The sequence below is a fragment of the Mastigoproctus giganteus genome, chromosome 6, assembly GCF_048544385.1.
Source record: "Mastigoproctus giganteus isolate SK-2022 chromosome 6, ASM4854438v1, whole genome shotgun sequence".
Taxonomy (NCBI): Eukaryota; Metazoa; Arthropoda; class Arachnida; order Uropygi; family Thelyphonidae; genus Mastigoproctus; species Mastigoproctus giganteus.
The window spans coordinates 16405193-16693550 of record NC_143580.1 but is presented as its reverse complement, the minus strand read 5'-3'; the positions used below and the strand labels follow the sequence as shown (position 1 = coordinate 16693550).

General features: G+C 37.3%; 1 protein-coding gene and 1 non-coding gene across 3 annotated transcripts; both read right to left on the bottom strand.

The window, feature by feature from the left end:
- Positions 1-37683: 37683 nt before the first annotated feature.
- On the bottom strand, positions 37684-37756 carry TRNAR-UCU (transfer RNA arginine (anticodon UCU)). Its single transcript has one exon. It is a non-coding gene; the product is annotated as a tRNA-Arg (tRNA).
- A 36649-nt stretch (positions 37757-74405) lies between these two features.
- LOC150084009 (uncharacterized) lies at positions 74406-246243 on the bottom strand. 2 transcript variants are annotated; one of them, XM_090375843.1, is made up of 8 exons: positions 245249-246243; positions 230881-230916; positions 134942-135149; positions 116674-116812; positions 106840-106909; positions 92558-92604; positions 82769-82827; positions 74406-75073 (listed from the first exon to the last, which is right to left on the bottom strand). In XM_090375843.1, exons 1-8 carry the CDS (start codon positions 246069-246071, stop codon positions 75031-75033), a joined length of 1425 nt encoding a protein of 474 aa, XP_090231969.1. In that variant the 5' UTR covers positions 246072-246243; the 3' UTR covers positions 74406-75030. The 2 variants fall into 2 exon arrangements, with proteins under 2 accessions (XP_090231969.1, XP_090231970.1); XM_090375844.1 differs by lacking the exon at positions 230881-230916 and having other exon boundaries at positions 245249-246238.
- Between the last annotated feature and the right edge of the window lie 42115 nt (positions 246244-288358).

Below are 288358 nucleotides of genomic sequence, written 5' to 3'. Positions count from 1 at the left end.
AACAAAAATATGTGTCAGACTGAAAATTTTATATAAAATTTTATAAGGAAATAATAGCCGTTAACAGCTGTCAGTTTTTAACCTAGAGACTCCAAGTTAAGGGCCCTTCCACTGGGGTTTATTCACATTTCTCCAGGTCAGCGTATTATAAAACAAAACAAAAATAATAATAATAAAAAGCAAAACGTCTAGTGAAAGGGTGTAAAAAGTCAGAAGAAATATCATTTTTAAAATCTCAGTTAATAATATTTATTTATTTATTATTATTCTTTATAACCACAGGTTCTCAAACTGTACGTCGCGACCCCCAGGGGCGGGTCACGAGCAACTTGAGGGATAGAATCGGTCTCATTTTTTAAAAAAAATTTGCCTCAGATTATAAATGTGATTTTTTTTTTTTGTTTTTTTCCTATGAAACAATTTTATTTTATAAAGTTGTAAGTTCTGTGATTGTTTTATTTTATATATATTTTAAATCATTAAAATTTAATTATCGAAATTAAATTTAAAATTCCAATTAAAATAAAAGTAAGTGGCATATTTATTTTTTGTCCAACTCTGACCCAAATGAAATAATTAGTTTTATTCATAGGGAGATGGCACAAATTCTTTTATCATTTTAAGGGGTCGTGGTGTCGAAAAATTTGAGAACCCCCTGCTTCAGAGATTCTATAGAGATGTGGTTCGTTGATGCTTGAAATATTTTGATAATTAAAAAAGTCAACTCTGACAAAATATGCACACATACGCTATACAGATTACGCCATACACACCGGCCCAAAAAAAAAAAAAAAAAACCCGAACCTTTGTGTTAAGACAGTCACAGACAGAAGAAATGCAAATACAGTAGATGCAAATAAAACTATGATGATGTGTTGCTCGATTAGTATAAAGACTGCAGTAATATGAAGCCAGAATGGGGAAACCGAGTGATCTATCAACCTTTGAAAACGGTCTTATCGTAGGTTCACGTTTAGCAGGAGCCACGATTCAAGAAACGAAAGACATAATTAGTTTCTCAAAAGCATCCATCTCAAAGGTTTTTAATTGCTGGAAACCATACGGTTATTCTACATCTCAAAGGCATAAAATGTGGCAGAAAAACAATACTTCAAGAGCTAAGCCGTCATACTCTAAGAAGGTCTGTACGGTAAAATAGGATATCCAGTGTGCAACAGATGACATCTGAATTCAACCAAGCCCAGAACTGTCGTATTTCAACCAGTACCACGCAGGGAACTGAAGAAATTGGGTATTGACAGTCGCATGCCTATTCGGAAGCTACTTGTTTCAGAGAAAAACAGAAAAATCGGCTTGCAGTGGTTCCGAGAACTTCGTGATTGAACAGTGAAACAATGGAAGAAAGTCATATGGTCAGACGACGAATCACGATACACTTTGTTTTGCACTGATGGTAGGCAGAGAGTGTGGTGAGAACCCCCACGAAAGCGATAGATCGTGCTTGTCTTGTTAAGACAACCCAAGAATCTAGGTTGTATCATGGTATGGGAAATGTTCTGTTTGTACGGAATAGATCTTGATACCAGTGGTAGGTCGAATATCATCCAAGGAGTACCTGAATTTTGTATCAGATCTGCATCCTGCAATGTTACACTTTTATCCCGAAGGTGATGGCCACTTTATGGATGACAGTGCAACAGCACATCGTGCTACAATCGTGCAAGGATGATTCGTAGAACATGACACGGATTTCCACCATCTTCTCTGGCCTCCACATTAATCTGATCTCAATCCTATTGAGAATGTGTGGGATGTGCTGGAGAGAACTATTCGGCAACTATTCTTCCTTCAACTTTGTCGCTGCAACGCGATATTTGCTGGAAGAATGGTTAAAATTAGAGCAAAACTCACTAAAACGCCTTATAGAATCTGTGCCACCCCGCACACTTGCTGTTATTCTAAATAAAAGCAACCCGATTCGATACTAAATAAAGGTTCGTATTTTTTTGGCCAGTGTGTGTGTACCTAGTTAGTGATTGAAGCGGACCATGAACTCTCAGTCAATTAATGGCGATCAGGGAACATATGTGTGTTCGTTCAAGGTGCTGAAGTTGTACGGAATCAAATAGCACCAGCTTCGAATACGAGTATGCGAGCTCAGGCAGTTTATGTAGGAAAAAATGTACAAGCGTGTGGGATCCTCGTGGAAGTGTATCCCTCTATAATGAGATGCTTAAATCACCATAAAATTTTCGTTATAGAAAAATTATTAAAATTTCTGAACGCCATGGGACACGCAGCACTGTGCTAAGAAAATCAGTGGTATGCATGGAATGTATTTTGTATAGTCTTTATTACATTCATACATATCAGAATGTACAATGTATTAACTTTTGCTGGGTACTACAACAAATAACCGTTTTCGTTTAGAAAAATGTTTCATACTAGGTAGCCCTCATACACACCGCCCACACCACACCGAGTGAAAAAAGACCTGAGCACGAATGCCACCAATGACGCGAGGAGTTTTTATGGGCCTTTCTTACACTGGCTGGGTTAGTCTCAGATAAGGATAGCATGTTTTTTTTTTTTTTTTTTTTCTCCCGGAATCCCTAGTTTTTTCTTCCAGCAAAACAGACAAACCGACTAGAGAATACACTCATTTACATACATAATAAACATGAATGGATGAGTCTGTACACTCTGGTAACCCTACTGTGAATTGTTAATTAATTAAATAAATCACCAAAAGACCAAACTAACAAATTCAATTTGTATATTAATTTTCTTTTCTTTTTCTTTTTTGTTTTTGGCGGGGGGGGGGGCCTGGTGTAACATCGAGATTACAATCACTGAAGAAGGAGCAGAAGTGGAAGAGAAAACATAAACGTATGATTTGTAGACTCTGTGAATGTTAAATAGATTCTGAAAAATACATAGGTGAAGTGTTCTCAGTTCAGATATTAAGATCGAAGATAACCTGTGCACCATGGCGTTCAAACATAGATTAGTGAAATAACTTTCATATATGTCAAAATGTTCACTAGAAAATTTCACTATAGAGAATTTCGTTATAGAGGGGTTTGAATAGATTACGGTGTTTTTTTCCTCCTTCCGAGAGAATATCTGAAATTTAAAATGTAATATTTTGCTTCAAAAAAAATTAAACAAAAGAGATTAAAGTTGCTCCTTTCTCAAAAAATACGGGGGCTTTAGCTTTATGGAAATAAGATTAAAATTTATATAGGATGTGTCATGGATGTATTATTTTGGAATCAGCTTGGTCGATTTTACGTAAAACATTTCTTTGACGAGTATACAAAATAATATTTTTTTTGTTTGTTTTTGTTCAATCTAATCACTGGAAAGAAATAAATGAAGATAAGTACATGGACATTAAAATTTCTGGAATGTGGTGGAGTCGAAAATCAGTAACGTCCGCCACAGGCTATCTGCGTCGTCGTGGAACATAAATTCGCTGAAATTCCTAGAAAACTTTCAGAATTAAACTCTCTTCCTGTGAGTAACTGAGCTTAGAAGCAGTACAAATGCCCAAAAGCCCGCTTAATCCATTGTGAAACATTTTGCTGCATGTGGTGTGTCTAAAACGGTGATGAGGCTAGTGAAGCAGCATCTTCCACTCTGTAAATACGGGTAATGAGTAGCCTTGATAGAGTAATGACATTGGAGAGGACATAGAGCATATTACTTCCTGCTGACCAGAAATCAATACTGTAAATTTGTCGGCCAAAGTAAATAATGCTGTTATATTACTCCTTAGCGAATAAGAAAACAAACTGATCTCGATAAAACTGATGTGAAGCTGAAATATACCCAGAATGGGCACTTTATAAGAAACCCCTACCAAATAGTAAGCAGCCCCCACTCTTAGACCCCAGCACAGAGAAGTAAGATACTACTCTGTGGACCCCAGAACAGTCTGAATTTGTCAGAACATGGACTTGTAAGATGTCAGTCTTACAAATATGGATATTTAGAGTTGGGCAAAATTTGTAATTTGAGAATAATTTAATCTTTGATATGGAAAGGAAATTTTGACATTTAAGAGAAGCATATATGGAAAGAATACTAGATTTAGAAAATAAGCGATTACAGATGTGCAAACTGAATAGCAGTCAAATGGAAGAAAAAGTAACATGTAAATGTAGATCCGTGGGAAAAGGAGATGAACGGTTAGTAAACAAAAAACAGCCACCCCATACTAGGGAAGGAGTGGTCATTAGTGAACAAAGGGTTACTGAAAACAGAACAATGGGTCGGTGAAATTCAGGTGATTAAGACACGTTTGATCTATGGGGCATCTGGACATAAGTCCAGATTGGTTAGCGATTGGGTCGAAAAAGACCAGGTCACTGTGGCGACTTTTTGGTTAGCTGTCAACATTTTCGCAAATGGGAAAAGACGAAAATGGCTATCCTGGGAGACGACGGCAGACATGAAAGGATTGCGCTGCCCTGAGAACTAAACAAGAAAATGGCTTGGTTTGCACACGGGGAAAATAGTTATGGTAAGTTTTTTTTAACGAATAGAAAACAGGGAACGATTAGGTGAATTCCTGGGATTGGTAGAGAGCCCTGGGGAAGGAGGGTCAAACGACGGAGAAAAAGTTGGGGTCGTCAGTGTGAGAGAGACAGAAGTGGCAAGAGTAAGAGGGAGTGTGGCTAAAGGGGTGATCGTGGAGACAGGGTGAGAGAAGTAAGTCGGGCAGTGCAGAAATGTAGGAAGTGCAAAAAGAGCCCTGGACAGTAAGAGGGAAAATAGTTAAGAGTAGAAAGGTAACGGGAAAGCTAAGGATGATAAGAAAAACATGAAAGACAGTTAAGTGAACCAGGAAAGGTAACGACCTCTTGGAGAAAGATACATCTGAATTATCCGTAGTAAAGGAGGAGTTGTATATTCAAAGCAGGAGAAAGGACGCCAGACCCATACAGCCAAGAGTTCCGGAAAATTATCTGAAGCAGATGAAGGAAAGCCTTAGAAGATAGCCTGGAGAGCCTAAGATGGAAGCTTGAAACCTCCCTGGAGAAGAAGAGAAAAAGATAGAAGTAGGTGAACGATATAATAAGTACACTAAGTTAACAAGGACTGTTAGTGAAATAGTAGGGTAATTAATGAAAAGGGGGTAGCCCTAGAAAGTAAAGTGTAAGATAAATTATCTCCGAGGTAGATATACTAACAGAGTTTATTATATTAAAAAGGGTTAATGTATAATGCAAGGAAAACAAAGGAATGAGTAATAGATGAAATTGATATAAATAGATATAATGTGTTAGAAGGGTAATAAAGCTTATAAAGAAGGATTCTGAATATGTTTTAAAATTATAGATAATTAAGTTATATGAGCAACTCTGAATATAGTGTTTTAATTGATGAAGATTTGTTGGTTTATCTGAATGACTAATAACAAGTATGGATTTTAGGATACTGAAGATTGGTTAACAAGTATATTGTAACAGTGTGGTGAGAACACAGAGCTGAATGATGAATGTAGCATATTTTATTGTTAATATATGAAACAGAATTGTATCCAGGAGTAAATGAAATAGGTATAGTGAATGTACAAGTGTTAGGAGTTAGTTAGGGCAAGAAGAATGAATCAAATGTTTTCTTATAGTGGTTAACTCAGATTAGCTAGTGAAGGGAAACAGGAATAAGAATAATATATGCAAGGTATCTCTGATTTAACTTTGAATGTCATATTATAGGCTATCTAGTTCAGTTGTATCTTATGTTGTATATATATGTATGTAATAAATTTTATGTTTTATTTTCATTTTGAGTCCTGTTATTCTAAATAATACACGCCTTGCTTGCCTAGTTAAGAATTTGCTCTCCCACAATTTGGCGAGAGAATCCTGGAAACTGATTAAGGGGAAACAAAAGAAATTATCCTCAACATCTTGAGAATCTTCTGTGATATATACAGAGTATAGCAGTCAGGTGGCAAAAGGTGGGGCCTTGTAGGTGTGAGGGCACCTAAGAAAAATCTAAATAAATATAAATAAGGATCTTGTGTGAGATATAAGATAAATAAAAAAGATAATAAATAACATTAAAATAACCTTCCCCCACAGACTCAATACGGTGTCAAAAGCGTGCCAAAGAGGTGCTGGTTCATATCGACTCAACTGCTTTCCACAGTTGTTGCAGATTGCATAGTTGCATATTTCTACTCCGAAACTTTTTCTTTCTCAGCCTTCAGGTTTTCAATTAGATTGAGATCTGGTGAATGTAGAGATCATCACAGTAGACTGAAATCACTCTGATGTTCCTGAAGAAGTTCTGCAGTTCCTGTTGGGCTGGCCCGGCAACAGTCAGTTTTGAATCCTGTTGAAATTTGCTGATACATAATGTCGTCTAAAATTGCTCAGAAGAAGCCAACAAGTAAGATTCAGCTGCAGGAGAGCATTGTAAGGGTGTGGTACCACGAAATTGGGCAACCGTATATCCAGAAGTTGGTTAACTCTATGCCAGTTCGTTGCAAGGCTGTAATTGCAGCTCGAGGAGGAACACAAAATATTGAGGACTTATTTTGCTGATTTACAGTACATAATACTATTACGTTGACTTGTCATTTCAGTTTGCACACGTAAATGCAATAAAATGTATGTTTGATTGCAATTTGCATGATTTCTCATATTTCCATTAATTACGCATTTTACCCTTTGGGAAGATATTCATGGCAATTAGGTATATCAGGTGGAGTCTTTTTATTGGATTTCATTCACAGAGATATATATCTAGGGTTGCCAGACGTCATTTATTTCAAAGGACAATCCTTTGTTTTAGTCAAACTGTCCTTGTCCTTTATTGAAACGAGAAAGGACTCAATTTGTCCTTTATTTTCATTTGTCAATGCCTGTGCCTCGTAATGGCAGTGGTGGATTTCCGCACAGGCGTAAGAGTACGCTTTGGACCCCCACATGCGCAGGGCCCTCCAAACCTACAAAAAATTACAATTTCATTTCAAAACTTTAGCTCAAAGCTTTAACAGGGGATATGTTAAAAAAACCCTCAAATTCAAAATCCGCCACTGAGAAATGAATCATAAAGAGATAATCTTAACCTATTCTAGCCTCTCCGGCTCATATATGTAGTTTCACGAACACCATGCACTTAACTTCATACTTCTCGATGAAATTATATTTTTTTAACAAAGCATAAAAACTTGCACCTGTGTGACCATGATCTAATTTTCACAAAAATCGTGCGACTAGTAGATAATTAATAAAATCATAGGTATCGGAAGAATCATTTCTTATAATATGGAGTTCAATAACTTCGTTTAAACTGTTTTTCCTATAACTTTACATAGGAAACATTTATCTATTTCATTTATACGTTTATAGGCACCTACATATTTTAATGTTATATACAAAAATATTTTGAAAAGGTGTTTCATTCTTTAGCCATCAAAAATGGATTTTCCCCAAAAAAGAAGAGGCTTTGTTCTTATAACAAAAATTGGGAACAAGGATGCGAATGGCTAGCTTCAACAAATGATCCTCATGAGGTGAGATGTCTCCTATGCAGAAATGTATTTAAAGTTGATTATACTGTATAGGCATCTTAGCAGTTACTCAGCATTAAGACTCACAAGCTCATAAATCGGCAAATTCTTCAAATCTTCTTGATAGGTTTCTTGTGAAAAAGAATACGAAGAAGAGGATTTTATTACTGTAGCTGAAATAACTCATATTTATCATTCGTCACCATTCTTATAACTCATTAGATTGTAGCAAGAAATTGAACTCTAAACTTTACAATGATTCAAAAATTGCACCAATAAATATCATGTGGAAAAACTAAATCTGTTGCAATTGTAATGTTTTAGGTAAAAAAACATTGCAAATTGTTTTGGATGATTTAAAACAGCATGATCCACCATTATTATTTTGTTTACAGATTGATGTTTCTAATAGAAAGAATATGAAAATGTTTCTTTTGTCAATTCAGTACTTCAACAAAGAATATGGTCCTACAAACTATTTAGTTGATTTTTTTTGAAAATGCTGAGGAAAGTGCAGATGGAATGTTTGAGTGCTTAAAAAATTCAATGATTAATTTAGGATTGGATTGGCAAAGGGTATCTAGTTTCAGTGCAGACAATGCAAATTGTAATTTTGGGAGTAATAAATCCTTATTCCAAAATATTAAGAAATGAAATGAATTAAACCTAACTGCCATACTCATTATTCATAATTTAGCTAAATATGCTTTCGGTAATTTAGATATTGATATTGAAAATATTGTCTTGAAAATATATGGTCATTTTTCTGTTTCAGCTAAAAGAAGGGATTACCTTAAAGAATTTCATGAGTTTGCCGAAACAGAGTTTAGGAAATTTTAAGGCACGTACCAACTAGATGGCTTTCCTTACAACCATGTATAGAACGAATTTTGCTTTCATGGAAGGCTTTGGGCCTTTATTTCGTAAGCAAACCAAAATTGAAAATAATGAAAATTCAACAGAGGTCCCTATAATCATAGAATTATATTTTCTTTTCTCAATGTATGCATCGAAATAATTTACAAAACAATAAAAGAGCTTGAAAAGAATGAAATGTGAGCCAGCCATATTTTTTATATAATAAATGATCTAAAAAATTCATTGAAGAATCGTCCTGATCAAGAATTTTTTGGGTATCGGCATTTTCAGAAATTAGACCCTGTAGTTAAAAGCACAGTAATAAATTATTTCAAACCATTTTGTAATGCATGCATTGAAATATTTAAGAAAGAAATTTTATTTTAAATGAAAATACGCACTCCTTTTTTGAAACTCAGCAAATTAAGCTTTAAAAATGATTGTCCTAACTATGACCCATTTGTTGAAGTTGCAGAATATTTTAAATTAATAGAAAAACTAAAGTTGGATATGAATGATTTATTTGTTTAAGGTCTTAAAGTACTGAAAACAAATGAAACTGTGTCAGCAACTCTGAAAACGAAAACTTGTTCGAGTCAATGGCATTTAATTTTGAAAAGTGTTTGTTGATTTTAAGCTGTCAAATATTTTCAAGGTCATTTAATGTGTTTTTTTTTTTTTTTTTTTTCAGTGCCGGGGACTTCAGCAAATTCGGAAAGGATATTTAGTGTAATGAACTTGAAGTGGAGGGATGAGCGAAATAGATGTTCAGTTTCACTTATAAGAAGCGAACTAATGATCTGCTTCAATTTTAAAGATTGCTTAGATTTTTCTGAGAAAATTAAAAATAATGCCGAAGTTCTTAAGGCTGCTCGAAGTAGTACAAAATACGTTCAATGTGAATGATTTGTAACTGTTAAACCAGTACGTGATTTTTTAATTTATTTTTTGCATTTTTTCACCTACCTAAAATTACTTTAGCTTGATATCAATTAATGCGCTAAACTTGCATTAAAATATTTGGATCAATTCGTGCTTTTTATATCATCCATATCATTCATTATCCTTATATATCAATCCATATCCTTCCCCATAGAAAGCCATGGTTTACCAGTAAATATTTTAAATTCTAAACTAAACTATAATTTTTAAAACAAAATCTAAAAAATGTAAACAAAAGGTTTAATTATTAACTAAAAAAGCATTCAATTTTCCTTTTTTGGGGTGGGAGGTGGTGGAGTGAGAGTTGGAGAGTGGTAGCATTAATTATTTTTGAGTGTCCTTTAATCCAGTCATTCAAATGGCAACCATATATATATTCCATCTAACAAATGCATTTCGAACATTTCTGCAACCCACAATGCAGCGCAAAACCATTAGAGTATTTGCAAAATTCGCAAGTAACTAGTATGCAGTTTTTTTGTCATCCACTGTACATTCAAAGTCCCTTAAATCTTTTATTGCCCATTATAGCACTGAAATGCACACAAACACCATCCCTATGTATATACCTTATACCAGTGGTCCAAACTCAAATTGCATGCGGGCCGAATGCACGATCTGAAAGCAGCTGACGGGCCGTACGTTAATTTGTCTCCATCTATATAGCAATATGAACTGCGCAGCTGTGCATGCAGCTAACCAACTAGTGACTGACTCAAGGAAAATATATATCAGAAGTACCAACTCAATAGAAAAAATCGGAAACACCAGAATACTGAAGCAACACCAACTGTCGGCTGGCAAACTAAATTTACTGATTGTACAGACGTGGGAAGTTCTCCCACCTTACCCCAGTCACGTGGCCCGGCATACAAGCATACAGTGACAAAGCCCCAACCTATTCATTCTATCTCTTTTTCCTTCGTCTAAAATGTATTCGCGGCCTGTGGAAAATTGCTTCGGGGGCCGGTTGCGGCCCGCGGGCCGCCAGTTTGAGACCACTGCCTTATACCATATAGTACGAATGAGTGATACTGTTACTGAAATAGCACTCCATCTCATCAACAGGATCAGTGTTTATAATAAAGCGGCCAGCAGTGCATGGGCTGATGATTACAGAGTAGGGATGAAATATTTCGATATCGGAGGCAGGTCTTCAGAAGTGCACATCCCCCTACTTTTCTCTTTTAATTATATCATACGAGATTACACCATTAATTTCGTTAACGCTTCTGTCCGAGACAGGTGCCTCAATTGCTACACCCTCATTTGCATATATCAACCAGATGCATATGTAACAACATGCAAAACTTCAAATAGTCTCATTAACTTTTTTTTATGGCGGATCAATTTTTCTTTAATTGAGTGTAGTTTACACGTGTCACCTATTTCTTATTATTACTCCAGACCATGCTTAATCTGTATTTTTAAAAATTTCTATTTTTTACTTTTTTTTATTTGAAGTTCATTTTCTGCTAATAAATTTTTCAGTGAATCCTCACCTATCTAATAATATATTAGTGTTAAATTTAATTTAATATACAAGCGTTTCGCAAACATTTTCTGCTCTCTGTAGCCCTAAAAGGGTTGCGATGAAGAACGAGTGCAGAATTTATTAAAAAAGGAGGCGCTGGAATGTGAGTCAGAGGAAGTGGGTGTCTCGCGAAGAGCCACGATAGCAAAATAGCCAATAAGCCCTCTGACATTTAAATGATTTTTTTTTTCTTTTCTTTTTTTTTTTTTGGTACCTTCGCAAAGTAATAAGCACCCCTTTGTCACTACACCTGGAGGTTAATAAGTTCGCACTACTTGGAATACCAGTTCGATGGTGCCCAACGACGTTGTCTGCTAGGGATTTTAAGATACTAAAAGAACTATAGGCAGAAGACAGATGTGGTCAAGGTCGCACGACCTCCGGTGTCTATACCCTTAACCACGCCTCTTCGAAACAGGTTTCAGTTAGAAATAGCAGTGCGTGGGGTTGTCTGCCTAGAGTGTTTTGGCGTACTAGTCATTCTTTCTTCCAGAGGTTTAGTATCGCATTTTCATTTCCTTACTGAAGCCACATTGATTATGAGAAGAAATAGTCTTAGATATCTTTTCTTAATTTTTTATCATTTCTCTATACAGATATACTCAATTTTGGCATTGCAATAAATTATTACTCAACTATTTGGATTACGATAATACAGCACTGTACTGATTTTCACTTTTACATTTTTTTTAAACGTTTTAACGCGTGCTTTGAAAGAACTGAATCAGTTCAGAACTGAATCATTAACTGGACTATGATCAACAAACGAAATGATTAATAAATGTTTTATGTTAAAACATTTATGTACATTAATATTCAATTATTAATATTATTAATTCATTATTAATATACTATAAAGATGGAATTAACAAAAGTAGTAGGTGGCGCTTTGATTAACTTAGAAATGCGTATCATAAGTAAGTTTCTGTTTATATCAGCGAGTATAATAAAATGTTTATGTTAAAACATTTGTATACATTAATATTACCATAAGCTTTCCCTTCTATCCTCATCTGATTCACATGAGTGAATCAGATTTGGATAGAAGGGAAAGCTTAATAATTCTTCATTATTTGCTATTTCTTCTTAAAATTCTTCGCAAGAATTAGCAAAATTGCACTTAACTTGTAGTATTGAATTGCTTTCAGCGTTTCTATCAGTTGTGTTTTTTTCTGGCTTTCACAACTTATTTACTACTGATAAAACTCTTTCCATTGCACCATTAGTTCCTGTAAAACATAATACAAATGATTTGCATTATGTTTGCCATTAAGTATGGAGGCTACATATCCAATCCAGGACAGTTTGCAATTCAGGGCAAACGACTAAAATCCGGGACGTCTGGTCACTTTACCTATGCGGCAGAAGCTTGGTTTCACTGGGCCACCAACTCCAAAATGAAGTTAAAACTGGATTCCATCCAGCGGCGCATTCTCCTCTCTATTCTCAGTCTGTGGAACAGTTTCCACCGCTGCAGTGCAAGTTATTGCGAGGTCCCTTCCTTTAGATCTATGTGTCATCTATCGTTGCCTCTGCTATTGACATAAAAAACAAATACCTTCAGACTTACTTGGTATCCAGCTCGATTTATTTAACGAGCTAATTAGTACCTGGCAGACCAGATGGGACACCACCCCACATGGAGCAGCCACAAGAAAATTCCTGCCTAATGTGACCTTTTTGCGCTCTAAATCGGTTAAAACTTGGTGCTCCTGAACTATGGAAACTTCCTTTCTGGTAACCGGACATGGCTTTCTCAATCACAAACTTTATCAGTTTGGCTTGCATAACACAGATATCTCTGCGGCTGCTGGAATACGGAAGATTGGAGTCATCTGCTCTTTAACTGTGCAATCTACGAGGATCTTAGGGTGAAGCTCCGAACTGACGTTCCAGATCTCTCTCTCTCTCTGCAGGGCGGGAGGAGGTGCTTCTGCAGAATAAGAACCATCTTTCAGCTCTTCAGAACTTTGCCTCCGAGTGGTTTTCTCGCAGAAAGAGAATCGACGCCGGAGTAGCAAACGAAAATAGTCCACCAAATACACCTGTGCGAGTGGGAAAACAGTTTGTTTCTCTGCTACACTGGATAACAAAACATGTACTTTCAGAGGACACTTAGAGATTTCTGTGTAGTGTTGAGCACCAAAATTAGCTATATTTTCTTTTATGGGTCACAAGAATTGTCATTGCACTGATCCTAAAGGTCATCAGTTCGACTTCTGAATTATCCTGATACAAGGGTACTTATTGAAGAATACTTTTTTTTTAATTATTATTATTCTTAACCAGCACTACTGTTTTTTTTTTTTGTTAACCTGAACCACTGTCTTTTAATTATTCTTATATTGATTAATTAATTGATCTATATATTTTTTTTCTTTATATATATTTTTTTATTATTTTTTATCCCAACTAGCACCAATGTATTATTTATTTTTTTATTCATTTACTTTTTTTTCCTTCTAACCAATACTACTGGCTTTTATTTTTTCATCTTATTTTACTTTATTTTATTTTATTCTCTTTTCTTTCATAAGCAGCACCACGGTTTTTTTTTTTTTTTTTTTTTTCTCTCCTTTCTTTTCCTCTGGAATGGGCCCCAGAGAATCTAGGTGGGTCAGAGTCTCTTTTGAGATAGTACGTGCTTTACCGGAACTGGCCCACTTTCCCATGGTGTGGACGAGTAACCAGAATCATCTGTCCAGGTGACTGATGCTTCTGGGTAGCCAAGAGGCCAGAACAGAACAACAGAACACACGCAGAATACACACAAACCTACACCATATTTCTGGCCCTTTTTCAGTTGACTGTTCTTCACAGAGACACGAGGCGGAGTTAAACAGACGTTCCAGGTGCCGCCCTATACATATACACATGTCCACTATATTAATATTATTAATTCTTTATTATCCATTATAATTATTTAAAGATGGAATTAACAAAAGTAGTAGGTGGCGCTTTGATTAACTTAGAAAGGCGTATCATAAATATTTTCCTGTTTATATCAATGGGAAGAGGCTTATGATATCTCGGATACTGCATCGAAACAAGTAAACTTTTAATCTTTGTAATTCATTAATTAATTATAGAAACATAATTAATTAAAATTTTACTTATATACAGCGTGGTATCTGTTGTGTGAAGTCTACGTTTAGTAAAAATAATTTTATCAGAACTAGCAAAAGTGTAATGAAGAAATTTTTTTATTTAGAAATGCCAAACGATATTATATATTCACTGTTTTATAGACCTCTGGTGGCTTTATTCAAGCTGAGAAAAATATGCCATTTAACCACTTCAGCGATTATTCTTGGGTTTCAAATAAATATTTATCCCGAGTTAACGCGAGGCTATATTTTTAGACTAAAATTATTATGCCGAATTAATCCGGTATAGCCATGATACAGTTTTTATTTTACTTGTAATATGTGGAATCAGGGCTTTCTTTTTGTGTTCGTAGGCCTTAGTGCTCTTCATTCTGAATCCCCACAACATTACATCAAACATATTAAAATGCCCTTGCGTTAATCTAATTTTTTGTTTTTAAAGAAATTCAAAAGCGTTTCTAGAAATTTGGTTCTGAAGTTATTTCAACAACAGTTATTCCAGGCCCTAGCCACAGTGCCTAATGGAAAAGACGACCCTGAGTGGAAGCATGTGTGGCAGGACGACTAACCATTTTTTTTTTTCGTAGTGGTGAATTCCCAAGAAGAAATTATGTGGGGAAATAGTTAATGAGTGTGAATAAATCAAGGCAAATCCCAATATGGGATTTGACATGACCTGACATGATTTGGGGTAGTTGCAATAGTTTTAAATTTATTTATTTTTTAATATATTAAAATACATACCGTGCCATACAATTAATTAAACAAAAAACGCACAATTTTGTAGTTTTTGTTTTGTTGTTATGTTGACTGTAATCAGGAAAATCCTCCAGCTTTGAAGAAATTTGATCACATCAATGTTTTCGTTGGTGGCTTCAATTTTCACTAATTCTTAAATGCAGCATGTACTCCCCAACACAAATTAATTGCGGGTATTAAGGTAACACGAGGATGATTATCGTAATCAACCGTACCCAAGCCTTCCTTGGAGATCGATTCAACAGTATAAGGTTACCGATATTTATTTGAGAGATATCCAATATCACATCTGGTGTGTTGGAAAGAACGGTGATCACGTGATTTCAAGGCTATCACTTCCGTAAATCACCATTACGACAATGTCATATGCAAATATATGCCATCATCATGTAGAAAAGTTTCTCAATCTACTTCTGGTGATTGCTTTTTTGACTGAACTGAATTTTAATGTCTTCCACTTTTTGTAACCCGACTGGTTATAACAACCTTAGTTCTCTTTGTTTTTTGTTTTATTAATTTACTATTAATTTTGTTTATAATATGACTTGGATCAATTTTTAAGCGTGTTTGCAATTTTATATTTGGGTCTTTTAGAAAGACTTGTCGAACCATCCAAAATTTCATTAAAATTGGACCACTTTGGCAATTATTTATTTATTTTTTCATACATGTCACATAGGCCATTCATTTGTTGCACTGTGCTCACTGGAGAAATGAATAGATATGGCGGATGAGCAGAAAAATAAACTTGAGTAGCTCCTTTTTTTGTTATCAGTTTACTAAATATATAAATCACGAAGTAATACTGTTTCGTTATTTGCTCACAGCAGCAACCTGAAATATGTGTTATATTTCAATTTCAATTAAAATCTAGGAGACAATAAGTAAAGTAAGTTACGAAAGTGTTGGACGCATACCAAAATCTGAGGTATGCGTTGCTATTTGTTTAATTTATTAAAGCAGTGAAGTGAAAATAATTACTTTTATATATTTATCAATTAATTAGAATTTAATTGGTAACAAGCTAATTAGTTGTTTACTTTTCACTTCTGTTAGTCATAGCAAATGTAATTTAACTGATCACAGCAGCAACTGATTAATGGATATTCTTCAGATTGGTGTAACGTCGGGAGTGGGATTCCTCAAGGATCGTCTTCTTGGACCACTCTTGTTTCTCATTTTTATAAATGACATCGACGAAAGGATAGAAGGCGTGATGTCAATATTTGAAGATGACATAAAGATTGGCAGAGTCGTTAATGATCAGTACCAATCATTCCTTCAGAATGACGAACAGACTTCAAAGATGGTCAGAGAAGAGAAGTGACAGCTATGTTTTAATGCTGCTAAATGCAAAGTCTTATACTTAGGAATAGCAACCCACAGATAATTGCCCATAGTGTCCTTTTGATTATTTATCGAACGCTAGGGAGGTCATAATCCCACTGTATAAGGCAATTGTAAGACCACATTTGGAATACTGTGTTAAAGTATGGAGACCCCATCTGTAAAAAGACATTGAGGTTCTTGAAAGGGTCCAAACACGGGCAACTCGAATGGTGAGATCAGCAGAAGGACAACCGTATGAGAAAAGACTTCTATTATGGGCTACAGAGCTTGTCAATCAGGCATCTCAGAGGTGACCTGATTGAGGTTTATAAGGCTCTGAGGGGTCATATATTCAAATTACAGGGCATGAGATTTAGATTAGAATATAGGAAGTTTTCTTTTACAACAGCAATTCGTTGATTACTGGAATAAGTTGCCCTCGCAGGTAGTTGAGACTGACAGTTTGAATAAATTCAAAGGTCAACTGGATACTTACCTGTGTGAGGAGGGAAACATAATTTATGTTTTTTTTTTTTTGCCGTGCATCAAGAGCCTGGGCTTCCTTGCACTATATGGCGAATACAGTTACGATTACTATAATTCATTTAAGCAAATTATTAATAACAAATAAATAAAGCGATCGCGTCTAAAATGCAACGCAACACTTACGTTACTTAACTTGTTTATATCAGGGTCGTCTTTTTCGTATGCTCTTAGATATTCTTCGTTTGGTGTTCGTGGGATCTACAGTGGCGGACAAAAAAACTTGTGAATTTTGCAAATAATGTGTTTTGCTCTCCATTGTGGGTTGCAGAAATTTTCGAAATGCTTTTGTTAGATGGGATATACAAAGGGTACTAGGAAAGTTTTGCAATATGACTAAACAATGAATCACAGGAAGCTGCTTGTTGCTGCATGTTGAGACATGTTCATACGTGCATAGTAGCCGCCGCGCCAAGTCGATGGGCTCAGTTATTCATTAGTAGTGAGAGTGTAAAGTGCTTGCGATGGCATCGTGGTCACGAAATGAGATAAGGACAGTTTTGCGGTATAATTTCGTTCGTGGTTTAACCATAGACCAGTGCTTAGAAGAAATGACTCTTGCACTAGATGATGATTGTCCACATCGTACAACGATATTCAGGTGGTATAGAGAATTCCAAAGGGGAAATTTCACTCTGGAGGATTCTGAGAGGCCGGGAAGGCCACGAACGTCAGTTGCGGAGGAAAACGTTACTGCTGTGAGGAAAATGCTTGACGAAAACAGGCGAGTGACCTACCAACAGATAGAGGATACTTTGGGCCTAAATGCACCAGCAATTCGTTCGATTCTGCAAGATCATTTGCACGTGAAGAAACTTTGTTCTCTCTGGGTGCCGCATCAACTGACTGAAGAGCAGATGACACGACGTGTGACTTGGTGCCGGGAGATGTTAAAAAAGTTTGATAAGGGACAATCTCGGTATGTGAACAACATCGTGACAGGTGACGAGACTTGGCTGTACTATTACGATCTGCCGACCAAGGCTCAAAACAAAGTTTGGGTCTTTGATGATGACGACACACCCGTAATTGTCAGAAAATCCCGATCTGTAAAGAAGAAAATGATAGCTGTATTTTTCAAATCGAGTGGAATTGTGGAACGTGTCGTTTTGGACACGCAGAAGACAGTCACAGCTAAGTGGTATACTGAACAATGCCTGCCTAAAGTCATTGGATCTATGAAGAACCTGTGGCCAAAGTCAAGAATGGACACCTGGTACCTCCATCACGATAATGCTAAAGCTCACCGCACCAAAGCCTGCACCGAATATTTGACCACGACAGGACTGAAACTTCTCGAGCACCCTCCCTACAGTTCAGACCTTGCTCCCTGCGACTTTGCACTGTTCTCGCATGTGAAAATGAAGCTAAAAGGGAGGCGGTTTTCCAGTGATGAGGACCATCTACGGGCTTGGGACAACGAGTGTGCTTTACTCCCTAGTGAAACTTGGCAGAACTGGTTTAAAGATTGGTTTCGGAGGATGGAGAGGTGTATTGAATGTAGAGGAAATTACTTTGAAAAAAATTAACTAAACAGAGCTGTATTGCAAAACTTTCCTAGTACCCTTTGTATATCTATGTGAATGAAATCCAATAAAAAGACTCCACCTGGTATATCTAATTGCCATAAATATCTTCCCAAAGGGTAAAATGCGTAATTAATAGAAATATTTAATCCCAGGGGCTCACATCTGGTGAGTATGAGCTTGGCAAACCCAGGGTCCTCAGCTGGATATCATCATTCTTCTCTCTCTCTCTCTCATATGAAAATTCATGCAAATGGCAATCATGACAACCAAACATACATTTTATTACATTAACGTGTACAAACCGAAATGACAAGTTGACGTAATAGTATTATGTACTGTAAATCAACAAAATAAATCATCATTATTTTGTTGTTCCTCCTCGAGCTGCAGTTACAGCCTTGCAACGATCTGGCATAGAGTTAATCAACTTCTGGATATACGGATAGCATTAGTAAAGGTACATGATGCAAGAAAGCAGGCTTATACAGCATCAGCCAAAAAAAAAAAAAAAAACCTGATTTCACCCATCTACTCGCTCCAAATGTTGGTTTAGTTCTGCCTAGGATATTAAGTTCTCAACTTCTACAACAACAAATAGAAGTTTGTTCCAGCAATCAACCGCTGGCTAAAGGCAAACTTCTGCACATCTATCCTACAACTGTCTTTCCTCAATTTGAATTTATGCCCTCTCAGGCGATTATTCTGAAGAAGAGGAAGAATCCCACAAGCATTGCGTATGCTCAAACCATTCAAGGCTTTATACACCTCAATCAGATCAACTCGCAGGTGCCTAGTCTCCAAACACTGTAATTTTAAAAATTTAATCCTTTCTTCGTAAGAGCAACCCATTGTTCCATTCACTAATCTTGTTGCCATTCTTTGCAGCTCTACCAGCAGCTCTACAACCTTCTTAAAATGACATCCAGACCTGTATACAGTACTCAAGGTGTGGCCTGACCATTGCCTTATACAAGGGGATAATCACCTCCTTATCCCTGTTAGAAAAATTCCTGTATATCATTGACAAGACACCATGAGCTACTCTTGCTACCTGCCTGCACAATTACCGGCAGGTCCTTTTCATTCTTTACCACTGTCAGGATAGTACCACACAGTTGATACGTTACTCTGTGGTTACTGCTTCCCATATGCAGTACTTTGCATTTGTCAATGTTAAATTTCAATTGCCACCTCTCAGCCCATCTGCTCAACTTTTCTAGATCCTGTTGCAGCAGCGTACTGTCATTAGTGTCATTAACAACCCTGCCGACCTTCGTATCGTCTGAAAACTTGGACCATAAGCCTGATATATCATCATCAATATCATTAATAAATACAGAAAACAACAATGGACCCAACACTGAACCCTGGAGTACTCTACTAATAATATTAATCCACGAAGAGCAGTGTCCATTGATTACCACTCTCTGTCTTCTCACACTCAACCATCCCTTTATCCATAACAGCAATTTGCCTCCAATGCCACACTGCTCCAATTTGTGCAGCAGTCTTCCATGTGCAACATTATCAAAAGCCTTTCTAAAAACCAAATACATGTATGATATCAAAATTATTCTTTGCATTCCGTTCCTTTGTGGTCACATCATAGTATCCAATCAAATTGGTCAGACAAGATTTCCCTCTTAACAAACCCATGCTGTGTTCGAGCTATAACTGAAGTCTTGTCTAGATGATCTTGCAGTGCTTCTTTAACGAGTGCCTCCATTAATTTCCCTGGAACAGAAGTTAAACTAACAGGTCTATAATTACTTGTGTCGCCCTTTGATCCTCCTTTGTGATGAATTTGTGTTACATTTGCACATCTCCAGTCTATGGGTACCTCCCCTTAGTCCAAGGAAGCTCTCATAATTCTGGCTAAAGGTTTGCTTACTTCCTTTGCTGCCTCCTTTAATATAACTGGATAGATCCCATCCACCCCAGGTGCCTTTCTTATGTTTATCTTCAACAATTTCTCCTCCACTTTGCTCCCAGTTATTTCAAAATCACCTAGCCCACTGCCAGAATTTAATTCGCCTTTGGCATTCCCCTCCCTGAATAACTCCTCATGTGCGATGTAGATGCAAAATACTCATTTAGTTTGTTAGCTCTGTGAGAATAATCTACAGTCTAACTATTGATATCAAGAAACCAATCTGATTCATTCCTTTCCTTTTAGAGTTTGTATAAGAAAATAACTCTTTGCTGTTTTTCTTTGCCTCCTTTGGCAAAGATTTCTCGTAATTTGCCTTTGCCTGCCTAACCTCCATTGTGACTTGGTTACAGACCAGCTTATATCTATCATAGGCATTCGTATCACCTGTTAATTTATACACTGTGCTGCCACTTTATTAGGTACACCTACCTAGTAGCGTGTTGAGCCTCCTCTAGGCATGGATTGAACAAGATGCGGAAAACGTTGTGTAGGAATGGAGTATCATGCAGACATGAGTGTGTCACGCAGTTATTTGAGATTCGACGGAGGTGTAGGCCTACAGCGAACAGCCTTTTCCAGCTCATCCCAAAGATGTTCAATAGGATTGAGATCCGCGGACTGAGTGGGCCACTGCAGCAAAGAAAAGTCATTGTCATGTTCCTGGAACCATTCCATAGTGATTCGGGCTTTGTGCACCGGCGCATTATCCTGCTGGAAGTAACCATCTAACTGAGGATAAACTGTCAACATGAACGGATGCACTTGGTCAGCAATATGTCACTGCTGACATCACTGGCAGCAATGTGTCCCGCCATGATGGATAATTTGTTTGTAGTCTGAGAAATTAATGTTTTCGGGTGCAGATATGTTGCTGTTGGCTTCTTTAGCAGCTTTCTCTGCTTGTTCGTTGCCATATATTTCGACATGATGGGATCCAGCAAAGTCTAATGTTATGATATTGTTCAATGAGCTTTTATATTCGGCATTGGATTTGTTGCTAGAGTTCATGTTTATTAAAATTGACATTTTGTAAAGCTATCATGGAACTAAGGGAGTCTGTGGAAATTATGCAGTTCTGAGAGCTTGAAAGTTCAATTTGATTTAAGGCTAACATAATGGCTTGCAGTTCTGCAGTATAAATGCTGCAATCTTTTGAGAGTCTTTGGGCTAATGTGATAGCTGAAGAATAAACTGCTGCTCCCACTTGAGATTCAGTTTTTAGGATGCAATGATCTAAAAATTGTGACTTGTAAGCAGTGTGCAGGTGTTGATAGTTGATATATAAAAGTGCTTGTCCGAAAAGTGGAAAGAGAAGTCGTATGTAGACTGTTTGATTATCCATGGTGGCATATACTGCTTCGTCAGTGGAGTAATCAAATATAGATTAAGATCTCTACTGTGGAGAAGGGTTTTTAGTCTTATGCTTGCAGGTTTATTGATTATTTGTTGTTGTTGATAATGTTGTTCCCATTCTGATGTAAAAAGAGTTTTCTGTAGGGGTGACCTGGTAGAGATTTTATTTTAGCTCCATAAGAAAGTAATTGGTTATGTCTTCTAATTTGTTCTTGGGCCTCAGAGTACGGGCTCTGCACAGGCGAGGTACGGAAAGCCCCAAGAGTTGTTCGAAGCCCACAGTGATGTAGTGGGTCGAGCCATCTCAGGACACTAGGTCTTGCCGAGTCATAGACTGGGGCACCATAGTCTAACTTAGACCAAATTAATAGGCGATATAAACGGTGTAGTATTGTTCTATCTGGTCCCCAGGGTATGGCGGATAGCACTTTTAAAATATTCATTTTCTTCAGACAGTGGACTCTTATGTGACTGATATTTTCTAAAAATGTGAGTTTTTTTGTCAAAAACAAGTCCTAAGAAACGGACACTTTTTTAACTGGGATTATCTGTTATTTCAACCTGAGTTCTGTATCTGGGTGGAGACGGGTTGCAGGCACTCCTCCAAGATAGCAGTGTAGGTTTTTGCATTCACCAGTCCGTTAATAAACTTAATTCGCCGCACCCCTTTGCTTGTTATGCATCCCCAGGCTATCTGACTGGCGGGAAACTTTACAATCGGTGTTATTCAGTCAGGATGGTATGCCTCCGATTTTCATCTTCTGACATATCGCTTCCCATCCGAGCCATGCAAGCAGATCATGGCATATGCGGATGATTTGACAGTCCTTGTTGGTGGCAATTCAAGATCTTCAATTTAAATATCCTCTGAGAAAGTTTTATCTGATCTTCAAAAATGGACAGTTGAAAATAAGTTAAAAATTAGTTCTACCAGAACGAAAATTATGATCCTTGGCTTTAAATTGGACGTTCGTCGACCACCAAGAGTTAAAATAAACAATACACAAATACCTCTAATAAGGAAATTAAACTTTTGGGAATAACTATTGACAGCAAGTTGAATTAAGATCAGAAATTTCACCGGCGCTCTTGTCAGAGTTTCTAGAACTGAGTGGGATCTTTCTAGAAGTTCTTTAAGAATCTACTATAACTCTGTGTTTCTCCCTATGGTTGCCTATGCTGCTGGTGCTTGGTTCCATAGGGTGCGGACTGTACAATTTCAATCAAACTTGAGTCAATCCAGCGTACAATGTTACTTTGTATTTTGAAGATTTGTCGAACAGTTTCAACACCTGATTTGCAGGTTTTAGCTGGGACGTTACCACTCGACCTTTACGTAATTTTCAGAGGCTTACATTTGTATGTTATCGCTCGAAACGTCAGATGTCAGATTCCCACTGAGATCCTTGGAATTTCTATTAACACTCAAGTCGATGTTAAATCTGAACGACAAAGAATTTGGCAAGAATTTGTGGCAGAGTGGGTGGGATGGCACAACACTGGGCAGTGTAACACGTAACTTTTTTTCCTGAAGTTGACTGTCTTGTGGATAAAAAATCTAGTCTGGTTTAGCCTTGACTTGTTTCCCTCCTATTTGTTATCAGGACATGGATCATTAAATAAGAAACTGTTTAAATTTTTCTTGTCTCTTACGGAACTCTGTCATTGTGGCAGTACGTGTTGTATTCTTGTCCCTCATACAGTGAATTTCGAGTAACTCTGCAGAATGCAATTCCCAACTTTTCATCAGGATTGGAACCCAATTTTGTATCAAAATTGGGTTCCAAAATTGGGTTCCACCAGTTACCGCGCCCTTCAGGATTTTGCTAAGGCAGCCTTCAACAAAAGGCTTGCAATCCTTTGTGCAATGACGTCCACTTTTTCAACAAGATCTACCATTTTGGACGTGCTGTGTGTGTATGTGTTTTTTCTACAAGTGTCCTACAACTACAACTCAATTTAACAATGAAAATTTCTGTGCTCCTGTAATTGCCCGGATAGCTGTTAAATGGCTGTGACTTTGTTATTGGTGATTGACTGTGATTTTGCTACTGAAGGACTTACTGGATGTTACATTTAACCTAATCTTATAAACCTAAGCTGTTTATAAGATTTGTGCCTGCTTCTGGGCTAAAATGCTTGTGTAAAGTTTTGTCGGTTGAATGGTACTGGTCTGTTTTTTTTTTTTTGGGGGGGGGGGGAATTTTATCCTTAATTATTTTCTTTGACCTTGTATATAAACTTTTTTTTTTCTTTTTATATTTATGTTATTTTGCAAAACTTAACAAAATTACTTGCATTGTTTACTTAGATACCTCAAAGTATCATCTGCGTTTACCTCAATCTGTTGAGGTTAATCTTGTGTACAGTATTTAATTTTTGTATAGTTGTATAAGAGCCTTTTTTTTTTCTTTTTTTTTTTTTCCTCTCACTATTTTTGGCTAGAGTCTTTGGCTCGTACTTTGTTGGGCTCTTGACGTCCCTCTCTTCTGCTGCCGCTGGTTGGTAGCCCCTGGTCTACCTTCCCGTGGTGGTGGCGCGTTTCCGACATGCTGATTCCGGGTAGCCAAACAGCCAGTTCATTTCTGGCCATTTCTGCAGAATCCTCTAATTTAAAAGTGAAACGAGGCGGAGATGAACTAACGTTCCAGGTGCCGCCCTAGACAAATACATACATACATAAATACATGCAGGTTCAATTTCGATTCGTCAGAAAAGATGACGGTGTCTCATTGCTCTTTTGTCTATGAAACATGCGTTTTAGCCCAAGCAAGTCGCTTCTTCCTCATTGGGTCAACAAAGGTTTCTTCTTGGGCCGATATGCATGCAGACCACATTCCGAAAGCCGTCTTTGGATAATTCGTGACCACAGGCCATCTCAAAGTCCAGTTTTAGATCAGGAGCACTAGCATGGCGATTACGAAGGCATGGCCGTTTACAATGTCGATCTTGGGAAGCCGTAGTCACTCTCTTACGTCCTGATCCAGGTCTTCTCTTCGCATCACCGGTTTCACGCTTTAATTTCAGCACCCGGATACTGTTGACTGGTGGTAACCCATTTCATCAGCGATAGCACGCGTAGAAAGCCCTTCCTGGGACAGAACAACAGCTGCACTTTTTTTTTCTTGGTGTGAACTGAACATATGGAGCCATGCTTACACCTCCGCAAAACAGGATACTAATGAGCGTGTATACGCTTCCAACGCCGTATTTATAGAAACGGCTGATGCAATACCTTGCAATTACTGTCTGATGCAATAGAAGCGTTATCTGACGCAATACCTTTGCTTTGCGACAAACAAAATGACTGTAATCAAACAATATCTTATACGTTGCACTACAAATGTTACTTTTTTTAAGGTGATACAGTTTTTTGTCCGCTACTGTAGGTATTCTTCGTTTGGTGTTCGTGGGATCTAGGTATTCTTTGTTTAGTGTTCGAAGGCTCTGGCTACTTTTTATTCCGAAGCTTCCCTGCATTATATCAAACATATTAAAATTCTGTTGCATTAAATCTATATATATATATATATATATATTTGTTTTTAAGAAATTCGTAAGCGTTTCTATAAATTTGGCTTTGAACTTATATAAAAAAAAAAAAAAAAACAACGTAAGCTGCAGCCATTATCAACCCACTGCAGGATGGAAGCTTCCTCAACAATTTATGTTGAGGGAAATGGACCATAATCTGCCACGCTGGTCCAGTGCGGGTTGACAGATCGATCGTATTTAGCAATCAGGAGCTTGAACCCCGGTCTATTCAAAAGACGTGTGCTACTGCACTCCCGCTCCTGACCACTCGGCCACGGACGTCTTTTGAACTTATATAGAACACTAATTTACTCGAAATATCAACGTTGAATTCTATTCTTCGGATCCCGTTTTTTTTTGTTTTTTTTCCCCATAAGTCCTAGACACAGTGCCTAATGGAAAAGATGATTCTGGTTTATATAAATAAATGTTTGTACTCCCTTACTTTGAATTGTTTATAATTTATGGTCGTGATAAAAAAAAAAAAAAAAAAACGAATAAAATAATTTTTTAAAAATTACACAAAACGTTTATAGTAAAATAAATTTCTAACTTACACATATTACACTGGCGAACAAAAGTTAAATGTACAGTCGAGTTTGCATATTTATCCTTTGTAAATCGAACTGACATGTCAGTTGACCAGAAATTTTCAATGTTCATATTTTTATCAAAATTATGTGGAAGTAATGTAGATGGCGATTATCCATCGATGCTTTTCGAGAGGGCAAATGATATTTCATTGAGTTGACGCCTAGCAAGCATGAAGTGGGGTTCTGTAAAAATGTGGAAAAAATATCTGATCCAATTGCATTCACTGGTCAAAAAATTAGAAATCTTTATTTAGTATCCACCTTTTGCTCAAATTACAGCCCGGGTATGGGACCTCTCAAACACCTAGTGGCACAGATTGCACTAGGTGTCCGAGGAAGTTTAGTTTCAGATTTCGCCATTTTTCCATCAAGATATTTGTCAGTTGCAGATATTTGGTCGGTGGAGAATTGCGAAGCTGAACTGTCCTTTCCAAGATATCTCAGACATTCTCAATTGGATTCAGATCTGGAAAATTAGGTAGCCAGAGCACATGTATGAAATCTTGGGATGTTCCTCCAACCATTAAAACTCACTTTTTTTCGTTTTCGTCTTGAAAGAATCCATCGCAATCTGGATAAAAATTAGGCATTGCAGGTGAAGCTGGTCCGATATGACAAAGATATTCAAAGATAACCGAGCGGACCCACTCCGTACCAACAGAGTTTACCACGATACTACCTCCAGCCGCTTCAGTGGTGGACAAGGTCAAGGTGTGTTTGTTTTAATTGCGGTCTCCAGGGTTTCCCCTATATGCCGCTGTAGCATCTGAAAAGGTGAAGTCCGGCAAGTGTATGTATGTATGTTGAGTGTTGAGTGCCGGCACTGGCGACTTTGCAGCCAGGGGGCAGGGAACACCTGGTCCCCTGCCCCCTGACTACCAACCTTGACTACGAGGAGGCCCGCCAGGGTACACTTTCTAGCTGAGACTCTTACTGGGCTATCAGGCAAGCCTGGGAGCCCCAAGGTGTTTAGGGAAAGGAAGTGGGGATAAGAATTGATGTATGGGGATTGGAAGGGATGGGGAGGTTGGATAGAAGATAAGGGGAACAGATAAACCTCCCATGAAATAGAAGAGAAAAGTTTGCAATAGTGTATAGAGTAAAAAAAAAGTACAAAAATACAAATATAAAATAAAATATGATAAAAAAAAATAAATAAAACAAAATATAAAAAATTTTTTTAAATAAATAAAATATAATAAAAAATAAAAAAAATTTAAAAAAATAATAATAAAATAAAATAATAATAAATAAATAAATGAAAATAAAAATTCAATTTAAAAAATTCGGTAAAAAATAATTAAAAAAAGTACCTATATACAATGTTTACTATTAGCTAAGTGAGTACGATCACCACTCCTGGGGGACTTAATCAGAAAACCAAAACTACAAATAACACTTCATTACATTAATTAACACCATTTCAAAAGTATTAGGCCACAGCAACCAGACACACTTGTCCAGTCATTGTACAGGACTCAACCACTTTGCCTCTTAATAATTTTTTTTTTTTTTTTTTTTTCGCTGATGGTATGATTATCTGATCCGACACTATCAGATTTCAGCATTAAACTCAGAAGGCAAATAGCAGGGCGCTATCCATGTACAAACAGTTGTACATGGATAGCACCTTGTCAGCGTTTTAAAATTCAATATCATATTTACAACATGCATAGCCAACTTTTCCTCTGTACACAAAATCGCTATTGATATCCTGGATAGTCTTTACTAGTCACATCTTGACAGAAACCACACTCGGCTCAAGAACCACTAACACAACCAACAGATAACCTCTCTGCTAATTCTACTAAATCCAATTTTATATTTATGGCAAATAATCTACGAAACAACATCATTACCATCGTAGAACCAACATATTTACTTAAGAAAAGAAAACTAAGAACTTATTTACAGAAAACATATTTAATGGCCAAAAAAGCATAATAGTTCTTGTCTTTGAACACAAACTCTGGATTACTTTACAGATTAACTCCAATTAGTCTCATCCTACGTGCAAACAATTTATCTGCAAAATTACAAAAAGCTAGGAAATTTTCTTTATCATTGACAAAACATGGTAGGTCATCTTCATTGTACACTTCTGTAAGAAGCTGTAGATTATTTCTTAAGTCTATATAGAGATAGCAGTTAAATATTAAATGCTCCATGGTCTCAGGAGCATCACACTTACATAATGGAGAGGCGGCCAACCCCAGAGTGAACAATTTGGAGTTCAAGCTGCCATGCCCTGTTAGAAGAAAAGATACATTCAGACCTGGGCAGTGGTGGACACGAGACAGTCTGGATGCATGGCTTCGTGAAATTCAAGCCACACTTTTACCCTGCCTTTAGTCCAAAAAAGTATAAACCGAGACTCGCCAGACCACACGATCTTTCTCCACTATTCCACAATTCAGTCTTGGCGTTGTTGGCATCACTCCAGTCGAATATTTCGATTTTTTAAAGAAGTGGTTTTCGTATAGGTAAACGACTACCAAAATCCCAGATTCTTCAACTCCCGCCACACATTTCGGTCGGAAATGAGTCTTTCTTTACCTACATTGATTTTTTTTCAGTCATTTTCTGTATAGTGAACCTTCTATTCTGACGCACAGTTCGCTTTATATTCCAGCTGTCTCGTTCTTGGAGTAGAGACTTTCTGCTGCTTAGAGCTGCATTTCGTCTTCCATTCACTATACTTTTGAGATGGCTGCTTTTGACACACCTGTGATTTCCTCAATTGGGTTTCCTGCTAAACATGCTCCAACAATAACATTTTTCTGAAAATCGGAGAGATCACTGACTTCCCCATGACTGGATCGCCTAAGAAGTTCCAGGAAAGCTTACGGTATTTCTGACACCAAGGAACTTGTAACATACCATGTAATAATTTACATTTGGCGTACCGTATGTTTAATTATCTGTTGACGCCGATTGCAAGAGGTGTTTAATTTTTGTCTAGTGAGTTAGTTATTCGAGCGTTTATATTATATTTAATCTCAAAAATCTGAAAAGTTAATCTCAAAAATTTAATCTGTTATGAGTCATTTGATGACGCACCACGTGGAGTATAAGTAGCCCCCATTGAGTCGGATTCAAGCCAAATACACCAGATGCTTGCAAAAAGATTCAATGAAGGCGATCAAAAAATTCGTTTGCATTTGCATCGACTGGGAAAGATACGCAAACTGAGAAAATGGGTTCAACAAACTCCAAAGAGTATCATAAAGAGCCATTTTTTGACCGGTTGTTCACTTGCGACGGAAAATAGCTTGTGTAAGCAATACCAGACGATCGCATCATTGGTTACCATCCTGCGATTTTAATTATGATGCCGCATACAATAAAGTCCCTGCCCTTCACCAACAGATTTTTTTTCTGTCTGAAGGAATACTGCTTTTATCGTCCATTACGAATTTCCTCTGGCCAAACGATCACAAGGGCCAATATAGTTTTAATTTGACCTAAAAATCTGTACAAACTTTTTTAATGAAAATGCAAACGAGTACATTTTCTGTTATGCAAATATGTACTGGTTTAAATAGAACTGCTTGACCGTTCAGCACTCAGTTCTGTTGTGCGCTGTCACTATGCATGTATGTGTAATATTTCATGGTCCAGTGGCACAGAAACTTAGTATGAGTGACGAGAGCTCGGTAGGTAGTATGGTAACGAGTTACTCACAGGTGGAAGTCCACGAATGAGTCCAGATTCAGTCAACAATCTGATTCTCAAATGAATTCTAATCTGCAGTATATTGGTATTAATTCATGTCTTTCTAACTAGGAGCACGTGCCTTTAATTCAAGTTTTAAGATTTTATATTGGGCATATAAGTCGATCTTAAAACATTGGACGATTTTGTAGACCTTCTAAAGTTGACTTATGCGTCGGAATATATGGTAATAGTATTATTTAAACACACAAAACCATCAAACTTTCCAAGTAAATCTCTCTAACTCGATTGCATTATAAGAAAGAGAAGTAGTGAAATTATGAGTGTTCTGGTTTGCAGTTCAGAAAATCTGGTTTCGAACTTTTATATATTTGTATGTACGAGGAGTGTTTGAAAGGTTTGTGCCCCGAGTATGAAGGGTTTGTTTGAGGAGTCTCATAATGTGTTACTTTTCAACATAGTCCCTCCCCCTTGGAGTCAATACATTTTACTACCGATGTTGCAATGCATCGATTCCAGTTGCGAAGAAAGTTTCTCTTGAGCCTTCAGAAATGCATCCATTGCAGTAATGACGTTACTGTCAGTGGGAAGATGTATGGTAGCCAGGTATTTCTTCAAATTAGGAAAAAGAAGAAAGTCCGATGGTGTTACATGTGATAGATATAGGGAGATGGGCCAAAATTTCAAAGCCGCACACATGCAGTGTAGGCATGGAAATGACAGACTTGTGAGCAGGCGTGTTGTCCTGATGAAACAAAACTTCTTTGCTGAGTTTTCCTCACCGTTTGTCTTTGATGTTTTCAGGCAAACGCCTCACAAGGTGTGCGTAATACGCCCCTGTGACTATTTAGCCTTTCTGTAGGTAATCCACCAACAACACTCCATCAGCATCCCGAAAAACGATGTCATCATCTTGCTAGCAAAAGGAATCGACTTGGCTTCCTTTTGAGGGAGAGAAGAGCTCTGTTTCTACCATTTGGACTGTTTCTTTGTCTCTGACTGAAAGGTATAGACTCACAACTCATCCATGGTCATAAACCTTGCATATACTTGAAAAAGATTCGGGACTTGACAGCTCTAATGCGTTTTTGATCTGTTGTCAATAACTTTGAGACTCATCATGCTGACATCTTTTTCATAGAGATGCCCAAGACGCTGGGAATGTATCGAACTGTCACTTATTGCCGTTGCGCCGTAAAACCTCCAACAACAACAACAACTGTCACTTATCACCAAATCATGCACACTGTCTCCAATTTCTGGAATGATGGATGTTGCAGATCTCCGACAGCGTGGGTCATCTCCCAGGCTCTCCCTGCCTCGTTTAAATTCTACTGCCAACTTCTTAACTATGAATAGGAAAGGGCATCCCCCTCCCCCCAATGTTGTAACTATATCCTCACGAATTGTCTTTGGCGTTATCCCTTGTTTACCGAATATTGGATGACTGCACAGTGACTGATTTTGTCCATCTTTCCTCATTCACATAACTTCGTTGACTTCAGGACCTGTAATTAAAAATAAAAAGGCGTTATTGAAATGCACGAAACTTGGTTGGTTACTATTTGAAGTCCAGTATGAAGAAAGTAAAACATTAGACATAATAATTATACATAATATGAGAAATCGTACTTCCAGGCCGGATGCAATATGGAAAAACTCCCAAATACAGGATGTTCCAGAAATAAAGAAAGTTTGGCACCCTAGAGAGCGACCGGAATTTGTCCTGTGACAAATTCGATACAATAAATTTCACTGATTTTAATTTATAATTCATCTTGTTTGGTTCTGTTCTATAAGCCAGATGAAGTTTGCATTTAAATATATATGATAGGCCGCCGTAGCCTAGTGGTCAGGCGCGCGGGTGCATAAGTACACGTGCCTTGAGTGACCGGGGTTCAAGCCCGTGACTGCTGAATACGGTGCTGTTTCTTGTATTCTGTCTATCTTGTTAACTCCTCTGACCGTTTGGTCGTCCCGGAGTATAAACAGAAAATTTATTTATTTATTTATTTATTTATATTCAGTTACGTCTGATACGTAGCGAATATCATAAAAGAATTATCTGACTCTGATTTTCAAAATAGCCTCAAGGGAAAGAATGCTCAGTCTTACAGGAAAATGTCACGTACAGTACAATAGAGTATTTGAGTTATATTTAAGACGAAGAGAACTTACAAGTCACATCTTGTCTGAGCTGTAGGCTCGAGTCTTGTATGACTAGAAAGGTCAGGGAACAGGTAAGAAAATATTTTAAGCCTAAATGATTCATCCAAAATTGACTTCACGCTAAAGAGGAAAGGTGGGGTGTCTAATTTAGACAGGCGACCAACTGTGAACAATAGAACAGGTGGAGGGAACGCTGTGGCAAGATTAGATGGCACACATACAAAAACAGGGACGCTAAGATGACTTCACATCCAAAGTACGCGTTTATTCGATTTGCTTAAAAGGTCGTCTTTCAGAAAAAAAAAAGAAAAGAAAAACAAGTCGAATGTTTTTCTTGTTGAGGAAGTAACTACGAACAGATTTCAGGAACTTATTAGGTTTTCACGCTTTGTCATCTCTAAACTGCGAGGAGAAAGATGAGAGGGGGACATTTTCCCCTGAATTTTAGACAAAATAACTTTATTATATAATGTCATACCTTTTAATCAGGGCCGGCACTAGAATTTGTGAAAAAAAAAGTAAAAATAATTTACAGACTTACTCCATTCTCTATCACACAGATGTCCAAGTTTCTGCTTCCCTTTGTACAAGTATTTCCAACCGGAAAAGCTTCGGTTCGAACCCCGTCTCAATGAGAGGAAGTTTTATCTGCTTTTTTTTCACAATGTGCCGAGTTGGTTGCTGTCGGTGACGATATTGTATTTCATAGGTTTAGCTCCTGAAGACTCAGCTTTTTTGTCCAGCAAACGTAAAACTACCGAAGACACCATATTGACTCCTTATAGCTTAGTTGCTTTGGCGCATAGCACAAACTACCCCATTTACAGACACCATATTGACTCCTTACCCTGTTACAGACACCATATTGACTCCTTATAGCCTTAGTTGCTTTGGCGCATAGCACAAACTACCCCATTTATACAAACACTACACGAACTCTGTGCTTCTGCATTGGTATCTGTCTGCAGTTCCACTGCTTTCTTTGAAACCAGTTCGGTCACATGGATCAGCTAAGGAATATCCAGCTTTAAACTCAGTTTTAGTACATACACTTGTAAATATGAGATGTATTTAATTCCTATACATCCTATACACACAACAAATAGTGCGCAAAAATCAGATGTTTACTCTGCATTATAAGTCTGCACCCTTATAGTAATACGAGTACACACACTATTTCAATGTCCATACCCTTTTAAAGTACAAATATTTATTTAAGATTAGCTGATTAAATAATCGTGAAGGATCTGTTCTCAAGTTATAATTTATAACTTCTTTATCTAAGACCAAAAGGATACGCTATGTTTATGTATTGGTAGCAAACTATATTACCTTCAGGATTAGTTACTGGAAAAAAAAGGGGAAAAAACTGATACCTCCTTCTGTGACCCGACGAACTTAGCCCGTTTTCAGGATAACGTACCCCTTTTATTACAAAATTATGCTGCCTTTTCCCTTCATGAATATGAGTCAAAAATAGATTTAATGGAGTTTGGAAGAAAATATTTGTCAGTAAAATTATAAATATTGAATTAAATTACTGATAAAAATATATAAATTAAGGAGCCATGCATAAATTATGCAATGCAAGTGGTCAAGAAGTTCTCACAATGGAGTATAAAGGACATATACAAAATTCTGCGTTTTTTTTTTTAATGTATTCACCCCGAATTTCAAAATATTTATTATATTTAATATTGCAAAGAGTTTAATCCTTCAAGGGGGAAAAAAAAAAGATCAGGTTGGGCATTAAGCCAAGCTTCCAAGGCTGCTTTTAGCCCTTTATCATCTTTAAAATCAACAAGATTTATTAAACTAACCTTGTTCAAGTCCATACTCATGAATTTGGCACGGGTGCATTGCCATGGAGAAGCAAAACCCAGTGATCCAACTTTCCTCTTATTTTTTTCCGAATTGCAGCTTTTAACTTTGGCATAAGGCTGATATGATATTCCGGTGTTATTGTGGTATTAGGTGCAAGGTAATCAATTAACAGCAAATCTTTTTTATCACAGAAAATCGAGTACAACGCTTATCGATCTGACGGTTGGGTTCGAAATCGAAACCTTTTCAGGACTGGAGATCCCTTGTGCTTCCACTGCATAATTCTAATTTAGATTCAGGATTCATAAAAATGTATCCAAGTTTCATCATAAGTCATCAAATCGATTAAAATCTATTTGAATTAGCAAGATTTAGTTTTAAGTTTTCTTTTGATGATTTCCGAGAACCCATCTTGCACAAACTTGGACATTCCCAACTGCTCATGTATTGTTATTAAAATGCTTCCATGGGAATACTGTACGTGTCTTTTTCAAGTTCAGACACTTTAATTCTTCTGTTTTCTAAATTTTTTTCTTCAACGATGGCAATGACCAGACCTCGGATCATGTTCAACTGATTCTCCATCCCTTTTAAACTCTGCCGACCATCTTGCAACAGTACCATAACTGGGTGATACATCTCCCCAAAAACTGTAGTCATTCTTTAATGGATTTCATTAGCATTTCTGCCTTGCTTGGTCAAAATTTTGATCTGAATGCTTTGCTGGATATTCATTTTCCTTTTCAATTTTAGGTTTGTTCTTTATTATAGTTAGTTACATAATGTCCGTATGGTTCCTGAAGTATATTCTGTAGTTCATTTCTTTCAAAAATGTTTTTTGTTGTTTAGAAACAACAAACATTTAATTCTATCGAAACTCTTCATTATTATACAATTATATAATATAAAACGAAATGTATCTTTTGGGAGTTTAGCCCCCTAGCTTACGTGGCAAGCTCCTCCGAGTCCTCCCCACCAAATTCATAGTTCAATTGCATACTTGGAAATTCCCTATCTGGAAGGACCCCATGGGTGGGCCCATGAATTTAACTTTGAATTCTTTACTCTACATATCACAACGTGGAAGAAAGTCCTATCGTTATACGCTATATTGTAAAAAGTAATAAATAAATAATAATAATATTAATAATAAAATGCATAAAAAATAATTCTTTTCCCATTAAGCACACTGCTTGTTGGGTCTATCCTTTAATCTTTTATCCTTCGATTTTCATTTTACATCTAAAAGATGGGTTGGTGGACAACACTTCTTCTGACCTGTCTTGTCTGGCTAAGGTGATCCTACCAGGAGCTTAAACTCCCTCGAACGTAGCTCTCAGGGTCATTGGCGAACTCAAACATCATCACTACGATAAGGTGGTAAATAATAAATCAAAAAAATAATAATTTAAAAATATCCTACTTTCTGCAAATTTAACTATCTTGATAACATCGCCGAATCATGTGTTGGAATGAAATTGTGAGGTGATTAAAATTCAATCAATATTTCTAAGCAATTTCTGCTGTATAATGTGTGCTAAAAGTAGGTTCACTGACGTCACTGCAAATAATTAAAACAAGGAACGTGCTCTGGCGTCCAGAACCCCAAACCAGCGTGCATTTGAAAGCACGTGCCATAGAATTGAAAACCTGAACTTTAGATTTCGACGCATTAAGAACCATCGTGTGCGCAAAGTACGAAACTTCTGTAAAGATAAACCTTCGCCCATTTAAATGATTTATTGCATAATCTCCATTCCACTTCATTATAAATTGCGTTAATGAAATGTAATCATAAATGGAATTTTTTTTTTTTTTTTTTGAAGATTAATGCGTATAAAACATTTTTTAAAATTTTCAGATTGTCCATTGCTTAGCTGATCCCATATTGCAAAGGAAATGAGAGAAAGAGGAAAGGTTCTGTAAGTATTTAAATTATTTATTTATTTTTGCATATATCTCAAATATTTCAAAGTGCAAAAATATGTCATTAATATAAAGAATATATATTTTTATTTTTACGTTGATGATCAGTGCACATAAAATAATTATTTTAAAATCAACAAAATTTAACCATTTGCCACACCTCATTATTTAATCTCCTTCCCCTGCTTCATATATTTTTGCAGGGGAAGGGGATTAAATTGCTGCAGTTTTCTAATGAAATAATTAATGCATGTGGGCATCCAATTATGAACAACTTCCATTCAACAATAGTTGATCGTGCTGCCATCTACCGGCACTACTCATCAGCGTACTGTCATTTCAGAATATATATTATTTGTATTAAATTGGTCAAGTTAACTTCAAAGCTTTTTATATAAAGCTTTTTTTTCTTTCCATATTATGGTATTTAAATTCTGTATAATTATGAATATTCCGAACGTCTTTAAGCAGAAGCGCATAATATTTCAAACTATAATTATGAATACGAAAATAGTGACATTTAGATGTTACCATTTAGATGTTTTAAAAGTTAAAAAAAAAAATAATGTTTGGCTCTGTAATTTGCAAAACAAAGTAAAATTTAAAGTTGATTAACAAACAGTTGGATATTTTAACGTTTTATTTATTTTTAACAATCATTTAATAGTAGGTGGAAAGCAAGATGGGTTGCGACCATCATATGGGATCTGGAAGCGGAAATGGTGTTAACATTGAAATACAGCACAGGAAGAGACAGTTAAATAAATAAAAAAATAGAGGTAATACAAACAATCAAGAAAAGGCAGACGAAAGAATATGTTAGAGCGCATGCGTGTTGTAAGCACACGTGTTTGGCTAGTCTGATGTAACAGATCAAATTAGCTAGACAAACTGTGAAGCAAAAGAGAGAAATTTTATACGCATGCGCATTAAGTAATACAGTGTTCCTTATGTTTTTAATGCCTGTCTGTAATTATGATTAAACCTAAGTGATTTATTCGCGTTTTTTTTTTTTTTTTTTTTTGTGAAGGAATAAATCTAAAGCGGAGGTCTTCAACCTATTACCTGAAATCTATTCCCCCAGGCCTGCTAACTTGTTACGGCCCTCAGCATTTTATAGTGTCCCTCAACCTAAACTTTGTATTAAAATTAATAACAGGTTTAAATGAATAAAGTACGTAATGAAATAATGACAAGTTGAATGAAATTTTAGAAAATTAATATTAAAGTATTCAGAAAAGAGAGAGGGGGGGAAAGTTCTATGAAGCGCCTGCTACCCCTGAAAATTTCCAGATTGTGCTGTACCCCCTTCCTCCCCTTGGAGTGGTGGGCACCTATTATTGGCTAGTTGGCTGACATTTTCACTGACACGCAAACTCGTCATTAAAATTCCGTTTTTATTTATTTTTAAAACATAATGTTTCAACAAAGTAGGTTAACGAAATATTTATTAATGAATGAGGTGGAAGGATGGTGAAATGCTATCAGACGATTTGTAAACCTTTACTTCCCCTAGTGACTAACTACGAAAACAAAAATTACGACAAAAGATCAAAACTACACTTGATTCGTAGATAATTTTATTATAACAACATAATAATAATTTAAATAAAAAAATAAAATAAACCGTGGAATATATAAGAATGCAGTGGAACCCCAAACTGATTTTGAACCTCCAAACAATTGTTCATCTCGACTACTTGATGAGTTATGTGGCATAAAAAGGCACTGAAATAATGATTTCCTCATCGGACCCAACACCCTCATCTCAACCCAATGGATTTCTTCTAGTTTCAATGGCAAAAAAAATTCGATAAATGACTCACTTGGCGCTGTGCCAAAATTGTAAACTCGTCTGCTGTCGACAAAAATGTCGCGCTGTTGCATGAAATTTCAGCAGACGATTTTTATCAAAATACTTTCCTAATCTTCTGTAAAGCGTTTGTGTCGTTTCTCATTTGCTGCGCCTTTCACATTACTTGAATTAAAACCAACCGGACACTGAAAGGCTTTTGATGTTGCTGGGTTCTGCATTCGGAAAATTAATATGATAGAACTGATAAGTCGCCCACTGATAGAAATCCTCAGTTTATGACGTCAAAATGACATCATTTGCTATCCGTTAAAATGGTAATAAAAGTAGAACGAATCTATTACGTCATATTATGGCATAAGGAACCAACTTCCTGGTGAAATACGTGCTGGGTAATGAATACGGAGAGTTCCGTGGCAATCTATCGCTTTATCCAATTTTCCTAGCTGCCGTGGAAGCAAATTGAATAGACTTACCTGCGCTCTTGTGATAGTTTCAGCTTTTCCGTTGACGTCAAACCGCGCAAGTGATCGTTTCACAAGCATTTCATACAGGCTGAACGCACTAAATTTCGACGGCACGATATAAAAAATAAATAGAAACACTTCTAGTCATAAAACTGGTCGCGAATCCATTATGACAGGCATTTTAATCTACTCGGCTTCCCCCTGTCAGAATCCGACAGGTTGGAGCTAACTAAATTAAAATGGCAAAATATTCTTCACTTAATTGAAGATTACTTTGGTAACTTTTTAAATAATAAAAGTTATCATCCCTACCGGGATTCGAACCCGGGACCTTTGGATTAGAAGTCCAACGCGCTATCCACTGCGCTACAGGGACGTGGTACTAGCAGATCGTTATGATGTTTAGCTCTAGTCAGAGCCGAACCTAGAGTTTATGGGTCCCAGGACTAGAATTAATGTTGGGAGTCCCCTTTTGATTGAGCCCCCTTTGTTGGAAGTTTGGGCCTCAATTTCTGTACCGGGGTACTTTGCACCAACTACTCCCCCCCCACTTTCCATTGCCTACAACCACTGTTCTTTCATAACGTGTGGTGGTGTCCTGGGTTCGATGTCTCAGGAGCGATCAGGGCAGATCTGTAGAGGGAGGCTATGATAACTTCAGCCCCCCAGGTCTTCAGCTGCTATAGCGACTCTCATAATTTATTTACGTTACAATTTACATATATATTCAGGAGTTCTCGTTGGTAGCACAGTTGGTAAAGCACTATCATCCCCACACCAGATTGAAGAATGAGAGGTCGAATCTCGCCAATTAAGCAACGAATATTTATGGGCCTTTTTCACAACGTGGCTGAGTTATTTACTCACAAATTTATAAATGTGCCCAGGCGAGGGTAGCATGGTTTTTTCTCCCGGAAAACTCGGATTTTTCCATCAGCAAACAGAAAAATCGACCACACAACACAATATTATGTACGTCCTAATATGGCCTAAGTTGTTGATGCGCCTAAAACCCTACAAAGAGCAACAATATATGATTATATCCAGGATGTGGAAGATTCAAATCGGCTCCGGCCCTGAAAAACAGTTCTTTCCAGAGACATTTAGTGGACCCTGGAGAGAAGTTTTGTTGAGCTATAAAGAATAATTTTAGTATAGTTTTTGACGCCTATATTTTCATAATTCGGATATATGAATCCTCCATACTTTTCGTTGAATACAACGAAAAGTATGAAGACACTTACGTTGTATTCTCGTCTTTTCATATTTTAATATAAATGCTTTGTTACATCTCAAAGTGAAGAATGTTTGAAACGTGCAATATTGCCAAGCTTCGTTGTTCCTGAACTTTTTTGAGGAAAGAAGTTACGCCTTTTTAAGTTCTGATGAAGTGACGGGAAAGGGTTGAGATTCCTAATAAATGGTTCTCATCGAATCATTTACTACGTTATTACGAATCCCATTTAAAGCTTTATTTATGCCTAGATAAATTAGACAGTTGTCCAACCGAAGTGAATGTGGTGCAAATGGGACCATCATATTGGGTCCCGATATATTATGATAAATTTTCAACCAGTATTTTTTAAATAATTCAATGAGAAGAAGAACACATATACAAGAAATTATTCGTTTGATTTCATCTTGTACTGTTGTCACAGAATTTCTCATTGACGTCCAGATCCTGCAAAAGTAGGATATCAATGAAACAACCCTGGTGAGTATGGGCTTGGCACACCCAGGGTCTTGAGCTGGATATCATCATTCTTCTCTTTCTTGGTGATTCCTTTCTACTTCTCTCTCTCTCTCTCTCTCTCTCTCTCTCAGGGTAATAGGGAAATTTTTTTTTGGCCGGTGCAGCATAAGCCTCAGGCTTCCTTGCACCATATGGCTATTAATAATAATAATAATAATAATAATAATAATAATAATAATAAAATTTTTAAAATATGTAAATGAACTAAAAAATTAACATAAAAATAAATTTGGGTATAATCCATATTTAACGGTCCCCGGAAATAATTTACGAGACAGATATTTGATTTCTGTAATGTTTGGAGTTTGATTGCACTAATTTAAACTACTTAGTTGATGCAATTATCTTAACTCTCCCAGAAAAACACCTTTGCCATCGTACGATACGTGGACAACACAAGGTGTCAAAGTATCGTACTAGCATAAAACAAATGACATTGCCAAAAGTTTAATCCACCATTTATTCAGAATAGGAGACAATGGTAAAATTAACGAAAAGGTTATGTCATTTTGCCATTGTCTGTCAAAAGGTTATTACGGACTGTGTATTACCTATCATTGGTCAGCATGTGTCACGTGTGGTGACAGCCCGCTCATCCTTTGCTAAAACTGGGCATACGAGGTTGTAATCCCGACTGATTAGCATGCATTAGTATTAGCATTAGCATTAGTAGAGGCATATGATGCAAAAAAGCATGCTTATGCAGCATCAGCCAAAAGAAAAAAAAAAAAAAAACCACTCCCATTTCACTCCTCCGTTAGTTCGAAATACCTGTCCAGGTGAGCCTTAAATTTATTAAGGCTATCAATTTCCACAACAAGGGATGGAAGTCTGTTCCACCAACCAACTACCCGTTGGCTAAAAGCAAATTTCCACACATCTATCCTACATCTGTCTTTCCTCAATTTGAATTTATGCCCTCTCAGACGATTATTCTGAGCAAGAGGAAGAATCCCATCGGCATCGGGCATGACAAACCATTCAAGGCTTTATGCACCTCTATCAGATCACCTCGCCAGTACCTAGTCTCCAGACACTGTAATCTGCAAAACTTAAGCCTTTCTTCGTAAGAGCGACCCTTTGTTCCATTCACTAATCTTGATGCACTTCTCTGTACTCGTTCCAGAAGCTCTACATCCTTCTTGAAATGAACCACACCTTGAGTACTGTATACAGTACTCAAGGTGTGGCCTGACCATTGCCTTATACCAGGAAATAATCACCTCCTTATCCCTGCTAGGAAAAATTCCTGTATATCATTGACAAGACACCATGAGCTACTCCTGCAGCCCACCTGCACTGCTCAGAAAACTTCATATCTGCCTGCACAATTACCCCCAGGTCTTTTTCATTCTCTACCACTGTCAGTATAGTACCACAGAGTTGATACGTTGCTCTGGGATTACTGTTTCCCATATGTAGTACTTTACATTTGTCAATGTTAAACTTCATTTGCCACCTCTCAGCCCATCTGCTCAACCTTTCCAGATCCTGTTGCAGCAACATACTGTCAGTAGTGTCCTTAACAACCCTGCCAACCTTCGTACAGTCTGCAAACTTGGACATTAAGCTTGATATACCATCATCAGTATCATTTATAAATACAGAAAACAATAATGGACCCAACACTGAACCCTGAGGGACTCCACTAATAACATTAGTCCACGATGAGCAGTTTCCATTGATTACCACTCTCTGTCTTCTTCCCCTCAACCATCCCTTTATCCATAGCAGCAATTTGCCTCCAATGCCACACTGCTCCAATTTGTGCAGCAGTCTTCCATGTGCAACAATATCAAAAGCCTTTCTAAGATCCAAGTATATAATATCAAAGTTATTCCCTGCATCCAGTTCTTTTGTGACTGCATCATAGTATCCAATCAAATTGATCAGGCAAGACTTTCCCTTAACAAAACCATGCTGTGTCCGAGCTATAACTGAAGTCTTGTCTAGACGATCCTGCAGTGCTTCTTTAACCAGTGCCTCCATTAATTTTCCTGGAACAGAAGTTAAACTCACAGGTCTATAATTACTTGTGTCAGCCTTTGATTCTCCTTTGTAATTGGGGTAACATTTCCACATCTCCAGTCTGTGGGTACCTCCCATGAGTCCAAGGAAGCTCTCATGATTATGGCTAAGGGTTTGCTTATTTCCTTTGCTGCCTCCTTTAATATAACTGGATAGATCCCATCCACCCCGGGTGCCTTTTTTATGTTTATCCTCAACAATTTCTCCTCCAATTTCCTCTCAGTTATTACGAAATCATCTAGCTCACTGCTAGAGTTTACTTCACCTTTGGCATTCCCCTTCCTGAATAACTCCCCATGTGTGAATGTAGATGCAAAATACTCATTTAGTTTGTTAGCTGTCTGAGAATGATCATCTACAGTCTAACTATTGATATCAAGGGACCAATCTGATTCATCCCTTTCCTTCTAGAGTTTACATAAGTAAAGAACTCTTTTCTGTTTTTCTTTGCATCCTTTGCCAAGGATTTCTCATAATCTGCCTTTGCCTGCCTAATCTCCTTTGTGACTTGGTTACAGACTAGCTTATATCTATTATAGGCTTCCATGTCACCCATTAATTTATATGTATCCCATGCATTTTTCTTCTCTGACATATGTTTCATTAGTTTATCTGACATCCATTTAGGCCTAAGCCGTGAACAATATTTCTTAGTTGGCATGTAAGGCCTAGTAGCTTCCAAGATAAGTTCTTTGAATGCTTTCCATTTTGAATTTGTTGTTGGTAACATCATTAGTTGGTCCCACTGTATAGAATTTAAATACTGTCTCAGACTGTTTATTGTTTTTGCTTTACGAAAGCAAAAACCCTTCCCTTTACCCCTAATGGTAGTTACCTCTTTGAGTAAATCCCACTTCAGCACACTGTGATCACTGCCACCTAGTAGTTCCTTTATCTGCAGATTCTTAATGCATGAAGAATCACTACTGATAATCAGATCAAGAGTATTACTCCCTCTAGTTGCCTCCTAAACATGCTGATGTAGGAAACAGTCATCAAGTAAATCCACAAAAGCCTTGCTAGTGTGTGAGTGACCAACCCAGAAATTCCAGTCAATATCTGGGAAATTAAAATCTCCCATTATAAGACTCTCTGATTTACTGGCCCATTCTATTTCCCTGTACAGTTTCTTATTATACTCATCATAGTCATTAGGCCTATAGCACACTCCTACTCTCAATTTTGATCTCCCAATGCTTATGTCACACCAAACTGACTCAACACTGCACTATCCAGCGATGTCGACTTGGTTCACTTCCTTGGATTTTATGTATTTCTTAACTAATAGCATAACCCCTCCTTCCTTCCTATCCTGTCTATCCTTTCTGTAGACGTTGTACTCCCCAAATTCCAGTTCTGGATTCCTTATATCTGTGTGACACCACGTCTCTGATATCCCAACAATATCTGCCTTTGATGTTTTGAGCAATACCTCAAATTCATCAAATTTATTTGCGAAACTCTTAGCATTGGTGTACACGCAAGTATACATGCACCTGTTCTTGTTCTTAGCTACCCTAACACAACCCATGTGTTTACTTGTATCGCAATGACTCGCAGCAGTCTCTGAAATATCCTGCATCTTGTTTTCCAGGCTGCTGCTCATTCCAATAGAAGCAGTGCAAGAATCACTTTCACCTCTGCCAGTGGCTACTGTTAATCTATTAGTCCTTGTATCCCCCCAAGCTAGCAGTTTTCCGACCCACCTAACACTGCCTCGATAGCATCAGCAAACATTCTTGTACCCTTTCTCTTTAAGTGTATCCCACCCCTGTAGAAGCAGTCTCTCCTGTTAACAAGTACAGACCAGGCTGAAAAAAATTCTACCCCTTGAGCCTTGCACAATCTTTCCAGGGCCGAATTGATCAACAAGGCTCTCATCATATACTCCCTCCTATCGTGTCTGGGCAGAATTGCAGACACTTTCAAATTCAACCCTAATTCACGGCTTTTTTTCAACAGTGACCTGTACTTGTTAAGTAATTCCGGCGGTCTCCTGATAATCCGCTTCACCACACTAGCGCTTCAACGTTGGTGGCACAAACTCTTGGAATGCTTCACCTTAACCTCGGAACGCTGACCTAATCGAACTAATTGCAACTCACCGAACTAGTTGCAATTAGTTCGGTGAAATGAAAACTTTTTTCCCAGAAATTATTCCGAAAGATGATCAATACTTGAAATCGTTGCTTAATACTATTAGTTTGTTGGTCTCAGGTTGTTGTTGTTGTTGTTGTTTTCATCCATTCAGTTGCAGCCGACTTTGGGGGTCTTTATGGGCGAGCTGCCTCCATGGTGTCCGGTAGCTTTATTCAAAGTCCCTCATGCTCCTGTCAGTGTCGCTCTTGATGGTGTCTAGCCAGCGTGTTCTTTGCCTTGTTCCACTGACCTTTCCTAGCATTATCCATTTATTCTTGAACTCGTTCATAAAGTTTTCCGGTGAAAAATGGAGTAGGTCACCATGTCTTTCTCCAGCGGTGGTGCTATTATATGGCTGTATAGGCCTTACTAATTAAAACTCAGTCTTTAAAAATCTATATCTTTTCCGATAAGGTGATATTTTGGTCTAAGGATAAGAGGTTGTAATCCCGACTGATAATATTATATTTTATTATTTTATTTTTATTTTGTAATAAAATAAAATAAAAAAAAAAACTGAAAAAATCCCTTATCCATTGTTGGAGTGTACGACCAGTGGATACCAGCTATCTTGTACCCAGGGAGCCCGAAATCAGGCAGAACCTTACAAAGGAAAAAAAAAAAAAAAAAAAACTATAAAATAAAATAAAGACGCCATAAAAAAAAAAAAAAAAAAAAAAAGAAAGAAAGAAAGAAAAATCCATTGGTGAAGTGCACAGAATTGATAGCAATTCTGTGCCCAGGAGCCCAAACCCGGGCAACAAAGCCAGGAAGGAGAAACAAAAAGGAGCGGGGGGGGGGGGCTTTAACTATTTTAGTTAGAGAATTCGGCCGAACATGACCAGCTCTTAGGAGGTCCCGCTCAGGACGAGCTGTAAAAAATTACTTTCTGTATTTCAGGCTGTTCAGTCAGTGGATCATTAGTATAGTTCCCGATTGTACTGATGGCAGTCCTATATAGAGAAATTATCATTGCACAGAATCAGTATAATCTTCTTACCCTCCCAAGCGCTTCAAATATTTTGTAGAGCAGACGTGTGGCGCATTTGGTATGCCAGTTAATTTTTTTTAATAGTATTATTTTTTATTTGTAGTTATAAGTATCGGAATACTTGCAATAAAAAATATAATTTTATGCATATTATTATAAGCGCATTTAGTACTGTACCATATTTTCCATATAAAAGAGATTATTTTTTTTTTTTTTGAAAACAATAAGAGGAAATATAAAATAAATTTTTATTGTCTTTATCTACCGAACTATTCTCTGTTTCTCTTTCCCTCAACCCCCTCCCCCTTTTTGTTCTCCTTCCTGGCTTTGTGCTTTAAGCGGGATTTTCCTGGTGCCCAGTTAGGGCTTCTGGACACGGAATTGCCATCACGCACTCCATCAATGGATTTATTTGTTTCTTTGCTGGCCTTTTTATTTTATTTTTTTCCTTGTGAGGTTGTGCCTGGGTACGAGATGGCTGTTATCCACTGGTCTTGCACTCCACCAATGGATACGAGATTTTTTTTTAGTTATTTATTTATTTCATTTTATTTTTGGTTTATTGTTATTTTTTAATTAATTAACTTATTATTGTTTTTTAATGCTTCCAAAGTCGCGCTGGACATTTAGTCAGGATAGTTATGGTCGACAACGATTCACGCTTAGTTGTGGCCCACCTCCTCGTGGTGTAGACGGGCACTGGGTAGGTTTTCTAGGTGATTGCCTTCCTGGTGGAAAAGTGACCAGAAACAACTAAACAACACACACAAACATTGCACCAGCATAACGTTACATTTCTGGCTTTTTACAGCGATCTGTATTCATCACAGTGTGCCGAGGTGGAATTGAACTAGTGTTCCGGAGCTGCCCTACATAAGATACTATACATGACTACATATTTACAAGTCTTAAAATTAATAAAAATGAGCACTTCATTGTGTGTTAGCATTTTATTTCCTAAGAAATGTATATACAAAGCATACGTTTCGTGGTAAGATTCTCTACCACTTCTTCAACGTAAACTTTATTGTTCTTTTATTTGTAAAATAAACATTTCTAATACGATCCGTGAGTGGAATTTGTTCGACTCACGGATCGTATTAGAAATGTTTATTTTACAAATAAAAGAACAATAGGGACACTAGAAACTAATTTCAAATTCACTAATTGAATCATAAATTAAAAAAGACTGGCAACATGTCTTGCCAATACTGAGCTGGATTTGAAGTATAATTGAATCAATACCTGATACCTCTTTTTCAGTTTCCATTTCTTTCTGTCCTTATTCAGTAGCTGTCAATAATTAGTGAATGGTTCATCACTTAGACTCGTGAAATACAGTTGTTACAAATGAAACTGGAGCAGATGACCAACTTCCAGCTATCCACTGACAGATTTCACCATATGAAACTAGTTTCATTTGTTCAGTTCTTGTTTATTCATAACAGCCGTTCAGTCATCCACTATAGCTTTTTTCTCTCTTGAAAGTGATTTAAATGATTTGTTAATAGCAATACCGAAAGGCTACAACTTGTTAGCGAGACCACCAAGTATGAATTCAAAGATGGCAGTCATACCTGGAAGAACAAGTGTTGAGATGCGAATACCTACATTTAGTGATTAATTTTGTAGTCCTAGTGCAAGTCAAACGATAGGTGCGATTTGAATACATTGAATACATTGCTCGAAATTAAAATTAATCGTCATTACCACAGACTATTTACCAGAAAAATCTGAAAAAAAGTTCTACAACGTATTTTCACAGTCATTAAGACTGAAATATTCAGTGATATAATGTATGGTATATTCACCGTAGCCGAATGGTGAGGAACGGGAGTGCAGTAGCACACGCTGTTTGTGTAGACTGGAGTTGAAGCACGGCTGACCAGTGTGGTAGATTATGGTCCATTTCCCTCAGCATGAATTGTTCAGCAGTGGGTGGATAATGGCTGTAGTTTGCCTTTTTTTTTTTTTTTATGTTATGTTCTGACGTGTATGTGCCAAGTTTCTTTTGGTAGGGTAGTGTCTGTCAAGTGCCAGAGTAACTACGAGCTATCAATATACTGTACTGTGTCTGTAATTGCATGTATTTTTTGGTCAATTTGCTGTTTGCAGGATGAAAAACCCGAGTTTCCGGGAGAAAAAAACGAGACTACCCTCGCCTAACTCAGCCACGTTGTGAAAAATGCTCATAAAAATTCCACACGTCATCGACGGGACTCGAACTCATACCTTTTCCACCATGTGTGAAGAGGACGGCGATTCTACTAACTGCGCTACCCACGAGAGCTTGAACTTTCACTTTCTGTATTTTCAATATGAGTGTTCGAGAGAGGTGCTGTATACAGCATATGGGTGAGTGTAAACCAATTCGATGTAAAATATTGGATCATGTCTAATGTGTCTGATCTGGGTTAGCTCTAAAATGGCCTAAATGTCTTCCAGAATCAAGACTACGAGGTCTGTTCAAAAAACGCACTGTGACGAAGGAGACTTAGTGTGTAGACATCTCTCATCTTTATCTCCAGAGTCACTCATTTACTGCAGTCTGTTACTGTCAGCCATTAACAAAGGCTTGTTTTCTCATCTCGTCGTATTTCAAAAAGTCGGAGTGCACTAAAAACGTATGTCTGTTAACTTTTTAAAATTGAAAAACTGTAAGTGAAACGTTTATTCTTAATTGCACGTGGGAACTCTTCAATGGACTGTCCATACACAAGTTTTCGACTGGCATCATTGTTTCCAAGAAGGTAGGGGGAGTGTCGAAATTGAGCCGCGATCTAGACGACCCTCAACTTCAATAAATGATGAAATCCTGTCTCACGTGCAAAAATTGGTACGAAATGATCGTTAATAACCGTTCGTGAAATCGCTGAAGAATCTTGTATTTCTGTCAGATCATGGCATTCTATTTTAACGAATCTCTCTGACCATGAGGCCCGTTTTCTCAATTTTGCCGCTGCTGTTCTCAGAGAAGTAACATGCTTCCGATTAGTTTAAAAGACGAGATATTTTTGAAACTGGAGATGAAACGTGGGTCCTCTTGGGTATAATCACTGCCCTCCCCACATAGGGTGGAAAAGATCTGAATTCGAATCTCGTCAATGTCATGAGGAATTTTTACGAGCCTTTTCACAACATGGCTGATTTTTGTCGGTCTCAGGCGAGGGTCGCATGGTATTTTTTCCCGGAAACTGTTTCAGCAAACAGGAAATCGACCACAGAACACACGCAATTTACAGACATTATATACAGCACAATATAGCCTAAGTTGCTGATGCGCCTAAAACCTTAAAACAAGAACAATGAAACGTGAATTTATGGGTGTAATCCCGAAACCAAACAGCAGTCATTCCAGTGGAAGACTCCTTCATCCTAACCAAAGTGCAGAAAAACGAAGTCCATTTTGCTAGTACTTGAGTTGAAGGTTTCGTCCACCGTGAATACGAAACAGCCTATTAGTAAAGAGCTCCACGTTAAAGTTCTGAGATGCCTCAGAACTTTAAACCGCATCACACGTTTGTGATGCGGTTTGAAGACCGGAAAAATGGAACTCCATACACTGGTTGCGCCACTACAATAATCGCTGTCACAATCGTTGCTAATTTTACACAATTTTTTGGCCCAAATCGCTCAAGTCCAGCGACCCCCTTTTAACAGATGTGGCTCCATGCGACTTCATTTTGTTTCCTAGATTGAAAGGACGTCGATTTGATGACATACAAACAATAAAGAGCAATACGACGGCTCGGATTTTTCCGATTTCGAAATCTGCTTTCCAAGAATGGGAAAATAGTTGGGTGAAGTGCAGAAGGACACTATTTCGAAGGGGAGTAAGTCTCATCAGTATTTTCACTTTATCGTAGCAGGCCGGTCCTCCTACTTGAACACTCGTATATGAGTGAGGCTGATTTAATCTTACCCAGTAAACCTTTCCTTGATAGTAAGTAAATCATCACTATAATTTATTTACGTTTAAGAAACTTAACATATCCAATTAAACTATTCGCAAAAGACTGTAATTATTATAATTAAACCAGTCTGTTGAAGAGCGAATGAAATTACTGGTAAAGATGGGTTAAAGCTGATTGAGAACTGCCTAATCGAAATCGCCAATCATCTTTATCTTTGTAGAAGGGTTATTGGAAACTTGACTTCAAGAGTTGGGTTAACTTCGTGTTAAATTACCGACTCTTGTGCATTTTTTATTGTTATTATTACCACCAGCATTCTCCAATTCACGTAATCACTTAATTTTGTGACTAATAGCAGGTAATTGTATCGTTAATGTCGCGAAACGGTCTACGTGATCATTTGTCTTAAACCGAATAGATGGCCACATATGCCAAAGCATCTTGCCACATTTGATTGTTATGTGCGCTCTGCTATAATTCCCGAAGCCTGATTATCATCTCTGTCGTGTAGGCATCATTCTAGATCATTAGGGCACTTCTAAATTACCATCTGCATCTCTTAAAAATAGCCATTTATGTAATAAACATCAAGGTTAAATGCCACCATCGACGAAGTGAAACTTCTGGAAACCGGAAATAGAAAACGTGTCTAGCGTCCTCTATTATGCAGATAGTCTGACAAGAGAATTAACATTTATTTATTATTATTTTTTTTTTTTTTAAAGGACGGCGTATGCTGGTATTTCTAATAACTCTAGTTGAAAGGAACTTTGGGATATATTGTATTTTTAAATATTTTATATTAAATGTTTTTTTTTTTTTTTTTTTTTTAAAGCTTCGTGAGTTTCTCATCACTCCGTGGCTCAGTAGTTAGCATTAATAGAGGCATATGATGCCTGAAAGCAAGCTTATAGCATCAGCCAAAAAAACCCTTTCCCAGTTCACACATCCAATCGCTCCAAAAGGTTGTCCAATTCTTTCTCGAATTCATTTAACCTATCAACTTCCACAAGGACCGATGGAAGTTTGTTCCAGAAATCAGCCACCCGCTAGCTAGAGGCAAACTTCCGCACATATATTCTCCAACTGTCTTTCCTCAACTTGAATTTACACCCCCTCAGGTGCGCAATCTGATTAACAGGTAGAATCCCATCAGCATTGAGTTTGTCCAAACCATTCAAGGTCTTATAAACCTCAATCAGATCACCTCGCAGGTGTCTAGTCTCGAAACAATTTCCAGAACTTAAGTCGTTCTTGGTAAATTAGTATATTAGGGTAATTTCGTGTGTTCTCCGGTCGATTTGCCTGTTTACTGGACGAAAAACCCCAGTTTCTGGGGGGGGGGGCTTGCTATCTACGCCTGAGACCGACTAACTCAGCCACGTAGTGAAAACAGCCCATTAAAGCTCCTCGCGTCATCGACAGGATTCGAATCCTGGCCTTTTCCACCCAGTGTGTGGAGGACGGTGATGTTACCACTGTGCTACTGCGCAGACAGTCGCTCTTGGCAAAAAAACAAATTATGATATTAGGGCCACCCGTAAATGATTACATCTACCCGAATATTTATTTTGTCTGCAAATTGCGTGTGTTCTCTGGTCAATTTGCCTGTTTTGCTGGACGAAAAAACTCCAGATTCTGTCTAAAAATGCCCGAGACCGACTGACTCAGCCACGGAGTGAAAAGTCGCTCTTATTAAGAGCAACCCGTTGTTCCCCTCATAAATCTCGTTGTCCTTCTGTGTGCTTGTTCCAGTAGCTCTACATTCCTCCTAAAATGAGGCCACCAGACCTGTATGCGGTAATTAAGGTGGCCATGTCTCCTACTGAGGACCACCTCTTCCCTTTGTTCCATCTTTGGCAGTGAGGCATCGTATCATGGCAGGCAGTGCTATGTTGCCATTTTTGAATAAAGTCCCTCTGTATCGTTTTGCCCCCGTCGTTGTGTCGGTGTTCTTTCCTTCATCATTTCTGTACTTCACGAGGTTCCTTTAGTATGCTTTTCCCATATCAAGGCCATTCCTACGAGAAACTACAGGTGAAAACCTGACTGGTCCTTAAGTTTTGCACCCCAGTATAGTCCTTGCATATTCTGCCATTAGTACACTCGTACTAACACTCGTTCTGCACAGGTGTGTAAAATTTAAAAGATAGAGAGTAGGAAAATGAGGCTATACAATGTACAGTAGCAGACAAAAAAACTGCATCACCTTAAAAAAGTAACATTTGCAGTGAAACGTATAAGATATTGCTTGATTACAGTCATTTTGTTTCTCACAAAGCAAAGCTATTGCATCAGACAGTAATTGCAATGTATTGCTTCAGCCGTTTCTATAAATACGACGTTGGAAGGGTATACACACTGATTAGTACCCTGTTTTGTGGAGGTGTAAGCATGGCTTCATATGTTCAGTTGACACCAAGAAAAAAAAAGTGTAGCTGTTGCTCTGTCCCAGTAAGGGCTTTCTGTGCGTGCTATCGCTAATAAAATAGGTTGCCACCAGTCAGCAGTATCCCGGGTGCTACTACTACTATGATTTTGCTTGATCTGATTCTTTTTGATAAATAACTGGTCATTCTGTAAACATTGAACTTGGAGGAAAACATGCAATTTGTACTCATGACAACAAATACAATCTCTGATGGGCCAAATGGTGTAAACACTTAAAACTCATGACCTCTGCTTAGCCACACGTGACAACTGACCAACAACACAGCAGGCAAGGAGTTCGCTTAGCAGTTTGGGTGTTCTAGAGCGGATAAAACATTAGGAAGTCCTCAGGACAACACTACATCGTGGGAAGAAGTTAGTCGGACTACGATGAATGGTGTACAGCGGAATATAAATGAATGCTTTTTGTTGTACCTCTAGTAATTCAATACTAGACCAATGAGCTAAAACATTATGACCCGCTAGTTGTTATGCAATTCGAAGCAACTACAGGTGAACTATGGCACGTGCACGGGTCGGGACACAAGGATTTCATTGAGCTGGACGAACGATCTTTTCGTTTTGGGCTATTTTATTTGTAATGTTGGACCAGCCAATGCTACAAATAAAATAGCCCAAGGCAAAAAGGGATGTCTGAAGCCGCGTTTGTTCGAGGAGGGGATGGAAATTACCAAAACATGAAACGGAACGATATATTTAAATTGAGAATTGAGTGATCTTTTGTGATGCTGTAAGGAACTTATATAAGAAGAGGCAGTTCCTAACCAGACTTTTATACTTGTCTTCTTAAAATTTAAGTAACTTCATGTGACTAATTTGGTATACAGTATAATATACACTATACACTGAGTGGCAGCTTTGATAGGTACCTGTATCCTTTTCATGAAGTAGAGCGCTCCTTCTGTAACAGCATCATGTGTTCATTCCATACAATATAAAGCAGGCAGTTAGATACGTATCCCTACGTATCATCAAGATGCAGTGCGAGAATGGGCAAGATGAAAGATTTAGGAAATTTTGAATGTCGCCTTGTAATTGGCGCTAGACACAGTACGAGTATCTCGGAAAGTGTGGCCAAGCAGGGATCATTTTCACTTACGACTGTGTCCTGAGATTGGCCTAATAATCAAATATCCTCCAGCTAACAGTGATTTTGTGGCTGGAAACAGCTCGTTGATGCTAGAGGCCAATGGAGGTAAAAACAGAAAGTTTACAGTCAGTCAACAATAGTTGTAGCCAAAGATGCGCAATTCATCATACCTTGATACTTATGAGGTATCTCAGCCAACAAAGAACTAGGTACCACTCCTGTGAACAAAAAAACAAGTGTAGTTTCAGTGTGCTCAGAGCACTACTGCTGCCCAATGGACCAAAAAAACATTTCCTGCTTTCACACATTTCTGTATATGACAAAAAATATGACCAGAAAATGGCAAAAACAGTAAGTGAATGAGTCCATGGACCTATCCAAGCGTCAACAATTCAGGCTGGTAGTGGCGGTGTAATGGTGTGCGAGTGTTTTCGTGATGTACATTGGTCTCTTGATACCAGTAGAGAAATCTGGATGCCATGTTATCTGGAAAATATTTCCGACCACGTGCATTACATTTGGACTGTATCCATGTACAGGGTGTCTCAAAAATATAGGTACAAACGTTTAGGGGAGGTAGGTAACATCTAACGAAATGTGAATCGCATAGGAACCCATAACCGGAAACGTCACAGGGAAAGTAGTAGCAGAGGCACAAGAAGCAGAAATGACACAAGACAGTAATTATTGGCAAACATTTATTTCACCTAATATTAACAATGGAGTACGAGATCGATGCATTTCATGATGTTACAACAGATGCTCGAAGGTTCCACCATAAGACGCGATGCATGTGTGACACCGCCGCAGCATGGATTGGCGGACATGGTCGAACACACCTAGAGTTTTTTTGACAGTAGCAGTAGTGCAGACGAGTCTCGCCACGAGATCCATTTCCGCAGGCGATTCATACACGATAGATTTGAGGGCCCTCCCACAGAAAGAAATCAAGGCTCGATAAATCAGGTGAGCTTGGGGACAGGCAACGGGTCCAGAAGGCCAATTCATCGACGCCCAAAAAGCCTGTTCAAATGGTCACAAACACACCTTCCATAATGGGAAAGCGCCCCATCATGTTGAAACCAAATGTTGCGTCTCACATTTGCTGGAACATCGTCAAGTAACCCTGGTAGAACTTATTCAAGAAAGATCCGATATTCAGCGGAGTTCATGTGGGATGGTAACAGGTATGGGCTGACTAAGCAGTCACAACCATACCTGCCCACACATTTATTGGGAAGCGATGTTGTACTGCATGGGGGCACACACTGTGTGGGTTGTTGTGAGCCCACACATGAGCATTGTGCTCATTGAATAAGCCTTCCCGAGTGAAAGAAACCTCATCCGTGAACAACACATAGGCTGGAAAATTCAAGTCTTGAATACTTTCTTGGAGAAACCACTGCGCAAAAGTCACACGTGCAGGATGATCTTGTGGGAGGAGTAAATGAATTCTTGGGAGATGAAAGGGGTGTAAGGAATCGTCGTGCCAGACATGCTGTACACTGCAACGAGACACTGCTAAGGCAGAGGCAACGGCACGTGTGCTGGTAGTAGGATTATTCTGGATGGCATTCAACACACTTTCTTCCATGGCGGGAGTTCGCGTCGAACGTGGTCTGCCCGCACTACTCCTGTTACCTCTAAATGACCCATAATCGCACAAATTTTGATGCACACGTGCAAACAAACAGTGGTCCGGTATATGTCTGTCTGGAAAGCGTTCTCCATAAATTCGTTGAGCGGCTCGTTCATTGCCCTCTGCTAATCCATACACTAGGTGCATTGTCTGCCAGCTCACAGTTCATATATCGATGCATGCTCTTCGTGCGGCGACTACTGCTTGAATGAGTAAACCAGAAATTTTCCCTCTCGCGAACTGATGAACAGCGCTGTGTATCGACTTACAGTGACGTTACCAGTTATGGGTTCCTATGCGATTCACATTCCTTTAGATGTTACCTACCTCCCCTAAACGTTTGTATCAATATTTTTGAGACATCCTGTATAAATGGATTTCTTTCAATAGAATAATGCATCATGTTACAAGGATATTTGGTTGCAGGAACATGTTTGAATTCATGTTTGACGTCTGGTTACTGGAGTGGCCACTGAAGTAGCCTTACTTCAGTGGCCACTCCAGTAACCAGACGTCAACCTAATTGGGTACCTGTGGAATGAGGGTGGAAGTAGCTGTTTAGAGTGGAGACCTCCACTGCTCTATTTGCAAAACCTGTGGAAATAACAATTGAGTCAACATGGAGCAGCATCCCTGTGGCACCTCGAGTTCATGCCGTGACAAGTCCAGGTTATTCTACTATCTAAAGCAGGACCTATTCGCTATTAGATAGTGTACCTACTAAAGGGGCACTCAATGTATATTTGCATTTTTATTGATCTCCTGTTTTTAATACAGATTTAATTTGTTTTTAATCAAGTAGGTAAAAAAAAGTTTAACTTTGTTAGTATACAAATACGATAAACAGAACGCATCTCCCATTTAAAGAAAAAATGTAAATGTGTAAAAAATGCGTCCGATTTGCGTAGTTTGGATATACGTCACTGTTCGTAGCAACATTTTTCTGATGTAAATCAGAGACTGCCTGTTATAAGTTCACAAACATACATGTTTAAAAAAGAATACCATATTGACTCATAACAATTATTTTGCATATAACTGGACAACTGGATACCACAGACACTTGTTAGAATCTGAAATATCAATACGGCTAATTCGTAAAGCCCAAACGGTTCGACGCTATGGAAAACAATGGGTAAAGGAAGGTACTTGGTCACATTGCAAATGGTCTGGTGGAATCAGTAAAAGAGAATCGATAGATCAGCTAGCTAAGGTAAGTTCTCTCTGTTAGGGCAAGAATGATTAGCACACAACTGTAATAAGTGAGGCTGCATTAATATTAGTAGAAGCATATGATGCAAGAAAGCAAGCTTATGCAGCATCAGCCAAAAAAAAAAAAAAAAAAACTTCCACTTCACCCCTCCGTTTGTTCGAAATACCTGTCCAGCTGAGCCTTAAATTTATTTAGGTTATCAACTTCCACAACTAGGGATGGAAGTCTGTTCCACCAACCAACTACCCACTGACTAAAGGCAAATTTCCGCACATCTGTCTTTCCTCAATTTTAATTTATGCCCTCTCAGGTGATTATTCTGAGCAAGAGGAAGAATCCCATCAGCATTGAGCATGCTCAAACCATTCAAGGCTTAATACACCTCTATCAGATCGCCTCGCCGGTGCCTAGTCTCCAGACACTGTAATTTGCAAAACTTATTTTGTAAATTACTTGTAATTTACAAAATTTGCAAAGGGTTGCTCTTTCTTCGTAAGAGCAACCCTTTGTTCTATTCACTAATCTTGTTGCCCTTCTCTGTACTCGTTCTAGCAGCTCTACATCCTTCTTGAAATGAGGCCTCTAGACCTGTATACAGTACTCAAGGTGTGGCCTAATCATTGCCTTATACAAAGGAATAATCACCTCCTTATCCCTGCTAGAAAAATTCCTGTATACCATTGACAAGACACCATGAGATACTCTTGCAGCCCATCTGCACTGCTCAGAAAACTTCATATCTGCCTGCACATTTACCCCCAGGTCCTTTTCATTCTCTAGTACTGTCAGTGTAGTACCACAGAGTTGATACGTTGCTCTGGGGTTACTGTTTCCCATATGTAGTACTTTACATTTGTCGATTTTAAACTTCATTTTCCACATCTCAGCCTATCTGCTCAACCTTTCCAGATCCTGTTGCAGCAGCATACTGTCAGTAGTGTCCTTAACAACGTTGCCAACCTTTGTATCGTCTGCAAACTTGGACATTAAGCTTGATATACCATCATCAATATCATTTATAAATACAGAAAACAACAATGGACCCAACACTGAATCCAGAGGGACTCCACTAATAACATTAGTCCACGATGAGCAGTGTCCATTGATTACCACTTTCTGTCTTCTCCCAGTCAACCATCCCTTTATCCCTAGCAGCAATTTGCCTCCAATTTTTGCAGTAGTCTTCCATGTGCAACAGTATCAAAAGCCTTTCTAAGATCCAAATATATAATATCAAAGTTATTTCCTGCATCCAGTTCTTTTGTGACTGCATCATAGTATCCAATCAAATTGGTCAGGCAAGACTTTTCCTTAACAAAACCATGCTATATCTGAGCTATAACTGAAGTCTGTCTAGATGATCCTGCAGTGTTTTTTTAACCTGTGCCTCCATTAATTTTCCTGCAACAGAAGTTAAACTTTGCATTGTCACCACTTGTTGCCTCCTGAGCTGCTGGAACAGTGCAGGGAGAGTGGCTGAGGGATAAGGTGTAGTATTTTTTTTGGTAGCAAACCACACTTCTGTTTGGGATCCTGTGATGGCCATATGTGTATCTGGAGACAAGCTAGGGACATAGTAATGGAATCGAACATGCATCCGGAGTAGCATACTGGGCCAACAACCATACACGTTTAAACTATTCTAAAACCAGTGCTTCTGCACTTTCCATGCTTCACTCCCAACAAATAAGCAGGGTCATAACCACCCATGTACAGTTCTCACATACAATTATATGCAAAATAATTGTTGAGTCAATATGGTATCCTTGACCCGCATATTCAGAGATTCATCACACAAATTTGAGATGGTCACTGACGACCCCATCTCAGCTATTTGCCAGTTTCCCAACTGATACTCAAATTGGAAGAAGCATGGTCTAATGTTCACAAACATGACATTCGCCACTTTTGACCCTACTGCGACATTTCACTGCTTGTATCACTCTTCGCTTTCTATTGTTATTCACCATTTTCCTAAATACTGCTGAATGGATACACAATCATTTCTTGTCTATATTGATAAGTGATTAAGGTATGATTATAGGTACACTACACTTATTTTGAGCTCAAAGTGTGCAATCCTTTTAAGTGAAGAAATTTCAATTAATACTTGCCAAGTTAGCATTAGCATTAGCATTAGTAGAGGCATTTGATGCAAGAAAGCAAGCTTATGCAGCATCAGCCAAAAAAATTAAAGTAAAATAAATAAATAAAAAATAACCACTTCCACTTCACCCCTCTATTCGTTCGAAATACCTGTCCAACCGAGCCTTAAACTTATTTAGGCTAACAACTTCCACGACAAGGGATCGAAGTCTGTTCCACCAACCAACCACTCGCTGGCTAAAGGCAAATTTCCGCACATCTATCCTACATCTGTCTTTCCTCAATTTGAATTTATGCCCTCTCAGGTGATTATTCTGAGCAAGAGGAAGAATCCCATCAGCATTGAGCATGCTCAAACCATTCAAGGCTTTGTACACCTCTATCAGATCACCTTGCTGCTGCCTAGTCTCCAGACACTGTAATTCGCAAAACTTAAGCCTTTCTTCGTAAGAGCACCCCTTTGTTCCATTCACTAATCTTGTTGCCCTTCTCTGTACTCGTTCCAGCAGCTCTACATCCTTCTTGAAATGAGGTCTAGGTGTGGCCTGACCATTGCCTTATACAAGGGAATAATCACCTCCTTATCCCTGCTAGAAAAATTCCTATATATCATTGATAATACACCATGAGCTACTCTTGCAGCCCGTCTGCACTGCTCAGAGAACTTCATATCTGCCTGCACAACCACCCCCAGGTCCCTTTCATTCAATACCACTGTCAGTGTAGTACCACAGAGTTGATACGTTGCTCTGGGGTTGCTGTTTCCCATATGTAGTACTTTACATTTGTCAATGTTAAACTTCATTTGCCACCTCTCAGCCCATCTGCTCAACCTTTCCAGATCCTGTTGCAGCAACATACTGTCAGTAGTGTCCTTGACAACCCTGCCAACCTTCGTATCGTCTGCAAACTTGGACATTAAGCTTGATATACCATCAATATCATTTATAAATACAGAAAACAATAAAGGACCCAATACTGAACCCTGAGGGACTCCACTAATATTAGTCCATTAGCATTAGTAGAGCAGTGTCCATTGATTACCACTCTCTGTCTTCTCCCCCTCAACCACCCCTTTATCCATAGCAGCAATTTGCCTCCAATGCCACACTGCTCCAATTTGTGCAGCAGTCTTCCATGTGCAACAGTATCAAAAGCCTTTCTAAGATCCAAGTATATAATATCAAAGTTATTCCCTGCATCCAGTTCTTTTGTGACTGCATCATAGTATCCAATCAAGTTGGTCAGGCAAGACGTCCCCTTAACAAAACCATTCTGTGTCTGAGCTATAACTTAAGTCTTGTCTAGATGATCCTGCAGTGCTTCTTTAACCAGTGCCTCCATTAATTTTCCGGGAACAGAAGTTAAACTCACAGGTCTATAATTACTTGTGTCAGCCTTTGATCCTCCTTTGTGAATTGGGGTCATATTTGCACATCTCCAGTCCATGGGTACCTCCCCTGAGTCCAAGGAAGCTCTCATAATTATGGCTAAGGGTTTGCTTACTTCCATTGCTGCCTCCTTTAATATAACTGGATAGATTCCATCCACCCCAGGTACCTTTCTTGTGTTTATCTTCAACAATTTCTCCTCCACTTTACTCTCAATTATTACAAGATTCTCTAGCTTACTGCCAGAGTTGAATACACCTCTGGCATTCCCTTCGCTGAATAACTCCTCATGTGTGAATGTCGATGCAAAATATTCATTTAGTTTGTTAGCTACCTGAGCAGGATCATCAACAGTTGACCCATCAATATCAAGTGGACCAATCTGATTCATCTCCTTCCTTCTAGAGTTTACATAAGTAAGAACTCTTTGCTGTTTTTCTTCGCATCCTTTGCCAAGGATTTCTCGTAATCTGCCTTCGCCTGCCTAACCTCCTTTGTAACTTGGTTACAGATCAACTTGTATCTATCATAGGCTTCTGTGTCACGTGTTAATTTGTATGTATCCCATGCATTTTTCTTCTCTGCCATATGCCTCATAAGTTCATCTTACATCCATTTAGGCCTAAACCTTGAACAATATTTCTTAGTTGGTATGTAAAGCCTAGTAGCTTCCAAGATAAGTTCTTTGAATGCTTCCCATTTTGAATTTGCTGTTGGTCCCATCATCAGTTGATCCCACTGTATAGAATTTAAATACTGTCTCAGTCCACCGTAGTCGCCTTTACGAAAGCAATACCCCTTCCCTTTACCCCTAATGGTAGTTACCTCTTTGAGTAAATCCCACTTCAGAACACTGTGTTCACTGCCACCTAGTGGTTCATTTATCTGCAGATTCTTAATGCATGAAGAATCACTACTGATAATCAAATCAAGAGTATTACTCCCTCTAGTTGCCTCCCGAACATGCTGATGTAGAAAACAATCTTCCAATAAATCCACAAAAGCCTTGCTAGTGTGTGAGTGACCAACCCACAAATTCCAGTCAATATCTGGGAAATTAAAATCCCCCATTATAAGACTCTCTGATTTACTGGCCCACTCTATTTCCCTGTACAATATCTTATTATACTCATCAGAGTCATTAGGCCTATAGGACACTCCTACTCTCAATTTTGATCTCCCAATGCTTATGTCACACCAAACTGACTCGACACTGCACTGTCCAGCGATGTCGACTGGCTTCACTTCCTTGGATTTTATGTGTTTCTTAATTAATAGCATAACCCCTACTCCCTTCCTATCCTGTCTATCCTTTCTGTAGACATTGAACTCCTCAAATTCCAGTTCTGCATTCCTTATATCTGTGTGACACCACGTCTCTGAAATCCCAACAATATCTGCCTCAAATTTATCAAATTTATTTACTAGACACCTAGCATTGGTGTACACGCAAGTATACATGCACCTGCTCTTCCCCTTAGCCACCCTAACACAACCCATGTGTTTACTTGTACCCCAATGATTCCCAGCAATCTCTGAAATATCCTGCATCTTATTTTCCAGGCTGCTGCTCATTCCAATAGAAGCAGTGCAAGAATCACTTTCACCTCTGCCAGTGGCTACTGTTAATCTATTAGTCCTTGTATCCCCCCCCCAATCTAGCAGTTTTCCGACCCACCTAACACTGCCTCGATAGCATCAGCAAACATTCTTGCACCCTTTCTATTTAAGTGTATCCCATCCCTGTAGAAGCAGTCTCTCCTGTTAACAAGTACAGACCAGGCTGAAAAAAATTCTACCCCTTGAGCCCTGCACAATCTTTCCAGGGCCGAATTGATTGACAGGGCTCTCATCATATACTCCCTCCTATCGTGTCTGGGCAGAATTGCAGACACTTTCAAATTAAACCCTAATTCACGGCTTTTTTTCATCAGTGACCTGTACTTGTTTAGTAATTCCGCCGGTCTCCTACTCTTAATATCATTAGTGCAGTGTAAAGGCTGTGATTCAGAGGGCAACTGCCCCCCTCAGTTCTCCTCTGAGCCACAGCATTCCCATTAGCTTCAGCCTTTTGCTTTGCTGCTCTGGTTTGAGTCATTATCATCTGTTACTACTTCACTACATTGGGCTGTTCATTGCTATCTATGCATTCTAACCTTGTCATCAAAGTAATAAATATCAAGATTTGCACAGAAAATAATAAATTAGAAAAATATGCTTCTGATAATTTCAGTTACCAAATTCAATGTACCCAGATGTAAAGTTTTACTTGTCTGCCAAACGAGATTGAAATAACTGAAATTACAATGTCACAACCACCAGGTTAAACATTTTTTATGAAAGTACAGACTAGAAACTGCAGATTTCAATATCTAGGGTTAGTATTAATAGTAGCTCAGTCTTTTAGAAAATCCTGGGACTGTCCCAGGATTTTATAAAAGAGAGCTAAAGTAATTATGTAAAAAACAAAACAGAAACCACATTATTTCAATCAGAAGGGAACAAGACTGCATGTGGACATGTGGACATGTGTTTTTGTAATGGGCGGCACCTAGAACGTCAGTTCATCTCCGCCTCGTATCTCTGTGAAGAACAGTACCACTGTAGAAGGGCCAGAAATAAGTAGTGTATGTTTGTGTGTATTCTGTGCGTGTTCTGTTGTTGTGTCTGACCGCTTGGCTACCCAGAATCATCAGTCACCTGGACAGATGATTCTGGGTACTCGTCCACACCACGGGAAGGTGGGCCAGTCTCACTGGAGCTCGCACTGTCTCAATTCGAGACTCTGACCCATCTGATGTTGGCAAAAGATGGGCCAGATTCCTCTGGGGGCCCACTCCAGAGGAGAGAAAAAAAAAAAAAAAAACGGATTTCCCGTGGTGTTAAAAAAAAAATAAAATAAAATAATAATAATAAATAAATAAAATAAAATAAAAAAATAATAATAATAAATAAATAAAAAAAAAAAAAAATAATAATAATAAATAAATAAAATAAAAATAAAAAAATATATATATAAAAAAAAATAATAAATAAAAAAAATAATAAATAAATAAAATAAAATAAATAAATAATAATAAACAAATAAAAAAGTAAATAAATAAATAAATAGATAGAAAATAAATGAATAAAAAAAAAATTAAATTAAAATAAAATAATAATTAAAAAAAAAAAAATTTAGGAATGTTGCTCCCTATTGAGTAGCTTCACCAGACAAAGGAGTAGAATTATTCGTAGCCGTATAACGAATTCTTCTTCTTGTGAAAACATCGGATGCAAACTGCTGAAGAGCAACGTAAGAATTCTTGTCTCCCACCAGCAAAGTTTCATGCCCATGAGAGAGTGTAGAAACTGACGAACGAAGAACATCTCTAAAGTCATTATACAGCGGACATTCAAATAAAATGTGGCTCCAATTTTCATTTTCCCCGCATTGACAAGCTTCCGTCCTAGAAAGACCAAAACGACATAGTTTTTCTTTAAGAGATCCATGTCCCGTTAAGAGGTAGGATGTATATAAGTCTAAAGAGAACCAAGCAGGTTTCTGCTTTACACAAAAGGTCACCTCAGGTAAAAAAGTCCTAGTAACAGATCCGACAGATAACGTATCCCAGCGGGTCTGCCACAGATTTATCATTTCATTCCACAAACGATTACGTTCTTGCTTCATATCTGAATTAATATTCAGAACCAAACCCATAAATTCAGTTGATAGTTGGTTTTTTAACCTATAACAAAGACCTCTGTAAGCTACGTGAAGGTCCAATGGCAATACACCTGCAAGAACCTGCAGTGCAGAAGTTGAAACAGTTCGGCAAGCTCTTAACATACATAATAATATTGTGCGTTGCATGGTAGCCAACTTCAATCGAAATTTAACAGTTCTAAGCCTGTGAAACCATACACCTGCCGCATAAGTAGCCATAGGAAGGAATACGGCATTATAATAGATTCTCATGGTACGTCTAGAAAGTCCCCAGTCTGAACGAGAAATTTTTACAATAGCACCAGTGAATCTTCTGATCTTTGTTGTTACATTATTTAAATGAGAGACAAAATTAAGTTTTGAGTCGATTGTAATCCCAAGTAATTTAGTTTCAGAGACAAGTGGAATCCTGTTATTATTAATCTTCACTAAAGGGGGTCGTTGAGGGTTTAAATGTGATCCAAAGATCATCATTTTAGTCTTAGACGAACTTATTGTCAATTTATTATCCACTGTCCATTGAAATAAATTTTGTAAGACATCATTGGCATTACTTTCGATAGCAGATCTAGATGAACCATGAATTAAGATAGTGAGATCGTCGGCATAAGCGATGATTTTAGTGCTACTGAAACAACGGGAAATCCAATCCTGTAATACCATATTCCATATAAGAGGCCCTAAGATAGATCCCCGAGGACATCCTCGTGAGACTTCTCTAGACACCTCCTGAAATTTAGATTTCACTAAAATGTGACGATTACTGAAATAGCTTGCGAACAGGTGGTACAGTTGCTGAGAGCATCCAGCTGATCGTAACCGTTCGAGAGCACTCTGCCACCATAGAGAATCAAATGCACCCTCGAAATCAACAAAGGTAGCTAACGTGTACTTTGCTTGAACAAGCAAACTTGAACAAGACTGCAGTCCCTTTGGTCACCACCCAGGTGTTCAGCCTTATAAGTAATGGAAAATGATGCAAGGAATATATCAGCACAAAAAAAATCACCCGCCAAACCTTCTCTATGCAATGAGGTGCAGCTTAACCACTGGATTACACAATGTAATAATCACGTGTTTGTCACTACTGTCAAAATTCCTGTGTATCAATGACAGAATCCTATAGGCTACTTAGCAGCACTGCTCAGAGAATTTTATGACTCTACCATTATCCTCGGGTCTTTTTCATTCTCCACTGGCTTGTGTGCAGTACCAGTATAGTGGTATGAGACTACTGCTATCCATATACCTCCTTGTTTATCAATGCCAAACCTCAATTGCCACTTCTTAGCCCATCTGCCTAATCTTTCTAGATTCTGGTTGCAGTAATATAATCCAATTCCTATTATTAACTACTCCGTCAACTTTTGTGTATTGTCTGCAAACTTCAACAATAATATTGTTAACAGATATTGAGAAACCATAAGGAGCCCAGCACTGAATTTGGGAAGCACCAATGCCAATTAACAACTAGTCTTCTGCCACATCCTTATCCACACCATTAACTTGCTTTTAATGACACTGCTTCAGATTCTACAGCAGTCTTTCATGTGAACAGCATTGGCAGAGGCATGATGCAATAAACAAGCTTACACAGCATCAGCCAAAAGAAAACCCTTCCCATTTCACCCATCCATTTGTTCCAAAAGTTTGTCCAGTTCTTCCTTGAATTCATTTAAGCTATCAATTTCCATGACAGATGGAAATTTATAAACACCAGCCAAACACTAGCTGGCACTAAAGGCAAATTTCTGCACATCGATCCTGCAACTGTCCTTCCTCAATTTGAATTTGTGCCCCCTCAGGTTTGTAATCTCAATCAGATCACCTTGTAGGTGCCTAGTCTGCCAATTGCTGCAGTTTGCAGAACTTAAGCCTTTCTTGTTAAGAGGACTCTTCATTCCCCTAACCAATCTTCTTGCCCTTCTCAAAGATATTGAGTTGCATTCTAGCAACTCTACATCCTTCCTAAAATGAGGCCTTCAGAGCTGTACACAATACCCAAGGTGTGACCTGACCATTGCATTAAACAAAGGGATAATCACCTAATTTTCTGTAATGGAAAAATTGCTGTATAACATTGACATGAGCTGCTCTGGCAGACTGTCTGCATCGCTCATAAAACTTCATATCTGACTGCGCAATTACCTGCAAGGGTTTTTTTTTTTTTTTATTCTCTACGATCCTGAATGTAGTACCACACAGTTAATACATTTCTCTGGGATTACCTACCCATATACAGTACTTTGCATTCGTCAATGTTAAACTTCAGTTGCCACTTCTCGGCCCAACTTTTCTAGATCCTGCTGCAGTAGCACACTGTCATTAACAATCCTGCTAATCTTTGTATCATCTGCAAATTTGGACATTAAGGCTGATATACCTTCTTCAATATTATTGATAAATATACACAACAAACAATATAGAAAACACTAGCCAACACGATTTTTACCTCCATTCAATAACTTAAATGCTGTTTTTAAGCATGGATTTCAAAAATCACCACGATAGTTTCACATCATGTCAATATAGAAGTTACATTTTACCAAAATATGCCAATTTCACATAATCTAGCCAGTAATGTATGATGTGCTGATTTACTTTTAAGATATATATGCTAATTCTCTTAATTTTAGAAATCGATTCTGCCCTCGGTTTTCTTGTGATAAACACAGACTTCTACCTACATCATTTACAAATTGAAGAGAGTACACTGTTTTGTTTTTGGCGAGAATTTTTGTAGGCTGTGCCAAGGTTTTCCAAGTATTAACTGATCCTGACATGTTCTCGGGGTTGTAAATCTATCCTCCAAACTTTTTTTTTTACACTCGTATTACAAACTTGAATTATACATATATATATCCCTTTATTTTAACAAACATTAAAGGTTGGTACATGTTTTGATGTAGATGTGATACTTTTATATCACATCTACATCAAACACACCCCAGACAGCCTACAATCAGCATACCATACCATTGCTATTATGATAGCAGTAGTGGATATGTATATTATCTTACAGAGGGCAGCTCCTAAATACTAGTTCAACTCTGCCTCAGCACACCGTGATAACTCCATAAAACAGCCCAGAAATGTGTTTAGTTGTTCTGGCTACATTTGTATGAAGTAGGCCTGCCCAGTGGACCTCGATTCTCACATACTGAATGCAACAGAAGGGAAGTGGGATATATGATAAATAAAACGAAATGCTTTTGTTTATTATAAGAATGCAAATTAAATTAAGATATACACTTGACAGCACTCCACAAATTAATCAAATCATTTGCAGTCTAAAATTATCACATGTTGAATAAAAAGTGTCATTGTATAAGGCAATTGCAAGGCCACATTTGGAATACTCTGTCCAAGTATGGAGACGTCATCTAAAAAAGACCGAGCTTCTTTAAAGGATCCAAAGACCAGCAACTCGCATGGTGAGATTGGCAAATGGGTGACTATATGAGGAAAGACTCCAAATGTGGGCTACAGACCTTGGCAAACCAGGCACCTCAGAGGTGACCTGATTGAGGTTTATAAGGCTCTGAGAGTGGTTAGTAAAATGAACAAAGACAGAATTTTCTCTGTTGTGGAGAATTCCAGAACTCGTGGGCTTAAATTCAAATTGCAGGAGAAGAGGTTTAGACTAGATCATAGGATTTTTTTTTAGCCAGCAGGTCGTTGATTGCTGGAACAGGTTGTGCCTTCATGGGTAGTTGAGGCTGACAGTGTGAATAAATTCAAACGGTCAATTGTAGTTACCTATGTGAGGAGGGAAGCAAATAATTTGTATTTTCTTACCTATTTTCCCCCCCACGGCTAGGGCAAGGAAGCCAAAGGCTTCTTTGCACCGTATGGCTATTAATATTCTTTCCACATATTTTAAAGTGATTTTACTGAGCTTGTATGAAATTTTGTTGCAAATTAAGGAAAAGTAACAGAAATTCACTAAATGTTAAAAAAAAAAAATCCTTTGCCTTTGAAGATGTTATTATACAATGATTTGCAAAGTTTAAAGGTTTCTTGTCTGAAGCTAATTCTCACTCTGGCTGCCACTGATGATTGATTGTCTACAACGTTGTTAGTAAAAATTGGCATTTCTTTATGGAGGCATCAATTTTCACCTAAGATTTGGAATGCAACCATGTCAGCAACATTCCCTCTCCCACAATGAGTTCTGACACACCAAGATCTTTGTCAATGTGCTGCTGTGTTGGCCAACACTGTTTCTTCCATCATTACTGGTGAAAAAATATTTTGGATGTTGGAGGTATGGCTGACCCAGAAACAAAAGGCCTAGTTCTCATCATCGACTTCTGCCTCAAATTGTGGAATTATTGTCATGTCTTGAACAAAAGTACCACTGGTTGTTTCAGTAGTTTTAGGCATGAACTCAGTTATTAATCGCTGTGTTGATGCTTTAGATAAGTCGCGATATAATTCTCTATATGAAGACAACTTAAGCTCATGTGAAAACTTCCCAGCACGTTCTTCATTTGGATCATGTCGGGCAAAATAATTGCCTAAATTACTGGCCAGTTTAAGACCTTTAATTATATCAGCAGTAAAAGTAGGATTATTTTGATCATTATCATTAACTTCTTCGCTTTCAGGAGTCTCAAACAATCTCCACTATTTTGTCTTCGCTAAGAGGTTTATCAATTAACAATTCTTCAATATCTGCCAACGTAAGATCATCGAATCCTTCTCCACCAATTTCACATGCCAAACTTATATTGGGGAATTCTGCAGTATGATTGAAGGGAACAGGAGCATTCTCTTTAACACATGCGGGCCAAATAGCATTCCAGCATGCATTCATAGTTTCTGGTCTCAATTCAGATAACGAAAATCAAATCTGATCAGTACAATCCATACTTGAAAATTTTTTCCACACATCCATAACTGACAGTGTTTTATCATCATTTAGCTTGTTCAAAACGAACTGAAATGTTCGTCTGACATGTTTTAAAAGTTGCAATTATACCCTGATCTAGAAGTTGTAGCAATGATGTGGTATTGGGCAACAGAAAACAAAATTGCACATTTGGGTGTTCTACGGCAGGATGACCGGGTGCATTATCAAGAATCAAAAGCACTTTAAATTCGAGACACTTATTTATTAAAAGACATGCTCTTCACATAGAAGTTAGATGCTATTTGTCATTCAACTAGCATCTAACTTCTGGCCCAAATTTTTGTGGAACCACTCAGTGAAAATATCAATGGTCACCCAAGCTTTTTTGTTGGCCATCCAATGAACTGACAATTTTTGAAAATCTACGCCGTTCATTGGCCGTGGTCTTAATGATCGATTTATGAGCAGTGGTTTTAACATCTGATCTCCTAAAGCGCTCAAACAAAATAGGAGTGTTATGCAATCCTTTGAACCCACCAACAGATTTTTGATACAAAAGTTCTGTTTGGCATTTTTTTCCAGAAAAGGCCAGTTTCATCCATATTCCAAACTTGTTCACAAGTGTAACCTCCATCTTCAATTATTTTAGCAAGTTTTTGTGGAAATGCTTTAGCAGCTGTTTCATCAGCAGAAGCCATTTCACCTTCAATTTTTATATTATGAAGAGCATGTCTTTTAATAAACTTAGCCAGCCAACCATTGCTTGCATGAAATTCATATTTTTTCCTCGATTGAGATGAAGTATCTGGCTGCAGTTCTTTAATCTGTTCATAAAATCTCAATGCTGATTGCTTGATGAAATTTCCATCAACCGGCATTCTTTTTTGTACATTATCTTCTATCCACATCACTAAAGCTTTTTCGGCCTTTTCTAGAACTACATCTCTTGTGTATGATGTTAATTTCGCACTCGATTTTGTACCAGAACATACCGCTTTTCTAATAGCCTCTTCATTTTTCTTTATAGATCTGATAGTTGATTCACGGACTCCAAAATGCTTACCCACAGCAGTCGCACCTTCCCCAGTTTGAAGACTATTTAAAATTTGAATTTTTATATCCAAGGAAATGGCTTTCCTTATTTTTTTGGTTATCAGCAACATCATGTGAGGGCTGGATTAAAATCTTCGGTTAATGAAATGAAAGTTTGAAATTACATACAACGTAGCTTACCATTTATTATTTCTTGGCAAAATTATTAATTTTATAACATGATTTTTATTTTGATTTCACTTAAAAAATGCAAATTCAAAAAATGCGGTAACTGTGTTGTCTACTCAAACACCAAATTCAAACTGCTAAGAACTGCTTTTTTATGTGCAGTCAGTTATGTAATCTGGGGAATTATCAATAAATGAAATTCGTAAGAATTTTTTAAGTTGATACGAGAAACCAAATTCGAACTGCAAACAACTGTTTTTTTGTTTATGCGCAATTAGTTATGTAATTTGGGGAATTAGGAATTTTCGTAATTGAAACGAGAATGCAATTCTACAAAATTCTCAGAATTTTCTTGAATTAAGGATTTTTTCCTAACTTAATTGGTCGCATAAAAAATTTTTTGATATCCCAATTCGCATAAAAAGAGATTTAGGTGTATATTTCTTGCAATATTTCTTCCCAACAAAATTATGAACATTACCAGAATCTTTCTACCATGTGCCATTTGTTTCTTGCTAACCTTATTATACCTTACTTTCCAGCCACACATTGTAGCTGTTGGTAGAAATGAAATAAGTTCTGTGAAAACAGAACCATTTCACCTTTTTATGAAAAACTTATAGTCAGCCTCTCCAATTATATGCATTTCAAAAAGGAGCAATTTTCCTTTGAATGTAACCGTACCTATGATCGTGATAAGTTTGTTTTCAATAATAATAAAAATTATCAAATTTAGTAAATGCATGAAAGCATAGTATGGAAATATTTTCCTCTTGTTTTATATATTACATTGGTCAGCAGTAAACTTCAATATCCTTCTGATCTGGAGGTACAAAGCATGGATTTTCCTCTATGACTCATGTGCAATTCAGATTAACAAAAGTTCACCACAGCCAAATTTCAGTTGTATGCCAAACAGAGAGGAAATATCTAGATATTTTATTTACCAAACTAAAGATATCCTAATCACTGAATCCCAGAACAGAGCCCTTAGCAGTAGAGTGAACCACTGGGCAGTCACTTCCCTACTGGCTCAATTTAATAATAATAATAAAGATTTCCCTCCTACTTAACACAACTACTGCTTGTTTGTAAATGAGTATGATAAAAGCCTTCCGCTCAGTCGTCAGTAAGCGTACCAAATGCTACAAATTGCTAAGCAATCCATCTTTAGTGGATTGCTTAGCAATTTGTAGCATTTGGTATGCTCACCTGGGACCCAGAATGAAGTTGCCAAGTCACTCACCAGTAAACTGCACTATCATGAATGTATTGAAGTCACCATGACAGAATTCAGTTTTTTAGACTTTCTCAGTCCAAGTGTGAGAAAGTATAACCTCCTTAAAACAGCTATCTGGCACACTTGAATTATATAATACACCAAAATCAGTAAAATTTATAAATACCTACTGGAATTACAGCATAAATTCAAATTAACAAAATTATCAGAAAATCCTTTATGGCACCACACAGATCAAAAAGACCAGATGCTATGGTACCTTATGGAAGGAAACAAAACAGTTTCAGTTTTCTTCCTTTATCAGCCACTTGTATCCTCAATGTTTGGCTATTCAGTTAGAAAGTTTCTTCAGATAACAAGACTATTGTTTTTTTAATATTTTTGATCTTATTGTGCAATATAATGTCCAGAATAAACATTTAAAGTTTCCCATTATAAACTACCTTAAAAAAAATTCATTGGTGAAGTAAAGAGATGATCACTCCAGGGTTTTTTTTTTTTTTATGAAGAAACTGTTAAAAACTAACTACTTAATGGTAGTAATCAGATGTTCTGAAGGCATGATTTATACCCAAGGTATAACATTGGATGCAGTCAGGAAAATCCTTATATTCAATAACAATATGGGCAATATTCTTATTTACAGTGATCCTCACTTCTGGTTGTGATTTTGGCTTTATGCTCTCAGCAAAATTTTTTTAAAATTATTAAAAGTTTGAAATACACTTGCAGAAATCTGATTGGCACTTAGGCAGATTGCCAAGTTTAATTCAACTTGGAGATCTGCACATGTGAAACGTACTGTGTAGTCAGTCAGCCTGGCTCCCAAAGCATACCAGTGTTGTATGTATATCTGTATAGTGCATATATGATATTTAGGCATTTAATTTATTTCATCATTTGGGGGAGGGGGTGCTGATGGGAGAAAGAGAGAGAGAGACTGATGAAAGGAAAAAGTCAACGACCAACTAACAGAACCACAAAACAAAGTTAATGTATGCAGTGCACTACATTTCAGGCACATTTTTCTTATTCTACTAATAGAAGTGAAAAGTAAATATAGTTATCTTTTCGATTAATTACTCAAATTCTCCTCCTGTATACTTTTTCTCTCTTGGTATATATGAGCAATAACCATGTTCACTAGTCTTACATAATATACATGAAGTGTGCACAGACTGTTTAAAGCTAACATTACTGCACTAAAACTACATTTAACCTATGAATTTCATTTTTAAATGAATGGGGGGGGGGAGCAAAACTAATTGCTGGATTTCTTTGTCTGATTTTAATGAAATTTTGGATGGCTTAACCTTTTCTAAAAGAATTAGATATAAAATTTCACGGAAAATTTGTCCATTGCAAGTTGAGTTATTACGCACAGATAGATAAACAGATAAGGCAAAAACAAATGGGCACATATGTGAACACGTGTAAAAATGCAGCAAAAAGGCCATTACACGAAGTGATAACATTTAGTCTGCTGAAATAAGTTTGTAAATGGAAAAATAACTTGCAGCACATTTTCAGAAATGTAACCTGTCAGATCAAGGACTGTTTGCATGCCAACTATATATATATATATGAATTCAGATGTTTCCCCATTACCATTGTACTCTATCACTGCTTACATAACATGCATTGCAATCAATGCTATGCCATTTCTTCACCTGGTGCACTGAAATTGAAGCATGTCAGTCAATGGTTTCTGGAATATAACCCTCTCCACTCGCTGTCTCATAGATGTACTGTTTCTGCTGCATGTCTCTTTTACAGATACTTCCATGGGCATTGTTCTTCTGAATCTGCTTCTATAATTCCCGCTCTCTCTTTCAAAACAGTCCGAACACGTGCAGCCACCATCCATTTACTGTCCAACTTCAAACTCACAGAACCAACTTTTCATCTTCCTTGTTTATTCATTCATCTGCCGTTTCCTGGAACAACCTTCCTTCATATTTATTTTCTGAAAATTACAGTTCAAGTCCAATGTCAACAAATATCTCCTTTCATCTTCTCAGCCTCCAATCCAAGCACGGTACTAAGTACTAGAGGTTCTAATACCTCTTGTGTTTGGAGTTTACATAAAAAAATACAGTGGAACGTCTCTATTACGAACTTCTATTTAACGAATTTCTCTATATTACGAATTTTTTCGCAAAACATTGCACCTTGTAACGAAATTACATGTAAAATTAACCCCATATAGCAAAGTGTTAGTCTCTCTCTCTCTCTAACGAATTTTTAAAAAAAATTAGTAAAAACCTTTTTGAAGATTTAAGCATTTACTGCTAAACAGCTGCTCAAATATATGGCCTCCTTCCCTCGGAAATTACGCATTAGCATCTAGAATTAATCACCCTTTTTGTGAACACTTGTGGCCATTGACGCCTGTAGGAGGATCTTTGTTTCATTTTTGTTACAGTTATAAAACCAAATGGGTTTTCTTAAAAGTGGTCATAAACTTTACAATAAATAGGATAGATTTGTAAATTGATGTTGGCTCAGGGGAAAACGAAATTCGCTGAGGTAAGCCTTTAGTGTGCTGCGGCGGCAATACATAGAATGCTACCATAGTGTTTTTAGTAACGCCTACTGAGTGACATTCGCTTATCACCTCAACCATACCATGTGACCTTGTCAATCATTATATGATATGTCTGTTCTCATCTAACTGGACTCCCAGTAGATGGTTTCATGAAATTTTTTTTTTTTTTTTTAAATTTCATTCTTTTAGAAAAATTTGTCATCAATTACATAGGCTATATGCTCTTGTATTTTTTTTTCCCTGAAAAGTAATGTACAACATACATTAACCATAAATTTTCTTTTGTGTATATACGAATGAAAGTCTTATATTTCTTCAAAGCGATTGAACACATGATACTGTTGAATTGGCAAGTGAACGTCACTGAGTAGGTGGTATTAACAATTCACTATATGGCCAGCGCAGCGAATTTTGCAGTGTATGTATGAGCAAGAGCTGCAGTCCAGTAATTTTTACATTTGCAGAAACAATGTCGAAGAGAAAGTGTTTAAGTATTAATGATAAAGTAAAAATTCTTCATGATATTGACCAGGGTTTTAAGAAAAAAGATATTGCAGAGAAATATGACATACCTGCAAGCAGCTTATCTAAGATTTTAAAAAATCTAGAATCAATTTTAAATGCAATTGGAGGAGTAGACAAGAAGTGAATTAAGTTGTGTATATACGAAGATGTTGATAAAGCTGTTATAAAATGGGTGCAAATGATACGTGAAAAGAATATACCAATATCGGGTCCAATAATTAAGCAACAAGCTCTGAAATTTGCAGTCCCTGGGACATACGGAATTTAATGCGAGCACTGGGTGGCTAAATAAATTTAAGAAGCACCACAGAATTGTGGAAAACGCTATTTGTGGAGAAAGTGTTAATGTAAGTGAAGAAGATTGGAACAGTTGGAGGGACAATACCTTAAGATTTTGGAAGAATATGAACCTAAGGATGTTTTCAATGCTGACCAAATGGGTTTATTCTTTAAATGTTTACCGAATAGAACACTTGCTTTTAAGGATAAATGTTTTGGCAGAAAACAAAGCAAAGAAAGAATCACTGTGTTAATTGGAGCAAATATGACACGAAGTGAAAAATTAAGACTTAAGTCATCGGAAAATGAAAAAACCCAAGATGTTTTAGAGGCACAAAATCTTTGGAAGTTGACTACACTTTTAATAAAAAAGCACAGATGACCAGTGATATCTCTGAAGACTGGATATTAAAACTAGACAAGCGTATAACAAAAGAAAAATCGTGTTGGTAACTGACAACTGTCCAGCACATCCTGTCAAACTTAAAAGTGTGAAGTTACTGTTTTTACCACCAAACATGACGTCAAAAAACTCCAGCCAATGGACCAAGGCATTAAAAATTTTAAATTTCATTATCGAAAGAGAATAATAATGAAGATTGTCAATGCATTATCAGAAAATAGAAACTTGGAGGTTACAATTAACCTTAGAGATTGCATCTCTGAACTGGCAAAAGTTTGGACAAACGATATCACTGAATACACTATTCAAAATTGTTTTTCGAAAGCGGGATTTGCATTGAATACAGAAGTCGAACATCAACTGGATGAACAAGATGAACTGTCCCTTTCACAACTGAAAAACTTTTGGACATTATTAGAATCGTCCGGAAACATCGAAAATGAAATAACACTGGATAGTTATGTTTATGTAGATCAAGATCTGACTACAACAGAACATCCAAATGAAGATGAAATACTGCTGAACAGTGTTAGACACGACCATGATCACGAAGAAATTAACGATGACGCTGAAGACACATCAGAACAACACAACCCGTAGAAAAGCCAACTCGTGAAGAAATGATTAACGCTTTTAAAACGGTCCGTATGGGTCTACAGTTTTGTGAAAATGTTCCTGATAATGTTTTTAATGCTCTGAACAAACGTGTGGTTTTCTTTGAGAATCAGACATTTTTTAATTGTACTGTGCAAACAAAAATTAGATTTTTTAAATTTGTGATACTTATCGGCGAAAATTGTGTAAATGTAATTTAAATAAGTGTTTTTGAAATACATTAAAAATAAATGTAGATTCATTTTCTAATTAAATAACAATTTCTAATAAAAAAGATATTCTCTGTATAACGAATTTTTTTTTGCTGATATATATATATATATATATATCTTTAAAAAAAAAAAAAAAACTGACCAAGAACAACAGATCTTATTTCATACTTTGCAATGGCTGACAAAATAAATTAAAACTAGTTGATGGTCATAAGAGTCATAATCAAAATAATGAATTATGAAAATTTAATTACATGGAAATTACGCAATTACAAAATTGATAAAACAGTGGAGGGATTCAGTCCACTGTTTTCAAAACTAAAGTGCCATTACCACCTGGTCAACAGTTCCAAGATTGTTATCGTAGATGTCACAATAGACTCATTTGCATACAATCGATTATGGCCATCTATAATTAAAACATGTCTATACTGGAGAGTTTAAAGAATGCAATTTGAAAAGACTGAAGACAACTCTGAAGGTTAGTGTCATTTATTGTCTTTATTTTTCTTATTCTACATAAGTTTACTTGATAAATTAATTTGAAGTTAACATTATATCAGGAAATGTAGCCACTACACATAATACTCTTAATTTCATATGTACCAAATCTTCAATGTTTATTATACACACAAAAACTGTTGTACAACAATATAGAGGGGAGGGACAAATGAAAAACAATTTCCAAAATAACACAAAAACAGTGTTTAACAAGCCAATTTTATTTAAGATTTAAATGATGCCAGAAGCCTACAAATATCAGAAAATGAAGTTGATACAACATACCTAGTGTATCATGACAACGACAACAGGTATACATGTTTACAAGGCTACATCACACCACTGACATTATGGAACATTTAGTGGCACCTCCAAAATGTAAGTGCGGATGCAAAGCTTTAAATATCTAGTTCAATAGCAGTATGTGGAACTTGACAAGAGATTCGAGTATCCAAACTACAATGCCAACATTTCTAATCTCAACAAAGCCCCTTGTGTAACTAACAAACACACCATAAAATATTTTAGAATTTTTTACAAGATTTTATAACACAAATATTGTTTCACTGAAATACAAACATCACATGCAGAACCAAGATAAAAAGGACTGCATTGAAATTTTGTAAAAATGACTAATCATGTGTGCAATGGTGCAAGTCGGTAAGCTGTGACTGGTAATATACTAGTTATAGGTAGATGATGTGGCAAGTTTACTACACCTGTTGTTTGCATCTTCGTAAAAATTGACCCAGGAAACTGTGGCATGCATGAAGTTTGAGCTTGTTGTAGCTCACTTTAATTAATGTAACGCTGGTCACAGCAGAATTGTTTTACTGCTCTTTCTTCTTCCCCAAAGGAATCTTTGATTTTACTCTATAGAAAATAAACAAAGCATTACTTCATTTTATATAATCTATCACAAATCATGACACACATTATATAGAAGACTTACTAAAATCCTAATGATGGTGCATATAAAAATGTTAAAATCTGGCATTCATTTATCTAAATACTATCAACTGAAGCAACTCTTGAAATTTAATCTTAGATATGGCAGAGGTGGGTATAAAGTTAGGGCAAAAGAATCAAGATTTCTAAGTTTTCTTTTCTTTTTTCACGATTGCCTTATCAGAAATTCTTCTCAACCAAGCCTCTTGTTAACCAATTCACAGTTTAACAGATCATAAAACCCTTGGTTATGAACTGTTGTTAAAACAGACTATTGCAACAATATACATATAAGGGCTGCAATAATTGTCATCAATTTGATTCTTTAGTTTTCAGCTTAACAATTAGTTTTAATTTCATTTTATAGTTCTGTTTTTGCAAGTATAATGTTTTTTCAGTACAAAAACTGCGTATTCCAGTACCTTATACAAGAAACTGTACATTTCATCTGAAAATCAAAATGAATGGATGGTTCCTTCATGGGACTATGCAAAAAGGAAAACTAAAGAGGTCTGTGGGGAGAGGGTCTGTAGAGACGGGAAAGTCCAAATAACTTGGTAGGCCCAATTAAATCAGGAGAAACATTTTAGTTGCATGGAATAAATATCCTGATTTGCTAAAAATAAAGCATCTGAATAATTCAATTACCTCTGTCGCTTGAGTAGAAAGTCAGAAACTATCAAGTAGTACTGGTGGCATGTGATGCAAGAAAGCAAGTGTATGAGCTTATGCAGCATCAGCGAAAAAAAAAATAAAAATAAAATAATAATAATAAAAAAAAAAAAAAAACACTATTCCCTCCAAATACCTGTCCAGTTCCTTCTTAAATTATTTAACCTATCAACTTCCACAAACACAGTTTGAAGTTTGTTCCAGCAATTAACCACCCGCTGGCTAAAGGCAAATTTCCACACATCTATTCTACACCTGTCTTTTCTTAATTTGAATTTATGCCCCCTTAGGTTTGTAATCTGAACAAGTGGAAGGATCCCATCAGAATTCAGCGTGCTCAACCCATTCACGGCCTTATACACCTCAATCAGATCGTGCAGGTGCCTAGTCTCCAGCCACTGCAATTTGCAGAACTTAAGACCCTCTTGGTAAGAGGATCCCTTCATTCCCCTCAATCTTGCTGCCCTTCTCTGTACACACTCAAGCAAATCTACATCCTTCCTAAAACGAGGCCTCCAGACCTATATGCAGTACTGAAGGCACAGCCTGACCATTGCTTTATATACAGAGGGATAATCACCTCCTTTTCCTTGCTAGCAAAATTCCTATATATCATTGACAAAACCCATGACTTGCCCTGGCAGCCTGTCCGTATTGCTCAGAAAACTTCATATCTGACTGCACAATTACTCCCAAGTCTTTTTCATTTTCTACCACCACACAAGTGCAGTACCACACAGTTGGTACGTTTCTCTGGGGTTACTTCTACACATATGCAGTACTTTGCATTTGTCAAGGTTAAACTTCAGTTGCCACTTCTTAGCCCAAATTATCTAGATCCAGTTGCAGTAGCACACTGCCATTACTATCATTAACAATCCTGCCAACCTTTGTATCACCTGCAAACTTCGACACTAAGCCTGATATACCTTCATCAATATCATTGATAAATATACAAAACAGAGGACCCAATACCGAACACTGTGGGACTCCACTAATAATATTAGTCCATGAAGAGCAGCACTGATTGATTACCACCCTCTGTCTTCTCCCACTCAACCATCCTTTTATCCATTGTAGCAACTTACCCTTAATACCATTCTGCTCCAATTTGTACAATAGTCTTCCATGCGCAACAGTGTCAAAAGCCTTCCCGAAATCCAAATACATGATATCGAAGTTATTTTTTGCATCCAGTTCCTTTGTACCCACATCATAATATCCTATAAAATTTGTCAGACCCAAGCTGTGTCTGAATTATTGCTGCAGTCTTGTCTAGATGATCCTGCAATGCATCTTTAACCAGTGACACCATTAATTTAGCAAGAACTGAAGTTAAACTAACTGGTCAGTAATTACTCGTGTCACCCTTCGATCCCCCTTTGTGAATTGGGGATACATTTGCACATCTCCAGTCCGTGGGGACCTCCACTGAGTCCAAGGATACTCTCATAATTATGGCTAAGGGTTTGCTTAGTTGCTTTGCCGCCTCCTTTAATATAACTGGATAGATCCCATCTACCCCAGGTGCCTTTCTTATGTTTAACTTCATCAATTTCTCCTCCTCTTTGCTCTCAGTTATTACAAAATCATTAAGCACCCTGCTACAATTTGATAACCTTCTGCCATTTTCAAACCTTAATAACTCCTCATGTGTGAATGTAGATGCAAAATACTCATTCAGTTTGTTTGCTATCTGAGCAGGATCATCAACAGTGGAACTATCGATATCAAGTGGAGCAATCAGATTAATCCCCTTCCTTTTAGAGTTTATATAAGTAAAGAAATCCTTGCTGTTTTTCTTAGCATCTTTTGCCAAAGATTTCTTGTAATCTGCCTTTGCCTGCCTAACCTCCTTTGTGACCTGATTAGAGACTAGCTTATATCTGCCATAGGCTTCTGAGTCACTTGATAATTTATATGCATCCCATGCATTTTTCTTCTCTGTCGTGAGTCTCATTAGATCATTTGATAACCATTTAGGCCTAAACCTTGAACAATATTTCTTAATAGGTATGAAACTTTTAGTAGCATCCATGATTAATTCCTTGAATGCTTCCCACTTAGAATTTACTGTTGGTAACACTGTCAGTTGATCCCACTGTACAGAATTTAAAAACTGTCCAAGACCACTGTACTCACCTTTACAGAAGCAAAAACCCTTTCCTTTACCCCCGATGGCAATTATATCTTGAAGTAAATCCCACATCGGTAAACTGTGATCAGTGCCACCTAGTGGTTCCTTTATCTGCAAATTCTTAATACACGAATGATCACTGCTGATAACTAGATCAAGAGTATTATTACCCTCTCTGGTTGCCTCTCGAACATGCTGCTGCAGAAAGCAATCATCGAATAAATCCACAAAAAATCTTACTAGTGTGTGAGTGACCAACCCACAAGTTCCAGTCAATATCTGGGAAGTTAAAATCCCCCATTATAAGACATTCTGATTTACTGGCCCACTATTTCTCTGTACAATTGTTCATTGTACTCATTTGAGTCATTAGGCCTATAACACACTCCTACTCTTATTTTTGCTTTTGCAGTGCTCATGTCACACCAAACTGACTCAATAGCGCACTGTTCATCTATATCAACTGGATGCACTTCTTTTGATTTTATGTTTTTCTTAATTAACAGCATAACACTTCTTCTCTTCCTATCCCGTCTATCCTTTCTGTGCACATTGTACTCCCCAAATTCCAGTTCTGCATTCCTTATATCTGTGTAACACCACATCTCTGCTATCCCAACAATATCTGCCTTTGATGTCTTGACCAACACTTCAAATTCATCAAGATTTATTTACTATACTTCTAGCATTGGTATACATGTACCTATCCTTATTATTAGTTACCCTAACACATCCCATATACCCACCTGTTTCAGGATGACTGCCATCAGTCCCTGAAACCACCAGCACCCCTCGCTCTAGGTCGCTACTTATTCTAATAGAAGTTGTGCAAGAATCACCTTCACCTCTGCCTGCATAGAGAAAGATGGGTTGGGAGATGAAATTATACCTGAAATGCTAAAAGCTGGCATGTGCTGGGAGTGGGAGAGGAGAATAAGGTACTAATTTCATTGTATTTTCCAGGAATTATTTTTTATTGAACAAATGCTGTTGAATACTGAAGAAAAATATAGCTGAATGTGGAAATTTGGAATAGTTTGTTCTTAAGCATTAATATAATCTTGGAGAAGAGCATATTTTAGGAAAAAAGAAACAAGGTGGCTAATCCATGCAGTGAGTGTCAGATTCCTTAAATTAAAAAATATTTTATTTTCTATGATTAATAGAAATGAACAGTATAGTTATCTCCCTATTAATTACTAAGATTATAACTTTATAGTACACTCAAAAAACCTATGTTTATGCTCTCTAAACTTAGCCATTGTTTAATTATGACTTATTGTTCTCCCATATTACTCTTGAAAAAAAAAAAAAAAAAAAAGTTCTGTGTGAGTGTGTGTATATATATTTCTCCACAAGTGAAATAACATATATAATACAAAGTGTTCATGGACTGCAAAGCAAACAATACTGAGTTAAAATTACATTTAATCTATGATTTTTTTTTTTATCCTATAAATTATATGGAAAAAAGAAATAACTGCCAGGTCTCCATTTTTCAAATTGGAATGAAATTTGGTTTGGCTTGACAAATATTTAAGTCTAAATACAAAATTCCATCCACTAGGAGGTCAGTGTGTGTGCACGTGCATGCACCACACACACATGCCAGGATAAAATCTGCACTATAGCAAATAATAAAAAAGTCATGACCATAACAAGTATCAATATTTAGAATTTGTTTATAGAATCTGCCCCTTCTATTTTTTTTGAATAAGGCATAAAGGAAATAATTTAAATAAAAATGGCAAAACCTGCATGGGTGAAAGAAGCATTAGACAATGGGTTACGATCACAGTTGAAGTTATATAGGACCACACTTACGTCCACTTTTTTTTAAAATAAAAAGTAGTTAAGAAAAATACACTGAAAGGACAGAATTCTTGGAATATCTGGTTCCTGGGCAACATGACACTGTAACCCCTCTCGCTAGTGAACGAACCCACTGCTTGGCAGATATACAGGTACACCGCATCCACACAGACTGTAATTCGATGTAAGTATGGATAAACATTGTGAGTTAACCAACTTTGAAAGAGGGATGTAGTGGGTGCCCAACACATGGGTCACTATCGCAGATGAGGTACAGAAATTGCACTATCCCCACTCGACCATATCAAGAGTGTACCAGGAATATGCCATTTCTGCGATAACATATCATGGACAGTGCTGTGGGAGGAGAAAGGTGGTGGATGAACGTGGCCAGACTTCTGTCTCACGTTGTTTCAGCCAACCAGATAGCAACAGTGGCACAAATCGCTGCCAACTTCAACAAGGGAGGTGCCAGAAATGTCTCCATCAAGACTATCAGGCAATCATTAGCCACAACAGGTTATGGGAGCCACTGACCTACCAGAGTCCCATTGCGAACACCACGACAGGACTATGCCTCAACTGGGCAAAAGAACATCGGCACTGTATCTCCGATGATTGGAGACCAGTCTCCTGGTCAGATGAGTCCTGTTTCAAGTTATTTTGAGTGGATGGGAGGGTGGAATCTAGCGGAAACTGCACAAAGCTATAAACCCATCATGTCAACAAGAAACCGTTTGGGCAGGTAGATAGTCGGTAATGGTCTGAGGAGTGTTCAACTGGCACACGTTGGGACCTCTGGTACATCTAGACACATCCCCCGAATGGTCTGGGTTATGTGTCCAACCGCATCTCTTTATGGTTATCGCGCACCACATGGCAATGGACTCTTCCAGGAGGACAATGCCGCCCCCCCAGTCATGGTGACAAGAACATGGTTCGAAGAGCATTCCGCAGATTTTACAACCATGGAATGGCCTCGCCGTTCACTGGACATGAACCGTGTGGAGCATCTTCGGGGTGCTGTTGAAAGGTCCGTTTGAGCTTTGGATCCTCCACCCAGGAATGTGATGGAATTATGGGCAGTGGTGCAGCAAGCATGGATAGAAATACCTGTGGAATGCTTCTATGAACTAGTGGACTCAATGCCTCGCTGTGTGACTGCCCTTATCCAGGCAAAAGGTGGGCCTATCCGTTACTAGATAGGTATCCCATGATTTCTGTTCACTCAGTGTAAATGGAACTAAGAGACTGAAGAAATCTCAAGGCCATATTTACAAATGAGGAAATAAAAAACAAAAAAAGTTTTAATCCTAGAATTAACATCTTTATAGAGAGAAACAAGAAAAAAAATGCAAGTAGCATACAGTGTTCATAATTCTTGTGTTCTCTCACCATCACTGATGGGTGTTCTGTCATCCAAAAAATTTTCGTGTATACTTTAACTCATGGTACAACGAAGTGGTGGTTACAATTTGTAAAAAAGATTTATATTCACCCAGTATCTGTGATAGAAGGTTGAAACAAACAAGTATTACTTTTTTAACATAGTCACCAGACAAAAACACATTTTTTTGCCACCTCTCAATACACTTCTGCAGGCCAGTTTTGTATAAGTTCTCTGACTCTCGTTCGAACCATGACTCAGCAGCAGAAATCACATCATCAGCAGCAAAGTGATTTCCACGAAGAAAGGACTTCAGAGCAGTTAAGAGGAAGAAATCCAAGGGCACAAAGGTCAAGGGAATAAGCAGGTGCCAGCAATATTTCAGTTTTTCCTGGCACATTGGCAAGATTCCAGGTGCACACTGTGCCCTTCCCTTCTTCTGGTAAGGGATCAGAAGTCTGGGAACCCATCTAGCAGATAATTTATTCATATGCATCTGTTGATGGATGATGTTCTTCTATAGACCCTCCACTAGTCTTCTGTTACTGCAAGTTGCTGGGATTTCTTCAATCATGCACCAAGATTTCTCCACATTTGAATAGTTTGCACCATTGTGCAAAACATTGTAACCTGGGTGGTCTTCTCCATAAACAACAACCATTTCTTCATGAATTGGGTGTTTTCCCTTGCAGAAAGAGGAACTAAATCACTGATCTGTATTCCACCATATCCATTTTGACACTTCATTCTGCCACAAAAAAAAAAAAAAAAAAAAAAAAAAAAACACTAACCCAAATTGAAACCAAAATGTGTGGTTGCTATGAGATTAAGGTAGTAAAAAAAAAATAATAAATAAAATAAAAACAAAATAAATTTAAAAAATAAATAAATAATAAAATATCAATCTTTCTATCAAGTAATTCTGGGTGAATACAAATTGTCTGAACCCTCCCCCCATATAATTATGAAGTTTTTAAATTTAAAAACAAACTACATTCATAAAGCTACTATAATCATGATTCTAGTTGTCTGATCCATGCAAGGTACAACAAAAGATGTTTAACAAAGCATTCACTGAGCCACTGAGTTACAAATATTTTGCTCACCAACAAAGGTGTATGGCTTTGTTGATGTCACATGCCTGGACTCCTGTGTGTATACATAGAAGTAAAGTACCACTGAATGTGAAAGTCTCCACACTTGGTTTGCTGGCCTACTGCATCCCAGATACACCAACAGTGAGAGATTGCAAAACTGCATGCCACACCAGTGGGTTGCACTTATGCATAGGAGTAAATAACATTGTTTTATAATAAACTAAAATGTAATTAAGATAATTTCTAATTATATACTATTTTGCCTGATTAAAAAAAAGAAAAAACTTGGTTGTGCAAACCTGAAACTTGGCCAGAGCAATCAATACTATAGTATGAGAGACATGAGATTACTAGTCTGTAAATTCAACCATTTAAACAAGCTCATTATTTTTTAAAGAGTGAACGTGGCTTATAGTGCTTAAGCTAACAGGACTATAACACACGTGCAAGGGAGTGTCCAGGACTTAAAACAAATTATTTTTTTCTCAAAGGAGCATAAAAATTAAGTTACTTACTTTCCAACAACATCTCCAACCTGCTTGTGGACAAGATCTAGATAGTGGTCAATCTGAGTCTAGGAGAAGAAGAAAAAAAAAATTAAGTGTGGTCATCTATGGAAAATCAATATGCATGAAGACCAGTATTCAAATTATTTATGAAAACTGCTTTAAAATAACCACAAAAATAAAAAGTACTGAAGTATCACAACACAGCAATTATTTTAATATTAAAATAATATTTTGCAGTGTTTAGATATTTCAATGGATACTATTCTTCCTCCCAAATTGAACTCTAGTTCTTTTACTACCTTCTAAACAAAGAGTGGCCCACATCAATTCATAGTTCAACTCCAAATTAACTTTAATTCATTCATTCACTTTCATTTGATAAAATGAAAGAATCACTCATTCCCTGAAATATTACAATTTACAGTAAGTGAAGGCCAATGATCAATGTTAATCCACTCAGGGTATTAGAATACATGGTTTCAGCAATCCTTTGTAGTCGGGAGCATATCGTTTGTTCAAGATGACAATTCTCCTTCCAATGATAACCATAAACTTTCTGCTCTTTGGTTTCAAAGATGATCACATAATGTGCTCTTGATACCACAAGCAATGAAAAGATTTAAACTTTGGCAGTGTTTGATATTTAATGCAAGGAAAAATAAAAATTGATGGAAATGTAACCAAATGTATACTTTTCAGCAAAATATATCAGATTCTGAAGAGATAAATAAAATGCAAAGAATCAATCCTCAATGTTGAGATTCTACTCTACAGAAATGTAGTTAACCTGACAGGAATTTACTCTCGCCTAAAAATATTCAAGTTAAGGAATTGAAATTTAACTGTTAACTTTATCCTTCTAAGGAACTACCTTCCAGAGCAGTGGTTTTCAACCAGGGTGCTGCAACAACATTCCAGGAGTGCCACGTAATTTGGGTTTAAGTTATTTAAACCTATTATATTATTTTTTTAATTTATTTATTTTTGTTTATTTCGTTATAAAAAGGTGTACAGTATCTTTTTAATTTTTTGGTAATCTATAATTGATGTTTGCTTAGTACCTCTATATAAAGAATAAGATTATATACTGTATATATATAATTTGTATTATGAAATGTAATTTTTATAATTATATTATTGTAATAAATATATAACATATATATTTTTTAACATTATATATACACACACAGAGAGAATCAGATCTAACAGGCAGAAAATTGAGCAGGGGTGACGCAAAATAAAATGAATTACTTAGGTGCCATTATTATAAAAATGGTTGAAAACCACTGTTCTAGAGCAATGCATTTTTCTCATCAGAGTGGGGAGGCCTGAAAGAGCCTCCTCTTTCAGGTCTCTCCACTCTGATGAGAAAACCAGGTGTCTACTTCATTAATTAACTCATCAGTCAGAAATCTACAGCCCTGTAATGGTTTCTTTCTTTTTGGGAAGAGGAAGAATCTGAAGCTGAGAAGTCAGCAGAATAAGGTGGGTGCTACAGATTTTCAAAGCCACACCTGATTGTAGAGTCCACCATGAGAGTAGCTTTGTCAGCAAGGGCGCCGAATCTCAGCTTTTTTTTTTTTTGGGAGTTGGTGAAGATGATCATTTCCATTGTTTACTCATCTGTTTTGTTTCTGGATCAGAGTGACGTACCCAGCATTCATCCATTATCACAAGTGGTTAAAAACCACTCTTTCTACAAAGCTTCAACAATTATGGAACCTGTCAGGCTACCACCTTATACATTTGCAGGAAGAACTTGTGCATTAGCCATTGGTATGTTTGCCATAATGTACTTCATTTTCTATAAAATTTATAGCTAGATGTCTGTCTTCAAGGACTAGCTGTTCCACTTTAGTCACAATGGCATGGTTTCTGGCTGAGATGGATATTCTTTCTCTTATCATGTGCACTCCTTCAATTGTGCTTCACCTGAATTGTCATATGATAGACAATCCTTCCCATATACAGCTTTTATCTCCTTGTGGATCTGTTTTGCTTACAAATGAAAAAAATTTACAACTTTGTTATAAATTGATGACTGAACCTTTAACCGTACCAGTTCTTGCGGTATTCACGAGTGTAGTTCAGTAACTGATGGATCAAAACAAATAAATACACGTTAACTTATGAGACTTAGTAGTGCACCTGCACACACAATATCAAATCCCCAACTCAAATATTTCTAGGTGAGGGTAAATATTTATTGACCACCCCTCATAGGATAGGAAATCTAAACGTAGTGTCTACCACCAATAAACTCAAACATTTCTCATAATAAACAAAGCTAGATGAAATTACTAGTGTGATGAGGTTGCATGAAACAGGCTGAGTAGCCCCACCCCATTTAATTTTAAATTAAAAAGCAGTAACATTGCAATCCATACTCCATGTCACTGATTTTTTTTTTTTTTTTTGGCTGATGCTGTATAAGACTGCTTTCTTGCACCATATGCCTTTGCTAATGCTAAATATAAACACCCCCTCCACTGAACTGGGAACAGTGGATTTTACATTGCTGATGTTATCCAAGTTTGACATTACACATAACTGTAATCATTTCTAAAAAGCACATTTCCAAATGTTGTCACAGTCACTGCAGAACCCACAGCATCCCTCGATGGTTGACTACAAAAGTTAGCCCAGAGAAGTTTACTCAACTAGCTGTTTTAAATCAAGTTTGTTTCTACAGACATTTCAGCTTATTCTGCAAAAATTACTTGTGAAATGTCATTAAATTCTCTTAGTCAAGTCACACTGACTCTCTTCCCTAATACAGCTATTAAGCATGCCAACTGCTGACAGTCTCATGCTGATTAATGCATTCAAATACAAAACTACTCACTGGATCTCTTCACTCTTGATGTTAATTCCTTGGTAATCATTCCACAAAACTAATGACTCCCAATTCCACTGAATGCTACATTACTGAACTTGATCATTCTTACTGTTATCTCCAAGAACAATGTTACGTTTAAATTTAAATTACATTTAAAACATTTTCTTACAGTTTGTTATATGGTTTCAACTCCCCCCGCCCCCACTCTTAACACAAGACAGAAAAAATTAACAGAACTGATGTACAGTAAGTCCTCGTATAACACGTGTTTACACTACACGAATTCGATCATGCACGATTCGCCTCTGTGTTTACAATGGCAGGCGAACGCAGAATCACCCCAACTGAACGCAACACGATAGGAATGAACATAAGATTCTGAAAATGTATTTATTTTTTACATCAGTGAAGGGGAAGCACATTTAACCATAATAGGGTAAAAACCCACACAATTCCAGCTATCGGTATTATTGCAAATGCCATTAGATCGAGTTTACTACCAGTTTATAACAGATTCCACTAGCAGAAATGCAACTGGAAATTGTTTTTATTGTTTTATGGTAGTAACCCCCAGAAAATGTGCTTTAGTAAAATGTGAGGTGTTAATAGTGTAGCTCTGCCTTTACAGTGTTGTTTATTCAGTTGCTACACGTGCGCAGCTTTGTTTGTGTATCAAACGTGCCTCCTCATTTTGTAATTGTGCTTCATTCCCTAAAAATTAGTAAAATACTTAAAAGATGTGAAAAGGAAGTGTCCTGGTGAAGACACTACCGATTCAGAGAGAAAAAGAAAAGCAATATCGATAAACAGAGGCAGACTGGGCCAAAAATTCTTACCCGAGAAACTTTGTAGTGGCCTCATACTATGGCCAAAAATCACACCAGCCTCCGGCCCACCAGGGTTTTCCCAGTAAGGCTTAGCATTAGAGGCATATGATGCAAGAAAGCAAGCTTATTCAGCATCAGCCAAAAAAAAAAAAAAAGAACAACCACTACTCCCATTTCACCCCTCCGTTCGTTCGAAATACCTGTCCAGCTGAACCTTAAATTTGTTTAGGCTATCAACTTCAACAACAAGCGATGGGAGTCTATTCCACAAACCAACTGCCCACTGGCTAAAGGCAAATTTCCGCACATCTATCCGACATCCGTCCTTCCTCAATTTGAATTTATGCCCTCTCAGGTGATTATTCTGAGCAAGAGGAGGAATCCCATCGGCATTGAGCATGCTCAAGCCATTCAAAGCCTTATACACCTCTATCAGATCACCTCGCCGATGCCTAGTCTCCAGGCTCTGTAATTTGCAAAACTTAAGCCTTTCTTCGTAAGAGCAACCCTTTGTTCCATTCACTAATCTTGTTGCCCTTCTCTGTACTCGTTCCAGCAGCTCTACATCCTTCTTGAAATGAGGCCTCCAGACCTGTATACAGTACTCAAGGTGTGGCCTGACCAATGCCTTATACAAGGGAATAATCACATCCCTGTCCCTGCTAGAAAAATTCCTGTATATCATTGACAAGACACCATGAGCTACTCTTGCAGCTCGTCTGCACTGCTCAGAGAACTTCATATCTGCCTGCACAATTACCCCCAGGTCCTTTTCATTCTCTACCACTGTCAGCGTAGTACCACAGAGTTGATACGTTGATCTGGGGTTACTGTTTCCCATATGTAGTACTTTACATTTGTCAATGTTAAACTTCATTTGCCACCTCTCAGCCCATCTGCTCAACCTTTCCAGATCCTGTTGCAGCAGCATAGTATCAGTAGTGTCCTTAACAACCCTGCCAACCTTGGTATTGTCTGCAAACTTGGACATTAAGCCTGATACACCATCATCAATATCATTTATAAATACAGAAAACAACAATGGACCCAACACTGAACCCTGAGGAACTCCACTAATAACATTAGTCCACGTTGAGCAGTATCCAGCTCGCCTCTGTCGATAGAGAAAAATATGAAATTGTGAAACGCTTTGAGCTAAATGAAAGACCATGTGATATTGCACATGCTACAGGCCTAAATGAGGCAACACCAAGAATTAGAAAGAATGCAGAGAAAGTAAACACAACTTTCATAGCAGGAACAACTCAAAGTGTAATTAAAATCCATTAGATCAAGACAAAGAATTGGAAGAGATGGAACGGCTGTCATCTGTTTGGATAGAAAATCAAACAAACAAAAAAAAAGTTTGCTTACGGTAGAAGCAAAAGCAGTAGCAATATTTTATTATTGTAATAGTCGTAATAAAATACTTAAGTATTTTATTATGATTATTCATTGTGTTTGGTAATGTTTTGTTCAATCTTGGGTGGTCGGCACCTAACCCTATTTTTCCCACAGGGCCTGTTTATATTGCACGAGGGTTTCTAGGAACACATCTATCGTGCTATACGAGGACTGATTGTACTTCAGGTGGGCCCCAGGGGCTAATCTTGGGGAATAGTGAATATTGGTGATTATCTTGAGTGATTGTTTAATTTGATTGAATTAAATTTTAGTTGATAGTTACCATTTTGCTGTTTCTATTGTTGCACGAGTTGTAACCTGATTAGCTGCCCTACGTCCTCGGCGTCTGGGGTGGGCGGTTGGGGGTTTACCCCTAGCCGGCTGAACGGGTGTTTTGAGGTAGGAGGTGCAGAGTTGGTCAGGAGTTAATTGCATTTTGTGCCCTCAGGATTGTATTAAAAGTTTCCTGGGACCCTGACTCGTTTGACTTGAGTAGGGATAGATTTTAAATTGGTTTGGATAGATTTCCAGACTCTGTTGTTAGTTTAATATTTTGTGAGTTAATATTTTTGAGTTCGGGTCTGTTTAAAGCTTTTGGCCGCCAGACTCCTTTATTAAGAGTTGTATATAGTTGGCTAAATTGCCTTTTAAAAATTTTAACATGGCTAGTAAGAAGTCGAGCGCTGGCTCTCTTCCTTACGATAGAACAGAAACAGATTCAGGAAGTGAAGACTCAGATGATAGCTCTGTGTATGAATTTGATGAAGAGCAGGATAAAAGTGCTGTTGCTGAAAAAAGGAAGTCTAAGGATTCTGTTTCTAAGAAGCAAAAGCAAGTTATGAGAGCAGAGTCAACAAAAACTAAGGTGACTAAGAGCAGTCAGGTGGTTGATTCACCTAGAAGTGCTAAGAGAACTGATATGTCTGTGGATAATAAGGAGCAGTTGTTTCAAAATATGAAGGTTATACTAGGAAGTATAAAAGAAAGTTCTGAAGATGTAAGTGCTGCAAAAAGATTGGAAAAAATAGCTGAATCTCGTTCTAATTTGAGATATATCCTTTTTCAACGGGAGAATCGAATAACTAGTAAAGTATCAGCCCGAATTTTGGAGTTATGGGATGACCTAGAGATGGTTGTCTTAGAGCTTGATATTAATGCTCGAATAAAGAGGGTTAAAAAGGACACTCAAGGAATTCCTAGAGAATATGCAACTGTAGTAAAAGATAAAGTGGAGAATAAACCGAAAGTTGCCATTATCTCAACCAAGAATGAGAAACATAAGAGCAGTGAAGATGTGAGAAATGATCTAATAAAGAATGTAAGACCGATACTTCATGATGTTAAAGTGAGAAATTTAAGGGCTGTTCGTGATAAGAAAGTGGTGATTGAAGTTGAAACAGAAAAAGATCTAGATATGATTACAAAATGTGTGAAGTTTAAAGAACTTAAATTGAATGCTGAAAAAGTGAAGAAGCAGAATCCGAAGATTTTGATATATGATGTTGAAAAAGACATTGATAAGAAGGAGTTATTAGAACAGCTATGGTTAAAGAACTTGAAAGATTATGGAATAAAAGAAGACCTGTTTCAAGAAAATCTGGCAGTTATATCTGTGAATAAAGCCAAGAAGAGGAATGTTAATAACTGGATTCTTCAAGTCTCCAGTCCTGTTCATAAGCAGTTAACAAGTGTGGGCAGAGTATTTTTGAATTGGTCCGCTTGTCGAGTTCGTGACATTGTCACAGTAACTCAATGTTATAAGTGCATGACTTATGGCCACATTGCCAAATTCTGTAGGAATGAGGTTTTTTGTGGCTATTGTGCAGCACATGGGCATTCTTTTAAAGATTGCCCAAATAAAGATAAAGTCCCTTGTTGCGTAAATTGCAAGCGCAAGAAAATTGTAAGTGATCATGTTGCAGTAGATCATGCATGTCCAGAGTTTAATTATGCAATGGAATTAAATAAGAAGCGTACTGATTACTATTAGAAGTTAATGACATTATTTTGTCGATAATATATCAGGATGTTTTGATGTTGAGGTGCTGTGGCGGTGTCGTGGACTTGGTGAGCATGGGACTAGTGTGTGGATGTTCTGTGTGTTGGGAAGAGATCTAGTGTGAGATTTGAGTTAGATAGCCAAATTTGTATAATATGATTTTAGAATTTTAGTTAACCTTCTGAGCGAGTAGAGGTCTTCCTCCTCGAGGAAGGGGCGGCAACTGGAGTCGCATGAGATACTAAACTATGTTCATGCGATGACAGGCTAATGACCGAAAATTTGTAAGTCATTTAAACAATGGATGGTTAAATGTATAATTAGGACATAGTTTGATTTGAGATTATAACACCAAAAATTTTAAAAGTACAAAATTTTCTTTAGACTTCTGTGCAGATAGGCATATTTGCCTAGGTGGCACGTTGAGGTTCCGTTGTTTATATGTATGTACTTCAGGTGGCTTTTTCAACTCCATAATTAACCAAAACCTATCATTATAGCCTAACGCCTTTCTCTTCTTGTCATAATACATATGACCTGTACACATCACATGGAATCATGGGCCGAATAATTATTCATGTATAAAAAAATTAGAACACTGACTCATGTTCCTTGTATGTATGCCGTGTTTCTTTGCATTATATATTTTGAAAATTGATTGGGAAAACTGCGGTTTTCCCAATCAATGATAAAAGGATGGAAATTATCATATGCAGACTATTTTGGATATCAGTAATATTGCAATTTTTTTAAACTTTTTTTAAACCAGTATCGTTTATACCAAACCAAATCAGCACTTATGACTCTCCCTCCCCTGGGTTCAACACAGAAAGTAGCTGACAAGTTCCTATTTTAGCTGTTCACTATTTGTGGTAACAGTAATTATTTCATAACTAAATATGTACGAAAGTTAGTAACTTTCTAACTAGGTTATAATCCACATGATATCTGTTTTATTGCACACAGATAATAAAGCACACTGTGGGGGAAACAGCTTAACTACAATTTTTGACCTATCTGCACTTTTTTAATTTTATCATTTTAGTTATGAAATATTCACCATTGACAGTAAATGATAGTCACTGACAAAATACAACGTCTTGTGCCTATTAAAGAATTTATACTGAACCAAAGTTAACAAAAAATATCAGGATTTATCTCTCCCCCACCCTCAAACTCTAAAATCTGACACCCTAAGGCAGTGGTTTCAAACTCAAATTGCATGCGGGCCGAATGCACGATCTGAAAGCAGCATATGGGCCGGATTTTTTTTTTTTTTTTTTTTTTTTTACAAAATGAGAGTGAATATAAGCACCGTATTTACAACAAATACATAATTGAAAATGTATTTGTGGGCCGTGAAAAATTGCTTCGGGTGGGGGGGGGGGATGTGGCCCGCAGGCCACCGGTTCGAGACCACTGCCCTAAGGGATTGAAAAGGTGCCAGATTTTAAAATACTTTCATACTGAAGGATAAACTATTCTTGAAGAATAATTATAACAAAAAACATGCAATAGTTGTCAATTTGCACAACATTTTCATCATGTATCATATACTGTGAAGAAATTCGGTCAATTTCTCATAATAACAAAGATCATAAGGTTGCTTTTTGCACCATTATAACTAATGCAGAGAGGAAAAACAATAGGCAATTCAAGGTCACTCAATAAACCTCTTCAATATTATTATTATGGGGCAGGAAACAACTGGGTGACTTAAGCCTCCTATTGTTTTTAATCCTACTTATGCAGCTTATGAATTGTATGGTTACCGTGACAGAAACCTTTATGTGGAATTAGATCTGTTTGTGCATATTAGTAAGTCACTGTTTACAGAAGAAATTAACCATAGATTTAATCAAGCATAGATGTTTCCCAGCTGTGCTCACTCGGCAACCCATCAAGTGATGTCAACATCACTTTATGGGTTGCCCTGTTATTGCACTACTTTCAAACAGGTGGCCCCACTAAAAGGTTCAGTGGCCATTTGTTTAAAAGATGAGACACTGCTATAAGAGACTCTTGGGAACAAACGGAGTCTCAGATGGCAGGTGAGTTCTAGTGATGACCAAGCTAAAACTAAACAGTTAGCTCTGGCCATATTATAACTTGAAGTCAATCTTTGTAAGATAGTCAAGGTAGACCTTTTTACATGGATTCTAAAAAGGCAAATGCAATCATTGATGAGTGCCAGATTGCTTTCTCAATACCTTCTTATTGTAAAAATGTTTTGTGTGATCACGTGTGTAGCCGAGTGGTCAGGAGTGAGAGTGAAAACTCTCACGCTCTGAGTGGACCTGGGTTCAAGCCCATGACTGCTAAATACAATTAATGTTTGTATTGATTTGTTGTAAACTCCACTGACCTGGTGGTTGTGCCAGAGTATAAACAAGAGCTTTTTTTTTTTTTTTTTTTTTTTTTTTTTATAAATGTGCTGTATTTTAAAGAATGCCAAGTTGTAAAGTGAAAATTTTAGAGGTAACAGTATACATAAAAAGAAAAGGTGATGTATTCAAGGTATCCAAAATTGTCTGTACATAAATTCAGACTGATTCCCATCCTTTTAACACTGCTTAAAAAACTGCAGAATAGACATTGCCAAATGTATTATATAAGGAAACCAGCAAATATGTACATGGAACACAGATCTAGTGTCTCAACATTATACATAATTCAACATTTTTGCTTTTGAAATAATTCATACAGATATTTAGAAATGCACTTACCTTGTTAGTCTCATAAAATTTTGGCAGGGCAAACATCATGACAATACCTGGAAGTAAAAACAAACTGAATATTAGAGGGAAAAGAGATAAAGCAATTCTCTAAAAAAGAACTTGTTATATTAATTACATCTGCATACAAACACGTGTCGGTACAAAATACTGTAGTGATGCAAAATCAAATCCACCAGAAAAATAAAATTAACAAAAACAGACCATTGTTCCAGTTTTCACTTTCATTTCAAAACATGCCTAAAAACATTGCTTTTAAACCACCTTTGTTGTTTAAAAGCAATGTTGTTAGACATGTTCAAAAATGTACAGTGAAATGCACAGTGCCTTTAACATGTCTGCCTGTCCATCTGCACGTAACAACTATTCGTTACGTGCAGATTTTTGCAGATAGTTGATTTTCATGCCTTCCCAAATTTCATTAAAATGAGACCTGTAAAAATAGATCTGTTGTTTAAAAACTGAGTTGTTTATATATAAATAAGGTTCAGATGTTTGGGCATTCAGAGGTTCAGGACTTATTTAAATTATTTTGAAGGGATGCCAAATTTCATATTGATAGCTTAACCCATTTCCCCTCCACACGAGTCTCCTCTTTAAGAAGTACTATTGTACAAATCTCATGTCACAGCTACTCGTTGCGTGAATATCAAAAAGCTTTGAAAAATACTTCATAAATAAAATTCCTGAAATGCATATATCACGTAACTTGATATAAATGCTTATCACCCTAGTTTTCGACCTTTCAGCACTACTGGAAAAAAAAAAAAATAAAAAAATAGTACGCCAAATATATTTTTACACCCACAAATAGTTCACTTTCTTTTCTCACATTATTAACAAAAGTATAAACTGGATATGCAATATATTCACAACATTGTTTTTTTCTTTATGAACTGTTAGAAAAACAAACTTCGTATTTATAAATGTAACTGTATATCAGACTATAAATATTTGTCTTCATTATTAACTACCTTGATTTGTTTCTACCTCAATGCACAACCTTGTATCTAACAATAATACTCAGACTTCATAAGCTGCTATTTTTCACCACATCCATATAATTTATCCAGATCTTGAAGAAGCATACCTCAACAGTTATCCCACTTGCCTTAGTATCATTAGAACACAGCCATTTAAATAGACATACTTTCATCAATACCAATTAATGATTATTATAAACAGCAAGAGGCCACTAACTGAACCTTGTGGGGCTCTGACTCATTAAAACAAACTCCAGTATGGTCTTTGGTGTTTTTCATGATGGACAGGATTATGAGTAACTAGTTTACTTTAGTACTCTGCTACTAGTTGTCAAATAACATTTAAGACCCTCCATTAAATATTATTTAACAATCAATCTTGTTTGGATTAAGATCAGATAAAATTAAAAATTAAGGTAACTGACAACTTTTAGACTGAAGAATAATTAAATAGAAATAAATTAAAATTTAAGCGAAAATATAATAAAAATAACAGGCTCCTGGAGTTGATAGCATATACAGTAAACCCCCGCTATTCGCGGTATCTGTATTCGCGGTTTCGCGTATTCGCGATCGCCGATTTAATATAAAATGAAACCTAAAAAATGTGAATTTTAAAGCGCCGTGAATATTTTCCCCCATAAAAAAACATGGACGTGGCTAAAATTATCTTTCCCGGTAAAAACGGCGCTCAGTGGGTGGGGGGAGAGGAGTGACAAAATCGCGAGCGTGGATGTTTCTCGCTAATCCTTGTTCAGTATGTGTTATTCGCTTGTCATGGAAGGTTTCGTCGTTTGCTTTTAATTTATATGCTTATAAATTGAATAAATTTATCAATTTATAAATTGATTTGCTTACAAAAATGATAAATCTACTGTTTTGCAGTGTAAAACGGACTTTTTCGAGTGTGTTAACGGAAGAAAGTGACTTTATTGTGGACAAATTCTTTCTAACCCCTACAAAAATATGGCTACGAATAACAAGAGAAATGTGAAAATATCAAAGGTGATGACATTAGCGAATAAAATTGAGTTATTAGATAAAATTTCTAATGGTAAAAGTGTCTCCTCAGTGGCAAAACATTATAAAATCAATGAGTCAACGGTACGATCAATCAAGAAATCCGAAGAAAAAATCCGCCGTAGTGTCCGTGAAAAAGGCGCTAATTGCTTCAAAAATTTGCTCTGTAACTCGTGATGTTAAATTAGAAAAAATAGAAAAAGCTTTAAATATGTGGATAGAAGACCGAACTCAAAATAAAATTCCGTTAAGTTCACTCATCATTCGTGAAAAGGCAAAACTCCTTTATCAACACTTTAGCGAAACTGGTGATAGCACTGGCGGGATAAGTTTTTTTGCTAGCAAAGGCATATTACATTTAATATTAAATTGTATCTTATTTTCATTTCGATGCCATATGCTTGCATTTCACTATGTACTGTCTATGTACGTAGTCATATTATGAAGGTACATATAATACATACATAGAAACAATTTTAGACTAGTTTTTCTTATATATTTCATACTTTGGAACGGAACCCCTTTATTACTATGGGAGCCATAACTCAGTATTCGCGTTTTCGGTATTCGCGACATTTCTCAGGAACGTAACCCCCGCGAATAGCGGGGGTTTGCTGTATGCAGTAATTTTCAGGAAGGAGACCAGAGAGAGAGAGAGTATTGAACCAGTGAGGTTAATTATGAGAGCACCTTTGGATTGGAAAAGTGCCTACATATCACCAATACATAAAGGCGGTTCTAAGAGTGAAGCTAGTAACTACAAACCAGTTAGTCTACCTTTCATGGTAGGGAAAATCTTAGAGGCAATGGTTAAGAGTGCAATCCAGGGACATTTAGATGGATATGGAAAATTACACTTGGAAAATTATAATTTTTGTATGGCACACAGAAACAAACAGATTTTGGGGCGTTTATAATGACTTTATGAAAAAATTTATTACATTTGCATTATAATATATATATATGTAATTTTGATAAGAAATGTAAAATATAAATACTACGGAAGATATTAAATATTTAATACTAAATTCATACAAAACTTTAAAATAAAATCTCAAAAATTTTTAACGAGAAACTTGAGCTTGCTTCTGTGAGCATAACATTTTTATATCAGGTTTTATTCTTGATAATCACCATCGACGAGAAACTTTGTTCGCACAAATAGGTGGCAGCAAATGGAAGAAGAGTATCAATTGCTTTTTTCCGATTGAAGGAAACTCCCTTCGCACCACAATTTCTTTAAAAATTGTACTTGAAGGATGTGATCATTTCTTGAATCTAACAGCTTTTCTTTTCTTTCATTGATAAATGTAATGCTGGAATTTCTAGGGATAATGCGAGTGGATTTGAAATCCAATCAATTTTTTTTTTTACATCAAGTTTTTTAAAATAGTGAAGTTTTTTCTTCAATCAAACACAAATTTTGCTCTACTAATCCCAATAATTCTTCTTCAGGATTTAAATTATAATACCAATTAAACATCATTATGATCTGTTTTTAAACTCATTTTTCCAAGTTGAATTTCTTTGAATCCATAAACTTTGTCCATACATGCCAGTATGATTTCACGTGATCCTTACAATTTGATTTAGCTCATTCCGGTGCTCAAAAATATCAGTTAAGTAACTTAGTTTATGGAGCCAATAACTACCCTTCATTGTATCTGCAAAGTAAGTAAAATTTACAAAAAAAAAAAAATTTTTTTTTTTTTTAAGCTAGCTCAAACTCTTCCTTTGGACAGCCAATGGTACTTCAGTGTGAAATAGCAGAAAGCAGTATTCCAATCCTATTTATTCACACAAAGCTGAAAACAGATGCGACTTTAATGGATTGGATTTTATCAAATTCACCACCTTGATAATATCATCTAATGTCAAATTCAGATCCACAGGCAAACTTTCAGATATGAGAACTCTGTGAATAAAACAGTGCATTACCTGAATTTCTGGGTTTTCAGAATGAATTCATGATGAAAAACCTTTACAACACTTCCAGTCATTGCAGCTGCACCATCAGTACACAAGCTTAAGCAACCATCTTTCCATATCTTATGTCTCAAAATCTTAATTTACCACTTTGAATGTTTCATTCCTAGCAGTGTGATTTGGCAGTTCTTTGCAGAACAAATAATGCTCTTTCAAGCATTTCTCTTCGATGATTCTAACTAATACTATTAACTGAGCGCAGTTACTAATGTCTCTAATTTTGCAATGAAAATTTGATTCGACAATTCTCTGAATTAATTTTGTTTCTGTCATCTGATATGTCTTCAATGCATCTACAAAGGGTACTAGGAAAGTTTTGCAATATGACGCAACAATGAATCACAGGAAGCTGCTTGTTGCTGCATGTTGAGACATGTTCATACGTGCATAGTAGCCGCCGCGCCAAGTTGATGGGCTCAATTATTCATTAGTAGTGAGAGTGTAAAGTGCTTGCGATGGCATCGTGGTCACGAAATGAGATAAGGACAGTTTTGCGGTATAATTTCGTGCGTGGTTTAACCATAGACCAGTGCTTAGAAGAAATGACTCTTGCACTAGATGATGATTGTCCACATCGTACAACGATATTCAGGTGGTATAGAGAATTCCAAAGGGGAAATTGCACTCTGGAGGATTCTGAGAGGCCGGGAAGGCCACGAATGTCAGTTACGGAGGAAACTTTACTGCTGTGAGGAAAATGCTTGACGAAAACAGGCGAGTGACCTACCAACAGATAGAGGATACTTTGGGCCTAAATGCACCAGCAATTCGTTCAATTCTGCAAGATCATTTGCACGCGAAGAAACTTTGTTCTCTCTGGGTGCCGCATCAACTGACTGAAGAGCAGATGACACGACATGTGACTTGGTGCCGGGAGATGTTAAAAAAGTTTGATAAGGGACAATCTCTGTATGTGAACAACATCGTGACAGGTGACGAGACTTGGCTGTACTATTACGATCTGCCGACCAAAGCTCAAAATAAAGTTTGGGTCTTTGATGATGACGACACACCCATAATTGTCAGAAAATCCCGATCTGTAAAGAAGAAAATGATAGCTGTATTTTTCAAATCGAGTGGAATTGTGGAACGTGTCGTTTTGGACACGCAGAAGACAGTCACAGCTAAGTGGTATACTGAACAATGCCTGCCTAAAGTCATTGGATCTATGAAGAACCTGCGGCCAAATTCAAGAATGGACACCTGGTACCTCCATCACGATAATGCTCCAGCTCGCCGCGCCAAAGCCTGCACCGAATATTTGACCACGACAGGACTGAAACTTCTCGAGCACCCTCCCTACAGTCCAGACCTTGCTCCCTGCGACTTTGCACTGTTGCCGCATGTGAAAATGAAGCTAAAAGGGAGGCGGTTTTCCAGTGATGAGGACCTTCTACGGGCTTGGGACAACGAGTGTGCTTTACTTCCTAGTGAAACTTGGCAGAACTAGTTTAAAGATTGGTTTCGGAGGATGGAGAGGTGTATTGAATGTAGAGGAAATTACTTTGAAAAAATTAAATAAACAAAGCTGTATTGCAAAACTTTCCCAGTACCTTTGTACTTTTTTTTTTTTTTTTTTTTGATTTGGTAGTTGTTGGCGCATCGGCTTCTGTGGCCATATTGCACCTCCCAAGGTTTTTGCAGTACTTTGATCCAAGCCCGAGGCGGGAATCGAACCCGCGACCTTTGGGTTGCCGGGCAGGTACTTTACCCACTCGGCTAGCCCGGTCGGCACCTTTGTACTAATAGTGTTATTCGAAAGTGGTACTTTTTCTATTTCCTTTGCTTCTTTTGCCCGAAGCAAATGCTAACAATTTCAGTGCAGACTGTTAAAATAAGCAATTCTGCAATTTTACGAGGCATTTTGGATTTGGCTACCAATTGGGAAACCTTTTAACTAGGCCTCTCGAGCTTGATTTGATACTGTTGTATTCGAATTCATAAAAGAACTTTGCTTCCTATTTTGCATTTGAAGACACTTAAAAAAAATTAAATTTTTTTCTGCACATGATGGATGTTCCATGTAAGGTGCCAGCATAGTTTACTTTATACCGTTGCTTCATTTGATAAATCTTCTAGGCAAATAAGACATATGGGTCAAGGAAGAGAAGAATTATTGGAGCATATAAATCCATATGATTATATTACCTAAATTGCCTCATTATATTGCCTAAATTCTGGCTTTATCTTATTTTACTTATTTATTTTTCTGACTACTTTGTTTGTCCTGTGAATCTGATGACTTTCTAGCACACTTCAAACGTTCTTCATTATGAATGGAAAATAAATACCTACAAAAATTAAAATTTGGTTAAATGTAAAGTACTTAATGAAACAATTTAATAAAAATATTTTTTAATAATTATTTGTTTTTAGATATAAACATTGACTTGTGTTTAAGCTCATTTTTTGCATTTAAGCGTATTGAACTTGATTTTCATAAAAAAATGGATTTTTATCAAAGATAAGAGAAAAACATTATCATAAATATTTAAAGTGTTCCACTGATTATTTTTAAATTATAGAAATTTTTCTTGCATAAGAAATGATTTAAATCATTTTTTTTTGCCTTCCACTAAAGATATTTTTCAAATTTAAGTTAAAAACAAAGAAAAAAAAAAGGGGGGGAAATATATAAAAATAAGAAAGAAAATGATTTTTATACTTCCCAAGGTATGCTTGTAAACTAAAATCAGTAGCTGGTGGAAATCTCATTCAGTTATACCCGGTTAGTGATGCCAAAATTCATTCTAATTAGGCTCATATCTTTTCATATAATAAAATTAAAAACCAATAAAATTTTGAACGGATGGATTGGTACAATTGGATTTGATTTTTTATAACTATGAAAATTTTATAAAATTAAATCTCTCATGGTACCAATAATCTTTGTGCAGCACACCAGTTGGGAAGGTCTCAATTAGACTATCATTAGATTCTGGATTGATCCCCTTAAAATGCTGGTAAAGTGATTGTTTTTCCATTCCATAAGGAATGGACCCTAAGAGGTGATGGGGAACTATAAACAATTTAATTTGGCTTTTGTGGTAATAATAATAAAAAACATAGAATCTATGGTTAAAGGACCATAAGAATGGAATACCAAAGAGATTATAGCATTGGCTAGAAGGCCTTCCAAATCAGTCAGGAAGGTCTCCGGCTTTCCAATTAGTTCAAGCAAGGGACCTTTCACATGTCTAAATAAACCATTTGGCATATCTAACACTTACCATGACAAGGTCACAAAAAATTCAAATGCAAAAAAAAAAAAAAAAAAAACTGACATTTGTAATCTGACTAAATTCCTTACACCAGTGCCAGCACACTTGTTTTTTTAACAATCCTTAAAAGTATTCCCAATGTGTATAACTTCTGAGTGGCAGTCGCTGTGAAATGAGTTTCTTTGGAATTAAGTTTGCAGAAATGAAAACTTTGTAAATTAATGAATTTAAATATTAATTTGTTATTAATTCTGATTTCACAAAGGAAAATTGTTAAAAATCAAATCAGAACTCTTCATTTTTTAATGCAATATATCTTCTACATCTTATGATGTAAATTTTACAGCGGTACTGTAAAACCACCTGCAAGCTATGCTATACGGAAGCATAGATTCACCGTAAGCCTTTAACATTTCAGAATATGCTTCAGGTGATGTTTTCTTGAGATGGAAGGAAAATTTGAAAGCAGCATACTGTTGCTTGCATGTCATTATGTAAGAAAAACTAACAGGTATAAACTTGACTGCCAAAAGGTCACACCATGCACACAAGTCAGATGTGCAGTTGCACATCTGACTAGTTTGTTTTAAATTCCACAACTCAGCTAGTAGTAGTCATTCACAAAAAATTATAATCATTCTATATTGAATAGCTCTTGTATATTCTGTTTCCCAATTATTTTTTATTTTTATACCTTAAGAGTTAACTAATTTTAGTGTCAGTGTGTTCCTACTACTGATGTAGTATAACCTCAAGAAAGGATGCCCAACATATCATACCATCAATATAACTGTATTGAATATTAGGTTTCTGATCCATCAGGAAAAGATAACTTTATAGCATGCAGGCATTGAAGATGAGACTTGAAAGACATTTTTGATAATTAATAAGAGACCGCTACATGTATTATTTAATTAGTAATATTGGTATGAAAGGTTAAGTTTTAGTTATTGAACTATTTGACCCAAATAGTTCAATAACTAAAAGTTGGCTGCATTTTTGATTTATGTATAAACTCAGTCTTCAGGACACTACTTTTCAGGTTCTGATTGCCCACCTTTTATGGAAATTATTTCATTTTCTAAATATAGCATTAGATGCATATTGGTATAATATAGGTAATAAAGGGAAATCACTATCCAGTTATATTAAAGGAGGTAGCAAACCCTTAGCCATAATTATGAGAGCATCCTTGGACTCAGGTGAGGTCCCCACGGACTGGAGATGTGCAAATGTATCCCCCAATTCAAAAAGGGGGATCGAAAGGTGACACGAGTAATTACAGACCAGATTAACTTCTGTTCTGGGTAAAATAATGGAGCCACTGGTTCAAGATGCATTGCAGGATCATCTAGCAGCAATAATTCAGACACAGCATGGGTTTGTTAAGGGAAAGTCTTGTCTGACAAATTTGATTGGATATTATGTGGTTACAAAGGAATTAGATGCAAAAAATAATTCTGATATCATACACTTGGATTTCAGGAAAGCTTTTGACACTGTTGCACATGGAAGACTACTGTACGAATTGTAGCAGAATGGTATTAAGGGTTTGTTTGTTTGTTTGTTTGTTTGTTATTTGGTTTTTAGGAGCATTAGCAACTAAGGCCCTATTGCTCAGGGGATATGCGGTGGTCATGGGCTCGAACCCCAGTCTAATCAAGAAGCGTATGCTACACACTGCTGCTCCTGCCTACCTGGCTACGGAGGCAGCCGGTATTAAGGGTAAGTTGCTACAATGGATAAAAGGATGGTTGAGCGGGAAAAGACAGAGGGTGGTAATCAATGGGTGCTGCTCTTCGTGGACTAATGTTGTTGTTATTTGGATTTTAGGAGCATTAGCAACTAAGGCCATATTGCTCCGGGTATATGCAGTGGTCATTCCCTGACCTTTCCGCATCCTCCGTATTTGGTGGTCACGGGCTCGAACCCTGGTCTAATCAAGAAGTGTATGCTATGCACTGCTGCTCCTGCCCACCTGGCTACAGAGGCGCCTCGTGGACTAATGTTATTAATGAAGTCCCACAGGGTTTGGTGTTGGATCCACTTTTGTTTTGTATATTTATCAATGATATCGACGAAGGTATATCAGGCTTAGTGTCGAAGTTTGCAGATGATACAAAGGTTGGCAGAGTTGTTAATGACAGTAATGAGAATGTGCTACTGCAACAGGATCTAGAAAATTTGGGCAAATGGGCTGAGAAGTGGCAACTGAATTTCAACATTGAAAAATGCAGAGTACTGCATATGGGTAGAAGTAACCTCAGAGAAACGTACCAACTGTGTGGTACTACACTTAAGGTGGTAGAAAATGAAAAAGACCTGGGAGTAATTGTGCAGTCAGATATGAAGTTTTCTGAGCAATGCAGACAGGCTACTAGGGCAGGTCATGGGGTTTGTCAATAATATACAGGAATTTTGCTAGCAGGGAAAAGGAAGTGATTGTCCCTCTGTATAAGGCAATGGTCAGACCATGCCTTGAGTACTGTGTACAGGTCTGAAGGCCTCATTTTAGGAAGGATGTAGATTTACTTGAGCGTGTACAGAGAAGGGCAACAAGATTGGTGAGGGGGAATGAAGGGATCCTCTTACCAAGAGAGGCTTAAGTTCTGCAAATTGCAGTGGCTGGAGACTAGGCACCTGCGCGGTGATCTGATTGAGGTATATAAGGCCTTGAATGGGTTGAGCACGCTGAATTCTGATGGGATTCTTCTAATTGTTCAGATTATGACCCGAAGGGGGCATAAATTCAAATTGAGGAAAGACAGATGTAGAATAGATGTGCAAAAATTTGCCTTTAGCCAGCAGACGGTTAATTGCTGGAACAAACTTCCATCTGTCGTTGACAGGTTAAATAAATTTAAGGAGGAACTGGACAACATTTAGAGGGAATTGTTTTGTAATTTTTTTTTTTTTTTTTTTTTTGGCTGATGCTGCATAAGCTCATACACTTGCTTTCTTGCATCACATGCCACTGCTAGGTCCACATGCAAGTTTGTTGAAAATTTAGTATATTACAGGCAGGACTGGTATTCTTCTCTACACAAACCACATAAAAAGTTCAACCTACATGATGCAATTCTTTAACTTCATCAAAATGCCTTATTTTGTGACAAAATATCAAACATCTAAATCTTCTGTAGAAGAAAGTGCTAGTTATTATTTCATTCTGCTTGCAGAAAGCTATATAAACTATGAATGATCAAATAAACCGAGTGTTGCATATTTACAACCCATCTCGTACAGAAAATAAACCAGATGTACTTCTGTCGTAATTCAGCTGTATTCAAATGAAAGAAATTTATCATTAAGGGGAAAATTAAATATATGACTTGCAACTTCATTGGCATTATGTAGTACAATTATACAGGACCAAATATAATGCGTATATTTCTTTTAAGTTGTACAAAAAAGATTGTGAGATACGCTAATACTACTATCAATATTAAAAGAATAAAGTACGACTGCACTCACTAAAACAATTTAATCAACACCTGTCATGAGCTGAATGATATCTGCTCTTCATTAAAGTTACAAATGATTACAGTTAGGGGATAGAATCAAGTAAGGTTGAACCAACCAGTAACACAGGAAATAAAGGACCAAGTCTACTCTTATTAAGCAAATAACTAGAATGACCATATTCTGGTGTCAGAATGAACATTTACCTGTTGTACAGGTAACATTGACTTTCATGTGTGATAAAGTTTGAAGATACCCAAGTGACCACTGGAATTTGAAATTTTAGTTTCAAAATTTGGCTGTTGGTTACACAAGAGTGCAGAAATATTGTAGAACCAGTTTTTTTTTTTAGCCTCTAACTTTTCATGCCCTATATGGCCAAGGACTATGTAACATTCCACAGCCGAGAATCTCCACTCAAGCTTATTGCAGGAGTAGAAATGTTTTATGGTATAACCTCAAGGAGGGATGCATAACATAATATCATACTGTTCATAATAAGTGTAATGAATATAAGTATTGAATATCACACTTCTGAATTGGAGAAAGCACTGAAGTTGCATTTAATTTTTCTCTTAATGATACATTTCTTTCACATTTCCTTGACTTATTCAAATGGCCAAATTGTGGAAACAGGACCTATTGGTTTCACCCATTTCAGATGTTTTCCTTCTGGAAAAGTTTCCTAGTTATCAGTAGTTAAGAAGAATGTTATTCATTTTGTTTGGATGCTATCTGATTTTTGGATGCTATCTACTTAATGATTACTCTTCTACAAGCGATAGCTATGTATAGGCAATTCTCAGTAGAATTCCATTTTAACTCATTAAAGACTTTATGGACTTAACTCATTAAAGACTTAAAGCTAGGCTTCCCACCCTTCGATGTGAGATCTCTTAACAACCCAGTTATGGCAAGGTTCACATAAGCCATGAGCTAAAGATTGGATTTGCCATTATAACTACACACAAAAGATATAATTTGCAATACTCAAGCTTATTGCAGGATGTTATAACTAAACTAAATAATCAAGCTTATTTAGTTTAGTTATAACAGTTACATACCTTCCACAGCTTGAAGCCCATTGCAATTGCATGTATTCTAAGGCAAGTATCTCTGTAGGATGATAAAACAGTGGAGAATCATGCAATCTGGTTACTTAAGTCAAATCTGAACACAGGCTTTTTAAAATACAGGTAGCACAAAGCATATCCAACTCTAAACTTGTTCTAAAATTTTGATTTTAGTTTAGTTCACACCTTGTTTAATAAATCCATTCAAAACCAGGAAAGAACTCAAAAAAAAAAAAAAAAAAAAAAAGTAACAATGTCATTAGAGCCAGGATATATACTTGCTCTGACAGTCCAAGTCAAGCCTTGTTATACAACATACTGTATATCAGGAAGCTGCTAAGGTAATACAGAAATCCAAACTGAATTTTTACTACACTGTTGAGTTGTAAGAGGAGCAAACAATTGGTGAACAAGTTTGAAACTTGTAGTTGGCATTCAATTAAAAACCTAATACATGCAGGATCATCTTCAGCCTGTATGGGAGACTGGGCATGCTTTCTACAAGCTTCCAGTAGATGTCAGTCAAATTCACTTTCATTCTTTCTGCAAAACAATTTTCATAACCAGTTAATTTTAACCACAGTCAAACCAATGCTAGTCTGACCCACTGTGGGACAAAGAAGTGCTGTACTTGGGAGTGTGATAGGGATAGAAGCTCTAAGCTGATTATACTGAGGGGTGGGCCTATTTCCATAGTATTGCCACAGTGCAGGTAGCGAATAATTGTCCAACTCATCCAAATAGGTCATGGACTTCAAGCCCGAAGCAAATAAAAAATGTCAGACTGGCTCCACCAAACTATGTGGAGGAGTCTATACACTGACAGGAAGCATACTCCACTCCCAAAAACATTCACTGTAAGAGAACATTGTGCAGCAAGATTCATCATGCCAGAGCCCCTTCTACCACTCTTTTTTGTTGTCTGAATGACACTACTCTAAACACAATCTTCCATTGGTGACTGTGATATTGAACTTGCACACAGCTGCCAAACTACTGAATCGACGGCTGTGCAGCTTCTTATGGTTGGTTGTCAACATGATGGATACGCCTGTGGCCTCTTGGTTGGACCTGTTCCATGATGTTTAGGGATAGAATGGCAGATAATATCCTGATTATTTCTTTTTCTTTTTTTTTTATGAAAACCCCAAACACGAAAGGTATCAAAACCTATAGTACTTAGTACCGTGCATGGGTTGAAGGAGAAGTATTTTGCCAGAAACTGCTGTAGAGACTAAACATGGGTTTCACCACTTCAAGCCTCCAATAAGCAAAGTGGTGGTATTTCACCGGTTGATGAAAGTCATCTACCACCTACTGGGTGTTTTTGCAGGCAACAAGGACAACTTCGACAGAGGCAAAAACTACATCGTTGTGGGTTGCCAAACACATTCTGCAAGTCTGAGGCTGTTCAGGCTTCCTACTCCCTTTTTGTTGAGAAAACAGTTATGGTCTTCCCCCTTTGAAAAACATCTGCCATGCTGGATTTTGGGAGGTTCAGAAGAGCTAGATGCACACAAAAAGGTTACTGATATGCACCCAACCTCAATGAGATGGTAATGTCATCCCATCATTTGTTATTGTCTGCAAATTCCAATCAACGACCCACCCTTGCTTTCAACTCTGCTGTTTCACAAGCAGACCAAGATTTATATTATGTAGGAGCTGATATACATGCACAAAGAACTGGCACAGTACACAATATTTGTGGAGGACTCTGCCTAAATACTTTTAGGGATAACACATAAGTAAACTATACAGTCCATTATACTAAATGGTTGTAGAAACAAATGCATCTGTAAAAGTCGCAGCACACAAACATTTCCTGGCTCTAATGACACTGTTGCTCTAATTGTAATACCATTTGAATTTTTTAGCATTACTATCAAAAGATAGTATATTTGTTGTTGTTTGGTTTTTAGGAGCATTAGCAACTAAGGCCATATTGCTCTGGCATATGCGGTGGTCATTCCTTTCCGCATCCTCTGTATTTGGTGGTGACGGGCTCGAACCCCGGTCTAATCAAGAAGCGTGTGCTACACACTGCTGCTCCTTCCCACCTGGCTACCGAGGCGCCTAGTATATTTGTGCATGTTCCTTTCTTGGTGGCATTTGCAATTCATCACCAAGAAAAGAAAATCTTTGGAAACATCTGTCAATAGGATTCTGAGCTGCATGCTAGTTTTATCATCAAATACTGTTTTCTTTTACCTGCTTTTTTTGCTTCTTAAATTTCCGGCCATTAAACACTGAATACTAATAAAATCAATGTGCTTTCTCTCTATCACTATTATGGGTTAAAATCCTGGGCATTCACTTCATACTGTTTTGGTTGGATTTATATGCAGTTATATTAATTTAGTATCTACTGTCATGATATTTAGTTATATCATTAATGTACAAGCTTAAATGAGAAAATGACATGACAAGTATAACTGAACATATAGGTCTAATTCCACTGAAGAATTTAGGCATTTATATACTGTTAGTTGATGTTATCTAAGAAAGTGAAAAATTACACTACTTACTCAATATTACAAGAGTCATGCCATTGAACCATGCTCCAATATAGGTGAGACACCACAACAATACTCCAAGCTGAAAAAAATAATTTTAAAATAATTCAAATGCAAATTTAGGGCATGTAGTAGTGAATATGGTTTTGAAACTACATTAATGGTAAATGTATCCTTAATATTTCTACTAGTAAATTACAGATATCTTTCAGCTTAAGGCAACTTAAAATGAGAATCTATAATTTCAGATCCACATTGATTGATTGTCCTAAACACTGATTGTTTAACATTTAACTGCAGTTAAATGTTTTAAAATTTTAACACTTAGATGGCCGACATTAACATCAGCATATTGGTATGATCTCTTAAATTGAAGTACTATCACCCTTTATACTATACAAAGAAATAGTAGTTTCATACTGTGATGTTATTTATTTTGCAATGGTATTGTCATTTCTACAAAGAATGGCAGGAACCCTATCAGGGCAAAAATACAATGATGATTCAAAATCACAATTAAGATATCAAATGGCACAATGTATATATCCAATTACGCACAGTAAAAATATATAAACTATCTCCAAGAAAAATTACTATAAAAACCATATTAGGCAGCAAATCCTTGGCTGAATATCTGTTTAAATTTCCCATAATATGGAGTTACTTATATGGTACATGCAAACTTTTCTGACCAATGGTGATTCATGGATCTATAGTGAAGAGCAAAACTCAAAAATTTATTATTTTTTAATTTTAAAAATTAATTTTTTTACCATTTATAGTTCTTAAGAAAGGCATATGAGCTGAATACTGTAACACAGCATTTCCCAACTTATGATAAAAACTTGTTCGGGACTCTTTCACTTCCCTGGTTCCACAGTTCTATTATTTTAGTTTTTCTAATTCATTAAAATATTTAAAATAAAAACTTCATAGATATTTTAGATGATTATGGCTTAAACTTTTTTTCAAGGCCAAATCTTCAATAAGGTTTCTGTTGAGTTTGAAGCAAGAATATTCACTACTTTGTGCAAAAGAAATAAATCCCTTCCCTTCAACTACATAAATGTACAAGCATTTTCAGCTCATACCTCAGTAAAGTCAACAACACACAGTTTGATGCAGTTTCTGATTTAAGACTTCTGTCCAGCCAAACTTCAAACTAACGGTATTCTTCAAAACAAGTACAGATGTGTCAATACAGGCAGTTCCTGCTTTAAGAGCTTTCACTTTACAAGTTTTTTTTTTTTTTTTTTTCCAAGTATCAATAAAATTGATAATGAACATTAATTGCAATAAATAAATACTAAACATTCATAAATATGGCATTACAAACCATATGTGTTAAGTAACTAACTATACAATACAACTGTGCATGAGTTTTTGTCCAGTCAAAGATAAGGAGAGAGGTCCAACTCAAAGAATTTTGAAAAGAATTCCATATTTTAGATCCAATCAAAATAGCAAAACTAGTGTGCGACAAAATTATAGAGAAGAACATGGTTTTTGGAATAAACTCTGTCATTTTATTGATAATTTTGAAGGATTTCAAGAACCAGCATAGAACATACAAAATGAAACGGTATGAAACAATTTATTCTCAGTGGGCACCACCTGATGAAGCCAACTAGCTTTGAAGCGGTGCCATCTGGATGGTGGTGGTGCCCACTGAGAATAAATAACAGTAATCCTCTCTACTAGAGGAGCATTACTTATTCAAAGTAGTGCAATATCTGGTATTTTGTTGTGAAGGCAGCCACAATGAGATCAAATTAAATGAAGCCTTTATGCTACGTATGTAGTTAAATTTATGGGTGGGTAAACTATGGCGTATCTACACCGATATTATATAGGTAATTTAAACCCATATCATATTATGCCTTGTGCATTTAATCTGAAATGTAACTTGTTAAATAAATAACAGCAAATATTTTTATGAAAACCTTTGTTGCAGACTTCCTTCTTTGGGAAGAAATTAATTAATCTAATAGCTCTTATAATTTAATGCTGGGCAAATTCCGAGCATTCTTGTTTCAGTTTAGTATTAGTCTACAGTGTCCCTTCCTTCCAGTCATCTCCTTGAAGTGACCGGCTTTTGCTACATCAGCAAAAAAACCCTGAATTATGCACTTCCCTCTTCATATAGGTAATTATCCAATTGACCTTTGCATTTCTTCAAATTATCTGACAGCTATCTATGGAATCAACTTGTTCCAATAATTAACTCTCTGGATAACAATCTAGTCTCAACTGCTTCTCTTGTAATATGAATTTATGGCTACTAATCATGAAATTCTTTATAGCAGTGAAAAATTGATCTTCATTCATTTTATTAATACCTCTCAGAACCTTATAAAGTCTTAATCAGATCCCCCTCTAAGGTACCAGGTAACCAAACTCTAGTCTACATAATTGAAGCCTTTCCTTGTATGGTTGCCCTTTTACCAATCTCATGCAAAATTGCCTGTCTTCGGACACTATCAAGAAGCTCAATGTCTTTTGTCAGATGAGGTCTCCATACTTGGACACTACTCCAAGTGCAGTCATACAATGGCCTTATACAGTGGGACTAGGACCTATCTCTACAGGATATTGTTTGATAAATGATCAATAGGGCAAAATGGGTGTTTTAGCCACCTATTTACACTGCTCACCCCTTTCTTCCTGTTTTTTTTTTTTAATCCAGCCCTACCAAGCACACAAGTTACTTTGGAGTTGATATTCTTTAAGTGCAACACCATTTTGCTGATAGCTGTCACTTTTCTGACCATTCCAGAAGTCCTCGTCATCAATCCTGAAGAAGCACCACTTGGCACTGGTCATTAACAACTCATCTTTACATCAACTGCAAATTTCCTACACCCAGCTCATTAATAAAAAATAACTGAGGTTAGTTAAACACGATTTTCCCTTGTGAAAATCATACTGTGCCCTTCAGAATGTTATTTCTAGCTAGTGTCACCGGACTGTACTCTTAATCATTGCCTCTAAGATTTTCCCCAACAGTGAAATCAAAATAACTGGTCTTAGTTGGTCTTTATACATAGAAGTGTTTTTATGTATTGGCAATATGTTGGCACTTCTCCAATCCAAAGGAATTGCTTGAGTGATGCCTTCATAATTAACTTCAATGGTTCAATACACTTTCTAGTCACATCCCTCAAAATTACTATGTATATGCCATCAACCTCAGCAGCCTTACTTGACCGATGTGAAGTACCTATTCAATTCATCAGCAACATCAGCTGATACAATTTGTTTTATTCATCTTTGTATTCAGATAACAAAAAAAAAAAAAAACTCCTTGTCTCCCTTCTTTGCTCTCTTAGCCAGTGCTCTCTCAGACTCAGCCTTGTCCCCCCCCCCCCCAATCCTATCTGTGATACAATTACAGATCAATTTGTAGGCTTCAGTACTATTCACTGCTCTAACTGTCCCCTGCTACCTTTTTCTCACTATTAGATTGCTAGCTTCCATTCACCCATCTTAACATCCTCCTCATGCCACATTTTCTTAACAGTATATATGCATTTGTGGTCTGTAATTACTGCTTTAAAGGTGTCATGTAGTGCCTTAAATGTCAATCCCATTTCTGAAATCAAAATCTGTGCCTTCAACTACTGCAAAATCTTTCTTCATCTTCTGACTAATGACTGTGATCGTTACCTGGTTCCTGTACTGAAAGCCCTGTGCCGTCCCTGATATGTGAGTAATGAGGTTTAGAATATTCTTACCCCTAGTATTTCTCTAACATGCTGGTACAAATAATCATCATATAGTTTATTTAAAACCTTGTTCCTATGGCAAGTTTCCCTCCCACTTATTCTAATGAATTAGGGGTAGACTGAAGTCACCCCTAATAAGTTAATACTTATTTGCCCATTCCAGCTGCAAGTAGAGGCTCTTCACAATCTTTTAGTCTGTAGAAGACTCCAACTCTCATAACTTTCCTTTCTTCCAATTAACTTTTACAACACAGATTCTATGATGTCAGGCAAAACTTCTGGCTCAGCAAAAGCTCATTTTGCACCCAGGCTGCTTTTGATAAGAAGCATGACCTCACATCCCTTCTATTTTCCCCATCTTTCTTAAATACATTATACATACCATAGTGGAACTCATACCCAGTTTCCTTCAGCATTGTTAACGTCAACATCAGCATTAATTGTCCTAATCAGGAGTTAGGGTTCACCCATTTTATTGGCAACACTCCTGCCATTGCTGTAGACACAGTTAAGACTAAGTATTCCTCTTTAATTTACTACCTTGACACACCCTTGAAGTTATTTAAGCTTGCTTCTCTAGCTTATCTTCCCACTCAACTGAAATGCTGAACCTCATAACATCTTGCCAACAATCTGTTACAAAAACAAACAAGAATTCTTGAGATGTGTGCAAGCATTATTTTGACCCATATCACGGAATAAACAAGTTTTTATTACTCTTCTCCCATCCCTTAACTAGAAGCTTCTTTGAACTTTTACGGTACCCTTGCAATTATATTGGCAAAAATCGTTGCACCTGTTTGTTCAAAATAATACTGTTTATGGGTATAAAAGGACAAACATAGTCCCAATACCTAGTTTGGGTTGCCTTGTTCTAGTTTTGCTTTCCAATGGAAACATACCTACATCATTCATTCATTCTTATTTGGAATACGAAAGCATAGATCTATATATTCCTAAGTATCTATGTATACACACAGATGTATGCTTTAAAGATTGCTTCAAATTATATTCCTTTAATGTACTGAATTGATTTAATTTTTCAAGTATGTGCTGCCATTTGTTATCTGTTTCCAACAAATCAAAGACTGTTTATAACAGATGGAAACACAAGTTGCTTTAAAAATTGGAACAGATTTAAAAAGAAAATTTTTTTTAAAAAACCATCTTATCTACTTTTAAATCAAATCTTGACAGCTTTCCATATCAATATACTGCAAGTAACACAAAAACAAGCTATTGGGACTAACTAAATATCAGTTTATTCTTTAATACCAATAAACTAAATATTTCACTTGGTAACATCTTTTATTTATTCCACCCCATGCACACACCAATGTTGCATTAGTAGAGGCATACGATGCAAGAAAGCAAGCTTATGCAGCATTAGCCAAAAAAAAAAAAAAAAAAAAAACCCCTCCCATTTCACCCCTCCATTCGTTCAAAATTCCTGCCCAGCTCAGCCCTAAATTAATTTAGGCTATCAACTTCCACAACAAAAATGGAAGTCTGTTCCACCAATCAACTACCCACTGGCTAAAGGCAAATTTCTGCACATCTATTCTACAATTATCTTTCCTCAATTTGAATCTATGGCTCAGGTTCTTAATCTGAGCAAAAGGAAGAATTCTATCAGCATTCAGCTTGCTCAACCCATTCAAGGCCTTAAACACCACAATCAGATCACCTCACAGGTGCCTACTCTTCAGGCACTGCAATTTGCAGAACTTAAGCCTTTCTTGGTAAGAGCACCCTTTTGTTCCCATCACCAATCTTGTTGCCCGTCTCTGCACTCGTTCTATCAACTCTACATCCTTCCTAGAAGGAGGCCTGACCATTGCCTTGTACAACGGGATAAGCACCCCTCGTCACTGCTATCAAAATTCCTATATATCATTGATAAGACTCCACAACCTGCCTTGGCAACCTGTCTGCACTATTCAGCAAACTTCATAATTGACTGCACAATTACCCCCAGGTCTTTCTCACTTTACACTTCCCTGAGTGTAGTACCACATAGTTGGTATGTTTCTCTTGGGTTATTTTACCTATATGCAGTACTTTGCATTTGTCAATGTTAAACTTCAGTTGCTACTTCCCAACCCACTTGCCCAACTTATCTAGATCCAGTTGGAGTGGCATACTGTCTTTACTGTCATTAACAACCCTGCCAACCTTTGTATCATCTGCAAACTTGGACATTAAACCTGATATATCTTCATCAATATCACTGATAAATATACAAAACAACTCCGCTAATAACATTTGTCCACGAAGAACAGTGTCCATTGATTCACTCTCTGTCGTCTCCTACTCAAGCATCCCTTTATCCATTATAGAAACTTATCCTTAATGTCATACCTCTCCAATTTGTACAGCAGTCTTCCATGTGGAACAGTATCAAAAGCTTTCCTGAAATCCAAGTATATGATATCAAAATTATTTTTGACATTCAGTTCCTTTGTGACCACATCAAATTGGTCGGAAAAGACCTCCCTTTAACAAACCCATGCATGTCTTAACTATTACTGCAGGGAATCTTGTCTAGGTGATCCTGCAATGCTTCTTTAACCAACGACTCCATTATTTTTCCCAGAACACAAGTTAAACTAACAGGTCTATAGTACTTATGTCACCTTTTGAACCTAGCTTTGTAAATTGGCGATACATTTGCACACCTCCAGTGTATGGAGACCACCCCCGAGTCCAAGGAAGCTCTCATTATTATGGCTAAGGGTTTGCTTACTTCCTTTGCTGCCTTCTTTATTATAACTGGATAATATTCCATCCACCCCAGGTGCCTTCATTATGTTTAACTTCAACAATTTCTCCTCCACTTTGCTCTCAGTTATTACAAAATCACTTAGCTCCCCGTTTAGAGTTTGATAAACTTCTGGCATTCCCCTCATTGAATGTAACTCCTCGTGTGTGCATGTAGATGCAAAATACTCATTCATTTTATCAGCTACCTGAGCAGGATCATCAATGGTCAACCCATCTATGTTAAGAGGTCTAATCTGATCCATCCCTTTCCTTCTAGAGTTTACATAAGTAAAGAACTCTTTGCTTTTTTTCCTTTGCATCCTTTGCCAAAGACCTCGTAATCTGCCATAGGCTTCTGTATCGCTTGGTACTTTATATGCATCCCATACATTTTTATTCTCTGCAACGAGCCTCATTAATTCATCTGACATCCATTTAGGCCTAAACCTTGAACAGTATTGCTTAGTTAGAATGAAAAGCCTAGTAGCCTTCAAAATTAAGCCCCCGAAGTCTTCCCATTTAGAATTCAACGTTAATAACATCATCAGTTGATTCCACTCTACAGAATTTAAACTGTCAGACCCCTGTAGTCACCTTTATGAAAGCAAAAGCCCTTCCTTTAGCCTTGATGGTACTTACATCTTTAAGTAATTCTCACATCAGTACATTGTGATCACTGTCACCCAGCAGTTCCTTTATCTGCAAATCTGTAATGCTTGAATAATCATTGCTGATAATCAGATCAAGAGTATTACTCCCTCTGGTTGCCTCTCAAACATGTTGCTGTAGAAAACAGTGATCCAATAAATCCACAAAAGTCTTGCTAATGTACGAGTGACCAACCCACAAGTTCCATTCAATATCTGGGAAGTTAAAATCCCCCATTATAAGACATTCTGATTTACTTGGCCCACTATTTCTCTGTAAATTGCTCATTATACTCATCAGATTCATTAGGCCAATAACACACACCTACTCTCATTTTTCCTTTCCCAGTGCTTATGTCACAGACTCAACATTGCATTGTCCACCAAAATCAATTGAATGCAGTTCCTTAGATTTTGTGTTTAACTAACAGCATAACCCCTCCTCCCTTCCTGTACACATTTTACTCCCCAAATTCCAATTCTGAACTGCTTATATCTGTGTGACATCACGTCTCTTATATCCCAACGGTATCTGCTTTTGATGTCTCGACTAGCACTTCAAATTTATTAACTATACTCCTAGCATTGGGGTGCATGCAAGTATACATGCACCCGTTTCTGCTCTTAGTTACCCTAACACAGCCCATGCATTTACTTGTTCCATTATGACTCCCAGCAGTCCTGGAAATATCCATTACCTTACTTTCCAAGCTGCTGCTCATTCTAATAGAAGCAGTGCAAGAATCACTTTTGCCTCTGCCTGCAGCCACTGTTAACCTTTTAGTCTGCTAGCAGTTTTCTGACCCACATAACACCAGCAAATATTCTTGCACCCTTTCTATTTAAGGGTATCCCATCTCTGTAGAAACAAGTCTCTCCTGTCAAGCACAGACCAGGCTCAAAAAAAAAAAAAAAAATCTATCCCATTGAGCCTTGCAGTCTCCCCAGGGCAGTATTGATCGACAAGGCTGTCATCATATACTCCCTCCTGTCGTGTCTGGGCAGAATTGCAGACACTTTCACATTCAACCCTAACTCAACATTTTTTCAGCATTGACCTGTACTTGTTAAGGAAATCTGCAGATCTTACTCTTAAGGTCATTACTGCCAACGTGTACAACAGTATCACCTTTTGTGCCCTTAAAAGATGATATCTGCTCAACGTCATCAATTTTTGCCCCTGGCAGACCCCGGGTCCTGGCAGGGGCAAAAGTCCTGTTCAACCTATCCTTGCATAGTATTTTCCCTGTCTCCCTGAAAATAGTCACCAACAATAACTAGTTCCTGTGGAACCAGCGCATTCTGTCTTGGAGATTGTCTCTGTGTTGCCTGATGAACAGGAGTGAGCTCTGCTGTTGGGCTGGGCAGCTGAGAGCTTGATGGACCCCTCATTAATTTCTTCAAGGGCCTTTACCCTACATCTCAAGCTCTCAGACTCCCATCAGAACGCTGAGTTAGCACCTAATTTCTTGACACTCTAGGCATCTACCATACACAAGGACATCCTCCTCGGCTATATCATGCCCTGTTTTAGAAAGGTCAGCAGACACTTCACACTTTGCACACTTGAGACAGATGCATTGCACGCTCTTGCTAGTCTGTGATCTTTGCTTCTCAGCTCTAGTCTGGGTCGTGATTTCCATTTAAATACAATTTAATTAACAGTGAAAATTAATAAGATTAATAATATTTTTGATTAATTGATAATACCATAATAAGCTAACAAATTCCTAAATACAGTGCTGCATATTATGCTATCTAATTTTACATTAGATCTTATACTATCAGTTTGTGATATACACGTTACACTATTTCTTATTGACTACAACATGGCGGCTAGTTCAACAACATTGGCGCCAACACCGGGAATCATAACTTCCAAAAACCACTAGTTATATTAATAATAAGAAGCTAACGAACACTACTAAACCTATTTAATATCTTTGTAAAACACAATGTAGTATGTTAATTAACAAAGAATACGGTAAAAATATCAAAAATACTTGTCCCTTTACAGCAGCCAAAAATCCACCAACTTCTCTTCTGCAACCAGAGCACCCTCTATTCCATATTGTTCATATATACACAGAACTCTGCTACTATTCTAATACACCTTTCCAAAGTCTTTTTATAGTCTGCTTTTATATATTTAACATCCTGAGTAACTTTATATAACAATAATTTGGTTACAAAAAGCTATTATGAATTAAGTTTTTTACTTTTTTTTTTTTTTTAAATGTATTTTTCATATACAGAACACTGCATGACAAACGCATATATTTACTTCAACATTTCAATAAAAAGGTCCTAGTCCTACAGAACTGAAAACAATGATTCTTGATGCCTGGAAGGTTTTGTTAACTTTAAGTTTTTTTTTTATTAAATACATGTAAAAGATGAAAGAATACTGAAACCCCCAATCTAACTTTGGTTGTGTTGAAAAACAGAAATAATTTTGGACCTAGATCTATTAGCAGCAGAAAGAGGTACTGCCTTTTGTTAATTAGAGGTCAAGAGATCTTCACATCCTGCCTATTCCTTGAATTTTTAACCATTAAAGCTGTCTGAACCATACCAAGTATGTATACATTAATACTGCATTTAATGTTGCTATTAAATGCAACATTAAATTATACATTTAATTAGCAACACTAATTAAAATAAGTAAAATCTGATCAAAAGTATTTTCAAAATAAAGTGAAAATAATTACCTTCAAAGAGTCCACCAGATCTTCCACAAGAAAGAGGCTGCGCAACCTATTGGTACTACAGTTTACATGTTCAACCAGAATGTCTGCGATTTGGTGAACACGTTCTGAAGGAAGGTTGATATCCATCTCCAAGTAATCCCTGGTAAAGTATTTAATTATCATTCAAATTATATATAAGAATTTGTGTGAATGTGTGGGGGGGGAGGTAAACATACAGGGAAAAATAAGTGTATTCTGAACTCTCTGCACTAAACCAATTAATATTCTAAAACTGCAATATAACAGACATGCTGTGTGAAGTTACACATGCAGTCAGGTACAAAATGATTAATCATTATAGTATATAATTTATATGTCACCCAACTGCTATATCTATACATTTGCAATACACCTTGAAGACATATCCTTATGCTAAACATCTGAGAAATCACATGTAACAAACACCAAGTGTTTTGTTTTTCTAACACTTTATTTTAAAACCAGGTTTAATCTTTTGTTTAACTCTTAAAAATCACTCAGCAATAGGTAAAACTTTCAACCTGAGATGCAATATTTGATATTGCTATATTTATGAAGATTTGTAACACTCCAACATCAAAATCTTTCAACGAGCTCAATAGTAATTGCTTTCGGGTAACACCCACCTTGTTATACAAATACACATATTCACTTTTAATTGAATATTATTTAACAGCAAGAGCTTTTATATACAAGTGGTAGTAAGAAGGTAAGTTTACAAGGTGTATAATTTCATAACCAAAGGATCTACACTAATGGTAGCTATGTTGGAAAGAGAATTGCTGTTAATAATGCACATAGAACATTCTTATTAAACTAATAGAGCGCAATGATTTTGTAATAGCTGAGAGAGCAAAGTGGAGAAGAAACTGTTGAAGTTAAAATTTAAGAAAGGCACCTGAGGTGGATGGGATCTATCCAATGATATTAAAGGAAGCAGCAAAGAAAGTAAGCAAACCCTTGGCCATAATAATGAGGGCATCCTTGGACTTAGGGGAGATCCTCATGAACTGGAAATGTGCAAATATATCCCCAATTCACAAAGGTTAATCATTAAGGGTGACATGAGTAATTACAGACCTGTTAGTTTAACTTCTGTTCCCAGGAAAATAATGGAGTCACTGATTAAAAAAAGCACTCAGATCATCTAGACAAGACTGCAGTAATAATTTAGACAGCATGGGTTTAAGAGGAAGTCTTGTCTGACCAATTTAATTGGATATTATGATGTGGTTACAAGAGAAAGGGGATGCAAAAAATAATTTTGATATAATATACTTGGATTTCAGGAAAGCTTTTGATACTGTTACACATGGAAGACCAATGTACAAATTGGAGCAGTATGGCATTAAGGGCAAGTTTCTACAATGTATAAAAGGGTGGTTGAGTGGGAGAAGACAGAATGGTAAATTTATGGACACTTTTCTTTGTAGACTAAATGTTATTAGTGGAGTTCCCCAGGGTTCAGTGTTGGGGCCATTGTTGTTTTGTGTATTTATCAATGATATCGATGAAGGTATATCAGGCTTAATGTCCAAGTTTTCAGATGATACAAAGGTTGGCATGGTTGTTAATGACAGTATGCTACTGCAACAGGATCTAGAAAAGTTGAGCAGATGGGCTCAGAAGTGGCAACTGAAGTTTCCTAACATTGACAAATGCAAATTACCACATATGGGTACAAGGTTAACTCAGAGAAACACTAACTGTGTGTTACTATACACAGGGTGGTAGAGAATATACCTTGAATAAGGCAATGATCAGGCCACACCTTGAGTACTGCATACAGCTCTGAAGGCCCCATTTTAAGAAGGATGGGGTGTTGCTAGAATGAGTACAGAGAAGGGCAACAAGATTGGTGAGGGGAACAAAGGGGTCCTCTTACCAAGAAAGGCTTAAGTTCTGTAAACTGCAGCATCTGGAGACTAGGTGCCTGAAAGGTGATCTAATTGAAGTGTATAAGGCCTTGATTGGGTTGAGAGGGCTTAATGCTAATGGGATTTTTCTTATTGCTCAGATTACGAACCTGAGGGGGCATAAATTCAAACTGAGGAAGGACAATTGTAGAATAGATGTTCAGAAATTTGCCTTTAGCCAGCTTAGACCACTGTAAAATGGGATTTTTTTTTTTGGCTGATGCTGTATAAGCTTGCTTTCTTGCATCAATTAAGGCATCATATGCATCAACTAACAGTAAGGTGCAGTTCATCTTACTAGTGTGTGCCACCCACTGCACACACACTAGTAAGGTGAACTGCACAGCTCAACTGGAACAGTAGAATGAAAGAATGAAATAAATGTATTAATGGAAGAAGTTCATTATTGAATTTTACTTAGTTTGTATAAGTTCATGATGATTGTTTATTTGGTTTTTAGGAGCATTAGCAACTAAGGCCATATTGCTCCGGGAATATGCGGTGGTCATTCCCTGACCTTTCTGCATCCTCCGTATTTGGTGGTCATGGGCTCGAACCCCGGTCTAATGAAGAAGCGTGTGCTACGCACTGCTGCTCCTTCCCACCTGGCTACGGAGGGGCCTAGTTCATGATGAAGATGCTGAGTTAATCTAGATACATAGGAAAATGCTTTGTGTAACCTCATGGTGGAAGAGTGTAAAGAAGATTGTGAAAGGAGTAGCAGACAGACAAGACCTGCTGCAGACAATACTTCACTTATGAAAAGATACAAACCACAAAAACAATTAAACATTCAGAATAAGAATAATTTTCTGATTAATTTGGTGTATTTATTCTTTACTCGGCCCTGTAATTGCATAAAAGTATCGGTAAAGGTTTCCACGTGTTTCAACTCTGGTACCATTCGTAATTTTCCCGCCTTTGTGATACGATAGTTATATACCGTACTAGATAGCGTTAGTTGAACTTCGTTAGCAGTTAAATTGTACGTTTAAATAAATACATATAACGACTTAGATTACAAACGTAATATAATTAATTATATTTAACATAATTAATAATATAACATAATTAATTATAATTAATTATAATTAATTAATAAATTAATAGAATCATGACTCACACCAGAGCAGCAAAGCAAAAGGCTCAAGCTAATGGAAGTGCTGTGGCTCAGAGCAGAACTGAGGGGGGCAGTTGTCCTCTGACTCACAGCCTTATAAAATGCACTGTTTGCTTGATGTTTGCAGAGCAATCGGGTACGGGACATGATACTGCCAAGGGGGATGTCTTTGTGTGTGTGCGCGATGCAAGGAGTGTATCGATATCAAGCAACAACTCTGCGTTCTTGTGGGCCTATATGAGAGCTTGAAGGACAGGGTGGATGCCCTCGAAGAAACTAAATTGAGGGGCCCATCAAGCTCTCAGCTGCCCACATCAACGCCAGAGCTTGCACTTGGGCATCGCGTGACACAGAGACAACCCCCAAAGCAGAATGCGCTGGTCCCGAAGGAACTAGTAGTTGTTGGTGACTATTGTCAGGGAAACGGGGAACATGCTTTGTAAAAAAGATAGGTGGAACAGGACCAGGGTATGTCTGCCAGGGGCAAAGGTTGATGACGTTGTAGAGCGAATATCATCTTTTAAGGGCACAAAAGGTGATATAGTTGTACACGTTGGCACTAATAATATTAAAGGTAGGAGACCGGCAGAATTACTTAACAAGTACAGGTCACTGTTGAACAAAAGCCGAGAATTAGGGTTGAATTTGAAAGTGTCTGCAATTCTGCCCAGACACGATAGGAGGGAGTATATGATGAGAGCCTTGTCGATCAATTCGGCCCTGGAAAGATTGTGCAAGGCTCAAGGGGTAGAATTTTTTTCAGCCTGGACTGTACTTGTTAACAGGAGAGATTGCTTCTACAGGGATGGGATACACTTAAATAGAAAGGGTGCAAGAATATTTGCTGATGCTATCGAGGCAGTGTTAGGTGGGTCTGAAAACTGCTAGCTTGGGGGGGAGACAAAGACCAATAGATTGACAGTAGCCACTGGCAGAGGTGAAAGAGATTCTTGCACTGCTTCTATTAGAATGAGCAGAAGCCTGAAAAACAAGATGCATGGTATTTCAGAGACTGCTGGGAGCCATTGAGGTACAAGTAAACACATGGGTTGTGTTAGGGTAGCTAAGAATAGAAACAGGTGCAGGTATACTTGCGTGTACACCAATGCTAGGAGTTTAGTAAATAAATTTGATGAATTTGAGGTATTACTCAAAACATCAAAGGCAGATATTGTTGGGATATCAGAGACGTGGTGTCACACAGATAAAAAGATGCAGAACTGCAATATGGGGAGTACAACGTCTACAGAAAGGATAGACAGGATAGGAAGGGGGGAGGGGTTATGCTATTAGTTAAGAAACACATAAAAACCAAGGAAGTGAAGCCAGTCGACATCGCCGGACAGTGCAGTGTTGAGTCAGTTTGGTGTGACATAAGCATTGGGAGATCAAAATTGAGAGTAGGAGTGTGCTATAGGCCTAATGACTCTGATGAGTATAATAAGGAACTGTACAGGGAAATAGAGTGGGCCAGTAAATCAGAGAGTCTTATAATGGGAGATTTTAATTTCCCAGATATTGACTGGAATTTGGGGGCTGGTTACTCACACACTAGCAGGGCTTTTGTGGATTTATTGGATGATTGTTTTCTACATCAGCATGTTCGGGAGGCAACTAGAGGGAGTAATACTCTTGATTTGATTATCAGCAGTGATTCTTCATGCATTAAGAATCTGCAGATAAACGAACCACTAGGTGGCAGTGATCACAGTGTGCTGAAGTGGGATTTACTCAAAGAGGTAACTACCATTAGGGGTAAAGGGAAGGGTTATTGCTTCCATAAAGGCGACTACGATGGACTGAGACAGTATTTAAATTCTATACAGTGGGACCAACTGATGATGTTACCAACAGCAAATTCAAAATGGGAAGCATTCAAAGAACTTATCTTGGAAGCTACTAGGCTTTACATACCAACTAAGAAATATTGTTCAAGGTTTAGGTCAAAATAGATGTCAGATGAACTAATGAGGCATATGGCAGAGAAGAAAAATGCATGGGATACTTACAAATTAACACATGACACAGAAGCCTATGATAGATACAAGTTGATATGCAACCAAGTTACAAAGGAGGTTAGGCAGGCAAAGGCAGATTACGAGAAATCCTTGGCAAGGGATGCAAAGAAAAACAGCATAGAGTTCTTTACTTATGTTAACTCTAGAAGGAAGGGGATGAATCAGATTGGTCCACTTGATATTGATAGGTCAACTGTTGATGATCCTGCTCAGGTAGCTAACAAACTAAATGAATATTTTGCATCGACATTCACACATGAGGAGTTATTCAGCAAGGGGAATGCCAGAGGTGTATTCAACTCTAGCAGTAAGCTACAGAATCTTGAAATAACTGAGAGTAAAGTGGAGGAGAAACTGTTGAAGATAAACACAAGAAAGGCACCCGGGGTGGATGGGATCTATCCAGTTATATTAAAGGAGGCAGCAAAGGAAGTAAGCAAACCCTTAGCCATAATTATGAGAGCTTCCTTGGACTCAGGGGAGGTACCCATAGACTGGAAATGTGCAAATGTGACCCCAATTCACAAAGGAGGATCAAAGGCTGACACAAGTAATTATAGACCTGTGAGCTTAACTTCTGTTCCAGGAAAATTAATGGAGGCACTGGTTAAAGAAGCACTGCAGGATCATTTAGACAAGACTTCAGTTATAGCTCAGACACAGCATGGTTTTGTTAAGGGGAAGTCTTGCCTGACCAACTTGATTGGATATTATGATGCAGTCACAAAAGAACTGGATGCAGGGAATAACTTTGATATTATATACTTGGATCTTAGAAAGGCTTTTGATACTGTTGCACATGGAAGACTGCTACACAAATTGGAGCAGTGTGACATTGGAGGCAAATTGCTGCTATGGATAAAGGGGTGGTTGTGGGGGAGAAGACAGAGAGTGGTAATCAATGGACACTGCTCATCGTGGACTAATGTTATTAGTGGAGTCCCTCAGGGCTCAGTGCTGGGTCCATTATTGTTTTCTGTATTTATAAATGATATTGATGATGGTATATCAAGCTTAATGTCCAAGTTTGCAGATGATACAAAGGTTGGCAGGGTTGTCAAGGACACTACTGACACTATGCTGCTGCAACAGGATCTAGAAAGGTTGAGCAGATGGGCTGAGAGGTGGCAAATGAAGTTTAACATTGACAAATGTAAACTACTACACATGGGAAACAGCAACCCCAGAGCAACGTATCAACTCTGTGGTACTACACTGACAGTGGTAGAGAACGAAAGGGACTTGGGAGTGGTTGTGCAGGCAGATATGAAGTTCTCTGAGCAGTGCAGACGGGCTGCAAGAGTAGCTCATGGAGTATTGTCAATGATATACAGGAATTTTTCCAGCAGGGATAAGGAGGTGATTATTCCATTGTATAAGGCAATGGTCAGGCCACACCTAGAGTACTGTATACAGGTCTGGAGGCCTCATTTCAAGAAGGATGTAGAGCTGCTGGAACGAGTACAGAGAAGGGCAACAAGATTAGTGAATGGAACAAAGGGGTGCTCTTACGAAGAAAGGCTTAAGTTTTGCAAATTACAGTGTCTGGAGACTAGGCACCAGCGAGGTGATCTGATAGAGGTGTATAAAGCCTTGAATGGTTTAAGCATGCTCAATGCTGATGGGATTCTTCCTCTAGCTCAGAAAAATCACCTGAGAGGGCATAAATTCAAATTGAGGAAAGACAGATGTAGGATAGACGTGAGGAAATTTTCCTTTAGCCAGCGGGTGGTTGGTTGGTGGAACAGACTTCCATCCCTTGTGGTGGAGGTTGATAGCCTAAATAAGTTTAAGGCTCAGCTGGACAGGTATTTGGAACGAACAGAGGGGTGAAGTGGAAGTGGGTTTTTTTTTTTTGGCTGATGCTGCATAAGCTTGCTTTCTTGCATCAAATGCCTCTACTAATGCTAAGAGCTTAAACAAAGTGTTTATATTGTGTGCCACATACACTAACAGAAGACGAGAAGGAACAAGTGACTTGTGCTCTGCAATTTCTTAAATGATATCCTGTCACATGGGATTCACCACCATACCCTGTAAAGAGAACACACCAGTATGGAACCTCTCCCAGTTCGTTTTTGCTTGGAAAAAAAAGGGTTCAGATATGTGAAATCTGCTGGCAAATGATGGCTGTAGTTTTTGGGACCAAAAAGATGTTTTTCCTCAGACTTATGCAAACAGACCAGAGTCAACATAGAAACTTATTGTTCAACACTGATACAATTACACAGGCATTAATGAAAACAAGAAGTTTTGCCATGCATGGCACTGCACAGCACTATGCTGTGGCAAACTAAAGCTTCAGCAGCAATTCAATTAGGCAATAATGGAGGACCCTATATATAATCCTGATATGGCATATATCTAGAAATTACCAAATTTTTTCTGGCAATGAAGTTACATGGAGGCCACAGATTTCAAAGCAACAGTGATATAGTCTGTTCCTGACATACGTTCCAGGACTTCTTATGTATGTCAATTTTTATGCAACTCTGGACTGATCCATAAAATATTGCTACTATATCCCTGATATGCCAAAAATTACAAAAAAAAAAAAAAAAAACACAAAATGAAGAAAAATAGTTATACACCATAACAATTAAAAACTTGATCTGGGGACTACGGTGAAGAAGCCCGAGTGGCACATAAGAAAAGAAAACATAAAAGCAAGGAGGGAAAAAAAAAAAAAAACATGTTATTGTGCTGTAAAAACTGATATTTCTTACACTGTGTAGGCTTTATAAGAGAATCAAAAGCAAAGTGTACGTACTTAAGAAAATTGGTCTAAACCACACAATGAATCAAAGTCTATACACTTCCAGCAATTAACTGAGGGTTGTTTAAAATGAACCTGAAGCATTAATAAGACATTAGTCACAGAGTGCTGTATGCTGAGTAGAGGTCAGGGAGGTAGTAAGTGATATGAACCCTTTGATCTTCATGTTTAATGTGCTTCTTTTTTTTTTTCTCTCTTCATAAATTGTGATAAGCAATCTTGAACTTTTCTTCTTCTATTTTCAAGAAACAGTGTTTTCATCGATCCCATCAAACAGAGACCTTCCTGAATTTTACTAAATGCTTCTGCCATTTCCTTTAATTTGAACTGCTTCTTGGGTTGTGCCAATTCCTCAATGGAGTTGGCTCTCCTTTGCTCCTCAACTCTTTGCGCGTTCAACTGTGCTAGGTATTCCACTGTTAAATCTTCATCTTGTCCATCTACATCTTTGTCCTCCAGAACCAACTGCAACTCCTGGGTTAAGTTTACAATTTATTTGGTAACGGAAGGCATCATCTCATTTTCGCTGTTAAGCCCTGAATGTTTTAGAAGTTTTTTTTCCCAAACTCCGCTCATACAAGTTGTCATGTCATTCCAGGCTGTTGAAATGTTGCATATTCTATCAAGGATGTTAAACTTCTTCCAAAATTTTTACAGATCCATCTTCCATTGCTCTGTTGCATTTACAGCCTCAGAAAATGTTGTCCGTATGTAATAAGCTTTGAATGCCCAGATAACTCCCTGATCCATTGGTTGAATCAAAGCCATTGTAGTGCAGATCTAGATATTTAGACCGGGAGCATTGTTATGGACATTAATATCTTAAAAAGGTACTGACATTTGTAACCAATATTACAAATTTTCAGGTGCCCGAAATTAAAATGAAAAATAAGACAGACAGCAAAACTAGTCTTATTATATTACATTTTGCAATAATATCTCACAGTATTGTACAAGTAGGGCATAGCCTCATTTTGTACATGCTATTTTAGAAAACTAGATTTGCTCCTCAGTGCACCGATCTCAACATTGGGAAGCACTTCAGTATGAGTTGCCTTATTAGTGTACTACTCAAAAATAAAATGCTGCTCCAATTAAGTATATTATCATTTCAAGTGCATCCCCTACCCATATACCACAGCAATAGCAATACACCTCTCTGGAGTATATAAATAATTTCTGTTTATCCTGACCGTCTGACAAGACTGTATAATCATATTTGAGTCGATGGTTGATGTTGGGATACTCCTACCTTTTTGCTAGCATTGTGTACTTTAAATGTCTAGGATATTCTCCTTCTGTATCATCTATGGAATTCTTTAGAACTTGATAATTAAGTTGTAAAGAATTGTTATCCACTTCACTTTTATTATTATTGGTAACAGTACGTAGTAGTTAAGCCTTCTATGAAAGGCTACAGTGACGATGTAAAAAAAAACAAGAACAAAAAAAAAAAAAAAAAAAAACACTTAATCTATCTCTCCCGCTCAAGTTTAAGCACATCTTTCTGCAAACGCACAACTGTCCTCTTCCTTATTTAAAACTTTTTTAATTGAGTATACAGGATGACTAATTCCAGCCTGGAAATTTATATTATTAATCTAGAATGAAAAAAAATTTTTTTTTTTTTTTTGTGTGTGAAATGATTTGTTTTTAAATTAAAATAATGGATTTTACAGAATTAGAAATATAATTCTTAGATCAAATTAATAAGCATTTTGATCTTTTAAGTTACTTTCCATTGATAACTGAAATGTCAAATCTCACGTAAATTTAGGGCGAGCGCTTCTTGCTAGGAGAGCTAAAAGATACAGCATATTATTTAGTATATCATGTGGGCTTAAACCACAGTCACTCAAAGCATGTGTATTTATGCACCCTTGCAATTTTAGATAGGGCTATACAAGACAAGACAAGATCTACAGAATGAGAATGATGCATTAAGTAGTAAACTTAGTTCACTCATTACTAAGTGAAAAATGAGGCTACGCCCTACTTGTGCAATGTTTTATAGCTCTCCTAGCAAGAAGCACTCACCCTAAATTTACGTGAAATTTGACGTTTCAGTTATCAATGGAAAGTAACTTAAAAGATCAAAATGCTTATTAATTTGATCTAAGAATTATATTTCTAATTCTGTAAAATCCATTATTTTAATTTAAAAACAAATCATTTCACACACAAAAAAAAAAAATTTTTCATTCTAGATTAATAATATAAATTACCAGGCTGGAATCAGTCATCCTGTATACTCAATTAAAAAAAGTTTTAAATAAGGGAAAAAAACAAAGAAAGATGTGCTTAAAAAACTTGAGCGGGAGAGATAGATTAAGTGTTTTTTTACATTGTCACTGTAGCCTTTCATAGAAGGCTTAACTACTACTTACTGTTACCAATAACAATAAAAGTGAAGTGGATAACAATTCTTTACAACTTAATTATCAAGTTCTAAAGAATTCCATAGATGATACAGAAGGAGAATATCCTAGACATTTAAAGTACACAATGCTAGCAAAAAGGTAGGAGTATCCCAACACCAACCATCAAACTCAAATATGATTATACAGTCTTGTCAGACAATCAGGATATTCTGATGCCCAAACAAAAACACCTAACAGGGTTCCTGGAATTCCACAAAGAGATAGTTGAACATCACAATATATATAATGTTCTGTGATTACTTTATTTAATCTACAAACAATTTCTGGTGATAAAGCTTTCTATTTATTTATTACTTCCTTAATTTTTTAAAGGTCAACAGTTTTGATTTGATTGCACACTTGCTACTAAACTGCTTGTAATATCACACCTGCTAACTGACTTTCGAAACGCTAGAGCAGTGGTTCTCAACCTTTTTTGCCCCATGCACCTTTTTCACCATGTCAGAATGTCATTCCCTCCCCTTTCCAAGATTGTCCGACTCAAAAGGTGTATTCCAAAAAGATAAAAAAGTGAAATATTTATCTTTATTTTTAATTTAAATGTGAAATCCAATAAAGTGTGATATCCTGTAGATCATGTACAATCTGTAGAATTGTAGTAAGATTAATATTCCAACAGTCTGAGTCTGTCAATCTGTGGTTGACAGACTCAAAACCGATCCCCCCCTGGTTGAGAACCCCTGCACTACAGATTGGGGATTTTTTTTTTTTTTTTTTGCTGAAAGTTCTCTCGCATTCAGCACTGCTATGAGCAATTATTAAAATTACAAGCATGACTTTGGATTTCAAATTTATATATTTCACATTTTTTTGTACACTTGTAATTTATCCAACCTTCAGTCCCCCTTCTGAATTTATCTAGTCTGGTAAGGACCACATTCTTTCATTATAATGTTTGACAGGTTCACACACTGAAATTGACAGAACTGAAACTGCAAAACATTTCTTTATCTCCAGTATCAAAAAGTACTGGAAACTTGTCCACAAAAATATTTTGAATTTATAAATGGTGCACTGTTATTTGGTTTTTAGGTGCATTAGCAACTAAGGCCATATTGCTCCGGGGATATGCAGGGGTCATTCCCTGACCTTTCTGCATCCTCCATATTTGAGAGTCACGGGTTCGAACCCCAGTCTAATCAAGGAGCGTGTGCTACGCACTGCAGCTCCTACCCACCAAGCTACGGAGGCCCCATGGTGCACTGCCAACAGATGAAATTTGTACTGCCTCTGCATTTATAAGAATGATTTTCAATGGGAATTTGTCACCATCACCATACAGTTACATGCAGCAATAAAAAAAAACTACTTCCTCAAAGAAAATCTCTTGTTTTTTAGACTCTCCACAATTTTTGCAGTTGATGTCTATGGATAAGTCAATCTGATTCTATCAAATTTAAATCTATTTCCAAAATGGAAATGAAAGAAGGATTTAAAAACTGGTGGTATAACAAATTGATAGATAATATTCTTTAACATATCTAGGAGTAATGATTTCAGTAAATGGATGTAATCTCCATTGAATTGATGACCTATCAGCTTTTCAAACACTGGCTTAACATTTTAAAAGAAAAAAGCAAATTGCTCTACTGAAGCCAGAAGAGAACATGAACAGACTTTCTGCAGAACAGAGGATAACACACCTAGAGATAATTAGTTTGCTTGGCTCATTTAAGATTTCTTTCACAAGAAGTTTGCAATTTGGATATTCCCCCCCCCATCTCTTGATTTCATTAACTATCTTCTTTTGACATATTAGTATCACTCACTAGTGACTTGTACTTTTCAATTTGATAGCTCTGAAAAGTGCTTCTATAGCTCTTCTCACCACTTCTAAATAACTGTCAAAAGGTTGCCATTATCCTAGTGGTCTACTTAAACAGTTAACCAAAGATAGCCAACATGTAAATACATGCTTCAATATCTTTCGCAATGGCATATATTAAACTGTTTAAATCTTTCCTTTTAGCACTTCTAAATAGTAGTAAATGTCCACCAAATATACCTTCACTTTCACAGGAAACCATGCAGCCCTTTTTTAAGCACACAACTGAGATTACAAGGCCAGCTTATTACTACTAAGTGGTCATCCTCCTATTTTAATAGTAACAGCAAATAATGCAAGCTTATGCAACATCAGCAAAAAAAAAAAAAACCTTGCTACTCCACTTTTAATGCCTACAATAAGGTATTAACGATACTAGGTGTCAGACAAGTTGTTCCAAAGATGCCCAATATTGCACCCTGGTAAAGTTGCCTTGCAAATGCTGCCACTGAGAACAAAGTTGCTTTTTGACAATTTTATTACAAAACACTGTGGCAATGTGATATAGCTTGGAATCAGTTTGATTAATACCACCCATAGTAATCAACACTGGCACATTTTTGAGAGCTACCACTAATCTCTTCTTTTCTTATTTGTGTAATTTTGCTTACAATGCCTACTGTTTTCTTCCCCAGGGATAATTAATATTTTATTAAGGATAACAGAATATTAAGGATTATGTTATCCTTAAAATATTAAGGATAACAGAAAATAATAGAAAAAGTAAATCAATCAAATAATAATACTATCAGGGACTTAAGAAAACGCAAAAAAAAAAAAAAAAATTGCTTTTTACCGACAATCTAGATGACTTCAACTGGGGCCAACCACCCAGACTGAAGGCAAAAGACGACAAGAAGTTCTGTTTCTGTAATGATCAATATATGCTAAGTAATTTAAATCTAAACCAAATATAAACCAGTATAGGCCAAATATAAATCAAATGCAAATAAATTTTAGAATTATTAGAACCAAATGTAAGAAATATAAGTAAAATATAAATGTAAGCATATATTAATCATCGTTGACCTGACAGAGAACGTAATTTAATGATTAAAATAAGATTAAATATATAATACATACTACATATTTACCGTATCTAGGAGAATGTAATAGTTTTCAAAATAATGTGGTGCCCCCTATGTGATGGATACGGTAAAAATAAATATAAATAAATAATTAAATTTAAGTTAACGCAAAGAGAAACATGCAGATAGTAAGAAGAAAAACTAAAGGAGTAGGAATAATAGAACTTGAACTCCACAAAGGCGAAAAATAGTGGTATAGAAAAGAAATAGTTTCTCTTATGTCCTCAGATTGCCCTAATAATTTCGGAGAAATAAAAATAAAGAGTGTAGGACAGTTTAAAGACATTACAAGATATAAGTTGTGGCTCGGGTATGCCCGGGATTGCAAGCCCATTCCTATAGTGGGACCCTGAGCTGAATTTGCATGTTTATGTGTGTGTGATATATATATATATGAAAAAAAAATTATACACTGTAATTTGCAAGCCGGTGGGTACAAGTTTTCTACGCCGTAAGACACCAAGAATGCAAAGTGTATCCTATGTACATATATACATGGCACTAAATATGACAATTATATTGAAACAATAGGTTCAGAAAACAAATTTTTGAAATTAATTATGCCTATCGCTTTCCTGAAGTGATATTTCAGGTAAGCGATAGGGAAATTATTATTAATCAACTTGCCGTACAACGCTGTTATGCCCGCTGAACAGTTTTTATTACTATTGCAATAAGCAATCCTTAGACATTGCGATAAAATTATATTAGCATGCACTGATTTTGATATATTAGATCTCCAGTTTGTAAGGCTGACTACATTAAAATTAAATGCGTCTCTTATTATATACGTTTACGCCTATATTATTATTATTATGGAATATTTCTATATGAAGATCCAAGTAATTTGCTATAGTATCGGAACTATTAGTTTTTTCTAATACAAGTTCTACTGGATATAATTTACTGTAATCCTGGACAAAATGTGGACAATTAAAAACACATAGATCATCTACATATCTATATATAAGTAGGTTATCTTGGAATGCTCTTTCTGTATAATATAGATAAAGGTTTGCGATTATGCTTGATACTGGACTTCGCATAGGGGTGCCAGTCACTTGCAAGTATAACGATGTTCCGTCATATACATAATTATTAAAAATGCAGTATCCCAATAGGTTAAATCAACCTTTATAGCATTTTTATTTTCCAAATATAGTTTCTGGAGAACGACTTAAATTATCAAGATTAATGCTCATAAATAGACTGTTAAAGTCAAATGTTTGTATTTGTTGAATATTGTTATTTTTTATTGCATTTATAATCGGTAAGTTATTATTTATTATAATAATAGTTTTATTTAAGTTATTTAATATAATTTTAAGTAACTTTTCTAATGTTTTTCCGGGAAATTTAGCATAACTATCTCTACATGATGTTATGAATCTAAAAGCAATAGGTGATTTATGAAATTTGGGTATGCCACATATAAACAGATATTTTAGGTTATTATACTTTAATTTTTTTATGCATATGTATATTATTTACAAAAATATTGTGCAAAATCTGTATATAATTTAATTTTACATTAAATGTTTAACGATTTTTCTTTATCTCTTGTGTATGTAATTGTATATTATTTACAAAAATATTGTTCAAAATCTGTATATATTTTAATTAATTTTACATTAAACGTCTAACGATTTTTCTTTCTTTTTTTTTCTCCCTCAGACTTTTTGTTAGCGGACACCTCTCTAACGGACACATTCTCGTTCCCCATGCCTGACCGTTAAAGGGAAGTTTCACTGTGTGTGTGTGTGTGTGTGTACACACACACACACACACACACACACACAGTAATACCCCGACTTATGCGAACTCTGAGTTACGCAGTTCTTGATTTTTTCGTTTGGCAACACTGCCGCCCACTATCTTCAAGGTCGTTTTTCATATGTTATCGATATACGGTGCGACGGCGGAGAATGAGAGTGAAAGACGAACAAAATTCAACTTTGCTGCGCATGAGCTGCACACATATACAAGTATTTGTATTCCAACTATCGTATTTATATGTGTGCGTTCAAATTCGTGCTCAACTTTTGTCGGAAATCATTGTTTTCACGAGAGAAATGGATCGCGTCGGTCGAGCCGTATACAGTCAGTCCTCGTATAACACGTGTTTACACTACACGAATTCGATCATACACTTTATAAATACGGTAACGATATAACACGAACCGAATTAGCTTATGCACGATTTGCCTTTGTGTTTACAAGAAATGGCAGTCGAATGCAGAATCACCCCAACTGAATGCAACACGATAGGAATGAAGAGAAGGTTCAGAAAATGTATTTGTTTTTTATATCAGTGAAGGGGAAACATTTCACCATAATAACGTAAAAACCAACACAATTCCAGCTATCGGTATGCAATTAGATCGAGTTTACTACCATTTATAACAGATTCCACTAGCAGAAATGCAACTGGATTTTTATTGTTTTATGGTAGTAACCCCTAGAAATGTGAGGTGTTAATAGTGTATCTCTGCCTTTATGGTATTGTTTATTCAGTTGCTACACGTGCGCAGCTTTGTTTATGCGTATCAAGTGTGCCTCCTCGTTTTGTAATTGTGCTTTATTCCCTAAAAATGAGTAAAATACTTAAAAAGGTATGAAAAGGAAGCATACTGGTGAAGACACTGCAGATTCAGAGAGAAAAAGAAAAGCAATTATCGATAAACAAAGGCGGACTGGGTCAAAAATTCTTACCCGGGAAAATTTATAGTGGCCTCATACTATGGTTTATGGCCAAAATCACACCGGCCCACCAGGGTTTCCCCGGTAAGGCTTATGGCCAGTCCGCCTCTGTCGATAGAGAAAAAATATGAAATTGTGAAACGCTTTGAGCAAAATGAAAGACCATGTGATATTGCACGTGCTACAGGCCTAAATGAAACAACGCCGAAAAGCACATGACAATTGCAAACTTGACAGGTTGAAAATTGAAAAGGGCTCAATTGTAAAGGGCTTAAAAATTTTAGAAAACAGACTCCAACGAAGAACGCATTATAGCTACAAAGCAAGGAATAAAAAAGTTATTAGCTTGCTACGAAGAAATTCTGCGTGAAAAAAAAAGGCGTTGTGTTGTCAGACGAATTTGTCAGATTATGAAGCCATCGACATGACTTTTTTACATAAGTCATTTATTTTTTAATACATATTTTGTATTAATATGTATAAAGAACTGCAATTTTATTAATATCTTTCTTCTAAACTAGTGTTTTTGTTAGTCCTTGGTCCCAATTAAACAAAATTTATATGTATTTATATGCAAAGTTGTACCCCAACTTATGCGAATTCGACTTAAGCGATTTTCGTCAGACCCACCTATCGCGTAACTTCGGGGTATTACTGTGTATATATATATATATATATATAAATAAAAATAATGTGGTTATTACGTTTAGATGTATGTATTCTTTTAGATTTGTGCGTTCTTCTGTGCTGCGTTAATGCCATTGTATTTTTGCCATAGGGCAATTGTACATTATACGCACCAGTATATATTCGTTTAATTGTAGATTGTTACCAATTATTGGTGTTTTTCATATAAGTATTAGTGTTCATACAAATTTGTAATCAAGTTATCCTAGTTCGGTTATCTTCATTCCATATGGCCTATACATTTTGAGTTAAGAGAAAAAGTATAATGCTAAATGATAATGATTTTTCATAACATTTTACTAATGAAAACATTTTATCTGTAGCAAGATAATTATTAAATCTTAATTTCTGTATAAATTTATATAATAATACTTAATCTTAAAGACTGTACAAATTTATATAATAATATAACGTATTGCATTACACCACATGGCCATCAATCCCCTACTTCATCGGGGGGCTTTGAGTGGATTGATAGTCCTTTTCGACGTACAAAGCCCCCGATGAAGTAGGGGATTGACGGCCATGTGGTGTAATGCAATACGTTATATTATTATATAAATTTATACATAAATTAAGATTTAATTATCTTGCTACAGATAAAATGTTTTCATTAGTAAAATGTTATGAAAAATCATTATCATTTAGCATTATACTTTTTATCTTAACTCAAAATGTATAAGCCATATGGAATGAAGATAACCAAACTAGGATAACTTGATAATTTGTATGAACACTAATACTTATATGAAAAACGCCAATAATCGGTAACAATCTACAATTAAACATATATATATATATATATATATATATATATATATATATATATATATATATATATATATATAAGGTGTTTCAAAAGTGATGGTCAATAATTTAAAGGTGAACTATACAGACTACAAATATGCAAAAAGCCTAGTAAACATGGGTCCTTAAATTTTGAGATATTGCACTTTTCTAGTTGGGATCCACCACTGACTTGTTTATTTAGGTTATGCTCATTCTCTCCATTTCCCCTCTCTCAATGCTCTGAGTAATAGCAGGCATACTAGTACTTGTCAAAGGGTAGTCAACATGGAAAGAGGTTACAGCAACGAAGAGTATGCAGATATGCACTTCATGTATGGCAAAGCCAACGGCAGTGCACTTGAGGCTGCACTTTTGTAACAAGAAGCATTTCCCAGCAAAGGCAGCCCAACAGGCACACATTCATCGGGGTACATTGCCTTAGAGAACATGGGCACGTCGCACAGAGTTCGAGCAAGTAGGCCCAGAAGCATAACACCAGATGTTAAGGAAAAAGGGTGTTAGAAAGAACATCCTGTAACATCTGTAAAATCCTGTGGTGTTGAAACCAAAAATTAAAAATGTATTATCTTATGTTTAATAAAACCACCCTTAGCAAAGGATTCACAGCTTTTTGCTAAACTAGTGCTCCCATAGTCAGTGGCAGATCTTAACAGAAAATGTGCATTATCTCGAAAACAGTTCATTTGGGGTCTGATGTTCACTGGGGGGGGGGGACCTTAACACAATCCAATTTTGATACCAAATTCAAACATTTTAGGCCATATACAAAGTTCAGATGATAAATGGCTTTAACCTAAAAAGTGAGTAGTCCCTGGTGCCTTTTAATTGTCACACCATGTAATAAGGAAATAATTTTAGAAGTTACTTACTTGAAAGGATGGCCATCATTAGATTTCTGCACAGCCTGTAATATATTCTTATATATACGAAAGGAGATGGTGACACTAAGGACTGCAAGAGCACCATATGCAGCAACACTGATCAGCGAATAGTAAGTAAGGGAGAGCAACAGTAAAAGGGAAGAGCCAAAAACAACTCCACTTTTCTTTGCATCCCTCCAGTAAACAAGTTCAGCAACTAAAATAAATAAATGAAACTTTAATATAGTAATAATATTGACACAGTAAGTGTTCACACACACGTGTGTGTGTGTGTGTGTGTGTGTGTGTGTGTGTGTGTGTGTGTGTGTGTGTGTGTGTGTGTGTGTGTGTGACACATAACAGCAAGCTAATATAGGCTGCTTATATATACAAGTCAGAGAATTAAATTTTCAAATAATTTCCATTCAAGTTTAAAATATGTTTTACAGGACAACATAAGACTGGTCCAGAACTGTTATTAAATAACACTGGCCTTTTAAACAAGGCACTGCATACTGTCACTGGTCTATTACAATCATTATATTAAGTTACAAAAGATTGAACTACCTTATCCTGGAATCACTCAAAAACAAATTTTATCATTATTAACACCTGGATCAATCTTATTTGTGCCACCCTGTTAAAATATGTGATGGGATTAATTTATGTACCTTTAAAGTATTTTGTGAATAAGGTCCATAAAAGATTATGCAAACATTTAAGTATCTACAAAGCCAAACTTTAGTCCCCCTCCCCACCAGAGCAATTCGAAAAAACTGTACACAAGGAGCACTTGAGAAATGGGAATGCAGATGTACTTCAAGTGGGGAGTAAATAAAAGAATACAATCACGGCTCAGAACAGATCAAAAAGTGTACCAAAAATGGTATTCTGGTATGTATGTGACTTTACACAATGTCACATAAATATTATTAAAAATAAGATGTTATTATGAACAAGAATTATGATTAACAAGCATCCAGTTTCATAAAACTTCCTATTTCAAACCCTGACCAGGATGATATATCCAGTATAGCCTATACAGCATGAATGTGTTAAGGTGTCAGATTGATATATAAAGCTTCAGGATGGCTTGAATCATTTTGCCATTGCTCCACAATACCACTGATTATACAGAACAGAGAATTAATTTGTCCTCGTTACTTAAAATTATCTAATACTTCAGAGTAGCAGTACATAATAATTGTGACCACTCCTAGAAATATAATGCTAAATGAAATATCCCGAAGGAACTTTGTACAGAATTATATATCTCAAAATGCATGTTGATACTATAATATCCATGAAATGAACTAATCCTGTGAATCTAACAGGTTACAGTTCCTAGTAACAAAGTGGCACCTACTTCTGTATGACTTTATATCCTTTCTCTATTTCTCTTCCTGTGTAGTTTTACTGCACGATATTTGATTAAATCACAGTAAATGTAATGCAAACCAATCTATCACTTTTATATAATTTCGAATTACCTTAAACTTTTCATCTGGATTTTGGCCCCCAGCCCATCTACTGCACAGGTTTATTTTAATTACTTAAACCCAAGGTAGGTTTTTCTCTTTATCAAAAGAACTGTCAGATTATGAACTTTGTAAATGCCACCAACAAAAATATTCCAACTGAATTTCAAGGAACAATTAAAAGCTAGTGCTAAGCCAAAAATTAAGACCATGCACTCAAATAAAAAGTTATGCTAATAATGTCTTAACATTTAAAAACAGAATTATAAGAATAAACTATATTCAGACATGTCATGGGTGACTGAATTTCAATGATAGATAAGCAAATGAAAATTTGCTTATTCTACATATGCAATTTGAGCAGAAAGTTCCTTCATAAAGCAAGCTTCAATATAATAAGATTAATTCAAAACAGTTTATTCACCTCCAAAAATAACCTTGAACCTTTACTGGCAACCAAGTGATTCAGTAGCAAAAAAAAAAAAAAAAAAAAAAAAAAAAAAAAGGAATTAAGAAAAATATCCCACAGATTAATCTTTAGAACAAAAGAAAAAGCATTTAGATCTAATGGCAGGCACATTAAAAAATTAATGTGAAACCATAGAACTGCTAAGTCAGAGTTTAATTGGAATATTACTCTTATTTCAAAGTCAATAATTGTTGCCCATTAGAACCAAACATTTGTGCTGAACTCTGTATCCCATTTTAATAATGGCTTTTAATATTAAGTTCACAAGACAGCACTGATGAAGAGGCAGTAAATAGCATACTAGTGTGCACTTGTGGCAAATATTTTGCCAAAACTATTTCAGAGAAGTAGAGATTAATATAAAAGTAGTTACAAAAACCTCTCACTCAGCTCCCTTCACTGCTAGCTAAGGTGTCAGTGGGACAGACTTGGGTAATAAAATATTTGAGAAAAAAAAAAAAAAAACAAGTTTAATAATAATAATAATAATAATAATAATATTATTATTTTTACATGTACGACTATGATCCTTTTGAAAAATTAATTATTTCAGACAAAATTAGTTATTCTAGTGTACCCATGGAAATCATTTCATCAAAAGTAATTAAACTGTTACTCATTAGTTCCATTATTAAACTGTTAAAAAAATAACAAATTTTGAAAATCTGTTAGAAAAGTTTACTGCAGATTGTGTACCTTCCCCCCCCCAATTTTAATACAAAATAAAACCTATTTCAAAAGGAACTGGGTCAAAAGCTTGTTCAATCTGATTTATTCAAGTTGAGTGTCCTGGACAGAGGGACATATAAGCAAATGATTATATATATACTGCCTCTATAAATTGAGAAATAACTGAAGGAAAGAATGAAAGAGAAAGTGAAGAAAGGATTACAGTATTTTGGCAGTGCAATTCGGCATATTCCACCAACCAACCACCCGCGCTACCTTTAGCCAGCGAGTAGTTGGTTGGTGGAACAGACTTCCATCCCTTGTCGTGGAAGTTGATAGCCTAAATAAGTTTAAGGCTCAGCTGGACAGGTATTTCGAACGAACAGAGGGGTGAAGTGGAAGTGGTTTTTTTTTTTTTTTTTTTTTTTGGCTGATGCTGCATAAGCTTGCTTTCTAAAGAGCAGCATGCAAAGTTCACATACATCCCATCATGTAGGCAGCAATATTGCTGCCTACATGATGGGATGTATGGTTAATAATAGACCCTAACGTACAAATGAACCACTTCTGGTCGGCAGTTTGCAAAAATGATGGGAGCAATCAATTATTGTTATGCAATTACGAGAGCAAGCTACTGTGCTGCTTAGACCAGTAGTGCTTTGTGCAACAGTAGAACAAGCAAAATTAGAGAATTTCTGTGTGTACTCCAGGATGGCCAGAGTATAAACATGATCAGGAGTTAACAAGATAAGAAACAGCACCCTATTTAGTAGCACACTGACTTTAACCACAGTGTGTACATGCAAGCCTGACCACTCTGCTAGTGTTCTAGTCTCTTACCCGTCTCTCCAACATAACACCACTGTTGTAAAAATGATTTGGTCTAATGCTCATGGCTGTCTCTAATAATTAATGTATACTACATGAAGCTTCACTCCCATATTCAGAAGAGTGATAAAAACACTAATCAGTAATGTGCTAAATCAGTCAGAGAATAAAATTTTATTGCAGAATAAGAAATTAAAGCTTAATGCTTTTTATTTTGACAGACTGACTAATGTGGACCACTTGAAAAGGATTCACAGATGAAGGTCAGCCAGTAGATCTTCAATCATCTCTAATGAAAATGAGCAATTTGTATGAGGCCAATAAGCATAAACTTATCCAGCAGTTTCTCAAGCTGTGGAATATCACCCATAAAGGGGAGGTGTATATTAAAAAAAAATAAAAGAAATACTCAAATTTTAAGTACTGAACAAACAACACAAAACTAGTATTTTTCTAACAAACTTTTTTTCTTCTTTTTTTTTTTTACTGTTAAATAAAATAAAGCATTTTAAGAAGTATTTAAAATTACAAACTTCAATTTGGTGGTGAACTATTATTTCTGAGTTCAGAAATAATAGTTGCAGGCTTTTCATCTGTGTGGATCTGATAAAGTAACTGCCATAATCTAATGGCATTTACTATCACTTAAAAATACACTCACTGCTAGGAGCCAGAAATTTTCTCACCAGCCTGTTGAGTAGGCAAATAAAAGCAGTTGCCTGAACCTCCAGCAAGGGTATGTAAGTTCTTCAAATTCTGAAGAAGAATGTCTTCAGCCAGAATTCCACTGTCACTATGATACAGGAAATTTAGGCCCCTTACTTTGTGGTCTGTGTAATGTTCTGTATGCTAAATAATATATAAACTGATGAAATTTTTTGATAGTGTGTAATACAGCAAGATATATCTGACTTCTTAACATGGCATAGAACTAGTAATGCAATTCCACATTAGTGTCCAAAGAAATTGAAGGCTTTAATTTCAAGAGACTATAGTGCACTCTGGTATTTCTTCTGGACAGTCAACTGAAGAGAAAAAAAAAAAAAAAAACACATTCACTGTGAGAATGTTAGGGCTATTCATCCTAGGAGCCACAAAACATTTGTTCAAATGGAGTTCTATAAATGATATGCCAGTATGGTTGATAATGAGCTACGCTAATAGCTAAGAGCTAAGTGCCAAAAAAAAAAAAAAATACCACCTGTACATTGTCTAATTCTTCCCTAAATTTTTTCTTTACACTACCACTTCCACAATACCAAATGGAAATTTGCTCCAACAAAGCAAAACACTGAGTATTATAAACACAGTTGATCCCAGGGGCTCACATTTGGTGAGTACTGGCTTGGCACACCCAGGGTCCTGAGTTGCACCATATGGCTAATAATAATAACTAACGAAATTAATGAGTAAGAAAGAAAAGCAAAGTACAAAATTATTAACAAAGATAACTAAGAATCAGGACAAGAACGACCCAAACTGTCAGAGCTAATTTCAGTTCGGTAAGCACTCACTTATATATATATATATATATATATATGATAGAGTGCCAAAAATCCAAACAAGCCAGCATTTATTTATTTTTATGCTGGTGCCATAAAATAATTACAGTAAGTGCCAGTTATTGTGATCACATTTGCAAATTGAATTTTGATTCTATTAAAGGGCAATTCTAATAATCAAAAATTAGAGAAATATTATGCACAGGCTATAAAAATGAAGATATAAAAGCACAAATTTACTTTTATTAACCTTACCAATTAACAAAATTAAATGACGTGAAAATCGAAAAACAAAAACTGAATGCTGTCCGACTCAACTACTGTCTGAAAAGAGAGATCTGGCAACAAAGAAACGAAGGTTGAAAATGGTGCAGCAAAAATAAGTAATTATTTTTGTTAAAGTCCTATACATGTGTTTCTGTGGCTGACAGTTCCATTTTTTAGTCTCCAGAACAGTATATTTTTGATTAGTTCAAAAATCCAAACAAATCAAAACTACACCCGGTCCCAAGTTGTTAATTACTGGAATAAGTTGCCATTATGAGTGGTTGGAACTGACGGGTTGAAGAAATTCAAAAGGTTAGCTGGATAGAGGGTTATCTATGTGAGGAAGGGATCAAATAGTTTATTTTTTGCTGGTATTGCAAAAGCCTAGAGCTTCCTTGTACCATATGGCTAATACTAAACTAGAATTTAATACGTCAGTTTACTGCTTTCGTTGTTGGGTTTAAGATGCATTAACTGAGACCATACTACACCATTGCATATTAGTGTGTGTGCTCATGGGCTGCCAAAAGCCTGGCAATAAGTCACAGGGGAAAAATCCTACTTCTTCCACCTGAGATCAGCTAACTATAGCTTCAATTGAAGAAGCCCTTAGAAATTCCTCCAGTCTCTGGGACCCAAACTTCTCTAAACCCAGTTTATTGCACTACTTAACAATGATGAACATTATTATTAATTTTGGCAACTTGTCAGACATCTAATGAAAATGCAGCAATACTAATGGGTTTTTTTTGGTAAAAGCCTTATATATATATACAAACACACACATCTAAAAACACTTGTGGTGCCCCAGATTAATTTCACAAAATTATCATTTGAGGAGTTCACCGAAAGGAAACTGCATAAAAAAATAACTGCCACCAGCCGAAAGCCAATATTGAATGAAATTGTGAACATAAATGTTCAGACATTACAAAAGGTGAGAAACAATGAAAAGAGATCATGCATATACAGTTGTTCCCCCTACTATAGCACTTGCTTGCTACAGCGTTCTGCATATTTTGATACCCTTCAGCAGCATTCTGCTCTGTTCCTGCAGAATAGAGCTCCTTCACAAGGTGTATGACACCATACAACTTGGGAAGGAGTTACCCATTAGCAGGTATTTGGATAACTGAGATACCCCATTAAAAAAAAAAAAACCCAAATCTAATTGCAGTTAATAGCAATTCACAGTGAATACCATTCAAAATGTGCATTCTTTAATTTTGCTATCAAGATTTGATCTATAACCAACACTGTAATTAAGGAGAAAATGGCTGAATTGCCAGACAAACTGAAAATTCTGCAAAGCATTTCCAATGTATGACAAGGAGAAACTGTCAGTATCCATTTATTGCCTCAAAAGTTTAGTTCTGTATTAATTTTCTGTAGTCATCATACAAAAACATTCTTTGCATTCATGGCTGTGCTGTAAAACACTGCAATCATTTAATTAATGCTAAAGGTGGAAAATAAATTGAAATTGGCCATTGCACCATTTCTTAAATATTACAAAAAATATATACACTTTATATATTCTCTAACCTGGTGATTTTAGGTGAATGGATATCTCTGCTATGGAAGTTATAATTAACTGAAATGCTATTTTATAAAACTTCTTTGGGAAGTTTCCACTGCATAAGTGTGCAGCAGCACCACTCAAAAAAGAGCGGTGCTGTCTGTTTTAAGTATTGTTTATGTGCATTTTGCATCGATGCTATTGATTTTAATTTAACACAAGCAGTTGAAGCTTTTTTTTAAAATAGTCTCAGAGTCAGCTTGTGCTAATTAATGATATGAAGGTGAAAAGCCTTAGGAAAAACTTGTCATTGAAAACTAAGCTGGATATACACCGATGAGCCAAAACATTATGACCACCTACCTAATATGACGTTAATCCTCCACGTGCAGCCAAAACAGCTCGTACCCAGTGAGGCACAGATGCTACAAGATTTCTAAACTTATCTTGTGGTATCTGGTATCAGCATGTAACTAGCAGATCCTTTAATTCCTGTAAGGTCTTTGGTTGAGACACCACAGATTGGAGTTGCTGTTCCAACACAAACCGCAGATGCTCAATGGGATTGATGTCTGGGGAATTTCAAGGCAGCGCAATACCTGGAAGTCTTCATGTTCCACAAACCAGTCTTGAACAATCTGGGTGGTGTGGCATGGCACATTATCCTGATGAGAGATGGCACCACCAGAGGGGAAGACTTACCACAAAAGGGTGTACCTGGTCAGCAATGATGTTTAGGTAGGTGGTAGACATCAGAGAGCCTGGAACATGGATGACTGGACCCAGGGTATCCCAGCAGAACATTGCCCAAAGCATGACACCACCACCGCCTTGTTTTTGTCCCACAGTACATCCAGGGCACCATCACTTCCCCAGATAAACGACACACACGCATCCAGCTGTCCACATGGTGCAACAGGAAATGTGATTCATCGGACCAGACAACCTTCTTCCAATCACTCAAGGTCCAGTTTTGATGCTTGCATGCCCATCGTAGGGGCTGTCGCTCGTGAACCATGGTTAGAATGGGCACTCTGAGCGACCTATGGCCACACAGCCCCATTTTCAGCACAGTTCGATGCACTCTGTGTTGCGACATTACTCCCATCATCAGCATTCCAATTAATGGCGAGTTATGCCACAGTTGCCCTTCTGTTGCCACGTACCATCCAGGAGAGCCTTCGAGCATTGATGAGCCGTGGTCGTCCAACATCTCACTGGCGGTTCGTGGGTTTTACCTCCTCTGCAGGTAAAAATATGCGAGCAGCCCATCAGCCGTGCCGTTTTGGATACGCTCTGACCCAGTTGTCTGGCCATTATAATTTGGCCTTTGTCAAACTCTCTTAAGTCCGCTGCCTTTCCCAACTGAAGAAAAATAGTAACACCGATTAACGGAGTTCAGTATCAGGTGTTTTTTATATCATGTCCAGACCCATGCACGTGCTGTAGTTGCTTCGATTTGCATAACGACTCACTGGACATAACATTTTGGTTAAGTTCTGCTAAATAAGGTTGATCTGCCAACCCACACTGGACCAGCAAGGCAGATTATGATCCATTTCCCTCAGCATGAATCGTTGAGGAGACTTCTAAACTGCAGTGGACTGATAATGGCTGCAGTTTGCCTTTTTACTGCTAAATGTAAGGTTTTGCACCCTGGAGAACAGAAATCCAGGAAGTTACCTGTAAGCTAATGGCAGAGTGTTTCAATTTGTCAGCATGAAGACCTATAGGATAACAATTTACTATGCACTGCAAAGAGTGTATGGTAAATTGATGTCCTTTACTATTTACAGGATGTTTAATTAAAAAATAGGGAGATGTAATTTTTCCTCTTTATATGATAGAAAAAACCATCATATTCAGCGCCAATATATTCATAGATTATATTGGCGCTGAATATATTCATTCTCAGATGGATACCATAGATATATTCATTCTCAGATGGATACCACCTGAGAATAAGTAACATAGGACATTGATACTTATTCTCAGGTGGTATCCATCTGAGAATAAGTAACATTAATCTTCTCCTCAGGTGAAGCGTTACTTATTCGAAGTAGTGCAGTATCATGGCAACTTGTTGTGAAGGTATTCACAATATGAGATATAACTTAAAACGATGCCGCCTTGCAAATATTCTGTTAATTCAGATTTGGCTATGTATTAATGATGCCATCGCACTTAACTTATACATAGTCTATATCAATGTCCATATGAAGAACTGTTAAGGTGTGGAATACGAAATCTAAAAAGTTCCTGAAAGGGGTAAAGGAAGAACTTAATGGAGGTATACTTTTAGTGGTAGGAGAGAGAGAGAAAAAAAAAAAAATCAGAGGGCGTAAATATAAAAGCCTGAAGAGTAACAGAAGGCTGATCTGTTAAGTTTAACTTTGGGTAACATGCTGTAAATTAATGGAAAAAAATTACACGCCAGTGTGGCGCAGCATTAGTCACTTCTGCTTTGAACTCGAACCAAATGGGGAAAATTATGACTGATTTCTTCCTTAATTAATTACATATTATAATAATATAGGATACGCCAATAAAAATTACCAAGCAGATGAACTGCAAGTTTTATTTTTATTTTATTTAAATAAATATACTATAGACAAAAAAAAAAACAAAAAAAAACTGCAAACCGCCTTTTTTTAATTTAAAATTCGTCAAAACTTTGTTATACGTTAATTAATTCTGATACACAAAGCATACAAATTTACAAAATCTAGTCAATGGTGGATCCACTGTATTTACAAGGAATTCAAAATGAAAAACAACACTAGTGAGAAAGATGTTTGCGCAAACCTCGTGCTACGCTAATTATGCTGCGAATATGAAAAAAATAATAATAACCGTGCAAAACAAATTTTGGTGCACAATAAATTGTATTTATATGAAAATTTGTATATTCGAATTAATTACTATATTACTACCACCACTATTACCATAACCGTGTCCAGCGAGTGTCGCAACATGGTAGGACCGGCGATCTAGGCGTGTCGATCGAAATACGAACAGGCCAAGATTAAAATTCCTGCCTATTTTCTTATTTCCACTTAACTGAAAATGAAAGACAAAATCTAAATACATACCTGCAGGTATGGATAACACATTCAACACACAGTTTTCCCATGCACAGTCTTTCGGCGAGTTGTGCATTTCTGGTTTTGAAACCAATTCTGACACACTATCCGCCTCCATTTTCTAAGAGTCAAAGACTAGAAGGGCCGACTCGGATCACAGAATTACAAATTATTAAATCGCACTAAACACCAAACAAAGTATAAAACTACTGATAGCGGTTTATTTCTCCTTACACCAAAACGGTATCCAACTTTTTTTTTCTTTCCCTCCCTTTTTCTCTTCTCTAGGATATTGCCCACCTATAGCGCAAAATCTTCAGCCACTTCGAATACCCACAGTACCAATTTGCGATGGAGCATCGCTCTAGCGGCTGCTCTAAGGCAAATGGAGATGTCGAAAACGCTCTACGGGCATGTACGGGAACATCGGATTGGACGCATCACGAAGGAGAATTGATTCTGCGTCGAGGCGCCACCTTTCCAAGTTGAAAACGGCGAGCCGCTGCGAACAGTTTCGTCAAACGCTGCGATGTACGGGTAAGAGGAAATTGCGAAGAAACAAACATTAAAGAATTCTGTCTTAACGACTAATTATAAAAGAATACTGAAATATTAATGCGTTTTTAAGGAAACTGAAAAATTTCCATTCATTTCGTTATATTTGCAAGAATCTTGAAGTGTTTATTATTAGTTAATAATGTGGATGTGCCCCGCAAAATGGATATTTACAAATCGATAAGAAAATATGCCACAGGAAAGAAGCAAAAGAATATGAATGAACGTATTTAGTAGCTATTAAAATTATTTTAACTATTAAAATATAATGGTAGTTATAATTTTAATAGGGGTAATGAATTCTATAAATTTTAACAGTTAAATACGAAAACTGAACTTCATGCAAAAGAACGTGGTCATTTCCTTCGGCAAATGTATTTCGTTATGCTCAATCGGGGCCGCGGTAGATAATGCACATAAAAATTAATTTTTAAGGAGACATGAGAAAGCTCCAGGTTGTCAGTGAAGGGGACATAAACTACTCGTCAAATATTTCTGATTTTCTGTCTCAATCCTCTACGATAGATAGTACAGTGGTTTCGTACCAAAACCTGGGACAGTTCCAATGGGGATATCCCACTGAACAGTCCCAGTAGGGACATAGTCCATCTCAAATGAACAAATAGTAGAGTTGGTGCACTATGACAACTGCAGTTCAACAATCGAACTGTTTAAAAATGTATGCATAAAAAAGTCAAAAGAGAAAAATATTTAATTAAAGTGAAGTGATAGTAAAGGCATACTAGTGTGCTTCATGGGGTCATAATAATATATTCAAATTATTCTTTCACTAGTTTTGATTAATGAATTCAAACCAGTAAAACTGTGTGGTGGGGGAGGCATATGTCAAGTCTCTGATTTAGTGACCGAACATGGGGAGGCATATGTCAAAAAGTCTGATTTAGTGACCAAACATTGGGAGGGGGTCTGGAAATTAGGTTCACTGTACAATAATTTAACACAAAGGGTGATTAGATTCAAAAATCTTCCAAAACTGCCGAAAGCTAACGGGGAAAAATTTCCTTGACTTCGTTGAAACCATGGATGAATTTAACATCCGACTCGCCCACTCTGCAATTAATTTTAACTGATCAGATTACAAGAAGGGAGGGGGGAAAAACTGAATTTAAAAAAAATATATAAATAAATGGAAACTTCTTGCACACACAACAGTAACAAATATCAAGTGTACCTGATTGTTGTTGGGATGATAGTTTTATAAAATTCAAGGCAGCTAAAGCCACGAGGAATCGATGTCTACAAATCGCGTGCATTCGATGACAGTCTGCATGTACGCAGAAGAAACTGATTTTTGGGATAGGGGACATTTCATAAATACTGAAGGAAGTAGAAAACAGTTTTTTCTTCCCTCACTCCGTAGTATTCTTGAAATTAAATCTCATATGTCAAGGGTTTTATTTTAGGAATTTATTTTGATTTAGTTGGTTTAGTGAAAATAGCCATTTCTGTAACAAAATTATTATTAAAATTATTTTATACACGGCACCCTAATTAACATTTTTAGAAAAATGGCCGAGCTTAAAAGAGGTATTTTATTTTTATTCATAATTGCCACCACCAACTACATTTCTTGAGATAACGAAATAAATTTTTCCTCTACTATACACACAAGGTCGTCTAACCAGTTGGTCATTTTCCCAGTACAGTATCAAGTGCCAGGCGTGGCTCAGCTGATAAAACTGCCACGCGCTAAAGACATGGAAGGGTGCAAAGTTCTTAATATGCAGTTACGCAAAAAAGAATAGTGGAAAATGAAATGCAAAAAGTACCACAATAGGTAAGTAAATAAGACAGATAATGTGACGAGTTTCAAAAGAGCGTGAACCTTCGAACGCAGAAATTAATCACCTGACAAAAGGAGGGGGGGATAGGTCGAGGAAAGCGCCAGTCATTCTAACATCGATCAAAACCAGATGGTTTATCTAGTGGATATGTGACGTCACCATCCTCAAACGACGAGTTCATTCCAAACCAGAGTCACAGGCCAATAAATTGGATAATTTCATCGCGTCTTCCTCTCGAAGCCAGTCCATTTGCAATGACATCACAATGTAAGGAGGGCAAAAGTGCACCAAATCAAAGTTCACCGCAGGCACGGATAAAAATAGTAACATTACTAGACGTCTCGCTGTACACCATCTGAGATACATATATAAAAAAGTGCCAAGAATAAAATGACCAGCTCATAGATTCACATCACCTTGAACGCATAACGCTACTCAGAAGTCCGTGGGCCACACAAAAAAAAAAAAAAAAAAATATATATATATACACACACACACACCAGTATTGAACTAAATGTGGCGTGCGAAGTGACAACGGACGTCGCACATTTATTCAAAAATGTTGCGAAAATGCATCCAAAAGACAAGCTACTGTCCAATATTTGCATCATACTGAAGCAGACGACATTACTGGATTTATCAAGTAACATCATCTGCCTCCTTGATACTTATGAATTTACCCAGCAATGTCGTCTGCCTAAATTCTTATACTAACAAATCAAAAACTTCTTGACGTAAGCTTTGGACATATTCTTTCTCTTTGAAAGAATAATTACTGACGTATTCGATTTCCTGGCGTTCGTTAAGCTTCCGCTTAGTACCGTACATATTCATTTCTTCCTTCTCTCTTATTAACATATTTTTTCGCTCGAAACAAAGGAAGCTGCGTACTGTTACATTTACCGTAAACTTAACCATCGAGCTGATGCGTTCCTGAAAGTCATCGCCTAAGGCAAAGCCAATCTCGAAAATGATTTTCGAGTAGGGTGGAAAATAAAAATAAAAAAATAAGGCTAATGTACGTCCTTCAGACCATCGGATCTCCTCCCCGGCCGTAAACGCATATCTATTTCCGTTTTATATGCATGAATTTTATATCAGAATACGGTTATAATAACAATCCCCATAATTTAATATATACCGTATTTGTCGGCTTATAAGACGCACTTTTTTTTCCCCTTATAAACACCTTAAAATCATCCTGCCTCTAAAGCCGAAAGTGGCAATACGGCACATACGCAAAACCGAGAGTTAACGTATAGTAGTTATTAACATTTTCTTAAATTTACCGTTCCAAAATTAGGGCGAGTCTTATAAGCCAACAAAATACGGTATGTACTTATTAAAAATAGTAATAATGGAAGGCACAAAATTAACAGCTGTACCTGTACTTTCAACATTAGAACAACAATTGCTAGCGTGCTGACAATGTTTAGAATCCATCAAACTAAGGCTGCTAAGGGATTCGTATATCGTGACTGTAAATGTGCGCGTATCCTACCATCTGTTTGCCTCTTTTGTGGAATGAAACACGAGTTCCTTGGGGGAGAGGAGGGGGGGGGGTGTAACTGAGTTCTTTCCAGAGAAACAGACGATTATGCAGTACGGTGTGGCACAACGGAAATCGGAGTCACTTGCCGATTGCCATACAGATTAAAATAAACAAAGTTAGGTAAAGTACACATTGAGTTTACATTTCAGACACGTTCGATTATCAAAGAAGGTACCTCGGGGGGTTAAAAGCTTATATACTGCACTCAAGAAATGTTTACCAAAAAACTACCGCGTGACTTGGGATTTGTGTAGCAGTTTCTATTGATAAGTTTACAGGGGGAAAAGGATTACTTTACCAATGCAAAATCTGATACAAAATGTCCCTAAAGAATATCCTAAAAAGGAGTAAAAGGAACTTATTCAGAATAATTCTGAAAGGGTCAAAACTGCTCTTCCAAATTTATAACAATCGTTGTGTAGGAGTGAACGGAGAGCTGTGGAATCGGATCTAAAACTTACCAGGAGCAACAAAAAGATGTGCCGAAAATTTGGTGTCGATCCAAATTTCTTGAGGAATGCCCGAAGCATGGTTTAATTTATAAATACGTGTGTACGAGTGAAACTTGGGGTTTGTGAATTCGGAATTGAGCCTCGAACATAAGATTTCATATTTATAAATCTTTTGAACATGCGCATACCAGATTTTAACTTGTTACGTGCCAGTCCAGATATAATCCACACACACGCACAAGGGCTGTTCTTGTTCAATAAGGATTTTTTTTTTTCCCACAACATACCCTTATTAATAATTTTTTTATGAGCCATAGTTATATGGATGATGATTCATCATATTTTTTGATGATCCTTTTCAAAGTAGTCCCCGTTTGATGAAATGCACTTAACCCAATTTCTACCATTCTTCGCCCTCGCGGTAGCAGTTCGTAGGATCGTCGTCCCCACGCCGGATGGAAAAGACTAGTTCGAGTCCACTCGATGACGACAGGAATTTTTATGGGTCTTTTTCACAACGTCGCTGATGAGTTAGTCAGTCTCAAGGTGAGGGTAGCATGGTGTTTTCTCCCGGAAACTCTGGTTTTTCATCCAGCAAACAGAAAATCGACCTCAGAACACAGGCAATTTACAGACAATATACACGGAGCAATATAGCCTTAGTCGCTGATGCTCCTAAAACCCTACTACAACTGCCATTCTTCAACAACATGGTGGAAGCCATTTTTTCACATGCGTTAAATCACCGATGTCTTTACATCTTCTGAAGAGTGGAAAAGTTTTCCTCACAGCTCCTTCTTTAACTTTGGAAATAAAATAAATCGCAAGGTCCGGGCAGTAGGGCGTATGAGGAACACATTGACATTAATGCTGGCTAAGTACTCAATGACAATATGAGGTCTCGCACTATCATGATGCAGAATACACACAGCGTCGCAAGAGACCACAACTGCGCGCAGTTGTGGTCACTTGCGACGAACGTGATCCTGCAAAGTGTCCACTACAGTTCTGTAGTAAAGCGCCGTAACAGTCGTACGACATGGCGCAAACTGCTAGTAAACCATTCCTTGAATGTCAAAAAAAAAAAAATAATAATAAAAAAAAAAAAAAAAAAGAGACCATAACCTTTCCTGCAGAAGCCATAACTTTAGCTTTTTTCGGCGATGTTGCTTCCTCTCTGGGTCAAAATGAAGCAGTCTCATTCCCTGTTATCACCTAATGCAGAACCTCATCTTCAGTAACCATTCGTTGCAGCTCCTGCTAAACCACCATGCGAACTTGCTGTTGCTCAGGTGCAGGATTGGGACGTCCCGAGGGTGCAAGGTGGTTCACTGCACCCGGGCGCAAACTTTCAAGAGGCGCCTGAAACTTACATACACATATAAAGAAAATTTTAAAGGGGGCTACAGATTTCAATTGGCATCCGAGCATCAAATTGCGATGGCACCCGGGCGCCACATACCCTAGAAACGCTCCTGCTCAGGTGTGAGTAAAAATAAATAAATAAATTTTCTGTTTATACTCCGGGACGAGCAAACGGTCAGAGGAGTTTACAAGATTTTTTGGAAGTGCGTAGAGGAAGACAGTCGTGTGGGAGAGTCGTTGCTGAGTTTTGGGAAGATGGTTTAGTAATGGGAAGGAAATTTTCCTTGTGAGAAATTTCGTAAGTCTAAAGTTGGGAAAGAATGTGTCCATGTGGAAGAAAGATGATACAGAGTAGCCAATGAATACAACAACGTTGTGAGAAGCTGATGAAATTCATAGGAAGGAAGGAGAGCGTCCAATGAGAATTCTAGAGAATGACGTAAGAAATGGATCCTTATTCAACTCAGAGCAGTGCCTACGGGAGAGCGAACCTCAAGTAAATTGATGCATTCCAAGGATGAACAACCGCCCGCCTTCTAGTCTACGTCGTTACGCTGATGGTTATGGCAGCCCTGAATAGAAAAATCACTTGGAAAACTGAGTTAAGTGATAGTTCAGTAAGAAAAAAATCTTAAGTTAGTGAAGGAAGGACTCTAGGGGAAATACTTAACCTATGGGAGAAAGCTAAATGTAATTGTACCCATGTACACAGAATTATAGTGAAATTAAGAGTAGGACCTTATGGTAAAGGTTTATTAATGGGTAGAAAGGATACTTTGAGATAATAGTTAATTTTGGGGGAATGACTAATTAGGTAACAAAGGATTGTAGTTGAATATGATATTATAGTGAATTTGGATTTATAGAGAGTATAACTTAATGTGATAGTAATTGTTTAAACGGATAAAACACTGAGTGCCTTGCTAATTAAAGAATTATAGGATTAGATACGGGAAGACGGTTAATTACAATTGTTGATTTTGAATGATGAACAGGTCTGTAGTTGAGGAAAGGTTTTTCTAACTGAGATGTGTGTATGTGATAATTTTGGAAAGGGATATAAATATGTATATATGGCTACTTGAAATTGTTTATTACCACGCTGAAAGCCACTTGTAAACCTATTAGGCCAGTTGATTGGTAGGAAAGCTGATGTAAGGATTATGAGATGTAATGAACTCCTAGATCTGTTACAACCCAAGGATGAGACACACGAAGAAGATGATGATATGTATATATGTATGAAAATTCTGTAGTTTGAATTACAAGGACAATTACACAGATAAGGCCTAGCAGTCTAACAAAGCCACACATAATAAAGTTCACAGCTAATCGTAGGTTATAGATTGGAAATGTATATATATATAATGTCAATAAATATTATTATGTTTTGGTACTTAAGTGTCAGTCAGTCATTTTGAACTTCAGCCAATCCAGAGGAGGAATACCTAAAATATTGAGACCCCCTTCGAGTCTAGAATCTTCTGGGAGACAAACAAGTCAGGTGTAAAGTGGGAAGGGACTAAACGGGGGGCACAGTAGAGTACAGGAAATAATTAAATAAGTCCTTATAGCTTAGTGGAACAGGTTGAAAAAAAAAAAAAAAAAAAAAACAAATAGAATAAATAAATAAAACAGGATACAGTCGGTCCTCGTATAACACGTGTTTACATTACACGAATTCGATCATACACGATTTATAAATAGGGGAACGATACCTTATATATAACACGAACCGAATTCGCTTATGCACGATTCGCCTTTGTGTTTACAAGAAATGGCAGTCGAACGAGGAATCACCCCAACCGAACGCAACACGATAGGAATGAAGAGAAGATTCTGAAAATGTATTTATGTGTTTTATATCAGTGAAGGGGAAACACATTTCACCATAATAACGTAAAAACCAACACAATTCCAGCTATCGATATAATCGCAAATGCAATTAGATGGAGTTTACTACCAGTTTATAACAGATTCCACTAGCAGAAACGAAACTGGAAATTGTTTTATGGTAGTAACCCCCAGAAATGTGCTTTAGTAAAATGTGGGGTGTTAATAGTGTATCTCGGCCTTTACGGTGTTGTTTATTCAGTTGCTATACGCGCGCAGCTTTGTTTATATGTATCAAAAGTGCCTCCTCGTTTTGTAATTGCGCTTTATTCCTTAAAAATGAGTAAAATACTTAAAAGGTGTGAAAAGGAAGCGTCCTGGTGAAGACACTGCAGATTCAGAGAGAAAAAGAAAAGCAATTCTCGATAAACAGAGGCGGACTGAGTCAAAAATTCTTACCCGGGAATATTTATAGTGGCCTCATACTATGGTTTATGGCCAAAATCACTCCGACCCACCGGGGTTTCCCCGGTAAGGCTTATGGCCAGTCCGCCTCTGTCGATAGAGAAAAAAATATGAAATTGTGAAACGCTTTGAGCGAAATGAAAGACCATGTGATATTGCACGTGCTACAGACCTAAATGAGGCAACGCCGAGAATTACAAAGAATGCGGAGAAAATAAAAACAACTTTCATAGCAGGAACAACTCAAAGTGTAATTAAAATCCATTAGATTAAGACACAGAGAATTGGAAGAGATGGAACGGCTGTCATCTGTTTGGATAGAAAATCAAACAAGAAACAAGTTTGCTTACGATAGAAGCAAAAGCATTAGCAATATTTTATTACGTAATAGTCGTAATAAAATACGTAAGCATTTTATTACGACTATTTTATTTAATATAATAAATTTTTTAGTATTAAAAAATACTAAAAATACTTTATTATAATATATTATATTTTTTATTACGTATTTTAATCGTTATAAAATACGTAAGTATTTTATAACGATTAAAATTACCCGATTATTTATTGTGTTTGGTAATGTTTTGGTTCCAAATGTGTGTTCAATCTTGGGTGGTCGGCACTTAACCCCACTTTTCCCATAGGGCCTGTTGTTTATATTGCACGAGGTTTTCTAGGAACACAACTATCGTGCTATACGAGGACAGACTGTATTTATAAAGGAAATAAATTAAATAAATAACAATAAATAAAAACATTAAAAAAAATCCCCCCACAATTGGCACAAGATACACAGAATACAAGAAACAGCACCGCATTCAGCAGTCACGGGCTTGAACCCCGGTCACTCAAGGCACGTGTACTTATGCACCAGCGCCCTTTTAGTCTTGGAACCCAGCGTGCACAAACGTGTCATATGCAAATGGTCATGGAGAGTACCGTGCGCGCTTCCTACTGATATTCTCAACATCTCTGCCAGTTTCCCCACTGTTATAAGACGATCTTCTCTCATGATTACAGAAGCAGAGTTTGATAGAATTTTTTGGAGCTCCAGGACCGCCGATTTCTGTCATAGAATCATGTCCATCTTTAGGCATTTTAAACTACCTGGGAGTTGTGCTATATGGAAGTACAAATTTGCCATAAGCCCTCTTAATATTTCACACGCTAATATTTTCTTGAGAAGGGAAACAAAATTTGAGAGCAGCATACTGTTCCTCACGTGTCAGGTCCATTGTTACGTAGGCGAAACTGAACAGGCATAAACTTCACGGTCACAGTTGCGCAGTTGTCACAAAATTATGATCATTCTTTGCTGAACAGTGTGTGTGTGTGGGCACCTACTGTCTTCACCATGGTCATCCATCCATTTGTCCGTCCGCATGTAACGACTACTCTCGGGGATGGATTTTCATGAAATTTTATACTGTATTTATATTTTTTAGAAAGATTTCCTGGTCCGCACTAAATTTAATTAAAATCGGACAAATAGAAATCTAGCAGTTATTTTTGTACATAGAAATTGTGCTAAAAAAATAAATAATTTTAATAAACTCATATATATGTAGTAATGTCAGCTGTAGACAGCCTGTGGGAGTTTCATGTGTACTGTTATGTAAGACTCGTGATCGTTTGTGAAGAAATAGGAAAAAAAGTATATGTAAAAATAGTAATAATATTATACAGTTGTAATTATAGTAATTGCTTCCATAATTACAACATTTAATTAAAGGATAAGAGGATAACTGTATCTACTTTTCACTTCTTTTAATAACAAGACAAAACAAATAAGAAGAAATCGAACGCGCCTGAAATGCATCGCATTGCGCACATTAATTTGTTTTTCTCATTTGTCGAAAGCTGAACAACGTGCGAACAAAATTTTGTTGTAAACTGAGGTAAGCAGTTTACAAGGCAACAGTCAAAATCACAAGAAGGTCATTCTGACTTTTTTTTTTTTTTTTTTGAGTGGATGGAAGTTGTTAGTGCAGCTACTACGTACCAAGTTTTAAAATGGTTAAGAGACCAACCGCTATAAACTAATTGAAAATGGCGAAATAGTTGACTTCTTCGCTAGGATGTGTCACATATCACTCTCCGTTCGGCAATTTTTGACCGGCAGAAACATTCCTGTCGTGTCCACCTTATTAACCAGATTTGGCACCAAGCTACTTTTGTCTATTTCAAAAATTGAAATAAGACATTAAAACGATTTCAGTCAATTCAAGCAAATCCAAACACGACGGAAGCCTAACTCGAAAAAGAGTTTCCAAAAATGTTTTGACCAATGGGCAGGCACATGGCAACAAGTGTGGTTACAGGAAATTATAGTGAAGAATATGAACAATTTATTATTGAATAAAATTAATGTTTCGCAACATTCACCGAACTCTTTGATCAAATCTTGTACATTTATGCCAATACAGATCAGGTGAAAACTGACGATAACTAAAAAGTTGTTCAATCTTCTAAAATATGGTATAAATTTATACAAATTTTGAAACGTTGGCATTTTTTCAAGTCTCCATGTGACAAACATTCCTAACATTCGACTCTTAGTAGATTAAGTTTCATTAAATTTTATTTGACTCTCGTAAAAAAGGTTATTAAACTAGGACCAATCGAAAGCCAGCAATTTTTTCTTTTCTTTCTTTCTCCCCCCCCCCCACAACCTACATATCACTAGATTATCCATATACTGTACTGCATATTATGTTTGTTGGAGGTATGATTGGGCAACATGGCGAATGAGCAGGAACGAAATATTCCGGTTCGCGTATAATAGTTTATTTATTATTATTATCTTGAATTATTACTATTTCACCTGGTAACGCACTTCGTATTTCAAGAGATAGTTTTTATATAGTACACCTCTTAGCATGCAGAAATGAATCTATCTTTTGAACTGGCTTGCTTACGATAATGTGGTACGTTGTGTGATCAGAGTCACATAAAATAACGTCATCCACACTTCCTAAGTTAAAATGCTTTTCACGCATTCCAATTTTACAAATTTGGAAAATTACACACCATTCGCATTACAAAAGATTCGCAACATTTACGAACCAATTATACTAAGATCAAATAGCGAATAAATTTTTATCCTTTTCAGTGTTCGGTGATCGATACAAATCATTTGCGGACAGAGAGAACTGGAAATAACGGCAGCTCATAAAAGTCTGAGTCAGCTCGTAAAGAAAAAGGTACAATGCTCAAATGCAGCCAGAGGGAAACCATTGTTGAAAATATTCAGAAGGATCCCAGTGTGACCACTTAATCTAAAAAAATTAAGAACAGAATTTTCAGTGAAACACAAGTCAGTTTGTTCAAAGAACGAAGCGAATGCAAGAAGTCTGATGTGACACTACCAGTGAAATTATACTCTAGTACTGTATTTTCAGCAACATCAATTATCAGTTTTGTGATGATAAAAAAAAAAAGAAAAAAAAGTGGATGTAGATTCTAGGGAATCTAATTTTGTTATACACGCAAATTCTAGTGGAAAAACAGAACTGTACAATGTATGGCATTTGTACTGATTATGATGGCGAATAAGGGCTCAAGAGGATGTAACCGTTTATACACTTTATAATTATATCCAGTTTTCTCGTTTATGCTTAAACGAGAAAACTGGAGACTACACGACATTCCATATTATAATATTCCATATGACAGCATACCAATTGACACTTTGCGATATTATAATTTTTAGGAGTATTAGCATATATGCATAAGCGTCTTCATGTCCGTTCATCCGTCCGCATATAACAATTCGACTTCCAGTGGAAGGATTACTTGTAATTCTGTGATTACTTGTAACAGCAAAACAGAGCTTATACATTGGAAGGACAACATTCATGGGATACTAGTTCCTGCAACGGGACGCTGTCACCCCTCTGGCTAGTGGACGAACCCACCGCTTGGCAAGTATAGAGGTACACTGCATTCATGTAGACGGTAATTCAGTGTCAGTATGGATAAACGACGCGAGTTATCTGACTTTGAAAGAAGAGTGATAGTAGATGCCTGACACATCAGTCACTTTATCGCGGAGGTGGAACAAAAATTTCACTATCCCCGTTCGGCAGTATCAAGAATACGCCATTTCCGGAATAACACCTCTTCGTGGACAGCGCTGTGGGAAGAAACGTTGTGGATGAATGTGGCCATCAACATCTGTTTCGCATTGTTTCAGCCGACAGTAGCACAAATCACCGCCGACTTCAACAAGGGAGGTGCCACAAACGTCTCCACCAGACCATTAGACGATGAGTCCAGTTATTTCGAGCAGACGAGAGGGTGCATATCTGGAGGAAACTGCACGAAGTTAAGCACCCGTCATGTCAACAGGGAACTGTTCAGACAGGTGGATGATCGGTAATGGCCTGGGGCGTGTTCAACTGGCACACGTCGGAACCTCTCGTACATCTATACGCATCTCTGAACGGTCCAGGTTACGTGTCCATCCTTGCAGACCATCTGCATCCCTTCACTACCATGAAGTGCACCTCCCCACAGAGCCGTGGTGACTAGAACATGGTTCGAAGAGCATTCCGCAGATTTTAACACCATGGAATGGCCTCCCCGTTCACTGGACCTGAACCCTGTGGAGCATCTTTGGGATGCTGTGGAAAGGGACGTTCGAGCTTTGGACCCGCCACCCAGGAATGCAACAGAATTATGGACAGCGGTGCAACAAGCATGAATGGAAATACCTGTGGAACGCCGTTCGACTGCCCTTATCTAGGTGAAAGGTGGGCCTACCCGTTACTAGGTAGGTATTCCATGATTTCTGTCCACTCAGTGTACACAGTTATACAGCTCTCAACATTCCTTAAAAAGTTGTTTACCTTAGCAGGTAGTATCGATGTGGTAACCATCGACGTCATTCCATACGGTATGTGGTATACTCTGTGGTCACTTCATTAGGTACACCTAAATAACGGAAATTAGGATCCCTTTAGCCCTCAGAATAACCTGGATTTGACGTTATATTAACTCAACGAGATGTTGAAAAGGGTGTCAGAAATGCGAGACGATACTGACTGAAATGTTTCCCACAATTGTTGCAAATTGGATGGCTATGGATCTCTACTGGAAATATAGTTCTACGACATTCCACTTCTGGAACGAACATCCCATTCCATGAAGGGATGCCATTGTTACTGTAGTAAGATTTTAGGAGGATCAGCAACTAAGGCCATATTGCTCCGTGTATATTGTCTGTAAATTGTATGTTCTGAGGTCGATTTTCTGTTTGCTGGACGAAAACCCGAGTTTCCGGAAGGAAAAAAAAACCATGCTACCCTCGCCAGAGTCCAACCAACTCAGCCACGTTGTGATAAAGGCCTATAAAAAAAAAAAAATCCTCACGTTATCGATGGGATTCGAACTCGGGTCTTTTTTAACCGGTATGGGAGGACGGCGATCCTACCAATTGTGCTGTTTTTCAACTCTCCAAATATTGGTCTTGGTCTTGGTCTCTCTCTCTCTCTCTCTCTCTCAGATATGACAAATCATACATTCTGAAATCTCTTTGGTAACCACTGTTATGTGATGGGCTGTTATTTTACTGACTATACCCTTTCTATTACCCTGTGCACAAGTCTTCTCAGCCTCCGTTGGTGATCAGGGATCGCCACTGGATGGATGCTGTTATTTGGTATTACTGTCTCGGCTATATGTTTGGACCAATCCCAATGTAGCCGAGACGGTCGTATGTGAAAACACCAGCATGGTTGCAAATTGCAAGTTACTCATATCAGCACCAACTATCACGCCATATTCGAAGTCACTTAACTTTCAACACGGCTGTTTCGACCTATCTATTTTCGCACTGAATTGTATACATACAGTATCCCAACGTATCTGCCCACCTGCTTTTTGGTACACGGTACAAACACGTGATGAAGGTGCGCATTATTTAATGAAAACGGCAGGTATACCCAGTGCTGTAGTCGTAAAATTAGCGGAAGGTATACGCGCGCGCGCGCGCGTGTGTGTGTGTGTGTGTGTAGCATATATATATATATATATATATATTATACTGTAAATATAACATACAGCATATATATTCAACCTAATAAAACTTAAGTATTGCCTAAGAATCAAATTTTAATAAATATATGTTTAAATTTCCAGTAAATATTTCAATAATATTTGTTTTTTGAAGTCTTTCAAAAACCAGAAGGTATACGCTATTCACCTAAAAAAATCCAGAGGGATTTTTTTTTAGGTGATACCCTCCAACTACAGCCTTGGGTACAGTGGCGGATTCAGGGTAGGGGCACCAGCGCACGTGCTCTCCCCCTGTCGTTTTTCGAAGAATATACACCAATCGTTTAAATTCCCTTTAGCTACAAAAAAAAAAAAAAAAAAAAAAAATTATATATATATATATATATATATATATATATATATATTTTTTTTTTTTTTTCATTATTAACATAGGATTTAATCTATTTTTGCTTTGTGACTCCGCTATTTTCAAATGACTAAAGTTGGGAACACTGATGCTGATGTGTTCGCCATTCTAGTGCAGAAAGTGGTGCCCCTCCGGTAATTTTTATCTGGATCCGCCACTGCTTGGGTACACCTAATAAAGTGGCCACTCAGTATTACAGGACGTGTGTGGATTCGAATCAGGCAGTAAGGGTTATGGCCTTTACATATACTGTGGCCGAACGAGTCTGCGTCAAGGGACGATTGCACAGTTAACCTGAAAAGTCTGGCTTTTCATCCAGTAAACGAGAAAATACAATGAAGAATACACGTGAATTATAAACACGATACACTAACTCCCCATAACCTAGTTGCTCTCACACAAACAGAAGTCTTTAAAATAGTACTTCAGATAAATTTACCGATTTGCGTTAACTAGAAACGCGTCACGTATTTTCGAAACGTAAATGATGTTAGTCTGAATCAGAGCGTACGTGTTCTGTATTTCGGCCACATTTTAAAAGGTATGATTTCAGTGAGCAGCGAATTTGCATAAAGTTTTGTTTAAAATTAGGGGAAAGTGCAACAGAAACCTAGAAATGTTAAAAATAGCTCTAGGAGAAAATGCTGTGTCATTCGAAGCCTTTTCAGCAGTTGGTAAAGTTTAAAGAGCGTCGCTTATTCATCGAAGATGATCCTCGTTCTACCCACCCTTCGACTTCAAAATCTAATGCAGCGGTTCCCAAAACTGAGATCCGCGGACCCATGGGGGTACGTACACTAGTTCCAAGGGGTCCGCGAAACGACCCTCTGGAACTGATGATAAAGTTATTATTATACATTTATGTAAAAATAAGAATGAAGTCGAATGTTTTAAACATAACTTTGAATTTTCAAGAAACAGCGTGCGTGCGTGTATGTATACATACACAAACACTCACCGGATTTAGTTTCCAGTGATTTTTTTTTTTTTTTTTTTTTTTAAATTAACAAGCTTAAAATCCCCGTTGAAAAGTCATGGATCTGCAACAACTGCAGACCCCCCCCCCCCACACACACACACGCACGTGTCCACAAACTTTTTTTTCATTTTTGAAGGGATCCGTAGACCTCAGTAGTCTGGGAACAACTGATCTAATGAATCATTCGCTCGTGTTCTGAACAGGAGTGATCCAAGGTTAACCAACTGCGAAGTTGCTAGTGAAACTAGTATTACTTATGACAATAATTTTAGCACAAGATTTGAGGATGCGAAGCCTTTCCACCAAGTTTGTTCCTCACTGATGATCAAGAGAGTAGCAAGTTCTCGCAAGCCAGGACCTTCGTCAACGTGAAAGTACTACCGACCTGAACTTCGTTTACTGGTGACAAATCGTGGATGTTGCATATAACCCTGAAAGAAAGACCCAGTCCTCTCAATGGAAGACTCATTCTTCTCCAAAGTTCAAAAAGGCAAAGTCAATCTTAATCACATGTGGACATCTTATTTATCTAAACCTCAGAGGGCACTGTCCGTCGTGAATTGGTTCCATGTGATCAAAGAGCGAATGACAAAATACTATAAAAACAGTTCTACAGCGATCGCGTATGCTGTTCGGAGAAACGGCTGGAAAAATGGACTTCTGGGAATTTGCGCTCGCCTCATGACAACACCTGCGCACTCAGGACTTTCCATTCAAGAAAGTTTTACGAAGCACTTCATCACTGTGATTTCACCCCCCCCCCCCTTCAACATACTCACCGGATTTAAGTTTCCAGTGATTTTTTTTTTTTTTTTTTTTTTAACTACCAAGCTTAAAATCCTCGTTGAAAAGTCATGGATCGGCAACGACTAAAGAAATTGAGAAAGAGAACAAGAATTATTAGCATTTCTTAGAGAAATGCCTATGAGGAATACAGTAGATTGTCGAAATAACGGCACACTGAGATCAGATGTTTTTAAAATACAACGCAGATATCTTGCAGTGTCGAAAAAAGAAAACGCAAGTCACTTGATTACTGTATTTTTTACTGTATTATTACTGTATTTACGCTCGCCATTTTCAAAGCAAATTCTGTACTGGTATCGCGGATCATACTGCTATTTTACAACATTTATTTTAAATTAAAAACCCCTCACTGTGGCTGCTAAAGTTAATAAAGAGAAGAAAAGAACAACATTAAAGCTTAGTGACAAACTTGATATGATCCAAACTATTACATTAGGGTAACCCGGAAAGTTAATTCATATCGTGTCTGTACTCTGGTCGATCTGCCTGTTTTGCAGGACGAAAAACATTGCTATCTACGCCTGAGACCGACTAACTCGGCCACGGAGTGAAAAAAGGCCCATAAAAGTTCCTCGCGTCATCGACGGGATTCGAACCCGGGTCTTTTCCATTCCAACCGGTGTGGGGAGTACGGTAACCATACCACTGTGCTACACGCGCAAACTAAACTTGATATAATAAAGAAAATAGACGGGGCCTAAGCAGGAGTGTATTAATGGCAGAATATAACATTGGATTGTCAACATTTTTATGTTTTTTTTTTTTTATGTGCAGTTAATAAAATTGCATTCTTAATCTCTCTATTTCCTATTTAGCCTCATTATTTCTGTATTAAATATATTAAAAATAAAACTTTCTAGATAGCGGAAAAATCGAAATAACGGCACCCTGAATCCCCAAAGGTGCCGTGCCGTTATTCTGAAAGTCCACTGTATCGTACAAGCGTTGGAATCCTGTGTACACAGTTTAAAGCAGACTACGCCGAATAAGATCCGAATAGCAGGTAAACTCCACTTCCCAAATACAGTATTAGTTTCGTCCCCAAAATTTCTGTTCACACCTTATATAAGAAGAAGTCTTATTTCGACAGGCACCTGTATTTTTAAATATGCTACATTTGAGAGGCACGTACTATCAAACCTGGAAACGTAAATAGCACAAAATCAGAACGTAAATTATACCAAGGGTACTAGGAAAGTTTTGCAATACAGCTTTGTTTATTTAATTTTTTCAAAGTAATTTCCTCTACATTCAATACACCTCTCCATCCTCCGAAACCAATCTTTAAACCAGTTCTGCCAAGTTTCACTAGGGAGTAAAGCACACTCGTTGTCCCAAGCCCGTAGAAGGTCCTCATCACTGGAAAACCGCCTCCCTTTTAGCTTCATTTTCACATGCGGGAACAGTGCAAAGTCGCAGGGAGCAAGGTCTGGTCTGTAGGGAGGGTGCTCGAGAAGTTTCAGTCCTGTCGTGGTCAAATATTCGGTGCAGGCTTCGGCGCGGCGAGCTGCAGCATTATCGTGATGGAGGTACCAGGTGTCCATTTTTGACTTTGGCCGCAGGTTCTTCATAGATCCAATGACTTTAGGCAGGCATTGTTCAGTATACCACTTAGCTGTGACTGTCTTCTGCGTGTCCAAAACGACACGTTCCACAATTCCACTCGATTTGAAAAATACAGCTATCATTTTCTTCTTTACAGATCGGGATTTTCTGACAATTACGGGTGTGTCGTCGTCATCATCAAAGACCCAAACTTTGTTTTGAGCCTTGGTCGGCAGATCGTAATAGTACAGCCAAGTCTCGTCACCTGTCACGATGTTGTTCACATACCGAGATTGTCCCTTATCAAACTTTTTTAACATCTCCCGGCACCAAGTCACACGTCGTGTCATCTGCTCTTCAGTCAGTTGATGCGGCACCCAGAGAGAACAAAGTTTCTTCACTTGCAAATGATCTTGCAGAATCGAACGAATTGCTGGTGCATTTAGGCCAAAAGTATTCTCTATCTGTTGGTAGGTCACTCGCCTGTTTTCGTCAAGCATTTTCCTCACAGCAGTAACGTTTTCCTCCGTAACTGACGTTCGTGGCCTTCCCGGCCTCTCAGAATCCTCCAGAGTGAAATTTCCCCTTTGGAATTCTCTATACCACCTGAATATCGTTGTACGATGTGGACAATCATCATCTAGTGCAAGAGTCATTTCTTCTAAGCACTGGTCTATGGTTAAACCACGCACGAAATTATACCGCAAAACTGTCCTTATCTCATTTCGTGACCACGATGCCATCGCAAGCACTTTACACTCTCACTACTAATGAATAACTGAGCCCATCGACTTGGCGCGGCGGCTACTATGCACGTATGAACATGTCTCAACATGCAGCAACAAGCAGCTTCCTGTGATTCATTGTTGCGTCATATTGCAAAACGTTCCTAGTACCCTTTGTATCAGTCCCACATCTTTAAATTTAAAAAAAGTAAAAAAAAATATTAACCTATCATCGCGCAAGAGGAGAAATTAATAGGCGTACTTCGCTTCATTTATCAAATTATAAGCAATAAATTAATTTAATTTATAAATAATAAAATAGTGTGAGATTTAAGCAAAATCACATTATTCCACCTAACAATACTATAATTTTCGAATAAGAATAATTAATAGAAAAGGTGTCGCTAACATCCAAAGAAATGGATGCTAGCGACACCTTATTAATTGATCGATGGTACATTTTTAATTTGGTTCGATTCACGGTAAGTCATTCTTCGGTACTCCAACCTAAAGAGTTAAAAACACCGCATAAGTGTTAATTAAAGGTAACTTAGAAAATTCTCTTATTCCGGAATAAGAACATACACACGTCCTGTGTAAATTAGCAAACAACGGTTTGCTAAACTGCAGTCACTGCTTCCACGATAAGGCAAAAATTGCTAACAACAGAAATACATACTAAATTAATTTAATATTTAGTTTTTAAAACGTATAAAGTTACAGCTGTCTAAACATTTAAGGAATGTGAAAGAAATGGTTGCTTAGTATATTTTGCATGCTCTATCAATGGTGATAAGTGATACGAGTGGGTTAGTCCAAAGTTCTTTCTTCCGGAAGAAAAGAACTTGTACACTAAATACAAATTATATAATTGTGAATTACAGCCAACCTCCCAGACATTTTATCCCATTAGCAGACTACAGGAAAGACGAAGCGGAGAGGTGGAAAAAAATCGAACGTGCATAAAAATTCGTAGTGCAGCTTCCTCAAAGCCGAGAAGGGAGAGGAAGGAGGGGAATGTCTTTTGGAGGACGCCAAAAGTCATGTTGATTCAGTGATGCGCTTATGAAGAAATGCGCATGCGTGAGTGAGCGAAAATTAAAAATTGCTAAAAAAAGAAATTCGCTTCAAAAATTACTGCAGTTAACGTATTTCCTCGCAACTGCAGTCGTATTGAAGAATACGCTTTCAATTTCTTTCACGAAGCGTGTTCAACTTTTCTGTATTCGTTACGTCACACCTTCCTGGGACTACTTAATATTGCATAATAATATCGAAAAAGTACCAATACCTTGCAAAGAAGCAGCGGAAAACTTGAAATTGTGTGTAGTACTTAAAGTGCTAGTCTGAAGTGCTTCATGAAACAAAATCTAATACGGATCAATAGTTGATGTTAAGAGAGTAATTATAGTAATAAAACTTCGTTTCATGACAAAAAAATCGGATGGCAAAATCATTATGATAACCATAAGTTAAGTAATTCTTAAACATATATTAACATAAAACAAGGAAGTTTACTTTTAACGCAATTTAGTTCTTTGGATTGGAGCCAAGGCATCTAGGGCCATCAGGTGGTCACGTGTATCGAAAAATACTGAGCCAAAGTCGCGCATAAAAAACCTATTACTGTACTTTCATACAGTTTCTCCCTTTTATGAACTTTTCCTTTGTAATTTTCTAAAGTTTGCGAATTCAATAATAATAAGGGCATTCGCGGAATGTTCCATACGTTTATCTGCAAGTGGGATTCCAGTTCTAACATTTTGATTTTCGCGTATATCAGTATCAAATTTTGCCTACTACAGAAAGAAGGAAAATAAATTTCGTAAGCTTCTTTTCAGTCACTAAATTAAACACATTTCTGATAATTTATTTTTTTATACGTTAGCGTAAGACAAGTTAACATTACTGAATTAAAACTGCTAAATCTGTAGGTCATTTCCGTTCGACTCGATGCGTATTTGTAAAACTCAAAATTAGCATGCTTCATCTTCTTAAGATAAAAAAAAAAAAAAATCACATTACGAATTGGACACAAGCAACTGTCTTTCTTTTCTTTTTTAATAAACCTGTTCCTAAACTGTGAACTTGGCATTACCTTTCCGACTAGGGTACCGCTGATGCAAGACTGCCAATTTATAATCTTGTCGAACTGGCGTAACACTTCCACAGATGAATCTCGAAGGGAGAGGAAAAAAATAAAATAAATAAGAATGTCAGTGCGCAATGAAATCGCACAAAAAAGGTTGCTTATTGTATAAAGTACAACGAACATACCAGGTTCAGAACAGCACACTGATCGATTTTAATATTCAAAATCAAATATCACTTTTCAAGTAGTAAAATGGCTGCTGTGGTTCGGTGGAGCGTTTATTATTTTAATACTAATTTCTGCTCATGTTCAACGTCAATATGCATGCCAACTTCAAGCTTTATGAACTGCAATCATGATTATCTAAAATAGGTTTATGGCTAAACTCTGACAAGTCAGCACAACTGACTTGTCAGAGGACAGGTTAAGAAAGTCATACACTGACCTCGAAGTAATGCGGGGGAGAGAGCTGCGCCTTTCAAACGCCAGAATAAAAAATCTGGCTGCCATATGGGAGATAACCCGGATATGCTTCGACAAATATTAGAGTTTCTCAGCATGGAGTACTGGATGCTCCGGTGGTTCAACAGGATTGCAGAAAGACCCTTCACAACATCAAAAGCCATATTATATGCAAACCTGGACTCAACGGATTCAGATGAGTCGCCTTACATGATATCTACATTCTTGCATAACTTCTGACTGGGAGATTAAGTGCCCCTCAAATTGAAAATCTTGTGGTCAGGCCACGTCTTGAAGCCAGCCTCAGCTATCCCATAGTCTTCATAGTGCTCTCCATGACACATGGATTAAGACGGCTGTTCCCTGCTAATATTCTGGAACCCTTTGGGGACCTCAAAATTGGACCCGCACATGTACTGCCACGACAAAACCTACTCCTGGAATCTAATTGCAGCTGAAATGTACACAAAACTTCAAATTTAATGAAATTTCAGGAACGAAAGGTAATCACAACAAAACACTATAAGGGCTATAAACAATGAAAGTACAGAATTCATGGAATACTTGGTTCCTGGCCAACGTGAAGCTGTCACCCCTTTCGCTAGTGAACGAACCCACCACTTGGCAGGTATATAGGTACACTGCATCCACGTAGACGGTAATTCAGTGTCGGTTGGTTGTTGGGTTTTATTGGCGCATTAGCAACTAAGGCTATAATGAGCCCCAGTGTCACTATGGATAGACGTCGTGAGTTAACGTCGTGACTTTGAAAGAGGGATAATAACGGGTGTCCGACGCATGGGTCACTACTGCGGATGCGGTACAGAAATTGCACTATCCTCATTCGGAATAACGCCATCCTGGAAAGCGCTGTGGGCAGAGAAAGGTGGTGGCTGAACGGGCCGTCGACGTCTGTTTCGCATTGTTTCAGTCAACTGGAGAGCGACAGTATGTGTATGTTCCCTGTTTATGGCGGCCCCTAGGCATATGCCTATCTCCACCTAATGTCTCTGTGAGGAAATAATCCCTGTTCAATGGGCCTGACATAGTATTAACACGCACTACAATACTGCAGTATTGTATTATCCATGTTAGGCCATTTTGCCGCCAGGGAGCAGCCGTCCCTGGTCCTCCTGGACAGCCAATTCCCGGCGTACGTTCGACGTCATGTAAAGCCAGGCCTGTTCCAATAGTCTGTGCTATAGCACAAAGTCCCGCATCCACCAGCGAGTGTGCCATGCCAGTGGATGCCAGCAAATCTCGCACTCAGGGTACCCAATCCTGAGTACTAGCAAAAAAAAAAAAAAAAAAAAAAAAAAAAAATATATCTATATAAAATAATTAATTAAAAATATCTATATAAAAAATGGTAATATAAAAAATAACTAACCCCCCCCCCCAAACTATGGGTAAGAGAACGGGGGGAAAAAGACTGTGGAGAGCGACAGCAGCGCAAATCACAGCAGACTTCAACGAGGGAGGGGCCATAAATGTCTCCACCAAGACCATTAGCCACAATAGGTTATGGGAGCCGCCGACAACCCCCCACAGATTCCCATTGCTAACATCACGATAGGACTCTACACCTCAGCTGGGCGAAAGAACATCGGCACGGCAATGGTACTTGGATGATTGGAGACCGGTCTCCTGGTCAGATGAGTCCTGTTTCCAGTTATTTTGAGCGGGTGGGAGGGTACATATCTAGCGAAAACTGCACGAAGCTATAGACCCATCATATCAACAAGAAACTGTTTGAGCAAGACTGTCGGTAATGGTCTTTGGCGTGTTCAACTGGCACATGCTGGGATCTCTGGTACGTCTAGACGCATCTCTGAACGGTCCAGGTTACGTGTCCATCCTTGCAGACTATCTGCATCCCATCATTGTCATCGTGCACCCACAGGGCAATGCCCCCCGCAGAGCCGTGGTGAATAGATTTTAACACCATGGAATGGCCTCCCCATTCACTGGACATGAACCCTGTGGAGCATCTTTGGGATGCTGTGGAAAGGTCCGTTCGAGCTATGGACGCAACCAGGAATGCAACGGCATTATGGGTAGCGGTGCAGCAAACATGGATGGAAATGCCCGTGGAACGCTTTCGTGAACTAGCAGACTCAATGCCTCGTCGTGTGACTGCTCTTATCCGGGAGAAAGGTTGGCCTACCGGTTACTAGGTAGGTATCCCATGTTTTTCTGTCCACTCAGTGTAATTTGAGTGACTCTGTACTGAACATTGATAAGGCGCTTAATAGTGACTGAAATGCCTCTTAAAAGACTGAAAATACTGTACAATAGATTTACTTTGTGATTCGATATTTTGATAGAATAATTGTTTTTTATGGAATTACTGCTCGTTATATGTTTATTTAACACTATTTTATAAGTTTGATGGATGCATGTATGTATGAGCCACCCTCCTAGACAGAAATCTTTAATTAATGTATAAAATATTTTTCAATAATTGTCCAATAATATTGTCTCTTGTGAATAATTCGGCATAAGAAGTAAGAATAAGTTCCTTGTCGAAATTTTAATAACCAGATGCTAGTTGTTAATATTTACGGAAGTCAAATCACTGACATTTAACAAGCAGTCTAGTTTTTTTTTTTTTTTTCTCTCCTGACCTTAATGGCAAAACTTGTTTGACTGGCCACACAGGCATGTATAAGCAGCAACAATAAAACAGCACCGGTCGAACCTATAGTATTAGGTTCAATCTCTTTCAAGGTTACCGTTAGGTTTTTGCTTCTAAGGGGACAGTTCCCCAAGGCTCCAGGGTAACCAGGTTTCATTCGCTGAATTGACAGGGCTCAAATGAACCAAGTGGACATCAATCTGGCCTATGGGATAATTAGGGATGGGAATGGGCTGGGTGACTATCTCTTTCCTTCTGGTTTACCGAAAAATGTAAATAAATAAATGTACGTTTTTATTTAGTTAGTTGTAGATCATAACTCACCCCCTGGGCAGCAAGGTGCAAGCGGGGGTATCTCCATTTAGGAATTCATTTTCAATCTCAAACTAAATCTACAAAATACAATTTCATAAAAGGCCTTCGTATTGCTGGTCCCGGAGAATCCATTTATGCGCGTATGTTCAACCAAAGCGGATTCTAAGAAAATAAGGATGGTAACTGGGCATATTTTGGATGCACCCTACTATGTTATCCAGCGTAGCACCCTCCTGAGGGCCAAGAGGCAAAATTACACACAAGCAGTGGACATACAATCTGCATATTGTGGACAGTCTGCCTTATAACTTCCAATGAATCTTGCTCAAGAATGCAATGCTACTTTTATTACAGTTGGTCGAACTTTATTCTTTAGAAGGCGACTTATGACAAACTGACACACTCAAAATCTTGCTGGTTAAGTTTATACCAAGTAATCGATAGAATATTAAATTTTCGAAGCATTGAAGGCTTTCTTTTGGGAAAAAAATCCACCGAATTTTAATTTTATTATCACCAATAAATGAATTGTATTTCCATGATGTATGTTCAATTGCAAGCAATTCAAGGTGAAGAAATGATATCATTTAAAGATAACACAGTACATTTGTTAAATAAAACAAATTGTATATATCTAGAAAAATGGGCTGAAACTGCAAATTTATTGAATGAATGCTTTTAAATAGTACGTGGTTTGAGTGGAAATACCAAAAGTGTAAAAATATTACTGAATATTTGTGTGCGTGTTTAGAACGCATCCTATCAAATGTTTATTGGTCAGAGGGACCAAACCATATGCATGTAAAAACCATTAATACCATTATGTTCTGTAAATTTAATGTAAAGATTTTTCTTCGTCAAAATATGATTAAGGCAGAGAGATTAAGAAGTTCAACGAAATATGATTCAATAGAGCGTTTCACTCAAACAGCACTAACGTATCTCTCGGATTCATATGGACAGAAACATCGCACTGCAGAAAGCCAGAATATAAAATTAAACTCAATAATCGTGAAGAGACACTCAATGTTTGCTGGTATATGAAGCGAAAGAAAGAGATATAGACAAACTACTTAGAAAGGAAGAAGCATTGTATAAGATAGCTTTGAAAGATGTTTTAAGAATCTCAGAGGAGAGCTGATGAATATATACATGAGATTTATAACAAAAACTAAAACCACAGAGCACCCTCATATAGATGCATACGCACGCACGTGAGCTCAATTTTTAAGTATCCCTAGTCCCCGGGAGTTTCAGCCTCAATCTTCCCTCTAACGTTTCCACGTTCATGCCTGGGGTAGCAGTTCGCAACTAAAACAGTTGGGGACCACTGCCTTAGAAGAAAGGATATCATCCACAAATCGAACTGATACTGACTCACAATTCAGAAAAATATAATTCGAATCTCAATCGAACAATATATAATGCAATTACTTTATATTAAACAATTTTTTTTTAAATATGTAATTTTAAACAGAAAACGGCATTTAGGTTTTATCAACATTTGAGCAATGTTATTTTTCTGATTTCTTATATCAGAGATTTTCTGTTACTTTCCAAAGAATTTTTATACGATGCAATGCTTACTATGGTGTATTATGTGTATGTAGTTAAATAAATCATACGTAGTTCTATCATCATTAACTTTTAAAAAAAGACATTCTCGTTGTGCTTGCACTAAACTATACATCACAAATTCAGTTCATCCTAGATCTGGATAAAGTGAACTTTAGCTCCAAAGCCATATAATCTGCCCTCTTTATTACCTGGTCATTCAGTCCCCAATTTCAGGCTATTGAGAGCGGACAGCCTAAAAGTTCCCATTGTCGGTCTTTAGAGAAAAGACAATCTTGAGTTCAATTATAAATCAACGGAGTAACTCTTCTCACGGACCAGTGTCCATTTGATAGTATAGTATGATGGTTTTTCAACAACGAATCCTTTCGTGAGGTTCCAATGATTGGCTCCACCACCAGCCATTGTTTCCCATTGCACCTCCGGTGGAGCGGCGTGCAATGGATGAATGCTGACCATGTGAAAAGGCCAAGAAGTTGTATACCAGTTTAAGAAGTTTAATTAATAGTAAGAAGCAGAAGTGAACTCGCTATTCAGCAGCTCAGTGGATTCAGATCCCGATGTTAATCCAAATGAAGTTATTTGGAATAAACTGAAACGGAATTAAGGTAAATCTAAGACTGCCTTCTTAATTAGTAGAGCCCATAAGTGCTTTAAAGAAGGAATGGAACCTAATATTAACCACAGATATAACACTGATTTTACTAGTATTGAAGCAGTAAATTATGGTCCAAGATGGGCCAACGTGATATTAATTTCTCTGAATAAATACTTGTTTTGTTCATAACTAAGTGTCACATGACATCTTGTGGAACAAAATGTCCTTCATGGGAGTGTGGAAGTTCTGTCACTCACTCGGACAGGTCTCGGTTCGAGTTCCGTCGATGATTGGCAGAATTTCTAACAGCCTTTTTAATTGAGGCTGTAGTTAAATCGGAATTTTTCAGCACAACATACAAATCGACCTGTGTACACAAACACTACTACAGGCATAATACAGAATGGAGCAATGTGGACAAGTCTTGTTACGAACCTCGTGATAGTACAGTATGATGTTTTCCCATGTCTTCCACGATGTGCTAAACCAACAATTACAAACGAAGCTCATTCACACCAGTCCACTCCGCCGGAGTTGTACAACAATGAACCCTTTCAGGTTTTCATCCACTGTTTCCTATTACACCAGGTAGTCGCTGATGCGCCTAAAGTCCAACAACTTTTAGCCCTATATATTTAGAGAAGAATGCATTAGAAATAGAATACTGTTTCTGACAGTAATTTATATAAATAACACTGAATCTTGTTTGGAAACACTTCTGAAACCATCAAGCGCTTATTTTTCTCCACTCTTTCCATTTCAAAACCTTGCTGCCAATTCACTTTCAACAAAATAGGCATTGATTTGCTCAAGTTGCTACAGGCGGTATAATAAAAAAAAATAATAAATAAATAAATAAAGCTTTCGCCTGCTGTAACCTTTCGATTCAGTCATTATAGCTATATAACAATATAGATTTTGGTTGTGTTTCGCCACCCCTCTCCCAAACTTTTGACGTTTCCAAAGCCGGATGTTTGGATGGTGGCATCCGACTCATGTAACTCTGGCAATGCACTAAACTGAAGCAACCGGGACGCAAGCTTTGCGATCTCTAGGAAAGAAAAGAGCCTACAGCACGCATCCAGAAATAGATCGGTCATTTAAGGTTAACGTAGAGGCTGGGTTTGGGGTCATCACAGGAAATCGTACACTACCGCGATATGCCGTCGGCAATCTTGCGTTGCAAACAAAGCTTAGAAGAAAATTATGCAAAACTATTTCGTTTCCTTGCCTTCGAGCAAAATGATTTCTGGTGGTGGTTAAACATATTCAACCATGTAAAACGTTCTCCATCCCCGTTTAAATATAAAATCAGAAACCCATCAGTCAACAGAGCAATGACTCACAATAACTCAGTGGGAACTGTCCATATATTTTTAGGAAGTTACGGATATTTGAGATTTTTAGGGCGGGATGGGGATCAAGCGGAGATTTTCCAACCCCACAGCAAAAAGACACCTAAAGGTCTAGGAAATATACGATTAAACGGAGAAGCTGCATACTTAGTGCAGCAAAAGTAGTATATTTTTGATGAGCAGAAGAAATCTTATTCCGAGTATCTTTTTGCTGTATTCAGTCACAAGATACTACGCATAAAGATCGTTCACAACTTATATCACACAATTCCGCTGAACAGACTTCTGGCATTTATAAATTTGTAAGCACTTGGGTTCAAAGCCAACATTCAACTTGTTTTTCTTATTTCAAAAAAATAAAGTTTTTTTTTAATACTATATTTATACAGTGAATCTCTATAGCGGGATCACATGGTGAAGGGACTGTTAAAATCAGACAAAAATATGATGATACCATACTATGATGGGGGGGGGGTAAAAAAGATATTTCGTTTGCAAATTTTATGATAAAAAATTAATAACTGGGGGGGGGAGAGTGAGGAAGTATTTTTAGGTTGTCTGTTGGTTCTATATTTAGAACCAGCAGACAACTTAAAAATACTTTATTTTTATAATTAAAAATACCAGTTTTCGCACGTCTATTAAAAACCATAAGTCGGTGCCTACGCTTTCAGACCCTCTTATCGGCCGGATTACATTTTAATTCAGAATTTGAACGTTACAAAAGAGGCTTATGAAGAGAAAAAATTTGTTCCAAAATTCAACTTAATGTACAACTGACAATAGATACACGCATTTTGCACACCGTTGTGTTGATTCAGAGCAACAGAAGGCTAAAATACATATTAAATTATGGCTAAATAAATTACATAAATTAATTAATAAGTTATAATTATTAAATAGCTTAATTATGGCTAAAATTAAATGTAATTCAAATCGGAGATGGGCACAACCTGAAGTCAGTAATTATGTCTGCAATATGTAGTGCATACTACATTACTACTACGAAAGAGAGAATATCCAAAAGAATTTGCTAACTTTTTTTTATTTGACATATCTTGTGGTTATGAACATTTAAGAATGCATAAATGAAAGACAAGCCCTCAATGTCTGTTACTTTTTTTTTTTTGTTTGTTTTTTTAAGCAGGTGGTGACGCTGCCACTGGCTGATATCATTACAAACAGTCTCTCTCTCCTGACCGTGTACACGTCAAAATTGATGTTGGGGGAGTTTTGCGGATCAAAGAATGCCCCACCCAGTAACAGTTATCGGCAGATGGCCCTATGTATTAAATGAGCGAAATATCTGTCATGCCGGACGATAAACTGGCCATGCGAGCAGTTAAAAAGTGGACGGACCAATATCGATGATACGCAAGATTCAGTCGGTCGTGAACGTCAACAGATCTGCTGCCGTAGACCGGACCGGAATGGGCCAGGGGGGGGGGGGGGGGGGCGAGCGATCACCAGAGAAGATAACTGCAAATTTAGACAGGCCATCGACTAATACTCGTTGTCACGACGTGTGACTCAGATGGGCTAAAACTGTTGGGGCTAAAAACAGTCCAACCCTGATCGCAGATGACAATGTTCGGCCATACACACACAACTGCCTCGACTCCATAAAAACTCGATAATTGGTGTGTGTGTGTGGGGGGGGGGGATTCGATATTCTCCACCATGCGATAACCTCGCTCAGCAACTGGCCAAAAACTTGCAAATCTGGCCCTGGTCGGAGATTACAATTTCCGGCCACATACACAACTACTTCGATTCATTGGGAACTGAATTACCGGGGGGGGGGGGGCCACAACAATCTCCATACAGTCTAATCTCCCTCCCAGCAACTTCCATCTACTTGACCTGGCTAACATTTAACAAACGAAGAGGCGAAATCAACTATATGACAGTGGCTTCATGGGCAATCTATAGTATTCCATGATAGAGGCATAAATAAAATAAAACAAAAATCTTAGACCGTTGGGCCAGGTATCAGAAAGCCTGGTGATTATGTCGAAAAATACAGTACAAAAATGCATCTTCCATTTGAATACTACGAGATGCCTATAACAGTAACATAAAAAAAAAAAAACTTGCAAAGACTCGATTCACCCTAATTCGATCAATGGAAGATAAGATAACCTTAATTACAGAGCCAAGGACATGTATTTCTGCACCAGATGCAACTATTCTAAAGTTTCGCCTTTTGTGTCCCTTGAGAATTTTTTAGTGACAAATCAAAATAAAGTGATCAAGGGCATCCATACTATATCATATGAACTAATACCATGAAATCCTTTAATCCCGCGCCCCTTCCAGCTTTAAGCACGAGACAGATACATCGGCTACCACATCCTCGTCTCAACTGTTTAATTAAAAGATCTAATTTAGACCAATTCTCAACATATTATTCTGTAATATACTGAGAAAGAAAGCAAGAGAATTCCTATGAGTTACTGTTATCGATTTTAAGATATTTTGGGGTTTTAAATGTTTTGTCATGATTTAGTTTTATATTTCAATAAACTTTTTTCTGCAGGTTGGTGTGAGACTTGAATTCAGGCATTGTATAGAATGCCTAGTAAAACATGAAATAAAACTTTTCATCATTGCCCTATAACTCTTAAATAAATCGAAGTTACCAACTTTTATAAAAAGTTATGTATATGGGGGAAATATTTCCCTTCCGATTCATTTACAGCAAGATATTGGAGGTATCTGCTCCAATATCTTGCTTACAAGATATTGTAAACAGTTTCCTCAATATGAAAAAAAAAAAAAAAAAAAAAAAAGTTTATTTTATACTTTGCAAGGATCCAAGCATATACTGCTTGGATTCTACCCTTTGCCGGTAACACATAGATTTATATAAAATATCATATATTGCTGCCAAGCTAAAAACGACACCAAATCGCAAATAGATAAGATTATAAACTTGGTTTTGTCTCTCCAAACATAATCTGTTTGGAGTACATCAAAATGAAGTCTTTATCATTGGCACTCAAGAAAGACCTTGCTTTCGATATATTTTTAAACCATCAAATGACTAGGCAAAGATTAATATCACACTGTGCCTAATATAGCACAAACTCCAGCCACAGTTTTTTTTTGAAATCAGACTATTATCAGATACCAAACAATGGCTTCAAACCTTGTCGTGGGGAGTTTCTACATGAATCACATGATGGATAATTTTGAAATGTTTCAGAGTTCGAGGTTCGTAACTAAATATTGAGAAATTTCCAATTTCTTCCATGACAGCTCATTCGTGGAAAGAGCTACAAATTACTGCATAGCATCAAAATAACCTCTGCCTTTGACAAATCAAAATAAAATGCTCAAGGGCAAACAGAATGAAAGCATCATTTATTAGATTTTTTTTTTTTTTTTTTTAATGCAGTTGACAATGGACATGGAGTTTCAGGTTATTCCAGTTTTCTTGCATCATTTAAGGTATTCTTTGACGTGTTCTATCACGTGGAACTAAACTACGGAAAATCGGCAGCATAACGGTCAGTAATCAATTTGGATTTCACCCAACCCATTCGCATTTCGAGAATGGAGATTTTGAATTCTTCCGGGGACGAGTAGTTTAAGCAAAAAAAAAAAACAACACGTGCTATATTATGAGAATGCTGACTAAGCCATTTGATTTTGCAAAGTTACATAATCTGAGTAGGCACAGACAACTATCTTACAGAACTACTTACTCTCCTTGGTTTTTAATAACCAAGAACAAATGTTTCTAAGAAAACGTTCCAAAAATTTTCATAAAAAGGTTATATATATATATATATATATATATATATATATATATATATATATATAAAGGACAAATAAATATAGTAATATCCAAATTACGTTTTATTCCTTTGCCGGAAAATTTACATATTTTGTTTTTCGATTTTTTTAAACCTCTTTTCCATGGTTAATGCATTAGCTTCGCACAAAGGTTTGCACTATTTCGCAGATTTCAGAAAAGGATCTAATACTGTTGCATATGAAAGCATTCTGTACATTTTGGAGCCGTGTGGCATTAAGCGCAAATAAATTACTGCTTTGGATAAAAGGATGGTTGAGTGGGAGAAGACAGGAGTGTGGTTATTAACGAACACTGCTCTTGGACTAATGTTATCAGCAGAATCTCGCACGTTAAGTGCCGAGTCTATTATTGTTTTTAGTATTTATTAATGATACTGATGAAGGCATATATGGCTTAATGTTCAGGTTTGTTGATGATTCTAAGGTTGGCAGTGGTTAATGATTTGTTGTATGTGACAGAAGTTGTAGAAAAATTAGGCAGAGGGGCTGAGAAATGGTAATTGAAGTTTAACATTGACAAATGCAAGGTACTGCACATTCAGGGTGGTGCAGATTTTTTTTCGCAAAATCTCTGGAGAGTAGTTGTCCATTCAGATATGAAATTCTCTGATCAATGTAAACAGGTGCCAGGTCAACTCATGGGGTTTTGTCAATGACAGAGGACTTTTGCTAACAGAAATAAGATGATTATCCCGTTGTATACTATACGGCAATGCTTAGACTACATCTGCAGCACTGCACAGAGGTCTTTAAGCCTCATTTTAAGAAGGATATAGATCTGTTGGAAAGGACCCAAAGAGCAACGAGATCAGTAAGAGGAACAAAAGGGCAATCTTAGAAAGGTTTCAGTTCTGCAAACTGCACCGCCTAGAGATCTGATCTAGGCATTTGCGAGATCTGATTGAGGTATTGCTTTGAACAGATTGAATAAGCTTAATGTTGACGGAATATTTCCTCTAGCTCAGACAACATATGAAGGGGCATAAATTTAAATTGAGGAAGGATGGTTGCAGGGTAGGTAGATGAGTAGAAATTTGCCTTCAGCTTTAAAGTAATTGATTATCGGAGCGAACTTCCATCTAGTTTTGTTAAAGTGGGTAGTTTGAATAAATCCAAGGAGGAGCCAGACAAATTATTAGAGGGAATGGGCAGACGAAGGGTTTCTTTTAGTTAATTTTTTGACTGATGCTGTATAACCTTGCTTCCTTGTATCGTCTGCTACTAATGTTGTTGTTATTGTAGTAGGATTTTAGGAGCATCAGCGACTATGGCCATACTGCTTTGTGTATACTGTACGGAAATTGCGCGTGTTCTATGGTTGATTTTCTGTTTGCTTGACGAAAAACCATGCTATCCGAGACCGACTAACTCAACCACGTTGTGAAAAAGGCCTATAAAAATACTCCCGTCATCGACGGAACACGAACTCACGTCTTTTCCATCCGGCGTGGGGAGGACGGCATTTACACCAACTGTGCTACCCATGAGGGCCCACTACTAATTCTAGTGAAAACATATACATCTTTCGCAGTATTTCTGTTGAAAAAGACCGATTTATTGGCCTACGGTGAGAAATAAGGAGATAAAGTGATCATTTTTGTTCCTCAAGAATACCACGACAAAAATGGAGTGTCTCAACAGAACGTTTCCATTATAGTAGTAGTTATTAAATGTAGTGAAATAACCGAGATCAGAATATATTAATGTAAGGGACCCAAAATATACATATATCAATGTAAGGAAATATTGTATATTTTATTGAATATGAAACATCTATATAAGTATATTGCATTGTACATACACTCAGTCAGGGCCGTATTTATAAATAGGCGCATGAAGCGCTAGCTTTGGGCCTCTGAAATCTTTAAAGCGTTTTCTTTTTTTTAACGCCCTGATCTAAACTAGGACCCACTTGTACCTACCATGTAAACAGAGACAGGTGAAATTTAGTGAAACTGTGAATGACTCGTTTCTCCGAAAGAACAGATTACTTCCCAAAATAAAGGAAAATCACTTTCTCCTAATTCTCTAATATGGTGCTTACAGGAGAACACAGGCTTACTACTGCGTACATATTATCCGCGTCGGGAATGCCTCCAATCTTTTCCACTGGCTATGAACACAAGAAAGCAATGACCAACGCGACTTCTCGATATAGTATGTGGGAGGAGTGGCTGTAAATGTATTACGAACAGTAATTGCAGAATGTTAATCCTTTTAACTCTTAATTGGTGCTTTCTACAGCAGCAGCTCTATTGCCTGAAGGCCATAGGTGAGAACAATGCGTACCCAACCCCTCTTGAAATCCGTTCGCTATATGGAAATTTTATTCGCTCTGCAGAAACTTTTAATTGGACCACCCATGGATTTGAGATCTATATAAGCTGAGACCTGGAAACTGTAACTTGTTGATGTGCAAAGTAAAGTGTGATACGTAAGGAGTGCACACACACTGAAGTAAATATAGGTTTTATTGAATCTGAACTAGTAAACAGCATTAATTATGAAGATTTAATAGATATTTTTGCCAAGGTAAAGCCAAGAAAAAATATTTATGCACATAAACTGTATGAACTCAGTTTAGCTATTGCACTGCTATTTTATAATGTACTTCTTATCATTTACTGCTAACAAACAAGATGTGGATCTTTTTATATTTTTGTAACAAAATTTGATATTATTTATATATGCAAGTTTTTTTTTTTTTTTTGACTGGTATTCTAAAAGGGGCCCCGAGAAGTGTAAGTACAGCCCTGCACTCAACGATTAGTGAATTGTGACTACCCCATCCTAATGGGCCATGCTGCATGATTCGTAGTTCAAAAATGCCGAACAGCTTCATTAGCTAGAGAAGTGGTAATGTGAAATTAAACTTCTCTAGCGAGCAAGCAAGTCAGTGATAAATGGGACATAGTAAGGATATCACAGAGGTTCAAAACGGCATGATTGTGGCAGCTCGTATCGGAAACAGCACTTCTTGTCTGTTGCTCACGGCCCACTCTGCTAAGGTGTACAAAAAATGGTGTGGAACAGGTCAAATCACCTCCCGCTGACAGAACTGTAAAGGATTACACAAGGTGGATGTTTGCAGTGAGCGAAGGTGAAGTGCGCTGTATGGGCTCAACGGCGGTAGGTCACTGTGCGACAGCTGGCATTGCAATACAATGACAATATCCCAAATGACGATACGCTACACACGCACACCTATGGAGTTCCACAGCAGACGACTCAAGCGACACACTGTCCTTACCACTGATTATTAACGCTACAAGTGATGTGGTGTCAACAACACACTGGAGGACTGGAAACGGGTATGCTGATCGAATGAGTCCAAATACCTGGTGCATCACACCGAAGGACACCGTGTATGTGAGTGGGGCAAGCAACAAGAGTCAATGTACCCATCGTGCATGATCTCACTATCCAGGAAGTGTGATGGTTGCTTAATACGGGGCACGTTTTTCTGGCAAAAACTAGAATCCCTGGTGCGTATGGACCGACATACTGGTGAAGTCTACCGACAGCTCTTAGGAGACCAATTACATCCTGCCATGTTGGCAGGATTGGTTGTGAAAACGACCATAAAAAAGCCCATCAAATTTCTCACGTCATCGACGGGTTTCGAACTCCGGTCTTTGCCACCCGGTGGACTGCGAATCTACCAGTCGTACTACCCACGAGGGCTCCTCTTCATTAATTACATTAATGGTTGTAGAGTGGAGCTTAGCAAAGCTATTTTTGAAGGGAGAGAATTATTCAAAAAACCTTCAGCCGTCTGAAAAAGGTTGAATTATTGTTTTATAATCAAGTGTTTGTAAACTTACACAGGATCGCGCAGAAGACAAAGCAAACTGTCAGGCACAACTTTTATATTTTCGTTATTTAATGTACCATTAGACGCACCCACTTTTAGAAGGCATATTTTGGGAAAAAATAATTTTATTGCATATATTTACAACAGAAATTCACAAGTACTCATTAAAAAAAAAAAAAGTCGGAGTAAAATGAAGTGTTTATTCATCGTATAACGCCCTTAACCTGTTGTCACTAGCTGTAGCCTTCCTAATCATCTTCAAGACCATAAAGGACACTCCTACTGCCACATTTCTTGAAAGATGTGGCAACTGTCCGGCATTTATGCCCCTTCATTAGTTTTTCACCTATTCGCACACTTCCTGGAAAATGGTTGGTTCCTTCACCTGTCCTGTTGGTTTCAAATCGTAATTTAGTGCCTCTATCCATTTGGTCCACTCCTCACACATAAATACATTAAATGGTTTGTTTATTGAGATGTCCGATAACCCTGCAAAGAAATTTGAACATGTTGTCTCAGTTGGCTAAGGATTCTTCGAATTACAGCTAACTCCGTGTTTAATTCAGAAAGTCTTTTTAGAAGGCCACCTGGATATTTTCACCATGTTATCTTGAATCAGAAACAAAAGATTTCACTGCGTGCTTAGTACACCTTTGGAGCATAAGAGAGCATGGAGAATATTTAGCAACATTTTTCTAGGGGGAAAAGATACCTCTTATGCTCCGCAAAATACGGTATTTAATTTCTCTTTATAGGAAAAGGGACACAAATTAAATATATGAAAGGCTAAAATCTGAAAAGGGCATACGTCTGAATAGGGAAGTGGGATATGTCTACTGCATTAGTCACTCCGTACCAGACAGTCTGGTGGCACCGGCACACAAATAGCAGGGATCGATGTTCGTATAGTTAAAACATCATCCAGTACAGCAAAATAATGGTTGAGTAACGGCCAAAACTAACTTAGAAGAAAATTCTTAACGAAATGAATAAAAAAAATATATACATTAAGGTTACAGAAGATTCTTCAGGAGTAAGCAACTTGAAGTTCTTAGGATAACGCCACAAGCTTAATCCTCTTAAAAAGGTTACACCATATTTATTTTCTCAATTACTCATACAATACAGGATAAACCCACATTGTATGGAATAGGGTGTACACTTTTGACAAATATTTTCAGAAGATGATATAGAACGATAAAAAAACAAACGTAAATGCAGGTTCGACAATATGAAATGAGGAAATTTCCTTCTACAAAAATAAGAGATTTTTACAGAAGAAAATAGCTGAACAGAATTCAATAACCACGAGATCAGCAAGAATAAGACGGAGTGGTGAGTTCCTCTCGTAGGAACAGAGAGTTGATATCTTCCGGATTATAACTACGAATTAAATTCAGTAAGGTTTGAATAATTTTATCACGACATAAAAAATAAAGATTGAAATAATCAATAAATAAGGTATTGAACTGGTACTGTTTTTAAGTCCTCTAGGATTTATAAGTCAACTACAGGAGAAGATATATAGCGATGATTAAAAAAAACCTTTAGGAACAGACAGACCTTCGATATTCTTTAAAAGGCCATAACTAACATGCTTATTCCAAAATAAGATCCCCCCCCCCACTACAATGATATCAAAACCACAACGCAACAGTTGGTAAAAACAGTGTAACCGCCAAGATTAGTAGTGAAATTCGGTACCTATCTTTGAAAGAGTATGCAAGTCAGAGCTGAACGTCTTCGAGCAATGAAACTGAAGACGGGATCCGTAGTGGCAAAGTTTCCTTCTAAAATAAAATTGCTCCGAACTACAGAAACTGCACGACAAATTTCTCACTGAAAAGTGATATTTACATGGATTTTTTTTTATTAAAAAGGACATAGGATCATGCAACAATTTTGCAAAAGAACTCTTTTCAAAGACGTGCACATGTTCCTAAGAATCAGGAAAAGGCATTTTTGGTGTTGGTTGGAGATCTAATCGCTCCATCAAAAGCTTTCAGACTAAAACATGTCATCGACCTATCACTGTCGAATTACAAAGGCGACAGCTTGACTGCCGATTTAGTCATAATGCATCTGACCAATCCACGAAAGCATTGCTTCTCTGCTCAAGACGAGCCATATCGATTTGAGGTGTGGTCCCCCGTGACGGCGCCTTCTTTCACCAGACACCATGTCTTCTCTGTGTCATCTAGCTAAAAGGGGGTCAGCCGTTTTCGTTATACAGAATTCCCCAACTCCCACTGACTGAGTGGTAAATCGGTCGAGACCGGAAGAATGTTTAATATGAAAGGAAGAACTGTTGCCAAAAAAATCTTTTTAAAATACAAACTTTTAAATAAAGTTAATATATTTAAAATTTAACAGGGCGTTGTACGAATGAATGGTCACAGATATGTATATATAAAAAGACAGAAGGGGGAAAAAAGAACATTAAGTGGCTAACGTTAAATGAATTAAGGATGAATTGAAACTTGAATTGCGCAGCAAGACAACTGCAGTAGGCACACATAGAATTCCCTGTTTCCATATTGCGTCACCATTGCCATGACTACGATCGTGGCACCCAGCTGCAAGGCTCCCTCTACCTGAATTAATACCATATCGATGAGTCAGGGAAAAAAAAAAAAAAAAAGGTGCACGCGAGCCAGTGACGTATTTGTAACAATTTGCGACAATGCGCATCTGGCCACATTTCACAGAACATAAATCTGGTGAAGCAGTTCAATGGAGCTCTGGGAGACGGGCTGTCTGGCGTAAGACCATTCTGTCCTTGGGTAGAATGACGAGGCGCAATGATTTTTGGAAAGATAATTATCTTCCGTCTAGATCGGATACTTTTCAGCAAATTAGCAGCTTCTACGATTTCCTATTTTTATGAAAGGCTCATTTAGCCAAACTTATATTGATCTCTAACGAGCAAAAGTACTCTAACAAAGAGAAGGCCTACCAAAAGCAACTATCGTGAACTGTTAATGCTGAGATATGACAATGTAACATGCATTTTTTGTTTCTCCATAAGAATCATGGGACACCAAAATTTAAGGATACGAAATTATCGCAGAAAAGCATCGTAAATGTAATTTACTGGAAAAGTTTTGGGAAATTAGAATTTGAAGAAACTTTAATAAGTGCTCTTCGGTGTTGTAACAGCTTGTTGCGATGTACGTATTTTAGTAAATTCATTTTAAACTTGCCTTTTTGCAAGGATTACTCAAAATTATACAATAAATTCATCTTTAAAGAAACTGCGTAACTCTTTCTACAGAATGGTATTGTAATAAAGAATAAAATCTGTAAAAATTAGACCAAAAGGCGAGTTTAGTATATTCCAGCTAGCTGTAATTTGAATATCTAAAAACTTGAAGAATAACTCTACACAAATTTAAACATAATCGTGTATTTTTACACCAAATGGGCTAAGTGCTTAAAAGACTCTATAAGGGTGCAATTACTCAGAAAGTATTACCACGCGACTAGACGACAAATTCCAGGAATGGTGATGGAGATTAACGGACAAATATAAAAGCTATCAAGAAGTGCTAGAAATTAGGATTGGGGAACCATTTAAAACACAAAATGGCAACTTAACAATAAAACACCTTGTTCTATTATGTTATTAAATATTGCTTTACAAGAACAGTGAAGCGACAATAAACTGGGCTGGTCCTTAGGAGATGAGATGAATACAATGCACCGGCCCCTGGATTGAAAAGTACCCCAAAGCCTAACACCTGTTCCGGCAAGGAGGACCACGTGGAGCAAACTTTCATCCTTGCACCTGGGCGCCCTAAATTCTAGGACCAAACCTGATAATAAATAAAAGTAAGATGGAGTAATTATGGTCGACTAGGAAGAATGTAAATACCCTCGACGAGATCAGTTCATAAATTTGTACTGAACATCAATAAAAACTAAGAGCAAAGGAACGCATCCAGGAAGTATGTTATGCGGGTGGAAGGGGGAATCTCTAAACAAAGCTTTCGGGGATCTCTGGATGAACTTCCCTCCCCTGCTGTCTCCCGACATGCGATGCCGTGAGGATGATTGAAAAGTTTATTCACTTTCGTAATTTGCACACGTAAATGCATGCGCGGCACTTCAACATGGTTGGGGTCATCAGTAGTGGGTAAAGTGATCAAGGTTCTTCTCGATCTCCCCACACTTTCCTGGCCAAAAAAAGGAAGTTTCGTCACTATGGCAATGCTAAATATTAAAATGATAATTAATATGCGAAGGCGTCATTGTGATAAAGTGTACTGCCTCGTTGAGAATTACATTTAGCCAGAGGGAAAGAATATAGCACTTCAAATTTCTTTTTTTGTAACTTTATTTTTTATTTATTTATTTTTTTTTTTGGAAGAGAAGGGGAAGAGGGAAAGAATAAAAATTGAATCTGCCCATTCCAACGATGAAAATAACAGACAATGAATCAAATATTAAATTCGAAAATTATTCATATATCTTGTTTGTGTTTTTCTAGTAAAAATTAATTACAATACTTCTTAGAGTCGATTGTATAAGATGGATTAAAGCATTCAGCAATTAAAAAAAAAAAAAAAAACTTACAGCTCCTGTAAATTTAAAATATATCTAAGATCTCCGTTTAGTTAAAGTGCTTTTGTTCGTGATTTCGAACAGGGTATTACAGTGTAATGTACGTCGAACAATGTCTCAATGTTTGTATATGCTGCCATCTAGAGTTCAAAGTAAGAACTATTCCAAAACAAGTCAAACACATCGATGAAAAGAGAATTAAAAATAAATTATTGTAATATACTACATGACTATAACAAAAAAAAAAAAAACGCACAACATTATTTTAGTAATTATAACTTAAACACACTTTATACCTCGTAAAATTACTAAGATATTTACAAATGAACACAAGACATTTTAGCGATGTTAGGTAACCGGTTACCTATTCGGATTTTGACCTAATCCGAAACTATGCCTGAAGTCCAAATTCAACAAAGCCTCCAAACTGTTTTAAGTGTGTACTGAGGTGGGAATATTTTAAATAAATTTTACGTGGTACAGTGAGTATTTAATGTATTATCTATTAATAAGACAAATCAAGTATCATATCTTTTGAGATAATCACTTTTGGTAGCAAGCAAAAAATAAATATGAATAATAAAATGAAAAATATAACATTATTACTTCATTATATTGGATGAGCACGACTAGTAGCCATTTTAGTGGAATTGTTCCCCGACTGATTTAATATATTTAACTAGTTAGCATTAGCATATGATGCAAGAAAGCACGCTTATATAGCATCAGAAAGGGGGAAAAAAAGAAACACAAATTTCCAATTTAATCCATCCATTCATTCATTCCAAATGTTTGTCTAGTTCTGCCTTAAACTTATTTAAGTTGCTGACCTCCACTACAACAGATGGAACTGTGTTCCAACTATCAACCACCCGCTGGCTAAAGGCGAATTTCCGCACATCTATTCTACAATTGTCTTCCTTAATTTGTTTGAATTTAGGTCCCCTCAGGTGAGTAATCTGAGCAAGAGAAAGAATCCCATTAGCATTAAGCTTACTCAATCCATTCAAGGCTTTATACACCTCAATCAGATCACCTCGCAGGTGCCTTGTCTCCAGACGCTGCAATTTGCAGCACTTAAGCCTTTCTTGGTAACACCAACCCTTTGTTCCACTCGCCAATCACGTTACCCTTCTCTGTACTATCTTTTCTAAAACGAGGCCTCCAGACCTGTATACAGTACTCAAGGTGTGGCTGACCAATGGCATCTCTCATATTGTGGAAATAACTTCACAACTGGGTTGGCATGATTGCTACACCAGGGTACCTGCCCACCCACCGAGGATAGACCAATAAGCTTTGAAACAGTGTTGTATGGGTGGTGGTGGTGCCCATTGAGAATAAGTAACAATAGTCTTCTCTATTAGTGAAGCGTTACTTATTTGAGGTAGTGCAATACATAACTCGTTGTGAAGCTAGTGAAGATAATGAAATACAATTAAATCGATGCCTTTACACTATGTAGGTAGTTTTTCATTATGAGTTCGCTATGGTGTATTTACATCGATATTTTACAGTGTATTTTAAACTCGTAATATATTATGCTTTGGGCATTTATATTTTATTTAAGTAAATTAAAATATAATAAAATATCGAAAAAATAAGTGCTTCGCGTGGATTATTTTATTCATTTTTATAATTCACATTTTACTGATTTTATTATAATTCGTTTTCTGTACCAATTGTATGCATTTTATGCAATATAAACTGATTTTATTGTATGCATAAAGTTTATTTTAAATATTCAAAGTTTTACTATTTTTAAGGGATGTACACATGAATATAACGATGTGAACTTCGATCCCGAATCACTAGATTGTTTCAATACATTCGGATGTGCAATTAGTTTGAGAGATTCAATTAAATGAGGCCTTGATACAATGGCGATGCTGAACAAAGTCCGAGGGAACGGTCTCTAAAACTAATTTTAGGAGTGTACGAATGGAGGACGAGGATCAGGGAGATAAATTGAAATCTTTCATATTTTGACCTAAGTGGCTTTACTCATACAGATAAATCACTTGCCATTAGTGACATACCTCAAGATCTTTCAATCAGTGTATATTCGGTCTTCAGTCCTACCAATGAAATAAAAGTAGCAAAAAGATAGTAATAGCTTAATGTAACTTGAGGGGAAGAAAGAGATTTATACTAAACAATCCATCAAGAAAGAGGAAAGACGAACAGTAAAATCTTATTCAGTAATAAAAGCGGGTAGTAATCATAATTTGCGACTGAAGTTAAAGACGGAACCATAGCGATCATTAACGAAGGATGCCAGATAAGGATTTGAGGAAAAGGAAACGCCATAAGAGATCAAGGAAAGTTGCTTAGATAAGCAGCATATACCAACAAGCAAGGCAACAAACAATTACTTTGCGAATTAAGTACAGGGTTGTTAAAATTAAAGTATCCCTATGTAGAGGGCTCTGGAGCCAGTTCTAAGGCTCGTACTGAAGAGAAATTTGGACAACAGGTACAATACAGAATGCGCTCGCCATTTATTGGGGGGGGGGAGTTACAAAATTTGTCACTGTATGGCGCGTAACTATCTTAGTTACGATTATGCAAATAACTTATGTTATTTGCATAATCGTAAGTTATTGCCACAGCGCCACTACTCAGCTCTACTGTACTGTATAAAAGCAAAGCAGTCTCTTCAAAATCATACAGTAGATGTTTGCTGAACTACAGCAGCAATGCCAGCAACGTTGCAGGAAAAGGCGCTATTAGTGAAGCTGTACTATCAGAACAGCAACGATGCAGCTATCAGAGAATTCCAGCGTCAGAAGCGCATAAGGCGTGGACTTATGCCTGTTTGTGCTGTACGCAAAATGATTGCGAAAATTGAAGCGACACGACATCTTGGTGTTCAACCAGATAGAGGTAGAAAACGAATGGACTCCTATCGTGTTGAAGATGTGGCTATGGCTGTCGTGGATTTATCAAGTCAATCTCCATGTGGTAGCGCAAGTGTGACAGCTGTTTATCGTGAAGTGGACATGCTGTATTCCACTGTAAGGCTAGTAATGCATCAGCTGTTGCGGTACTATCCTTACAAGATGCTACAGCAGCTAAAGCATGGTGATGCAGATATTCGTTTCACATACGCACTTCAGTTTCTGGAACGAATGACAGTGGATATCACTTGGCCATGGTGGAGTGATTAAAATGGCTAAGGCAACACTTTACAGACGAACGGGTCATCAGCCGTTGTTTCCAGACATCTTGGCCACACCGATCACCGGACCTCACCCCATGCGACTTCTGGTTGTGGGGTTTTTTTGAAGAACCAGGTGTATCGGAAGGATGTCAAACTCTGGCAGTCTGAAGGACAACATTAGACATCATGTACTGGCTATTCCAGTTGACATGTTACGTTCTGCTGTAGAAAATGCTGTTCTTCGAATGGAAACTGTTGTTGACCAAAATGGAGGACACATTGAACAACTGTAGCGCTGTTCAAGTGATTTGTATTACCACAGAGCCATATAGTGACAATATTTTTCCTTCCAATAAATAGCGAGCGCATTCTTTATTGTACATGTTGTCCAAATTTCTCTTCAGTACGAGCCTTAGAACTCGCTCCAGAGCCCTCTACATAGGGATACTTTAATTTTAACAACCCTGTAGTTTAAACAGGAAACAGTCCAAGCAATACATGCTCAGCCAGCAATGAGCAATCAAATTTATTAGAAACATGTAAGCTTTCGGGAAACGGGGAATTAACTGCCTATAATAAGAACATTTTAATATTGAACGTTTCAGATTATTAACTGGATACGGGCTTACTCTATTAAAAGAAGAATTTTTTTTTTTTTTTTTTTCCGAACTACTGGTTTTGTTCTGTTACGGTGGGATCAGGCCTGATCAGAGTAGTGGTGGTCAATATTTTCTAAAACGGAGACTATAGCAATTAAGGAAGACTAAAACTGTGTTCCGTAAAATCATTAAGCTTTAATCGTCACATAGCAGTATCAAAAAATATTGCTATCTGAGACCGCCCTTGAATCACCCTAGGAGTAATACTTCCTCCTCCGATTGTACCTGACGAAATTATGGAAAAGTTCTGGGTAGGATTTTCACATTCCGTTATATCTGAAGTATATGGTTTTGCTGCAAAAAAAAAAAAAAAAAAAAAAATAATAAAATGCTGGAATGTGTCCAAAGAGGCGATTTTTAGTAATTCAAGCTTTTTGCTAAATAGTTTTTGAATTACATTGAAATTAGTGGGGGGGGGGGGGAGAAACATTGACAACGAACATGAGATTCTGACTTGAAAAGAATAAATTAAACGCTTTATTATTTTTTTATTAGCTATTAATTAAACGAAGTATTCCTTAGATTAATTTTTAAATGCTTGGTAGTCGAATTATTAAATGGTAATATTTACATGCTGATGTCGCACTTAGTCTTTTAACAGACGAAAGCCGTGGGGATTTGTTTAATCGTTTGGTTCGGATAAATGCAAAATAGAAAGAAAGGCGGACCTGCAAAAAAAGATTTACCGAGAATGAAGTTAGGTACAGTCTGTCAAAAGAACGATTTTTTTTTTTTTTTTTATAATCAGCAGGGAATTGTCTTTAAAAACTAGATTACACGAAAGACAAACGACTTTCATCCAGGCAATATCAGAATGATTCAATAATAATTAAAATTCAGTAAAGAATTGATTATCAGAGTAAAAAAAAAAAAAAAAAAGTAACACAAAACACAAGTTAATTAAGGCACGCAGCACGTTACATTTCAGGCGCATCAGCAAGTAGTAATAATTCATGACAAAAAAACAAAGGAGGGTGAATAAAAGTCGTTGCGACTTTTATGCGCGAACCGAAACCATTCCGTTTCGGCGCATCCGCCATATTTTCCACTCATTCCTCCAACCAGCGTATGGCAACAAACAATATCCAGTGCTTAGACTAGAATATACGGATATCCTATTCGTATAGTACTTATTGTTCGTCGTTCCCAGGTGGACGTCTTTCTATCTCGTCCACCCACTTTACCTTTTCTACAAACTATCACCCACAGCTCCCGCGCTCCACTTCCAATAAAAACTTCTGCTTTTTTTTTTTTTTTTTTTTTAACGGGGGGGGGGGGTCCTTCTTGGCAAGCTCAGGCGACGTCCCAATTAGAGATCTTTCTCGCCCTACTGCACGGCCCATCTTCCCGTGGTGCTGGACGGAAGCTAGGAGAATGTGGTGTTCCACAGGCCCCTAGGGCAAATGGAAGGAGGAATAACGGCCGGACCTAACCAAACACCACATGACGCAGACTACACAATAAGCATTCTGGCCTTTACAGAGTTTGTACAGCTTCACAATTTACAACGGAGTTAGGGGACCCCCGAGCCACTTGAGAAGAAACAATGTTCGTCGTTTTGTTAACTCTTCGCCAATAACGTTGTTTTTCTGCATTTATTGAAAAAAATAAAATTTTCTCATTAAATTCATTGCAACCTTAACGTTACTTTCAATTATTTAAATATTTTCAAGAATATTAAAAAAAAATAAAATAAAAATACGCTTCTTACTACTATCAATAATTTCTAAATTTTCTAACGAAGAAACTTTTAATGGTAGTGGATAGTTTGATCGCTTTAAATGCAATTTCTTGTTAAGGAGTAAATTTACAAAGAACTTCACAGAGAAAGAAAACCAACAAACGACTGGAAATCAGTTCCTCAAGAAAAAATTATGCAAATATATTTTTTTATCTACTAAATAAAATGGTTAGTCTTTAGTACAAGGTGTTGCGACAAGTGATGCGCAGGTGTTGCTTCGCTGTGATTGAAAGATCTAGTTAAGGGAGGAAACCGCTTTCCAATTTTAAACAGCGACAGAGGGAAACAGTATTATGCACAGGAACAGATAGCAAAACAGCATTCACTCTTAACGCAAAATGTTGAGTAGCAGCCAATCACTGCGAGCAGTGGGCGCAACTAGACTTGCCCATTACTTGTCTCAAAGATACATGGCTAAGAACCTTGAACTAAAGACTAACCTAAAAATGCATGTATTTAGTAATATTTTATACTTTATTAAGTGGTAAATGAAATATTAAAACATCTGTGCTTTGTGCGCACAATTAATGGAAGAAATCAGACTTTCACCATCTGCCAAAAAAAAAAAAAAAAATCAAAAACGAAGGCAGGTGGGGTGGAACAAGATGTTGCTAATAACTAAACTAAAAATATTTAAAAATAAAGAATTTTCCTTTTATTGATTAACAATAATTACTCATTATGGTAATTTTTCTTTCTTTTTTTTTGAAAATTTGGACTTACTGAATTTGATGGAAGTTTGTTCCAGAAATTAACCACCAAGCAAATTAATTCCAATATTTCCTGGATTTGAATTTATGTCCCCCCGCAGGTTCGTAATCTGAGCAAGCGGAAGAATCCCATCAGGATTCAGCAATAGGCCGCCGTAGCCTAGTGGTCAGGCGCGCGGGTGCATAAGTACACGTGCCTTGAGTGACCGGGGTTCAAGCCCGTGACTGCTGAATACGGTGCTGTTTCTTGTATTCTGTCTATCTTGTGAACTCCTCTGACCGTTTGGTCGTCCCGGAGTATAAACAGAAAAATTTATTTATTTATTTATAATACTTCACATACTATTTTATTTACTATACGCACGGCGTTACATATAAAATTCGAACATATTAAGCAGAACAGAAAAGTCAATATTCAACACAGTTATGTTCTAGGTGGTCTGCACGAATTTAGCTCCAGTCGCGACGCTACCTTAGAAACTCAAGAATTGCGTGTTCCGATAGTATCCTTGACCACCTCCTGGAATTAAAGTTCTGTTATACGTACAGTATTGATCATGGGACATGAAACCTTACATACACTCAGCAATATCGGGGAGAGGAGGAAGGGAAAAAAAAAAAAAAAAAATTTCCACAAGAAAGCACTGATTTTCTACATAAACTAGGATCAAATTTTGATATAGCAAACACTTTTATATGTATATTCAAAGCTTTTAACAGCAGCGCCACGATTTTTACTTTTGGTAGGGTGGACGACAAAATGGCGCACGCAGACGATAACAGATTAAATTTTGTCCAAACTGTACATACTACGAGGAAAAGTTCAGCAATCAATAATCAGAATAAAATAAAACTATTAAATCGTTTTTATCATATATCAATCTTCACATTAAGTGTTATATTTTTCTGATTTTTAGAAAAATATTTTTTTCATAATATAAAAAAAAATTATATATCGAAGAGTCAACTGATTACCTTGACCAGGAGCCATTCCAGTATTTTCTAAAGGGGGTGAAGGATAAAGTTTCGGAGGTTCATAAAGCTTTAATCATCGTGTAGCAGTAAAAAAAATCCACGTTTTGACCATGGGGAGGGGGGACAGTTATAGTCATTGCCCCTTTCTGGGACCACCTGGAGGTGTTTAAGTCATGGTAGAATTTTGATTTCAGCGCAGAAAATTTTCGGTAGTCACCTGCTTCATCGAAAATGAAAACTAAAATAATGTTAAAAATTAAACAGTAAAATAATGTTTATTTTAAAAAATAGTATTTAAATCTTGATGCATCAATACAGGTGTAAACAGTTAACAGAAAATTCCGCATGGTATTTGTGCCTTATTATCATTGAAATTTTTTCGAAATACGAGTTTACTACCGATGATGATATCAAAACTAACTGACTAAACAATTATTCGCTAAATTCACGGCTCTATATTTGTTTCTAGTATTGATTCTTACCACAGTTCACAACAGGAAACATTTGTTCACGTATGTAAATTAAGAGCCAATTTTGCACATAAAACGCAGGACAAAGATCTACATTACTGGGTAGGCGTCACTTTTGGCGAAAAATTCACACACACACACACACACATATATATATATATATATATATATATATATATATATATATATATATATATATATATATATAAAATAATAATAATAAACCGGGTGGGGGGAAAGACACTCCTAAACACCAAGAAAATTTCAAAATCCTAAGTGATTCGGAATACTAATTACATTTCGAATTCGCATATTTTTTGCGGATATTTTTCTATGTTACTGTAGAAAACAGAAAGAATGCACTGATGAAGAAAATAAGATCCTCCAGCTTTGAGGTCAAAAATTCTTCAGATTCTAAAATCGGAAGTCCTCAAACCATATCAAGTATTATTTAATTCTAAACCAGTATGGAATGATAAAATAACGAATAGATTTAAACGCAATAAACTAAAAGAGAAATAAAGTAAATTCAATACAATTAAACTAGAAAAAAAATATATTCCTTCACAATAATGAATTGGTCTAAAAGGTAGAGGAAAACGTGACCTTGGGCCACTGAAGCAACTGCGCTAAGGTAATTCCAGCCTTGGGGCTGGTTGATTTATAATCGATGAGCTGATCCACGCAACGCTTTCAATATCATCGTTCAACTTCATTTGTGAAGTTGAATGATGATATTGAAATGGGATGTTACGTTATTTTTCTCGCTCCTTCAAACTCTTGTTAAATGCCTTTAATAAGAGTTTGAAAATATGAAACTAGTCGTTCTGAATCGCAAACAACTAAAATGTTTCTGAGTAAGCATTCTAATTAGTAGTTCTCAAATTATGATACAGATGGCGCTACAATGCTTCAATAAAAATTACTTTTGTAGAAAATGACTACATGTTTAAAAAAAAAAAAAAGCCTTAAAAGGTTGTGGCAAAATTCGTACACCTTTATAATATAAAATTTTCTTTCTATGTACCCTATTATCATTATAACAGCCATTTTTGTCCCCAGGAAAAGCTCAAGTGCACACAGTTTTGTTAAAGGAATTTTGCAGGAAAAAATAAATTTAATGGATAAGTTGTAACCATAAGGATAGTTTGCAAAAATCATAATTCCATGATATCTATGTTCAATTTAAAATGTGCACAAAAGGACTGTAAAATTACAGTTTGAATAAACTTATGGTTTAATTTTTCACTGACATTCACATGTATCCATTACGATAGTGTTAAGAAAGTTGTTCCACTATCTTAACCCTTCATTAGTTGCACCCTAAATGGAACAGATCCACTCACATGGCATCTGTCAAAACAGTTTATTACTATTATTATTTTTTTTTTTCATCCTTGAATTCAACTTCTTTTATTATGAATTTCACAATTTCTCAGTTCATATCCCCCCCACCCACCTCATAGGGTGGGTGTTACTGGATGAGCAACAGTAAAACAATGACATTCATACATTCTAGCTAATGCTAATAATAATAAAAAACTAATCGTCTATGACACCAAGCAAACAGTGACATTTTGCAACTCGAGAAAACTGAGCAAAAACAGAATATATTGTATCATTTAGGGAATACTGATTAGGTTAGGTAGAAGGAAAGATTTGATTTTATTATTAAAAAAAAAAAGTAATGCATATCTGATAAATGCTAATATGAAACATTTAATCAATCAATGATTCAGTCATGACATCTTTAGCAGAATCCCTAATGGCAAGAAGTGCTGATTCCACAGAAAGTGGCCATTGTCAGGGCAACAGGAAATATACCATGCAAAAAGGATAGATGGAATAGGACCAGATTATGTTACCTAAGTTAATGATGATCTAGACCAGTTATCTTAACTGTTTCAGGACACAGGTGACACTGTTGTACAGAACTGGCTAAAAAGGGTTGAGGCATTTTAAGCCAATTTTGAGTCAGTGCCCACATTCCCATTCCATTTATAAACTGAAAAGAGCTTTTTCAGTTCATTTTATTAAAACCTTAAAATAAAAAATAAATTTATAAATTTAATAAACAAAATCATAGTAGTTACTTAGTAGTTGGCTGGTGTAGAAGTGATGCGCTTCACTAATTTACACATTATTTAATTATGAGAGCTTCCTTGGACTCATCCATGGCCTGGAGATATGCACATGTAGCCCCAATTCACAAAGGAGGAACAAAGGGTGACACAAATAATTACAGATGTGTTAGTTTAACTTCTGTTCTGGGGAAATTAATAGAGGCACTGGTTAATGAAGCACTGCAGGATCATCTAGACAAGACTTCGTTATAGTTCAGACACAGCATGGGTTTGTTAAGGGGAAGTCTTGTCTAACCAATTTTATTGGATACTATGATGTGTTCACAAAGGAACTGGATGGAAAAAATAATTTTGATATCATATACTTGGATCTTAGGAAAGCTTTTGATACTACTGCACATGGAAGACTACTGTACAAATTGAAGCAGTATGGCATTAAGGGCAAATTGCTACTATGAATAAAGGGATGGTTGAGTGGGAGAAGACAGAGTGGTAATCAATGTATACTGTTTGCTCTTTGTGGACTAATGTTATCAGTAGAGTCCCAGGGTTTGGTGTTGGTTTTCTGTATTTATTAATGATACTGATGAAGCTATATCAGGTTTAATGTCTAAGTTTTCAGATGATACAAAGGTTGGCAGGGTTATTAATGACAGAATGCTACTGCAATAGGATCTAGAAAAGTTTAGCAGATGGGCTACAAGCTGGCAACTGAAGTTGTTAGGTTTAACATTGACAAATGGGTAGCAGTAACCCCAGAGTAAAATATCAACTGTGTGGTACTACACCCAGGATGGTTGAGAATGAAAAGGACTTGGGGTTAATTGTGCTGTCAGATATGAAGTTTTCTGAGCAGTGCAGATGGGCTGCAAGAGTAGCTCATGGTGTCTTGTCAATGATATACAGGATTTTTTCTAGCAGGGAGAAGGAGGTGATTATCCCCTTGTATAAGGCAATGGTCAGGCCACACCTTGAGTACTGTATACAGGTCTGGAAGCCTCATTTTAGGAAGGATGCTGAGCTACTGGAACAAGTACAGAGAATGGAAACAAGATTAGTGATTGCTCTTATGAAGAAAGGCTAAAGTTTTGCAAATTACAGTGTCTGGAGACTAGACACCTGCAAGATGATCTGACTGAGGTGTATAAGGCCTTGAATGGTTTGAGCAAGCTCAATGCTGGTGGGAATCTTCCTCTTGCCCAGATTAATCGTCTAAGGGGATATAAATTCAAACTGAGGAAAGACAGTTGTAGAATAGATGTGCAGAAATGTGCCTTTAGCCAGCGGGTGGTTGATTGCTGGAACAAATTTCCATCTGTTGTTGTCGAAGTTGACAGCTTAAATAAATTCACAGCAGAACTAGACAAATATTTGGAGTGAATGAATGGGTGAAATTGGAAGGGTTTTTTTTTTTGGCTGATGCTGTATAAGCTAGCTTTCTTGCATCATATGCCTCTACTAATGCTAATTCCAAAACTAGGGGCCATGAATTCAAATTACAGGAGAAGAGGTTCAGACTAGACTAGACTAGACTAGACTGTAGGAAGTTTTCTTTAGCTAGCACATCAAAAGCTTGTGGCTTCCTTGCATAACAAGGCTTATACTATTCACTGTAGTGTTGGACGACATGTTTTTAATCTTTGCATTAAAAATGCTCGATTAATTTTTAGAGTAAACAATTGATATCAAATTTTATGTGAACTTGGAAACATGAGATTTGTTAAAACTAAGTACAGGTAGTTCTCGAATTTACGAGTTAATTCGTTCCTAGCGCGTGCTCGTAAAGCGAGAATTTATTTCCCATAGACATAAAAATAGGGGTTACTTCTCAACAATGAAATTAATTTATGTTTAAACAATGATTGATTTATTGAAAGAAATGAAAAGGTAGCTGTAAAATCAAGCAAATTATAATAATAGAGAAATTATTTACGACTTTACAAATGTTATAAAGAATGTTTATTCTTCATCATCATCATCATCAATAAATGCACACTTGTTGATCACTCATTATTGGCTCGACACTCGGTTTGTTGCACAAGGAGTCGTCGTCTTTAGAAATGTTTCAAGAGTCGTTTGTTTCCAAGATAATCTTCTCTTTTAATTATAAATTTCACGATTGAATGCATAAGCATTTTTTAACGGAACACACAAATTGCAACAAATACGATTCACGTGGAGTAACAAGTTTAGAAGCTTAAAAGAAAAAAGGAATGAAGAGAAGATTCTGAAATTTTACTTGTTTTTTATACGATTGAATATTTCAGTAAAGGGGAAACACCATCATAACCATAATTTACGTTATTTCACCATAATAACGTAAAAAAAAAAGCACACAATTCCAGCTATTGGTATTTTCGCAAATACAAGAAGATAGCGTTTACTACCCGCTTATAATTGCTTACAGTAACAGAAAAGCCGAATAAACCGGAAAGCGCAAATTGTTTTATGGTAGCGACCAGAAATGTGCTTTAGAAAAATATCACCAAGCCATTCAAAATTGATTCTTATAACGGAACATTTGATAATGATGAAAGTGTAGCGCATTTTAATGATTTGAATTGGTGGTAACTAATACAATTTACAAACCACACTCACGACCTTTTATATGGGCTTAAGGTCATGCTCGTGACCTTAAAAATGACATTTTAGAGAGATAAATAGCTTAGTTATACAGCAAAAATTTCAACTTCCTGAGATCTTGAAACGAATTACCAAAAAACAAATGTGTTATTGGGTTCACATCACGATATTTTAACAATACGATGGGGTCTCTGGAACTGATTATTATCGTAGAGCGGGATACACTGTATCGTATAGCCAGGAGCGTGGTTTGGAATGCGGTATTATAAATGTTTAACATTCCTTTTTTGCAATTAATGTTCATATTTTCGATTTTTTTTTTATAGTTGATACTTGGGGGGAAAAACTCGTAAAGCGAGAACTGCCTGTACATGGTGATGAGGTTATATTTTATGCAAGAAATGATGGGTGGGTCATCAGAACAAATGAATACACGGGCAGTGGTAGAGTAACTAAGAATAAGAACACTTGCATGTATACTAGTTCTAGGATCATTGTAAATAAATTTGAAGTACTGAGTAAGTAATGAAATGCAGATATTGTAGGGATAGTGAAGATGTGGTCGCTCAGACATAAGTGATGCTGAATTTGAATTTTTTTTAGTTGTTGGCGCATCGGCTTCTGTGGCCATAATGCACCTCCCAAGGTTTTTGCAGTACTCCGATCCAAGCCCGAGGCGGGATTCGAACCCGCGCCCTTTGGGTTGCCACGCAAGCACTCTACCCACCCGGCTAGCCTGGTCGGCCAGGAGAGGTCATGTTCTTGGTTTAGAAGAAAATTAAATCTAAGGCAGTACATCCAGTTGACTTGAGTGATAAGTGCAGTGTTGAGTCAGTCTAGTGTGTGTAAGCAATGGGGGAAAAAAAAAAATTTAAGAGCAGGAGTGTGTGTTATAGGACTGTGATGAGTATACCAAACAGCTATACAGGGAAATAGTGGGCCAGCAAATCAGAATGTCTCATAATACTGTAGTAGATTTTGACTTTCCAGATGTTGACTGGAATTTGTGAGTTGGTCACTCACACAAGGGTTAACTGTTGATGACCCTGCTCACTATTGATGCACTGGGATGACAGAAGTCTAACTATAACGAGGAGCTAAATGACTTTATGATAACTGAAAGGAAAGTAAAGTAGTTGAGAATAGACATAAAAAAAAATGTACCTGGGACAGATGGAATCTATCCAATTATATTAAGAGAGGTAGTGAAGGAGGTAAGCAAACCCTTAGCCATAATTATGAGAGCATCCTTGAATTCATGGGAAGTCTCTATAGACTGGAGAAGTGCAAATATATCACCAATTCATAAAGAAGGATCAAAAGGCAACATGAGTAATTACAGACCTGTTAGCTGAACATCTGATCCAGGGAAAATAATGGAATCACTGGAAGAAGTAATGCAGGATCATTTGAACAGGCATGCAATTATACTGCAATCATAGCATGGATTTGAAAAGGGGTAGTCTTGTCTAACCAATCTGAGAGGTTAACTATGATACTGTAGCCAAGGAACTGGATGCAAAAAATAATTTGACATTGCATACTTTGATTTCAGGAAGGCTGTTGATACTGTTGCACAGAAAAAAACTGCTGTACAATCACAAGTAATGTGGAATTAAGGGCAAGTTACTGCTATGGATAAAGAGATGGTTAAGTGGAAGAAGACACAGAATGGTTATCAATGGGCACTGCTCTTGTACTAATGTTATTAGTGAAGTTCCCCAGGGTTCAGTGCTGGGCCCATTGTTGCTTGCAATATTTATGAATGATATTGATGAAGGTATATCAGGCTTAATGTCTAAGTTTGCAGATGATACAAAGGTTGGCAGATGGTCAATGACAGTAACCTGGGTGAGCTACTGCAATGAGATCAAGGAAAACTTATCAACTGTGTGGTAATATGTACACTCAGGGTAGTGGAGAATGAAAAAGACCTAGGGTTAATTGTGCAGTCAGACATGATGGCAGAACAGCTCATGAGGTTGTCAATGATACACTTTGCTAGCAGGGATAAGGAGGTGATTATCACATGGTTAGACCACATGTTCAGTACTGTATACAGGTCTGGAGGCCTCACTTTAGGAAGTGACGTATATCTGCTAGAACAGGTGCAGAGAAGGCAACCAGATTTGTGAAGGGAACAAAAGGGTGCTCTTACTTAGAAAGGCCTAAGTTCTGTAAATTGCAGAGTCAAGACCAAGCACCTGCGAAGAGATCTGATTAATGTGTTTAAAGCCTTGAATGTATTGAGTAAGCTAAATGTTAATGGTATTCTTCCACTTGCTGAGACTACACACCTGAGAAGGCATAAGTTCAAGTTGATGGTTGCAGGATAGATGTCAAAGTTTGCTTTCAGCCAGCAGATGTTTAATTTTTGGAACAGACTTTCATCAGTGGTGCCTCCGTAGTAAGGTGGGCAGGAGCAGCAGCATAGCACATGTTTCTCAATTAAACTGGGGTTCAAGCCCGTGACCACCACATATATCTGGAGAATTATGGCCTTAGTTGCTAATGCTCCTAAAAACCAAATAACTACTATTTTCATCAGTTGTGGAAGTGGATGGGTTGAATAAAGTCAAGGGAGAACAAAGCAAATTTTTGGAGGGTACAGATAGGTGGTTTTTTTTTTTTTTTTTGGCTGTATAAGCTTTTTTTTGGCTATAAGCTTGCTTTCTTGCATCATCTGCTAGCAAGCACTACTACTAAACAGGCCATAAGCATCACGAAACACAACAGAACATTTCTTGCAACAACTGACAGAGTTAAAATAAGTTTTAATATAATTACATATAATAAATACTAAAATAAGTAAAATACAAATTTATTAAAATTAAATTGATAAAAATCAATAAAGGCATTAAAATACAACACATATCTTCTGAAGCAAAGGGCCTCTTCCTCAGCATATAAGAATGCATGGCTTACTGGGTATAAATAAAGTTCAATAAAATGATTAATATGGGCAAGAATGACTGGGTGAGAAGGGAAAAAAAAAAAAAAAAAAAACGATTTAATGCAAAATCACATGTACAAGGTGTACACCAACGCTCACTGCACTGGAAGATGAACTTCATAATAGAATAGATGCAAGCCCCCAATTACAATTCACAGTTAAGTCCACAGTAAAAATATGGAGTGCTGTGAACCATGGGCACTGGTGGGGATCAAGGTTGCATTGCTCACTCTAGTAGTGTCTGACAACAGTAGAATGATCAAAATTAGCAGGCTCTTCCCCAATGCTTTGAAACACAATCATCCAATTTCTGGGAGTCTTGTCAATGTAAATACCCTACAATCTGAAAATTTAATATGGTAAACTGAGCTGCCTTGCAAAAACAAAGGGATGGATGACTTCACCCTTGATATAATAGTGGAATTTTCTACCAGAATCTCACACATTGCATATGGTAAGTGCACAGCAATTTTAGCAAGGTGCTCAATAATGTACAGATAGTAGGACTAGTAATAACCAATGCAAGAAAGCGAGGTGACATAGCATCAGCCATTTAAAAAAAACCACCCTACACACTTCTCCCATCCATAGCCTTCAAGAATTTGTTGAGTTTGTCTCAAATGCATACATTCACTACTATCTGGACATTACCAAGTGCCTTGCTAGAATTCTAGAAACTTACAATATTACTGACAACTCACCGGATCACTGCAGTAATGTGCACAATTCCCTGGTAAACCACCCTGTTTGTTATTGATATGGCTTTATCTCTAAAGTCATATCAATAACTTATGTAGTTATATAGGAGTTCAGTTAGCAAGTTATTAAATAATTGTTCTTAATAAAAAAAAAAAAAAAACAATGAATTTCATTATTTTTATTTTCACTCCTTAATTCACTGTTGTAAAAGATGGAATTTGCATTATTTTGTCAAGTAAGTTCTCCAACAAAAAGCAAATATCAAAATTTCAAAAATTTACATTCGGAGCATTACATTCAGTTTAGTTGTGTTATTGAAAAATATGTTAAAATGTATATATTAACTTTGGTAAGGCCAACAAAATTTAATGCTAAATTTCAATCAAGTGAGTGTAGGTTTTTATTTTACACTCCTGTTTAGTATTTTCCTCAGTTTAAGAAACAAATAAAGATTTTATTCTATATAAAATCAAGTTAAATCAGAGCACACATACAATGAAAATTGAGGCATTCTAAACTGCAGTGGTCCCTATGTGCTATAAAATCTTGAAATGGTGTACCCAGCCCCAGAGTTCACTGCCAAATGTGCAAAGGCCATCTCCATTTAAACTGTTTGGTGCCTGAAAAAGCTGACTCATTAAAATGGGGGGGGGGGGGGGGAATGGTATACCACCAGTATAGAGACTTTGGTATTTAATTCTAGTTCTGTATCTATTCTCTTTTCCAAGTAAAACAGTAGGGTTAGAATTAGTTATCCACTTCCTTAGACCCTACCATAATTAATGATGACTAGCTTTGTCACAACTGGATAGCTGCCAGTTCCCCGACAGGGCAGCCAGCCATTATATCTAAAAGTCTCTAACTTATGTAGTGATATAGGAGTTCAGTTAGCAAATTATTAAAAAAAACTGTTCTTAATGAAAAAATAATGAATTTCATTAATTTTATTTTGACTGAATATTGAAATTTTCGCGATTGTAAAAGAAAGTATTTGCATTATTTTGTCAAGTTCTCCAACACAAAGCTAATAAGATATGCCACACAATGAAAATTAATGTCTATTTTAATACAGCAAACACTATACAATCTATAACATAAATCAGTAAATTTAGGATTATCCTTTCCTATGTATTTTTTAGCCAGCAGGAATTCAAATGCCACAAATTATAATTTATGGAACAAACTTCCTCTCTTTACCAAGTTGCTTAGAGAAACACCACTTTTAAAATAAATAACAGCACCAAAAGGCTGCTCAATACAAGACACTGATGTGACAGAGTTGACTTACTGGTCTAGTCTCTCATCAGATATAGATAGTTTCAATAAGCAAATTTCTGATGACTTCCAAATAATGAAGCAGTTCTAAGAAATCATTTATTTATTACTAATTTCATAATGGCTTTGGCCTTTAAGCAGAGTTTTGTAATAAGTTTCAGGAGTTATTCAACGTGAGATAAGAAAAATAAAAAAGGTGCATACAAGAGGGCAAAAAATTAAAATTATCAATCTTAATGCAATGATAAAAATTTTAAATTTCTAACTGGTTAAAGTTCTATGATGACTCAACCACCAAAAAATCCATTTTATGGCACACACACTCATCTACAAGCATAACAGCTGCCAATATACATGGAAATTAGCTTATCTCTAACAGCTTTCATCTTATTCAGTAAATCTGATCAACATTGGTAATGAAATAGGAATAATCATGCATCAGCATCCATTAGTTGTCTATATATATATATATATATATATATATATATATATAAAAGAAGTTTGCTCTATCAAAAATGCTACTGTGATTTTAGATGAATGTGGAAGAGATAACACAATAAAAAAAAATAATACAATAATATCTCTGGCATTACACAAGCATAAATGAAACTACTGAGAGCTAATATTACCTTTTTGGTTAGAAATGGAAGCATAAAATATGACCGGTATATTAAACCATCCTTAACACACTAAATAAATTGAAATCTACTTGGCAATCCAAGTGATCCTACCTTCCAAAACAGTTTGTTATTTACTATCACTCATTACAGAGCTTTTTACTTTTAACAGAAAAACTGAAAGAAATAGGTTTTATTTTATAGAAAATAAAGGAAAACAAATTAAAAATAACAAAAACTGTGTAATAAATGCAGCAAATATTATATTTCAAAACAAATTAAAAATAACAAAAACTGTGTAATAAATGCAGCAAATATTATATTTCAAAACAAATTATTCCTGATGGACATCACATAAATGGTATCATTTGCACCATCTCATGACAAGGAATTTAAAAAAAAAAAAACACTTTACCAGAAAGAACATTCAAACAATTTAAGATCTTTTGCAGCAGTCATATCAATCAGTCTGGGTGGTTAAATTGCATAAAGATTTTCAAATTAAAAAAAAAAAAGAAAAAGTTCCATTCAACCAGACTATTCTTAGCTACAACTACTCCTATAACTTTGAAGGGGGGGGACACCCTTGTCATGAGACTGTATTCAGAACATCCTAAATAATTTAGCCTCTTACTTAACAGTGGCTTACTTAGCAATGGCATACTACTCTTGGCTAGCAAGGAGAGAAAGAAAGGAGTCCCAATCGTAACTGAGAATTAAACATGCAACTGAGAGAACAGCTTTTATTCAGTGCCAAGCAGTAAACTTTAAATTTAACTACCTCATCTCTTTTTAGCTCTAGTAACTGACTAGATACATTACTCTTATTTTATTTAATGTCAAGTAGGAAGGAAATCACTGGCATACAGTTTCTGAAATGAGACTGAACTATTCAAAATAAGCAAAACTTTTAATGGTAATATTTTAATGGTGATAAGTGAATTAAAATTGTTTGCCTAAAATGTTTGACATATGGCTCAAGCTGCAGTCAAAAGCATATACTACATTCTGGTGATTATATATTATTTTTAAATACTGCTCAAATGCTTTTGTTTCAAGTCATAAGCTCTAAAATGTAGATCTCACATGAATGAATACTGTTACACACAGCAGAAAATATCATCCACACTGCAATACAAAGACTATTTCAAGAATACACTTTCTTTGAATTCATACATAATCACTTGATATCTGGAAGGTATTATGTGATATTAGTGTAATGCTTATCAAGCATTGTTTTTTTGCAAAGTTATTTATAATCATCCATTTTGTATGTAAAAAAAAGGACAATAATGAAAACTGCTTTCAATGTCAAAGGGCAATAGCAAAGAATGCCTTCAATTTTTTTTTTTGTGTTAATAGCCTCCATTCTGGTTGTTATTCTGTCCTACATAAAACTTCCCACAGTAAGTTTGTAAACTATTTATAATCAAAACATGGGCACTTTAGTGCAATCATCTGATGTTACCCATCCTTGAGAAATACAGGAACAACATAAGGCATATCCAAAGGGAGAGTCTTGGGGAAGGGACATAACAGGAGTGATACCAGTTATTTATAAAGATATTTTTGATGGTAGCAAATTCTACTTTTAAGTTGTTAGGCAAGCACAGCTCTACTACCTTGAGTTTAGTACCACCCAAATGATGTTATTCTGATTTTTACTACCAAAGCGTAGGACCTTGCAATTATCAATGTCCATTTGTCAATTGCCATTTTTTAGAACATCTGCTTAGTTTATCTAGATCCTCTTGAAATAGTGCACACTGATTACTGTCATTAACTGTGCCACCTTTGCATTATCAGCAATATTAGATGCCAAACACAACATACCAATATCATCAATAAATATTATAAACAGTAACACAACATTAACCCACATAAAACCCCATTCATCCCACCAGTTCATGAAGAGTGGTGACTGTTTATGATCACTCTGGTCTCCTGCCATTTAACCATCCCTTTATCCATAAGAGGATAGTTATTACTTGTCCCTAAGGCCATACTGCTCCAGTTTATACAACTAGATATGTGGTGGTTGTTGCATTTGGGGGTTTTGGCAGAAGGGCCTCTTGGGCCTAATGTGGAAAAATACCAAAAGCTTCACTGAAATGTAGTTATTCAATAACAAAATTACTTTTTGTATTCAGCTCCTTTGTTACTGCATCATAATAGCTAATCTGATTAGTCAGGCATAATCTCCCTGTAACAAATCCATGCTATGAATGCTTTATAGTTCCATTTCTATTGAATGGATCTTGCGTTAAGTCCAACTCTTTACTATTTTAATGAAGAGGGGGGGAAAAAAAAAATTTACAAGTCTGAAGTTACCCACTTCACTATTTGGACTACCCTTGTGAACAGGAGATAGATTTCGCATATCTCTGACCTGTAGGGGACTTATCCTGAATCTAAAAATGCTCTAATTATTACAGCTAAAGATTTAACTACCTTTTTTTGCAGCTCCTTTTAATATAATTGGGTAGGTCCCATCTGCCCCAGGTGCTTTGTTCACTTTTAGCTGCAATTTCTCATTCACCATACTTTATATTATAAAATCATTAAATTCACAATCTGTATTAAACAGACTTCTGCTAACCTCATCCCTAAAAATTTCATGAAATATGATTTATCCCTTTCCTTTTTTGTATTAATATGAATGCTTTGCTACTTTTCTTTATATTCTTATCCAGACTTCCTGTAATCTACCTTAGCATTCCTACTCCCACCCCACAATTACTTGACAAAAAGTGTATAGTTACTGTAGGCTTGTGTCACCTGATAATTTATAATCATATAATTTTCTTAGATACCACTAGTCTTATTACTGTAGTTCATCTAACATTCATTTTGGTCTAAATCTTGAATAAAATCTTCTAACTGCTATAAAAACACTTAGTGACCTCTGCTTACTCCTCTCCGAACATTTTTCATTTACATTTTTTAATATCAGCTATTTGTTACTCTTTTTCTGGAAAAAAAAGAGGGGGGGGGGGATGTCTGAGCCCATTAGAATCACCTTTTCAAAAACAAAATTCCTTCTATTACCCTTGGCAACAGTTATTTCTTCAAATAAATCCCACATCACTATGGTATAATTACTGCTGTCTGAAGGGTCCATTATTTGAAGATTATTAATACACAATGAATCGCTGCTGATAACATCAGGTGGTGCAGAAAGCAATCATTCAGGAAACAGAAATGTTTTGCTACTGAATGCGCTACCAAACCTAGAGTTCCGATCAATAACGGGAAAGTTAAGTCTCCCATAATGAGACATCCTAATTTGCTGCACCACTATGCCTGTACAACTTTTCATCATACTTGCAGTCATTTGGCCTACAGACTAACTCTCATTTCTGTTTTCCCAATGTATGTCACACCAGAGAGTATTACTGGCAACCTGAGTCTATGGGTTGTACTGGTTTAGAGGCTGTGCTTCTTAACCAAAGCATAACTACTTCTGCAGTCATTTCTGTCTTTTCTCTACATATTGTTGCCATATACAAATTCTGCACCCTCATCATCAGCGCAACACCCATGTTTCTACATATACCTACAATGTCAGCATCTGATGACTTAACCAATATTTCAAAGCTCAAGTTTATTTACTATACTCCTAACATTAGTGTATAATGCAAGGAAACATGTGCTTGCTTGTTTTTAATAAATCTTACATTACCCATGTAATTGCTAGTCACATGCAGAACCCCATCAAGCCTCATAATCCCCTCCCTTCTTGCTTTTCAGGCTACTGCATATCATAATGGAAGCAATGAAAGAATATAATTCAATTCTACCTCAGTTTATGGCTGACAAGCTACGAGTGTATGATTCCCCCATCAGCACACACACACGCCAAAAAAAAAAATTTCAACCCACATAACATTGTATCAATAGCAACAACAAATATACTTGCACCTCTTCTATTCAAGTGCATCCCATTTCTATAAAAACACTTTCATCCATTAACAAGCACAGGAAATTCTGAGAAACATTTTGCCCCATAAGCCTTGCACAATATCTTTAGGGCTGAACCGATTGACAAAGCTCTAATCATTAACTTCCTCCTTGTCTTGTCTTCCTTCTTCATGTCTTGGTAAAAATCTAGATTTTTCCAAATCATTGTGGCAAGGCATTGATGATGGCAGCATAGAAATGAGCAAAGAGGTGTAAAAAAAAAAAAAAAAAAAAATTTGAATCCCAAAAGACATGCCACTTTTGTCAGCTGCCTTGAATTTCCTAAGTGGTGCAGGGATCCTTTTGTGGTATCAATCCATACTTGGACTCCTTTGATTCACTGATGAACCCTTTAGTCAGAAACCTTTCAGGAAACTGTATTTTATTTTTCCATATAAATTAGACACATTATGGCTCAGTTTCCCTTGTGCCATTAAACCCAAATAAACAACAATATTAGCATACTCTTGCCTCATTAAAAATGACTATTTGCTGCATAAATGAGTTTATGCAGCAAATTTAGATGCTTGGCAGAAACATGTACCCTCTGGTCAAATGTCAACACTTAAGAACCATAATTTACAAGCTTTCTTGAGCAAGATGCATCTGTGAATAAATTCCTCTAAACTTCCATCATGTGTGCACACTTTCAATGCAGTATCACCTACTTTTATTCATTACACAATGCAATGAATAGTCACATTCATGACAGTTTTCTGCTGCACGTGGAATTGAAGTGGTACCAATCATACACTTGCATATATGATAATGTCTCTTCCCTATACTGTACACTTAACCTGCATAGAATTTTAGCAAGTTTCATTTCTTTGTAAAATGAAATCTGATGACAACACTATTCTACAGTCAAAGTGAACAAGTATAAAGCCATCTTATATTGCTTTTAAGATGTATCCAAAGCACTATGGAACAAGAGCATTATTACCACCATCTGCCACGAAGATGCATTTTATTCTGGTGTACACACCTATTTCAAAAAAAAAAAAAAAAAAAAAACCCCACACTACAGGTCAACCTCTTACTTCATCAAATAAAATAGTACTACAACAAGAATAACAAATCAGTGGGAAGCAGCAATAATGAAAAAATAATAAATTTATTTAGCACATAACAGATTTAGTACCTTAGATTAAGCAAAGCTAAAAGTGATGGCTGTAAATATGATAACAAATTATACATTGGGTGGAGAGAGAGAGAGAGAGAGAGAGAGAGAGAGAGAGAGAGAGAGAGAGTTTTCTACTAAATAAATAATCCAAACTACAACTATTACCCACTCAAAGATATCCAGTTACCTATTTTAAATGGCAATCTGACAACAATTACTTTCAAAAAAAGATTACCCTTCCCCATCTCTTCCATCTGCAATATGACTGATGACTTTTGAGGTTATGATGGACATCAGGGCGAGATCCAATTTTCCTTACATTGAGGGTACAGCTCTAAAACGGTGTTCGCAGGCCAGCTGCTAGTTAGTACACTGGACCGAATCTATTGGTAAATATTTAGGAGGCTTTCAGATCAGCTAATGTATAATCTTGCTACCTCTACTCTGCCAGATAGCGACTGGAGGGAGTCCGAGCAGTGTGAATGCAGCAGGCATTGTCAAGGATCTGGGTACATTCTTACCATGTGTATGCCACATCCAAAAATTTCATTACTTCATATAGCATGTTTCCCCCCCCACCCCAACTTTTTCTTACTATTGAATACACCATGAACTAATAGAGTAAGCTTATCTGTGAAAAGATCTAAACCTCCCAAACACTTCCTATTCCATTTTATAAATATACATGGTCTCTGTTCTTATCTCAACCATGTCCATTTCCACTTGCAGTCTGCCAAACCCTATGTACAGGCAGGCCTCGCTTAACGTTGAGTTCGATTAACGCGGTTTTCAGTTACCGCGATTTGAAAAAGTGATACCACTCTTTACTTTACGCGATGCAAATTTCCAGTTAACGCGATCTTTTATTTCTGATAGTTGAAAAAGATTCGAATCGCGCACTAAATGTCTGACTGCCAATAAACAAGCGTTTGCTCGCTTCCCGCCTCAGTGTGTTCCATCAACTAAGTAGGCGTGTTACTTGTTTGTCTCCACCTAATAAAGTCACGTGCAGACGTATTTAGAAATTCTAATTTTCTATCCCTGTTAATTATGGATAAAAGAAAGAGTGAAAAACAACGTGATTGTAATAAAAAAAAAAAAAAAAACGAAAAGTTATTACTTTAGCTAATAAGCTTGAAGTTATTAAAAAACATGAACGTGGTGCAAACCATGCGAAAATCGTACGAGATCTAGGATACAGTGAGTCTACCGTACGAACTATCTTGAGCCGTGAGGACGAATATAAAGAGAAAGGTAAAGTTTCATCATCTTCTTTTGTCTTACAAAATACCAGAAACAGAACTCCAATAATGATTGAAATGGAAAGTCTTTTATCAATTTGGATAGAAGATTGCAATCAAAAAAGAATTCCATTATCTAAGGACAATATTCAGAGCAAAGCTATTAACCTTTTTACTAAGCTCAAAGAAACAAAATATCAAGGGGAGACTGAAACGTTTGTTGCTAGTTCAGGGTGGTTTGGACGTTTCAAAAATCGAGCAAGTAACAGGGGAAGCTGCTAGTGCTGATGAAGATGCTGCAGCCAAATTTCCTGCAGAATTGCAAAAAAATCATTCAGGATGCTGAATACGACGATCGGCAAATATTTAATGTAGACGAAACGGGCGTATTTTGGAAACGGATGCCAACTAAAACTTATTTGGCTGCAAATGAAGCATCACAACCTGGGTATAAAGTCTCAAAAGATCAACTAACATTGTTATTAGGAGGTAACGCTGAAGGTGATTTTAAATTGAAGTCCATGCTTGTGTACCGTGCACAAAATCCTAGGGCTTTAAAAGGATACAGCCATCGCAATCGCACTCTTCCAGTCATTTTTCGTTCAAATAAAAAAGCATGGATAACCAAAGCCCTATTTGAAGACTGGTTTACGTCTTATTTCTGTTCAACAGTTGAAGCCTATTGCAAGAAAAATAATCTTACTTTTAAAGCTCTGTTGCTTTTAGATAATGCACCTGGACATCCTTCTGCACTTGGTGACTTAAATGAAAATGTAAAAGTTGTTTTTTTACCGGCGAATACGACTTTGTTATTGCAACCCGTGGACCAGGGGACGATTTCAACTTTCAAGGCTTACTATCTCCACAGAACCTTTGCACAGGCACTTGAAGCTACAACAGGAGATAATGCAATTTCTGTACCAGAATTTTGGAAAAAATATAACATACGAGTGGCCATTGAAAACATTCATGCAGCATGGGAAGAAGTGACAGCCAGCAATATGAGAGCAGTTTGGAAGCATCTTTACCTATTCTTAATGATTTTTTCTTGAATGAAGTTGCATATTTTACAAATATAGAACAAGTCACATAGTCTTCATGTTCTAGATTATACATCTTCCAGAGCTTAAGTAGAATTTTTTTTCTGCTAAAAATCAATGATTTACTCTGCATTTACTTCAGAAGTTTCTTCTTAAAACTTGCTATAACTGTATGATCATTTCACTGCCTGAACCAGCTATGATTGATTTCATTATCCATATCACTTGGCTGACAAAAAACTAAAATTTTCTTTTACTTTCTTCACCAAAAAAAAAAATTTTGTTTTTTTTTTTAAAGTTGGGATGGGAAAAAAGTTTACTGTGGTGTTTTTGTTAACTGTATGTTCTATATCTAACATGTATAGCTAAAATATTCCTTCACAACCTCTGAATTTCCACTAACAATATTTTGGCCAATACATCTGCAACAGAAGTCACAATTTTTCACTTTTTATAACATTTTTTTTATGCCATCTGTGACTTCAAAAAAAAAAAAAAAAAAATTCATTAGTTTTGTTTTCTGCTATGAGTGTCAACTCATCTGGGTGATATAGTGATTATTAATAAAGAGAACAATTTTTTGATGGAGATCTAAATTTTAAAAAGGCCCACTTATGGATGGAACAAACTGATAAAGAAAAGGTTAAAAGCAGTGCTTTTTTTGTAAAAAAAAATAGGTGCCAGTACTCATTATTCAAGTACATAAAAGAATAAGTAAATAAATCTGTCAACTACTCAATGCCAGGCACTCAGGATGAAGGGTTTGTACTCACGAATGGTCGTTAGTGTAGTATCTCAAATAGAGAGCTTTATGGCAACTGAAAAAAAAAAAGTTTCTAGTACCCTGACTTGGCCTAAAACTGAGGAACTAACGAAAATGTCATCTATTTGAGTCTTTCCAGTTGTTGTGAATGACAAGGGTGGGAGAAGCAAGCCAAACTTCTTCCTGGAGAAGTGATTAAAGTCTTGGGGAAAAAGCGACTGGCAGATGAGGGCTATGCAAGACTCCGCACAGGCACCTCCCCACCACCTTAACACTGGCTCTCTGAGTACCTCCATGCCGGGACAACTCCAGCTTTGAAAATTGTTAAAAAATACTTCTTGTCGCAAAATTTATAAATGACCTTTATAGAATTACAGTATTAACTAACAATTTAGCAACCTTTTTGTCACCAAAAGGAGAGTTACTTAGTACAAAGTATGCTATCGAAATACAATAAAAAAAAAAATTTTTAATTTTAACACAAAAAGTAAATGATACATTTCAATCTGAATAGTTTCCCCTTGATAAGCATTGAATAATGCATAGCTAATGTGATTTTTAAATTTTTAGCTCCATTAGCGACAGAAATAGAGGGTGGGGGGACACTAAAATTACTCAATTTTCCTGTCTGGCGCAGCCATTTTCATTTTTAAAAATATTTTAAAATTATATTTCACACCTACTAGTTGAGCTCTTTCCAACAGTGTGTAATAAGATATAAGTTGTCGACATTTTATGTCCCCCCACATTTTGCCCCCGTTTTTCAGACAAATTTTTGTCAACAACGATCAATATGGCGTTATGTTTCCACATGATGTACAAATCCATGCAAAATTTCAAGTCAATAGGTTGAGTGGTTCCAGAGATAGAATGCTGTGACAGACAGACAACCGAGTGACATTATAAGGGTCCTTAGTTAAGACTACAGACCCTAAAAATAATTTCATAATAAAGTTTTTGTAGAATATTCCAAATTTTTATTAAGTTTTCATCTGACACCCTATGCAGACTTCTTTTCTTCCTCTTTGTGAGTCGGTTGCTGAATGATGTTTCCGAAGCAAGCAACCATAAATTGACATATTTTGCTGGATCGAAGCGGGTCAGCGGTGGGCCTACAATTTTAAGAAACAGTAGTGAAGAAACTGTTTTTATCATCAACAAAGCTCTGGTTGGGCTGACAATCAGATTCATTTGTGAAAATCCTCATTCACATTCACTCGATGAAATTTGTATCCTACTCAGAGCGTCCATCAAATGCTTCAATTCTTCCAAAACCATCTTTTCAATTAGGTATTCCCGAAATCCACAAATTGTATCTCTTTCATTTAACTGTAATTTTCTAACTTTATTTTCACCAAATGCCAACAATTCATGTTTAGAAGGATTAATACCTTCATTGTCCTCATTTTCCTTCTCTCGTCATCGGTATTAGTTCTTAAATTTGATATTTTTCTTTTCTTTTCTTGAAACTGACCAAAATGTCAGTGTCATTCAGATATTCAGGTACTGTGACCATGTAAACAGAGATAGGGAAAAAGTCTGGGTAAAAGAAAATCGCTCTCTCCTAATTCTCGAACAGGGTGCTTACAGTTGATTCACAGCAGTGTCCAACCTACAGCCCGCCCGGAAAGTGAACTAAAAGAGCATTTGAAATTTTGTTAATTATCAAAAAATTCTTATTAAATTTAAGTAAATGTAATTGTGAATTGTACTAAATAAAATTTTTGAATATTTTCAATTTTACTTTTACAAGCAACAAGATATGGAAAATGTAACACACTAAAGAAATCTAACTTTGAATTTTTTTTGAATATGGCCCCTGTACTAGAAAAGTTTGGACACCTGCCGCAGTAGAAGGTGGACCAGAGCCCATTGGGAATACCCCTTGATCTGCTCACTGTTGACCAGCGCGACTTCTCCATATGTGGGACAGGTGGTCGGATAGGTTTTACCAGGTACCACTAGGCTGAAGAATGATAATCCCTTTAGCTCTCTTAATTCACGCAGCAGCACTAATTGCCAAAAGTCCAGAAATGCGAACAGTGCGTACCGAGTTAATTCTCTCCTAATCCGTTCACTATATGAAAATTTTCTTCGCTCAATGGAAAGAATTTTAAATGCAACTTAGAAGGCGAATTCAAAATAATTCACTAAAAAAGGACTTCGTTAAACAGAGGTCCGCCTGAGTAATTTAGAATTATAAAAATAGTTATACAGTTTTATTTAGAAAATATCTTAATAGGCAGTGAAAAATGCAAATTTAGGTAAATAATCTTAAATTTATTTGAATAGTAGGTAAATATGGGAAAAAAAATTTACAGAATATTACAAATTTCGAAGTGCACTGCATCCAAATGTCACTGTTAATAAAGGTGCCGGTACGCTGTACCATCCCAAAAAAAAGCACTGGTTAAAAGATATCTTAATTCATCCAATACATACAATGTTTTAATAATCAGAGGGTAAGAACTGTATGATGTGTTCTCTAAAAGAATCTTGGCTTCTTAGCTTTACCAACAATGAGTAGGTTAAGCTATATATATGCCTATTAGTGGAATTACAGCACATCATTATAGTCACTGCTTTATATTCAATGCTATTCTTTGAAGTCTGGGCAGAGTTTTGATGGAAGAATTTTTCCAAACACATCTGTTTCATCAGCACAGTATACATACTTGCACATGAAAGTGAAAGAATTCATCAAATAAGAAAATTCTTCTTGAAATAAATACAGCTGCCAAGTGATCACAATTCAGGGCCTCACCATACACTCCGAGTTATTGAATCTCATGACAGTTTAAGTTTAACAACCAGTATAACTAGGAGGCGGCAAAGCAACTAAGCAAACCCTTAGCCATAATTATGAGAGCATCCTTGGACTCAGGGGAGGTTCCCACGGACTGGAGATGTGCAAATGTATCCACAATTCACAAAGGGGGATCGAAGGGTGACAAGTAATTACAGACCAGTTAGTTTAACTTCTGTTCCGGGTAAAATAATGGAGTCGCTGGTTAAAGATGCATTGCAGGATCATCTAGACAAGACTGCAGCAATAATTCAGACACAGCATGGGTTTGTTAAGGGAAAGTCTTGTCTGACAAATTTGATAGGATATTATGATGTGGTTACAAAGGAACTGGATGCAAAAAATAATTTTGATATCATATATTTGGATTTCAGGAAAGCTTTTGACACTTTTGCGCATGGAAGACTATTGTACAAATTGGAGCAGAATGGTATTAAGGGTAAGTTGCTACAATGGATAACAGGATGGTTAAGTGCGAGAAGACAGAGGGTGGTAATCAATGGGTGCTGCTCTTCTTGGACTAATGTTATTAGTGGAGTACCACAGGGTTCGGTGTTAGGTCCACTGTTGTTTTGTATATTTATCAATGATACTGATGAAGGTATATATCAGGCTTAATGTCGAAGTTTGCAGATGATACAAAGGTTGGCAGGGTTGTTAATGACAGTAATGGCAGTGTGCTACTGCAACAGGATCTAGATAATTTGGGCAGATGGGCTAAGAAGTGGCAACTGAAGTTTAACCTTGACAAATGCAAAATACTGCATATGGGTAGAAGTAACCCCAGAGAAACGTACCAACTGTGTGGTACTACACTTAAGGTGGTAGAAAATGAAAAGGACCTGGGAGTAATTGTGCAGGCAGATATGAAGTTTTCTGAGCAATGCAGACAGGCTGCCAGGGCAGGTCATGGGGTTTTGTCAATGATATATAGGAATTTTGCTATCAGGGAAAAGGAGGTGATTATCCCTCTGTATAAGGCAATGGTCAGGCCACGCCTTGAGTACAGGTCTGGAGGCCTCATTTTAGGAAGGATGTAGATTTACTTGAGCGTGTACAGAGAAGGGCAACAAGATTGGTGAGGGGAATGAAGGGATCCTCTTACCAAGAGAGGCTTAAGTTCTGCAAATTGCAGTGGCTGGAGACTAGGCACCTGTGCGGTGATCTGATTGAAGTATATAAGGCCTTGAATGGGTTGAGCACGCTGAATTCTGATGGGATCCTTCCACTTGTTCAGATTAAGAAAAGACAGATGTAGAATAGATGTGCGGAAATTTGTCTTTAGCCAGCGGGTGGTTAAATTGCTGGAACAAACTTCCATCTGTCGTTGTGGAAGTTGATAGGTTGAATAAATTTAAGGAGGAACTGGACAGGCATTTGAAGGGAATGGTGATTTTTTTTTTTTTTTTTTTTGTTAGCTGATGCTGCATAAGCTCATACATGTGCTTTCTTGCATCACATGCCACTACTACTATCTATCTTTTTTCAATACTAAAGATCCAAAAACAGAAGTGCCTTTCTGCACATTTCTGTTCAACCCACTCAAACTGCAGTATTCGCAATGAGTCCTTATGACATATCAATTTTAGAATGAGAACCCCCCCCCCCCCCAATATCTCAATCATATTCTCCACATCATCGAAGCTAATTTTGCCCTTGATTAATAATTTTATCCAAAGTTTGGAATTTTCATATCATATTTAAAACAATATGGACTTATTCTTGCAGAACCAAATAACAAATGTCCAATCAACTTGTTTCACTTGCCCTCCAATTCCTTTATTAGATGCCTGTTGGCTCTCCTTCATATCAAGAATCTGCTGCCCTTACTAACATAGTAAATGATAGTGGAATATTCATTTCTCATTACTATTTAGAGAGACAGAAAGCACACACAAGTTCTACAAAAAAATTTGGCTCAAGGTTCATATGCACATTTTCACATTCAAAAGATATTTATCCAATCAAATTTTAGAATGGCATATAGAACAAAGAAGGAAAAACTGGTTTTTCAAAGCCACACCATTCAATTCCAAGGACATTCAATGTAGAATCATGGACCAAATGTCTAGTTTGTTTATCAAATCACTATATTACCCTAAACGTAGAATTATTAGCCAAATTTTGCACTTCCAGTGCTTTCACCCCAATGTGTTGCAACTAAAATCCTAAGTTTCTGCATTGAAATTTCAAGCATTCATAATGGATTATCATCCAAATCAAAACAAACTTTCCTTTCAAAATCTCATAACCAGTTTCAAAGCTATTTTATTAACATTCACAAGTTTTTGACCAGGTTACTAGCAGTGCAGTGGAATAGTAGTGGAATCAATTGTGATAAATAAGTAACTTGAAGGTTCTAGTCACTGCAGAGGCCTCTTTTTTTTTTTTAGGTTAAAAAAAAAATAATAATAAAATAATTTACTTTTTAGCAAGGATAACTAATTCAAAACTGAAATTGTAACAGCGTAATGTATATATTGAACTTTATAGGATAAGGTATAACGTATCACTGCATTTAGGAGTCTATTAGCTTAGTGTAGTATTGTCAATTAACAGATTTATTAATTTTCATTGTTGATTAATTGTATTTAAATGGAAATCATGCCCAGACTAGAGCAGAAAAGCAATGGCCACAAAGCAGCAGGAATGCTGTGGCCCAGGAGAGAATCGAAGGGGGAGATTCTCCAACAAATCACAGCATAACAAAATTAGAAAGAATTAAGTACCAAATCAGTGTTCTAAAGGGAATTTATGAGAGTTTGAAGAGTAGAGTAGATGCCCTCAAACGAATTAAAATGGGGAAGCCCATCAAGCTTTCAGCTGCCCAGCTCAATACCAAATCAAACTTGTATATTAAGGCAACACAAGGCAGAATGTACTGGTCCCACAGGAGGTGGTTATTGTTCATGGCTTTATTGTCAAGGAAATGGGAAATATATTGTGCAAAAAGAATATAGGTGGAATAGAACTAGAGTATATAAAAGTAAAAGTATATGATGTAGAGCAGATAGTCTTTTAGGGGCACAAAAGGTGATATTGTTGTACATGTTGGCACTAATGACATAAAGAGTAGGAGATCTGCAGACTTATTTAACAAGTACAATTAAACCTCCTTCAAGCCTACCATTCCCTAGGCCGGAGCCTATCCATGGTTTTGGTCTTGAAGGGAATTTGTGTCAGTCTTTAAGAATTCAATCATTAATCAAAATAAACAATATAACACAACTTTTAGAACAATTTAGTTTAACGCTAGCCACTTAGCCTCTCATAAGAAAAATCTATCTTGACATGATCCATAGTTTTTAATGAGGAGAGTTACCGTCCCTTCCACGAGGAGGCAGGCCTCTACTATCTAGAATATATATCTTTTCTTAAAGACCTTCTCCACATATTTATTAAAATACGTAAACATTCTTTTATCTGCGACCATGACATGGAAGGTCTCCCTCTCTAGAGTTCCTAAAGGCAATCTTAATTCATATCTATATTGTGTATAATTTTGACAGTGTAACATTATATGTTCTGTCGTTTCTTGTTGTCCACAATTGCATAAGTCATCATCTCTTAGCCCAAGTTGATGCAGTCTCGCAGCGAGTCCATGCCCAGTTACTAAAAAAAAGTGGCATGCAAACCAAATTGCAGCCAAGTCTCCCTTTTGTTCACTATATCAATTTTCGGCAAAAATTGACATGTCTGTCGTCCCTTGTCTGAATTGTCCCAAAATTAATTTTCCAAATTTTCACTTTTTCTTGATTTATCCTTATTTTTTCAAGTTTAATATCAAGTCTACTATAGACTTTATTAATATCAAGACACTAAGATATTCCAAAATACATTTTTCTTTTAGTGAAATATAACAACCCAGACAAGAGCACGACATACTGGACAGGGACCCTCCCCAAGACAACTTGCAAGGCCTCTGTCTTTTATTTAAGAAGTACAGGGAAATAAAAGTTGAATTAGGATTGAATTTGAAAGTGTGTGCAATTCTGTCAAGAAACAATAGGAGGGAGTACAGATTGAGAGCCTTGTCAATCAATTCATCCCTGGAGAGAATGTTCAAGGCTCATGGGGTAAAATTTTCCTCGGCACAGTCTGTGCTTGTTAACAGGAGAGAATGTTTTTACAAGGATGGCATACTTAAATAGAAGGGATGCAAGAATATTTTCTGATGTTATCAAGGCTGGTTGGAAAACTACTACCACCTTGATGTGAAATCTTACACAAGATTTCACATCACAGACAGATGTGAAATCTTGCACTGCTTCTATTGGAACATGCAGCTCAGAAAGAAAATTACCAAGGATTTCAAGGCCTGCTGTGAAACATCATGAAACACTGAAATGCATGGGCTGTATAAGGGTAGCTAAGAGTAATAAATGTGTTTGTATACTTGCATGTACACTAATGCCAGGAGCACTGTAAATAAACTTGATTAACTGAAGTACATTAAACCCCCGCTATTCGCGGGGGTTACGTTCCTGAGAAATGCCACGAATACCGAAAACTGAGTTATTGCTCCCATAGTAATAAAGGGGTTCTGTTCCAGAGTATGAAATATATAAGAAAAACTAGTCTAAAATTTTGTCTATGTATGTATGTATTATATGTACCTTCATAATATGACTATGTATATAGACAGTACATAGTGAATTGCAAGCATATGGTATCGAAATGAAAATAAGAAACAATTTAATATTAAATGTAATATTTATTAGAAATTTCAAACAAATCTTTCAAACCAGTGCCTTTGCTAGCTAAAAAACTTATCCCGCCAGTGCTATCACCAGTTTCGCTAACGTGTTGATAAAGGAGTTTTGCCTTTTCACGAATGATGAGTGAACTTAATGGAATTTTATTTTGAGTTCAGTCTTCTATCCACAGATTTAAAGCTTTTCCCATTTTTTTAGATTTAACATCACGAGTTACAGAGCAAATTTTTGAAGCAATTAGCGCGTTTTCACGGACACTACGGCAGATTTTTTCTTCCGATTTCTTGATCGATCATACCGTTGACTCATTGATTTTATCATGTTTTGCCACTGAGGAGACACTTTCACCATTAAAAATTTTGTCTAATAACTCAAATTTTATTCGCTAATGTCATCACCTTCTTTGATATTTTCACATTTCCCTTGTTATTCGTAGCCATATATTTTACGGGTTAGAAAGAACTTGTCCACAATAAAGTCACTTTCTTCCGTTAACACACTCGAAAAAGTCTGTTTTACACTGCAAAACGGTAGATTTATCACTTTTGTAAGCATATCAATTTATAAATTGATAAATTTATTCAATTTATAAGCATATAAATTAAAAGCAAATGATGAAACCTTCCATGACAAGCGGATAACACACCGAACAAGGATTAGCAAGAAACATCCAAGCTCGCGATTTTGTCATCACCCCCTGCGTGCTGTTTTGATCGGAAAAGATGATTTTAGCCATGCCTATGTTTGTTTTTTTTTTTATGGCGGAAAACGTTCACGTTTTCCGCCATAAAAACATTCACCTTTTTTTAGGTTTCATTTTATATTAAATCAGCGACCGCGAATAGCGGGGGTTTACTGTACTGAGTAAGCCATCAAATGCAGACATTGTAGGAATAACAGAGAGTCACTCAAACAAAAGTGATGCTGAATTGGAAGATGAGGAGTACAATGTACACAGGAAGGACAGAAGGGGTTATGCTCTTAGTTAAGAAGCGTATTAAACCTAAGGCAGTGTATCTAGTCTATGTGGGTAACCAGTGCAATGTTGAATTCAGTTTGGTGGGAAAACAAAATTGAGAAGTGTGTAATGACTGGCGAGTATACAAAACAGCTATAGAGAGAAATAGAATGGGCAGAATGTCTTATAATTTGGGATTAACTTTACAGATGTTGGTTGGAATTTGTGGGTTGATCACTCACACTAACAAGACCTTTGTAGATTTCTTGGATGACTGTTTCTACAGCAGCATGTTAGAAAGGCAACAAGAGGAGGCTGGTTATCAGCAGTGATTCTTCATGCATTAATAATTTGGCAGTAAAAGACCCACTGTATGGCAAAGATACAGTGTATTAATGTGGAATTTAATTAAAGTGACTACAGTGGTCTCAGACAGTTTTTAAATTCTATGCAGTGGAACAAACTGATGTCACCAACACAAATTATAAATGGAAAGCATTCAGAGAAGTAATCGTAAAGGCTACTAGGCTTTTCATACCAACAAAGAAATACTGTTCAAGGCTTAGACTTAAATGGATGTCAGATGAATTATTGAGACATAGCAGGGAAAAAAATGCATCGGATGCATATAAATTACCATGGAATACGAAGCCTACGATAAATATAAATTAGTAATCAAGTCATAAGGAGGTTAGGCAAGCTAATGCAGATTATGAGAAATCTGCTGGCAAAGAAAATCAGAAAAGTCTTCTATGCTTATAGAAATAGTAGAATGAAGGGATTTAATCACACTGGGCCACTTGATGTCAATGGGTTAACTGTTGATGACCCTGCTCAGGATGCTCACAAATTGAATAGGCATTTTGCATCTATATTCACACATGACAAATTGTTTAGGGGAGGGTATGCCAGAAATTTATCAAACCACGATGGGGAACTAAATGACTATGATAACTGAAAGTAAAGTGGAAGAGGAATGGTTGAAGCTGAACATAAAGGCATCTGTGGATCTGGGTATCCAATCATATTAAGATAGGCAGAAAAGGAGGTAAGCAAGACTTCAGCCATAATTATGAGGGCATTCTTGGATTCAGGGGAGATCCCCATGGATTGGAGATGTGCAAATGTATACCCCAATTCATAAAGCGTGGCAAACTAATGCAGATCAAAAGGTGATATGACTAATTACAAAGCTGTTAGCTTAACATCTGTTCCAAATAAAATAATGCAGTCACTGGTTAAAGAAGTAATGCAGGATCATCTGGACAGGAATGCAATTATATTGCAGTCACAGCATGGATTTGTTAAGGGACAGTCTTGTCTAATAGGTTGCTATGATGCAGTGACCAAGGAACTGAATGCAAAAAATAAATTTTGATATCATACCCTTGGATTTCAGGAAGGCTTTTGGTGGTGAAGGAATAGTTATGTGGAAGAAGACAACAAGTGGTTATCAATGGGCACTGCTCTTCCTGGACTAAATGTTATCAGTGGAGTTCCCAGGGTTTTAGTGCTGGACACGTTGTTTTCATTATTTATTAATGATATTGATGAAGGTATATCATTCTTAATGTCAAAGTTTGCAGATGATACAAAGGTTGGCAGGGTAGTTAACAACAGTAATCATGGCAAGTTATTGTAACAAGATATAGGAAAATTGGTTCAATGGGCTGAGAAATGGTAGTTGAAGTTTAACATTGACAAATGCAATGTACCACATATGGGTAGCAATAATCTTAGAGTAACTTATCAACTGTGTGGAATTACACCCAGAGTAGTAGAAGAATTGTTCAGTTAGATATGAAATTCTTTGAGCAGTGCAGACATGCCACCAGAACAGCCATGGAGTTTTGTCAATGATATACAGAAACTTTGCTAGCAGGGATAAGGTGGTTGATTTGATTTGATTTTGATTTTTTGTGGCGCAAAAACAGCAGGGTTATAGTGCGCCAGGAAAAGTTAAAATATAAAAAGGTAAGACTGGTAACTTGTAAAAAGCTACTTCGTCTTAAGGTGCATACAGTCATAAAATCAGTACAATGACAAAAGCAAATTGTTTATTTCATATGACTGTATACAAATTGATCGACTTTAAAAATTTAAAAACTGCTGACACATTGTCGTTGTCATTTAAAATCTGACTGAGTGTATACGGATCAGTCAGATGGGTAAAAGCAGTAAAACGAGCATTTATAAAACTAGAACAATCACATAAAATGTGTTCAACGGTTAAAACGGTGTCGCATTGCTCGCACATAGGAGGGTCATCAGCCCTCAGCAAAAAGGAGTGTGTCAAATAACAGTGTCCTATGCGGAGCCGAGCAAGAACAACTTCCTCTTTGCGATCCCTGCGAAAGCTGGACTGCCAAGGATGGATCACAGGCTTAATTCGACATAGTTTGTTTGTAGTAATCAGTCGATGCCACGAATCTTGCCACTGAGATTGCAGGTTACTACGGATCACTTGCCTGTAGTCTGTATAGGGGACTAACAGGTCAAGATTATCCGTCAGGGCTGTCGATTTGGCTGCAGTGTCAGCCAAATCATTTCCTCTAATCCCGATGTGACTGGGGATCCAGCAGAAGCGGATATCGAATCCGCTTGCATCGAGGCTGTATATTATCTGCTGAATTCGGGACAGGGTTGGATGATTGGTGTGTGACATCGCTGATAAAGCCTGTAGTGCACTCATTGAATCGGCATATATAATACACCGTTGGTAACGGTGTTTTCTTATGTGATCTAGAGCTAACTCTATGGCATGCAGCTCTGCAGTGTAAATGCTGCAGTTAACAGGTATCTGCTCTGATATGGTTTTATCTGGAAAAACAGCAGCAGATCCTACATATGATTCCGACTTCGAGCCGTCTGTGTAAACGGGCAAGAAGTCAGAATGTTCTGCACGGTGTTGTGAATAGAGCTGAAAGTAGACAGAGGGCGGAGTATTAGACTTCGTCGCAAGTTTGAGCGAGAAGTCACATGCTGGTGTTTGTGCATGCCAGGGTGGAAGGGGCTCCTGTGATGATCGAGCAACCTTGTCTACCGAGATGTTAAGCTCATTGAGTAGCTCTTGAACACGAATGCCGAATGGCCGATTGGCATTGCGTCGTGTGTTATAAAGATTTTCCCATCGTGGCTCGAAAACGGATGTCCACGTGGGGTGGTCCGGCAGGGACTTCAGCTTGAAGGCATATTGCAGAGACAACTGCATTCGCCGAAGCGACAAAGATGGTTCATTTGCTTCGGCGTACAGACTTTGGACAGGCGAAGTTCTAAAAGCACCGGTAGCAATGCGGATGGCTTGATGATGGACGGGGTCAAGCCAACGAACAGCGCTATTTCTGGCAGATGCATATACCTGAGACCCATAGTCCAATTTTGAACGTACAAGTGCACGGTACAGACGTAGAAGAGTGCATCGGTCTGCACCCCAAGAGGTAGAAGAGAGAGAGCGGAGGATGTTAAGCCCTCTCGTACACTTCGTACGTAGCTGACGAATGTGTTGAACAAATGTCAACTTTTTGTCAAAAATGAGTCCCAGGAATTTCGCCTCTGATACAACTGGAATGGTGCTTTGTCCAAGTCGTAATTCAGGCTCAGGGTGGAGGTTACGTTTGCGACAAAAATGGACGCAAACGGTCTTCTCCGGTGAGAACCTGAATCCATTGGCCGTGGCCCAGGTGTTAACGCGGTCAATAGCTTGTTGCAGTTGTCTCTCAATAACCCTCATATTGCATGATTGAGAGAATATGCTGAAGTCATCGACATAGAGTGCACTGTTTATAGTTGGAGGAAGTTGTTCAGAAATAGAATTTATTTTAATGGCAAAAAGCGTAACACTTAAGACAGATCCTTGCGGTACCCCCTCCTCTTGGTAAAAAGGCCGTGAAAGGGAGGATCCTACACTAACTTGGAAATAACGGCAGGATAAAAAGTTTTTAATAAAAATGGGAAGGTGGCCTCTCAGACCGAGATTGTAAAGGTCTTTTAAAATACCAAATCTCCAAGTTGTGTCGTACGCTTTTTCCATGTCAAAGAAGATGGACACCAAGTGTTCTCTTTTTAGGAAAGCATCACGGATTGATGTTTCCAGTCTAATTAAGTGGTCCAGTGTGGACCTGTTTCTTCGGAAGCCGCACTGAAAGAGGGAGAGAAGGTCGTTCGATTCTAAATACCATAAGAGACGAGCATTGATCATTCTCTCCAATATTTTGCACAGACAGCTGGTCAGAGCAATAGGACGATAGTTTTTTGGACATTTAGGATCCTTTCCCGGCTTAGCAAAAGCAAGTATAGTTGCCTTGCGCCAGGTATCCGGAAAGTGCTCTTCAAGGAAGATTCTGTTATACATGAAAAGCAAACAGTCCATGGATTCTGGTGAAAGATGTTTGATCATTTCATAATGGATGTTGTCTGGTCCAACAGCGGTAGCCTTTGTATGGGCAAGTGCTGTTTTTAGCTCGTGGATAGTAAATGGCCCATTATATGGGTGGGAACACTTCGATGTGAATTTAAGGGCCTGATTTTCAGTCTTGCACTTTAAGACCAGAAACTCTGGGGAGTAAGATGACGTTGCAGAGATCTTAGAAAATGTTTCCCCAAGAGCATTGGCTATTGCAGTAGAGTCTGCAATAGTACATCCATTATATTCAAGGACCGATGAGGGGTGTGCTGTGTATTTACCCTTCATTTTCCGGATTTTTTCCCAGACTACCTTAGAGTTGGTAGACTGGTTAATAGATGATGTAAAACGGATCCACGATTCCTTTTGACTCTGACGACGGATGTAGCGTGCTTTGGCTCGTGCACGTTTAAAGGCTATAAGGTTGGTCGTGGTAGGATATCGACGGAATATCCCCCACGCTTTGTTTTGAGCCTTTTTGGCTGCTGTGCATTGTGAATTCCACCATGGTTTGGGAAATGGTGGAAACCGGGCAGATGTTTTTGGAACAGCATTCGCAGCTGCTTGGACAATATTTTCTGTGATGTACTTAACTGCATCATTGATAGGCTCCTGACTGACTGTGCTACGATCAAAATTTGCCTGATGTTGGAAGGCAGTCCAGTCAGCCTGATCAATCTTCCACCGTGGTAACCTGAAGGGAAGACATGGTCTCCCACTGTGTAACAAGGTTATCACAGGGAAGTGATCACTTCCGTATGGATTCTCCTCCACTTCCCAAGTGAGTGAAGGGAGTAGAGAAGGGGAGCAGATAGAGAGATCAATGGCAGAAAAAGTACGGGTAGGCATGTGGAAGAAGGTGTTTGTTCCAGTATTTAGAAGGGAAAGGTCATTGTCATTGAGCATACGCTCTATGACTCGTCCCCTTCCGTTGATGTTAGCACTACCCCACAGGGTATTGTGTCCATTAAAATCCCCGAGAAGTAAGAAAGGGGGAGGCAACTGCGTTAGAAGATCATCAAGGTCTTCCTGGGAGATATCAGTCCCAGGTGGCAAATAAATAGAGCAGACCGTTAATAGAAATCCCACTGTAAGGCGAATTGCAACAGCCTCTATGCTGGTTGTAATTAGCAAGGGCTGAACTGGAGTCTGATTATTCACAAGGATAGCCACTCCTCCATGAGCAGGACCATCCGCAATTCTATCCTTACGAAAGATTGTGATGTTATGCATGGTGGGATCATCATTTGCCTTTAGATAAGTCTCCTGCAAGCAAAAGCAAACTGGCTCGTGCTTTTGCAGGAGGGCCTTGATGTCATCTGTATTTCGCCGGAATCCACGACAATTCCATTGTAGGAATTTAGCCATTATTTTGGCTTGGTGGGTCCATCAGGCGGCTTCCGAGGTGCTGAGGGCTTACTTTTATCAGTCTTGGCTTTATCTTTTTTGGGGAAGAATGGACGCTGTCCGGTGTCCATTTCTTCCTCCACGAAGAGTTGCAAGACTGAATCGTCCGGTACCTCCTTGTCCTCTACATCCATTGATTCTGTTAATTTTGGTTGCTCTTTTTTACCACTTGGTTTTGTTAGTGGTGGGGCACTAGGAGGTACGGATATTGGAGTAGCAGCTGATTGTGTTTTTGTGGTGGGCTTTTGTGAACTCAATAAATAGCGGGCAATCGGCGTGAATGACTCTCTTGGTGGTATAGTCATATCTGTTTGTGTACCGATAGTGCACTTCGCAGAAACCTTCTGAGCATATGAAGGCTTCCCGCTATTTATTGGTTGTATGCGTTTTCTAGCCTCTGGGTAGGAGATGTTAAGCTCCGTTTTTAACTTTTGTATCTCCTTTTCGTCCTTCCACCGCTGGCATGCTCGAGAGTATGCAGGGTGCTCTCCTTGGCAGTTAATACAGTTAGGCTTAGGAGCTATACATTCCTTGCTCTCGTGATCTTTAGCACCACATCGAGCACAGGCAGGGTTACCACGACAAGCTGTTTGTGAGTGGCCGTACTTTTGACATTTAAAACACCTCAGTGGGTTTGGAACATAAATCCTCACTGGGCAGTTTAAGTACCCTGCCTTGATGGAACTTGGAGGCCTTGGGGTGTTGAATGTTAGGATGAGAACTCGGGTAGGGACAAGATTCCCATCCTTACGCATGGATATTCGCTTGACAGCTGTTACTCCTTGTTCTTTTAATTCAGAGCAGATCTCTTCTTCAGAAACATGAAGGAGATCCCACTCTGATATGACACCTCGTGAAGAGTTCAAAGTTTTGTGAGGGGTTACAATAATGGGTATTCCCCCTATAGATGTGGCTTTCAAAATTTTTTCTGCTTGATTTATATTCGATGCTTCAATAAGAATATCTCCAGAACGCAGCCGTTTTACGGATTTGGGTGAACCTGCCATCCCTTCTAATCCTTTCTGGATAAAGAAAGGTGACATTTTCCCTATTGACTGCTCTCCGGTGGAATGGAGAATGAGGAAAAGCGGTGTCACAGATGGTGTTTTCTCCTCAGTTCTGGCTCTTTTAGCAGAATTGCTCTCACTTTCTTCCGACGATCGATTAGGTAGGGGCCTTGTTGGGGCCCCAGAAGAAGGATTTAAATTACTCATGAGAGTAAAGAAAAAATGTCTGATGCCTAAGTACCTCACCCACCACGGAGCCCTACGAGGGGGCGCCCACCCGTGAACTAGCAGGTACTGCGTACACGAATGGGACGCCGAGTTCGCTTAGAACACCATACCCACGTTACCAATAAGTCTTTATCCCGTCCCAGGACCAAAGGGAGGGAGACTTATTGGAACGCAGTTGACCCTAGCAGTATAGAACCACCCGCCGATTGATCCCAGTCGAGCCGGTCCGGGACCGCCCGTCTTGTCGAAGCAGGGGCCAAAGTGGTGTATTAAGGCTGGGCCCCTCAACCACCAGGATCCCCCTTTCCGCTTCCACGGGTCGCGGCGCACGGCTGCACACGCCGGATTCCAAAGATGTAACCCTGGAACCAAGGTATGGGCGTTAGATCCCAGTGATGCTAATCTGGAAACCCAGCAGCATCACTGGGAGGTCCCCTCACCACGTACAGGTGCCCACGTTGAGGGGGGATAAGGTGGTGATCATCACTTTGTACAAGGTCATGGTTAGGCTGCATCTTGAGTATTGTATACAGGTCTGGAGGTCTCACTTTAGGAAGTGATGTAGATCTGCTGGAATGGGAGCATAGAAGGGCAACCAGATTGGTGAAGGGAACAAAGGGTGCTCTTACCTAGAAAGGGCTTCAGTTCTGCAAATTGCAGCTTCTGCAGACTAGGCACCTGCAGGGTGATATGATTGAGTTGTTTAAGGCTTGAATGGATTGAATAAGCTGAATATGAATGGCATTCTTCCTCTTGCTAAGACTACTGCAGGAGAGATGTGTGGAAGTTTGCCTTCAGCCAGTGGGTGATTGATTGTTGGAATAGGCATCTATCTGTTTCTGTGGAAGTGGATGGCTTGAATAAATTCAAGGAGAGAAGTAGACAAATTCTTGGAGGGTACAGATGGGAGGTGTGTGTAGTGCTTTTCTTTCTTTTTTGGCTGCTGCTGCTATATAAACTTGCTTTCTTACTTTTTGTCTCTACTACTAAGGCAATAATGGCTTTGTTTGTTCTTTTTGGGGAACTTTAATCTAATATCCATTTCTGCAACTTCTTACAAATCTGGACAGGATATAGCTTTTAATATAATACCCCTTGAATCTGTTCTACCCACCTGGGTTTCCTCTAGAAAGTGCCAAATGATAAGAGGCTGAGAGTGGCCTTGGGAAAGAGGTTCCATTTGAGATTAGTTGATCACTAAGTTATGATATTGAGAAACCCAGAGGAACACTAATATTAATTAGTTAGTTTTGTCTGATATTCTAGTAGGTAAATGAGTTAAGTTGTGCAAGGCCATTAGTCATCGCAAAAGTTAGTATCTCTACCAGTTGGGTGTATACGCTTGACAGAATCTGGAATTAGGGGACACCAAGTTCAAGGAAAATTACTTTGCTGTTAAGAAAGTTTGAGTGGAAAAAGCAGTTTCAAAGAAAGGAATTCAAAGTTCTGGGCAATTTGTAGAGTTGGGATAAAAATAGAGGCAACAGATGAATCTCACAGAATGAGATAAAAAGATTCTGTCAGCAGACATGACATGTCAGCAATGTAGACAGGCTGCCAGGGCAGGTCATGGGGTTTTGTCAATGATATACAGGAATTTTGCTAGCAGGGAAAAGGAGGTAATTATCCCTCTGTATAAGGCAATGGTCAGTCCACACCTTGAGTACTGTATACAGGTCTGGAGGCCTCATTTTAGGAAGGATGTAGATTTGCTTGAGCGTGTACAGAGAAGGGCAACAAGATTGGTGAGGGAAATGAAGGGATCCTCTTACCAAGAGAGGCTTAAGTTCTGCAAATTGCAGTGGCTGGAGACTAGGCAAGGTGATCTGACTGATGTGTATAAGGCCTTGAATGGGTTGAGCACGCTGAATCTGATGGGATTCTTCCACTTGTTCAGATTACAAACCTAAGGGGGCATAAATTCAAATTGAGGAAAGAGATATAGAATAGATGTGCAGAAATTTGCCTTTAGCCAGTGGGTGGTTAATTGCTGGAACAAATTTTCATCTGTCACTGTGGAAGTTGATAGGTTAAATAAATTTAAGGAGGAACTGGACAAACATTTAGAGGGAATCGTTTTGTAAATTTTTTTTTTTTTTTTTTTTTTCAGCTGATGGATTTCAGCATAATCTCATACACTTGCATCACATGCCACTACTATTACCACATCAAAAAAAATGGAAATTACCAATTAGTAAACATATGACAAGGAATATCAGAGCACACAATGGGCAAGTACCCAACAATTCCTTTGAAGCAAAAGGAATTGTTGGGCAAATAATTAGGCAAATAATTGGGATAACTGAAATGAGTGGTGGTTGAGAAAACCAATAACTGAAGTTTTATCAGAAAAAATAAGCAATGCTTGGCATGTTGAAGGTGTAAATTGGCATCACCGATTAGAAGCGAGATCACATATGTTTTTTTTTTTAAATGGATTGGAAGGTTCTTTGAGGTCTAAAGCTTTTAGCAGATAAGTTTGTTCTATTATGTTGACTATTCATGATGCATTAGTGTAGATTAGGTAGAAGTTGTGGGGGTGGAGACATGTATGAATTGATGAAATTTTTGGATATGGCCTCACATGCACACTACTTAAATTAGTTCCAGCTACAAACTGGCAGAGTCAAGGCAGCAAGATTATATGATTCACATGTAACCAGATTATTGCAGAGCACTAGTTAATCCAGATGTCTCCCACAGAATTACCAGTTAAGTTTAGCCAGTGGACTGTTTAACTGCTCCCTGCCTGTAAAAATAGCTTTAAAGCTGTACCCTCAAAATGTAAAGAATATTGGATCTCACTGATAACCTTGAAATACATGCTCCATACTATATGACAGAAGAGATGGGGAAGTGACAGAGCTTTGCTCTATAGACTAAACATGACTTCAGCACTTCATGCCTCCAAATATTAGCAAAGTACAGTAGTACTAAGTGATGAGAATCTATAATGTAGCACTTTGATACTGGTATGCAATTCATCCAGCTGTGAAAGATGAACAGGAGCATTGGTAAGAATCAACAGAATTTTGAAGCTGATTCCTTTAGACTGTTTGACTGAAATGGTGCCCAAAATATGGCAACTGTAACCCAGACATTTAGGTTTGGCATCCATACAGCTGGAAGAGATCAACTGATGATGCATTTCAGGTGACCTTGGATATTCTCTGTTCTACACATGCAGAGGTTATAACTTACAATTGTTCACTGCATTATACTAACAAGGAGCAGGGCTAGACCATCCTCAGTCACCTTAAAATCTAACCCCCCCTTTAGCAATACATATGATCAGACATGCTCTTTTTAAAAAAAAAAAAAGAGCCAATTTAACAGATTTGGAAAATCTGCTGTCACCAAATCAGCACCAACTTTTCTTTGTGCAAATTTACTCAAACTTCAACTTGAAGTTTGTGCCATCCACTTCTTGCAACAAATTTGGCCTCTTTCACTCCCCTCTTTAGTTTAATTTTTCAGTTTGGGCTAAACCATTACCACATGAAATTCTATCTACATCTTTGTAAGTAACTGGAGTGTAATAATGCTACAGATGAATTTTCTCTATAGGTGGGAACACATGCAAATGGCTGCTATAATTATGGACATTCTATATTCTGGCCAACTATATATACCGTGCTTATTTTCTATGCATTTTCCGCAAACGGTAATCTCCCATTTGTGGAATGTACGTTACAGAAAGGTGGGGGAAGACGCACACTACAAGAAATTTCAAATAAAGTGATGATTAAATAAGAAATTTGTAAGTCATTAACTAAGAATTTACAATTAAAATCTGAATTCTAATGGACTATGCAAGCATTTGTTTTTCTAATTTATGGTGCAATTCCTGGAGGGGAAACCTAATTCTACTCAACACAATAGACTACAAGATTGTACTTTCAGCTGCAACTATCACTTCTAAAGACTGCAATTTAGTTTTTACCAAATAACATTGAAAATTGGGAAGTAATTGCATACTAAGTAATCAAGGAGACATTACAAGCTTGAGGGATATGTAATACCCTGGCACATTTTATAACTACATAAATTTCAGTAGGAAGAAACAAGATACACCAAGTTATTAATCTAGCAATAATTTACTAATACAAATAAAGTTAACTGATTAACAAAAACCATTGTTTAATTATATGGATTTTGTGTTCCCTCTTACTGATGATTTCAGTTTTCTTTTGAGAACTGCAGGCGTTTTTTTTTTTTTTATAATCAGACTTATGCATAAATCTTCTATAGGACATTATACTTACATGAGAATGGCTACAAAACATATTTATGCTAAAATAAGAAGAGTACAATTGCTCCAATATATCAGTCTTACCTTCTGTACCTAATTTTTTCCATTATATCCCACGTCAATGTGGTATATAATGGAAAAAAGAAAAAACTGAAAAAAAAAATTATACTGAAAAACCAAGAATATATATAAAAACATTCTGAAAACGATTGGGGTTATAGTCATGCTGAATATAAAGTATGGGATTTCTGATGCATTGACATAAAAATATGTAAATCTTTCAATATCCTTTTACTAAAAAAAAAAAAAAAAAAGTTTTCAAACTAACAGGACTCAGGAGAAAAAAGGTGATTTAAATACACAAAACATTTGCCTCTGTGTAAAATGTATTTAGATGCAGGAAAATTGTTGAATGCACATTAAATAACCAGCCACAAACCTGATGATAATCCAGAATAACTTTTTTAAAATAAAAAAATAAAATAAAAAAGAACAGTTATAAATCTTAATATTACTCAAAACCAAAATCATTACATTAAAGTAGAGCTCAAATAATCTTACCAGTGGGGTTCAATTTCTCAGGGTTAAACCAAGCACCTGCAAAGCAGAAAAAATTAAAGGCCATAAGCATTAACAAAGTTACCCATGCTTCATGCACCCAAGCCAGAAAGATATTCATGCCCAAGCAATTATAAGAGTATTTAAAAGCACCAAGTGTTCCATAAAGCAATAACTTTATAGCATATACACATATAGGCATTTCCAGAATTCATGTTAAGTTTAAAAAAAGTAACAAATGCATTATCTAAAAATGCTATTTTCAATAAAGACCTAAAAACAATCTAACAAAGTTTCATGATGGTAGTTTTTGTTAAGCTATAAATTTAATAAATGTGTTAATCTATAAAGTGAAAATGTTTTGTATAATCTCTCTCTCTCTCTCTCTCACCTGTGACAGAACTTGAAATTGCACTGCAAAGACAGTTTTTCTCCTCTGTTTGACACTCCTTATCCAAAACATGGAGGATTTATAAATAATTTGATGATAAATGCTTCTGCATTATATTTTACTGCCTTACTGTTTTCTTGGAGAAGCTTCATTTCCTGCAGTGACACCTGCATTGAAATATAACCTCATCCCTTTATAAGATTTCCCAAATTAGTATTACCTCTTGCCACCCCTTGTGATAAAATTAAAAATTTAGCAGCAAGTAATGGGTGTGGTTTTATTATAGCAGAGTGAAGAGAATATATTTAGCGAGCATGTGGAACAGCTTTATGCTTACAAAATATAAATTTTTTTTAATTCGCTATGTCTTAAGCATTATAGGGTTTAGGGGCTCAAAACAAGGAGAAAGCTCCTACATTTCCTAGCAGAGACTGAATGTATAACCTGTGATTAAGTATGATAAACAAAAGATTATAATCCTTAAGAAAAAAAAAAAAAAAACCAATAATATTTGATATTAGAAATGAATGTCTACTTATAAAATAAATATCTGGCATTCTTAACATTCAGAGAGCACATGTCATTAGTAAACTGAAAATTTAATCTGTTCGCAGGACTGCAAAACTTAATTGGTGGTAAAAATAAGGTAGAAGACTATACACTTAGAAGTTAATTTGAATTCTGAAGTTATATTTTTCACTACTACAGACTCTCCCATCACTTTCCAAAGAAGTAAAAACCTATTGTGCTGACTGCCTGCTGCATTTTAGTTTTTATCATGTGGGTTCAGTAATAGTGGAGTGTTTGATACTTTGTACTCCACAAAATGAAGACAATGCAAATTTATAGAGAAGCTTGACCAAGTAGAGCAGCAGCTAGGTGTATGATGTACTCTGAGCAGGACCCTCAACACAGTTTTACAAATAAACCTTTTACTCTAGCAATGGATGACTACAAGAAGAGGACACCTTTGATCTTGCATAAAAAAAAAAAAAAGCCTGTTTGATGTTATCAGCTTGTAGAATTATGACTTCTGTGTTACTGAAAGTAATTCTGTGCTAAGTACATAAAGGATGATGGCCATCAAGACAGTTTTTTTGTGTTTGTAGGCCCTAATTACTTTTCATTGAGGCCTCACTACATCATATTCAACACGTTAAAATGCCCTTCTTAGAAATATGTGTTTAAAAAATTAGAATGTACAAAATCTGTTGGAATAAAATTGTTGAATTCTATTTTGGGTCTTTTTTTTTTTTTTTAAATAGGCCCTAGGCCTACAGTATCTAATAGAAAAGACTGCTCTGATGACCTGCCCACCACAAATTAATTTGCAACACTGCACTGTGCAGACAGTGAGGATAGCATCTGTACTCAGGCCATTTACACTGTATTGAGAAGTTGCAGCAAGAAGATTCTAAAAGATGCAGATTTCTGCATGTGGCTATTAACACCAACATGAATATTTCATTTCTCAGTTTTGTTCAGAGATAAGGTGATGTTTTCAAGAGGTGGAACTGCAAACCACTACAATTTTCATGAATGGGCAATCTGAAAAATCTTTGCACACATCAAACCATTGGAAACATACTTCCAAGATGAATTTTTCAATGTATGGCTGGAATTCAAGATAAGCCATTAATTGGTCCATATGAACTACCTGATATTTCACTGGTGAAGCCTAATTAAATTTTACTTTGGGAACAGTCGCTGTTCTCCAGTTTGAAGAAGCCATGTTATTGGATGATAACATGGCTGTTTCATACGAATCCCTGGTGCATTATAAAAAGCGCAACTTAATGAATAGTTCAACATCTGATATCATCAACAAATGGAGTATGAAGGGGGAAAAAATTTGTTCTTTATGAAATATAATCATCCTTAACTGGAATTAAAAAAAAAAAAAGGATTGTGGATTTATTTGTTCTACTACCACAAACCAGAATTTATACCATGGCAGTCAAAACTGTATACAATCCACATACCATAACAGTCAAAAATTCCATAGCAATTTGGAAAATTATAGATTGATGTCTACAACTAAAACCCTAAAAATTACTGGTGTTACAGGCAATCATGGATAGTGACAAAGAAACATGAAGTGCATTCTACTGACATATTGGAATAGCTTGAAAATGAACACATGCACATTTGAGTGAATGTCACACATTAACACTCAGTGTTAAAGTGTGAGCTACTGTGAAGTCTATTAACCCTTTCATGAATAGATTTCTGAATCACATGCACCTTAGAATGATTTTTTGATTTTTTTTTTTTTTGAGAAATTTGGAAGTTGATAAAAATTGAAAAAAACTGTGTACATAAATTAAATTTTTTTTTTTTATTCATAGCCAAAACATCAGAGAAGGATTATTGTAATATAAAATCAAAATCCCATAGAACAAACTAAAAAAAAAAAAAAAAAAAATAACTTTCATTTAAATTGCAAATGGTGTAGTGGGAAGGCTCCATATATTTTTGTAAATTACATGGTTTATTGATTGTTACCTTAGGGTGAGAAGGAGGGTTTTCTACATAAAAAAAAAAAAAAAAAAGCACATTCAATTACAATTTTATTTAGCTAATTTGTATCGGCTCTGGGATTCCAATCAAGACAAGTTACTGTACTGTAGAAGTAGGGCCTCAGTTTACAGATTGTAAACTAGGCCTTACAACCTGTCTCAGAAGAGTCCTGTTGCCTTTACAATATAGCAACTTGTCTTGGGGATGGAATCTCCCCCAGAGCAGATCCAAAACATTGATATCAACAGAACAAAGGGTTGCTCTTACGAAGAAAGAGCTTAAGTTTTGCAATTACAGTGTCTGAAGACTAGGCACCTGCGAGGTGATCTGATTGAGGTGTATAAAGCCTTGAATGGTTTGAGCATGCTAATGCTGATGGGATTCTTCCTCTTGCTCAGAATAATCACCTGAGAGGGCATAAATTCAAGTTGAGGAAAGACAGTTGTAGAATAGATGTGCGGAAGTTTGCCTTTAGCCAACGGGTGGTTGATTGCTGAAACAAACTTCCATCTGTCGTTGTAGAAGTTGATAGCTTAAATAGATTCAAGGCAGAACTTGATAAACATTTGGAGTGAGGGGATGGGTGAAATAGCGGTTTTTGTGTTTTTTGGCTGATGCTATATAAGCTTGCTTTCTTGCATCATGTGGCCTTGCTAATGCTAATTTTGTTTTGTTAACTGAAGTCTTTGTGTAAAAAATCTACTTTTCCATCTGTGGAAAAGTAGGGAAAAGAAAAAACTAATTTGCAGAACATAGTTGTTCAATTCAATTAGTTAACTATGTTCAATTAGCAGACTTTGATGACCAAACTAACAGCAGTTTTCAGTTTGGTGTTTCTGTGCCAGTGTAACAGCAAGATTGCAATCCCTAAAGAAGCAGAGAAAAATATATCCACGATACTTATGATTGCTCGACTATTAGTAATAAAATATTTCTAGCTTTACACAGGTGAAGTGCTTTTATTTCAAGTATTTTGATCAAGGTAATCTGTGAAACGTGCATTTTGCTCTTTATAAGTGGTACACAACTCATACTTGGAAATTATGATAACTTTAAAAGAGGATTTTACTCATACACTACACTGAAATTTGTAATAACAAATTAGTTATTACTAAGCACATCAATGGAAAAATTCAAAATCTAAACAGAAACAATACTTTATAAAAAGATGGCACACTGTCCTTAGTGAATTCCCCCTTTATTAAGGGCAGTGCCAAATATTTAATGCTACCACAACCAGAACTGTTGCTACTTCCAGCCAAACTACAATTAACTGAATCACCAAGCATAAAAGCTGGTTTGCTCTTAAAATACTTGTTCACCATTATTTTTCTCCCATTAGGGATGTCTGTCAATTATGAAGTTTCTCGAAATAAAGTTCAAACTTTATTACAGATTGAATGAATTGCACTGAATGTTACAAACCCTTGAAAAGAAAACATTAAAAACTGGGCAACCAGAGTGCAATTATTATGTGTTTTTACTGACAGGGAAGTAGAGTGCTAACATGGACATGTTGCAAAGTGCAAATTGAAAAAGGATGGTTGTAAGACAGATATGCAAAAATTCTTTCAACCAGAGAGTGACTGATTGTAGGAACAAACTTCCATCTGGTAGTGTAGAAGTGGGTAGTTTGAATAAACTTAAATTAGACAAATTATTAAAAACAGGATGAAAAGGCAAGTTGATGTTTTTTTGGCTGATGATATACAGGGTGATTCACTACCAGTCCGACAAACTTGCTGGAGGTGTAGGGGGCACAAAGACGAATCGGAATCATATAGCATTGCAGGGTCTGAAATGCCTTCATCATGCAGAGGACGTTGAACAGGAGGTCGCGTGAACAGCAATCCCGCTGGAAGTCTGCATTTGCAAACTGGTTCCCGAAGCAGTAGGATGGATGAGTATTCAAATGTTGAACTGGCCGACATGCACCTCCCATATGGAGCTGCGGACTGTAACGGGCACGCCACTCTACGCTTGTACCAGGAACGTTTCCCGCACAGGCGTGCTCCTCATCATACGAATTTCACACGTGTGCACAGAAGGTTATGTGAGACTGGTTGTTTCACGAGAGGTACCATGAATCGAGAGCGAACGACGAGGATGCCAGACAATGAGGAGAATGTCCTACGTCTTGCAGAAGGCAATCGATTGGGTATTTCCTAATCCACTGTATGGAAGATACTGTCAACAAACCAAATGAGTTCATACCATCTGAAACGCATCCAATCATTGGAGCCTGCGGATTATCCACTCCGGAGGACTTCTGCTACTGGGTTTCTTCAACAGAGTGTGGCAGACAGCGCATTTGCTGCATCCGTATTGTTCATGGATGAGGCAAGTTTCACAAGAGAGGGAACCTTCAATCAACATAATGCCCATTTGTGGGCTTTATGATGAAGCATTTCAGCATGAAAGGCATTTTGCACCCTGCAATGCTATGTGATTCCGATTAGTCTTTGTGCCCCCTACACCTCCTGCAAGTTTGTCGCACTGGTAGTGAATCACCTATAACCTTGCTTCCCTGTATCATGTGCTACTATTAGAAGGTTCTACTAATACCAAATAATCCAGTCAATAATTTTATTATTGTTACTAAATGCAGTGACTGTTTTATCAACAGTTTCCAAACAAGAGGGAGAAATCAGGGTCTTTGCCAAATATGGCTCTAGCAGTTAATCTTCTTTAATAAAGTTTCCATTTATACTCTAAAAAACTAAGGCCAGAAGATTTTAAAATTTCAATGCAGCTGTTACTTGCATTTCAACTAAAAATGAACTGTGCACATTTTATGCAAGCATATGAGCTCGATCTTGCAATGTCTGCATCTATTACCCCAAGCCCACAGCCAGCTTCCACATTATACTCTACTGCTGGAAACCTTTATGCTCCCCTTACTGAGAGGAGGGGGGGCTTTGCAGACCCTTAATTCTCATTAACCTACTGCCATTTGCACAGGGTCCCTCCCCCTACTGTGTGATTTAACCTTAAAATCCATTCTGTTTATTCTGGAGTAAAACTCCATGCTCTTTCAGCAGTAATTTTTTCCCCACAATTTCTCTATTGGAAATTCAAGAAATCTCTGTTGGATAAGATGAAAATGTGCCACAGAGCAGTATAGTATCTTGAATATAGTTTCACACTTCTTGTATAGGTGTTTTATTTACCTTCCTTTTTTAAGAAACATTATATATACTGTTTTTAACAGTCTTGGATTTAAACCCTTTCATGTAATTAAGGACAAAACTAATTAATATATATATATATATATATATATATATATATATATAACTTCTTGGTGGTTTTATATAATTAACTTGGACAGAAGATAAGCAACGTTTAAGCTTTGCTTCTGTAAGGTATATGACTGACATAAAGACAGCAAGAACCTAAAAAATAATAAAGTTGCAAATATAAATTATATAAACTTCATTAAAATTATGTTTCTTGTATTCCTAATACTATTCAAACCAGGATAAAGTGGCCAATAACTTAAACTTATTTTTAAAAAATCCCAACTTCTGTTCCGTGAATATTCTTCTAAAGATACCTTGTTAACTTTAGAATTTGTAGTACATGAACCCCAACAATTACTTGTGGTACAGATTGGAACACATTTTATAAATCGCTTCTTTGTCTCTTTAGAATTTCAGTCAGCAGGTTAATAACTCTAGATAAGAGTTATTAACCTACTGATTGAAATTCTAGAGACATCTAAAATGGGTACCATTTACATGTAGGAAAATTTTCTTATCATAGATAAGCTTACAAAGCTATCTTATTAGAAACTTAAAAGGGAGATTGAGGGGGTAGGAAGAGAGACATGCAGGGAAACAGTCAAACATTAAAGTTCACACCTGATGTATGGGGGAGGGGATTCACTTAATTCTGATTCAAGTTTAGAAGTGGAAAAAGTCATTGTATCCTTTGTTAGAGAAGATAAAAGTTGAGATAGTAATAACATGTACACAATGCAAGGCTATTGCCACAACAGAAGAACTTGGTCATCTTACAACTCGCCCCCCAATCTACATATTTGCATATTTTGACCTCATGTTATATCAGTCTCTTTGTCATTATTTAAAAAAATAAGAGTCAACAATGATCTGAAGTTTCTGGTGCAAATAATAATTTTCTCAAATCAGGAAAATGATCTACATGAATGTAAACTACCAGTTATTGTTTTTCAAAAATGGGTGTACATCCATTGGGCATTGTTTAAAAAAAAAAAAAAGGCAGTTTGTGTATGTTTTTTCAGTTGTTTTTAGGAGCATTAGCAACTAAAGCCATATTGCTCCAGGAATATGCAGTGGTCATTCCCTGACCTTTCCGCATCCTCCGTATTTGGTGGTGACGGGCTCGAACCCCGGTCTAATCAAGAAGCGTGTGCTATGAATCAAACCTAGATGTTTGGCAAAATTTAATAATTGATCTAATTATGATAGCTTCCTGGGTAATTACCAACACATTTGTGTATATTTTGGTTATTGCAACACCTTTTGCTAGAACACATTATGCTGTGCTATATTATGTCTATATAAGTGCATTCACAAATAAATTTGCATGCTGTGTGGACTTAAAAAAACCAGAATAACTCACAGGGGGAAAAATCCTACTTCCTCTACCTAAGACTGGCTAATTACAGTTCTGATTGAAGAGACCACAAAAATTCCTCCAGTCAATAATGAAACTCTAACCTAGACCTCTCAGATGAGTGACAAGCAGAGAAAATCACCATATCACAGAAGACAGAACACATCAAATAGATGGATTTGCAGGAGGGAGAATACACTACATGCAAGCCACAATTTGGTCCATTGTTAATGTCTGCAAATACTTATGTGCATTCTTTTTCATAAATTAACAAAAGGCTGTTTCTTTATGCTGAGATCACCCCGATTTCAAAAATTAACTGCCAGAAGAAGAGACGGCAGACCAGAAGAAAAGTGCCACTAGGAAGTTTTTTCCAGTCTCAAGACCCTGTATGTCAGGAAAAAGACCCACTATGAAAGCAAAAAATAAATAAATAAAAAAAAAGCTTAATTTCAACACATCTGAAGGAAATTAACTAATTCAAACTTTAATTTTCTGGCATCAGAGTGCACACAAAGTCGTCACACCAGAGTGAATTGGCACCCACACTTCAAAGGGTTGCTGACCGGAATCCAAGATAATAGGCATCAGATGGCTCATCACCTGATGAAATACTACTACTCTGATTAGTATCAATCAATCATGACTGGAAAAAAGACCAGATTCAATGTTCCTTGCATTGAAGGTACAGCCTTAAAACGATTTTTTGCTGGCCAGATACACACTAGCTAACATCCTCTAGACTGTACTTGCTAGTAACCCTAAGAGAGTTACTAGCAAGTCCAGTCTGGTGGGTTATTCACTTGTGGATCTAAGTGGATCCCCAAGTGAATAATCTTGCAAAGGAATCACTGGTGTAGCTATTTACAGCAATGCCTAATAAGTTAGATACACCTTGTCATGTATATGACACATCCAAAAATTTTAAATTCATAGTACTGTATATGCCATTCCCACAAACTATACCTTACAAAAAATTCATAAGTGGCCACAGTTCAATTTTCAATAATGTCCATTTCTGTATAATATTTTATTTCATTTATTTATAGTTCCTTCAACAACCACTATCATTCTCCTAGTTACTCATTCTACGATTCTTTCCATTTTCAAAAGGTGGAACACGGTAGATATTCACTCTGATACTACTTATCAAAGACCTATTAATCTGAAATATCCACTTTTTTTTTTACCTCCTTTGATTCAAAATCTCTATACCCCATTTTTTCATTTGCCATGTCTTATTTCTACCCCAATTCACTCTGGTCCTTTGGACTTGGATGCTCTTAAAAACTCTACTTTCTCTGGTCTCAACTTCCTAATAGTGAGTAACTTTCAAAACTATGGCTGGCTTCAATTTCCTAGTTGTTTAGATTAAGTTGACTGAAATGTTGAGGCATTCACTGTTACTAAGCTTATACTGCTCACTGTATAAGGTAATAGTCAAGCCACATCTTGAGTACTGCATACATGTCTGGAGGCCTCATTTTAGGAAGCATGTGGAGCATGTACAGAGAAGGGCAACAAGATTGGTGGGCAAAATAAAGGTGGTGCTCTTACCAAGAAAGGCTTGAGTTCTGCACACTGAAGAATCTAGAGAATATGCGCCTGCGAGATGATCTGATTGTGGTGTTTAAGACTTTGAATGGATTGAGCAGGCTCAATGCTGATGGGATGATTCTTCTTGCTCAGATTACAAACCTGAGGTGGTATAAACTTAAATTGAGGAAAGAGTTGTAGAATAAATGTGTGGAAATTTGCCTTTAGCCAGCAGGTAGTTGATTGCTGGAACAAACTTCCATCTGTCGTGGGAGTTGATAGCTTAAATAAAATTCAAGGAAGAATTACACAAACTATCAGAGGGAAGGAACAGGTGAAATGGGAGATGGGGTTTTTTTTTTTGGCTGATGTTGTATGAGCTTGCTTTCTTGCATCATCTGCCACTCCTAATGTTAACGAGCTTGCACAACTTGTTCACGTAACTACTAGAATATATATCAGATAATCCTAATCATGCTTGATAATCTTAATCTTTTCCTCACCAAAAAAAAAAAATCTTCAAAATACACAAATAAGTTTAGCTATCTCGATTGCAACTTGTATATGATCTCTTCTCCAATGGAGCGCCCCCCCACATATTCTTAGCCACATGTGTTTTGACAATTAAGCATATGAGAAATAGGATTACAATGTGCAATTTCTATTCCTCTTTCCTTTGGTTCGAATGTTTTCAAAATCTCCTGATCCTAATATTTGCTGAGATCATGTCGATAAAATTATTCTTAATAAGTATGAAATCTTTTATTTTTTATTCCACCCTAAACTCTTAACCTTTAACTAAAGCACTGTTTTTCCAACCAACATTTTGGAACATTGCAACTATTTCCCTTCTATTAATTCGGCAATAACTATTGGTATGACATTACCTGTACAATCTGTACCATTGAAAGAAGTTTCAGCACCTTTAGCCGTGTTAAAACATGGTTAAGGTATCCACTGTCTCAGAAACTTGCTTATCAGGTTTATGTATGATTAGTGTGCCCAGGAAGAAACTAGAAGAGGATGTATTCTATAATCTACTTGTTTAATTAAATAATTATTTAAAAAATTAAATAAAAATTTATTGATGTAATTATGTCTCCAAGCTTTGCCCCCCACCCATGGAAAATTTTCTGTGGACACCCATGGCTGCGGCTGCATCTAAGTCTCCTGCTTCATTTTGTGCCTAGTTAACTCACAACAGATGTAAACTAATTATTTATTAATGAATCCAAACTCAATTTTGCTGAAATCATCAAAAATAGTACAGATGAATCTCTCTCTCTCTCTCTCTCTCCCCCCCCTCTCTCTCCCTCTCCCTCTCTCCCTCCCCTTAAAAAGTATCCTGAACAACCTTCATGTCAAGAATTTCCAGGTCGGGAAGGCATATGTTCTTAAAACTTGTCTCCTGTTCCGCATATGTTCTTAAAACTTGTCATCTAAGTCTCCTGCTTCATTTTGTGCCTAGTTAACTCACAACAGATGTAAACTAATTATTTATTAATGAATCCAAACTCAATTTTGCTGAAATCATCAAAAATAGTACAGATGAATCTCTCTCTCTCTCTCTCCCCCCCCCTCTCTCTCCCTCTCCCTCTCTCCCTCCCCTTAAAAAGTATCCTGAACAACCTTCATGTCAAGAATTTCCAGGTCGGGAAGGCATATGTTCTTAAAACTTGTGCCCCCCCCCCCAAGTTAACTCTTGTTTTGTGTTGCAGTTTTTCCACTAGAATTTTTGATTTTGCATAAAAATTTTAGCATAGAAAGCCAACTGTTAAGAATAGTAACAAATCTTTCTTTTAAGATTATCATCCTGTTGCACTATCTCAAGAGGTTCAAAAGTAATGGAAAACTAATAAGTCTGGAGGCCTCATTTTAGGAAGGACATGGATCTGATGGAATGGGTGCAAAGAGGTGCAATGAGACTAGAGAGATAAACAAAAGAGTACTCTTACCAGAATAAACTTCATTTCTCCAAGTTGCAGCACCTGAAGACTAGGCACACTTGTGGGGGGGGGGGTCTGATTGACGTGTTTAAGGATTTGAATGGTAACAAAGATTTCTTCAGCATTGAGTAAGCTCAATACTAATAGAATCTTTCCTCTTGCTCAAACTACACATGAGGGAGCATAAATTCAAACTGAGGAAGGTTGAAAGTAGATGTGCAGAAATTTGCCTTCAGCCAGATGTCTACTGTTAGAGCAGACTCCCATCTGGTGTTGTAAAGGTAGGTACATTGAATAAATTGAAGGAAGAGTTAGAATGGATGGACAGGAGTTATGGGAAGTGTTTGCTTTTTTTTTCTTTTTTGCTGATGCTACATAAGCTTGCTTTCTTGCATCATTTGTCACTATTAATAGTAACTGCATCTAATATAAACTGTATCATGAACTTTTCCCTTTGATTAATGCCTGCAGTGTGGATTTAGTTGGAATTGATCCATTGGTGATATCTTAGGTTACGTTATTCATCTGTTACATGGACAAGTAATTTGGTAAAGCTTGAAGAAACTGAAACAGTTGCTCCTGATATTTCTAAGGCTCTTGACTGAGTTTGCCTTAAGGGTCCCCTATTCAAGCTTCTATCTCATGGGTTGTCTCCAATTTTGGAAATAATACCATTGAAAGAACTTCCAGCTTCTCCTCTGACCACTACTGTGGTGTGATATTACATGTTGATATCTCAACTAATGCTTTAATTCTAAGGTTCGCTCAGGTGAACAAACTTTCCTCCTTTCCTCCTATATATTAATAACATATTTCCACCAAAAAATGAAATAACCCCAGGGGCTCACATCTGGCGAGTATGGGCTTGGCACACCCAGGGTCCTGAGCTGGATATCATCATTCTTCTCTTTCTTGGCGATTCCCTTCTACTTCTGACACACACACTCAGAATTTTTTTTTTTGCTGGTGCAACACAAGCCTCAGGCTTCCTTGCACCATATGGCTAATAATAGTAATTTTCCAATGATAGTACATAACATTCCACTTTAACAAAATCCCTCTGCATAAACAGCTGCAACATCTTAAATATCCATCACCACTTAAATGCTGATCACTAAATGACAAGTAATTCTTCATTAAGCTAATTAAACCTAGTTAACTTAATTTCTTCTAAAACCTAGTCCTGCATTACCTCTTGCAAAAAAAAGACTAATGTTCTCATATTCATCGAAACACTTAAATTTTAGACTTTTTTTGTGCCAGTGCAACAAAAGCATGTGGCTTCCTTGCACTATACGGCAAATTCTGTTACTATTTCCAGATGTCTTTACTGGGAATAATCCAGAAAAATACTGCTTCCTCTGCATCAATAAAACTGTCACAAATATTGCTTCCTCTGTATCAATAAAACTTAAGCTATTTTACCCAAAGCATTACTTTTCTTTTAAACAGCTGCTAACTCTATATAAATCATAACTGTGCCATGGAGTACTGTTCCCACCTATGGGTTGGCACTCCCTGTGCCACTCAAATTCCAACTACCAAAAAGTAGTTTATTAAAACTTCACCACCACAAATTCACTACACTCCCTATCATCACACTGACTTTCAGTTTCTGATGCATATGTTTTCTACAAATCTTTCCATGGGCACTTTTCATCTGAATTGAAGTCCATTGTCTGTTTATTCCATATCAATCTAAACATGGACTAATTAACATTCACTCACAACTGACTCAAAATTTGCCAAAGTAATTATTTCTCTTCTTCATATATGTGTTCTACTTTTGTTCTTTGGAACATCCCTCCCCCTTATTTATTTCTTAAATTACAATCCCCAAAAATTCAAATCCACCATCTGTCAAAAGTATCTTTTGTCTTACAGTGCTAAAGTACAACAGATTTCAATATCCTTTGTGTTTAGGGTCACCATTAAAAACAATGAATAAATAAATAAATAATGCAATAAAATTAAAATGGTCAATATAAAATGATAAAAAATGAATCTATCCAATAAATTCCACTTAAGCAAAGAGATCCTTGAAGTTCTGTTCAAGACTGATTTACTTATTAACCTGATATTCTAACACATTCTAAAAGTCTATCTAAATGAAACTACACATCTTCAGTAACTGCAGGTTTATTAGCTGACTAAGCAGACAATACACTGGCATCCTAAGAGAAAATAATCAAAACTAGAACTTAACATGACATCATCACTTAAATGGATGTCTTCAGATTTGCAGATGTATGAAAGTTATCTACCTTGAGTGTACTTTAAAGTTACCACTTGTGGAAAATTAACTGACATCAAGTTTAATGAAACTTAAATTAGAATTATATATCTCTCCACTTTTCTTAAAAATAAATAAATTTTAAAATATAATGAAACTGTTAAATTAGAATTACTATATATCCACCTTTCTTAAAAAGAAATCTAAGTTTTAAAAGACTCAACACAGAATGAAGTATCCAACAATGATAGAAACACCCTCACAATAAACATCTGATAGATAAGTCAATTTGCATAAAAATGAATTTATAAAAAATACAAATCAACTCATTTATGCTGATTGTGATACTATCTCCTAATGAAATGAGTTGTATAAAAATCCCTTTACTTATTCAGTGGAAATTTCTGTACACAGTACGAAAATCAGATGTGGTGCAAAGTTTTCTCCTAGTCAAATAGTCGAAAAGTAAAATATTTTATGTCTAGTGAAGAAAAATAAGAGAAAATAAACTTATATCGATCGAACAGAATGGTAAAAAAATGCCCAGAAACTATTTTTTTAAATAGGGCAGGGTAGCCTTATTTAGTTGGGTGCATCATTAAGATTCTAGGAGAGAAAATAATAACAGGAAGAAATAATAACGCCTGTAACGATAGTGTGAAAAGAAACTACCCCCTAACTAAACATTACTGCATAGGGAATTTTTTTTATTTCAGGCAACATTGCAGAAGAGTTGCCAAGATTTATAATATATATATATATATATATATTCTTAACCATACTAATAACACATACAGGATCATTTAATTAAGAATTATGTAATGAACTAGCATTCCAACTCTTTTCTTACATAACTGTGTATCTCCCCCCCCCCAGTCCTTGGCACTTAAGTGTTTACTCTTCACATAGCATTTTCTACCTACGCTTAAATGGTTAGCATTATATTTCAAAAATGCAACATCTATTATAGCAAAAGAAACAAAACAAAAAGAGTACATACAAGCGAGAAACAAAATATGTACTATTCATCCAGGGTCTCCAAACATCCGTATTTTGCATCACCTTACAGACCGCTACACACACTCGAACAGTACACCGATATGATAACACTACAAATGCATTCTTTTTAATAAATAAAAAATACGTTACCTGGGGCAAAGGGGCATCCGTCTTGAGTGGAATTCGGAGACTTTGTGGAATTACTCCTTTCGCTGGAAGATACCCCGGTGGACTCCATGATGTCACCTTCCCTGGGTTCAGTCTGCGCACTCGGCTCGCACGCACGGGTCTCAGCCTCGTCTGGCTTCGGAGCCGCGAAGCCTCCAACCAGTTCAGTCTCTATTTTTGGGCGGCAGATATTTGGCAGAATATCCTTCTCTAGTTGCGAATCGCAAGCTCCCTCTTTAACACTCAAGTTGGTTGATATCTTAAAGTCATCGGGGCTATCACCCTTACTAATGTCATCGACCAAAGTACCTGCTTTAGTCTCGGACTCAGGATTTGTTTTCTCGAAAATATTAAAATCATCGGAAGCATTTCGAACTGAACTCGAATTATTAACTGTTGTGGTGTGTGAAGGCTCTGAGGATTTCAATGGGTCAAAATCCTCTACGGAGACATCATCTACCGGCTTACTTAAAGGATCTGTTAAGGTCGTACTACCATCACCGTCTGCCAACTCTTCGTCAATGGCGGTGACAAGAGGGCGCATTGTGGACATTAAGCCTGACGCCGGTACAGCGCCTGTATCCGATTTATCTCCTAAATTTGGAATTATTCCTTCAGTACTTTTAACATCACCTTCACGCATATCTAATATGTTATCTTGGGATACGAAGGGGTCAATTTTTTCGAAATCGTCCGTTTCTCCTGATGACCTGTCATTATTACTATTCTCTTCTTGTGTCTGAGATGGAATCTTATTATCGTTCCTCTCATCGAAACCAGAGCCTAGAAAGTCTATATCAGCCATGTTTTCTTGGTCTCACCTTTTCGATAATGCTCTAAAAACGAAAGTGTGAAGTGACCACACCCGCACCCGAGAAGTTTACAAATGCTACAGCTATGACACACACTGCAGTAACTCGACGTTTACCTTCTGCGTCTTTAACATCCGGCACCCCAGTCACATGCCAGTTTCAGCCCTGTCATCGACAGCATGTTATAGGAAAGCGGTGACGTCATATATCATCCGGGAATTTTGTGGAGGTGGTGACTCTCCGCGGGAAAGTATGAAATACATGTATTACGTTATGGTCCACTGCTGGCGTTGCTCTACAAGGCACTTGGGAATAAAGAATTGCTAATCTTTTAAAAGACTGACCGCATTCATTCTTCCGTATAAGTCGAGTTATACACCTGCACTGTTTTTACAAAGTTATTAAGTATTAATAAACTACAACAAATATTACAAATAGATAAAACGCAACTTCTGAAAGATTTTATTTTTGGGGGGAGTTAAAAGAAACCGCCGTACCATAATTAGAATTGTTGCTAAGTCACAATTCTTTTATCTTCTTCATAGTAGAAATACAGCGAAATTGAATTCCTCAATCATAAATTTAAAGTTATCAAGATAAATAATTATTTTTGCTGTGCAATCAACTTCCATTTAGCCGTCTAAAATATTCAGACGTGTATTCAACACTAATCATTTACAGTGTTAATGACGTCCAACTGACAGATAACTGGATCTCTACAACAAAAAACAGAACTATTTTCAAAGAAAAAAAATTATTTATACAATATTCGTCTTAATTAATATTTATAAATATTAATTAAGCCTATATTTATAAATATAGGCTATTAAAATACCTTGTCTTACTTAATATTCATAAATATTAAGTAACACAAGGTATTTTAATAGCCTATAAATGACGTGAGGTAACATAAATATCTATTTTTAAACTTATCAGTGCAGAGGTATGGACTGTGAAGATTGCTTACTTAGGCTTAGAAAATGCATATAATAGGGAATGGCTTAAGTAATCCCAACATTGCTAAAATATAAAATGGTCAAGCAGTATCAAACGGTAGGAGAAATGACGGTAACATGCAAAGGTTAGATGGGTGGACTGTTAGTATACATCGTCCGGGGGGGGGGATGAACTCCTCACAACGCTCCTGCTTACAGCGCTCGACCGCTTTTAACCTGCTTCCTTCTGGCCCAATGGTCAATCGTCAATCCTGTGGAGTGCCATGCCGTGTTTTTTCTTTAACGGATATAGCACTCCGGTTTAAAACGCATTCCGCATACATGGTTTCTTTAGGATCCCAAGAAGGAACAAATCCTGATATTATTATTATTATTATTGTTGTTGCTCTATGTTATTTCTCCCTGATTGGGGGATTCCACTCCGTAATGGGTACTGCTACCAAGTACACAGAGTGGTTGTTGTTATGTCTGGTGTTGCTGTTGGTCAAGGAACTCTCTGATTATCCGAGAGGTGTTCAGGATTGCGACTTTCTGGAGTTCCTTGTAGGTGTTCTCTGGGAGACCTATTGCTGCTAGGTTGCTATGTAGGGTCTTTGTCACCATACCGGTGGTTGACACGATGCTACGGATGGTCGTTACTTCATGCATATGCCACATCTCCTTGACCTCGTGTCTCAGATCCATGTCTTCCTAATTTTTTCATGGGTTTTTCTGGACATTGCTAGTGTTGGGCACCGCTATGTCAAACAGATAGGTAGCCTTTTCCATCTTGTCCAAAGGTTATGTCCGGTCTGTTGTGCGGGATGGTTATATCCGTTATTATGGCGCAGTCCCAGTACAGCTTGTGGGTTGCGGTCTCTAGTACTGCCTGGGGTTCGTACTTGTAGCATGGTACACTTTCTTTGGTCAACTCGTATTTCCTCGCTAGCTTCTGAGGTATTATCCTGGCAACGTAGTTCACCTCGCATCCCCCTGTGATGTGTTGGATTGGTTCTGAGACCAGGTGACATAGAAATTTGTCATCTAACGTTCCTGGCTCCTTTGCAATGTATTTGCTATAGTTTCTGGTGTTGATTATGTGGTCTTGGATGGCCAGCATGAGTCCTTTAGTCTTGGGGAAGAGCGTCCCACTTGTGAGCCATGCAATGGAAGCAATGTTATCGATGTGATCTTGATGAAGGTCATTGTAGTATCTTCTTTGGCCTTATTATTATTATTTTTATTGCTCTTATATTAATTCTCCCTGATTGGGGGGGTACACCTCGTGACGAGTATTGCTACCAAGTACACAGAGTGGTTGTTGTGTCTGGTGTTACTCATGGTCGAGGAACTCTCTATCATACAGGTGTTCAGGATTGCGACGTTCTGGAGTTCCTTGTAGGGGTTCGCTGGGAGATCTATTGCTGCTATGCTGTTATGTAGGATCTTTGGCACTTTCCCTGTGGGTGACACGATGATCGAGATAGTCGTAACTTGTTTCATATGCCACATCTCTTTGATCTTCTGTCTTCGGTTCGTGTATTTCCTGATTTTTCCCCATGGGTTTTCTGCAGGTTGCCAGTGTTGGGTACTACTATGTCAATCAGATAGGTAGCCTTTTCCTTCTTGTCTACAAGGGTTACGTCCGGTCTGTTGAGCGGGATTGTCTTATCCGTTATTATAGAGCGGTCCCAGTACAGCTTGTGGGTTGGGGTCTCTAGTACTGCCTGCGGTTCGTACTTATAGTACGGTATACTTTCTTCGATCAATTGGTATTTCCTTGCTAGCTTCTGATGTATTATGCTGACTACCTGGTCGTAGAACTTCACCAAGAATGGAGTTTGAAACCCTTTTGACTGCATAGAAAGTTTCATCCTCCAAAGTCTCACAAGATTTTCCTTATAAACTGGGAAATTAAGCCTATCTTATTAGGAAAATCTCTGTTCTCTTTCTCTCTCAAAAAGCACTGATTCATAAATAAAGCGTTATAGTCCATTAAAAAAATCTAAACCAGTCCCTCCTGTAAATGGGAGAAAATAAAGTCGAGAAACTTTTGCAACAAACTACTGTATTAGCTACCCGAATATTTAAATTCATATGCTGTGCTGTGTGTTTTATGTCTGTTAATTGGTGTGTTCTCTGGTCGATTTGTCTGTTTTGCTGGACGAAAAACACCAGTTTCTGGGGATAAACCTTGCTATCTACGCCTGAGACCGACTAACTCAGCCACGGAATGAAAAGAGCCCATTAACGTTTCTCACGTCATCGACTGGATTCGAACCCGAGCCTTTTCCACCCGGTGTGGGAGGACGGTGTCGATACCATTGTGCTACCCACGCAGACCGAGAAACTTATGCAGAAAATTTAAAGTTGTGAGACTTCCTTGCCAAATCGATGGAGTCTGTACGACCATTAAGTGTTCCAGCCTAATCCATTATGTCGCCGCCTGCTCTAAACATATCCTTTTTGGCGACGCTAACAGATCAAAACTGGTTCTCTATTCTCTGAAGATGTAAATGTGTTAAGAATGTTATTAGACTGGCTCGATTCATCAATGAATAGCACCGTGGCCAACTACTCCATGGTCCATTCAACATACTGTTGGCACCATCTATATTTATCAATGATATTGATGAAGGTATAACAGGCTTAATTTCCAAGTGTGCAGATGATACGAAAGTTGACAGGGTTGTTTATGACAGTAACGACAGTACAATTCTGCAACAAGATTTGGAAAAAGTTGGGAAGATGGCCTGAGAGGTGGCAACTAAAGTTTACCATTGACAAATGCAAAGTACTACATATGGGTAGTGGTAATCCCAGAGCAACATACCAATTGTGGGGTACTACACTCAGGGCAGTAGAGAACGAAAAAGACCTGGGGTAATTGTGCAGTCAGATATTAAGATTCGCATCAACATTAGCAAAGGCACATAACACAAGAAAGCAAGCTTATATAGCATCAGCCAAAAAAAAAAAAAAAAAAAAAAAAAAAAAATACACACACACACATTTCACCATCCACTCGCTCCAAATGTTTATCTAGTTCTGCCTTGAATCTATTTAAGCTATCAAATTCTACAACGACAGATGGAAGTTTGTTCAAACTATCAACCATCCGCTGGCTAAAGGCAAACTTCCGCACATCTATTCTACAACTGGCTTTCCTCAATTTGAATTTATGCCCTTTCGGCCGATTATTCTGAGCAAGAGGAAGAATACCATCAGCATTGAGCATACTTAAACCATTCAAGGCTTTATACACCTCAATCAGATCACCTCGCAGGTGCCTAGTCTTGAGACATTTAATTTGCAAAACTTAAGCCTTTCTTCGTAAGGACAACCCTTTGTTCCATTCACTAATCTTGTTGCCCTTCTCTGTACCGTTCCAACAACTCTACATCCTTCTTAAAATGAAGCCTCAAGACCTGTATACAGTACTCCAAATGTGGCCTCACCAATGCCTTATACAAGGGAATAATCACCTCCTTATCTCTGCTAGAAAAATTCCTGTATATCATTGACAAGACACCATGAGCTACTCTTGCAGACCATCTGCGCTGCTCAGAAAAAAACTTCACATCTGACAGCACAATTAACCCCCGGTCCTTTTCATTCTCTACCATTTTCAGTGTAGTACCACACAGTTGATACGTTACTCTGGGGTTACTGCTTCCCATATGCAGTACTTTACACTTGTCAATGTTAAATTTCAGTTGTCACCTCTCAGCCCACCTGCTCAAGTTTTCTAGATTCTGTGGCAGTAGTGTACTGTCATTAGTGTCATAAACAACCCTGAAGACCTTCGTATCGTCTGCAAACTTGGGAATTAAGCCAGATATACCATCATCAATAAATTCAGAAAACAACAATGAACCCAACACTGAACTCTGGGGAACTCCACTAATAACATTAGTACACGAAGAGCAGTTTTCATTGATTACAGCTCTCTGTCTTCTCCCGTTCAACCATCCCTTTATCCATAGCAGCAATTTGTCTCCAATGCCGCACTGCTCCAATTTATGCAGCAGTGCAACAGAATCAAAAGCCTTTCTAAGACCCAAATATATGATATCAAAATTATCCTTTGCATCCAGTTCTTTGTGACTACATTGAATACTACATCATAGTATTCAATCAAATTAGTCAGACACGACCCCCTTAACAAATCCATGCTGTGTCTGCGCTATAACTAAAGTCTAGTCTAGATGATCCTGCAATGCTTCTTTAACCAGCACCTCCATTAATTTCCTTGATCCTTCTTTGTGGATTGGGGTTACATTTGCACATCTCCAGTCCATGGGTACCTATCCTGAATCCAAGGAAGCTTTCATAATTATGGCTAGGGGTTTGCTCACTTGCTTTGCTGCCTCTTTTAATATAACTGGATAGATTCCATTCACCCCAGGTGCCTTCCTTATGTTTATCTTCAACAATTGCTCCTCCACTTTACTCTCACTTATTACAAGATTATCTAATTACTGCCAGAGTTTAATACACCTCTGGCATTACTCTCGCTGAATAACTCCTCATGTGTGAATGTCGATCCAAATATTCATTCAGTTTGTTAGCTACCTGAGCAGGATCATCAACAGTTGACCCATCGATATCAAGTGGACCAATCTGATTCATCCCCTTCCTTCTAGAGTTTACATAAGTAAAGAACTCTTTGCTGTTTTTCTTTGCATCCTTTACCAAAGATTTCTCGTAATCTGCATTTGCCTGCCTAACCTCCTTTGTGACTTAGTCACAGACCAGCTTATATCTATCATAGGCTTCCGTGTCACCTGTTAATTTATATGTATCCCATGCATTTTTCTTCTCTGCTACAAGTCTAATTAGTTCATCTGAAATCCATTTAGGCCTAAACTTTGAACAATATTTCTTAGTTGGTATGAAAATCCTAGTAGCTTCCAAGATTAATTCTTTGAATGCTTGCCATTTTGATTTGCTGTTGGTAACATCATCAGTTGGTCCCACTGCACAGAATTAAAATACCGTCTCAGACCACCGTAGTCACCTTTACGAAAGCAAAAACCCTTCCCTTTACCCCTGATAGTAGTTACCTCTTTGAGTAATTCCCACTTCAGCACACTGTGATCACTGCCACCTAGTGGTTCCTTTATCTGCAGATTCTTAATGCATGAAGAATCAGAACTGATAATCAGATCAAGAGTATTACTCCCTCTAGTTGCCTCCCGTGCATGTTGTTGCTGCAGAAAACAATCATCCAATAAATCCACAAAAGCCTTGCTAATGTGTGAGTGACCAACCACAAATTCCAGTCAATATCTGGGAAATTAAAATTAAAATATGAAGTTTTTTGAGTAGTACAGACAGGCTGCCAAAGGATCTTGGCAATGATATAGAGGAACTTTGCTAGCAGGGATAAGGAGTTGAATATTCCTTGTTATAAGGCAATAGTCAGACTGCACCTTGAGTACTGCATACAGGTCTGGAAGCCTAATTTTAGGAAGGATGTAGAGCTGCTGTAACGAGTACAGAGAAGGGCAACGATATTGGTGAGGGGAACAAAGGGGTCTTCTTACCAAGAAAGGCAAGTTCTACAAATTTCAGCATGTGGAGACTAGGCACCTGCGAAGTGATGATTGCAGTGTATAAGGCTTAGAATGGTAAGAGCAAGCCCGATGCTGATGGAATTCTACCTCTTGTTCAGATTACGCACCTGAAGGGTCATAAATTCAAACTGAGGAAAGATAATTGGAGAATACATGTGCGGAAATTTGCCTTTAGCCGGCGAGTGGTTGATTGCTAGAAAAAACTTCGTATTATCGTTGTGGAAAATGAAAGCTTAAATAAATTCACGGAAGAACTGGAGAAACGTTTGGAGCAAATGGATAAGTGAATGGGAAGTGTATGTGTTTTTTTTTTTTTTTTTCTGTTTGTTCGTTTGTTTGGCTAATGCTGTATAAGCTTGCTTTATGCTTCCTATGCTACTATTAATGCTAATTCAAACGGCTCTTTATTGAGAACACGGTGGCTCATCGAAAATAAACATATTCACAAAGAGATTTGTGAAGATTTCAACATAGTATACACTTGGATGCAAGGCTCTCTTGGGGATTCGGCAAGCAACAAAGTTTGCGGGAAAGTCTCTAAGACGCATCGCAGTCAGAACCAGATAACAGTCATCTGGTGCGGAGGTCATCTCACAAGTACGACCTCAGAGAGATCTTAGAGAGAAAGTGTGAATGTTTTGAAAGATGTCATTTGGCCGCGTCAGGAAAAAAATTAACCGAAAGCGGAGACCACACCACTTCTGCTTGATTTATTTTGCTTCCATTTCTCCTTATTACTGTCCACGTGTAGCCTGCTGTTTTATGAAGGCGTCTAATGAAGTTAGATTAGTGAGTTGCAGTTCTTTCATAAAATCCGATTATGTGAATCTCCCTATTATTCGATCTTCTAATACCAGTACCTGTGCTTCCCCTAAACGTCTGGTTCATCGTATTCGATAACTGACAGGATCTACATACTACTCAGCCCTTTGGTCTCTTTCCATTAATTTTTCAGTCTATCAGAATAGTTTCAAGTTGTAGTAGAACTATGACGGTTACATTTATTGATTAGGTTAATTTATATTATATTAGGGTCATCCGGTAATTTCTTACATATACCGGTATTTGTGTCTGTAAATCGCGTGTGTTCTCTAGTCGATTTGCCTGTTTTGCTGGACGAAAAAAAGCCGTTTCTGGAGTAAAAACGTCGCTGTCCATGTCTGAGACGGACTAACTCGGCCACGGAGTGAAAAAAGCCCATTACGTTTCTCCCGTCAATGTCGGGATTTTAATCTGAGCCTTTTCCAATCGTGTGGGAAGGACAGTAACGATTCCATTGTGCTACCCGCAGACTATTGATTAGGTTAGCACCGTTGATCTAGAGTGTTGAAATATTTGCTTAAAATAGCCCAAACACATTGCTTGTTAATATGACATCCTATGATGACTAACCTTTGGAAGTCGCTGAGGTCAACGCTTCGACCTATCTATTGTATTTCGCTGATCTGCTTACTTCTAGTGCCAGTCCAGTTGCTTTTATACATATTCCTGACAATTGGTTGGAGCATACATTGCAGTTCAGCTTTCTAAAATTTCAGGAGTGTCAGGATACGTTTGGCTATTAGTATACTTTCATTCTTCTACAGATAAATTAAATTGGCATGGGATACACAAATGTCTCTTTTTTTCAATGGCCACTGTAACTGTAACTGCGTTGACCTCAGCGACTTCCAAAGGCTAGTCATCATAGGATGCCATATTAACAAGCAATGTGTTTGGGCCGTTTTAAGCACATATTTCAGCACTCTAGATCAAAAGTGACTAAACTAATCAACTGAACTTTCTTGTATTTCTTGTAGTCCTAGTGGGTAGCGGAGTTGGTAGAATCATCGTCCTCACCACACCGTGTGAAAAAGATCGGAGTTCGAATCCTTCAATGACAGAAGGTTACTGAAGGATTCGAACTCCGAATCGGTCTCAGGTAAGGGCAGCATCGTTTTTTTCTCCTGGAAACTCGATTTTTTCGTCCCGCAAACAGCAAATCGACCAGAGAACACACTTGGTAGTAACAGCAGTAGGGTTTTAGGAGCATTAACAATTAAGGTCATATTGCTCCATATACACCGCTGAGCCAAAACATAATGACCAGTCGTTATGCAAATCGAGTCGTTATGCAAATGCGCGGGTCGGGACGATATAAAAAACACCTGATACTGAGCACTGTAATCAGTGTTACTCTTGTTTTTCAGATGATAAACGCAGAGGACTTAAGCGAGTTTGACGAAATCCAAATTATAATGCCAGGCGACTGGGTCAGAGCATATCCGAAACGGCATGGCTGTTGGCCTGCTCACGGTCAGCCGTGATTAGTACCTACCGAAGGTGGTCCGAGGAGGGAAAACCCACGAACCGCCGGCGAGGGTGTTGGACGACCACGGCTCATCGATGCTCGAGATAAGAAAGGCTCTCCCGGATGGTACGTGGCAACAGAAGGGTGACTGGCGAAACTCGTCAGTAATTGGAATGCTGGTGACGGGAGTAATGTGTCACAACAGAGTATGTCGAACCCTGCTGAAAATGGGACTGTGTAGCCGGAGGCCGCTCCGAGTGCCCATGCTAACCATGGTTTACCGGCGAGAGCTCCTACAATGGGCAAGCGAGGATCGAAACTGGACCTTGAGTGATTGGAAGAAGGTCGTCTGGTCCGATGAATCACATTTCCTGTTGCAGCATGTTCACGGCTGGGTACGTGTGCGTCGTTTATCTGGGGAAGTGATGGCACCTGCACTGTGGAACAAAAACAAGCTGGTGGTGGAGGTGGTGTAATGCTTTGGGCGATGTTCTGCTGGGATAACCTGGGTCCAGTCATCCATGTGACGGGCAGTCTAACATCTACCACCTACCTAAACATCATTACTGACCAGGTACACCCTTTCATGGTAACGATCTTCCCCTCTGGTGGTACTGTCTTTCAGCAGGATAATGAGCCATGCCACACCGCCCGGATTGTTCGAGACTGGTCAACGGAACATGAGAAAGACTTCCAGGTGTTGCCTTGGCTTCCAAACTCCCCAGACATCAATCTCATCGAGCATCTGTGATTTGCGTTGGAACAGCAACTCCGATCTGCGCGTCTCAACCACGGACCTCACAGGAGTTAAAGGATCTGCTGGTTACATATTGGTACCAGATACCACAAGACACATACTGGATGAAAAACCCGAGTTTCCGGGAACATACAATTTATTGACATATTATATACGGTGCAATATGGCCTAAGTTGCTTATGTGCATAACACCCTACAACAACCAAGCATAATTCTTGTGCATTTAGCAGATCACATACTGCCAAATATTTGCACTCCCACATCCTGAGAAAAGTCACTTATCTCTGTCTGTAATAGTATGAGTGCACTCTGGTTTGCCTGTTTGTAAGAAGAAAAACAAATTTTTTTCCAGAAATATGAAGCCACTGCTCTGAACAGCTAACTCGCCTATGATACAATAGTAAAACTTGGCATAATATACTGCTCGTATTTAACAGAACTCGTAGAAAACGTGGTGTTACTTGAGTAGCTTGCGATGAAGCGATACAAAATTTAGTATGGTGGTATACCATAGAATAGCGATAAAATGAGGAGAGAGCGAGAAACTTCGGATAGGCATAAAGGGCATTTATAGCGGTTGTATAAGAATTACCAAAGATGGTCACATTACAGAAGTGGATACAAGATGCTCGAAAATATGGCCATGTGACATCAGTACGGCATATGATCTCTAAACAGGCCTGATAGTGGTGTATCATTCTCGATATAAGGGTACCTATAAGATTCTGTGGAAACAAATCCAATTCTTCCACCAGCACAGACCTCAGCTCACCAAATGACCGAGGAGTTGGCTGTCGGCGTGCAATGCAATGCCTAAGGACGTCCCACACATGTTCGATCGGATTTGTCTAGTGATCGTGCTGGCCACGGCAGTCGTTCGATATCTTTAGTTTCAAGTTATTTCTCCACCACTTGAGCTCTATGTGCAGTGGCGTAGATGAAGAGCAAAAGAAAATCTGGACCAACTGTACTCCTAACGAGTCGCACATAGGGTTTGAGTATCTGTTCTACGTACATCTGCGCAATTACGATACCCGTATCAAAAAAATGAAGAGGGGTGCGGCCGTTGGTCATTATTCCACCCCACACGAGAACACTGCCACCACTGTAGGTGACTCTTTCTCTGATGTTGGAGGATAGTATCGCATTCCTCGTTGTCTCCAGATGAAATAACATCTAGAAACTGTTTGTAAAGTAAAACGGGACTCATCAGAGAACAGAACTGTACCCCCCATCAGCGCTCCAAGTCAAATGTTCATGGCACCAGTTTCGACAGCTCTGCGGTGGTTTGGGGTTAATGGGATACACACCATTGGCTTCATTCCATAGCGTCCACTTGAATTGAGCCTTCTTAACACTGCACAGTTGGAAACGTTTTTACCTGTGGCTGCAACAACCTCAAGAGACAGTTGATGACAAGACATCGTAGAGTTCTGTCACTGTTAGAGCCAGATAGCCGTCTGCTCTGGTTGACTTAGCCCTCGGGAGACCTCGGTCAACTCTTCTTGTAATCTTTCCTGCTTCCATAAAAAAAACAACTAAACTATTATATTAGGTCACCTGGAATGTTAATTCAACTACCCATGTGTATTGTCTGTAAATTACGTTGTTCTCTGGTTGATTCGCTGGACGAAAAACACCGTTTTTCCCTTTAAGAAACCTTGTTATCTACCTCAGACCGACTAATTCAGACACGGAGTGAAAAAAGTCCATACAAGTTCTTAGCGTAATTGACGGGATTCGAACCCAGGCCCTTTCTGCCCAGTGTGGGGAACACAGTGACGATACCACTGTGCTACACTCGCAGAAAAACTGTTTCTATAGTGCCGAGACGACACTGTGTGACACATTGGGCGTAACATGCCACCTCCGCCTGCGACTGCACGACTTCAAGTCGTCCAACGGCCCTCCATCTCAAAGAATCATCTAAACGACAACTTGCCATCCTGAATACTGGGGATGTGGCTAACCCACTGAGCAAACCAAAAAACGGGAATGACGTGTCGTCGTGACCCCTGATTTTATATGCAAGAATAATTTGCATAATATGCCGCTCTGTAAGGTGGTAGATCGATTTCTATTGGAAAATCATAATTTGCATGCCAGTATGCCTATTATATCAAATAGTGGCCTTCGGCGACACTGTTCATAATAAAATATTCATCAAAAACATTTTGTTCTGTTAATTTTGAAAAGCCGTGTAGCTCAGCATACCTATACCTGTAAACTGCGTGTGTTCTGTGGTCTTTTTTTTTTTTTTTCTTTTTCTGGTCAGAAAAAAATCGAGAAGGAAGAGCATGCTACCATTGATCGACACCGACCAAGTTGATCACGGTATGCAAAAAGTGTATAAAAGTTTCTCACACCATGGGGAGTTTCTCACGACATATATAGTGGAATGAGGACAATGTTTATAACCATATGTTACCCATGAGGCATTTTGCTGCATATATAGAGGACTTTTATCAAGACATAAAAAGAAATCTGTTGAAAGCTATCCCTATACACAATAACTCATTTGAGCTGGATACAAGATATCCACTGGAATTAAAATAAATTAGCTTTGCACTCTTCTGTAATGAGTTGCGACAGGCTCTTCAATTGGCTTCTAGACCCACTTCGTCTGAAGAGACCTGGGAACCCGATTCCTTCTTTCCTGCTAAACATAGCGAAGCGAGACTCGTTTGGGGAGATGGTTATAGATCTCCAAAAGAAACGTTCGTGGCTATAAGAATTGAGCATTAGATCTTTCATCCTTAATCTTCCCTTTTGCAGAAGCAATTGACCTAAAACAAAGTGTCATATTAGGGCCACACGAGAACTAACTCATCTGCCCATGTGTAATATGTCCATAAATTGAGTTCCAATCACAGGAAACCTGGGCCTTTTTCACCAGGTGTGAGGGAGGAATGTGATTAACCACTGCTACCGCACGGCAAAAGCAATTCAATAACCATCCAAATTCCAGGACCGCAGTTCTACAAAACGCGCCTGAGATATTTTATACCGAACTCAAATTTCACTAAACTCACTCAGATTTTGCATAAGAATGGAATTTGCCTCTTTCTCTACATTAGGAATTAGTATCACATCTCTATTCGTCCTCAAGGAGATCAATCAACAAATTAGGATGTTCTCGTGGACCAGACGTTCCCACATTATTTTTGGCTGCTCAAGTACTCCAGGGTTACCAATGATAAAAAGTAGTTTCATCATTCGTGGATATTTTTGAAGACTTTAAATCATTTTGCGGTAATAGGTATACACAATTAAAAGTGCGAGTAGTCGTTCTCATCGTCAACATATTTAATAAAGCACTACCAAATATTGAAAGCAAACTGGCAATTGTAAGACAAGTGGAGCACAGCGTCCAAGCATGGAAATACATCTAAAAAAGATATCGAGCTTCTTGAAAGAGTACAAAGACGTGCAAACCGCTTGGTGCGATCGGAAAAAGAGCACTAGTATGTGGAAAGAGTAGGCTACAGAACTTGGCAAACAGGCTCCTTAGAGGGGTTCTGATCGAGATTTATAATGCTCTGAGAGGGAGAATAAAATGAATTAAGGGAAATTTTCACTGTTATATAATGGGATGGTTGAGCGGGAGAAGAGAGAGGGTGGTTTTTAAAAGTAATCAAGGTGTGCTGCTGCAACAAGATATAGAAAAATTAGGCACATAGGCTCTGAAATGTCAGTTGAATTTCAACATTTACAAATGCAAAGTACTGCATATGAATAGCAGTAATCCCAAATTAAGATACAGTCTGGAGCAATACACTTAAGGTAGCGGAAAATGAAAAAGAACTGGGGGTAATTGTGCACTCAGATATGAAGTTCTCTAAGCAATGCAGACAGGCTATCAGGAAAGATCAAGGGGTTTTGTCAATGATATACCAGAAATTTCCAAGCGGAGTTAAGGTGATTATCCCTTTGTACAAAGCAATGGTTAGGCGGCATCTTGAGTACTGCATACAGTTCTGTTGGCCTTATTTTAGGGAGGATGTCGATCTGCTGGAACGGGTACAGAGAAGCACAATGAGAGTGCTGAAAAAAAACGGAAGAGTGGTCTTACCAAGCAAGGCTTCAGTTCTGCAAATTGCAGCATCTGGAGACTTGGCACCTGCGAGGTGATATGACTGAGGTGTTTAAGGCTTTAAATGGATTCAGCAAGTTCAATACTGATGGTATTCTTCCTCTTGCTCAGACTGCACACGAGGAGGCATAAATTCAAACTGAGTTGAATGATGGTTGCATTATACATGTGCAGAAGTTTGCCTTCAGCCAGCGAGTGGTTGATTGTTGGAACAAACTTTCATCTGTTGTTGTGGAATTTATTATATTAGGGTCATCTGTAATTCATTACATAAACCCATATTTGTGTCTATAGGTATTTCTTAAATTGCATGTGTTCTCTGGTTGATTTGCTTGTTTTGCTGGACGAAAAAAAACCCAGTTTCTGGGGAAAAAAAATAATAATATATCTACGCCTGAGAGTGAAAAAAGTCCATTAAAGTTCCTCGCATCATCGACGGGATTTGAACCCGGGCCTTTTCCACCCGGTGTTGGGAGGACGGTGACGATACCACTGTCTGCCCGCGCAGACTGCTGTTTTCTGGAAGAAAGTTCCGAGTTTCGAGATTAAAAACATGCTTCCCTCGCCTGACGTTCAGCCGCACAGTGAAAAAGACACATAAAAATTCCTCGCATCATCGACTGAATTCGAATCCAGGCCTTTTCCACCAGGTGTGGGGAGGACGATGAGCATACGACTGCCGTGAATATGACGGGTTCTCGTTAAGGTTTGGCACTAAACTCCAATATAATCCCCGGCATTGTGAGCACCTGATTACAATGGACGAGTAGCGCTACGCTGCCTTCACTGAGTTTGCGCAGTCTGTCTTCACTGCTAGACGAATTAGTCGCTCAAATACCACCTATTGAAGATCAAAATAAGAAACTTCCTAGATATGACACTCAGAAGCTGCTGGGTTCCTGGTCTGCCTTCACGGGTCGTAAGTGGGGCAACGTTGGGCCCCAACAGGGGTCCAGCGGCTAACGACAAGAAGAACAACGGTACATGATACTGAACGATCCAAGACCCACACACTTTTAAATCTCTGGCATTTATAGTGTATTGTAACACACCACAACGTAAACAACGCGGAGATGGGGGGAACCCCTGGTGCCGCTTGACCCTAAATACACTTACACTACTCAGAAATATTTCCTATCGAAGACAGCAACAACCTAATCTGAGACACGAACCTCCTGGATATCTCTCTACCTCGTATCAAGAGACTACCTTGAATACTACGCTGTCAACCTAATTAGAAGTAGGATGTTCTGCTGGCACCAGGCCACCGGTGTGGGAACTCTAGTGATCCCCTCTCAGGGTAGGATTTAGTCACATGCTAACCTCAATCGAGGTAGGATTTGCTGCTGGCACTAGCATGTGGTGCGGGATCTACTCCTAACCCCATCTGGAGTAGGACTGCACCTGCATGCCTTAGGATGGGCCAGGTACTGCAAACATCTTGGGTGTTAACATTACATGCACTTGTATACTGTAGAGAAGGTCAAGTGCTGCTGCTGACACCCTCGGTGTGGGATGCCTGGTACCTGCATGCCATATGGTGGGTCAGGCCAAATGAAGCACCTCTTTGCAGGGTACTTTAGTCCTGCAAGCTTTCTTCTCTTTTTCCTGGCTCTGGATGGGCTTCCCGGATCAGGGGTATCCAATTCTTCGCTCCCACCCTGCCTTAGGATGGGCCAGGTGCTGCAAACATCTTGGATGTTAACATTACATGCACTTGTATACTGTAGAGCAGGTCAAGTGCTGCTGCTGACACCTTCGGGTGTTGGATGCCTGGTACCTGCATGCCATATGGTGGGTCAGGTCAAATGGTGCACCTCTTTGCAGGGTACTCCAACTCTGCAAGCTTTCTTCTCTTTTCCTGGCTCTGGGTGGGCTTCCCGGATCAGGGTTATCCAGTTCTTCGCTCCCTCCCTGTCTACTTCATCTGGAGGACGCCTTTTTCCTCGTTCTCCTCCCTTTTTACCCCCACCCTTCAGCTATCTCCCTCACTCGTGTTTTTTTTTTTTTTTTTTGTTCTCCGTTAAGAAGCTCAGACGACCCCTGACAGAGAGCAGCCAGAGTACTGAGGACAGCCTGGCTCACATCCCAGTGGTGGTGGCGGGCAATGAAGATTCCTACTAGGGAGGGGCTGCAACCAAGTAGCCAGAACACAACAGAACCCAACACAAAACTACACATACAACACACAAACACTCTTCTGGCTTTTACAGAGGTTCTGTATTCATCACACTGGTACTGATGATGCAGATGTGGGAAACCACAGGTGGCGCCTTACCCAAACACTGTATCACTATGATCATATTAACTCTGCTGCCAACGAGGGCTACCTGCATGGGTAGTTGAGGCTGACAGCTTGGGGTATTTCAAAGGGCAGCTGGATGAAGAGCAAAACATATTTCGTTCATTTACATTCCTTTTGACACGAAATTCCTTTTTTGCGTTTTTAATTTTTATTATTTTTATTTTTGTTATTTTTATTTATTTATTTTATTATTTATTATTATTATTTTTTTTTTTGATGTGCAGAAAAATCCTGTAGTTTCTTTACACTATATGGATAATACTAATATTGCTAGAAAAAAAATAACGGACACAAGAAGAGTTTTTAACAAAAACTCTTGTTTCTGTTGCAACCAGAGAAAAGGCTTTTTCTTCAAGATAAAAATTCATTTAAAATCCAAATGACCCAGGAAATACTTAGTGATCTTGCGATATTAGCAATAGAGATATTTCGGAAAAGCATTCACATGGACAACAAAATTAAAGAATTTCCAGGGATGTTAGTACTGGTTTCAGGAATTCTTGCAAGCGTGTAGATTCCTTGCATTATATTAAGATGCAGTTGTGTCTTATTTTTGCAGGATTCTAAGCTGTGCCTTACCTCTCTGGGTGAGGATCAGTTCTTACAAGATAATTTAATCTCCTTCTGTATTGTTTAAATTGGCTTATCTTTCACTTGAAGTCAGTATTAGTTTTAATGACAGTTGCAGGAATGCTGACGTGAATATGGATTTTCTATTTTTTTTTTCTCTGTAGTCCGAATCACTGGACACAGATCAAAACCAATGTCGACGGAGCTCAGTGCGCCAATGATGCTGTTGGGAAAGTGCTGCTTGAAGGTCAAGAGCTTCTGCACGTTTGAGCAGAGCACTGGAGGGTTTCTAAGAGCTCTACTCGGAATTTTCCAGACCACAAGTTCCCAAACGTTGATGAAGTCGTGAACTGCGGAGCACAGATTGAGTGCCATTGTGAGCTTTCGCGCATATGCAAGTGCTGGGCTGGGGTGTAGTTTAGATTTAGATTTTCACAGAGCTGTGATCTTGATGTCGTATATGGAAAGTGAGCCCAATTCAGGACCCTGAATTCTAGACCTCCACCAAAGCAACTTCAGGCTGGACAAAGGAGCTGTGGACCAGACTTCAATACCATAACCGATGATTGAGCTAAAGTCGTAGTTGAGAAATTTCCTGACTGTTTCTTTATTATGCGATTTACAGAGGTCGAGTTGCATTCCCCAGAACGCCTGCAGCGCTTTTGAGCGCAGTTGCTGGATTTGATCCTTATAAGTCAGATTTTATTCATTATCACCTCTAAGCATAGTAGAGATAGCGCCTCGTTTTCCTCATGTATTAAATTGAAAGTAAATTTAATTTGATTAATCATTAGTAATCGTATTTTGAAAATTTTAATATTTTATATAAAATTATACTTTTTTTTGCGTATTGTAGATATAGTATTTTATTGTATGTTTGAAGCTATTCTGAAATATCTTGGGCGCAAACATCTTGGGTGTCAGAAAAGTTAAAAAAAGAAAAATTATGTTTAGGCCACCCGAATAATGAAATTCATCTGCCGTGCTGTGTCTGTTAATTACGTGTGTTCTATGGTCCATTTGTCCGTTTGCTGGACGAAAAACCTTGTATCTACGCCTGAGACCGACTAACTCAGCCACGGAATGAAAAAAGCCCATTAAAGTTCCTCGCGTCATCGACGGGATTCGAACCCGGGCCTTTTCGACCCGGTGTGGGGAGAACGGTGACGATACCATTCTGCTACCCGCGCAGATTCAGAAAAGTTAAAAGTTTTGCTTTTCATTTATTTCCAATATACTTTTCATTTATTTCTAAATAGCACAGTGGATATAATCCACTCAAAAAAGTTCTGGATTCGAACCCCGCCAATAATTCGAGGAACTTTTATGGTTTTTTTTTTTTTTTTTTCACAATGTGGCTGAGTTAGTCAGTCTAAGGTAAAAGTTACTTAGTCCCGGAAACTTAGCTTCTTCCTTGGGAAAAATCGAGCTTATGCAGCATCAGCCAAAAAAAAAAAAAAAAAAAAATTTACGAAACAATTCCCTCTAAATGTTTGTCCAGTTCCTCCTTAAATTTATTTAACCTATCAACTTCCACAACGACAGATGGAAGTTTATTCCAGCAATTAACCACCCGCTGGCTAAAGGCAAATTTCCGCACATCTATTCTACATCTATCCTTCCTCAATTTTAATTTATGCCCCCTTAGGTTCGTAATCTGAACGAGTGGAAGAATCCCATCAGAATTCAGCGTGCTCAACCCATTCAATAAAATAACAAATATAAAATAACGTGTATAACTTTAAGAGACAACCCTGCTTTGTGCATTCTTTAGACACATTAAAATGAACATCTGACTGTCACAATCTCTTGGAGCACCAGCGTACATAAGAGGAAGAACGAATTTTGTATAAATTTATGTAAAGCTTGTTCCATATCAATAATATAACTTTCGAAAAAATCCATTTGGTGCACACTGGGAAGTCTGTTTGTTCTATGCTACTTGCTTAAATAAGACCACCCTATTGGGCTAGAAAGACCCAGATTTTATACTCTAAAGGTATCCTAACCGGTTTATGAAAATCAAAACAAAAGTCACGGAATCGGCCTTAACGTGATCTTTTGTGTTTCTTCTCGGCAGAATAATATAGAGAAGGGATTTCTGTTCCGCGTTCATGGTGCATACATTGCATTCATTTCCTGTTTTCACAAATGGAGCTGCGATAGTGAAAGAAAGCTAGCCTTGTGGTTTTGTTTTTCTTAATCACAACCGATTTGAATATGAACTGCCTAGACTTTTACTGAAAATTGCAAAAGCCCATGTTCTCTTGAATAACATACAGTTGTCCAATAAGTTCTAATAGTTTGGGTACTTCTTACATATACACACCACTGGTGATCAGGGAGTTCTGTAAAACTGTGTTCGAGACGTCCCTGGGTAGTTAACATCGGGTAAAATTATACACGCGCTTGACTGTGGTTCAAATCTACGTAACCGCTAAATACGGTTACTATTCTTGCCAAATAAGTAATGGCTTCGTGCTGTCACCGGTAATTATTGTAAGTCCTATGTCACAACTGCTCTACTACAATATATACTTATTAGACTGACTACGAAACTTTGTGATGTGGTTATGATCGAAAATAAACAGAACATTGTTGGGACGATTTTTATTTTAAAAATTGAAACTTGAATAATATGGTACGTTTGAATTTGGTTAAGCGCTGATGTTATTTATTTAATGTTTTTATGAAAAGCCCAAACACAAGAAGTATTAGAACCTATTGTACCGAGCATGGGCGGAAGGTTGAGAAAATGAAAGAAATTGACAGACTTAATTAGACTTGAACTTTTGTAGATCGTAATTTCCAGGAAATATGTATGAAGGAAGGTTGTTCCAGAAACGGAAGTCGAAAGAATAAATGAGGAAGAAGAAAAGTTGGTTCCGTGAATTTGAAGTTGGACAGTAAAAGGATTTTGACTGGTTACGGCACATGTTCGGACTGCTTTGGACGAGAGAGAAACAATCGGAAGCCGATTCAGAAGAATAGTGTCCATGGAAGTATCTTAGAAAAGGCATGCAGTAGAAACAGAACGTCTATGAGACAGAGTGGAGAGACTCTGTTAGAGATGAGCATTAATTGACATGATTGTCCTCATTTGAATGGAATCTAGAAGTCTGAGAGAGGTTTTGGGGCACCCCCCAGATGTGGGAACAATATTCCATGGTAGGGCGGATTTGCGATTTGTACAGAGTGAACAGCTGTTTGGTAGAAAAGTAACGCCGAGAGCGAAAGAGAAAACCCAGTTTTTTAGATGCAGAGGAAGCAATATTTGTAATATACTTTTGCCAAGAGAGATTAAAAGTCGCTATGACGATTATTACTGTTATTATTTGAAAGTGCCAGTGCGTATTTATAACCGTATATGTGCATTTTGTCTGTAGAAATGTATGTTCAGGGAACGATACACAGCTTGTGACAGGGGAAAAACTCGGAAGAATAAATCACGGGGATTTAATCACAAACCGGCAAAATGTCAGTCTGAAGAAGCATGTACACTGTTAAATTAGGCGTGAGTGTTATGGAGGGTTCATGTTAGTGTCGTATGACCGGCCTCCTAGCAACTCGCCAGCAGCAGTCTCCAGGAGAGGTGCTGGCTAGTACCCATTCTTACCAAGTGGAGACTGGTCGTCTACTCTACGCTGCATTCATCCATCCATGGGTTTGAAAGGCAAGCCCGTGATAATTTACCTAACATATCATTATCGGGGATATTTGTGGTCTGGCCATGGCCAGAAGGCAGGCTAGCCCATTGAAGATTTGAAGAAAGGAGTGGGAAGGGTAGATAGCAGAAGATTTGAAGAGAGGTGAGAGAACAGAGTGAGTAAGAGAAAAACATAGTTACAGGATAGAAGAAGAAGAAGAAGAAGAGAAGAAGCTTCTTCCTAAACGTAGAAGAGAAGAGAAGAGACGAAGTACAGGTAACCCTCGTATAACACGGTAGTTAGGTTCCTATAAAATCTCATGTAGCGCGAAACCGTGTTTTACGGGACTAAGAACCAGTACAAAAAGGGAGGTTACGTTCCAAAAGCTAACAAAAATACACCATTTCATTAACAAAACTGACAAACATACACCATTCTAGATTTCGTGTATCTTCTGCTCTCTCATAAAAATCATTAATCTGGGTTTGTTTGCTTTTGCTTGATAGATCTTTGTAATTTCATCGTATGGAACTAAGCATTTTTTAAGCTCCCTTTTAAACTTTGGGCTCCTTTTTCAGTTGAAGAATCTGAATTCAAAAAATAAGATTCTAATTGCTCGGCTAACTTTATGCATTTCCGTGTACTTTTCAGTGTAAAATTTGGAAGTTCAGAATTTTCATCTGCACTATCATCCTCTGAACTGTTTTGATTTTCCTCTGATGCCATTTCCACCAAATCTTTTAGGAGCATCAGCGTCTGAGGCTATATTGCTCTGTGTGTTCAAACTGCGTGTGTTCTGAGGTAGATTTTCTATTTTTCTGGCCGAAAAACCCGAGTTTGCGGGAGAAAAAAACATGTTACCCTCGTCTGGAACCGACTAACTCAGCCACGTTGTGAAAAAGACCTATAAAAATTCCTCCCGTCATCGACAGGATTCGAACTTAGGTCTTTTCCACGCGGTGTGGGGGATGACGGCGATTCTACCAACTGTGCTACCTACGAGGGCTTCAGCAGTCATATCATCAAAATCTCCCCTCCTACCGACTTAGCAAGTTCTACTATTGCACCGATTCCGTTTTCTGCAGGTTCGATCATATTTCCTGAATTAACTGACTCTCTGGCCATACATTTTTCCAACACGCTTGTAATGTTGGTTTTACTTCTTTGAGCGATAAAGCTATGATTCCGATACAGTCCACAATTGAAAAATGTTTCCATCACTTCAATTTTCCATCAATTCAATTGGTAATCAGTTTCTTCCAAAATCCATTGTAACGATTTTCTGATGTAATGAGCTTCAAAGGTAGATATAATGCCCTGATCTAATTAAAGAAGTTGTACTAAGGGATAGGAATATTACTTCAACGTTTGGATGACTTAAATATTTTGGATGGCCTGGCACGTTATCCAATACAATGCGTGGAATGATCGGAAACGCATCTGTCGTTTTGGTCTCTTTTTTAGTATTGGCAAAGGATGGAAGGAAGCAAGTTTGTACAGCGTCAGCCAAAACAAAATAATAATAATAAATTAATTAAAATAAAATATTTTACACTTCACCAGTCCATCCCCTCTAATAACCGCTAAAATTTATTCGAATTGCCCACTGCCATAACAATAGTTGGAATTTTGTTCCAACATTAAAGTATTCACTGGCTGACATCAAAATTTCGCACATCTATCCTGCAACTATCCTTCTTCAAATTAAATTTTCGCCCACCCCATGGTGTGTTGTCTGAGCTAGGGTAAGAATACCATCAACATTTAACTTACTCAATCCAATCAGAGCCCTAAACATCTCAAACAGGTCTCCTCGCATGTGCTTAGTGTCATATCCTGCAAATTTGCAGAACTGAAGTCTTTCTTGGCACGAGTACCCGTTTTGTTTCCCTCACTAATCTCGTTACTCTTCTCTGCACCAGTTACAATAGATCCACATCCTTCCTAAAAAGAGACTTCCAAACTTCAAGATGCAGACCATTTCCTTATACAGAGGATAATCACATTCTTATCTCTGCTGGCAAAATTCCTGTATATCATTGACAAACCCCCATGTAAAAGTCTTTCTCAATTAAAATAAAATAAAGCTAGAAATGTTACTTTTGTTTTGTTCGAGGAAGATAACACACGTTATAGTCTAGTGGTCATAAAGAATATGCCCTCACTGATAGATAACTAAAAAAATTTTAACAAATGTAATTTATAATTTGGTCCATTCTAAGTGCCGGTACGATCTAGGTAAACTTCCTAATATGTGGATATATGACTTATAGGTGGGAAGAGAGATTATTTCGAAATTCGAGTTAAATCATGTTATTGAAGTTTGGGGAACGATATTCTAAACTGCTATTTGCAGGAAAAGAACAAAATTGGCACTTTTACAAGTGATAGCCTTGAAATGAGGATAGCCACCTACTTTTTATGTTTCAGTAATTTCTATTCTTGACCCATGCGCATCACCCTTATCTAAATGTCTTTGTCTACTAAAATTTATTAACATTATTAACTGTTATCTTTCTTCTTGTAAAGTATTTTTTTTTTTTCTTTTCAAAATTAAATATCATACTTCTCATTCCAAGTTATTTAATTTTATCATTTTTTATCTCGTATCAAATAAATGTTCACGGTCAAGAACAGCAATTCTAACGTACGCTATTAGTACCACCAGTGGTATGGACACTGTTGTGAAGTGACAGCCGAAAAATTATAAATAAATAACAATAATAACAGTAACATTTACAAAAAACTTCCAGTGGTATAATTTTTACAAGGTGCAATATAACGACCCAATACCTCCTGGCTTTAATGGCCTTGGCACAAAATTGAGATAATCTATCTTATTAAATATCATTCCTCAGAAACATGGTTACGTATGGAACGCAAGTTTTCATATATTTTTAATTATTGTGTGTAAAGCAAATACATATATGCTGATATGTTGCACCAAGGTCTAATACAAAACACGTTATGTAATGTACGTATTGCATCCCATAACATGTTTTGTATTATATCCACTGCGCTTCCAGTAGTGCTGGTAATAAGTGGATATGATCACCGTCCTCCCACAGCCAGTGGAAAAAGCTTGGGTTAGAATCCCGTCAATGAGAGGAGTAATTTTTGTGGTGAGAGGAGTAATTTTTGTGGGCTCTTTCCACCACGTGGCTGAATTAGTGTGTCTCAGGCGAGCATCCCCCTCCCCCCGGAAACTAGTGCAGCATATATGCAAATCGGCCACAGAATACACGCATACAGGCGCTATACTGTCACCTCATAGCCTTAGATGCATTTCAGGTATATTTTTATATATTTTTAGAAATTGATATATTTTTTCAGTTGCTTAAATTTATCTTGGGTATCGTTATAAAATTTAAGAAAAATACTTGAATATTAACTCAAGATACCAAAAAAAAAAAGAAAAAAAAAGTGCAATTCACTGTTAGCTACTAAACTGGCTCCCAAAAAACAGTTACAATGATGATGCGTCCTCCTCTCGCCACGTTTTGTGGCGGAACTAGAGTATAAAAAAAAAAAAAATTATTTAAAAAGAATCAAATATGAATAAATAAATAATCCCAGATAAGAAATTCTGGATTTCTGTTTATTCTTAATAGCATAGTAAATCTTTCTGCTGTTACATTATAACAGATGACCAGTTTATACATAGTTTCTGTTCGTTGTGAATAGAAACTGTTATTCGCAATATGCAATCTACTTTCTTAATTTTAATATCCCTAAGTAATTTATAAACCTTCATACTGAATGCAGATTTATTCGAGATCTTTTTACTAAAATAGAGCATACTCGTATAATTAATTTTAACATGGCAGTTGCTTGAAAATTATAATCTGATAAAAGCTGAAATAAAGGTTACTATATATTTCTTTCGTTCCTAGAACCTCCAATCAATAACTTATGCGTTAATATAAATATATAAACATTTATATATATATATATAAGCACATACAGTGCTATATATTTTTTTTATAAAATACTGTATAAGCACATACAGTGTTATATATATATATTTTTTTTATATAAAATACTGTATGTATATAAGCACATACAGTTCTGAATCCCTTTTATTTGACTACATAATGTACAGTAACTTGAGTAATTCCAAAAATTCCTTAAAAAAGGGAGGAGGGGCCATTTTACGTACAGTGAAGCAAAGAAGTGCTGTATAACATATCACGTCTACTGTATATAGGTAACTATGTAAGCATTAAAACCCTGGACCAAGTAACTCGACTACAATACGAATGGATTTTATAACAGTTCTTACGTCACAAGAGACTCTACTTTTGTTTCACAACAGAAAACATTCAAACATTCCATTAGTGTATTTGCTAATCTAAAATTGTGGTAAATCTCAGTAATACTATGATATATAAAAGTTCCAAATAATACAAGCTAAAAAACTATTTCTGATTCATTAGCTCGAGTTAATTCATATTAATTATTCCTGGTATTATTTAATAACTAAAGTAGGTTACTTACCCGTGGCGAGGTTATTTATACGTAACTGCTCAAGTAAGACACATGTAATCATTGTATTTTATTAAAGAAAAAGCGATAAATATCACAAAATGAGATCTTGAAATTGCTTAAAGCAAACTTGTCTAAAAAAACAGTACTGCACTCTAGCGTAATTAGGATGAAGCTAGAACAGTTATGAGAAAATATTATATTATATAATTTTAAAAATAAGTACAATAAATTACTAACCAGTTAGAAATTAATATTATTTAATTCAAGTAACTTCCATTGTTATTTTTATCACTAACTTTTATTTTGATTGTTATTATTATTATACGAATGAGAAATTAACGAAGCTTAACTAAAGGTTATAATACAGGGAGGAATTAAATACGTATTAGAAAACGCTTCAGAATTCTTCGTTAAAAATGGTCGCACACACTAAATGATCTGGGTACAAGACTTCTCAGTTTAAGAGGTTGATAACTTAAGTTGGACGCTAGTCAGTGATTCCGGAAAGTGAAACATTGGCGTATATGATAAGTGAGACCTTCCTGTGTGTGTGTTAGTCGGCAATTTCTATATAATCGAAACAGTATGTGAAAAAATTCGGTGGTTTTAAATCATTACCAATTTTCATTATTGTGACATCGAAATAGGATTCTTCAAATTGAAATGTTGAGGTTACAAAAGTTTGTATCTATGCAAAACTAAAGTTAATGTACTATTAATCTTATCAATGACAGAATAATGATGGTGCATGTATACTTGCGTGTACACCAATGCTAGGAGTTTGCTAAATAAATTTGATAAATTTGAGGTATTGTTCAAAGCTCTACTAATCCCAATGCTAATGCTAATGCTAATGACAAAATGAATTTAAACTGAACTGAAATTTAAAAGAATACGAGAAATGGAACTAAAACTTTCCGGAAATTAGCATTAGCATTAGTAGAGGCATTTGATGCAAGAAAGCAAGCTTATTCAGCATCAGCCAAAAAAAAAAAAAAAAAAAAACCACTTCCACTTCACCCCTCTGTTCGTTCAAAATACCTGTCCAGCTGAGCCTTAAACTTATTTAGGCTATCAACCTCCACTACAAGGGATGGAAGTCTGTTCCACCAACCAACTACCCGCTGGCTAAAGGCCAATTTCCGCACGTCTATCCTACATCTGTCTTTCCTCAATTTGAATTTATGCCCTCTCAGGTGATTATTCTGAGCTAGAGGAAGAATCCCATCAGAATTGAGCATGCTCAAACCATTCAAGGCTTTATACACCTCTATCAGATCACCTCGCTGGTGCCTAGTCTCCAGACACTGTAATTTGCAAAACTTAAGCCTTTCTTCGTAAGAGCACCCCTTTGTTCCATTCACTAATCTTGTTGCCCTTCTCTGTACTCGTTCCAGCAGCTCTACATCCTTCTTGAAATGAGGCCTCCAGACCTGTATTCAGTACTCTAGGTGTGGCCTGACCATTGCCTTATACAAGGGAATAATCACCTCCTTATCCCTGCTGGAAAAATTCCTGTATATCATTGACAATACTCCATGAGCTACTCTTGCAGCCCGTCTGCACTGCTCAGAGAACTTCATATCTGCCTGCACAACCACCCCCAAGTCCCTTTCATTCTCTACCACTGTCAGTGTAGTACCACAGAGTTGATACGTTGCTCTGGGGTTGCTGTTTCCCATGTGTAGTACTTTACATTTGTCAATGTTAAACTTCATTTGCCACCTCTCAGCCCATCTGCTCAACCTTTCCAGATCCTGTTGCAGCAGCATAGTGTCAGTAGTGTCCTTGACAACCCTGCCAACCTTTGTATCGTCTGCAAACTTGGACATTAAGCTTGATATACCATCATTAATATCATTTATAAATACAGAAAACAATAATGGACCCAACACTGAGCCCTGAGGGACTCCACGAATAACATTAGTCGACGATGAGCAGTGTCCATTGATTACCACTCTCTGTCTTCTCCCCCTCAACCACCCCTTTATCCATAGCAGCAATTTGCCTCCAATGTCACACTGCTCCAATTTGTGTAGCAGTCTTCCATGTGCAACAGTATCAAAAGCCTTTCTAAGATCCAAGTATATAATATCAAAGCTATTCCCTGCATCCAGTTCTTTTGTGACTGCATCATAGTATCCAATCAAATTGGTCAGGCAAGACTTCCTCTTAACAAAACCATGCTGTGTCCGAGCTATAACTGAAGTCTTGTCTAAATGATCCTGCAGTGCTTCTTTAACCAGTGCCTCCATTAATTTTCCTGGAACAGAAGTTAAGCTCACAGGTCTATAATTACTTGTGTCAGCCTTTGATCCTCCTTTGTGAATTGGGGTCACATTTGCACATTTCCAGTCTATGGGTACCTCCCCTGAGTCCAAGGAAGCTCTCATAATTATGGCTAAGGGTTTGCTTACTTCCTTTGCTGCCTCCTTTAATATAACTGGATAGATCCCATCCACCCCGGGTGCCTTTCTTGTGTTTATCTTCGACAATTTCTCCTCCACTTTACTCTCAGTTATTACAAGATTCTCTAGCTTACTGCTAGAGTTGAATACACCTCTGGCATTCCCCTCGCTGAATAACTCCTCATGTGTGAATGTCGATGCAAAATATTCATTTAGTTTGTTAGCTACCTGAGCAGGATCATCAACAGTTGACCCATCAATATCAAGTGGACCAATCTGATTCATCCCCTTCCTTCTAGAGTTTACATAAGTAAAGAACTCTTTGCTGTTTTTCTTTGCATCCCTTGCCAAGGATTTCTCGTAATCTGCCTTCGCCTGCCTAACCTCCTTTGTAACTTGGTTGCATATCAACTTGTATCTATCATAGGCTTCTGTGTCATGTGTTAATTTGTAAGTATCCCATGCATTTTTTCTTCTCTGCCATATGCCTCGTTAGTTCATCTGACATCCATTTTGGCCTAAACCTTGAACAATATTTCTTAGTTGGTATGTAATGCCTAGTAGCTTCCAAGATAAGTTCTTTGAATGCTTCCCATTTTGAATTTGCTGTTGGTAACATCAAATACATCTGCTTCTTCGCCCGGAAACTAAATCGTCACACAACTGATCCAATTCTACCGTCATTATGTTCAGTGCAACGGATAGTTAGCATAAATTAAGTCAGGCATATGAAAGTATAGTTCAGTGGTTCTTTCACAACGAAGGGTCCCTTTTATTATTTCTCGATCCCGGTCTCCTAGATTTTTCAAAATTCTGTCTGCCCATAAAACTGTTTTTATTATCTAATAATTAGCTCGTTTTTCAATTTTCCCACTAAGCTCTAAATTTCTCCAAGTAACAAAAATTAGGACTGAAAAGTCATGTATCGGTAACCCACAATCGAAAATACCTTCCAGATCCTCTTTACTATCATCGTAGATCCCTTTGTGCCCACGGACCACAGGTCGTGAAACACTAGTATAGTTTCATGTTCAGGAGAGAGTCATATTTCATAAAATCTTCGTGTTGTATTAGTTTACATGTGTGTCTCCAAGATTTTTTTGGAGGATCGATAAAATTAAAACTGGAAAATTAACAAGATCATGGCAGCCTATACTGTCTTAAATCGCGAACATTAGGCCCGCTGGCCATTCCTGTTGCCATGACATGACGCAAAAAAGAATATTTTTTGACAATGGTAACCACAGATCTCGCCCCAGAGCAATATAATACTAGAGAGACAATTAGGTTCATGGCTCCTGCTCTTATCCTACTGCTAGCATTTTCTCGCTGCTCTCTTATAAAGTTTAGATGTGCAATCCATTTCCTAGTTAGCAAATGTATTAGAGAATTTCCATATGTGTGCTATACTATTCCATCTATCCTATTTGTTAAAAGAAATCAATAAAAACAATTCACAGTTGGAGTTCTTACCTTAAAAAATGTCAACGAAGAACTCGCTCCACTTGAATTTACATTTGAGTCAAAAGAAAACAGTGTTCATTTAAAATATTTACGGAGTGTTTTAAAAATGAAAACAATCTGGTTTGGATTCTGTGGGATCACCTACTCAACTATATTTTCATAACAGTAGTAGTAGCGGCAAATGATGCAAGAAGGCCAGCTTATGTAGCATTAGCCACGACACACACACACACACACACACACACACACACACACACACACACACACACACACACACACACACACAACTTCACCCATCCTTGCCTTCCAAGAATTTGTCTAGTTCTTTCGTGAATTTACTCAAACCATTCACTTCCACAACAACAGACGGAAGCCTATTCCAACAATCAACCATTCACTGGTAGAAGCCAAACTTCCGCACATCTATCCTGCAACCATCCTTCCTTAACTTAAATTTATGCCCCCTGATGTGTGTAGTCTCTCCGCAGGAGGGAGAATGCCATTCACATTCAGCTTACTCAATCCATCCAAGGCCTTGAACACCTCAATCAGATCACCCTGCAGGTGCCTAGTCTTCAGAAGCTGCAATTTGCGGAAATTAAGCCTTTCTAGGCAGGAGCACCCTTTTGTTCTCTTCGCCAATCTGGTTGCCCTTCTCTGCACCCGTTACAGCAGATCTACATCCTTCCTAAAATGAGGCCTCCAGACCTGTATACAATAATCTAGGTGGGGCCTAATACAAGTTGATAATCAGCTCCTTATCCCTGCTAGTAAAGTTTTTATATATCATTGACAAAACTCCATGAGCTGTTTTGGCAGCATGTCTGCACTGCTCAGAGAATTTCGTGTCTGACTGCACAATTTCCCCCAAGGTCTGTTTCACTCTTCACTACCTTGAGTGTAGTACCACATAGTTGATAAGTTACCCTGGGGTTACTGCTATCCATGTACAAATGCCTTGCATTTGTTAATGTTAAACTTCAACTGCCATTTCTCAACCCATCGACCCAATTTTCCTAGATCTTGTTGCAATAGCTCACCTGATAACTGTTGTTAACCACCCCGCCAACTTTTGTATCATTTGCAAACTTAGGTAATAGGTGTCATATGTGTTTTGTGATTAAGTGTCTATTCACAAAAACACCTAAGACCTTACTTTTCAAACAGATCTCGTATAAATACTTAAACTGGAGGGGGTTCTCAAACTTTGCGATACCACGACCCCTAAAATGATAAATGAACGCGTACAAACCGATCATGAATAAAACTAATGATTTCATTTTGATTGGAGTTGAACAAGAAATGAATATGCCACTTACTTTTAATAACTGAATGTAATCTCTATATCCAAAAGAATGATAGAACCTTATACTTTTATAAAATGCAACCGTGTCATTTTAAATAAACAAAAAAAAAAAAAAAAAGGAAAATTTAAAACCTGAAGCAAAATTTAGAAAAAAAAAAAAAAATGCTACCCCATCTAAATTGCTCGTGACTCCCGGAGGAGAGAAAGTTGGTACAGTACTCACACTTTGAAAACCCCCTAACCCAGTGGTTTTCAATCTTTTTTTAATAACAGCACCCTTAAGTAATTTATTTTGCGACATCCCTACTCATTTTTCTGCCCATTAGATCGGATTCTCTTTCTGTATATATTAAAAAATATTAAAAATATATGTTATATGATAGTTATTACAATAATATAATTATAAAAATTACATTTACATAATACAAATTATATATATATACAATATATGCGGAGCAATATGGCCTTAGTTGCTAATGCTCCTAAAAACCAAATAACAAACAAACAAACATACAATATATAATAATTTTATTCTTTATACACTAAACATCAATTATAGATCACCACAAAATTAAAAAGATACTGTACACTTTTTATAATGAAATAAACATATAATTTTTAAAAAAATAATGTTTAATTAACTTAAACCTAAATTACGTGGCACCCCTGGAACGTTGTTGGAGCACCCTAAGGTGCCGCGGCACCCCGGTTTTCAGACTACTGTTTGTTTGTTTTTTTTTTTTTTTAGGAGCATTAGCAACTAAGGCCATATTGCTCCGGGATATGCGATGGTCATTTCCTGATCTTTCCGCATCCTCCATATTTGGTGGTGATGGGCTCGAACCGCGGTCTAATCAAGAAGCGTAGGCTACGCACTGCTGCTCCTTCCCACCTGGCTACGGAGGCGCCTTTGAAAACTACTACCCAAACCTAAATGATATCACTGTATTTCATAGTGGACTAGCGATTATCCGGGTTTGGATTAATTGGGTTGTGGATTAACCAGGTTACGCATTAACCAGAATCTTTAGAGAACGCGGAAATTTAAGTCAGTCTACGTTTTAGCAAACAAACAGAAATACGTGGAATCCGTTACACATATTGTTTTTTTTTTTTTTTCTTTGTAACGTTCTTGTTGACAAAACTCATGAATTTCCCAGCTTCACACCTTTGCTTTCTGTCTACTCGCTCAAGCCAGTCATATTTCGGCGCTCTACAGTTAATTTTAGCATTCTACCTCCTTATTTATTTATTTATATATTTTTTTTATTTGAGTCCGTGTGTTTTCATCCTGTTAAAAGGAAAAAGGAATATTTTTCTATTGAACATAAACTTTAGATCATCAATAAACATGAAAGGCATGAATTACCGGAGTTTAAATTATCTGGAATATTTATTTATCAAATAAATTTTTGGAAATAAATATTCCAGATAATAATAATATTTCCCAAATCTGAGAATAATAAATAAATATTTATTATAAATATATAAATAAATATTTCGCCACCACAAATAATCACAAGTCTACTGTATTTCATTAAAATATTGTGTTCAGAACTCAAGGGCATCACCTTTTTTTCCCTCTCGGATTACCCCACTAGTCCACTATTTATTAAGATTCCTTTCCTTATAACACCTATGGCTAGTCTCCCATTGATCTGCTAGTCATAAACAAACGGTTACAATCATCGTTCTCCCCGCACCAGGTGGAAAAGGTCAAGGTTCCAATCCCCTCAATAACACCAGCAACTTTTGTGGACTTTTTTTTTTTTCAGATGAGTCGTCCAGCAAAACAGACAATACCGACCAGAGAACGCAATTTACGAGCACAATAACACGTGGGTGGATGAGTTTGTCCTCGGATAACCCTAAACATGGTAGTTTATTATTATTATTTCTAGAGAACTGTTTTTCCGGTTCAGAATAAAATTCCAAAAAATAGTCCTCTCCTTCACAAACTTCAAGGGAAATTTCGAAATATTTACCTTATATCATTTAGGTGATAAAGCTGAATAAAAATCACCGTGTATCATTCAACTCACAAATGAAACTCTCAGTAAACGTACCTCTGTTTTACTTCCATGATTTTATAAGAGAGTAGAATTTAAATTGTAATACTTCGATGCTGTTGGCGACTAGTCAGGTAACCTTTTTCAATGTGGGCGTAGATACTTCCAAGGCTTGTTGAACTGGGTAAAGGACAGATACGTAGACATAACGAGATAACCAAATATGGAGAGTTAATGAGAGCAGTTAAAGCCATATCAAAAACTAGACTTTTTGGTACCAGGGAATTAAATTTGCAAAAATATGATCATGACGAACTTCAGTAATAATTTATTCCGAAAATATTCTTCATTATATATTTTCGTTAGAATTTTGGTGATTATCAAATGAGTATCTGAAATTTTGAATAAGGAAGACATCTGTGATTATACTGTACTTCATTTAACTGGCATGGCATCCACATTTCATAGTGTGAGGTTTCGTAGACGTGTCCTGTAAAACCTCTGCATTCCAACTTTCTGTCGAGATCTCAGTAGAACAGTTAGTTAGTTTCAGTAGGTGTCTTTGCACAGAACACAGCTGTTAAAAATTCTTCTGGAGCCAAATTACTTGGCTTCAAAATAAAGTAGTACAGAAGATTTTGCTACACGTCGGTGAAGGAATGCATGAAAAAGTTTGGGAACCGCTTGTTTACAGTAAGTGAGAAAAAAAAAAAAGACTTCCTGTATCAGTCAAAACATTACTTTTATCAATCGAATTATTCACAGCACAAAAAAAGGGGAAAAAAAGATAGTATGCAATTTCGACTTCATTTTAACTCTTCTTATGTGATACAAATTTTACTTAACTTATACCTACATTCATTATAATACACTGTCTTACCAAAATATAAAAGAATTATATGATTAGTGGTTATAAAAGTTAATAGTGAATTGGTTCTAATTTTGCAGCGATAATACCAAAATTGGCATTGATTCTACAGGATGCTTTGTACATAGATATTTTTGGTGATATAACTAGTTCTGCACAATTGAAGCCATTTCTCTAAAGGTATCCCATTTTTTAACTTAAGTATCATTATCGATTACACTGTGTCCATTTTATTAGTTACTCTAATCTAACAGCGAGGTCACCCTCTAGTTCTCAGAACCAACTGGATTCGTCGTGGCATGGGCTCAATGAAGTGTTGAAAGAGTGTCACATGGCTGCTGTTCCATGTTGCTTCCCATAGTTGTTGCAAACTGGATGGTTGGTGATATCTACTCAGAAGAGCTCGTTCCGCCTCATCCTACAAGTGATCAATGATTGAGATCTGGTGAGTGGGGGAGGCCACCACAGTAGGATGAATTTGTTTTCATGTTCTGGATCCATTTCTGGCCTTGCAACGTGGCGTATTATCCTAATGGAAGAACCCATTCGCAGATGGATCCACTACAATCACGAAAGGATGAGCCTGGTCAGAAAACAATTTCCAGATAACCTGTAGCATACAAATGCTGCTTCACTGGTACCAAGGGGCTCAATATGCACTATGAAAACACTCCCGACACCACTATATCGTCACCAGCAGCCTGCACGTTTCACACCTGGCTGTTTCTGGTCCTCCCATCAATATGAAACAGCAGGAAACGGGTTTTGTCATACAAAACAATGCTTGTCCTCCACTGTCCAGTGTTAATGCACCTGAGCCAATGTAACCGTACCTTCTTTTTTTTTTTTAGTGGAACACGGTTAGTGGTTGGCTACGATACTCCGTCCTTGAAACGTTTACATTGGCATTCTGAACTATGCATTCTGAAATGCCTCTTTGGTTACCACTGCCTCCTGCGTTGTTATTTGACTGAAAATGTTGACCTCTCGAATTAACCAGCTGTTTCTGACCACAGAATCGCTGTTCGTTGGACGTTATTTAATTGTTGGACCAAACTCGATACACCCGAGACACAGTCGTACTGGAAAACCCCAGCTTGGTTGCAGTTTCCTAGATATACATACATACTAGCGCTAACTATTATGCCATGTTCAAAGTCACTTAAATCTTTTGTGTATTGCCCATCCTTGTATTGAACACACATACAGCATCTCTATATATCTGCCCATCGCATGGTAGGAACACACGTAATGCTGTTACTGTGTTTCTGAAGGAGCACTCGATTTCATGAAAAGAGTAGGTATACCTGATAATTTAGCAGTCAGTGTTTAATTTTCGAGTACAACTATCGGAAAAATACAATTTCTTTTATCATGACAATTCCTTTTTTTTCTTTCTTTCTTTTTTTTTTTTTTTTTTGTATAATAGCAAATTCGGTTTCTTTCTGGCCTACACGTACATACTGTAATGCCACTAGGTGAACATGAACATTTTGTAGTACACACTCGTATTTATTTATTGTCTTATTTACATATTCGTATTTATTGGTTGTCTTGGAACTCTTGTTGTAAACAGGCGTAACTTATACTCCCTCGCTGTTAGTACAGTGGTTTTAATCACCGTTCCCCACAGTGCATTGGAAAGGCATGGCTTCTATGGCTATTTTTTCACAATGAGGCCGATCTCCAAGGAATAATTCTTCAGTGTTGAGAAGGAAACTCAGTTAACTTTAAAAACCAGTTCTGTGTTTTTTCAAGAAAAGTGTTTCTCCCAAAAAATACTAATATTTCTAACTAAAATTACGTATCCTTATTGGGGATAATTCTGATTTCTAAATTTCTTTTGGCATAAGGACATTTCAAAATATTGTTACCTCCGCATTGAAAAAAAAAAAAAAACTGTTTTCTTTTTCAACTCTGCGTTACTTTTCTCCTAAACCGGTGCTGACGTTGCACAAATCCATCCTACCATGAAATACTATTTCCCTATTTGGGGTGGCGTCCCAAAAATTTCTTTTAAACTCCTCGACTCTATATAAAAAGCATGCCTTTCGTGATTGAAGTTTTTGTAAGTTTTTTTCAATTTATTACACCTACCAGTGCGTATAGAAGAAACATTTGAAGTTTATTATCTACAAGTGAAGAGAAAGAGAGATAAATTTAATATACAAATAATATTAATAAAGAGATAATAATTGAAAAGGGTTTGTTTGTTTTTTTTTGCCCCACAGAAATGTTACATTGTCTTAATATTATTACAAAATAAATAAATGGATTCTTAAAAGGCGACCCAAGCGGCGAGTCAAGAGTAAAATTGCATGTGTGTAATGTAACTTTTGTGTTAATGCAATTTTCGTTATACTCCTGAACGCACGAATGTTTTTATCGTCAAAAAAGCAACTGTTTTGCAAACTTTGTAAAACGATGCGAATCATCAGCCAAGCATAATAGCTAGGTGAGTCATCTATTGTATTATATTAAACAAAACTCAGGTAGACAGACGGTTAGCAGAGGTCAGTGGCTATCAATAGAAGTAGAGTGCTCACTGATGGGCATATTTCTATTTTACTGATATAATGGTGGGTAGTTCCGTTTGACAGAAAGAATTTAATTATGTTGCCTTTATAAGTTATGAGATGTTCCTACCCATCTTTCTTTTTTTTTCTCCCCTTTATTGTTGAGTTTAGTGCACAGATTTCCCACTTTCCCAGTTGTTATTATCTATTAATATATCCAGGCGAAAACACCTGAAAATACTAAATTTTAATATTCCGGAGACTGCGCATAAGACTGAAGTAGGCGTTATGGCACATTTGCAGGTTTACAGAGAATTCAGTAAACAATAAATAGTCATTGTAGCGTGTCGGAGAAAAAAAATACACGAACTTTATAAATTATATTAAAAAAATCGACAAGCAGTAATGATGTGGTTTGAATACCTTCTCTCGCAAATAAAAAGAAGCTTCCACTTCTCTTTAATATACGGCTTAGCCTTTGTGACAGCCTGTTAAGCCAGTTATTGGCATTCTTATTAGAGGGTGAAAAGAAAGTCTACGTAATCTGAGTCCATTGACACCTAGAAGAACTGTTTTAGATTAAAACTTCGTGCATAATAGTGAAAGGCTCTTTATTCAACCCCATTATGCATATTTTATGCAGATATTGTATCAGTTTGTTACTAAGGTTTACTTTTTTCCGCGCAATGTTTTTAAAAGCTGTTGAGAAAGACAAGTGCTTGTATTAAAAATAAATAAATGTGCATTTTTATATGTTGTTCAGAAAGCACAGATAAATAAATGAAATAAAATGTTAAAAATTCGATAAAAAGCGAAAACTATAGTATTTTGGAGGATTCGACTAATAGGGTTTGGAAGTGCAGGCCCTCGCTGAAAGCAAATTTCATTATTCACTGAAATTTTGAGAACATACTCAAAAAAAAAAAAAAAAAAAAATCACAGCGAGAAGAGAGATATTAAACCATTTGTGTTAGTCCCATCAATGACACAAAAAAATTTTATGGGATTTTTTTTTACCCCAACGTAAAAAAAATTCCATAAAAATTAGGTTAGTCAGTCTTAGGCGTGTGTGGGATTTCTGTTTTTTTTTTTTTTTACTCTATCATAAGCAGATTTTTCGCACAACAAACCTACCGAAGAACTCACGCAGTTATAAATATACACTAGTGTGCAAAACTTAAGGACCAACACTATTTCTAAAGGTACAACCACAAAATCAAACAAAACAGCCTGTGGCGATGTGCATAAGTGTGGCATAACTGCGTTCAGTAGAAAGCTGGTGCACATGCAAAAATTTGAATCGTGATCAGAGGGCTCACATAAACAGATAAAAGCAGTTCAGCAGTTAAGTGCAAATTACCGAATTTGTGAGCACGATGGTTATAGAAGTTCCATTGGTTTCATACAGTGCTACAGACAACGAAATGGCCACTAGACAAAATCTGAATGGTTTTACCCAGGGTCGAATAATTGGGAAGCTCGAGGAAAGTCGAAGTGCGAAGAGTGTGGCTGCAGAGTTCGGTATCGCCACACCCACCAGCTGTTCGAAAGACCAGTGGTGGTCATCCACGAAAAACAACGCCCAATGATGACCGCTATATACCCCTACAGGCCAAGAGGGACTGACACCAGACAGCAGATCCATTGCAAACCAGCTGCACAGGACATCGCGGTTTACTGTGGCCAGGCGACTCCACAAAGGTGAACTGTTTGCCAGACGGCCAGTACGCTGTGTCCCTTTAACACCTGCCCATCGGAGACACCGTTTACAGTGGTGCATTGAACACAAGGACTGGACAGCAGCGCAATGGGGTAGGGTACTCTTTACTGATGAGAGTAGATTCAGTCTCAGCAGCGATTCTGGTCGTCATCTAATCTGGCGAGAGGTTGGCACACGGTATCACCCCGCAAACATCACTGAAAGGGATCGATATGGCCGTCGAGGTGTTCTCGTCTGGGGAGGCGTTATCTTGGATGGACGTACACAAATCCAGATACTGGGAGGCGGTACTGTAACCGGTGCACGCTGTTGTGCTGAGGTAATCCTTCCCGATGTGCGTCTGTTCCGAGGTGCCATTGGCCCCGAGTTCGTGTTTATGGTTGATAATGCCACACTTCATCGCACTGCAACTGTTGATATGCTTTTAGAAAGTGAGGACATTATTCGTATGGATTGGCCAGCTCGTTCAGCCGATCTAAATCCCATCGAACACATATGGGACGCTCTGGGGAGACGCCTAGCGGCACGTCCACACCCACCAGAAAATGTTCACCAGCTGAAGATGGCGCTGACAGAGGAATGGACGATGTTACTGCAAGAACTTATCAACAACATTGTTCTAAGTATGGACAGGCGGTGCAAAGCCTGCATCGACATTAGGGGTGGCCATATCTCCTACTGAGGACCACCGCTTCTCTTTGTTCCATCTTTGGAAGTGACGTGTCTGTATCATGGCAGCTAGTGCTATGTTGCCATTTTGAATAAAGTCCCTCTGTACCGTTTTGTTTCCGTTGTGTCGGTGTTGTTTCCTTCATCATTTCTGTACCTCATGAGGTTCCTTTGGTATGCTTTTCCCATATCCAGGCGACTCCTATGAGAAGCTACAGGTGAAAACCTGACAGGTCCTTAAGTTTTGCACACCAGTGTACTACACTGACGCCTCACAGCCTTATTTGTTTGCTCTTTATTCAAGAGCAAACAAATGCATAAAATATGCATAATACCCCATTATGCATATTTTATGCAGATATTGTATCGGTTTGTTACGAAGGTTTACTTTTTTCCGCGCATTGTTTTTAAAAGCTATTGAGAAAGACAAATGCTTGTATTAAAAATAAATAAATGTGAATTATTATATGTCGTTCAGAAAGCACAGACAAATAAATATAAATAAAATGCTATCTATCAGACAGAACAAAAATGACAGTATTTGGACGATTGCAAATTTGAGTACATACCAAAAATAAAAATAAAATTATTTTTTATTATTTTTTTTATTTTTATGATTGAGAAGAAAGGTATTAGACGATTTGTATGAGATTTTTTTTCCCAACGTGGAAAAAATCCCATAAAAATTAGATTAGTTGGTCTTAGACGTGGATGGGATAGTTTTTTTTTTTTTTTTTCTCCCTCCCAGAAACAGATTTTGTGCACAACAAACCTGCCGAAGAATGCACGCAGTTACAGATATACTGTGACTGTGTAACCTCATAGCCTTATTTGTTTTTTGTGCTTAGCACACAAATCTAACCACACCTAACTTATTTCCTCCTGCATTTTTAATAAAAATTTAAGCCCTGTTGAATTTTTATTAAGCCTCCTTCAATAAAAACACGGATGGCATAATCACCCCTCCCCACACTGGGTGGAATTCGGAATTTTTATGAGACTTTTCACAATGCGGCTGAATTAATTGGTTTCAGTCGAGGTAGCATGGCTTTTTCGTCCTCCTGGAAACTCGGTTTTCTTTTCTAGTAAATCGACCACAGAACACACAATTTACAGATATAACTCGTATTGTATACAAGACGTAATATAGCCTAAGTTGCTGATGCGCCTAAAACCCTAGCAACAACCAGCCAAAAATTGAAATGTAACACGTATTTCATGGTTCAGCATTTAATAAAATTAATAAATATCAACACACGTACCTCATAATTTTTGTAATGTACTTTACTTATTTTATCCTGTATTTTAATATTTTCAAAGCAAAAATTTTAAAATTTACATTACATGCAAATTGCAGATGTAAATTAATTACATATCTATTTTTTAATTAAAAAATATTTAGGTCGCAAAAAGTTGATATCTAAAAATGCTGATTTGATATTATTTATAAACAAGTCACTGAAATTATTTCAACTATAAAAAAAAGAGTTTGTTTTTATTTGCTTGAATTACCGTACTAGTATAAGTTGACAATTGAAACCTTACAATTATCAAATTAAGATGGGCCGCGTACATTCATGAAAAGATACTGTATTTCCCAAAACGTGCATTAAATAGTAATCGAAATCGTTTTAAATGAATCCAATAACAAATTCATGATAACAACTGGATTTCAATCAAACAATCGATATTCATAGATAGCGAGCGTAAAGATTACAGGAGTAGAATTAGCACACTTAGCCAATAAGGCAAACCCAGGTTTTAACAAGAATGAAAAATCATCTTAGTCTTCGGACTACGCTGATCACATGATTTTTTCGCTTCAGGGCCTATCTTTCTAAGGCAGCCTTGTTACAAACTGCAAGTTGCAATTTTCTACTATGCATAAGTAGACGGCAAGTTTGGTGACTATGTACATCATCTTTAAGTGCTCTTCGTTAGCTCCTTTCATTTCAAGAACTAGCTGCCTTTCTCTCGAAATTGCGGTCTCACCCGGGAAATGAGCTTCAATAGTCTTTGAAACACCTGCGTAGAACGTAGCATTGACTCTCTCTCTGCTTCAGGTAAAAATTCCTTGTGAATCACACCCTGTTTATCAAAAAACATAATCAGCATCATCTTGATCATTGACTGCTTTTAACGAACCTTTTGGGCCTTGGTGATGATTTTGAAGTCCACTGCGTTCTCTGACGCTTTGTTTCCGGGTCGTACTGAAACACCCAACACCCATCTCCACTGATATACACTCGGCGAAATTAAGATTTTCTTGACAAGTCTGGATGAAGTCTTCGCATGATCGCACCCTTCTTTGCTTTTTCTCATCCGTGAGGCACAAACTTTGCACCGAACTTTCTTTTCCCTAACTCTTCATGCAGAAGTTGACGAATCGTCTCCTTATTCATATCCGTCTCATCAGCCATCATTCTGAGGATCAAACGACGATTTCTTGGCACAATTTCCCGAACTTTTTGCAACTCTGTACTCATTCCGAGAGGTTGATGGACACCCATTTCTTGAGTCATCGCAGACATCCTCACGTCCGTCTTTGAACCGTTTATACCAGTCATATGTTTCTGATGCAAATTTTCCGAGTTGAAAGCAATGTTGGCTATTCGTTCATCGCCCCATCTTCAAAGTCGTGACACTGAACGTTAACGCTACTAACTAAACTGGTTGTTACTTTCAACCTGTGAACCTACTGGACAATATGTGTACCATTATCTGTCGGAGGAAGTTTGAACTAAAACATAGCATGTCCGTTTATTTCGAAAATCTTTCATTTTGATTCTCAGAAGAAAAATGAAAGCTTTATTGCTGATAACATCTTCAAGCAAAAAAAAAAAAAATTATCATGTCGTCTTCTCCAACCTAACTACTAAGGCTGAGAGAAAGCAAGGCTCCAGGAATGAACGGGCTATGTCTTGTTATAATTTAAAAAAAGCATGTAAGAGTATCAGCCCATTGGGAGATGTAATTGAGATGGTCATTAGACTCCAGAACGATTCGCCTGCACTATAGACAAGTATCATCAGTCCACGAAGATTTGCAATTATAGACTGAAATTGACTTTATTGGTGGGAAAGACCATGGAGTCTTGTGTTTAAGGAAACGATAGAAGACAATCTTGATAGGTCCTCTCGATCTATTAATTACTATTGCGAAGTCATAAAACATTTGAATGGTGAATAGTTTCATGCTATAAATGCTGTTTGGTATCTTGGAAACACATCCGGAAGTTACTAGCTAAGGGGTAACGAATTAAGAGTGGTTCAGACGAAAAATATTAGGTGTTATCGTACAAACATGTAAAATTTACCATGCATTGTAACCAGGTGGCTAGAAAGGCACATGGTGTGATAGTGTCCTGTGATTTGTAGGACGTTAATATGAATGAACAAAAATGCCATTGTTTCTCTGTTAAACACGATGATGAGACTACATTTAGAATATTATTCGGGTCTGGAAGCCACGCTTGAAGAATTACACAGCTTGTAGAGAGAGGATTCAAAGAAAAGGGGTGCTAATCGATGTCCATTATGAAAAACGGCTTAGATGGTGCGGATTGATAAGCTTACCAAATAGATATCTTGGTGGGGAGGGAACCTGACTGATAAAATATAAGCCATGATTTAGGTATATAAGGCTCTGGAGGGCGGGAGGGATCAGCATAACGATTGAAGGGCTATATTTTCACTGATACGAGAAACAAGAACTAGGAATAACAAATATAAACTTTTAGGCGGCAACAGAAGTCTGGATCTTATGAAGTTAACTTCGGACTGCGTGTTGTAGATTGTTGAAATAAATTTCCTTTCAGTGGTCGAGGCAGAGAGTTTTTTAAAGTTCAAAGTGGAACTGAATAGTCTTTAGTCGTTGGGGAGGGATAAGAATATGAGTGATTAAGGAAATTTTCTGTTCCGTTTTATTTTATTTATTTATTTTTTGATAAAGGGAGAGAGAAAAAGTTCGCTCCTTGCATCATATAGTCATTCTAATAGTAATAACTTTTTAGTCACGTTAACTGAGAAGTACAACGCCATTTCGACTTAGATACTGTTGATTGAACAACCGCATGTTGAGGAGAAATAAGCTTATGTTGCGTTCCTGTCAATGAAGCGAGCAATTTTTATGGGCCTTTTTCACAACTGGGCTGAGTTAGTCAGTCTCAGGCGAGGGTTTCATGATTTTTTTTTTTTCTCTCGTAGACTCATTTTTCGTCTAGAAAACAGGCAAATCTATCACAGAATACACACAATAGTCCCTCATTGCCTTACTTGCTTTTGCACTTGTTGGATTCTCTGAAACCAGTTCACGTCCCTCGCACGTGTTAGTAAACACATTTTGGTAAACAGACTGGTCCTAAATTCAGTGAAATAAAACAATTTGTATATTCAAGTTCTGCGTACAATTTCAGCTGAGAGCTGAGAGGAATTCTTTCAAGGCTAAATAACATACCGAACACAAACCACTCTCATTTCATTCTAGTATCTATTTCGCCATTACCATAGCAACCAGACAGGCGCCTTCTTGCAAATTTATTATTTGTCTTTCCCGTTCCCACATACATCAAGAGCTAGATCAGTGAACTGAAAAGTGCAATTCACACTTCAATTTATATTGCAACTGCGTCTAGTAATTCTTACATGCATTAGCAGT

Coding starts and splice junctions, on each gene's coding strand:
- LOC150084009 (XM_090375843.1), bottom strand. CDS start 246,071: ATGGCTGATATAGACTTTCTAGGCTCTGGTTTCGATGAGAGGAACGAT. Junction 135,150..230,880: donor TGAGAAATTGAACCCCACTG/GTAAGATTATTT, acceptor TATTTATTTTAG/TTGCTGAACTTGTTTACTGG. Junction 82,828..92,557: donor AATTTTATGAGACTAACAAG/GTAAGTGCATTT, acceptor TTCTTCTCCTAG/ACTCAGATTGACCACTATCT.